Here is a 288,358-nt window from a genome sequence, read left to right as displayed (position 1 = left end):
TTTGTCTGATATAAAAATAGCTATACCTCCTGGCTTTCAGGGTCCATTTGAATGAAACGCCTGTTTCCAATCCTTTTAGTTTATGTGAGTCCTTATATGTTAGGCGAGTCTCCTGAAGGCAGCAGATGGTTGATTGGTGAGTTCTTATCCATTCTGTGGTTCTTTATCTTTTAATTGGAGTGTTTAGGCCATTTACATTCAATGTTAAGTATTGGAATGTGAGGCACTATTGCATTCATTATGCTCTTTGTTGCCTGTGTACTTTGTTTCCTTTGTTTTTGCTTTTTAATGTGCATTTTTGTTTTATAGGTCATGTGTGATTTATGCTTTAAAGAGGTTCTGTTTTGATGTGTTTCCAGGATTTATTTCAAGATTCAGACCTCCTTTTAGCAGCTCTTGTAGCAGTGAGTTGGTAAAGGTGAATTCTCTCAGCACTTGTTTGTCTGAAAAAGACTTTATCTTTCCTTCATATATGATGCTTAGTTTTGCTGCATACAAAATTCTTGGCTAATAATTGTTTTGTTTAAGGAGGCTGAAGATAGGACCCCAATCCTTTCTAGCTTCTATGATTTCTGCTGAGAAATCTGCTGTTAATCAATGGATTTTCCTTTATAGGTTACCTGGTGCTTCTGTCTCACAGCTCTTAAGATTCTTTCCTTCATCCTAACTTTGGATAACCTCATGACGATGTGCCTAGGTAGAGATCTGTTTGTGATTATTTTCCTGGATGTTCTTCATGTTTCTTGTATTTGGATGTTTAGGTGTCTAGAAAGGCTGGGGAAGTTTTCCTCGATTATTCCCCCAAATATGTTTTCCAAGCTTTTAGAATTTTCCTCTTCCTCAGGAACACCAATTTTCTTAGCTTTGGTTGTTTAACATAATCCCAGACATCTTGGAGGCATTGTTCATATTTTCTTATTCTTTTTTCTTTGTCTTTGTTGGTTTGGGTTAATTCAAAGACCTTGTCTTTGAGCTCTGAATTTCTTTCTTCTACTTGTTCAATTCTGTTTGTGAGACTTTCCAGAGCATTTTGCATTTCTAAAAGTATTCCCAAAGTTTCCTGAAATTTTTATTTATTTATTTATTTTTTTCTTTAAGCTATCTATTTCCTTGAATATTCTCCATTTACTTCTTGTATCATTTTTTGGGTTTCCTTGCATTGAGCTTTACCTTTCTCTGGTCCCTCCCTGATTAGCTTAACAACTAACCTCCTGAATTCTTTTTCAGGTAAATCAGAAATTTCTGCTTAGTTTGGATTCATTTCTGGTGAACTAGTGTGATTTTTTGGGAGTGTTGAAGAGCTTCATTTTGTAATATTACCAGGCTTGATTTTCTGGTACTTTCTCATTTGGGTAGGCTCTGTCAGAGGGAAGATCTAGGGCTGAAGGTTGTTGTTCAGATTGTTTTGTCCCATGTGGTATTCCCTCGATGTAACACTCTCCCCCTTTTCCTATGGATGTAACTTCCTGTGAGCCAAACTGCAGTATTGTTGTCTCTTGTCTGGGTCTAGCCACCCAGTGTATCTACCCAGTTCTGAGCTGGTACTGGGGGTTGTCTGCACAGAGTCCTGTGATGTGAACCATCTATGGGTCTCCCAGCCATGGATACCAGTGGAGGTGTTGGGGGTGATGCAATGGACTCCATGAGGATTTTTAGCTTTGGTGGTTTAATGCTCTATTTTTGTGCTGGTTGACCTCCTGTCAGGAGGAGGTGCTTTCCACAGTGCATCAGCTGTGATAGTATGGGGAGGAACTGGTGGTGGGCAGGGTCCTAGAACTCCCAAGATTATATGTCCTTTGTCTTCACTACCAGGGTGGATAGGGAAGGACCATCAGGTGGGGGTGGGGCTAGGCATGTCTGAGCTCAGACTCTTCTTGGGCAGGTCTTGCTGGGGCTGCTGTGGAGTATGAAGGTGAGATTCCCAGATCACTGGAGTTGTCTACCTAGGAGGATTACGGCTGCCTCTGCTGAGTCATGCAGGTTGTCAGGGAAATGGGGGAGAGCCAGCAGTCACAGGTCTCATCCACTTCCCCTGCAAACCAAAGGGCCAGTCTCACTCACACTGTGACTCCCATAACATCCCCCAGTCCGTTTCCAGGCAGGGAGCATAAGAGTTTGAAAACCTGTCCTAGGCTATCCACCTCCCAGCTACAAAAGAAAAGGGTGTGGTTCTTCCCCAGCATGTGGAGTCTGTACAGTGGATTTGCTCCCTCTCCCGAGTTCTGGCCAGGAGGCTTCTCATCCTGTTCAAATTGTTGCAAAGTTCAGCTAGAGATTTGCTTCTCCCTTGTAGTTTTTTACCCCTGCTCCTCTCCTGTTGGATCCCTGCGGTGCCAGACAGGAATGGCCTGTTAGAGGACTTAGTGAGCTTCCAGGGCCTTTCTGCTGCTTCCTCTACCCCTGTATTTTGCTCAGGTCTCCAAATTGACTCAGCCACAGGTAAAGTTGGAAACTTCTCTGGCAAACAGACCTTCAGCTTCTCCAGTGGGAGTATGTGTTCAGGAGAGGAGTGTCTCCCTTTCTCACTTCCGCAGTTGGGGAACTCAGTTTTGTTTGGGGTCTCCCGGGTCCTGCAGGAGCAGTCTGCATCCTATAGAGGGTCTGTGGGTCCTCTTGGGATTGCTGGTTTTTTCTTGCAGTTGATGAACCTAAAGTCCACAATGTGAGCCCCCACACACTGCTCTGTCCAGAGCGGCAATCTAGTCCTGCCTGCCATCTGTCATGATGATACCTACCCAAATTAACTTTCTATAACTTAAATATAACTTACATTTCCTTAGATCAGGGTTTTTCAAAGTGAAGTTCTAGGTATTGGCATGCAAATTACCAAATATGTTAATAATTCAGCTTCCTGGCTTCACCCAGACCCACTGAATGAGAACCATTTGAAAAGGAACCTGGGAATCTGCATTTTACACTTCCCCAGATCTTGTTTCTCTAACTAACTGTTTTTTAAGTCATGTGTTGGGGGCTCTATTCTGATTGCTTAATTAGAAACTAACAAACAATTGTATCTAACAGTTTAAAAGTACTGGTGGCTTTTAGTATAGGCTAACTTTTGCAATTACAATTGACAGTTTAATTCTTAGAAAACAAATTTATTTGCGGTTCTTAGAGTATTCCTCACCCTGAGGCCTTCAAGTAGTCGTAACAAATACATAATCATTTTATATGACCATAAAACTCTAAATACGAATCAACTTCTGCCTTTTTTCACATATATATATAAATTACATGTGAAGAAATTAATTCATCTATACATTATTTTGACAAGTATGTTAATCCACTACTGTATGTTAGACCCTTTCAGATTTAATCTACTAGGATTTCTGCTAAAGTTTTTATATTTGATTCCATTGTATTCCCTTTGTAAATTTAATTAACCAAACTTTTCTGAGTTTCTGCCATATATCAGAAATTTCCCTAAGCACCAAAATTCACTGATAACTAAAACAGGGTGCTGGCAATAAGAATAATTTGATGCATTGTCTAGTTGCTATTTGTAGCATATGTGAATGTAAATAAATTTCTCCAAAACACAACTCTAAAGGACTTTTGCTTTTAGCTATTCTAGACAGCAGAATCATGCAAATCATCATTCAGGTAAGTTGTAGTTGACTTCAGTATCCATATTTAACGATATCTGAAGGAGTATTTTTAAAACATCTAAAAATGATTTAAAAAGTTGTTAGAAATGACAGGCTAGCCACTTATAAAGAAAAGCAGATTTGACTTAATGTACACATTGTAAACAATAAATTATAAGCACATGGTTCTAACACCAATTAATGATGCTTTATCACTAGAAACTAGTGATAACCCTTGAAAAGTCTGACCTCAACTAAGTTCTGCTGCAGTCTGGGTCCCTGTTTCTGTTGTCACTTTTCCAACCTAAGAAATCCCTGTGGAGTTATTGCTTCTTGCAAGTGGGCAAGGTAAGGCTGGGATGGACTGTCACAAGCCCTGTGTGGTGTGAAGAGACGTATCCTGCTTGGAATCGTGGTTACATGGATTTCTACTTTGAGAGGAACTTGGAAGCTGTGTTTATCCTAAGCAATCCTAGTGACATGTTCTCTCCACTCTCTCTGTAGCTTCTTTCCGGAAGGCGTTCAGGAGAAGCTCAGGTTAATTACATCAGTTCTAATATTCCCAGAGCAACTCAATGTTATACAGAATACATACAATAGAAATCCAATTTGGCATTCCATTTGATTTACTTATTTTTAAATTCTAGCAGAAGTTAAATAAGTTCAATAAATTCAATGATAAGTTTAACACTCTATATTTAAAATAGTTCTGAGGAACTAAGTAAAATGTCAATTTCCCCATGATTTGTTACTACATTGCATATGGTTTTCTATGAGACCATTAATTTTTCTGCCTTATAGCTGCTGTCCACATCAGTCCACATTTTTGTCCCCTAATTCCTTCAGATGCAGCTCTGAATGGGCTAAAGTTCCCTCTGACATGCCCAAAGGCATCAGAAGAGCCAGTTCCTGACAGGAAGCCAGGAAGATGGACCAGCCATCCATTTGTTAATGTGTCACACTCGAATTACACATGGCTGGCTGAAAAATTAAATTGCTCTTTCAGGATATCAGTGGAGACATAGATACAGCATTATATCTCTGTGTTCCTATTGTTTTCGGATCAGAAAATGCTTTACTTGTGTACCCTTGCTAAATTGTGTTCACTGAAAGTGCAGATTGAAAAGGGTATTGATTGCAGCTTTCTCCAGGCCTGTAGTGGGTCTGTGATTTCAGAATTGAACATTTAGAAGGAAAAAGCATGTGTTTCCAGCCTTGGCACCTGGAAAATTCTGGGAATCTTTAACAACAAGAACCAATAATGAGTGATATTGTTAAACTTCCTAGTAGTGACCTGTGAAGCTGTGTCCATTTTCCCGTTCCTAATCTAAAGTGATATATTCAGGCTTAGTAATTCTTCCATACAAAATACTCATAGCCCACAAATACAGTTGCATCCGTAATAACAGTTGCTCTTCAAACAGTTTGATCAAAGGATAAAAAGCATGACCTAACACATATCATTGGCAATGAATGTACACTGATAACTTCAATGATTCAAAATTTCTCTTTGTTATGGACTGAATGTTTGACTCCCTAAAAAAAAAAATCATATGTTGGATCCTAAACCTCAATATGTTGTAACAGAAGGTATAACCTTTGAGAAGTAGTTAGGTCATGAGGGTTGGAACCTTTATGAATAGGATTAATGTCCTTATAAAAGAGGCCACAATTGTTATTCTGCCTTTTGGCTAAGATCATATGTAAAAGCGGCCCCAGTTGCTCTCTGCAAAGGTCTCTCACAAGTGAAGATACAAGAGCACAGCCATCTTCAAATCAGGAGGCAGGTTCTCACTGGACACCAGATCTGCTAGCACCTTGATCTTGGGCTTCCCAGAATCTGAACCTGTGAAAAATAAATGTTGTTTTAGCGATCCAGTCTATGGTAATTTGTTAGACCACCCTGAACCAACTAAGACACTCTGGATGAGTAAACACAGATAAAGTTGTCATCACTTGCAAAATATTTCAGTTTTGATTGAATTAATGTCAAAAACAAATTATTTCAGAGTGTAGAAATAAAAATCAACCAAATGAGAAAAAGCAAAGCCTATTTATTCAGAGCTTGCTATAGCTAGGGAGTCAAACACCATGACTTGCATTTGCAAAGATTCCAAGATAAGCAGGGAAAAGCTCTTGAGTGGAGAAAGAGAGAGACAGATTGAGAGAGAGAGAGAGAGAGAGAAGGTTCCAGGTTCCAAGTGGTGTGCTCTGTTTGGGGAATACTGGCATGGGAGCTGACTAGCTAACTAAAAGCAGGACATTCTATATGATTGACTAGGGCAGAATATTGGTTTTCTCTGGTTGGCCCTGAGTTAGAAGCAGGGTTAAAAAGTAAGGAAGTTGGCAGTCATTGATTAGGTCATAGCTTTCTTAGATAGTTTCTGCAGAGCTTGTGGGTCAGAGTTCTGTTGTCATATATGTCTGGTCATTGTTCTTTTTATATATTCAGCCTCTCAGGAGTGTATATTGGTATGGTCATTCAGGAATTAAATTTAAGCAGGCTAGTTTCTACAGTGATGCAGCATTAACTCCACTCATGGGAAGATGGTAGGTAAACATAACATCAAATACTTTTTTGGGGGGGATTTTTCATGGATCATGTGCATGAGAGGCTAATGATATTAATATATTGAAGTAAAATTTGGTTTTCCCTCTCTCTCTCTCTCTCTTTTTTTTTTTTTTTTTTTGAGACAGTTTTTCTCTTTTTGCACAGGTTGGAGTGCAATGGCACGATCTCAGCACCACAACCTCCACCCCAATATTTCAAGCAATTCTCCTGCCTCACCTCCCGAGTAGCCAGGGTTACAGGTATGCACCACCATGCCTGGCTAATTTTGTTTGTTTGTTTGTTTTTTTAGAGTAGAGGCAGGGTTTCTCCATGTTGGTCAGGCTGATCTTGTACTCCCGACCTCAGGTGATCTGCCCACCTCAGCCTAGCAAAGTGCTGGGATTACAGGCATGAGCCACCACACCCGACTGGTTTTCTTTTTTAAACAAGATTTTCATGTAATATTGAGAGATAATGAAAATTTTTGTTGCTTTTGAATAAACTGCAAGAAAAGGATAAAAAAAGAAGAGGGAGGAAAGACAGATTCGTTTTGCTTCATTCTGTCTTTATTGGGTCTTGTTTGCAAAGCTGAGTCTCACCTTTATCAATGCATAAAAGCTTTTGTTTTTCTGAAATTTTCTGAATTATCACTTTGGCTAAATTAATGACCTGTGGTCCTATTTTGTTATATCAAGTGTGTGAAACCTTTAATATTTGATAAACCTTCCAAAATCAAAATTTCAGCTTCTAAATTGAGCCCTTTTGAACTCATTAACCCTTTGAGATGCTAGATCTTCTGAAGTCCAAAAGAGACATTTGGCTTATTTTGGTATGCTAGAATCATACAGGAAGTATTTTCAAGTGTGAAATAGTATTTGACTTTCTTTCAGTTGTATTTATATAAACGTATTAGTGTCTGTTCCAAAATTGTATGAGATTCCTGTGATTCTGATATGTCTCAGTGTATGTTATCAGTGACACTTAAGATTGTTATGTTAAATTGTTGTATGTCACAAAAATAACCAAATTTCTTTGTCAATTTTGTTATTAGCCATGGCTTTTCTGCGACTTGTCCTCCACAATTATTTTACTTTGATTGTTTACAAAAAGCTGTTTCATAATCAGCTATAGGACAAAGACAGGTGCTCTTGAATGCAGGTTTCTAGTAATGTTGGAGATTGTGCCATTAGAATAGAGGGGAAAACTTTCACGGCTCACATAGAGCACTGATGTGTTCATGAATATCAAGCAGAATAGGAGTTACTCACATGGACTGAACCAATAGAAGACTGAAATAATCTTTTTACAACTTTTTGTTCGAGAAGTTGCCAATTGTTTTGCTTTTCAAAGTGAAGAAAACTTTTCTTTTGAGCTCTTGACACCCTTTTTTTTTTTTTTTTTTTTTTTTTTCACTTTGAGACTTAGCCTCACTCTGTCTTCCAGGCTGGAGTGCAGTGGTGGGATGACCACTCACTACAGCCTCAAACTCCTGGGTTCAAGCAGTCCTCCTGCCTCCACCTCCCAGGTAGCTGAAACTGCAGGTGCACACCACCATGCCAGGTTAATTTTTGTAGTTTTTGTAGAGGCAGGGTTTCACCATGTTGCTCAGCTCATCTCAAATTTCTGGAGTCAAGCAGTCCACCTATCTTGGCCTCCCAAAGGGCTAGGATTCCAGGTGTGAGACACTACACCAGGACTAGCTTTTAACAGTTGAGTAAAGTATTCTACTACAAGCATAACCTGGAGGATATTTCTTTCTCTCTACCTGATTTCTCCAGAATTTGGAAACTATTTGTGAGTATTCTTAACTTGTGGCGATATAGTTACTTGCATAAGTACAATAAGATACAACGGTTTTTGGTTTTTGTTTGTTTGTTTGTTTTTTGCAGGATACAGTTGGAGACAATGGTTATTTTACCAAGGCTTTGACTGGAATTACATGTTTTTAGGCTGCTTTGACAAATGGAGGTTGACCTATGGAGATGGTAAAAGCCTCTTGGAGAAACTGGACTTGTACCTTCTTCTGTACATGGTTCTTGGCCTGTGGTAAGTAAAGAATGTCACTTTCTGATGGACCCAGGAACACCAAGTTATTCTGAGATCTCAGTAAGAGATCTTAAATTCATATAGGTATCTACAGGCACAAATAAATCCTTGGCTAGACTCTAGAGGCTTTTATAAGGCCTAATCTCAGATTACAATAGAAAAGTTCCAGCAAAGCCAATTAAAAATGTTTATATGACAAATAATTATTTTTGCTGCATTGTATGCCAATAATCAGGACAAATCTAATGGAATTAGAGTTTATTTTACAAATAAATTTGTTCTACTATGATATTTCCTTGGTAAGTATTAGAAAATAAAGAGAAAAAATGTTATGTTTCAAGAGAAACTATAGTAAAACTGTTATTAGAGCCCAGTCTTATTTGCTGTTTTTAAATCTCTGCTAATGATTCCATATCTGATTTGTTCTCAAGGTCATTCACCTATAGCCCTTAAGGCTTCAGGTCAGTTCCATAGGGATTCCTAAAACTAGGACATTCATTCATTATGTTAGGGTTCATTTATCATATAGTGTACTGTTCACTTACGTGTTTGTACTAAAGCTGTGTATAAATTCAGTAATGTTTTTGTTATGCACACCTTAGGACCCCAACCAGACACCTGTGAATACATACAGACAACTGCAACAGTTTCATTCCATTTACTCTGTGAGCAACTCCTATTCCAACTATACCCCCCATCACAGGAAGAAGTTAGAGCAGTCATTGGCCTTTCCCCATCTCTGTAGCTCACAACTCAGGAGTGAGATGTGCTGAAGCCCAAGGAGGAATTGAAACCACCTTTGCAAAATTATGAGAGTGGGAGAAATGTGACAAAGTCATCTCCATCTTGCTTCTGATCTTCAAGCTGTCCTTGGTATTCCTGGGTGTAGGCCAAGCTAACTTTGGGAGAAATTTAATGTATAGTTTAACTAGAAAGCAAAAATAATAATAATTCCTCCCTAAAACTAACCCCTTGCTTAATCAAGTACTAAACACTGCCTCTGTTAAGACTAATAAAAGGCTGCAAAAATAAGATTATGGGAGGGACCTGAAGTCTTTTAAAATGTAGGCATAGTTTCTATAATCATTTACTGCTTAGGAATCTTGTGGTCAGAAGTCACAAGATTCATGACTTCCCCAGTTGTTGCTATAGATAATATTACTATCGCAGAACTGAAAATTGATTTTCGAGATATTTTTCAGACTGACACCACTGGGACTCATGGCTCATTACTCAACTGGTCCTGTAGTCTCACCAAGAGGTGGCTCAGCACATGAGGACTGTTTTCCACACCCCTATGACTTCATCCCCAGCCAGTCAGTAGCACTCATCCCCTAGACCCCTGCCTACCAAATTGTCCATAAAAAAATCTTGCCTCTGAGCCTTCAGAGAGACTGATTTGAATGCTGTAACTCCAGTTTTCTTGCATGGGTCAGCCTTATATCAATTAAACACTTTATTGCAAAAAAAAAAAAAAAAAAAGAGAAAATGACTAAGGTGCTCGTAGTATCGTGGACTTCCACTAAAGAGACAGGTAATCTAAACAGTTCTGAAAATAAATAAATAAACAAACAAACAAACAAATAAATACTTGAGTTTAATCTGGATCATGAGAAACTGTAGACACAGACTTTAGAGATGTGATTATGCTTTACTCTTAATTGTAGGTTATGAAGGACCCCTCTACTGTAGAAATAATGACCAGAATTCAGATGGGAAAGGACTCGGTGGTAAGTAAGGTCAAAGAAGACTTTCATGAAAAAGTACATAGCTGAAGCAGGGTGGACAAGGATGAGCCTTGCACAGGGAGAGTGCAGCTAGGGACATTGTTTATGTTGCGTAGTTAAAATAGGTAAAGGTATCTACTTGGAGATGAGATTATAAATTTGATTATAGGTTCCTCGATAACAAAATGATAGCAGAAAGAGCAAAATAAAAGAAAATTTTAAAATATATCATGAAGACTATGAGATACAGTGCTGTAGACAAAAAAAAGAGGAAGTGAAGTTAGTGTAAGAAAATGTTGTATTTCAATTGGGTTGTGTTTTGGAGTTGATTGAAGCAGGCTATTCTAAAGTGGGGGTCCCCAAACCCTGGGCCACAGACCAGTAACAAAGCTTCATCTGTATATACAGCTACTCTCCATGACTTGCATTACCACCTGAGCTTTGCTTTCTGGCAGATCAATGACAGCATCAGATTCTCATAGGAGCACAAAACCTATTGTGAGCTGTACATGTAAGGATCTTGGCTGCATGCTCCTTAAGAGAATCTAATGCCTGATGATCTGTCAGTGTCTCCCATCACCCTCAGATGGGATCCCCAAACCATCCTCTCTACCTGGTCTGTGGAAAAATTTTCTTCCATGAAACCAGTCCCTGGTGCCAAAAAGGTTGGGGACCACTGTTCCAAAGGAATTACTTGTAGGCAGGGGGTATATCCACCTACCACATTTTCAGAATGGGAAATCATGACAAGTATATATGTAAAATAGTACCCAGGGACGTGACATTTGAAGCGATAAAAGCAGTCTCCCCAAGAGAAAGATAATATAGAAAAATGCATAGACATCTTGAAACAGATAATGATCACACATAATGAGAGCAGAAATGAGAACTTATGGAGGTTTTAGAAAGATAGGAAGAGAAATCTTCATGTTATAGTGCCACGGGGTATTTGGAAAGTCTACAAAGTTGGAGGGGATGGGTGTCACGTAGTAGGTTAGAAACAATACAGAAGCCACTGTAAACAATGCCTTGATATAATAGGTTATAATAGTCTTTTATTAGCTAATGAACTAAAATGACTATATTTTAAATAAAAATGAAGTTTAATAGTATCATTGTAAAGTTTACAACTCTGGGTTTTATGAAAATTGAATATGCAGAAGATGAAGACTGGCTCTGTATGTTTGGAAGCCTGCATGCTAAATTATTTATACATAATTAAAATGAACAAATCAAATGAAGAATTTACCATTCACACATCCCTAATAAATAAATAGCTGGTTATGTGGGAATACAGGAAAATATATTATAAATACAAATGATTTTCAAATGAGTAGCAGTTGACTTCATTCTTTTTTCAAATGGATAATTACTGATATCAAAAGCAGTTTGTGTAAATTTCACTCAAACAGTGAGTTGGGAAGAATTATGAAATGTGTAAAGCACAGAGTGATTAGAATATATTGTTTAGATAACTTGTGACAATTTTTCTAAGGATGAATCTCCACACACATTTTATAAAGGGACTCTTTCTAAGCATTGAAACTCTAGCAATTATTTTGTTAGATCTATGTTATATGATTATTTTATCTCTCACAAAAATTCTACCTAATAGAAGATTGGGAAGGGGTTGAAACAGGAGCTCATTTCAACCATTCTAGGTATCTCTTCTGAGAGTCTTCATCCATTATATTTTTTACACTGACAAGTATATTTTACTCATTATACCAGATGTAATGATTTCATGAGAAATGATACACTCTCATTCTGTTGGTGGGTGTGAAAGTTGATGGGCAATAAGTAAGAGGTTATCACAATTTAAAATATGTGTACTTATGACCTAGTGTTACAGTTTTAGGAATTGAACTATGAAAAACTGTTAATGTGCCTTGTTTATGCAAAGTAAAATACTGAAGACAACTTAAGCATTTATTAAAGAAAGAATAGCCAAATAAACTATAATATGTCTATATTATAGATATAGAGTAGTTTTCAGCTATTTAAAAGGATGAGCCATTTCAAAAAATGAAAATATGATCTGTTGCTGAGTAAAGATACCAGTTTTAAAAACGTATGTAGAAAATAATGCTATTTCAGTAAATAATGATTATTATGATTGCTATTATTTGAGATGAAGTCTCACTCTGTCTCCCCAGGCTGGAGTGCAGTGGTGTAATCTCGGCTCACTGCAACCTCTGCCTCCGAGTTCAAGCGATTCTTCTGCCTCAGCTTCCTGAGTAGCTGGGACTTAGGCGCACGCCACCATGCCTGGACAATTTTTTTTATTTTTAGTAGAGGCAGGGTTTCACCATATTGACCAGGCTGGTCTTGAACTCCTGATCTCATGATTCACCTGCCTTGTCCTCCCAAAGTGCTGGGATTACAGGCATGAGGCACCTAGCCCCATCATCAGTAAATTATTATTATATGTACAAGTAGAAAATTGAAAAAAGGTCTTGGAAAGATACATATCCAACTGTTAATGGTAGTCAACAATTGTTTTAGAAGGATGACTGAGGAAAGGTTTGAAAGAGTTCACATTTTGTAATTAAATAAATACAAGTTTGTGTTTAATTGTTGACATTTTTATATTCTTAGAATTTCATTTTTGTTCTTATTGTGTTTTGTTTATAATTATTTTTGGAGATGAATTAATTTACAATAATGCACAAAAATCTTAAGTGTTCAATTCTATGAGTTTTGAAAAACACTTACATTTGGGTAACTCACTCTTATTTATGAAATGTGTATAATGTAAGGAAATGTGTGTATATATATATAAGGAACACTTTTCTCATTTTCTGTCCCTTCCCAATCAACCTTCACCTCTTAAGCTTCTAATTATTTGCACCAAAATTTAGTTTTGCCTTTTGTAGAAATGTTTATAAGTGGAAATATACATTAAGTACTAACTTGTGCTCAGCTTCTCAAGTCCAAGATATATCTGAGATTCCTCTACCTTGTTGCATGCATTAGTCTGTTCTCACACTGCTGTAAATAAATGCCCGAGACCGAGTAATTTATAAAGAAAAGAGGTTTAATTGACTCTCAGTTTACATGGCTGAGGAGGCCTCAAAAAAACTACAATCATGGCAGAAGGTACCTCTTCACAGGGTGGCAGGGGAGAGAATGAAAGCAGGAGGAGCTACCAAACATTTATAACACGATCAGATTTCAGATCTCATGGGAAGTCACTATCACAAGAACCACATGGAGGAAACTGTTCCCATGATCCAATTACCTCCACTTGGTCTCTCCCTTGACACATGGGGACTATAGGAGTTATGGGGATTATATAATTCAAGAAGAGATTTGGGTTGGGACACAAAGCCTAACCACATCATTGCCTGTAACAGTAGTTTATTCCTTTTAATAGTTGATTAGTATACCATGGTAAGAATATACTCGGATTTCTTAGTCCACCGTCCTGCTGATGAGCATTTAGAGTGCTTCCAGTTGTTGTCTATTGAATAAAACTGTTTTAAAATAGTATCATGAGTCATTTGGGGAATATATATATCTATTCATATATATAGTCATATATATTCATATATATATTCATATATATTTATATCTATTCATATATATATTAATAGATATGTATTTGTTTATTTCTCTTGAACAAATAATTTGGGCATATATCTCCTTGGGCATATATTTTGTTTTCTCTTGAGTAGAACTACTGAGTCATAGAGTAGGTGTATGTTTGATATGAGAAATAACTGATAAGCCACTCTCCTAGGTGTTTTTAATATTTTGCATTCCCACCTGCAATGTTTTAGAGGGTTGCAGCTGTTCATATATACATGAACATTTTATATCATTTTTGCTTGTTTGTTTCAGCTATTCTAGTTGTCCTAATTTGCATTTCCCTTATGATTAGTGATGTTCCATGATTCATGTGCTCATAGACCACCCATAAGTCTTCCTTATGAAGTGTGTGTGCATTTATTTCAGTTTTAGAAACTATTTGTGTATGTGTATATATACACACACACACACTATTTATTTATTTATTTATTTATTTATTTATTTATTTATTTTTTGAGACAGTCTTTCTCTATTGCCTGGAATGCAGTGGTGTGATCTTGGCTCACTGCAACCTATACCTCCCAGGTTGAAGTGATTCTCCTGCCTCAACCTCCTGAGTAGCTGGGATTACAGTGCCCACTGCCATGCTCAGCTTATTTTTCTAATTTTTTTTTTTTAAATTTTGGTAGAGCTGGGGTTTCACCGTTTTGGACAGGCTGGCCTCGAACTCCTGACCTCAAGTGGTCTGCACCCTTTGGCCTCCTAAAGTGCTGGAATTACAAGAGTGAGCCACCTTGCCCAGCCTATTTATATTTTTTGAATGTAAGTCCTTTGTTACATATATCTTTGCAAGTATTTTTTTTCACAATATGTGACTCACCTATTTATTTTTCTTGGCAGTGATTTTGATGAAAAAATGCTTTTGTTTTTTAAAAAAGTCTATGTTTACTTTTGTTCTTTTAAAGTTACTGCTGTATATAAACTTAGAAATATTTTTCTATCCCTGTGTCACAAAGATATTTCCATTATGTTTTCTTATGGAAGCTTTTTTAGATTTTATTTTTCAAGCATAATCCACCTTAAGTCGATTATTCTATATGGTGTTAGGTAGATCCCAAAGTTCATATATATGCATACATATATATACACATATATATGTGTATATAAATATTCAGCATTATTTGTTGAAAATAGTTTTCATTTTCTATTGAATATGGGAATAGACACTTTATTTCTTTGACCAATTTGCTTATCCTATGTCAATCTTATACTGCCTTTTTAGTCACCCTTAAAATCAGGTAGTATTTATCTCACGATTTGTATTTTGTTTTGCCTTTATTTCAAGATTGTTTTGGCTGTTTGAGAATCTTTGCAATTTCATATGTATTTTAGAAATAGCTTGTAAATTTCTATTTTAAAATATACTTGAATTATCATTGGGATAACAGTTATCAATTTAGGAATATTGAATCTTCTGATCTAGGAACTTTTGGATATTTTTCAATGTATGTAACATTCATTTATTTATCTTAGCAAAGTTTTATCATTTTCAGCGTAAGAGTATTAAACAGGTTTGATTAAAATTATTCTTAAGTGTTTTATCATTTTTCTTGTTATTATGAGTAGAATAGTATTTTTCTGAATTTTACCCTTTATTTGTTTCCTTCTAGTATACAGAAATATAATTGATATTTATTTATTGAGTTTGCATTCAGTAATTCAAATGCCCAATGCTATATTCCAATCTCATGCTTAGGATTCTTTGGATTTGTGTTTTTTATAGCACTAGAGTTTTCACATCCATATTGCTGTAATGATGAATTTTCTTTTGTGATTTTGATTAAATAAGAACTTAATTGAGAGATATGACATAATATCAATGCTGTGCTATTCTAGTCTAGATAAAACCTTAATCTGAATAATTTTTATTAATTACATTGCAATTTGTATAGTGTTGGATATCATATCTACATATACACACACTCAAATATAAATATATACATATAATATCATTATATTTACAACATGGTATATAAACATACTAATATATAAACACATTCATATACATGTATATCGTGTATATGTTTGTGAATATCATGTGCATCAAACACACACACACATATAAAATAAACACTAAATCAATAACTATAATTATAGCTTACTGAGTAGTTCTTAGAAAACTGCTTACCTTTCCTTGTGTGCAAATAAATGTAACAATTTTAGTCTGTACTAGAAGGTTACTAATGTTAATAAATATAATTAAATTTATTTAGATTAAGCTAAGTATTTATGTATTTACTATACTAATTAATTTCAAAATACAATATTTTACTATCTCCCCAAAGTGTGGCCTTGACTGCTAATTTTTATTTTTCTAAGATAGTGCAGTTGAAAGTGTATTGAAAACCTTGGATATGACCTTTATTCAGATTTGTTTTTAAACTAAGAAGATTAGAATTGCATATTGTTTTGCCTGAACTAGAGCTTTGGTGTTTTATATTGTTATTATTTTATGTAAATACCTTTGATGGTAGGACGTCTTTATAAGGTTTTGATATGATTAGCTCCAAGGTTGTTTTCATAATGCGACAGAAATGTAATGTCAAGGGCTAAAATCCTGGTTATACAGTTTTTCTGCTTTTGTTTTCAAATATTTTTTATTTTATTAAGAGGATTTGTGCTTGCCCAAATACTCTCGATGCCTAAGTCTGTCACGTTGTCTTTCATAGGACTCTAAGACCACGTAATTAAAAATGGGAAAAGTTCTTATTGGAACAGCATTCCGATCATCTGTTTGTTAACTCTATGGTTAGACATTCTGTAGAATGTAATGAATACTATATTTCCTTCTCCACTCCTCCTGTCTCTCATGCTGTGATGATCCCTAAAAGAAAGCAAAAATGTGCTGATGTAATTACAGGTTCAGGGTAATAGCTATAGGAGTTTAATGCAACTGCATTATGCTTCTAAGGATATAAGCCTCTCAATTAATCACAGTTTGAATTATCCAAGGGTTATTTTAATTTGTTCTTATGAATTGAAGATTTTTTCTTCCTTTCTGGTTTTAGAAATATAAAATGTGCTCTGTAGACATCTTACCTTTTCATTCAAAGTATATATTCTAAAGCTGGTGTAAAATTTTAGTCTATTTTTGTGAAAAATGAGGTAACACTTTTAATATGCATCTTAGCAACTAATACTGAAACACATTCTTACATCTTTGTGAACTTTACAAGTCATGACTTATTTAAAATATAATCAATAAAATAGCCATCATTAATATCAAATGCTTTAGAGTCAAAGTAATGTTATTTTTATGGCATTTTCTTACGCTTTGAACAATATGATAATGAGCAGGTAGTAGATGCAGAGTAGAAAGTGATGATTTAGTGACACTCCTTGTCCCTCCATCCTTTGATATGGCTGATTTCTCTGAAACTGTTTAGGTTTATATGTCTTTGCTCTACATTCTATCTAGAATGTATATTTGCTTGTCATTGTTTATAAGTAGACCAAATCTACTTTCGCTGGCAGTTAGTCTCCACCCCAGCATAGAACATACTGTTATTCGTTTTGCTTTTAATATTCAACTATTTTTTAAAGTTTAAAAATGGAAAAGTATGTCTTTTTTATATTCATGGAAATATTAACCACCTATATGGCTATTTATTTTTATGGGAAGATCTGAATTTCCATTTGGTGTCATGTTATTTCTGCCTGAACATCTTGCTTTAACCCGTCTTATATTGCAGGTCTGGTGGCAATAGTCTCACCTATTGATTTCCAGAAGGAGTCTTTATTTGTTTTTATTTTAGAAAGGTATGTGTACTGGGTATAGTTTCTAGGGTGGCAAGGTTTTTTGTTTTGTTTTGCTTTTTACAACATATAAATGCATTGCTATAGTTTTTCTGTCTTGCAAAGTTTCTGACAAGTAGTTGGCTATAAATTTTATTTGTATTTCTCTATACATATATGTCTTTTTCCTTTGGCTGTTGTGAAGATATTTTTACTTGTTTTTGGCAATTTAATTATGAGGTGCCTTACTGTTTTTACATGGAGTGTTTACTTGGGCTTCTTTGCTTTGTGGATTTATATTTTCCATCACATTTGGAAAAGTTTTGACCATTAATCTTCCAAACCTTTTTTTTTTTTTTTTTTTTTTTTTTTTTTTTTGGTCTCTGTCTCTCTCTCTCTCTTTTCTTTCTGGAACTCCAAAATATTAGATTTTTCTATATGATTCTGCATATCACTGATGCTCTGTTTATTTATTTCAGTCTTTATTTTCTCTGTGGTTTTTATTTTCTATAGTTTATATTAGTATAGAATTGACCCTTAAATAACGCAGGTTCGAACTGCACAGGTTCACTTATAAGTGGATTTTCTCTCACTCTGCCACCCCTGAGACAGCAAGACCAAGCCCTTCTCTTCCTCCTCCTCAGCCTATTCAGTGTGAAAATGGGGATGAAGACTGTTATGATAATCCACTTTCAATTAAAAAATTATAAATACAACTTTTCTTCTTTGTGATTTTCTTATCTCTATCTTACTTTATTGTTACTGTAAAAATACAGTATATAGTACACATAACATAGACAATATATGTTCATTGTTTATGTTATTGGGAAGGCTTCCAGTTAATGGTAGGCCATTAGTAGTTAAGTTTTTGTGGAGTCAAAAGTTTTATGTAGATTTTCAACTGCACAGGGGTCAGATCGGTGGCCCCACGCCCCATGTTGTTAAAGGGTAAACTGTATTTTAAAGTCCTTCTGCTGTTAATCTAATCTGCTGGTATGCCATTCACTATCTTTTCATTTTAGATACTGTGTTTTTCTTCATAGGAGCTCCATCTGAGTCATATAATATCTCAATGATTTTCTCTTTCTTTTTGAATATATGGAGTATATTTACAATAGCTGTTTGAAGGTCATCTCTATCATTTTGGGGTCTGTTTCTACTGATTATGTTTTATTCTACTTATAGGTAACATTTTTCTTCCTCTTGGTGTATTTTTATTTGACTCTAGACATTGTGAATACTGCATTGTTGCTTTCTGTATTTTGTTGGATTTTGTTTACCTAGGGCTCAGCTTTGTCTGGCAGGCAATTAAGTTACTTGGAATCAGTTTGATACTATCAAGACAGCATTAAGGTTTATTTATTTATTTATTTATTTATTTATTTATTTTGCAGGGCAAAACTGGACTTCTTTTAGTATGGAATTAATTAAATCTCACTCCTAAAATGATATCCTCTGGGACCCTTTCCAATACTTTGTGGGCTATGAGGTCTTTTCAATTTGGGTAGTGAGGGTGTAAACTGTCCCCAGCCCAGGTGAACTGCTGGATGTTTTTGGCTATTGCTTTCCAAAGTTCTTTGTCTAGCCTTAGGTAGTTTCATCTTATAAAGGCACAGATAATTACTTGGCTAAAGGTTTGAGGAAACCCTTCTTTAAATCTCCAAAACTCTTCTCTCTGATACTTAGCTTCTCAAATTCTCGTTGGTTTGGACTCTCTGACCCTTAGATTCTCATTCCTCAAGTAAGCACAACTATTAGGCTCTGTTGGGATACCCTCTGTCTCCACTGTGGCCTGCTAATTACTTCCATAGAGTACTAAATTGTGGGGCTCACCTTTTTGCTTCCCTCTTTTCCAAGGAAAAAAACCCTGATACTGCCTGTTACCCAATGTCTAAAAACATTGTTTCATGTATTTTTGTCTAGTTTCCTAATTGTTTAAGGAGAGAGGGAAAATCCACCCCATCGCGGCTGAGGTAGACATCCTGCAGGATTACACTTATGGAACCCAAACAGGGTTCTTATTTAAAATGACATTTATTCTACTTTCACTAATTGCCATTAAACCCAGAACTTTGCTCAGCTGCTTTGCAAATATTTACCTTCAATTTTTTAGAGATTTTAATCCACCCTATGTATGTTTATTTATGGATAAAACTGATCTTTTGCCTTGAGATTGTGTTGCTGCTCAACTGAAAAGCCTTTGTATATTCTGAATATTGGCACTTAACTGCAGAGAAAATTGTGCCAAATATTTTTAAACCCTTTTTTTTTTTTTTTTTTTTTGCTTAGACTTTTCTCTGAAAAGTAAATCTAGAGCCGAGAATGGGACTCTGGAATCCGCATACCATTAATGACTGTTCTTTCTCCTAGCTTCTCTGAATTTCCATGATTATCACATAATTCATTTGAGATGTCCACAGTCAAGCACACTGTGAGCTTAATTCAATGTCTTTAGAAAAGGATCTGTCTCTGGAAGCTGGCCTCAGGAGAGCAGACAATGCGTTAGCACCAAAGAGTGTCCTCCCATTCCATGATGATGCTGCCCCTGCTCCAGGTAAGCAGTATGACCCTTTTGACTATCCAAGGTCTTTGGTATAACTGTATGTGGAAGCTCTACCCTAAACTTTCAGTTCTGTGGACCTAGAATGTTCTTTAAGGGAGATTTCTTAAAGTGACCTATTTACTTTAAAAACTCTCCCTTTTAAAAAATTGTAAGACACTAAAAATAAATTACAAAGAAGGTACACAGATTATAAATAGGCATAGGAAAAGATGTTTCACATCATTCACCAGGGAAATGCAAATAAAAACAACAATAAGATACTATGATAGACCTAGTAGAAAGGCTGAATTTAAAACAGACAACACCAAATACTGGCAAGAATGTAGAGCAGCAGGAACTCTCTTTCACTGCTGGTGGGAATCCAAAATCACACAACCACACTGGAAGATAGTGCAGCAGTTTCTTAAGAAATTAACCACACTCTAACTATATGGTCCAATTATCATACTTCTTGATATTAGCCCAAAGGATTTGTAAACTCAGGTTCACACAAAAACCTGCAAATTGATATTTATAGCAGCATTATTTGTAATTGCAAATACTTGGAAGTAACCAAGATGTTCTTCAGTAGGTGAATGGATAAATAAACTATGGTACATCCAGACAATAAAAATAAATGAACTATTGAACCAAGGAAAGACATGGGAGAAATTTAAATGCATATTAGTAAGTGAAAAAAGCCCATCTGAAAATGCTATATGCAAGATGATTTCAACTATATTATATTGAAGAAAAGGCAAAACTGTGGAGAAAATAAAAAGATCAGTTGTTGCCAGGGGCTACAGTGAGGAAAAGATGAACAGGGGAAGCATAGACAATTTTTAGGGCAGTGAAAATTATTTCTATGTTACTATAATTATAGATACATGTCACTATACATTTGTCCAAACTCATAGAAGGCACGGCACCAAGACTGAACCCTTGTGTAAACTGTGGTTTCACCGATAATGATGATATCATAAGCTATCATTTCACTGATAATGATGTGTCAGTGTAGATTCATGAACTGTATAATATATTACCACTCTTCAGGGGAATGCTGATAATGGGGAGGCCATGTATGTGTGGAGATAGAAGATATATGGGAAATCTCTGTATTGTCCCTCAATTTTTCTGTGAAATTAAAACTGTTCTAATAAACTAAAGTCTTTTTTAAAAACCTGAAATAAAAATAAATAAATATAAAATATCATAAACCTATGTTTTAGTACTATATGTTTTCCCAATGCAGAATTTCAGTTGTTTGGTTTCTGTGGAGAAGGTAGTTTGAAAACTGTCCACCCACACCTGACGGCACACAGGGCATGGAACTGAGCCTGCCATAAATATTCATGAAATGTTTGGTGTCTAAGGAAACAAGGTGTGAACTCTTAGGCACAGAGAATCTAACAAACAGTGAATAGTACAAAAGTATGTATAATACTTGGTTGACTTAAAACCAAACTTATTATGGAAATATTGTATGACAGTTGAGGACATGGGCTTTTCCAAACAGTCGGATTAATATTCTAGCCCTCTTGAGGCCTTGATCATGATTCACATCTCTAAATATTATTTATGGTGCCTTCCAAATTGGGTTGTTAGAGAAACTGCACGATATAATTGTTCATGTTGTGCTTAGCACAGTATCAGTCACTATTAGCACAATAAATGGTAGCTTTGTGAATAGAAATCATCATTGCCATCATTATCATTGTCATCATTGTCATCATCATCATTATTATAGTTATCACAAAATGTTAACTAGGTTAATTATATATTATTTATTGAAGTCCTAAGATATATTCCACTGTTCTATGCACAGCATTAAGCTTTTCAGAGTTAGGATCCATATAATAAAATATGAAGTTTAATATCTATAAATATATAAGCACACACATATAGTTCATCAGAACTAATTGTTTTGTATTGTCAAATGGTAAAACAAGGTTATGATAGCTATTCATATTAACAATAACATTGTAAATTTCAGCAAGAGACATATAAATAAAAAATATTTAGCTAAATTTAGTTTTGAGAATGTTAAGTGACATCACTCTGGAAAAAAGAAAAAAAAAATAGATACTTTTTTTTAAGTCCATAATGACAGGTTTGGAAGGGAGGGATATGCCTGTTGCTTTTTCCTGAATGGTATACAGAGAGTAGAACACCTATGAAGATGGGAATCTGTTGAGAAGGTCTATCAGATTGAATGACTTGGGTTCCTCTCTCTGCTCCCGGAAGAACTAGTGATCACATGACTGATAAGGCTCATTTGGGAGTTAGCATTTTGTTGAGCGTTTAGTAGTTCACAAATACTTCTTCCTCAGAAATGGAAGAGTACATTCCTTTGCCCACACTTATTTCTCCAATTCTGTCCTAAGCTCCTCTGGTGCTCTTATCCTGTTAATAGTTGTCATTTGCCACTTTAGTTTACACTTTTGCTTTGCACTCTCCACCACATATAGCTGTAGGAGAGTGGAACTTCAGATAAGTTTAAACTTTATTCATTTTTGACAAAATTATTAACACCACACTAATCATTATAAAAATCTAATTAGATACTAAGATTAATTATACTTTTACCTCTGCCTTCTAATTACAGATCTTAATCAAAGCCTGGCATGGTGTTGAAAATATAATTCATTGTCTGATTGCCTGAGAATCCTCAAACACCTTTCCTATTTTTTGTCCTGCAAGGTGATATGGTGAGTCTTCCATAAACTCATTTTCTATAAGGTTATAAATGTCTAGGACCTATGTGTACAGATGTCCTTGCTGGGTCAGAGGAAAAGAGGGTCATATAAGAGCCTGTATTAATACGTTTTCACACTGCTGATAAAGACATGCCCAAGACTGGGAAGAAAAAGAGGTTTAATGGACTTACATTTCCACATGGCTACGGAGGCCTCACAATCATGGTGGAAGGCAAGGAGGACCAAGTCACATCTTACATGGATGGCAGCAGGCAAAGAGAGAAAAACTTGTGCAGGGAAACTCCCATTTTTAAAACCATCAGATCTTGTAAGACTTATTTACTATTGTAAGAACAGGACAGGAAAGAACCACCCCTGATTTAATTACCTCCCACTGGGTTCCTCCCACAACATGTGGGAATTGTGGGAGTTATAATTCAAGATAAGATTTGGAGGGAGACACACCCAAACCATATCAGTGACTATTTGCTTCCTTTTGTAACCTTCTATCTTTTTATTTTTCCTCTCTTTCAGAGCCCATGACCTATATCCCCCTTCTCAATTACTGCTAAATACCATCTGTATAAGGTAAGATGGTCCAGAAAAACAGAGCAATAGGGTAGATAGATAATGGAAAGATAGATAGGTAAGAGAAAATTTATTATGGAAACTGGCTTACAAGATCATGGAGGCCTTGGACCCCCAAGGCACACCCTCTGCAAGCTGGAGGACCAAGAAAGCCAGTGGTATAGTTCAGGGTGAGTATCAAGGTCTAAGAACCAGGGAAGCTAATGGTATAATTTCTAGTCGAGGATAAGAGAAGTTAGAGAAATGCACTCTCTCTCTTCCTATTTATTCTATTCAGGCAGATTATATGATGCCTGACTAGTGGGGTCACACTTTTTTTTTTCCTCTGCCACTTTAAATTGTAATCTCTTTCACCAACACCCTCATGGACCTATCCAGAAATAATGCTTTACCAGCTTTCTAGCATCCTTTAGCCTAGTCTTGTTGACACATGAAATTAACCATTGATATGGTTTGGCTGTGTCCCCACACAAATCTCATCTTGAATTGTAGTTCCCATATTCCCCATGTGTCATTGGAAGGATCCAGTGAGAGGTAATTTAATAAGGGGGCAGTTACCCTCATGCTGTTCTTGTGACAGTGAATGACTTCTCATGAGATTTGATGGTTTTATAAGGGGCTTTTCCCTGTTTTGCTTGGCACTTCTCCTCTCTGCTGTCATGTGAGGAAAGACATTTTTGCCTTTCTTTCCACCATGATTGTAAGTTTCCTGAGGCCTCGACAGTCATGCTGAACTGTGAGTCAACTAAACCTCTTTCCACTATAAATTACCAAGTTTCAGGTATGTATGTATTAGCAGCATGAGAATGAACTAATACAGTAAATTGGTACTGCAGAGAGTGGGGCACTGCTGCAAAGATACCTGAAAATGTGGAAGCAACTTTGGAAGTGAGTAACATGCAGAGGTGGAAACCGTTTGGAGGACTCAGAAGAAGACAGAAATATGTGGGAAAGTTTAGAATTTCCTAGAGACTTGGAGGTGTCAGAAGACAGGATTATGTGGGAAAGTTTGAAACTTCCTAGAGAGTTGTTGAATGTCTTTGACCAAAAATACATGAAATGGGCAATGAAGTGATATGGACAATGATAGTGATATGGACAATGAAGTCTAGACTGAAGTAGTCTCAGATGAAGATGGGAACTTGTTGAGAACTGGAGTAAAGGTCACTCTTTATGCAAAGAGACTGGTGGCATTTTGCTCCTGTTTTAGAGATCTGTGGAACTTTGAACTTGAGAGAGATGATTTAGGGTATCTTGTGGAAGAAATTCCTAAATGGCAAGGAATTCAAGTGGAACAAGAGCATAAAAGTTTGGAAAATTTGCAGCCTCATGATGTGACAGAAAATGTGATCCTCATTTTCTGGGGAGAAATTGAAGCTGGCTACAGAAATTTGCATAAATAACAAGGAATCAAATGTTAATCACCAAGACAATTGGGAAAATGTCTCCAGGCATGTCAGAGAATTTCATGGCAGCCCCTCCCATCACAGGCTTGGAGGCCTCAGGGAAAAGATGGTTTCCTGGGCTGGGCCCAGGGCCCCCTTGCTCTATGTTGCCTTGTGACACAGTGCCCAGATGCTTCAGCTCCAGCTGTGGCTGCAAAAGGCAAACGTACAGCTTAGGCCATTGTTTCAGAGGATGCAAGCCCTAAGCCTTGGTGGCTTCCACTTGGTGTTGAGCCTCTGGGTACACGGAAGTCAAAAATTGAGGTTTGGAAATTTCCACCTAGATTTCAAAGGATGTATGGAAATGCCTGCATATGCAGGCAAAAGTTTGCTACAGGGGCAGAGCCCTCATGGAGGACCTCTGCTAGGGCAGCGAAGAAGGGAAATATTGAGTTGGAGCCCCCACACATAGGCCCATTTGGGCACTGCCTAGTGCAGCTGGGAGAAGAGGACCACTGTCCTCTAGACCCCAGAATGCTAGATCCACTGACAGCTTGCACCCTGCACCTAAAAAAGCCAAAGATATTCAATACTAGACTGTGAAAGCAGCCAGGAAAGGAGCTGTGCCCTACAAAGCCACAGGGGTGGAGTTGCCCAAGGCCATTGGAACCCATCTCCTGAATCAGTGCACCCTGGATGTGAGACATGGAGTCAAAAGAGATCATTTTGGAACTTTAAGGTTTAATGACTACCCTATTGGATTTAAGATTTACATGGGGCCTGTAGCCCCTTTGTTTTGGCCAATTTCTCCCATTTGGAACTGGTATATTTACCCAATACCTGTACTCTCATTGTATCTAGGAAGTAACTAACTTGCATTTGATCTTTTGATTTTATAGGCTCATGGGTGGAAGGAACTTGCCTTGTCTTATATGAGACTTTGGACTTGGACTCTTGAGTTAATGCTGGAAAAAGTTAAGATTTGGGGGGATCATTGGGAAGGCATGACTGCATTTTGAAATGTGAGGACATAAGATTTTGGAGGGGCCAGGGACAGAACAATATGATTTGACTGTGTCCCCATCCAACTCTCATCTTGATTTTTACCTCTCATAATTCCCACATGTTGTGGAAGGAGCCTGGTGGGAGGTAATTTAATCATGGGGGAGGTTACCTTCATGTTGTTCTTATGACAGCAAGTGACTTCTCACAAGATCTGATGATTTTATAAGGGACTTTTCCCTGTTTTACTCAGCACTTCTTGCTGTTGTCATGTGAAGAAGGATGTGTTTTATTTCCCTTCCACCATGATTGTAAGTTTCCTGAGGCCTCCCAGCCATGCTGAACTGTGAGTCAATTAAACCTCTTTTCATTATAAATGAAAAGACATACTCAGTCTTGGGTATGTCTTTATCAGCAGCATGAGAATGAACTAATAAAACAATCATACCGTTGTTGTGGGCCCCCTATTTTATCCTTACTCCTTAAGGTGTTTTACTATTTGTCAAAGCTAGTGGTCGTAAGAAAATATGAGATCTTCTCAGATGACCTCCTTTTAAAGTGTACCTGCATGAATGGGTACACTTAAGGATTCTCTTTAGATGTATTTGCCTCACCCAAACACCTCCACACCTTAATTTTTCCTGCAACAAAACTACATGGCACATACTGAACTATAATTGTTTTACATTCTGTGGCCTTTCTGTTTGCTACTGAAATTAGTCTAGAACTTCACATTATTGGCAAGTCATTAACAAAAACAAATTGTTATAAACTACTATGAGAGAATGGTACTTTTCAGAATTGTTTGTCGCAAGCAGTCTCTGATAAGTGCATGATCAAAATAAGACAGACTTTTTAGTTATATAGAAAAGTATTCTGTTATATTAAATTTTCACAAATGTTTTAAGCATAAATAAAAATCAACAAAACGTGAAAAAGAAGAAATATGATGAGAAATATGCAGGACCCAAATAAAGACAATGTGAGCAAGTGAAGTGTTGCTGGGCACCTTCCCTATTACATATCTGGATCACTAACTACATTTTACTTGGTTATCTGTTTATTATGTTTCTGACCATTAAAACAATCTCTGTGAAAGTGAATACTTTTTCTATGTTGTTTGATCCGTACCTAGCACAGGAATCCTTGGCTCAGTTTACAAACAGTATGAAAAAATAAAATGCTTAATATGTAAAGAGATCTGATAATCTAATAAGAAAAATAACTGCTTCAAAAAAATAAAAGCCTAAAGCAGCAGTTCTAATATAAGGAAATATAACTAGTCAGTAACTTGTTCACCTTCAAAAGATAGCCAAAAATATAACTTTAAAGAATATAAGGTTCAATTTTAGGCCAGGTGCGATGGCTCACGCCTGTAATCCCAGCACTTTGGGAGGCCAAGGTGTAGATCGCCTGAGGTCAGGAATTGGAGACCAGCCTGGCCAACGTGGCGAAACCCTGTCTGTACTAAAAATACAAAATTTAGCCGTTGGTGGTGTCATTTGCCTGTAGTCCCAGCTACTTGGGAGACTGAGGCGGGAGAATCAGAGGTTGCAGTGAGCCTAGATCTTGTGCCACTGCACTCTAGCCTGGGGAACAGAGCAAGACAGTGTCCCATAAAAAATAAAAATACAAATAAAAATAACGTACAATTTTGACCTTCATTTTTTTGTAAATAATTTATAAATATGTATCAAAAGAATTTAAGTAATTTAAAGCCTTTGACTCAGAACTCTATTTTTACGACTGTAACAAGAGATGCCCAAAAAGTGTCTATATATGCACATATAATTTTCCTTCATATGCAAAGTTGAAACAACCTAAATATCTACCAATAGGATATTTATTGCACTATGCTGTCTCTATAATAATAACTGTATGAAGTCTATTAGAAATCATATTTTCAGAGAATATAGATCTATTTTGGAAATCCACAGAATAATATTAATTGAAAAATGCATAATGCAAATTTGTCTATATAGTATTGTCTTAATTCTGTATTATGTATAACGTTGTGCCAAATATGCTCACATAGATATAAAAAAAAATTGGAAAAAAACCCACAAAAAGTTGACAGCTGTACTCTCTGAGTAATGAATATCTTATTACCCTTATCTTTTTCTGTATTTTTATTTGTTCTACACTGACAGATGTACTACTTGTATAATTTACAAGGTCAATAATATTATTGCTAAATTCTATGAATGCTGCCTGGTGGTTTTGAGAATATGAAACTATGGATATTAAGAATAGCAGCTCAAATAAGCAGCATCCTACATTTTATTTTAAATAATAATTTTTAAGGGGTGAAAAGGTGGATCTAAGACAATGTTTTAGAAAGTGGAGTAGACTTTATTTTTATTTATTTATTTTTTTAGAGATGGAGTTTCGCTCTTGTTGCCCAGGCTGCAGTGTAATGGCGCAATCTCAGCTCACCACAACCTCGGCCTCCCGGGTTCAAGTGATTCCCCTGTCTCAGCCTCCCGAGTAGCTGTAATTACAGGCATGTGCCACCACGCCTGGCTAATTTTGTAGTTTTAGTAGAGACGGGGTGTCTCCATGTTGGTCAGGCTGGTCTCAAACTCCTGACCTCAGGTGATCCCAAAGTGCTGGAATTATAGGTGTGAGCCACCATGCTCTGCCTAGACTTTGAAGTTATGGGAGCATATACCCTAAGTACTTTCCAAGTTTTTCCCAACCTCCTTTGCTAGAGGAAGATGGTTAATGGTTTTCTGGAAAACATTATTACTATCTTGGAGAAAAACAAAAATTTAAAAAGAATTACGCACCTGTGTTATTGTAAAACTTCTAATCACAACATTATTCTGAAGTTTGCTGGCATTAATACAGTTAAAGAAACAAAGAAGCAAACATTACATAAAATGAGTGCATCAACATGCAAGGAATCAAGGACACCCTGTTCTTACTAGGAGGAAAAATAAATGCACAATTCAAGAAAATTCCCCATGCAAAATCATGCATATTATAGATTCACCAAAAATAATGAAGGTTACATTTCACAAACTGAAGCTATAGTCATAGCAGCCTCAAGGCTCAAGCTAAATATAAGCACGAAAACAGTATACTTGTTGTAAATACAGCAATCAAGCAGTAGCAGCACAAATTATGCATAAGAAGTACTTCAATCAAGTAAGATAGAAGGTGAAAAATCACCAGCCCTGATCGGCTTTAGACCTAGGAGACAGCAAGTTAAAGGAAAATAGAAACAAAAGTGTCAGGATTATTTTGAAAAATCAATTATTAATGAAAGAATCAAATAACCCTATGTAAATATTTATCAAATGACCAACTTTCCTAGGGGTTAAGTCATCATCATTAGGTTAGTATTATCATAGCCTACTCTGTGCTTACTATACAGGAGGTAGCCAAGTGAACTCTACATAAATACCAATGTTGTGGTAGTGGCAGAGTTGCAAGATTTAACAACTAATAATACCGATCTGGAAACTCTACGTAGTAAGGAAGAGGGAGAAAATGAAGCAAACTGGAGAAAAGTGACAGTAGACAATTTTGGACATGGCTGATTTTATCAAGGCCTGAATCCTTTGACATAACATTCCTACAAATTGAAGTTACCCTCCAGGGCAGAAAAGCGTCTCTACTCTTGCTAATGTGATGATCATTTTTCCCAAGGCTTAGCTCTGCATTTACTCATGTTCCTTGAATTCACTCTCAGCTGTCACTGAGAAATGAGATAATTCGAGGACAGGATAATTCAAGAACAGGAGTTTGGGGTAAGGGAGAGGGAGAATCTATGTTCAGGAATAGACTCACAGCTAATAAGTCCTGTCTCTAGCATATACCATTTAAAATTATGAGGTGGACCCACCATGCCAACATTGAACTCTGAATCTGATATTGTAAGGAAGCAGATATTATTTACGTAATCATGAACTTCTGCCAACTTGACCACACTTTTTTTTTCTATACCTTCTGTAAATTCTCAGAAAAAAACAAAACAAAAAACCTCCTACTTCTCCTTGATTTTTCTTCATCTCCTTTCCTCTCAGGGAATAACTTTCAATAAATAGTAATTAAATTTGTGAGCAAAGGGAATTTCAGACACCCTAATATTTATTACTTAAAAATCCCAGGGCCAACTAATGCTGACTATATGCTGGGAATCTCACTTTGGTAATCACCCAAAAGTACCTGTTTTCTTCAAATCTCACACTCCTCTTACTAATTAGGTGAGAACTATATTGTTTTCTCCTATGCCATGCAAAATTAAAGTAGCCATAATTCTTTAGCCAGCAAAGAAAAGTACCAAATTAGAATGAAATTTTTGAAGCCTCATTAAGCTTTTTTTTTTTTCAATTAGGGAACCCAAGTCTTAATAAAGAATAATAAAAAAAAAAGTGTGCAAAATAACATAATAACAAAAGCAGTTAATTAATTCATTCAATAATTCAACAAATACTATATTCCAGGCAATACTCTAGACTCTAGGAAGCAAAAATAAATCAATAAATAAAAATGAGACATAGTCATTGCCCTCAAGGAGCCTGCAGTTGAGTAAGGAAACATATTTATAGAATTACATTTTGTGAAAAGTATTAAAAGGTGTGGGAGAAGACATGTGAGAATGAATCCCAACAAGGAAGTAAGGAAGGGCATACAAGAAAAGGTGACAGCGGAATACAGGGAAAGGTATCCAGGCTGAGGAGAATGTTAAAACCTTTACTGAGAATTGAAGGCACTATTTAGTTTTCAGATATCATCATTCTCATCATTTTGACTTTTTTCTTTTTCACTAGACACTCATCATTTATATCCTGGCATAAAGTGATATTTAGATACCTTCTAAAAATTATGATAGAGTTCCTATTAGAATGCCATTAAGTTTTATTACCTGAAAAATGGAGGTTAAGGAAAAGAACAGGGAATTGGGGAGATATTCGGTGAACAAGCATAATTCATCGTTTTCTCTGGACGAATTTATCTGTGATTAAGAATCAATTGCTTAATACTTTCAGTTTCTTAGCTTTAGCGCTTTTCACTTTCTGTTACTCTAGTCCCAGCTAAAACCAGGTACTCAGAAGTTGAATTTGTTTTTCTGCTAGGTAAGTTTCCCATCTCAAGATTCCAGTTCTCCTAAGCCGAGTCCACACCCACATGTTTTTCATTCGACTCTTGCTAGATAAGGACAAAGTTTATATTCACAGGCCCTTTCCTTCTTCAATATGACAACTCTCAGACCTCCCAGATGATCTCTGCCCTTTGGGTTTAAGGCATGTATTTTTTTCTCAAAAGGGTCTTTCTATTATAAGTTTTTCTTTTATAGTGGACTGGAAGATTCTATTCCCAGCTGATGGCACAGAGTACAGGAAAGGCCAGGTGATTTAGATGTAGGAATTTCTTTAGTGCTCTTCTAATTTTTACCATATGCCTGAGCCACCCTGGCTGAACTTCAGCTATTAATGAACCCTACTCTGAACTTTAGCTATTAATTTCTCTGTCATTCAGGAAGACATTTGGAGTTAGTAAACTCCTTTCTTTAGCTCTCCTTTTTGGGATGCTAGGTAAGATGGAGAAGAAAAGGCAGGGACATTTCAAGTGGTAAAAAGTGGGTAATACTGGAAGTCCTTACTCTTGCTCACATGATTACTATTCCTATAATATTTAGATATAATAAAATAAGGTAAAATATATAGTATGTATGTGATGCTCATGTTTATTTGTACTTTTGGGGCATAAAATATATAGATTATAAGAATAACAAGCAAATTTAAAAAAACAATGTTTTTCCTAATTCACAAAATGTCTTTTGTTACATCCTGACACCAGGCTATGCTAAATGAAGAAATGTAGTAGCTATCACAACAATATCCCTTCTGTATTGTAATGATACATTTTGAGATGGCAGGGAAGGTGAGTTTGTTCGAGATGGTGAACTAAATAAGATAAAATTATAGAAATGCCAACACATTTACAAAAATGTAAACAGTTTTCAGTAATTTTAATTATAGCTCATTTAAAGTGTGTTCATGAATACATATTTTCTTGCATTTTGATAAAACCCTAAAGGCCAGATAAAAGCAAAACATGAGATAACTAGATGCAAAGAGTTCCAGAATTTTAAATTGACACATTTTAAATCAATTTATTTTGCTCTATGCTAAAAAATGGCAAGTTTGTATCTAAAAATATTATTTTATGATCAATTTCTTTTTTAAAAAAGCAAAGAATAGATTCATTAGAAGCCTATGTAAATTACCAAAACTGAAAAAAATATATATATATGTAAGTGTAGCTACGTTTTCTTTTCTTTCTTTTTTTTTTTTTTTTTGAGACGGAGTCTCGCTCTGCCGCCCAGGCTGGAGTGCAATGGCCGGATCTCAGCTCACTGCAAGCTCCGCCTCCCGGGTTCACGCCATTCTCCTGCCTCAGCCTCCCGAGTAGTTGGGACTACAGGCGCCCGCCACGGCGCCCGGCTAGTTTTTTTTTTTTTTTTTTTGTATTTTTTAGTAGAGACAGGGTTTCACCGTGTTCGCCAGGACGGTCTCGATCTCCTGACCTCGTGATCCGCCCGTCTCGGCCTCCCAAAGTGCTGGGATTACAGGCTTGAGCCACCGCGCCCGGCCGCTTTTTTTTTTTTTTTTTGAGACAGAGTCTTGCCGTAGGCCAGGCTGGAGTGCAGTGGCACAATCTCGGCTCATTACAACTTCTGCCTCACAGATTCAAGCAATTCTCCTCCCTCAGGCTCCCGAGTAGCTGGGACTATAGGCACGTGCCACCACGCCCACCTAATTTTTTTTTTTTTTTTTTTTTTTTGTATTTTTAGTAGAGAGGGGGTTTCACCGCGTTAGCCAGGATGGTCTTGATCTCCTGACCTCGTGATCTGCCTACCTTGGCCTCCCAAAGTGCTGGGGTTACAGGCGTGAGCCACCATGCCTGGCCTAAAGATACATTTTCAATCAATAATTTCAACATTTTGTTTTTGTATGTGTATGTTCTAAGCTTAATTGGTGACAGACATGTGACTTACACATCTCAAATCATGAAGCTCCTCCTCAATTTTTTAAAACACTATGTAATATTCCCCTGCACAAACATGCTCAAAGCATTTAACCACCTTTTTAACCCATATGGTAGCATTTTCTTAGTTTTAGTTATTATACACAATCTGATATAAACATTTTCCATATATATACTTGCTTATATGTATGAATCTTTAAGAATGGTTTCTTAAAGGTGTAATTGTTGGATCTAAAGATATCTGCACTTTACATTTTTACAAATGCTACCAAATCCAGTGATGAGTATTGCACCCTCATTTGAACCAATAACACCCCTGCAACTGGTATTCTGCCAGGGTGCTATTAAGGAAAGGAGGTGAATGAAGAAGGTACGAATAAACAGAAAAAAGGTAGAAAAATAACAATAAACAAAAAGAAATCTGGAGAGAAAAATTTGCAGCAGTTGCGAGGGTTTAAGAAATGCATGTCATGTCATGAATGTAGGTGCCAAATTTATAACTCAAGCCTCTATAATTTCCATGGGCTTCAGAACCACTATCTGCACATTTAATGCATAACATTTATTTGCATATTTCATTGAAAGTAAAAGTGAAATTTCCAAAACAAAATAAAAATCACCAGCAACCTCCTCCAAGTCCCTTTTTCATTCTAGTAAATGGTATTGCTTTCCACCCCAAACATCAGACCAAAAACCTAGATTTTTCATTGGCTCTTTCGTCTCTTTCACCTTTTGTACTACAGTCCATCACTCTATTCCATTTTTCTTCCACTTACATATTTCAAGAATTTGTTCATTGTTTTTAAATCCTGTCTATTACTACCCCATATTAAGATTTTTTTTTAACCTGGATGTCAGCTATTGTTGCTTCAGTTTTCATATGTTTATAACTTCTTATTCTATTTATCCTTTTGCTGGCTTGGAAACTTAATGTTAATCTTTTCACAGTTAACTATGGAATTGTATCACGTATTCTTAACAAATTTTAAAATGTGTTACACATTAATTCCACCCTCTGAAAGAGGTGAAGACCTTGTAAAACTTTAATCTGCTTGCATCCCTCCTTGACATATAATATATTGGTGCAGTATTTTACATTCATTTTTACATGATAAATTTTATGCTGTTATTTTTATTTACATGGATAATATATGTTTTGCTTCAAACATATGTATTATTATGCTTATTATTTATATTGTCTCTCCACACTAGAATGGAAGCTGCAAAAATGCAGAATTCTATTTCAGTTGCTTAGAACTGTGCCTAGTATATAGTAGGTACTCGGTATGTATTTTGATGAAACACCTGCATTTATCTACATGTTTACCTATCCCTTCACTCGTTATTCTTTTCTGCATTCAGCTAAACTTTCTGGAGTAGTAGTATTTTTTCATAATATATCTCTCGTAAGTTTTCCATGGTGAGAATTTGTTAATGATAAAATAATTATTTATCTAAAAATGAATTTCTTTTTCCTGATTCTTGAAAGTTCTAAGTATGAGAGTTTTTTTTTTTTCCCCCCTTCCTCTAAGCACTTAGAAGGTATTTTCCACTGTCCTCTGGCTCCGTTGATTCTATCAAGGCATCTGTTATTGACCTAATTATCTGTCTTGGTAGATAACCTGCCTGCTTTTACTGAAATATGTTGAAGTGTGGATGAATTGCGATCTCTCTCTCTCAATCTCCTCTGTTCCTCTTTTCCTCCTCTTTCTTCCTCTCTCCTTTTCTCCATCTCTCCTTCTCCCTCTCTATCTCTATCTCATAAAATTCTGCTTCTTATCTGCTAATTTTATATATGAGTGTTCATGTTTTCATCATTTCTGGAAAATACTCAGACATTATCTCTTCAAACATAATCTCTGAATCATTCTCTTTATTTTCTCTTTCTGAGACTCCAATTCGACATATACTCCTTTTTATTTGATCCTGCATTTTTCTACCTGAGTCTCTAATTCCTTCTCTCTCTTTGCAGTATTCTGTTTAGCGTCTTTAGATTTATCTTCCTATTGCTGTTTTCCCCTAGACCTGTGGTGCAAATTGCTGTTTACATTATCCAATCCATTGAGGGCCCAAGTAGAACCAAAAAATAGGAAGGGTAAATTTGCTTTCTCTTCTAGAGCTAGGACATCCATCTGTTCTTGTCCTTAAACATCCGAGCTCTTGGTTCTTAGGTCTTCAAACTCCAGGACTTCAATGTAGCGCCCCCTCTCCCTAACCCACTGTGTTTCTCAGGCTTTTATACTAACACTGAAAAGACCGAATTACACCACGTGCTTGCCTGATTCTGTACCTTGCAAACAGTATATTGTGGTACTTCTTGGCCTCTATAATTGCACGAACCAGTTCACATATTAAATCCCCTCTTATATGTAATATTAGTTCTGTTTCTCTGGAGAACCCTGACTAATACACCTTCCCTCCTGTGAGCCTAGTTTATTAGAAGTGCGTGAAAAGAAGGCTGAGCTCTTGATACAGTTTCTTAACAGCTTTCTATGTCATATCTCTTTCCTATCCAATTTCCATATCGCTGCAGCCAGACTTGTCTGTTTACTAGAAATTCCACCCTCTTCAGTATAGAGTTTCACAAATCATTGCTTTCCAAATAAAACTAAAATTCATAACTTGTTTACCATGTCCCCAGTAATGTGGTTCCCAAGAGTATTTCTAATGTCATCTCTTAGCACTCAATGCACCTCTCTCTCTCTTTAGACATAGACTGTTTCTTTCAAGTTTTTTTTTTTCTTCTTCTTTTTTAGAGGCAGAGTCTCTCTCATTGCCCAGGCTGGAATGCAATGACATGATTATAGATCACTGCAGCCCTGAACTCCTGGATTCAATCACTCTTCCTGCTTTGGCCTCTCAAAGTGCTGAGATAACAGATATGACCTACTGTGCCAGGTCTCCTTCACATCAGGTTCTTAAACATTTTATGTTGAATCTTGCTTCTAGGCACATTTTCTTCTATTCTAGCTTTCCTTGAAACGTAAGTGTCTATGCAATAGATTTTAAATGCAGTCTGTGGTTTCCTTCAGTGGACAACATAGTCACTATGATATAAAAATCTTTAAATATTCGTTTATTTAAAATGTGTGATTTCTCATTTACATTTTTTGTTTTGGGTTCTCAAGTAAAAAGCAGTAATTTAGCCTTATAGACATGTAATAAATATATAGACAGATAATATATACTAAATATACTATATATTTTTGTCATATATGTGTAATCTAGCTTTCTTTCTATCTACATACACATACACACACACACACACCCATACATGTGCACCCAATTACAATGAACACTTGGACTGTGGCATGATATATTGGATCTTTTAGGCCATGAATGCAGTGAATGTGACTTGCTGTTCCAGTTGTAGTCAGTATCAATTGCTAAAATGGTTAAAATGATTGATCATCACATATGAAGGGAAATTGACATTTTTAATGTGTCTGTAATTCAGACTGTGGGACTTGATAAAAGGAAATTGAAGCTGCAAAACCTTTTTAAAGTTGGAAACACACACACTGGTCTCTGTTTTTATGCACAACAATGGATATCCCCTTAGGCTAAACCTACTAAAGCTGTCATCATAATAGTAATAGACTCACAATGGACTTTAAGAGCTTGCTTGGTGAATCTAACAGGAAAGAACAGCTCTTCATTACTGAAGGTGTATGTGACAGTTCTTTGTTCTCTTGCAGCTGGTGGATTTGCTCTACACTTAGCAGCAGGACAATAGAGTTCCTATGAAGAAGTGGTTCTGTTTTTATTTTCAAACCTCATTTCCTTTTGTGATTTCCACCTTAGTCAAGCAAGTCAAAACAACACAAACAAACAAAAAAACCCAAGTCACCACCAATGCAGCAGAAAAGGAAAAGGGAGGCTAATGTTACCCTAAAGCACTATTGCAAGAACAAAGAAAGCATAATTCCATGTCATGGATATAGCCTGGAATGACACACTCACATGAATTACCTCTTTGAGTTTTTGACAGAGGAGAACAGAAAGTAGCTAATGAAGTCATAAGAGGCTTTGGGAGTCCAACTCATGAAACTCTTGATATTATGACAATGTTAAGACATGTCAGTCTTACTGTTTCACCCACAATATGAAACATATTTGTGATCTTTTTTAGTATGTACAATTTAGCCATCTTTGTTCTAAACACAGTAAAAATAAGTATTTCTTGGATGAAAAATAAGTTTAAAACTTAATTTGTAAGATACCACATAAACTCTACTGATTTGCCATTGTCCTGTGAATTCAAAGCACAGATCTTGATGCAATATTAGTAATATTATGTCAATTTACAGTCTTATGTCAATTTGCAGATTTATGTCAATTTACAGATTTCCTGAGTTCTTCAACAATGGGACCAAAATCAGTTATTGTTTCCAGTGCTAACTTTTAAATATGGAAGAAGACTTATTCACTTACCTTGTGACTTTTGGAGGTAAACAGAAAAACATCTCCACTAAAATATATCTTTCATTATGTTATCGATACCTGAAATACCAACATGGAATTAGAACTGGCCTCAGAGGAGCTTTCTGTGAGTGAAACAGTTACTTTAGAACAACTGGATTCACTGCGCAAGGAGGGCAAGCACCTTAATATGTGATGTACATTGCCCTAGGCATTGAGAAATTAGTAAGTAGCCCACTGGGAAGATGTATGGAATTATAGCAAAGCTAGAGAAAACAAAGGTAATGGAAGAAAATGGTGGAAAGCAATTGCAGATAGATTCACTAATCATACAGTCAAGTGTCATACTGACTTTAAGGAATTAGCTCTAAACCAGAATAAAACGGTTGGGAAAGTGAGAGTGCTTTTGGAGTTTCCGAATAGAAAATAAAGTTTTTTTCAGATTCTATAGATAACTACAAGTAGAGATGAACACCAAGAAGTTTAAATGAGAGAAAGAAACACGAATGAATATACTAAGAGTTAATTTAGAAAGGAATCGGAATTTAGGAGATAAGCTCAATCAAATAATATCTGAAAAAAGAATCCTTGTTCTCTCCTCTCAGAGTGTCATGGTGGAAAGAGCTTTGATTTTGAATTTAGAACGACGTGGATTAGAATCCTGAATTTGTCTCTTATTAGTGATTTGGTACTGGAAAGATGTTAACTTTATCAATCTGTGTCCTCATTTCTAACAGGGAGTAATACCAGCCCATACCTATTTTTGTAAAGATTCAGCATATTAAAATCTTCATTACAAGGCCACATTTCTATAAATTACTGACATGTAATAGAGGTAGCACTGCATATCAGTGGAGAAAAAAGTGGTTATTTAAAAAGTAGAAAAAAAGAGAGAAAATTTCACACTGACCTTATACCACACACAAAACATAATTTTCGACAGATTAAAGGCCTCCATGTGAAAGATAAAGACAAAATGGTTTTCAGAAGTAATAAGGAATAACATTTCCATGACTCTTGGTGGAAAGATTTCTCAAACAAGATATAAGATGAATTAACCATAACACATTGCTTGAGAGGTTATATTACGTTAAGACTAAGAGCTTATGTTTATCAAAAGATAACTATACACATCCATCAAACTGACAACAATTTAAAGGTTGGACAATAACCCATGGTGTGGATACGAAGCTATGGAAACTTTCACATATTCTTGGTGGAAGTATGTATTGCCAATTGCTTGAGAAAATGGTTAGCATTATCTAACAAAGACAAAACGATGCAAACTCTGTGACCTGAGGTTTGTATTCCAGAGGAGCTTATGCAAGTATTCATCAAAATCTATGTGCAAAAATGCTCAGAGTGATATTTTCATATAGCTAAAAGCCAGAGAAACAACCCAAATGTGTATAAATAGACACATAAATTGTAGGATATTGAATAATTTATAAAAGTGAAAGTGACCAAAGTATTTCTACATGCAAAACCATGGATAAATCTTTAGAGCAAAATGTTGTGTACAAGATGCCAAACTTACAGATATACAGATGGAATGATTTAAATCATGAACATTTCCAGAACAAGCAAAGCTAAATGGTCTTATTTAAGGATATGTGAATAGGTAGCAAAAAATGGAAAGAACAAAGACATTATCTCAAAATCAGGATCAGTTATGGCTGTGATCACAAAGGAGTACACAAAGGGTTCTAGAGTACTGGCAATATGATTTTGTTTATCATTGGTGAATAATCTGACTCAAATTTATCTTGTGTTTATATGAAAAAAATTAAAGTGATATTTTATACAATTTTAAGTTAGCAGCCATCCAATATTAAGGTGCTTCTATAATAGACATTCGTATCTGTAGTGTATATTCTCTATTTTTTCTTCTATATCCACTCTCCACCCTTGTTCATCTTGAGAGGCTAACCTTCTTGGAATCATGGTGGTCTCTCTTGTCCTCCACGTTCTAGTGGTTTTGACTAATGCAAGATGCCAGCAGAAATGAGGGCAAGCTCAAGGTACTTTTTCCTCTACCTTTCTAGTACTGAAAGCTCCTAATAAGTAGTCCTATCCTACAACTATGTGAATTTTCCTCTTTATGGTTACATGCTGTTTCCTTCCCTTGTTATGGGAACCAGTGATGACACTCTGTTTTTATTTCCAAAATATTGCATCATTCCTTCCTGGTTTTCCTTAATCCTGCTCACACCATTATAAATAGACCCTCTACTCAATCCTGTATTTGAATGTTGTGTCTGTTTCCCACCAGTTTCCTACTGACACAATGCCCTTTTCCTTCTTCGTGATCTGATCAAAACGGAAAAGTGTCCCTAATCACTTTAGCTGAAACTTCACATTTTGATAATACACACTGTTGGTGTCTTTTGCTTTTGTAATTAAATATTTCCTCTCCTTTTTATTTTATTCATAAGATCATATGAATCTTGAGAGCAGGATAATCTCATGACCCTATTTCACACCATTTTGTTCATGACACGGCATTCAAAAAATGCTGTGAACATGTTTTGTTTATACCTTTTAATAAAGGTATAAATTGAATGACAGTAATGTCTATGGATAGTACATGATATAGAAGTTCAGTTTATATAGTTGCTGACTGATTAATCCATTATATTTAACCAATATAATTTGATTTGGCAATTGAGGCTAATGATTTTCATAAATACAAAAGTTCCTCAAGTCTGTTACTTAATAGATGAGTCAGAATTTTCCTTAGTGATTCTTTCATCTGTATTATTAAATGTTTATGTTTACATGTTGTAACAGAATAATGCTATTCATCATCTTTTACATGCTATTACAAGAACATTATTATATTTACTCATATTATAGAAAATTTGAAGATTTTAACTGTGTATAACTTAATATTCCATTGTAAAAAGAAAATGATATTAATATTTCCATTATTTCATCAGGATATAATCAGCCAACATTGTCACATAAGCCCACATAGTATCTCATACTGTAGCAGCACAGAAATGGGTTTTATTTCCACTATATTAGGTATTGAATAAAACTGCATGTTGGGACTTTTAAATTAACTTTTAATGTTACTTTAATGAGACAGAATTTCTGCCAATCCAGTCCCCAAGGCAATATTATTTAGCAGTACTTTGTGTTTTAGTTTTATATTTTCAGGAATGCCACACTACCATGGAGACTTATTATATGCAGTTCTGGTTTGTTCAATAGACCTTCTTTCCTATATTAAGGCAGTCTAACAGAGAAGAAGAGAAGCAGATGATAAGCTGGTGACTATACCTGCTGAATGTACATATTGCTATAATTTGCAATTATGTATATTTATTTGATTTTGTCCTTATATTTCAATCAAGTTTATAAATTAATTGGTCATAATGTCTAGGTCTTCAATTTTTAATTTTTCCCTTGAATAGGTGTAAACTTAGGGGGAAGACAATATTGATTTGCGACTTTCTGCTATGGGTACCACCTACTTTTCAATCTTACTCTGTATCTATTATAATATAATAGAAGTAATATAATAATTTGTTAAATTATTGATGAAAAACTTTACATTTATACAACTGATTATAATGATATAATGATTTTGATGTGTTTAGGCAAATATGAGTATAAATTTAAAAATAATAAAAGGGTAATTTGAGGAATAGCACTAAAAAGACAGGAAATTTGCAACAGCCTATCTTCTGAAATTTTGAATTCTACTTTAATTTTTTTTTTAACTTTTAATTTCAGGGGTACAAGTGCAGGTTTGTTACGTAGGTTAACTTGTGTCATAGGGGTTGTTATACAGATTATTTCATCACCCAAGTATTAAGCCTAGTACCTATTAGTTGTTTTTCCTGATTATCTCCCTCCTCCCCAACTTCACCCCCCAAAACTCCCCAGGGTGTGTTGTTCCCTACTATGTGTCTATGTGTTCTCACCATTTAGCTCCCACTTATTAATGTGCACATGTGCTATTTGGTTTTCTCTTCTTCTGTCAGTTTGCTAAGGATAATGGCCTCCAGCTTCATCCATGTCCCTGAAAAGGACATGATCTGCTTCTTTATTTTGGCTGCATAGTATTCCACGGTGTATGTGAACCACATTTTCTTTATCCAATCTGTCATTTATGTGCACTTGGGTTGATTAGATGTCATTGCTCTTGTGAATAGTGCTGCAATGAACATAAATATGCATGTGTCTTTAAAATAGAATGATTTATATTCTTTTGGGTGTATACCCAGTAATGGGATTGCTGGGTTAAATGGTAATTCTGGCTTTACGTCCTTGAGGAATTGCCACACTGTTTTCCATGTGGTTTGAACTAATTTACATTCCTACCAACAGTGTAAAGTCATTCATTTTTCTCTACAACCTTGCTAGCATCTGTTTTTTTTTTTTTTTTTTTTTTTTTTTTTTTTTACTTTTTAATAATAGTTATTCTTGTAGCTATTGGATGGTATCTCACTGTGGTTTGGATTTGCATTTCTGTAATGATCAGTGATGTTGAGCTTTTTTTCATGATCATTGGCCACGTGTGTGTTTTCTTTTGAAAAGTGTTTGTTTGTTAACTTTGCCTATATTTATGGGGCCATTTGTTTTTTTTCTTATAAATTTGTTTTAGTTCCTTATGGATGCTAGATATTAGACCTTTGTCAGATGCATAGTTTGAAAAACTGTTCTCCCATTCTGTAGGTTGTCTGTTTACTCTATTGATAGTTTCCTTTGCTGTGTAGAGCTTTTTAGTTTCTTAGATCCCATTTTCCAATTTTTGCTTTTGTTGCAATTGCTTTTGGCATCTTCATCATGAAATCTTTGCCTGGGCCTATGTCCTGAAAAGTATTGCTTAGGTTGTCTTCCAGGGTTTTACATTTAAGTATTTAATCCATCTTGGGTTGATTTTTGTATATGGTGTAAGGAAGGCATCCAGTTTCAATTTTCTGCATAGGACTAGCCAGTTATCCCAGCACCATTACTGAATAGGGAATCCTTTCTCCATTGCTTGTTTTTGTCAAGTTTGTTGAAGATCAGATAGTTGTAGCTGTGTGGTCTTATTTCTGGGTTCTTTTTTCTGTTCCATTTGTGTATGTGTCTCTTTTCGTACCAGTACCGTGCTATTTTGGTTACCATAGACCTGTAGTATAGTTTGAAGTCAGGTAGCATGATGCCTTCAGCTTTGTTCTTTTTGCTTAGGATTGCCTTAGTTATTCGATCTCTTTTTGGTTTCATATGAATTTTAAAATATTTTTTTCCAGTTCTCTTAGGAATGTCAATGGTAGTTTAATGGGAATAGCATTGAATCTATTAATTGCTTTTGGCATTATGGCCATTTTTGTGATATTGATTCTTCCTATCCATGAGCATGAAATGACTTTCTATTTGTTTGTGTCATCTATGATTTCTTTGAGTGGTGGTTTGTAATTCTCCTTATAGAGATCTTTTACCTTCCTAGTTAGCTGGTATTTCTAGGCACTTTATTCTTTTATTTTTGTGGCAATTATGAATGGGAGTTCATTTGTGATTTGGTTCTTGTCTTGATTGTTGTTAGTGTATAAGGGATGCTAGCAATTTTTGCACATTAACTTTGTACCCTAACACTTTGCTGAAGTTACTTGTCAACTTAAGAAGCTTTGAGCTGAGACAATGGGGTTTTTCAGATAGAGGATCATGTCATCTACAAACAGGGATAGTCTGATTTTCTCTCTTCCTATTTGAATGTCTATTTCTTTCTCTTGCCTGATTACAAATTCCAGTAGTATGTTAAACAGAAGTGGTGAGAGAGGGCATCCTTGTCTTGAGTCAGGTTTCAAAGGAAATGCTTCCAGCTTTTGCCCATTCAGTATGATGTTTGTTGTGGGTTTATCATATACGTTTCATCATTTTGAGGTATGTTCTTTCAATACCTAGTTTATTAAGAGTTTTTAACATGAATAGATGTTGAATTTTATTGAAAACCTTTTCTGCATCCATTGAGATAATCATGTAGTTTTTGTCTTCATTTCTGATTATGTGATTAATTACATTTATTGATTTGCATATGTTGAACCACCTTGTAACCCAGCAATGAAGCCTACTTGATTGTGGTGGATAAGCTTTTTGATGTGCTGCTGGATTTAGTGTGCCAGTATTTTACTGAAGATTTTTGCATCAGTGCTCATCAAGGATATTGGCCTGAAGTTTTGTTGTTGTTGTTGTATCTCTGCCAGGTTTTGGTATTAAGATAATGCTGGTCTAATAAAATGAGTTAGGGAGGAGTCCCTTCTCTTTAATTTTTTTGGAATAGTTTCAGTAGGGATGGTACACGTTCTTTATTGTACGTCTGGTAGAATTCAGCTGTGAATTCATCTGGTCCTGGCCTTTTATTGTTTGGTTGATAACTATTTATTATTGCTTCAATTTCAGAACTCATTAATGATCTCTTCAGGAATTCAATTTCTTCCTGGTTCAGTCTTGGGAGAGTGTATGTGTCCAGGAATGTATCTATTTCTTCTAGAGTTTTTAGTTTATGTGCATAGTGGTGTTTATAACATTCTCCCAAGGCTAGCAGTAGACAAGAAATAACCAAAATCAGAACTGATCTGGAGGAGATGGAGACATGAAAAACTAATCAAAAGATCAAAGAATCCAGAAACTTACTTTTTGAAAAAATTAATAAAATAAATTAGCTGCTAGGTAGACTAATAAAGAAAAAAAGAAAGGAGATTTAAATAAACACAATCAGAAATGATAGGAGGATATTACCACGGATCCACAGAAATACAAAATTCCTCTGTAAAAATACCGCCTTTTATTATGATTTATTCAAATTTCTCATGCATTAACTTTAAAAAAATTGTTGTTTCCATAGGTTTTTTGGAACAAGTGGTATTTGGGTATATGAGTAAGCTCTTCAATGGTGATTTGTGAGATGTTGGTGTACCCATTACCCGAGCAGTATGTACTGAACCCAATTTGTAGTCTTTTATCCCTCACTCCCTCCCACCCTTTCCCTCAACTCCCTGAAGTCCATTGTATCATTCTTATGACTTTGCATCCTCATAGCTTAGCTCCCACTTATGAGTGAGAACAATACAATGTTTGGTTTTCCATTCTTGAGTTACTTCACTTAGAACAATAGTCTCCAGTTCCATCCAGGTTGCTGCAAATGCCATTAATTCATTACCTTTTAAATACTGTATATATATGCAGTAGTGTGTGTATATATATATATACTGAGTATAAAAGGTAATGAATTAATATATATATATTCAGCCATAAAAGGTAATTAATATATATATATATTCTATCATATATATATATACACACACACACACCAAAATTTCTTTATCCACTTGTTGATTGATGGGCAATTGGTTTGGTTCCATATTTTTGCAATTGCAAATTGTGCTGATATAAACATTCATGTGCAAGTATGTTTTTCGTATAATGACTTCTTTTCCTCTGTGTAGAAACCGGATAGTAGGATTGGTGGATCAAATGATAGTTCTACTCTTAGTTCTTTAAACAATCTCCACACTGTTTTCCATAGTGGTTGTACTAGTTTACATTCCCACCAGCAATGTAGAAGCCTTTCATTTTCATTGCGTCCATGCCAACATCTATTATTTTTTGATGTATTGATTATGGCCATTCTCGCAGGAGTAAGGTGGTATTGCATTGTGGTTTTGATTTGCATATCCCTGATCATTAGTGATGTTGAGCATTTTTTCCTTATGTTTGTTCGTTCTAATTTCATTGTGAAAACAGCCAATTCTCACTTCTATCCCCGAGCCAAATAAATAATCACTAAGGAAGAAAAACTACATTCCTCTAAGCTAAAGACATAAGAATTCTCTGATTAGTGACTTCAATGAGTGATGCAGAGAGAATCATGAACACCAGAGGGATTGCATGCATTTTGTATTGGTGGTTACATGTTGCACTTCTCAGTTGGTCTATGGGTCTTGGAATGTGGGCTGGAGTGAAAGATGTGAAAGCAAAGTGGAATATTGACAAGTCATGTAGCTCTCAAACCTGTCAGAATCTGGCATATTTTCTTATAATCCTTTCAATGTAAAGGCACAGGTTATGACAATAATGTGATAATATTATTTTAAAGTAGTCAGTAACGGGTATTTCCAAGTGAGTGCTTAAGGGGAAAATGGCAAGGTCATACTCCTAAAATAACAAGAAATGCTAACGTTCTTAACTAGGAACCATGGAACTCAGTTTCTTTTGTCAACTTACTCTCTTTTTTTTTTAACTTAAAAAATTAATCAACTTTTTAAAGGCAGTTCACTTTTCAAGGCCTTTTGTTTTAAAAAGATTAATAAAAGGCAATGTATTTCTCATCTGTTTCATGAGAGTGTTGCAGAGAATAATGAAGAATGTGAAATAATATATTCATTAATTTGAAGAACAGAGCTGTATCAATGCATAATTTTTGTTTTTTCCTTGCTTCGTTGCCCGTAACTAGCAAGATCGTGAAGGGTAAATTTATTAGGTTGAAAATAAAAATCATCTTTGCCTTTTTAAAAAGAATATCATATATTTATTTTTATGTTATTGTAAAATAATATTATACAAGTTTCTAAATACTTCGACAAAACAACTTTCGAAGCATATGTGCGTGAGTTATTATTTCTATTTTTGTTTTTGTCCGTAACAGTTACCTATTCAGCAAACAATCTCCAAATTATTTATTTAGCTGGTGATTTTGCTAGTCAGCCAAGAGCGCACACTGCCCTCGTTGGGGAGATTTACCCAGTCTTATCCGGGCTGCCTTATGCAGCTGCTGCCATCCTCTATGTTAGTTACATAGCTCTGCTTCTGGGGTGTGCTGTCTGTTGGTTGGGGCACCTTGCTCTCCTCTCTCATCATCTAGCAGGCCAATTAGGGCATCTATTCATGGTAGCTGGGCAGGTTTCCAAAAGCCAAAAACATGTGAGGCACCTTGAGAGATAAGCTCATAACTGCCCCAGTGTTACCTCCTCCACATTCTATTCACCAAAGGCTTAAAAGGCTGAGACACACTTTCCTTGTCTTCCTGGGATAGCTACAACATTGCATTGCAAGGGCATTGATAATGCGAAGGGAATCATTGAGGCCAATTTTGCAATCAAACACCCCACCGTATTACGATACATTTAAGATCTTAAAAACAGCTTCTTTCTTTATTCATATGACAAATAAGAGAACACCCACATCCCATCTTGTTGGATATACAAACAGAATAGCTATCCCAGTCTTCCTTGAAGTTAGGTATGATCATGTGAAATCTGAGTGAAAGTGATATGTGTCATGCTTACGTCTGGTTCATATAAATTGTTCACGTGTGATTATCTGTTCTTGTTTGCTGCCAACTGCTGAATGGAATAACTGAGCTCTAGCTCAGGCGAATGTAGAGACCAAATATGGAAGATGCCTGGGCCCCTAAATGACTACACAGAAACGTCTATATACCAACCAGGAAGCATGATTGTGCTTTATGTGAATGAGAAATAAGAGTCTATGTGTTAATCCGCTGAAATTTAGGAGATGATCTGTTACAGCAGCTGATATTACTTCTCTTCATCTATGTAATTTTGTTATACACAAATATTGGTACCCAGGATTCATTCTTTATTGACATCGGTTTTAAATGGCTCTGTTAATATCTATTGGACTATTTACTTAAAGAATTAGTTCTGAAAGACGAGCTACATCTGCAAACCCTATAAAGATTAGTGTTAAAGGCAATTAGCAACACAGTTTACTAATCAAGACATTTGCTTCCATATGCTAGGGCTGATGAGGGATTTCATTTTTCCTTATAATGTTGATATATTTTGCCTTAAAGATTAAACAATTGCCTTATTTTATGCTTTTATGTTTCTCTGTTATTTACTGCGATAAATCAAATATTAATGTGCCCTAAATCATTGGTTTTCATCTTTTTTCTTGCATATATTAATACTGGAAGAGTAAAGGACCCAAAGGGATGCCTGGTCCACGTGTTTCTGCTTCCTGGGGGCAAGAAAACATCAACAGATGAATGGAAGCCACTGACAAAATACCAATTAAATATTACCCAATTTTATTAAAAGTCAAAATTTAAAATATTAACTTATTCCTTAAAAACACAATCATTTTATAAATATTTATATAGTTATATACATTATAAAGATATAATTTATATAATCATTTTATACATATTTATAAATTAAGTTTAGCTCACAGACCCTTCAGGGAACCTAGAGGCAATATCAGTAATTTCTAATACTAAGAATTTCCTCTCTCAGTCATAAATTAGAAATAAAACCGTACTATTAAAGGTAGCAACAATTATGCCTTTTTAGCTTTATAGATTTCAAAGGAGTTTACAGTGTAATTTAATTTTCTGTGTCCCTGTTAACACTTAACCTATATGTGAGAGGTTGACTTAGGGAAAATCTTCTATTTTACACTGTGTTTGCAAATAAATCTAATAATAAAATACTTTGATCTATTTTTGAAATCTGAAAGTGTTAACAGAGTTAATTCCACTTGAAGATTTAGTATGAAATCTCTCACTAGAAAAAATTTGGTTACTTTTTACATCTTGTCAGTAGGACTATAAGTTTATTAGACATAAAAAAGGCAAAGTAACAATGTCTATTGTTTGTAAAAAGTTCAATCAATCCATCCATGGGGCAATTTTACCATTATTTGATGTGCTTTCTTCCATAGAAAGCAGAATGTCCACTGACTTTTTCCAATAAATGACCAATGGAGTTTAATACAAATTAATGCAAGCGATAATTTCAATTATATTTGAATTGTCTTACATCCTTTGGATACAACTATCATCATTTCAGAGCTATCGGAATTTCATCAGGTTGTATCTAAACAGCCTGAATTCAATTATACATCTTAATCTTTGGACTCGTTTTTACCCCACATGCTGCCTGAGACTCACATGTGAGGTTTTGTGACAATGAACTTTGGTGTCAGATTTTTCTCTGGTTTTCTAAACTTGAAATAAGTGGTTTCTTCTTTCCTCTGTAACTGTTAACTACGAACTTTTTATTTTCAAATATTTTTAGAATTATAAAAATGTAAAATGATAATGGAGCTTCCATGTATCCTACACTTGGTCTCTCCTATTACCGTCTTACCACAGTATAGTACATTTGACACCATAGAAATTAAGGAACTGATATAAATATGTATACATTCACTAAAGTCAATACTTCATTTATATTTTCCTAGTTTTTACTTGAAGTCTTTGTATTATTCCAGAATTCCAGCCAGGATTTCATATGACATTTAGTCATCATGTCTCCTTAGGCTTCTCTTAGGGGTGACAGTTTCTCAGACTTGCTTTGTTTTTGATAACCTTGACAGTTTTGAGAGCTACTAGTCAAGTATTTTGTAGAGTGTCCTTTATTAGGCATTTGTCTATTTTTTTTTTTTCTCATGATTAGACTGAGATTATGAGTTTTGTGGATGAAGACCACAGAGGTAAAAGTTATACTTATAGGAAGGGCTGCATCCTGTCAATATGACTTATCACTATTGATGTTGATGTTTATCACCTGGCTGAGGTAATGCTATTCTACTTTTCATATTTAAAGTTACTCTCCACTCCCCCGCCATTTAGTACTCTTTGGAAAAAAGTCACTGTGCATTCATTAAACATAATTTTCATAATTATTTTTAATGTGGGTCCATCTGTTTAAAAATTATTTTAAGTAGTAGAACTACATATAACAGTCCCTACTCTAATTTTATTTAGGTTATTTTCCAGTATTCCTTCTATTTCTGTTTACCTATTATGGAGTCATAGTAACAGGTTTTGTCTACATTGTTCCACAATAGTGGATATAAAGTAAATATGTATGTGCTTCAAAACCCACAAATATTATGTGATCAAGAAGATAGTGTTCTGTTGAAAGTTTAGTTTTGGCTCAGGATGTGCCAGAGAATAAGTGAGTGGGTAAGGATTTTTTGATTTTTTAGTTGCTGGAATTATGTGGTTGTTAGGGTCTTAAATAGGAGATAACAATAAAAGAGAGGTACAAGATACTCCATCTGATTTTTTTGATGCATTATGTTTGTAAAATATAAGAAAGCTTTGAAAACTGTTTCAAGGTTAGTGACTTAGTGAACTATAAAATAACCTACTCAAAGACAAAGGGCAATGGGATAAGAACCCAGGAACCATGGAAAAATATGGTGGGAATGTTGAATGTGTTTTTTAAACAACCCATTTTATTAGACTAGAAGTTCAAGAGCAGTGTATGCTTTCCATTGGAGAGTAAGGAACTCACAAGTCTAGGCCTCTTGTTCTCTAAAGACTAGAAATATGGTAGATTACTTAAGTTACAGGGAAACAGCTCAGTTTTCCAATTACCAAACTGAAATACAATTTTGAGTTTAAAAAATAATCAATTATAGAAATACACAGTAGAAGATGCCTGGTTTTGCAGAATAAAACCCCTCATATTTTTGTTAATCACAAATTCAGTATGTATCAGTATTGTGAAACAGCTGCTAGAATTTAGTGTAAGTTAGACAACATTAATAGATGAATAATAGTCCCCTGTCTTGAGTCTGTACTAGTCAAACCATACCTGAAGCTCTTCTTAGTTCAATATGTCACGTCATTAATAGTAATAATGACAATGATGATAATAGTATATTATTATACCTGTAAGGCACTTAAGAGTATAAAATTTACTTTCAAATGTGTTATCCCATTTTAGCACAGATCTTGACAAAATTTTATGCATCTATGGACCTACGAAGACATGATAAAATAAGTGCTGTGGAGAAAAAAAATTAAAAGATTTAGGCAGTTTGTTTTTTAAAGTGTGGTTTAAAATGACCCATTCATGGAATTGCAAGATCAAAAGCATTTTCATAATAGAAGATATTATGATTAGCCTTTCTCAGTGTATTGACACTTGCAGTGTGGCACAGAAGTAACAGTGAGTAAAGTGCCTAATGTTTTTGCTTGAATAAAAGCAGTGGTAACACAATGTACTAATAGTCATTGTATTCTTTAGAGTCAGACTCTCATAGGAAGAGGTAAAAAGGCCAATTTTGTTTAAGAATGTCATTGATGGCACAACAATATTAATTGTATAAAATATCAACTCTTTGAGTGAGTCTTTCTAATATTCTGTATGATGAAATGGGAAGTACACATAAAGCATTTCTACAGCATACTAAAGTGAACCAATGTTTTCCAAATGAACAATGTGTGATATTTTAAAATTTTAACATTATGCATGGGTAAAAGATCTACTCAAAATGCAAGTTAGACCAATGAATTGTAATGAAACAATAAAAAATTTATTAATATAGTTTTGGGTTTCATATTGCAACCTTTATGAAACTATTAGCCAAGTTTGGGTGTGGTATCAAAGATTAAGATCCACAATTACCTGAAAAGGCAACTAAAATACATGTGTCCCTTTTCAACTACATATTTGTATGCAGCAAGATCTTCATCAAAATAACATACAGTAGATTGAAGGCAGAGAAGATATGAGAAATTAGAATCCAACTATCTGAAGACATTGAAAGAATTTGTAAAAAATGTAAAACAGTGACATTCTCATGAATTTTTTTTTAGAATATATAATTTCCCATATTTAAAAGTAGGCTAGTTACATTAACAAGTAACAGGATATTAGTGTTATTTTATATCAATAAATAATCAAATATGTCAAAATGTACCAGTAATAATTTTTAATACGGTGAATGTCAGTACATATAACTCATATACACAAAAGCTCTTTGAGGTTCTCAGAAATGGAGTATAAAGAAAGTCCTGTTACTAAAATCCTTGAGAACTCCTTGCTGAAGAAAATCTGATAAATGAACAATGAAACAACAAGATAACTGTCATAAAGTGTTTAAGATAATAACTTGGACCCCTTTTGTTTTTACCTTCTCAGCATCTAATTCTTGTTTTGTTTTGTTTTTAATAGAAGCACCCCACTTGGCTTTGAAGAGCCATACTGCTTCTCTGTTTTAATTAGGGTTTATCTTAACTTCTAGCTGACGGATAGACATACTATCTCGGCATAGCCAATAAGTATACTCTATAAGCCCATCTCCTCATCTCTGAGCCAGAGCAATTAATCAAAAATAAACATAAGCCAATGAGATTCAATTCTTAGACATTTTAAGGAAACATTGGAGAAGCGGCAGATTCTTTTTGTTGGGGTTGATAAGCCAATTGGCTTTTTGGCTAGAAGTGCTGTTGGCATCATTGTCAACATTTGGAGACATCTATCTCAGAATGAAAGCATTGCAGAGGAAAATAGAGAGATGGTGTGAGGTATAACTTTAATTCCATCTTTTTTGAACCTGTTCCAAACCATGTCAATTTTGTGAGGCAGTAAATTTCTTGTTTGCAAAAATTTGCTTGAGATGGATTTTTCTCACATCTGTAAATATCCTATCGAGCATTCCTTCAGAAAGAATAAGAATCATGATTAAACAACTATATTCTTAATTTAAGGAAGAAATTTCTGACAATCAGTATTTTACCAGCTATGGTTCAAATTACTTCATGGTATCATGTAATTTTTTTTTAGACGTAATCTTGTTCTTCTGTCACCCAGACTGGAGTGCAGTGGCATGATCTCAGCTCACTGCAACCTCTGCCTCCTGGGTTCAAGCAATTCTCCTGTCTCAGCCTCCTGAGTAGCTGACATTACAGGTGTGCACCACCATGCCCGACTAATTTTTCTATTTTTAGTAGAGACAGGGTTTCGCTATGTTGGCTGGGCTGGTTTCTAACTCCTGACCTCAGGTGATCCACCAGCCTTGGCCTCCCAAAGTGCTGGGATTACAGACATGAGCCACCATGCCCGGCGTGTATTAAGTAATTTTTGAGTTGGAAGGAAATTTGGAAAATAAAGGGCTCAACACCTTTGTTTTAAAAGTAAAGAAACTGCAATTCAAGTTTTTCATGTTATTTCTGTATCACTAATTAATGGTAAAGAAAAAAATGATTTCATTGTTACTATACACATGTATAAACATCCAATGACAGTGTTTCAGTGATTGTACAGCTCTAAAGCATTCCAAGAAATGCTCGTGGACTGAGTCGTATGAGTTTTAGAGACCTATATAATTTCAAGATTATACAAGTAATATTAAAGCAGACTAAATAAAATTGAGAGGTAAAGGAATGATCCAGAAACTTATGGCAAAGCCTATAATTGAAAATTAAAATGTAATGATCATATTTAAGCAGTCAATTTTGCCTCAGATCTATACAATCTTGTCTTCATATTATTTCTCTTGGTCATTCAAAATTCAGTTCTAGGGATTATTCAAAAGAAAATGTTTAGATTATACTCTGTGTGTGTGTGGGTTTGTGTGTGCGCGTGAGTGTCTCTCTGCGTGCGTGTTCGTTCCATGTTTAATATAATATACATTGTAATGCACTTTTGGCAAATGTAGCAGTTTCCTTGAATTTATACTCTATATTGAACTATTTTCCAATACATAAGATTTTTTTAGGGAGAAATTTCGGAATTATTTCATTCTACTAGTTTAATGTGGATTGCGTTTAAATCAACACAAGTTATTTAAATTGTGTTGTGTGTGTCTAAATGAGTCATACATTACTGGACTGAAATATACAGTAGTTTGAGCACTTGGCCAATTCATGCACTACAGAATGCTATTACAGCACATATTATTCTATTTATATTCTATTGCCTTGCATTTTTTCTTTTATGCACCTCTGATTTGAATATAATTTTCTTTAAATTACAAAGGAAATAATTTATCTTTTGATAAATACACTTTATTCTTCCTAGATATTGATCATTTCAGTTATCCCAATTGAATTTTCACTAAATTAATTTCAGTCTCTTGAAAGGAGGGGCCTTAGATTCTTTATAAAAGTTCAGTATAGATGATTTTTCTACTCACTAAAATATGATAATCTGCTAGTACATGTATGCTAATCTACAAAAAGACCAAATTAATTTCCTATTTGAAAATATAAGAAACATAACAAATTTAATGAAATGCAAAAAATAAGGCTTAATACCTTAGGGCACAAATTTAATTTATTTCAGGTTTACCCAGCAGTGCTACAATTCTGTTGATGAAAGGTGAGGCTAAACTTTGAAGATACAGTTACAGTAAATAAAATTGAGAAAAGGAGAAAAAAAGCCAAGTGAAGAGGAGAGAGGGTGAAAAAATACCAGTAATTCTATGTATTTGGCTATCTCCTAATTTAGATTCATGGTTCTCAAACTTAGAAATCATTGGAGGGTCATTTTAAGTATTCAATTACATGGGCTGTATACACGGACATTCTGACTCAGTGTGCTATGGTGAGGGCCTGGGAACCTGTGTTTTTGACAAACACACTTGAGAATTCTGATGGAGAAACTTAAATGTTGCATTGGCAAAACAAATTTCTACAGTTCATATATGAACTCCAACTGAATTATATAAATTACATAAATTAGTATTCTAACTTTTGAAAAGGTAGTAAAAGGTATTCAAGAAATAATTGCCTAACTGAATCTCAATTCTACATGCTTGATTTGCCAAATTCTTCAGTGGAAAATAGAAGAAATAAACAAAACAAAACAAATGAGAGAGAGAAATGCACTCCTTTGCTTAAAAAGCAGGGTGAAACATGAAACACCTTTTTCTCATCTTAGTGACTTCTGTCTAAGACTCAATCCCTTATAAATTGCGGTTGTACTGTAATTGATTTCATTCTTAGCAAAATATCAAATCCTCTTCGGGAAAAACAAAGGAAAGTGAGATTAGCTAAGGAAACAGGAAAAAAACATTCTATTTCAATGATTAAAATTTATGCCTCAGGAATTAAGCAGGCTTGATGCTTTCCTGGATTTACAGCATTTCATTTGTTACTGCCATTAGCTTTAACTGCTTTGGGAAAATTTAACAACAGAGCTATAGCATGGCTTACAACCATCATGAGCTTCAAAGTTTCAAGAGCATGCGAAACATTTCCTTGCAAACTCTAATAGGATTACATGGATAACTTCCTTGAATATTTATTTCCACTACAAATCAGGTAGGATACATTTAACGACATATTTAAAATGTTGTCATCTTATGGCTGAAGACAATGACAGAAACGTGTACATTTTTAAAAAATGAATTGCAAGCTTTAAAACTTTCTTGAAAATGGGAAGCTATTTCCAATACGCATAGTGTCTTCATTCAACAAATTGAAAAGCAAAATTTATGAAATAATAATATTGCATACCAGTTTAGCAATGAATTCAGAAAAATGAGATTAAACACAATCATATAAGCATAAATCTAAAGTGGCCTTCCCAATATTTCACAATATTTGCTATGAAACATTTTTCACTTGTGAAATGGCAATTATGATACACAGTAGGAATGCTATCTCTCTCAACACTCATGCATAAAAAATACACTGCTAATGCATAATTAATGCAAATAATGAAATTGGAACAAGATCCCAGGCCTTGTTCAGATTAATGCCAATTGCCTGAATTGTACATGTTCTAATAATTTATATCAGATTTTGACTGAATTTCTTTAATATTTTCCTACATAAACATTTTTAATGTAAAAAATGATGACATATTTTAAATGCAGGCATTTAAGTGTGTGTGTGTATGCGTGTGTGTGTGTTTGTGTGTAATTTTAAAGTCTGAAAACTTGCTAGAGTTTACAGTCTGCCTGGAGGTGACTTGAATAAAGTTGTTAACTAATGAAAAAGGTAGTTCTTAATGTGAATCTGTGTATGCTCATCACTCTCCTGAAGGACATTTATTCAACTTGAGTTTCAAAACTAATTGGAAGTCATGATAGGTTGATAAATATTGGAAATAAGGCTAATATTGCCATAGCATTTATTACTATTTCATTAATTTTGTAGTGAAGAAATATCTGAACGTTCTTTCTCTGTAAATAGTACATTTCTCATTACATGAGTGAACCACAATATTTATGGAAAACTGGTCAGCATTTGAATAGCATCCTCATGACTTTATAATTAAAATCTTGCTCATAATTAAAAATGGAACAACCATTATTTAAGAATTGTAATGTAAAGAAAGAGTTATTCTAACAAAATAGAATAAAATGTTTCTAAAAACAGAACTGTGGTTTATAATGCATATTTTTACTTTTTCCTTTTACTAAATTTGACTTCTAAAAGACATATTTATTCATTTATTTAGCTGCTGTTTAACTGTCCACTTGTGTTAGTCAGCTTTGTTGCTAAACAAACAAGCCATGTTTGTTTTATAATAATATTTATTCCCTGCCTCAGTGTGTGCTGGTGACTGTAGGTTATCTGTGGCTACTGTGGCTTTGATTCATTCAGGTCGGCTGTGCTCCACAGTTCTTCCGTTTTAAGACCAAGGCTAAAAGACAGGACCACTTAGGACATGCCCCTTCTTTTGGCAGTGGGAATTAGCAATAGATTAAGAAAACTCTACGATCATATTTCAAGCCTCTCCTCAGATGGGATGGATGTATATCAAATTGACTTATATTTCATGAAGCAAAGTATGTCACAAATTAAGCCAATACTGAAAGAATGTGATATGTACTCCTGAGGTGGGGGGTAGGATAAAGGCATGTGGATGTGTGTTTGCAAACACTAATCAATCTACCATATCACTGTGGGGTCTTTTACATGGCCGTTTCCCTAAAGAGAGCTTCAGTGTAGAATAGGTGGTTTCCAAGCAGACATGTATTATTCGAAAAAGCCTCCCTTTAGATTCATCCTATCATACTATTTGTATTCCGGACATGTTTATTTTAGAAAAATTTAAATCTTATGTCTGTCTGTGATTTTATTTAAGCTATATCTTCTACCAAATTCCCCATTGTAAATGCTTTCTGATGCTGATTCAGATTGCATTTTCATAAATTATTGTAATTCTATACATGGGAGACATCTCAAATTTAGAATCTTTACCAGAGAAAAATCAAACCTGATTTATGAGGATGAAAACTTATGCATTGTCACAATGTTAGAGGAAAGCTGAGAGACATTAGATCACTTCTGACTCAGTCTCTTTTTGCTGCTCCAGGATGAGATATTTTGCTGCCTTCACGCCAGCTATTGCATCCCACCTCACCCACACCAGACAGCTTGAACAGAATCTTTTCAGACTTCCTTCAAGGGGTAGTATGGTTAAGCTAATCACAGTTGTTCTGTGTGTTGGCATCCAGGTAGAGCTACAAGTAATAACACTTTGTCTAGGGTCATTAACTGTAAGGGGATCTGATAACTTTAATGTAATGCAATAAATCATTGTTTACTCATTAGAGATTACTGCTGATACTTTTTACGAGGAAATGAGAAACCAGGATTCCACCAGAGCTTCTGTTTCCAACATGGGTCCAAAGCAACATAATCTTGTCCAGCTCTACGTGATAAACCCTGCTTCATTCTCCCTTGTTCCTTGGTGAGTCCACACTTCTGCTTCTTAGTGTGTTTATTCCGTTTAAATTACGAAGATTACACCCATGTTTCTTGCTTTATTTTACTTAAATTAACAAAATTCTAGAAGTAATTGAAAGATATATCATGTTATCCATTAAATCTGATGAACATCAATTTAATAAAAGGAATATTTCAGCCCCTTCTCTGGGTTACAAACTCAGCTAGTAACTATTGTCCTTTATTTTGGCTTTTGTAAAGATCTTGATATTGATGACTCAATCACCCATTGTTGTAAGAAATTCTGCCTCTACTCTTTTTACAAAGTTGTAGGGCTGGCTCTCACACACTGGACACAGTCACGGGAAAGGGATTTGTACCAAATTCTACATACGTAAACTTTAATGATGCCAAGGAGACTTGCCAGAGTCTTATAGATTACCAAGAAATTTAGATTATCAAATTATGTTAGTTATGGATTGCTCCTTCTTTCAAGTTCATTTTGTTAATTTATTCAAATATATCTCTAATTGCCCCATAGATAATTTTTTTGATCTTAATTTTTTGGTCTTTCTACCTCTTCATATATTACACGTATATTCATAAAACCTACAATTATACATATTTTTGTTTTTCACAACTTAAAATTATCAATAATATCCATTTCATTTAAGTTGATGGTCATCAAGTATTTTAAATAAAATTTCACCCCATGACATTGATTTTTTTTTTAATTTTAGAGGAATAAACGATCGTGTTCACAAAAATGTCACCAAATATTTTATTTTTGTTTTATTTATGTCTTCCTAAACAGTTAAAAGGACTTAATAAAAGTGATTAATGCTTGGTAAAAATCTTAAAAATTAATTAATACAATGGAAACATAAATGTCATACTGACTCTTTTGAAAGTTATTAAGGTTAAATATATTTCTTATATCAAATTATCAAGGAAAAGCCAATTTAAACAATAAAATAGTTTTCCAGACTTCCTTCATGGCTAAAGAGAGAATGTTTCATCTGCCTTTAGCCAGCTTCATTGGAGTTGCCCTCATTTCTTGCAAACACAGATCCACAAGGAGACAAATATTGATTTCTGTATTATAGAGTCTAGTTTTTTCTTCTTCTGACCCAGGTCAGCAGGTTTTTTTTAGATATGATAGCTGTGGGAATACAGTTGTTCAAAGCTCGACCTTAGGACTCCTTATGAAGGACTTTTAGGTAGCACTTCTTGCAACTAGGTTTTAATAACACCCCTGAAACAAAGTCCAAGGCACTAATGCCACCAACAAAAAGAGTTAAACCTTTTTAGACTGAAGTCTACTCTCTGTTTGTCTCTATGCTACTCCATGTCTCCCACAGTCCTGGGAATCCAAGTTTCAAGAGGTTGTGCTGTTTCCTATTCAACTGTGGGAGCTCCACATGGTGCTACAGGAGATAACCAAGTGATATAGCCAGGTCTGGACCATGAAACCCTTTACTCTTCCGTAGGAGGAATATGAAGACTCGTTCTTAAAATCCCTATAGTTGGATCTCTTTTTCCTTCATTCTGTGTCCGTCAGTCACCATTCTCTAAAAATTGTTGAATGTTTCCTCCAAATTGTACTAGTTTTCTATTGTTGAATAACAAATTACCACAAATTTAGCAGCCTATATTGCCACTCGTTTATTGTCTCACAGTTTCTATTGGCAGTGAAGCTTTTGCTCAGAGACCCATACACTGAAATCAAGATGTTCACCGGGGCTGCAACTTCATCTGGAGCTTGGCATCGTCTTCCAAGACTATGCAGGTTGTTAACAAAATCAGTTACTTGTGATTGTAGGATGGATGTCTGTTTGTATTTGGTTTTGTTTTGCTGGATGTTTGCTGGGGATCACTCTCAGCTTAGAAGCCATTAAATAGTTGCCCCATGGGCAGTTCACAACATGACTCTTGTTTTCTTCTAGGCCAGCAGGAGAGTATCCCTCTGATACCTTACCTTCTTTAAAAATGCCCATCTAGTGAAGTTAGTCCTGCCAGGATATCTCTCTTTGGAGTAACTCAAACCCAATTTATGATTAACGAAATCTTGGCAGCCATACTGGAATTCTGGCCACTGCAGTATATACCCTTTGTCTGAATCTATTGTTTTATTGGAATTTGCCTGTTTTGTTTTGTATTAACACACAAATTATTACTATATCACTATATGGCAGGTTACATTACACTAAAATATTATTTGAGATAATCCCTAGGTGATGAGATTTGAGGGAAGTATTGCCATTTTCATTGGACACATTTGTTTTATATGCTTCAATTTTGAGCTTTTATTAGCAGTTGCTGGTAAATAATTAACACTTGGTTTCTCAAAAACCAAAGCCCTGATTTGGAGCACTTGTTGATTTCTGTGGTATAAGTACTCCCACCACGGCCAGTTCCAGGACACCAGTATGATGTTACTGAAAGGACAGTTAGCAGGAAGTACACAACACTGACACTGGCAAACTGCCATGATCAGCTGCAATGTATCTATTATTATTATATTTATCATAAAAATGAATTCTTTTTGTTTTAGAAGAAATAGATATTTTCCTTGATAGCATTTAGATTTGATAGAATTCTATGTAGAATTGAAAGTTATTGAAATACAACCTAGAAATATATCAAATAAGTAATACTAGCTTTTACATATATTCCATTTGAAAGACAATAGATTTGTACATAACTGATTATATTGATTCTTGATTGAGGCAGTTTAAATGCATAGTAATTAACAGTTCAAGCATAGGATTCTCCTGAGAACTCAAACCTCTTGTAGTCATCTGGCACACTTAAGAAAAAGTCTAAGCTCTCTGAAAGTCAAAGAAAATTCTTTCTTAAAACTCAATATAATCACAGAAATACTATTTTAAAACATTAAATAGTTTTACTTTTATTAAATATTATTACTTTAAAAATCACAATAGTGTCAAAATATCTGAAAACAGAAAAACTGAGGCCAAAAGCAATTATAAAACATGTACAATTTGAGATCATTTTAATAAGCACATAAAGCTAACAATTAAGATAATGTTGAGTTTGTTACTCAAAGATATAAAACATTATAAGCAATGGTACAAATGTTCAGCTACTTTTTAGGAAAGAGATTTTTAAAACATGGAAGGAAATTACTAACAGTAAAAGGCAAGTTGCAGTTTTATTGAATTCACCAAATGCGTTATATCAATCTTCTGCCAATATGTCAGATTTACTTTAGTAAGAGTAGAATATTCCATTGATGTGAAGACAGATATAGAATCAAAGAGTAGGTCTCTACTACTAAGTAGAGACATTATCAAATCCCTGAAGCAGAGGCTTAGCTATGTGTAATCATTTCTAAATTAAAAAGAGATAAATTTCAGGAAATGATAAGATCAAATATTCCTCCCTAAAGGGTAAACAAGTTTACAGAACTGTGACTGGCATACTCAGTATTGTTTCCAGGAATGGAAGTATAATCAGTCATTATATTCAAAGCACTCTAGACTAAAACTTGGTGCAATCTATAAAACAGGAAATGATTTGGGGAAATGTGGATAAACAAGTGTCCAAAAATGACTAATGAGAATGTCAACTCAGGAGGGACTAAGAAAAAAACTACTCATCAGGGATATGACTAGAGAAAAAAGATAACATTTCAAGTAAGTGTTGGGTTATTCAAACCCTTTATAATTCCTAGGGAAAATGGTATGCTTGAATCAGATTAATATTCACTGAAGTCTATGTAAGTTTCTAAGATTTTGAAAATGAACTTGAGGATGTGCTTCCAATCAAGTCTTTTTTCAAATCATTGAAGCTCCTGGTGCTGTGACAAATCTCTGGTCACTCATAACTGGGAATAAAGTTCTCGTCAGTTCCTGGAAGACAGTCACTTTGGCAGCCCTGTAACAACAACAAAATGCTTACAGTGTTGCCTCTTATGCAGATTATTAACTGGCATAAACTCAAGGTCATCTCTGCGTTTTGTTTACCTTGACCGATCCCTCTCCAATTCCCTAATTTTGTAAATTAAGATTACGTTACCATCTCCCTATTATAGATTCCATTATGTCACAGAAAAATTTAATGCAGTAGCTGCCCCTTATCCATAGGAGGTACATTCCAATATCCCCTGTGGATGACTGAAACCATGGATGGTACCAAACCCTACATATACTATGCTTTTTCCCTTACACATACATACCTATGATAAACTTTCATTTATAAATTAGGCACAGGAAGAGATTAACAACAATAACTCATAAATAAAATATAACAATGAAAATAATATGACAGCATTCTTATTCTTGCACTATGGAGCCACTATTAGATAAAATAAGGGTTACTTGAACCCAAGTGCTGTGATATAGTGATAGTCCATCTTATAACGTAGACAGCTATTAATATTAAGTGACTAGTGAGCAGAGAGTATCTAGAGCATGAATACACTGGAAAAGGAGGATTCATATCCAGGAACACAGCAAGACAGAACAAGATGTCATCATACTCCTCAAAACTGTGTGCACTTTAAAAAATGTAGTTTATTTCTGGAATTTTCCATTTAATATTTTTAGACCATGATTGGCCCCACATAACCAATACCATGGAAATCTAAACTGTGAATAAGGTAGGAATACTAAATACATTCCAAGGCTTTAGCTCATTGGTCTAGCATCAGTTTAGTTTCATTGCTGGTAACTTGTAGATCATTTATGGCCTGACTTTTTCTTTGGCCAAATTCTTATTTTAGTGAGTGGATACCAGCCATGGCCTCTAAGGCCTAGCCATTATTTTTGTACCAGGAAAAGTATTCTGCCTCTGAAAACCAGCCCCCATTTTTGCATTTTCTTTTCTGAAAATCCTGGAAGCTGTGCACTGAATGCTTTCTGTGAATATTTTTGAAGACACTTTCTGTTTATATTGCTCATCTAATTGTACTTTTTATATTATTCATTATTGAAGCATCCTTTCTCAGCTTCTGCAGGTTTATGTGGCCTTTACATACCATTTTGTTCTTGGTCTAGCATAATCACGAATTAGTAGTACATCACAATTTTTCTTTATCCATTTTCTTCCACAAATTCTACAAACAAACTTGAGATTCAGGATAGTGGTTGGGATAGTGGTTGGGTTAGATTCACATATGCTCTTGACAGAAAATTAAAAGGGCTGGGCGCGGTGTCTCAGGCCTGTAATTCCAGGACTTTGGGAGGCCAAGGTGGGTGGATCATGGGGTCAGGAGTTTGAGACTAGCCTGGTCAACATGGTGAAACCCCGTCTCTACTAAAAATACAAAAAATAGACGGGTGTGTTGGCAGGTGCCTGTAATCCCAGCTACTCAGGAGGCTGAGGCAGGAGAATCGCTTGAACCCGGGAGGGAGAGGTTGCAGGGAGCCGAAGTCATGCCACTTCACTCCAGCCTGGGCAAAAAGATCAAGACTCCATTAAAATAAATAAATAAATAAAATAAACAGACTTTAGTAGATAATTTTCTGACCAAGTTCCTTTTAATGCAGGCTCCTATTTCAGAACCAAAAGTTGATCTAAAGACTTGAAGTAATCTTAGGATGACAGGTGTAAGACAGAGACTGTGTGGCAAAGAAAAGTATATTAGAAGTATCTTTCTTGCATTTCAACAATTTAATCCCAATGATGTTAACACTGAGCAAAATCCTAAAGTTGGCCAACTTATGTTTTGCTTGCTTCTACTGCTGTTTCACAAGCTCTCAGTTCTCAAGATACATGCTGCTCACAAAGTACCTGGTCTATGTCTTATTCCTTTAATATAAGGCTCTCAACAGCAGAGAATAGGAATCCCAGTTGAAGAGCATTCTATCATGGAATCATGAGGGGTACCTGAATAAAGGGTGAAGAAACATTCAATTCTAAGGATTGGATGGGCCCCTCTCCTTTTGCTATTATTCACTCTACCTGTTCTATTGGTTGTTATCTCTGGTTAATGGTCTATGAGGGCAGGATCTGTGTCTATCTTGTTCACCACTTTATCACCAATCCCTCATATAATATATGACCTACAGACTGCAGTACAAAGGAATATCAAGTTTCAGAAGCTACCTAGCCCTGTTCACAAAAATTTTGAAAATTCTTTATGTCATGAGTAATGAAAATAAACATAATACCCATTAAAATCAAGCATGAGATCTGAACAAAAAACCTCTTTTTGTAACAAACTTCAACAGAGCTTGATGTGAAGAGAGAAATAAAATAGGATATTTGATAAAGTGTTAGTTTCATTTTTAGAGAAAATATTTTATTTTCGGGTCACGAACAGAATGAGAACCATAAAGTTCTCATGTAGTTAGAAAACAGCCAGAGAATTAGAACATTACTAAACTCCGCAGAATAACAAATGATAACCCTGAGGATATAACTAAATGTGAACAAACAATACCTCAGACAACCTTTACAGTGACACACAACATAAAAGGCAGCTAAGATTTTATTTAATGCAAATTTATGAAAATTTCATAGGAATGTATGACATGGGTAATTAAATTTAATGAATGTTTATCTGCCACTCTTTCGCAAATCCAAAATTGATAGAACAAACATAGTGGGCAACTAAGAAAGGTTTTGTTTAGCAACAGAGAAAAAGTATTTAGAATACGATTATACTTGGAGAACATAAACTTGTGTTTTGAGGCCCACTACGAAGTTTATGAGCTGAAGAGATAATATCATCAGATGGATTTTAAATTGTTTGACTCAAGAGACAAATAAAGACCTTAAATTGTTTGTTGTGTTTGGTACTGCCTATGCCTTTGGAAAAGAGAGATCAATAAAAGAAGCAAACAATCAGGGAAAGAAGCACTGGGGTTGTTAAGAAATGTAAGTCGAAAGTTAGTGACAGATAAAGTTGATAGTGCTGTATAAAAACAAGGAAAAAATTCAGCTTCCACACTTACTATGTTCACACATGTGGAAGTCTTAAAATACTGTGTGATAATGTTTGTGCAGCATCACTAATCTTTTTAAAAAGACAATTGAATAAAATTATATGATATTAAAATGGTTTAGTTATGATAACTGTAAATGTTGGAAGATTATCAGTGCAATGTCTGGTTCACCACCGTCAACCTCCATGAAAGAATAATGAGCTCAAGATCTCTCTCCAACTGGCTTCAGAACTGTAGCTGAAACATTGTTCTTGTTATGGCTGGCAGCTGATTGTAGCTGCTGACTGCTAAAGTTTCCCATAAGTAAACTGGTGCCTGATGCCCTGGTGGGTTCCCAGGAATCATGAATGCCAAGAACATTTTGATTCTGCCGAGGGAAACGGGTGAAAAATGAAGTGTAAAATATCCTACTCATAGTGAACAAAGTTGAAATGACTCAGATTCTCATATGAACTGTTGATCTGAACCACCCAATAAGGCAGAAATCAGGTAAAGGTATGAACATTCCTAGAAGTACTATCAAAATTATTAAAAAATAAACCTTCTATCTAACTTCAAGAGAATTGAAGCTATCTTTCCTTTTAATAAAAATGAAAATTGTGTAGCTTTCTGATGTCTATTCTCAAACTTTCCAATGTTTCTTCTCGTACTTATTTTGCTCTCAATATTTTACAAAAGCAACTCTCCTTCAGGTCTACTCCATGTTACTCCAGCAGATGACTTTTTTTTTAGACGGTTTCACTCTTGTTACCCAGGTTGGAGTGCAATGGTGCAGTCTAGTTCACCGCAAACTTTGCCTCCTGGCTTCAAGTGATTCTTCTCCCTCAGCCTCTCAAGTAGCTGGGATTGTAGGCACTCGCCAGCATGCCTAGCTAATTTTTGTATTTTTAATAGAGAGGGGATTTCACCATGTTGGTCAGGCTGGCTGCGTGTGAACTCCAGACCTCAGGTGATCCACCCTCCTCAGCCTTCCAAAGTATTAGGATTACAGGTGTGAGCCACTGTGCCCGGTTGACGATTTTTTTTTTTAGTATAATGGCCATATTTGCCACAATTGATCACTCATTTTTTCATGAAATACTTCCTTAGCATGGCTGCAGGAATATTCATCTGCCCCTCTTGTTTATTCTCATGGGTCAGTCATCCTTGGACTCCTTTGCTAGCTTCTCAACTCTTCTACTTCAAATATTGGAGAATGTCAAGGCTTAGTCCTTGGAAATGTTCTATTTACACACAAGTCTAAGGTTATTCCATTCAGTCATATGCCGTTAAAAATCATCTGTGTTCTGATCATTCACAAAATATGTATATCTAAACTGCTTTCCTGAACTCCAGGTTTCTGTGACCAATCACTTAATCTGCTGTATGTCTCAAATTTAGTATCTTTAAATCTGAACTTGAATCCTGCTCTGTCCACAGACTTTCCTATCTTAGTAAATAGCTCCATCTTTCAATTGCTCAGGTTATGGACCCTAACACTATCTTTTACCCCTCTGTTTCTCTTAAAACCTACATCCAACCCATCAGACAAACCTTCAAAATATACCCAGGATCACTTCTCAGCACCTACTCTGTTATACCGTGGCCCATGTTCCTATCGTCTCCTACCTGAACTATAGCACATCTTGTAAAAAGTTTCCCTACTTCTGCCTTCATCTTTCTACAACCAGAATAGCTCCTAGTATGGTTTGGGTCTGTGTCCCCATCCAAGCCTCACGTCAAATTGCAATCCCCAGTGTTGGAAGAGGTGCCTGGTGGGAGGTGATTGGATCATGTAGGCAAATGTTACCTTAGCTGTTCTTGCCATAGTGAGTGAGTTCCCGTAAGATCTGGTTATTTATAAAAGTGTGTAGCACTTTCCTCTTCTCTGTTTTTCCTCCTTCTCTAGTCATGTAAGACATGCCTCCTTCCCCTTCACCATCTGCCATGACCGTAAATGTCCTGAGACCTCCCCAGCCATACAGCCTGTGAAACTGCGAGCCAGTTAAACCTTTTGTCTTTATAAATTGCCCAGTCTCAGGTAATTCTTTATAGCAATGTGACAATGGTCGAATACAGCTCCTGTTTTAAATTGTTCCAGTTATACTATTTCTTTGATCAAGCCTCACAGGTCTTTCTTTCTGATGCATAGTACAATATAAAGCCCATATAATACTGTTTGTCTTCATATTCTACAACTCTGCCCTTTGACTGCTTGGCTTTTGAGTTGCCTAGGACACATTACTGTTTCCCAATGCTCCAAAGTCAGGAGTTACACACCAGATTTTCCATCTACCCAAAATATTTTTCCCAAGATATTTACATGGCCTGGATGCCCTAGTTCTTAGGTTTCAACTCGGAGATGCCTTTACTTTTTATTATTTGTAAAATACCACATTCATTATACTTACAAACATCTAATGGCTTGTGTGTTCATATATTTCTTTCTTTCTTGTCTATTACATAAACATTAAAGTCTGGGAGGACAAAATGACAAAATGTTTTTGTTGGTCTCCCCTTATTGTTTTCACTGGTATTCCTAGGACCAAGGATATTGTCTAATAAATAATACATTCTATATGAGCGTGTATGCAATGAATGAATGAATGCACACATGAATGAATGAATATCTACTCAGCACAAGGATGAAAATGCCCTCTTTATCTCTTCTTCTTTGCTTCATAGTAACAAGTTTTTTTAAAATTAAAGATTTAAAAATTATTTTATTAAGTGCTTAATATAAAAAAAGAAAAACATAAAGAATAATCAAATACTAGTTTGACTTGTAGTCAGATAAGTATCAGACATCATCTTTATTCTTAAAGTAACTTGTGGTCCCTTTCTGAATTAAATTTCCCTCCTTAAACTTAAAAATAACTACTATTCCAACTTACGTGATTATCATTTCTTGCTTTTTTCCCCCATATTTAATATATATGGATGAGCTCCTAAGCAAAATATTACAGTTTTCATTTTGTCTACTTTTGTAAATTAAATTTTATAATATGCATTTTTGCAATTTGCCTTATTTCATTTAACATATTTTAAAGATTTGTTATGGTTTGGATATGTGTCCCCTCTGAATCCTATGCTGAAATGTAATCTCCCATGTTGTAGGTTGGTCTAGTGGGAGGCATTTGGGTCATGGGGGTGGATCCATTATGAATGGCTTGGGGTTCTCCCCATGGCAATGAGTTAATACGAGATGGTGAGATCTGATTGTTAAAAATAGTCTGGGACCTCCCCCTTTCTCCCTTGCTCCCTCTCTCACCATGTGACATGCCTGCTACCCCTTTGCTTTCCACTGTATTTTAAAACTTCCTAAGACTTCACCAGAAACTGAGCAGATGTGGGTGCCATGCTTGTACAGCCTGCAGAACCACAAGCCAAATAAACCTCTTTTCTTTATAAATTACCCAGTCTCGTGTATTCCTCTTTTGCAACACAAAATGGACTAACACACTGTTCATGTGTTCAAATATTTATCTTCTTCTTTTTCACACACCATTCTTCACTTTTAGGTATTATCAATGAACAAAACAAAGAAAGATTGTAACTTCATACGCATCTAATTCTAGCAGAAGAAGACAAATAGTAACTAAACAGAGTAAGCAAAATAAGTAAGATAAATATGTGGTATATCTCAGGTGAAAACGGTAAAACTATATAGAACAGAGTATAGGCAATCAGCAGGAATGATGGATTCACAGGGGGAGGATGAGAGTTGGCTGTATTAAATAGAGTAGCCCGGAAATTTTTAGCAAAGATTTGAAGAAAGTAAAGAGGTTTATGGATTTACAGGGAAAAAAACACACCAAGCAGCAGAAACAACTAGAATAAAGAACTTTCTGCAGGAGTGTGACTGGACTATTCGAGGAATAGCAAGGAGGTTGGTATAGCTGGAGTGGTTACTAAGAGAGAGATCAGGAGATGAAGTCAGAGACTAAATGTGGTCCAGAACCCATAGAGCTTTGTAAGCTATGGTAAGGACTTCAGCTTTTTCTCTGCATGAAGTGAAGAATCACTGCAGCATTCTGAGTGGAGAAGTGACATGGTCTGCCTTACATTTTAAAATAATTTCACTGTTGCTACAATGAAAATCAATGGTAAGGGACAAAGATAAAAGAAAGTATGAAAGCAGTTTGGAGCTTATGAGCCTGAGAAAATTTCTTGGCAAATTGGATGTGTGTGTGCGAGAAAGAGAAATCAAGAATGGTTCCAAAGCTTTTGCCCAGAGTAACTGAAGGATGCAATTTCCATCCACCGAGACAGTTATACCTATCACAGTTCCATTTAACACTGGCCTATGTAGAAAGCTGATGGATCATAGAGAATGATAGTGGCCTATCATGAGCTCAATCAAGAAGTGTCTCCAATTGCATTTGCTCCTTAATGGAGACGGGAAATATAGTTCTTGACACCTGGAAAATTAGCTATCAAGCTGATTAATGCACTTTTTTCTCAATACCAATAAACAAAGAGCATCAGAAGTCACTTACTTTCAGTTAGCAGCATATAACTGCACTGTTTTGTCACAAGGCTTCATCAATTTCTGGGCTTGACTCCATAATTTAGCTCAGTGTGACCTTAATTATCTTGCTTCCTATAGGAAATCATGCTGGCCCATCCATTGATTGTCTATGCTGATAAAGTATATTGATTGGTAAGTACTAGATATACTAGATAACTTGAAAGATACATGCATGGTAGACAGTGGAAAATAAACTGAAGGACTTTCAGGTTTTTGCCACTGAAATACATTTTCTGACTTCAATTGTCTTAAGAGTGTTGTAATGCTTTCTCCAAAGTGCAAAATAAGTTGCATCTTTGACTCCTTAACTCTAAGAAAAAGGAACAATGCATGCTTGACCAATTCAGATCTCCTTAACTCTGAGAAAAAGAAACAATACAAGCTGGACAAATTTGGATTATATATATATATGTGTGTGTGTGTGTGTGTGTGTGTGTGTGTGTGTGTGTGTGCAATGTCCCTCTTGTCAGATTGCGATACTCTGCGGACACTATGTCAAACACTGATGGGGAATTGCACTGTGAACCCATAATGTTTGTTAGGAAAACTCATGCTTTCCGAGTTAAGAACCTGAACTTCTCATACTGAACCCAGTGTCATCTCATTCGCCAAGTCATAATGTTGGGCATGTCTGGGATTGTGTGGAAGAATCATTACAGAAGAGACATAGAAAGTAAGTTTCTGATTCTGATGTGAATATTCAGTGTGAATGAGGAAACACTCAATGATTGGTTATTTTTAAAAAGACCTATTTTATCAATGTCAGCCATTAGTTTTTACTATATTAACCTCAGTGTTTGCTCATTGAACTTGTTAAGTAAGATATTAAAAAAAAAAAAACATACTTTGCATGAATTTTCCAAAAAGTACCACCCTTCACCCTCTCTTGCTTCTCCCCGACTTCTCTGTTTAATGTGACTGCAGGCACTGCTGAGTACCTTATCTACCAGGTGCAGAGAACAATATTCAGTCACTTGGTGATAAGCCAGTTACATTGGATCTCTTTTATCATGGAGAACACAATAGACAGAATTTTTCCTCAGGGAGTAGATTCTTTTAGCAGATACTGATTTGGGTTTTCTGCCTACTTCTGCCAGACACAACTCTTCAGTAGTTAGAAACTTTATTATTACAATGTTCTACACAGTATTTCTTCTGACTAAGGAGCTCAGCATACATAGAGAGAAGAAAGGCAGAAGACTGATGCCATAATATTCAATGATTTTTCCCTATTATATACCCCGTCACCCAGAAGCAACTGACTAATAAGAAGGGTGAAATAAAATATTAAAGACTCAGTTATGGTGGCTCTAGCTGGGAGACAATACTTTTTGAGGTTGGGCTAATATACAAAAGGATGCAGCCTCCGCTATATGATGTTTTTTCTTCCTTAGCCAAAATAAATGGATCTAGGTACCAAAAAGCGAAATGGGGAATGGTGCATCTGACTCTTTCACATAATGACCCACAAATGCTGATAATAAATTTATTCAGGATGTGCTCTGCTGTTTTATATCTATTGAGAAAATAATATATACTCTTTTCCTTTAAACCGATAAGATGTAGTATTTAAATGCTATATATTTTTAAGGAAAAACCAAGCATTTATTTCTATGATAAACTCGAATATCACCATTTTGGTAATCCAATTTCTAGGAATTTACCATCTAAATGTGTTATTGGCCATTTTTTTCTTTATTGTTCCTTCCTTGTTAAAATTTTTATCATTAATATTTAGGCAACACTTAATTTATACAATTAATTAAGGCATGTTCTTTCATTTTCCCTTCTTTGAAAGAATGAGGTTAAAGTTGAAATTATTACTCTTAAATGTGAAATGTCCTATCAAACCATATGAGCTTGTTCTATTTGTTTATTTTGAGGAGATATTTTTAAATTACTTAATATGATTAATAATTATGTTATTCAAGTTTTCTACTACTTGTAGTTCAGTCAATAAATCTGTTATCTATGTTAAAATTCTCCAAATTTATTGGCATATTATTGCTTGTAATAATCTCTTATGTTTTATGTCAGTTTCATAGATTTGTATATCCTCTGTTTACTCATGCCTTGTTCATATTTTGTTCCATATGCCAAATGTGTCCCAGACTTTCACATTCTAAAATGTTTACATACACAAACATACAACCATTTATACAATCTATCCCACAAACCAAAACCTACTTCTCACTTCAACTATTTATACAATGTATCCCTCAAACCAAAACCTACTTCTCACCTTTCACAAACAGCTTTACAAGGTAGGGAACATTGTTGGATCATATGGTAGCTCTCTTTTTAGAGGAACCACCATAATGTTTTCCATGGTGGCTGCACAATTCTATATTAATTTCAATAATGTGTAGGGATTGCAGTTTCTCTACATCCTTACCAATGCTTATTTTTTGCTTTTTGAAAATAATCATTCTAATAAGTTTGAAGTAGTATCTCTTTGTGATTTTGGTCTGCATTTTCCTGATGATTAGTAATGTTAAACATTTTTTCAAATCCCCGGTGACCATGTGTATATGACTTTGTGCCTATCCAAGTCCTTTGCCCATTTTTTAAACAGATTATTTGAGGGTTCTTTGTTTTCGCTGTTGAGTTGTAGGAGATACTTATGTGTTTTAGATATTAATATCTTATTAAATAGATTGGTTTGCAAATATTTTCTCACATTCTATAGGTTGCAGTTTCACTCTGTTGACTGTTTTGTTTGCTGTGCATAAAATTTTTAGTCTGGTGTAGTCCAACTAGTCTATTTTTGGCTTAACAAAAAACAAAATCCTGTGCTTGTGGTGTCAAAAAATTTTAAAAATCTTTGCCAAGACCAGTGTTAAGAAGTTTTTTTCCCTATATTTTCTTCAAGAAGTTTTACAGTCAGAACTTGCGTTTAAGTCTTCAAACCATTTTGAGTCGATTTTTGTGTATAATATAAAAGAGGGATCCCATTTTATTCTTTCGCATGTAGACATATCGTTTTTTCAGCATCATTTTTTTGAAGTGACTATCCTTTTCCCATTGTGTATTCTGGACACACTTGTGGAGGACCATATATGCATGTGCTCATTTCTGGGTACTTTATTCTGTTGCATTGGTCTATGTTTCTGGCTTTATGCCACTACCACTCTCTTTTGATTATTCTAGCTTTGAAATCAAGAAGGATGATGTCTTTAGCACTGTTCCTCTTTCTCACTTTGTCTATTTGGGATCTTTTTTGTTTCACATTAATTTTAGATTTTTTTTTTCTGTTTCTGTAAAATATGCCTTTTGAATTTTGATAGGAATTGCATTGAATCTGTAGATCACTTTGGGTAAACACTTAAACAGTATTAAGTCTTCCAATCTAGAAACGTGAGATATCTTTTTGTTTGTATCTGCTTTCATTTTCATGTTTTATAGTTTTTAGTATGGAAATCTTTCACTTCCTTGGTTAAGTTTCTTTATAAACATTTTATATTTTTATGCTATTATAAATTGTATTGTTTTCTTAATCTCCTTTTTGGATAGTTCATTGTTAATATATAGAAATACTGGTAATTTTTGAACATTGATTTTGTATCTTGTGACTTTGCTGAATTTGTATATCAGTTTTAACAGTTTTTAGGGTTTTTTGTGTGTGGTGTCTTTAGGGTTTTCTATATATAAGATCATGTCTTCTGCAAAAAAAGACAATTTTACTTCTGAATATGGAAACCATCCAAACATCTATTGACAGATAAACAGATTTTTTAAAAAGCGGTATATACATTCAGTGAAATATTATTTAGCAATTTGAAAATGGAGGAAATTCTACATCTTGTGAAAATGTGAATGAACCTAGAGGGCATTATGCCAAGTGAAATAACCCAGTCACAGAAGGATTAATACTGCATGACTACACTTATATGAGGTATCTAAAATAGTTGAACTCACAGAAGCAGAGAATAGAGTGGTGGTTGCCAGGTATTTGGGGAAAAAGAAAGTGTGGAATTGTTGCTTAATGGGTTCAAAGTTTCAGTTTTACAAGATGGGTGAATTCTAGGGATCTTCTATATAACATAGTATCTATAGTTAATAAAATGTTGTTCTCTTCATTTTTTGTGTGTGGGCATGTGGGTAGGATAGGGATCCAATTTCATTCTTTTGGAGGTGGACATCCAATTTTCCCCACACCATTTGTTGAAGAAACTATTATTTTCAACCACTTCAACTCTGTCACCTATCCTCTTTGTTAAAAGGATGGATCGCATGTTGTGTTCTTACCACCACCACACACTCACACGCAAGAACATGGGGGAACATTTTTTAAGATGATTAATATGTTTAATTCCTTGATTGTAATGACAATATCATGTGCATATGCATATGTCCAAACTCATCAAAATGTGCACATTAAATATGTGCAACTTGTGTGTGTCAATTACACCTCAACAAAAAATTTTTAAAGCTAGGGTACAGTAGTGAGCAAAAATATACTGTATGTTTGATCATATAATGGCACATTCAAAATCACGTAGTGGGATAAAGATGATCTGTTGATCTGCTTCTCAGGATTCTGTAGGTAAACTAGAAGATCCTTATTGTTGCTTACTCCTAACCTACCCATGTGTCTGCATTTAAGAAGAGGGTTGGAGAGGCCAAATGGCCCAAGATGTTTTCACTCATATGCCTGGCAGTTGGTTGCGACATCTTGGTTCTACTCTATGCGGCTCTCTTCTATGCTAGGCTAAACTGGCTTCCTATATTGGAGTCTAATCATAGCATTCCAAGGAGCAAAGGTATAGTTTGAAAGACCTCTGTGGCCTAGACTCCAGAATTTGTCATTTCTACTACATTGTATTGATCAAAACAACTCACAAAAATACCCTAGATTCCAGGAGAAGGGAAACAGTCCCCATCTATTGATGGGAGAAGCTCAAAAAACAAAACCAAAAAAAAAAAAAAAAAAAAAAAAGAAAGAAAAAACCAAAACCAAAACAAAAAAACTGGCATTATTTAGTCTACTATAGCCTGCCTTCTTATCAAAATTATTTATATACTCCCTATATGGAAAATGTGTTCACCTTTCCAAATATCCCCAAAGTCTCAGAGAATCATGGCATCAAGTTTGAGGATTTTAATGTCATAAGCTGTATTAGGTCTGGGTGAGGCTTCTCAGATGTGACTTCTCTGATGTTATTTCTCTTGAGAGATCTGTGAAATAAAAAGACAAGATATCTACTTTCCCGCCCCTAACATATAATGGGAAACAGGAACAGAATAATGACTATGGTAGACATTTCCATTTTTTAAAAATGTGGGGTGAAAAGGGGGAATATAGCAGTCAGTGGTCTACAGCATTCCAGCTCTTCTGAAATTTAACTGGCATGCACCATCAGCTCTCCCTACTCTTAGAACAGGAAACAATACTGGAGGATGATTCATTTTCTCCTCAGTTCTTGACTCTGCCCTCTAGGCTTTGGGCCCATGACCTATGGCTCATGGTTCAGCCCTCTAGAGACATTCTTCCTTTTTTAAAAAATAAGAAATGCCCCATGTTTGCGATTGAGTAGTTTTTCCAGAGGCCTCTGTTCATTTTGATCTGTCACTGTTCCTTCTATCTCAAGCAGATAATGTTTTTGTTGTACCTTTATCTGAAAATCTTCTAGTTTACAATGACATTTCCTCCATGATCCAAAAATTAAATCCATAATCTATTTTGAGACAGACCTTTTTCTATTTGAGCAATGTGTGAAAGTTGCAAGGTATAGTGCTTTGCTACGATTTGAATGTGCCCGTCCAAAATTCAGGTGTTGTCAATCCAATAGTATTAATATGTAAGGTCTAAAAGAAGTGATTAGACCATGAGGGCTTCTCTCTTGTTAATGAGATTTAGGCCCTTATAAAAGAGGCTTCACTCAGCATTTGCTTCATTTGCTCTTCTTCTCTTCTGCTATGTAAGGATGTAGCAAGAAGGTCCTCACTGGATGCTGGGGTCTTGATCTTGGACTTCCCATTTTTTCAGCACCATGAGAAATCAATTTCTGTTCTTTATAAATTACTCAGTCTCAGATATTCTGGTGTAGCTGTACCAAAAACAAACAAACAAAAAAAACAGTCAAACAAACAAACAAAAGTTAAGACACACCCTTATGATTCTCGTAATAACTTCTTTTTTTCAGTTGAGAGGGTCTACTAAGTAGCAATCTTCATTTTTTGAATCAATCTTAACACCATGAAGCCATTTCTTATTTTGAAATATCTCTTTTATTGGCCGGGCGCGGTGGCTCAAGCCTGTAATCCCAGCACTTTGGGAGGCCGAGATGGGCGGATCACGAGGTCAGGAGATCGAGACCATCCTGGCTAACACGGTGAAACCCCGTCTCTACTAAAAAAAATACAAAAAAAAAAAAAATTAGCCGGGCGCGGTTGTGGGCGCCTGTAGTCCCAGCTACTCGGGAGGCTGAGGCAGGAGAATGGCGTAAACTTGGGAGGCGGAGCTTGCAGTGAGCTGAGATCCGGCCACTGCACTCCAGCTTGGGCGACAGAGCGAGACTCCGTCTCAAAAAAAAAAAAAAAAAAAAGAAATATCTCTTTTATTAAAAAAAAAAAATGGAGAAGAGAAACAGATTTATTTTCCAACCCAGAATATGTACTGAGTCTCCTGAAAATTTTCCTTGCTCCTTGAATTTTAGTTTATCTCTGCATTCTCATACCATATCATATAAAGCTATCAGATGCCAGTTTACAGTTTTGACAACTTATGTGCAAAATCCCTTGACCAGATTCACAAATTTACTAGGTACATTTCTTATCTTGCAAGTGTTTCCTGTGGCATTGTTATAAATTGTTCTTCTATTAGACACTACAGGTCACCTTTTCTCAAGCCTTCAGTAGCAATGGACACTCAGAATCCACTTACTCTCTCCTTGATACTTTTGTAGTCACTTTTTACCACCCACTCCCAAAACCAAGGCCACATGTTTTAAATTTTGTAATGGCAGCAACCCAGTTTTAGAGACCAACAAACTACCTCAAAACTAAGTGGTTTAAAACTACAATTACATATTAATTCTCAGGGTTCTATGCATTGTCTTGGGGTGTCCTGTGCACTGGCTTGGTGGGAAGGTATATTGTAGCTTCATCACATCTTTGAGAATTAGTGCTGGATCTTAGCTGGGACATTTCAATTCTCTTCTCAGTGGCCTCTCATTTTTTAACAGGCTGGACCAGATCCTTACCTGCTATTTCAGGATAGTATTTTTAACAGGGTAAAGATGGAAGTTGCAAGGTCTCTTGAGGCCTAGACTCCAGATTTCAAGCATATTCTATTCGTTAAAATAAATCACAAGGTCAGCATAAATTTAAGATAATGGAAAAACAGGCCAGACACAGTGGCTCACACCTGTAATCCCAGCACTTTGGGAGGCCAAGGTGGGAAGATCACCTGAAGTCAGGAGTTTGAGACCAGCCTGTCTAACATGGTGAAACCTTGTTTCTACTAAAAATACAAAAAATTAGCTGAGCATGGTGGCACACTCCTGTAATCCCAGCTACTCGGGATTCGGAGGCAGGAAAATCCCTTGCACTCAGGAGGCAGAGGTTGCAGTGAGCCGAGATCATGCCATTGCACTCCAGCTTGGGCAACAAGAGCAAAACTCTGCCTCTAAAACAAAGATAATGGACACAATACACTCTACCTCTAGATAGGAGGCACGGCTAATGCAAAAGAATATACAAACTGAAAAAATAATTTGTGCTCATTCAGAGGAAACATTTGGAGGTAATTGCCCAAGTTGAAATTCTGCCTTCATTAATCATGGTACTGTATTCTTGGATTAACTATTTAGTTTCTTTCTGGCTTAGTTTTATCATCTCTAAAGTTGAACTAATAATCTTACCTGCCTCATATGGTTGTTATTGTGGATTAAATGTGAAACTGTATGTAAAGTGTTTACAACAGGGCTTGATATACTGTCAACACTCTAAAAATTCTTGCTGTTAGTATTTCACTTGCTGCTTCCACTTCATTATCTCCCATTCAGTCTTTATTCTTCCATAATAATGCTGCTTCTGTTATTTTACTGAGTTAGATTTTGTAAAGGTCATCAGTCATCCCAGATATGTTGAACTGTTTTGTCATAAGTTGTTAATAATATTCCATTCCTCTGGAAACATTTACTGATATTCCTGACTGCCCTATAGCAGGACCTTCCAAGGTCTCCTGTTTCTCTTCCTACTCTTTTATTTTAATTGTTCCTCAGTGTTCTGTCCTTCTGTCCATTTTCTTCCTTTTTTCTCTCTCACTGGTCAATTTCATCCAGTCCCATTGTTGAAACTATCAACACATATTAATACTATGTGAATATCTATCTTTCTCAGTATTACTTCAATTTCTAGCTGCTCACTTGGTATCTCAGCCAATATGATCTTCAAATCCACTAAAAATGTTGTTATTAAGCTATACTGCATCCTGTAATCCAGTCATGGGAATCTATATTGGCATCAATGCTACTACTCAAAGTTGAACAATCTTGTTTTCTTTTTCCTGTCACTTATTCTATACAGCTACTTCTATACAGCTATTTCCACATCCAAAACATCAGTCTTGTTAACATTTCTCTATTGGTCTATTAGTCCCCATCATTGGTCTTTCCATCCACACCAATAACCCATCTTCCCCTCTGTCGCTTCAGTTATTTGTGTATATATCTCTACTAGAAAGTTTTTATTACAACTCATTGAATGTACAATTAAGATGAAAAACTGGCCAGGTGTAGTGTCTCACACCTGTAATCCCACACTTTGGGAAATGGAGGCAGGAGGATTGCTTGAGCCCAGGAGTTCAAGACTAGCCTGCACAACATGGTGAAGCCTAGTCTCTACAAAAAACATACAAAAAATTAGCTGAATGTGGTGGTGAATGCCAGTAGTCCCAGCTACACAGGAGGCTGAGGTGGTAGGCTCACCTGAGCCCAGGGATGTCAAGGCTGCAGTGAGCTATAATTACTCTACTGCTCTCCAGCCTGGGCAACAGAGTGAGACCTTGTCTCAAACAAACAAACAAACATGAAAACACTTTGGGGGGAATTAAATTTCCTTCATGATCTGTCCTCACCTATATGACAACACTCTTTCTCTACTCTCATCCCTTCCCCTCCCTTCTATTTTTATTCTAGTGACCTAGGTATATACATAACCAGCTCTGAATGCTTCTAGTATTGTCTCAATCCCAAGTTTCTTTCATTTTTTGCTCTTTATTCTATTCTGCCTGAAGTATGTTTCTCTGCTTCCTTCACTTCTTTGAGTGTGTGTAGATTAAATATCACTCACTAGAGTGTAAACTCCATGAGAGTAGGAGAATTTGTAATACATTTTTGTGCACATGACACCTAGCAACATGTTTGTCTTGTAGCATGCTTGAACACTGGATTTTAAATGGATGAATAACTCTTGGTGGAGAATCCTTTTATACCCAGTGGTCATTTGTTTCCCCCCTCAGAATTCTCAAAGCATTTCACGCTTCTTTCAAAGTTTTTATTGTAGCTTACTTGAATTGTACTTAGTAAAGAATATTCTGTCTTATCCACTAGCTTCTGATTATCTCCATGGGCAGAGGCTGAGCTTTACTCATCCTGACATTGTGGTGTTTAGTATATAACACCACACATGTAATGCTGAAGAAATGAACGAATGCCCTCCCAGCCACATGTCCCGGAGTTCGCCAATTATTTCTTTGGTCCCTGAGTTGCTGGCCACCACAGTGACCAGCAACCCAGTCATAATCCTTATGATGGCCTTGTCTTTCAACCACTGATAATAATAAAGTGTTATAATAAATACGTAAGCATATTAAATGAAATTTATAGAAAGTAGTGTTTGAGTATATGTGGGTATAATTAACAAAAGTAGTTATTTAATTAATAAGTCAGTGCCAACATCAAAAAGCACATAACTAAATGTGTGCAGTAGTAATTTATTTTATGTGAAAATACTAAAAATATATAGAAATATCCAACTAATAGTGTTATTTCAAGGTGTTGGAACAATAGTTATAAAATAAAATCAAAATAATGTTTCTGGCATTGTAAGCTAAAGATCTTGATATACATATTAATTGAATATAATTTTTAAAATATTAAGGGCTGAAATTGCATATTTAAAATTGTGTAATTCCATTCAGCCTTCTTTTAATGTGGAAATCAATAAAAACAAATTTAAAACATGTGTATAAGAAAAGGAATTTAGGCAGAATGCTTTTGTTTTAATCTCAGAGAAAATGAGTTCTAATAGTGTTCTCATTGGGAATACAATAACTGTATTTATATAATCTTGAAAAGAAAGAAATGGGTGATGGTCATAAAACTCTCTTCATGGTCGAGCACTGTTAATTTAAAAGCAGGAAGTCAGGGATTAAAGTTAATGAGGGGGTGAGCCTCCATGCAATTTAGTTAAACTGTTTAACACAAAAGCTGGTAGAAATGTGGAAAGAGAGTACTAGAGGGAGCAATAGAAGAAAAGGCTGTAAATCAGTCTATGAAAAAGAAAAGAGAAAAACAGAACACCCTTTTAGAGGAAATGAGAATCACATAGTTTCATCAGTTGATAGATTAGAGCAATCAAAGGGAAGGGAATTGCCAAATTCAGTCATTTGATAGATTGGAGGAATCACAATAAAGACATAAAGGTAAATTTGTATTTCTCATGAGGGCAATTAAAGTGGATTATTAGGTACTCCCATGGCTGTTAAATATTATGTTGACTTTAATTTTTCCCTGGGTGCCTGAGAATGTGTCTTTTCTGATCATAGAAGGAGCGAAGTTACTTCTAGACCTTTTTTTTTTCAGACTGCCTGGAAGTCAAAACTGTATTACTCTCTGGGAGCAAATAGCCATTTTCAGATTTAGTAGTTGCTACAGCAGTAATAAAATTTTCACTACCCACATAGAGTAAATTGAGTCGAAGTTGAACAAGACCCTCAGGTAGAAGTAATGAAGTAATCTGTAAAAAGAATCTTTTCATTTCATTCCTTTATTTTTATGCAGTTATTTAATAACCATCACATGCGTACTGTGAAGTTATTTTAGCCTGTTATAGTCCAATGGTTAGGTGTTAACATTGAATATAGTGAAGAGCTTGAAAAACCAGTGATTTTCAAGATTTTCAGGGTTCTTGAAAGACTTTGAAGTCCTTATCTGGGCTTTTCATAAGAACTTTTTAACATCAGTAGTATTTTAAAGGTCTCCTATAGCATCAAAACATTTTTCAGTCAATTCTAATTACATTTTGCTTTAAACTAGCTGGTCTTGTGTTAATAAGACATAGGATGGGTGGTGTCATGCACGTCCGTGTGAAGAGACCACCAAACAGGCTTTGTGTGAGCAATAAAGCTTTTTAATCACCTGAATGCAGACGGGCTGAGTCCGAAAAGAGAGTCAGCAAAGGGAGATAAGGGTGGGGCCGTTTTACAGGATTTGGGTAGGTAAAGGAAAGTTACAGTCAAAGGGGATTTGTTCTGTGTCGAGCAGGAGTGGGGGTCACAAGGTGCTCATTGGGGGAGATTTTTGAGCCAAGATGAGCCAGGAAAAGGAATTTCACAAGATAATGTCATCTCTTAAGGCAAGGGCCGGCCATTTTCACTTCTTTTGTGGTGGAATGACATCAGTTAAGGTGAGGCAGGGCATTTGCACTTCTTTTGTGATTCTTCAGTTACTTCAGGCCATCTGGTCACATACTTGCAAGTCACAGGGGATGCTCAGAGGCCTGACAGGTGGGAAGCAGTTAAAAAGTAAAACCCTGAGTTCTTGTACCTAGAAAAATGTTGACGATTGGAATTTAGGAGATTTTGCAAAAATCAATGGTTTTGCACTGTAGGAAGATTTTATGAGGCCGTACTCTATGTGAATGCAGTTCTTTTCCTGCTGAAGCAGGATATTTTCCTTGACTCCTCTGTAGGCTGGAACTGGAGTGGATGGCCACTGGCAGGGGCAACCTCTACTCACTTAAACCCACTGTGCTCAACCCCTCATGGGAGGGAGCACACAGGTGAGCAGGTGCAGGAGCCAGGGCGAATACTTATGGGCACTGGCAGGAACAAATTCCACACTAGCCCTGCGGCAGCACATAAAGGGATGCCCACGACGCCTGAAGCTTCAGAAGGAGTGTTATAGTCAGTGCTCTTTTAGCTTTGCCATCCACAGATGGCTTAAGTGTTCACAGTTCAGTGGAGGGTCAGTGGGACAGGCTTTTGCGTCCGCACCTGAGTTCTCGTCTGGGGTCCAGGAGGAATGAGGTTGCATAAACAAATTGGAGATGATAAATGTGGGGGATTTTATTGCCAATGATAGTGGTTCTCAGCATGAAGGGAAGCTGGAAAGGGGACCAAGTGGGGATGTAATCTTCCCCCAGAGTCCGGCTGTCTGGACTCTTCTCTGAAGCTACTCTATTAATCTATCACTCTGAAGTTAAGCTGGTTCTCTCCGACATCCAAACATGGTCTCCAATATCCAGCTGCTTCTCCTCTTCTCTTCCCTCTGCCCGCAGAGTCTGAGGTTTATGGACACAAGATGGTGGGGCGGGGCAGGCCATGGGCAGTTTTGGAAAAGCCAACATTTGAGTGGGAAAACAGGAATGTATGTTCCCACTTTGGGCTGCGGTTCCAGGCTTAAGAGTGAGGCCTTCACCAGGCACCCACTCTCTTCTGCCCAAAATTTCCCTGTCACCTGTTCCTGTCACTGCCAAAGACAGGATAGACTATAAAACAGCTATCATCATAGGATAGACTATAAAACAACTATCATCAGAGGGCAAACCAGACACCATGAAGATAAAGAGAGTTATGGTGCAGCATAGTTTAGATGGAGATTAGTCATCCCCAGGTAAGAGAAGCACTCAAATTATATGAATTTCCTGAGCATGGAAGAAGAAAAGTTACTTTTATCTAGATCATCTACTTTCATTAAAGAGGGAGCATGAAATTTAGGAATATTAACTTCCATAGAATACAGTAGATGTAATTTGTATTTCAGCTATTAACATTGTGCAATGCAGAAAGACAGAATTATTTACAATTGCTAGGGAAAGTTTGATAAACAGAGATAATAATTCTGATATAGACTAACTTGAAAGAAAGAAACAATCAGATTACAATGAATGCAGGAAGGTAAAATGGGAAGGGAATAGAACTACTTATGTCAACTACATATGAGCAAACATTTTACCAGCACTTATGAGGAAGGATCAGAAATTAACCCATGTATTATATTATATATGTAATTATGATCAATGTATAATTGTTTCTGTATGGTTCTTCTTCTTTACTGTTGAATCCACAAATCTCATTCTGTAATTTATTTATTTTTATTTATTTGTTTTTTGGGGAGATGGAATTTTGCTTTCATTGCCCAGGCTGGAGTGCAATGGCACAATCTTGGCTCATTGCAACCTCTGCCTCTGGGGTTCAACTCTCCTGCCTCAGCCTCCTGAATAGCTGGGATTATAGACACCCACCACCAAACCTGGCTAATTTTTGTATTTTTAGTAGAGACAGGGTTTCACTATGTTGGCCAGGCTGGTCTAGAATTCCTGACCTCAGGTGATCTGCCCGCCTTGGGCAGATCCCAAAGTGTTGGGATTACAGGCGTGAACCACCCCACCCAGACCTGTAATTTATTGTTAAAATTAACTCTTTTGAATAAAACATCCATATTGATTCATATAAGATCTTGATGACATTAATTTGGACTGGCAACTGTATTCAAGATTTTACTGCCAAGCCTGATCAACCTGGGTGAGCTGTTCCTGTACCTACTGATACCTACCTAAGGCTTTTTCTTTTCAATGTATGCATTGCTTTACTTACTTTCAAACTTACTTTTTTAAAATCTTAGCTAGAAGGTGCGAGAGGAATGTTTTCTTACTGCATGCTGTGGCATATCTATATAAACCAACACATAGTTATATGCGGTTATGCTTCACGTGAATCTTTGTAACAATTCCATTAATCGTGTTTGCTTGTTTGTACATGGATGATATGGAAAGCTTGTCTATGTTACATATCTGAGCAACTTCACATTTTATTTTTTATATTTGCAGTTGTAAAAATAATATATCTAAATTATGTTAAAATACGGAAATATATTTAGGAAGAACTATAAGTTCCCAGGTGAGATCTCTCTAATTCCCACTGCCTTGCTCAGAATAACCTCTAATGTTAAGTCTAAGTTTATTTATTTATTTTTTCTGTGATGGAGTCTTGCTCTGTCTCCAGGCTGGAGTGCAGTAGCACGTTCTCTGCTCACTGCAACATCCGACTCCCAGGTTCAAGCGATTCTCCTGTCTCAGCCTCCCAAGTAGCTGGGACTACAGACGTGTGCCAACACATCCAGATAATTTTTGTATTTTTAGTAGAGACCGGGTTTCACCACTTTGGCCAGAATGGTCTCAATCTCTTGACCTTGTGATCTGCCCGCCTTGGCCTCCCAAAGTTCTGAGATTACAGGTGTGAGCCACAGCACCTGGCCTGTGAGTATCCTTCAATCCTTTTAATCTATTAAAAAAAAAAAATTCCATCCATTTTACAGATGTGGAAACTGAGTCATAAAGTGATTAAGTAACTGGCCCCAAACCACACATTTAGTACGTCATGGAACTCATAATTAAACAGAAACAGCTCATAAAAAACACAGGTTTTTGTTTGTTTGTTTTTGAGATGGAGTCTCACTCTGTCACTCAGGCTGGAGTGCAGTGGTGCGATCTCTGCTCACTGCAACCTGCACCTCTCGGGTTCAAGCAATTCTCCTGCCTCCACCTCCTCCTCCTAAGTGGCTGGGATTATAGGTGCATACCACCACGCCCGGCTGATTTTTGTATTTTTAGTAGAGACGAGGTTTCACCATATTGGTCAGGATGATCTGGAACTGCTGACCTCGTGATCTGCGCCCCTCAGCCTCTCAAAGTGCTGGGATTACAGGTGTGAGCCACCGTGCCTGACCTAAAAAGTTGTTTTTAACCAACTGTTTCATACATTCTGTCTCATATTTAAAATTTTACAAATATATTTTAATGTAAGTATATTATACTATCTGTAATGTTCTATGACATGATGTTTATGCTTAACATTTTGTATATAAATAAAATAGCCTATTTTCGTTGTTTCCCATATTAGAATGTTATTCCAAGGTAAGTGTCCACCATATATAATTTCACCATATAAAAATTAATGAGCATATAGACTGTTAACACTTTTGACTTAACTGAAAAACTTTCAAGTTAATATCTTTGTACAAACATATTTTCTTACATTCTATTTGACTTTCTGGAGGAATTAGTACATCTGAGATTATTTTCCCAATTTTTCACCAATGCTTAATATTATCAATCATCTCTAGCATTTTGTAAAGCTAATTTGTAAAAATAAAAATGGGATTATAATTTTTCTTTTACTTGTCATGATAATATTTGAGAATGTTATTCATTAATGTGCAAATTAATTATTTGAGTTTTCCTTTTCTTGAATTATTTCTATGTGTGTTTTTCTTCTTTGTATTAGTTCAACTATTTCTTAAAATTTTTTGGAGAAACTCTTTATTTTTTCTACAAATCTTTGTTCTGTTGTGTTCCAACGTATGCACACTATAAATAGGATTTCCCCAACTAATCTCTCTTATTACTTTATTAATGATTTTTGGGTTTACTTTTAATGTTCTTCTTCAGTTAAATTTGTCAATCATTTCTTTATGTTTGGTTGTGTATATTCCCATTATCATAAGAGAGATATCAAAAACCCTTCATGGAGGTGGTAACAGCATAATTTAGTTTATACATATAAATATAATTTATTCACACCAAATGGTATTCAAGGGGAGGATTCTGGATATAACTCACAAAGCAAAGAAGCAGAGATGAAAAGTCTCATAGTGTATTTAGGAAAAATATTAACCATTTGGTGTGCTGGAACTTAAAATGTAAGGTACGCAGTGGCAACAGATGGGGGTGAAAACGATACTGAAGGAATTATGTGTTATAATAAGAAGGCACTTGGAAATGTACCTTATAGCAATAAGGAGCCATGTGTGGGGATGTGGAAAGGTCAGATTTGCGTCTAATAGAGGACCTTGACAATTATCAGAAGGATGAATTTGAGAAAGTCATATTGACGACAAGGTGGTGACCTAAGGAGTTGTAGTCATAGTCAGATGATGTTCACTCAAAACTAAGGTGCCAGTAGTTGGAAATTGGAAGTGGAAGAAATAAGGTTCTCTGTACCTAGAACTAAAAAGGTACTAAATAATAATAATAATAAACAAATTAAAAAATAGTTCTTTTATGTTTTAACCTTTTAGTCAAACTAAAATTTTAATTCTTGAAGGTCTTTAGGTTCCTGTTGATTTTGATGATATATTCAGGACTCATAAAAAAATCCTCCATGTTCAACAGTATATCACAGAAAGCTCATATCACTATGATATTTTCAGTTGACAGTGTTTGGAAATATGTTACCTCCATTGGTAACATTTTGCATAATGTTGCACATAAGATTTATCTTTGATTTATAAATAGATGCATATAAATTCACGATTTTTTCCCTTAATCATTAGTAAAAGGGAAACTGGCATTTTCTGAAGCTCTACTATGCAACTCCACTACTTACTTTATATAGACTGTCTTTAATATGAAGACAACACTATGTGAAAGGTAATGTAACTATTTGACAGGTAAGAAACAAAGTTTCAGAAAAGTGAGCAAATTTCTAATGGAAAACAAAAGATACTGGATTTTAATCTAGATCTTCAGTTTTAAAATAAATCATTAGGCCTAATCAATAAAGCCTACATCCCTAAAATTTAAACTTTAACTTGACCACCTTAATATAATAATACTTAGTACTAAAAATAGCAGTCAAAATGATTTCCAATTACTTAACTCATTTTTAGGGTCACAAATCTGAGAAAGAGGAAAATTTACTTTAAAAAATATATTTCTACTTTTTCTAGCATTTTGGTCATTTGAGAAATTAAAAAGTGTTAGCCTCTTGTTTCAAAATCGACCAAGTATAACATAAGTTAAGTTGAACCCCCATTACCTTATCATTTATCTCCAGGGCAATAACAGAGCAAACAAATAAATAAAAATCTTAAACTATTTTTTAAATTGAGTAACATCACATTTTATATCAAAGCACTTGGGAGATGGAATTAAATTATATTTTAGTATAAAAGTATGAGAGATGACTTTTCTACTTTATCCTTAAATTGATTTTCTTGGTGTGATTATACATGTCCTCTGGAATATATACATAAAACAAATACAAACATCTCATTGAATGGTAATTTTTACTAACATTAATAAGTTAATTCATTTAGAGGGAAATTTCTACTATAAACAACATGTCTTAGGTTCAAAATATTAATACTTTAAATTAATTTCATGACTTACAGCATTAAAAAACTATATATGAGTACTCAAGATCATTGCTGACATATTCCCTCCCCTACTGAATCTGCTATGTTTGGCAGTCTGTGTCAGACCCTAGTTTGATTGGTAGAGTATCCATTTTTTTCCTTGTCATGAGGTTTCTCTACTTTAATCAGTCTTCAAATTAAATAGATTTTATTGCACCTGGAAATAAATAACAGCATGTAGCAGTTTTGTCTTAAAATAGATCATACCTAAGCTATGAAACAGAAGCATGCTTTAGAGCTTACTATCTTCTGTTCTGATTGGTGGAATGTATCTAAATGTCTTAATTTGCATGAAATATGCATATGTATATATATACACACACACTGTAATTGAGCAGTTTTAAAACCAATTTTAGTTCTGTTTGAATGATATTAATAGATCCTTGCTGTATCTTGCAGGGGTTTGGTTTTACATACATGAAATATTTTTCCATATCAATGGGGCTAGATTGATATTGCATTTTTTATTTAAAGAATCAAAACAATTTATGTACTATATAGCTGTTCAGAAAATTTTCTCTTAATCTCTATTTTTTCTTAAAGTATTTTTAAATGAACTTCTAATGAAAATCTTATAAGAATATGAATTAGGTGAAGGACAAATTAAAAATATAATTAATTTTAAGACTGCCATTCATGTTTAAAATACTGCTACTAGACTCTTTAACTTGTTGATTTTCTTCTGATTTATTTATTTAACATGTTTTAAATGTTTATTTCATATAGTATTTGGAAAGTATTTAATGATGTAAATAATGATGTGAATATGAAGTACAGCAAAGTACTCGCATACTTTAAGTGGTCAAAGGTCAATGCGAATCACTAGACCTTTTTCATAATCGTTTTTTATCCAGACACAGAATGCATTATAGGAGAAAACACAGAAGAAGATTGATTGATGCCATCTCCATTACCATCCAGTTCCAAAAAGGACAGCTGATTTATTTGTTGAAAACAACTTGAACATTCTTCTTTCATTTCAGTTGTAAAAGGGTCAGGTTATTCACTGAAACCTAGTCTTTGGAGTCAGCAAATAGAATTGTAAATGACTTTGACAAAACAACTTAAGTGACATGGAAGAAATGTTACCAAATTGCCCCCAGTCAAGGGGAGTTTTGAGAAATAAGGAAAGGAAAAAACAAACAAACAACAACAACAACAAAAACAAGACAGGTAATATGCAGAAGTGGCTTCGAAAGAATGGCAAGACATTTAAGTTTTGTGTTTAGCTAGAGAGACATAAAGAAAACTTTTTTTTTTTTTTTTTTTTTGAGACAGAGTTTCGCTCAGTCGCCCAGGCTGGAGTGCAGTGGTGCGATCTCGGCTCACTGCAAGCTCCGCCTCCCGGGTTCACGCCATTCTCCTGCCTCAGCCTCCCAAGTAGCTGGGACCACAAGAAAACTTTTTTAACATGAAAAATTGTGAGCACATTTACAAGCAGAAAGTTAAAAGTCATTGATGACAAAGATGTTTTAGATCAAGCAGAAAAAAAGAATCATCAGCTAGAACAAAGTTCCTGATTATATAAACTGGAGTAGGGGTCGTAGCATTGGGAGATGAATTAACCTTCAACATGGAGAGAGGGATTCCTCTTTCGATTTTATAACAACAATATATTAGTCATCTATTTTTACATCTCTAAATCAGGAGACAGGAACAGCTGAGGAAATAGAAAGTCAAGATGGTGGGACTCTCCACTGTACAGATGAGAATTTCTTAAAATAAATACTGTTTTCATTCTTTAAGATGAGATTAATTATGTCATACCCAAACTATGCTACCAGGACTTAAAGAGTACAATCTCCCAATATTTTATGGTTTAAGTTTATGACCTCTTCACACTTTCAATGAACACTTTATATTTTCTTTTGACTCAGCCCAAATGTTATCAAATCAGAATGGGAAAATGAGTTATTCACTGACACATGAAATGGAAAGAAATTTTTCTTATATATTTTTTTCAAAAGTATTTTCCTAATACACGTGTTATAAAATTTTATTTTTGACGTCTTTCTTTTTTTCTTTGAAATTAATTAAACTTTCCCTGAGATGAATGACCTTTTTTCTTTAAGAACTCATTTTTGCTCACTGGGAAAAAACCCCAGTCTCCCCCAGAGTGAGTATGGTTTCTGTTGTTAATGGAATCTCAGCATATGTAATCTATTTTCAGGTTCTAAAAACATTTGTTCATCCTTATTTACGTTTGTTACCTATTTATTTTCAGACATTATTTGAAGTGTTTGGTGTGTATGGTTGTATTACTCACTTGAAGAAAGTTAGTAAAAAGCAACATTTTAAGAGCTGATTTAGTGCCTGTTTTGTGATATGAGGAAATGTATAACTCAGACCAATTTCTTTGTGTTTATTTTGGAGGCAACTAGAGAAGTTTTAAGAGTATTTTCCACAGCAAATTTTATTTCACCCATTTTGGTTACTTACCAGCACTTGCTATATCTGATAAGAATGATTTCAGTATGGGAATCAATAATGGAGCAATCTAAGTATACTCCCTATGCAATCATACTAGAATTTGCTGCTGGCACCATGTAAATTTACACTCAGTCTTTCTTCTCTTCTTGGGACAGAGCAACAAGAGATTGGTACAATGGCTGTGTCTATACAACGATATAACATCTTGTGATTTCCATCCATTAAATCCAGTGATCTAGATGGTTTAACATAAACACAAAGCATTTAAATTGTTTGATTTTTAAAAATACCACAGATAACCAGACAAACTACTTTTTTTTATCTTAAAGGCATTCAGAACAATATGCAGATGAGAGTGATTAGCAAGTTATATTTTATGATAAAAATTCAAATAATTTTTGCTTGTTAGAGCAAAGTGTGTGTGTGTATTTTTAACATTAAATTGAAATGACACAACTCTAATAATGATCAAACTAAAAACTGAAAAAGTACAACAGTTAATACCAATATTAGCATATTCCTCTATAAAGCTGAAATACACAAATCAACTTCTACATCATAGTTTATTTAGATTTAAATTAAGATTAATATAAAGCAAGCACTTGCAAGACAGTAACAACGTCTTCAGCACCACAACCAACCACAGCAGTTGTATCAGTAATAAAAAAGGTGAGTCCCTAGTGTGTGGGACTAGTAAGCTATGAATTGAGACTTTGGATTCAGGAAGACCTCCTTCCAATCCAAGCTCTTCCAGCTATGAGATCTTAAGTATGTAGCAATCCTTTTGAGTCACAATAGCGAAATGCGGATAATGTAATTAACAACTGGAGCTTTTGTAAAGACTAAATGATATGTGTGTGCTAAACTTCTATTATAAAAAAAGTGTCTGGAGCATGGCAGGCTCCCCATAATACCTGGCTATTTTGCTCTCTCTTCTGCTTTTTTCTAAATGATTTAGTGTTGATGCTCTCCATCAGCCCTAACTGCAAAGAAAGAAATAAAAATCTTGTTTAAGACAGCATGGTTATTTGCTGAAATTTTAGAGAAAACAGACACTCTTTATCAGATGTAGAAGCAGGGCATCTTAAAAGTACAAGAAAAAAAAAATATTTGAGTTTTAGCCTGAGGCCATATTTCCATGTATCACTTGCTGATTAAAGAATAATTTTTAAAAAAATATTTTAGTTTTATTTATAAATTGATTCCTAAAGACTTCCACATGGCTTGATATTGAGAGTTCAACATAAATGTCAGCCTTTCTAGTCCATCTAATCTGTGATTGTACCCTCTGACCCTGATACATGATGAATCATAACTTCCTGTTTCATTTTATTCGTGGCAACTATTGCCAGTCAAAATTGTCATATTTGTTCATGTATTTATTATCTTAGTGTCTATGTTCCCCATCTAGAATATGATTGAGTGGCCTTACCTGCTTTTTAAAAATCTATTATATGGTGATAATCATTGTTGAATAAATTAGCAGATGACAAATATTAACAAGTTTTTGAAAGCAGATGATAAATGCTAATATTTATTGGGAACTTAATATGTGCCAATAACCATTTCAAACATTCTGTATATATTAACTTATTCGTTCCTCACAATTACGCTCATGAGGTGAATACTATTTTTTTTTTCTTTAAGATGGAGTTTCATTCTTGTTGCCCAGGCTGGAGTGCAATGGCGCAATCTCGGCTCACCGCAGCCTCCACCTCCCGGGTTCAAGCAATTTTCCTGCCTCAGGAGTAGCTGGGATTACAGGCATGCACCACCATGCCCAGCTAATTTTGTATTTTTAGTAGAGACGGGGTTTCTCCATGTTGAAGCTGGTCTAGAACTTCTGACCTCAGGTGATCCGCCCCCCTTGGCCTCCCAAAGTGCTGAGATTACAGGCATGAGCCACCGCGCCCGGTGAGGTGAATACTATTATTACTCACACTTTACAGAGGATCGAAGAAAGAGTGTGGCTTGCCAATACCCTAAAAATGGTAAATGTAGATTAAAATGGAAACCCAGCTGGCTTTGGGGCCCATGGACTCCAGTGCTGTGGTATGCTGTGATAATTTTGTTTCTCCTGCCACAGGAACATTTTCTATGTGCTATAAATATCCGCTTGTAAGATAGTGTTAATCTAAAACTGCTCTGTATTTTAGCATTTAAGAAATAACATTTTATCCCAAGAAACTTTCACCATTAAAAAAATGTAAAAAAATTGTCATTCAGTAGTAAAATTTCTGAGAATAATATTTGATAAAGCAAGTTGTGGTTTACTTTACCAGTATTTGCCCAAGTTTAATAGATTCTAAAATGCTGAGATCAGTTTCCATTGTTAAAACACTGAGATGGGATATGTTCAATAAAAATTTTTAGAATATTATTGGAAAAAGATAGATTTGATGACAACTATGAGCTTTAATTTCAGCTCTCACGTTTATAAACATTATGGATTTATATGATTAACAATCATTTTGAGTCCCTCAGAACCTTATTTCTTTTATCTTTAAAACGGCTGTGATGATGTCTGACTTACGAAAATCAAGTAAGGAACATGCCTTGCAGTGAGCTGAGATCTGGCCGCTGCACTCCAGCTGGGGCGACAGAGCGAGACTCCATCTCAAAAAAAAAAAAAAAAAAAAAAAAAAAAAAGATACGTGCAAAATGCCTAGCACAATGCCTGGTGCATAATAGATACTCAGTAAAGATTAGATTCTATTTATTAGGGAAAAGTAAATGGGTTAAACTCTTCATTATATACCGCTTATTCTGTTCTTTTACTATATTCAGTCAATCAATAATTGAGTTGTTCCATAATTAAGGTAAAGTACTTGTGTTGATAATATGGAACAAAATAAACATTATCTTTGTCTTCATGGAGATTACATACTAGTAGGGAGAAAAGACATTTAATAACTAAACATAAAAGTAAATATATTACATAATGTGATATAATTTGAAGGAAAAACTAGTTACAGTGATTAAAAATGTGCTGGGGAAATAGAATACCTCTATTGAGGTACAGCATGCAGTTGGGGATTGAAATCGTTTAAAGAAGATAGTGTGTCAGGCTTATCATGACTCAGCAACAGGGTGGCCAATACTTCTAACTTTCAGGCTTATAAAACGACGATTTGATATGTATCTGATTTACTGGTAAACATCTCAAAATTAACATGATAATTTTTTATTTTCCTTATTTATGCTCTTCTTTTAATCTTTCAATAAATGACTCCGTCGTCTACCCAGTTATTTATGAAGTAAGCTAGGAAGGAACACTTTTGATTCCTATCCCCAGCCTCCACATCTTATCTTTTCCCAAACCCCAAAGACTGTCTCTGGTGCATATTTCTGATAGGTTCTGGGACTGGAGATCTAGGTTGTGGCAAGATTATGTGGATCAAGCTCTATATTCCATTCTAAGTATTTGAACTCCATTTAAAAGGAGGTATAAAGCCACTTAAGTCTTACAAGCAAAGTAGTTCAAGATTTACTTTATATTTTTAAGATATTACTTTGACTACTATGTAAATAATGGATTGGAAGAGGTAAAAAACAGACTGGTTGGAGGATATTGTAATAGTCCAGTGGAAGAGACTACTGTGGCTTAGGTTAAGGGAGCAGCAGTCATAAGGGAGCAATGTTATCTATTAAAAATATACGTTGGAGACAGTATCTGGAGCTTGGTAAAATATTACCTGGGGAGGTTAGGGATAGGGAAGTGTTAAAAGTGCCCCTTTTAGCCTCCTGCATGAAATAACTGGGTAGGTAAACACATTACTCATTGAAAGATTAAAGAGAGAGTGTAACTATGGAAAAGAAAAAAGTAGCATGTTAATTTTGAGATGTTCAAGAGTAATTCAGATGGATATCAAACACTGCTTGTTTTGTAAAGCTGAAAGCTAGAAAGAGTGACCTGAGCTGGAAATAAAATTTTGGAAAACATTAACTTATCTGTAGGAAGCAGTTAAAGTCATGGGAGTGAAGAGACCATCAGGAACATAATATAAACTGAAGAATGACATAGTTATGGACTTGAGTCTTGTCTTTGGATTTTACAGAAGATAGCTCTGAGACAAGGATTTAAGTGCATGTAGTTTATTTGGGAAGAGCTGAGAACACTCCCAGGGGAGGGAGAAATAAGACAGGGAAGATAAAGCAGCCAATAAAAAGTGGATTATTTAAACCAGTTACAACTTTAGGGTTTAATCCTATGCTTCATCCCTTAGAAATAAGATAAAACACATACCCCAGAATTATCCTGTGGACGGGGCATAGGAATTAGGGTATTTTTAAAACAGTTTTAGTGAAGTACAACAAAAAACTGTACATAGTGTGTAAAATTTGATGAATTTGAACATATACATATACCCATGATACTATCATCACAATCAAAGTAATTGAACTTATCCATCACCTCTGACAGTTTCCATGTGCCCCTTTGTATTTCTATTGTTGGTGGTGTTGCTGTTTTTAGAATCACAATGTGATATCATCTCACATGTGTTAGAATGGCTATTTAAAAAAAAAAAAAAAAAAAAAAAAAAGATAGCAAGTATTGACCAGGATGTGGAGAAATTTAAAACTCTTCAGCACTGTTGAGAATGTAAAATTGTAGAGCCACTATGGAAAACAGAATGCAGGTGCCTTAAAAAATTAAAAATACCTTATGATCCAGCAATCTCACTTTTGAGTATACATCCAAAGTATATGAAATCAGTATGTCAAATAAATATCTATAATCCTGTATTCATTAAAACATTATTCAAAAGAGTCAAGGTATAAAAACCTAAATATTTATCAATGAATACATGGATAAAGAAACTGTCCTCAATTTAGGGTGTATAGACTCCAGAATGAATCTTCAGTACATTATACTAAGTGAAATAAGCCAGACAAAGAAGCACAAATACTGCATGATTCCACTTACATGTGGTGTCTAAGATAGTCAAACTGAGAAGCAGAGTAGAATGGTGTTTGCTTTGACAGAGGGAAATGGGGAGTTTTTGTTCAATGAGAGTAAGTGTTTGTTTTTTGTTTTTTTTTTTTAACTTTTACGCTTAGAAGTACATGTGCAGGTTTGTTATATAGGTTAACTTGCATCACAAGGGTCTGATGTACAGATTATTTCATCACCCAGATACTAAGCCTAGTACTCAATAGTTACTTCTTTCTGCTCCTCTCTCTCCTGCCACCTTCCATCCTCAAGACAGTCCCAGTGTCTGTTTTTCCCCTCTTTGTGTCCATGGGCTCTCAGAACATGTGGTATTTGGTTGTCTGTTTCTGCATTACTTTGCTAAGGATAATGGACTCCAACTCCATCCATGTTCTTGCAAAGGACGTGATCTTCTTTTTTATGCCTGCATAGTATTCCATCGTATATATGTACCACATTTTCTTTACCCCGTCTTCCACTGATGGAAATTTAGGTTGATCCTATGTCTTTGCTATTGTGAATAGTGCTGCAGTGAACATACACATGCATGTGTCTTTATGATAGAATGATTTATATTCCTTTGGGTATAAACTGGGTATAATCCCAATAATGAGATTGCTGGACCACATGATACTTCTGTTTTTAGCTCTTTGAGGAGTCACCACAATGCTTTCCACAATGGCTGAACTAATTTAAACTCCTACCAACAATGTGTAAGCATTCCCTTTTTCCAGCAACCTCGCATGCATATGTTATTTTCTGACTTTTTAATAATGGCTATTCTGCCTAGTGTGAGACGGTATCTCACTGCGGCTTTGATTTGTGTTTCTCTAATGATCAGTTATATTGAGGTATTTTTGTAATGTTTGTTGACTGCATGCAAGTCTTCTTTTGAAAAGTACCTGTTCATGTCCTTTGCCCAATTTTTAATGGTTTTCTTCTTATAAATTTTGTAAGTTCTATATAAATAATAAACAAATAAATTTAAGTTCCTTATAGATGCTGGATACTAGACCTTTGTCAGATGTATAATTTGCAAATGTTTTCTCCCATTTTGTAGGTTGCCTGTTTACGCTATTGAATTTCTTTCGTTGTGCAGAAGCTTTTTAGTTTAATTAGATCCCTTTGTCAATTTTTGCTTTTGTTACAATTGCTTTTGTTTTCTTTGTCATGAAATATTTTCCCATTCCTATGTCCAGAAAGGTATTGCCTACGTGTCTTCCAGGATTTTTATAACTTTTGAGTTTTGCATTTAAGTCTTTAGTCCATCTTGAATTAATTTTTGTATAGGGTGTAAGGAAGGGGTCCAGTTTCAGTCTTCTGCCTATGGCTACCCAGTTATTCCAACACCTTTCAATGGGTATAAATTTTCAGTTATATGAGATAAATAAGTTTTAGAGATCTGCTATAGAATATACTACCTATTGTTAATACACTTAAAAACATGTGGTAAAATGGTAAATCTCATGTCAATCATTCTTATAAAATAGGAAGAAAGAAGCTAGAGTATTCTGTCACTAGGATGTCTGCTCTCAAAAAGTGTTAATTACCTGGTATTCTCTTCTGTTGCAGGTGAGTAAAGGGGCCTTCTTTGTTTTTAAGGATATTGAATTAGCAAGCGATATAGTTTCTGATCAAAACAAGAGTTGTTTTGGCTCTTCAATCAAAGTGAGTGTTTAGGAAATTAGGGTTTCCAGATATAATACATGCAATATTTGGGATATATTTATACTAAAATATCATTTGTTGTTTATCTCAATATTTGAATTTAATGAGTCATACTTATTTTTGTTGTTTTGTTTGCTAAATCTTATAACCCTTATTGAAATTAGTTGACAAGTAAATAGAAAATGAAGAATCTGTGACATGTGAGGAGCCCATATTTGTTGTGTGGAACCAGAGAGGTAGAGTAAAAAGAAACAAATTTTTTGTTTTGTGTTTTGAATAGGTGATACTACAGTAGATATGAATGCTGAGAGGAAATATACAGTTAAGAGTGAGATGTAGATGAAAGACAGGGAAGAGCGTAATAGATTGAGGTAGGAAAGGCTTCAGGCCATTTGAATCAGTGGATGAGGATGAGTTCACTTTCGATTTGGAGGTAAGACACCTGGATGATGACATAAAGGATGTAGAGAGTAAAAATACTTCTTAAAGAAATGAAGGAAAGTGATAGGAATTTTGCTAAATGGGAGCCAGATTTCCATAGACATAGTGGAATAGTGGAAATGTTTTGGAGACAGGGCAGAAAGGAAGTATGGGGCTGGGGAGGGTATAGAGCAGTGAGCTGACAGATGTCGGATCATCAGAATAACTTGCACTGTACAAGGGGAGTACAGTAAACAGGAAGGGGAGACAAAATGAATTCAGACTAGAGGGAAAGGGCAGGCTTTAACCTAATACAGCAAATACGCTCACTAGTAGAGTGAAAATCTTTTTAAAAAATATATTTAGCAGCTCTTTTTGAAAATAACATTCTCAAATATGTATCCACACAGACACACATACTTATTATTTACTTAAACATAGGTCATTTACACAAAATTAAAATAGTTTAAGTTTTTCAGAGGTTAATCTTTTTTTCAAGTTAACTAGTGTTTAAAAGAATAAGTAAAATCCTCTGTAAATATATTGTAAATAAATTAACATCTTCATGAAAGCTTTTAGCTTATTTAATTTTTTAACAATTTCATGGTGATATACACTTCTAATGGACATATAACTGTGGTAGAATTAACTATTGATTTTGAAATACAGAGTGATAGTTGATAGGAGGTAAGTTAATGGATATAGTTATATAACGACCAGTTGAGTAAATCTTTTTGGACATAAAAGATAACAGATTCTACTTACTATCTTGAAACTACAGAGGTATAACCATAGTTATGTGCTTTGGGGTATGATTAATGAGCTCTGTCTTCGGCTGTATTAAGAATTGAGTGAAAGTTTAACTACCAAAGAACACATGTATCACTCTAAGAGGAAGCTGCACTGTGTACGATTCCCTTGGAGATAGTAGAGAATCTCAAGAAAAATAAGCACTGAGAAGTCAATAGTTGGATATCTTCTAGGTAAAATCGTCAACTAACTATGTAATGAATCATTGCAAATTGAAAACTAGAAGCAAATTATAGATTTTTTTTTAGTTGTAGGCATAAAAATAATTTATTAGCCAAATGATGTACCCTAGTCTGAAAATTTTATAAAGAAAAAAAAATGTCAGTTCAATAAAAATTCATCAGAAATTATTCTGGATCTTATTTGTAGAGCTCTATCTTTATCTTTAAAGAAAAACCAAAAAAAAAAAAAAAAAAGAATTAAAAAACAGAAAAATACAGAAATGTGTCAACATGTATTTTTCATTTTTATATTTTACATTTTGAAATATTTGCTGCATGTTAAGGTATGTGACCTATTTATGACATATTTTTAAGCTAAATATAATATTAATAAAATATTTTAAAAATTATTCTAGACAACTATCAACAAAATGCTTTTGTCATAATATTCAGCCAGAATATTTTTTCTCTAGTACGTAGTTCTTTCTAATGACTTTTGAATAATTAATTCTTACTAATTCTGCCACCAGATATAATAGCAATAAACAGATTCAACTGTAAATTTAGTGAATCATCATTCCAACAAAACTAAATATACAGTTATACTAAATAAAAAAAAAAAAAAAAACCTACTGTTTAATATACCACATAGTTGGCAGGAGTTGAAAGTGTTATTGATGCACCCTATGTGGGGCTTTCATAGGCAGCTGGCACCTAACTTTGTTTTCAATGCTATTTTGTCTTTCAGATGTCTATAATCTTTCAAAGCAATTATAAACAAGGTAATCAAAACACCACATATATAACAAATCAATCATTTAATCATATGACATTTTTTAAAAGATGAGTAATTTATTTATTAGACACACACAACCACCTCTAAACCAGTTATTGATTTAACAGTGAAACCCTGTCTAAGTTCTCAGTGATGGTGACCATTTAATTTCACAGTTTCAACTAAGGAAAAATTCACATTCCAGCTCAACCCTGCTTAAGACAGACTGCACAACTGTAAATTACAACTGAAGTTGAAATATCCAGTATGACTCATTCACTTTTCTATCTCAGGCTATCAACAAAAGATTATTTTCTTGAAGTACATGATTTTATTATTTTTCAAAAATTGTAACTGTGATGGCTATGTAAAGTTGGGAAATTCAGAGGATTAGAATAACAACACACTAAGTAATAATTGTTTACAAACTGCCTATTTACTTTATTCTATGCTTTATAATGCATTTTTCATCTACCTTATAGTGTTCTCTTTGGTCTCTGATATGGTTTGGCTGTGTCCCCCCTCATATCTCACCTTGAATTTGAATAGTACCCAGGTGTCAAGGGCAGGGCCAGGTAGAGATAATTGAATCATGGGGGCATTTCCCCCATACTATTCTCCTGGTCGTGAATAAGTCTCAGGAGATCCGATAGTTTTAAAAATCAGAATTCCTCTGCACAACTTCTCTTGCCTGTTGTCATGTAAATCATGCCTTTGCTTCTCCTTTGCCTTCCACCATGATTGTGAGGTCTCTCCAGTCATGTGGAACTGCGAGTCCATTAAATCTCTTTTCTTTATAAATTACCCAGTCTTAGGTATGTCTTTATTAGCAGCCTGAGCACAGACTAATACAGTGTCTATTCAACTCATTTAACAAATCATATTATTCTAATATGCTTACTTAAAAAATTTTTTATTCAAATTATGACTAGATTTCATATGAATAATAAGCTACCTTGAAATGGCCTTGTTTCATGTAATCATGCTATTTGTTATTAAACCAGTGCAAAACAATCATAAGTATGTATAGCAAAAGTCAGGTTGTTGACCATAAAGAGACAATAGAGAAATTAAGAGGAAGGGAAAGGCTTTGCTTTAATGATCTCAAAGTGATGTTTAGTTTAGCTGAGAAGATGACATCAGGATACTTTTCTGCGTTAGAAAATAAGACTGTATCAGACTGAGGATGACAGGTAATTAGATGTCGAAGTCCAGTTGGTTTTGTCAATTGAGAAGCCACATCAGGGGGATGAAGGGAAGGGGAAGAATAAAGTCAGGGTGTTTATTCTTCTGCATCCTTCCTGAAGGGCTATCTGTGCCTGCCTAGATCCTTCGAATGGTCCTCTGTGCACAGCTCTCTTTACAGTCATCCTTCTGGGTTGATAACTTGTCCCTTCTGTTGTCCTCTTGTGCCTGCTACCTCTAGCCCAAAGTTACGGCAGCCTTTCTTTGTGATTTAATATACCCAATCCTACCTTTGTAAATAGTTACTTTGTAAATGAACCCTCTTTAAATTTTTAAAATTTGAGTGTGGTTTTTATTCCTGTTGGGACATACAGCTCTTAATTCTTTTGGCAATTGTTTCTGAGAGGCATTTGGATGGAAGGGAAGTATATTTGTGATAGAACACAAATATCAAAGATGTATAAGCAAAGTTCAACCTTATTAAATTATTCAAATCCTCTGTATCTTTACTTTTATCCATTTAATCTATTATGCTCAAAGACCAATAGTTCTGTGTTTAAATCTCCCTATACATTTATGTATTTGTTCATTTCTCTTTGAATTTCCAACCGTTTTAAAAATAGATGTTATTACCATATATTTAAATATACAGAGAATCTTGATTCATAAATCCTTATTATGAATATTAGTTTGACTTTTCCTCACCTTCTTATTTCCATTTATTTCTCATGGATATGTAATTTCTTTAGGTATTAATATTTATATTCCTTTCTTTTTTTTTTCTATCTTGACTTGTATGTAGTTTTCCATACTCTTATTCTTAATTTTTAGCATATTTCATCTTTAGATTTGTCCCTTGTACGTAGCACACAATCCAAAATCCTTTACTTCTTTTAACAATAATAATAACAACAAATACTTACATAAGGTTTCTATTTGTAGGCGCCATTCTAAAGCTGTTTTTTTATTTATTTTAATTGAATCACCAGGACCCTATGGATGGGTGTATTATAATCCTTTTACAGGTGAGGAAACCAAATTACAGAATTTAAAATAACGTCAAACACGAGCAAGCATTAGAACAGCTTTGAACCCTCAGGTTGTCTGACTCCAGTGTTCTTATGCAATATACAATATGTCTAGTCATAATCAGAAATTTAAATCAATGGATGTCATAGCTGATACATGTGGTCTTTTATCAATTATATTGTTTTGGCTTTTCTTTCAGTGATCATAGACAAAAAAGGTATCATATTTTAGCTTCTGCTATTGAAGAGGAATTTGATGTGCCCTTATACTAACTTTCTCAATTTAAACAATGATAATTTAATTTGGGTTTCTAAGAGCAGGGAGTAATTATTTTTAATAATACTCTGTTAAATATAATATTTAAATTATATTACTTCTTTAAATAATCCTTTTTTTTTTTTGCTTTGGTTTTCCTCAGTTAAGATTTTCACCTATCCAAAAGACCTACATTTAAGTATTTCTAGTGTTCATCTCCTATATATTCTTTAGGAATTTTAGTGCTATTCTAATAGAATTTTTAGTATTATTTTATTTTTCTTATAGGTTGATTATTTATGTAAACATATATTATCTCTACCTGTATGTCTATGTCTACATATATATGTAATATAATTGGAAAATAATATAGATATACATAAAGTAATATAAATATTCTTATTACTTATATATTTAATAATGAATTCTCATTGGCCTTTACATAAACTATATGAGCATGAATATAGAATTTTAAGATTATAAACACATTTTTTTTCAAAATTCTGTGTTTCTCAAAACCAGTATCTTCTCATTCAGCATTTACTTTTCAAAAGGGAAAGTCTAGCACAGGTCAAGTTTTTATTTGTATGCACTCTGGATTTGAAATTTTAAGCAGGTAAGGTTTACCTTACTTTTTCAAGTACATGAAAAGTTATGGCGTTTTAAAAATTATATTAGAAAAACTGTTAATATTGAGGAATAAAAACGTTGTTTCCTTTTTCATGTCAGGAGGTTTTTTTCATACTTCAATTTATTCTGAATTCTTTTTTAATGACCATTTTAAGGCCTCTTTCTTGTATTTCTTATTTATTGAAACTTTATCATTTCTCAATAGCACTCAAATAGGGTGTATGTTCTTATGTGAATATATGGAATATGCACATATATAGAGAGAGATTTATATATATATACACACACATATATATTTATATATACACATACAAACAATATCTGTAACTTGTACCCATAAATTTGTAAGTTAGCTGTGGCTCTTGATCCAAAATTTGACTCTAATGAATCTGTTACCAGAAACGCACATTTCATGAACACTGCAGATTACATATTCTAACAGAGTTGACTAGTTAGGTCAACACATGTTTATTCAGAATGAAGTAATAATGAATTATAAGCCATATATAAATATTGACAGTCATCTCTACAATAGCCATTAGTAAGCTACCCAGTTATACAAAGAATCAGGGTCAGCTCAACTATCTACTTCTTTTCTCCTCAAATGCAAGACAATAGTTAGTCCTCAGAGGTATTATTTATAACAATAAAATTATAGATCTTCTAGGACCTAAACTATGATCATTTGTTCAGAGGTGGGTTCATCTTTTCTTCCTACTTTCTACCTAATGTAAAACATACGTGTCTAGAGTGAAGACTCTGATGAACCTTTATTTTTTTTTATTAAATTAAGGTTTGTATACATTGAACCTTTATCATTATTTTGCTCTGCAAAATGAGTAGTCCACTTATGAATTTTAGAAGAAAAATCTAGAACATTCTCTGTAATTATTATACTTCTTAAATGCAACCATTGTGCACTATTAATTTTTTTTTTTCCTGACACATAGCTGTGGGAATCTCAAATCTTGCTCTAATATTTGAAATTACATTTTCAGCTCTTGAAATAACACATGGAAGTTATAAATACAGAGGATGGCTATCATAAATCAATATATAGGAAAACATTAACATAGCATGATTAATTGTTTATAATATGTATGCTTAGATTTCAATTTATACCAAGTTGCAAATAAAAATCTGCACTGAAAGCAGATCTTGAATAAAATGCTGATTGAACTCAATAGATAGCTTTCATGCTTTTAGTCTTGTTTACTATGCCATGCTATATATATATGTTGAGCCATAAAAATGATTGAGTACAATATTACATAAAAGACTTAATCAAGAGCTAAACATTTAGCTTAATATAATTTTCATATGTATATAAATTAATGCCTAAGATACTAAAATATGTCTGAGTATATAAAATGCAGTGGGCTTTTGTTGAAAAATAACATTCTGCTTCTGAAAAATACTATTGTTTCACTAGGATAAATCCTTAAAAAGAGATTGCTGCTCAATGTGTGCCCTGTGCAACAATCACTGGTGTGGGTGTAAATTTATGTAACCTTTGAAACTTCTGTGTACAAAAATGTGCTCTATACTTTCTAAGTAATCTTGAAATTTTTCTTAAGCTTTGATACGGTATATGTTATACGTTCGATATCTATATGTTCTGAAACCCTAGATTAACCCTCACTGCTTTCAGCAAGCTGCCCACTATTATCCACTATCATCTTCTACATCGGAACAATACCAGTTGCACATTCCCAACAATCTAGCAGCAACAATCTAACACAGTAGTGCAGCAACAGTCATACACACAGTTAGTAAAAATTTCATTAATAATTTGGATAATTTGTTATTTTTTAGGCAAAAAGTTGAATATGTGTGTAAAAGAATTATTATAAGGATGAATCTGGGAAAGCAATTAATCTGGAGGACAATAATTGAAAATGGAATTTACTGGATTCAATTGATTTGAGCTCTAAGTGAGATAAAAAGATTATTGTAGAGGAACATTGAGCAAATGAGCAAGAAGAATGGAAGCAGATGATCACAATTTTTGGTTGGCACAGTTATTGGTAATACTGATATTCAGGATAGGACCACAGCAGTGAGAGCCTGAGACGAAGTAGCAGTGATATTGAGGCCTGAGTGTAGAATGGGTCATTCATGTGGATAGAATATACTTCAAGCACCCTAATTAGTATCTGTTCTCATTTTATCTAGATTCCACTTACCTTACTTACCTCTAATTTGTTAAGCCTCTACTTTACTTTTCTTTAGGTCATCTATGTTAGAATTTGGTTACATTTCTTTGTTTAAATGCAAACACTATTAATGTGAGTGCTTAATTTTATTGGTTGTTTCTGATTTTGTTTATCCTTTGAGAACAAGCTTTCTCCAGTGGATGGCTACAGAACGTGTGCTCCCTTTCATTATTCTCTGGAGAAGATGTCCTCTTGTGTAAACACCATGTTGGGTTTGCCTGTTTCTTCAGTCTTACAGCCTGATGAGCTCTTTGTTGTTGTCTTTGCTGTACTGCATTCATTCTGAAAAGTGCATGCAACTCTCTCTTACAGGAAGACTTCCTGGCTTAGTTTAATTTTAAAAATGCATTTTCTCCATTATATTAAATCATGGGACATTCTGTGTTACCCTTTTTAATATTCCTTTGGCCATAATAGTTCAGGGGTTTTACCATTTAATTACTTCACCACTTCTATCAAGAGAATTAGATTTGCTCTACTGAATGGTTTCAGGGTTTCCTTCAAGCAATGCCAACAAGTGCACTGAATTATTTTGTTTTAGCAAGGTCTCATCAAGTTACTGAACGTCTTTATTATTTTTGGTATCATTGCTTTTTGTAATACTGATGCTTTTTATGGCTTTAATTTGGGACAGCTATCAGGAAACATTATATTTGATAAAACTAAGATGGCCAACTAGATAAAAAAACAAATTAAGAAAAGTTCTGAATTAAAAACAAAATGATAATTATATTCCTGGTAAAGAAATTAAGTATAATGAAAATACAGCTCACGAAATTATCCTTCTGAGAAACAAATCTGATTAGGTTACTTTACTGGTGTTAAGAAAAAAGTACAAAGATTTCCTATTGCCTGGAGCTGTTGTCTATATATCTTTTTTTTCATATAACTGTATTAGTAAAACAATGTTGAACAAGCACTTCCAATATATGTATATGCATTTAAAACTAAATTATAGTCATACATTATTCTACAAATATATCTTAATAATATACATATCCATTTTAAAGGATTAAAAAAATGTACAAATTAAAGTATGTGCCACTCACATTCTAGAGGTTCCTCTTGCATAAACCCTGGCATAGGTCCAGTGTCCTCTGACAACCATGGACAACAGATGTCAGCAAACTATGGTCTGCAAGTAAAATCCCATCCACCCCTTGTTTATATAAATAAAGTTTTATTGAACAGCGGATATGCTTGTCTGTTAATTCATTGTGTATGGATGCTTTCACACTGCAACAGTAAATAATTATGGAACAACATGTCCCACAAAGCCCTGACCTATCTTCTAGATAGAAGTTCTGTCTTTGACTCTGTCAGCTCTAATATTCCATTTGCAAATATCGATAGTCCTAGCCTTGGGGAATTTCTTCTTGCTTTCAGAGTACATACTTGTCAAACAACTACAACTTTGTGCTTGTTTTTTTTTTCCTCTCCTTTGGAATGCTTTCATGAAGGTTTTTCATTTAGTTCTTCATAATGTTTCTCATTTTGATGGAAATGTCTCTTCCCTGTGCCTTTTGTGGGGCTGTCAATTGTGGGCAACAAACTTTGTCTGTCTGGTTGGTTATAAAACTTAAACTAGGCAAATGGAACTGTCTCAGAGATTTGAACCTCAAGAAGAAACTCAGGGAGAAAATGCAATTAGAGTAGTTATTCACTAGTGGTGCCCTAATTGAACAGTTCACAAAATCGCACTACTGCAACCCCCGAAATATCTTTATTTACATCTTTCACATGGTCTGGTAATTTAACTCTTCCTTTGATTTTGTAAAATATATGCTATCTTTCTAATATATTTATGTTTTAATTAGGCTAGCCCTTTTCTAATATTATTTATAAATGGAACCAAGTCTATTAGGATCCAATTTTCCCATTAGAATTTACCCAAGTTCTTGCAAGAAAGTTATTAATTACCAATAAGAATATTTAGTATATATAGCTTGCCATACAATTATTTTGATAAAATTTCAAACCAATTACAAGTTACAAGAGACTCAAGGGAATCCTCTTTTCTGTAGTTGCTTAATTTTACTACATTTGGAAAAGGTGTGGATATGGTCAATAATATTATAGTTGTAAAACCCATTTACTTACTGTACATAAGATATTGGATTGGGAGAATCACTGCTACTGAGTAATCAGAAGAAAAGCTAGTACAAATTATTTAAAGACAACCTAGCAAATGATGGTTTTCTATAACCTTTAAGTGGCTTATTCTGAAACAAAATAGCGTAGACTAGATGTAACATAGACTAGAAATCTTTAATTTATGAGAAATAATGTAGACTCGGGGTCTTCAAACTTTTTCTTTAAAGGGCCAGATAGTAAACATTTTTATCTTTGCAAGCCACACATTATCCAACTACTCAGGTCTGTTGTAATACCAAAGTAGTCATAGACAATATATAAATGGGCAAGCATGGCTGTGTTCCAGTGAAACTTGATTTGCAAAACCAGACAATGTTCTACAGTTATGTAACCCCTTTTATAGATCAGAGTTTCAGTACCCCTATGGGCTTCTTTAGCTGAGGCGTCGATTGGTATGCATTATTTTAATGTAATTTTAGTTCATTTGTTTATGAACTACAGTTCATATGCAAATATGAATGCCATAGTTAACTGAACAAACATTTTTGAGGCCCCATTCTGTACCAAATAATGTGTCTAAGCTCAGGCCATGCTTCAAATCATTGTAGAGGGAAAAGCCTGTGTCCCAAAGCATTGTTAAATTTAAGTGACTCCTCAGATAACACACTAGAGAAATGTCTATTAGGACCCCGAATGTACATAAAGATGACCTGATGGCAATAGGAATCTGTGTTCTGATTTTTTTTTTTTTTTCCTGAAGGTTTCGATGTATGCATCCCAGGATCTATATTAGCCATTCTAAAACCTAACCCCAAGGCCTCTTTTGCTTTACTCTATTAGAAGTTTACTTTGCTTGTGTCGTAGTTTGTTTGTTGGCTTTTGTATCTTAACAGAAATATGAACATAGATTTATATTTAAATTTAATAAAATGTTTGTATGATTTTCTCTTGAAATGCACTATTATGATACTTTTCAAACTTGACAGTCCTTATCGAGGCAAGAGTTAGAAGCAAAAATACTAGTTACAACTGAGCCTTGAAATTGTATTAAGTTTTCAGATTTGCTGGTATACTTTGAGAAGCCTTCTATCACGGTTGCTTTTACACTCTAATCTTGCCATTCAAATCATGAATGTAAACAGACTCAGAGAAAGCTATATTAAGGGTCAAGATAGGGGAAGGAGTAATTGCTTTCAACTCCATTTTAGAAGAATTTCTTATCAATAATAATTGTAAACAAGAAGGTTTCATCCTGTAAACAGTCAAACACAGAAGTGTCTTCTTGGGACCTATGAATAGTATTCTCTCGTTTTTAAAGATAATCTTCTAGCTGTAATCAGGTTTTGATTTATTTGATAACATATTTTTGATATTTTCCATTATCGTCATTTTCTTTCTGACAAAACAGTTCTCATCTTGTTCACTCCAGTTTTGTACCTTATTGATTTGTTGTCCTTGGGCAGTGTTTGTATGTGTAAATTGCAAATTCTCAGTTCATTATATTGTTTTGTTGGACTTATATCCTGAATTTTTTAAAGAGTAATCTTTACTTCTAGCAGCTTGCTAGAGTAGTCAGACGCAGGAGCCACTGGGTTGGAGCCTATCATCTAAATGTGTATCTGTCTTCTTCATTGGGCATAGAGATCAGGGTCACTGCTAAAAGAAAAAAAATGATATGTCTTATCCAGTGAAGAATGCAATTAATTTCCCTCCAGGATTTACTGTCAGGTGTAAATAAGAACAAGATCAACTCAAGAGAAATGGAAAATTCACAGTAATGATTCTCCTTCATTTTATAAATAACCAATGTATGCCCTGGTGTTACATGATGGTTTTCTTTTCATTGCCTATCAAATATTTACAAAATACTTTTATGTAAAAGCAGTTCACATTAAAACAAAATAATAAAATTGTATTGTATTTGTAACATTCACAAATAAATCTTAAAAATTAAAATTTAATATATTTTTAACATTTACAAATAAGGTCAGAAAAAAAGTCACATAAACCAAAAAGCACTACATTAAATCTGAAAATAAATTACACAATTACAGTCCATTGCTCTAAAAAGTAAAACAAATGATAAATTTAATTAAAATAACATATGCAGTCACATTTTCAGTGTCATTTCTTACAGGAACATAAAATTTAGTTATTATTGATACCACATGAGTCAGTAATTAGAAATTGTTTAAGAAAAATCCCCAGAATGGTTGTAACCATGATCATATAATACTGCAAATAACCTTTTAATTGCATAGCTCACAATCAGGTTAATTGTGGTACAGGCATTGGCTTAGCAGCTCTACTGTGAAGTTGATACCTATAGTAAACATTACATGGTTCAAGATTAAGTGTTACTTAATACTATAGATTCAAAATGGCTCATTATAGGTTAATTAAATATTTCTTTGGTGAAGAATTTTCTTTTTTATCATCTTAATATAGTTATTAATTTTGTTTTAATCCAATAACATTGATGGTCAGGAGGCTGAGCAAGATGACAGTCTGCTACCCCCTTCACATGCTCTGCAAGGACACCAAGTTAACAACTATCCACACAGAAAACACAACTTCATTAGACCCAAAAATTAGGTGAGCATTCATAGCATCTGATTTTAACACCAGGTCACTGAAAGAGGCACAGAATAGATAGAAAATAACAATTCTGAATTACTGATGCTACCACACATCCCCAACCCCCATTCCACCACTGGCAGCAGTGTTGTGGTGCAAAGAACATCTCTGGGTGCCAGGGGAAGGAGAACACAGCAATTGTGAGGCACTGAACTCAGTGCTGTTCTGTCAGAGCAGAAAGAAAAACCAGACCAAGCCCAGCTGATGCTCTCTCATGGAGGGAGCATTTAAATCAGCCCTAGCCAGAGCGGAATCATCAATCCAAGCGATCCAAGCGGTCTAAACCTGAGTGCCTGCAAACCTCACCACTGATGGCCACAGCACTCTGTCTCAAAGTAAACTGGAAAGACGATCTAGGCCATAAAGACTGCAACTCGTAAGCAAGTCCTAGTGCTGAATTAGGCCCAGAGACAGTGGACCGAGGGTGGGGTTGGGGCACGTGACATCCTGAGACACAGGCTGGAGCAACCTAGGGAGTGCTGGAATCACTCCTGCCGTAATTCAGGCTGCACAGCTTGTGACTACAAAAAAGACTCCTTCCTTTTGCTCCAGGAGAGGAAAGGAAAGAACAGGGAAGACTTTGTCTTGTATATAGGATACCAGCTCAGTCACAACAGGATAGGGTATTGCTCAGAGTCCTGAGGCCCCATTTGAGGTTCTACCTTCCAGGCGAGATTTCCAGACACACCTTGGTCCAGAAGGGAACCTACTACCTTGAAGGAAAGAACCCACCCAGTCGTGACAGCATTCATCACCTGCTAATTGAAGAGCCCTTGGGCCCCGAATAACCAGCAGTGACACATAGGTACTACATTGAGGACCTTAGGTGAGCATCTGAAACTTTCTGGCTTCAGGTAAGACTCAGCACATCACCAGCTATAGTGGCTATGGGACAAAACTCCTTCTCGAGAAAAGCAGAGGGAAAAGTAAAGGTCTATTGCACTTTAGGTACCAGCACAGCCACATGAAGATAGAGCACCAAGTGGGCTCTTGACATCCCAATTTTAGAATTGATGCTTAGACAGCATTTCTGGACTTGCCCTGTGCCAGAGAGGGTAATCCCAAGCCAGACAGTATTCATCACAGCTGATTTAAGAGACTTTGGGCCTTAAGGAAATATTGATAGTAGTATGGCAGCACTGCTCATGTCCTGGGATGGCAGTGGCTATGGGGTGAGGCTCCTCTGCTTTTAGAAAGAGGAGGGAAGAGTGGGAAGAACGGCATCGTGTGGTTTGAGTTTCAGTTCGGCTGCAATACAGTAGAAAACAAGGTAGACTTCTAAGAGTTTTGACTCTAGTTGCTGACTCCCAGATGATATTTTTGGGCCCACCGGGGGCCAGGGAGACTTCACCACCCTAAAAGGAAGAACACAGACCTGGCTGGATTTGCCACTTGCTGACTGTAGATCCCCAGGTCTTCAGCAAACATAGGTAGTAGCCAGGGAATAGTTACAGCAGGCCTTGTGAGAGACCCAGCTCTGTGATAGCTTTAGGTCTGACCTGGCACAGTCATAGTGGTGATGGCCAGAGAGGTGTTTGTGTCACTCCACCTCCAAGTTTAAGTGGCTCAGAACAGAGAGAGATACTTTGTATGTTGGGTGAAAGCAAGGGGAGGGAACAAGAGTCTCTGTCTGGTAATCCAGAGAATTCTCCTGGATCTTGTCCAAGACCACTAAGGTGGCACCTCTATGAGTCTGCAAGAACTACAGCATTACTGGACATGGGATGCACCTAAAGAAGATACAGTTTAGATCACAACACCTAAATTCTGTTAAATATCTGGAGAGCCTTCCCAAGAAGGACAGCTACAAATAAGTCCAGACAGTGAAGGCTAAAACAAATACCTGAATCTTTAATGCCCAAACACAAATGAACATCTGCAATTATCAGGACAATCCAAGAAAACATGACCTAACCAGAAAATCTAAATATGACACCATGGACCAGTCCCAGAGAAACAGAGATATGTGACCTTTCAGACAGATAATTCAAAATAGTTGGGTTTAGGAAACTCAAAGAAATTCAATATAACACAGAGAAGGAATTCAGAATTCTATCAGATACATTTAACAAAGACATTGAAATAATTAAAAAGCATCCAGCAGAAATTCTGGAGCTGAAAAATGTAAGTGGCATACTGAAGAATGCATCAGAGTTCTTTAATAGCAGAATGGGTCAAACACAAAAAAGAATTAATGAGCTTGAAGACAGGCTGTTTGGAAAGACACAGTTAGAGAAGACAAAATAAAAAAAAAAAAACAATAAAAAATGAGGCATGCCTACAGGATCTAAGAAATATCCTGAAAATGGCAAAACTAAGAGTTATTGGCTTTAAAGAGGAGATAAAGAGATAGGGGTAGAAAGTTTATTCAAAGGGATAATAACAGAGAACTTCCCAAACCTAGAGAAAGATATAAAAATACAAGAAAGTTACAGAACATGAAGCATATTTAACCCAAAGAAGACTACCTCAAGGCAATTAAAAATCAAACTCCAATGTAATTGATAAAGAAATGATGCTAAAAGCAACATGATAACATAAACAAATAGCATACAATGGAGCTCCAATACATCTGGCAACAGACTTTTCAGTGGAAACCTTACAGGCCAGGAGAGAGTGGCACTGAAGGGAAAAAAAAAAAACAAAAAAAAAAACAAAAAAAAAAACCGTTTACCTTACAATAGTATATCTGGAGAAAATATCCGTCAAACATGAAGGAGAAATAGACTTTCTCAGGCAAACAAAAGCAGAGAGATTTCATCAATAACAGAACTCTTCTACAAGAAATGCTACAGGGAGTACTTTAATTAGAAAGAAAATGACATTAATGAACAATAAATAGTCACCTGAAGATATAACGTAAAACTCACTGGTAATAGTAAGTACAGACAATAAAACAGAATATTATAACTCTGTAACTGTGGTGTGCAAGCAGCTTTTATCCTAAACAGGAAGACTAATGGATGAACTAATCAAAAATCAAAACTACCACAACTTTTCAAGGCATAGTCAGTACAATAAGACATAAATAGAAACAACAAAAAGTTGAAAAGTAGGGGATGAAGTTAAGGCATTGATACGGTTTGTTTCTGTATCCCCACCCAAATCTTATCTCAAATTGTAATCCTCATGTGGTGGAGGAGGGGCCTGGTGGTAGATGACTGGATGATGGTGGTGCATTTTTCCCTTGCTGTTCTCATAATAGTGAGCATTCTCATGAAAGCTGATGGTTTTAAAGTGTGGCACTTCCCCACTTGCTCTCTCACCTGCTACCATATAAGATGTACCTTTCTTCCCCTTCCACAATGATTGTAAGTTTCCTGAGGCTTCCCCAGCCATGCAGAACTGAGAGTCAATTAAATCCTCTATTCTTTATAAATTATTCATTCTCAAGTAGTTCTTTATAGCAGTGTGAAAACAGACTAATACAGGTGTACAGTGTTTTATTAATTAATTTTTTTTTGCCTGCTTGTTTGTTTATTCAAATAGAGTTAGGTTGTTTACAGATTAAAATAGTGGGTTATAAGATAGCATGTACAAGCCTAATGGTAACCTCAAACAAAAAACATACCATGGATACACAAAAAATTAAAAGTAGGAAACTAAATCACATCACCAGAGAAAATCACCTTCATTAGAGAAGGACAAGAAGGAAAGAAAAAAGGATGAGAAGACCATAAAACAACCAGAAAACAAATAGCAGCATGGCAGGAATAAGTCCTTACTTGTCAATGATAGCATTGAATGTAGATGTACTAAACTCTCCACTCAAAAGACATGGACTGGCTGAATGGATAAATAAACAAGACCCATGAATATGTTGCCTACAAGAAACTCACTTCACCTATAAAGACACACTTAGACTGAAAATAAAGGGATGGAAAAGATGTTCCATGTCAATGGAAACAAAACAAAGCAGGAGTCACTATAGTTATATCAGTAAAAATAGATTTCAAGACAAAAACTATAAGAAGACACAAAGAAGGTCACTGTATAATGAAAAAGAAGCCAATTCAGCAAGATGACATAACAATTTTAAATATATATGCACCCAACATAGGAGTATACAGATATATAAAGGAAATAGTAGAGCTAAAGAGAGAGACAAGTTCCAAAACAATAATAGCTGGAGACTTCAACATCCCACTTTCACATTGGACAGATCTTCTAGGCAGAAAGTCAACAAAGAAACATCAGATGTAATATGTTCTATAGACCAAATGGATCTAATAGATATTTAGAGAACACTTCATCCAAGAGCTGAAAAATATACATTCTTTTTCTCAGCACGTGGATCATTCTCAGTGATAGATCATATGTTAGATCACAAAACAAGTATTAAAATATTCAAAAATTAAAATAATATCAGGCATCTTCTTTACCACAATGGAATAAACTAGATATTAAAAAGAAATTTTGGAAACTATACAAATACAAGGAAATTAAGTAATAGTCTCCTGAATTACCAGTGAGTCAATGAAGAAATTAAGAAGAAAATTAAAAAATTTATCTAAACAAATGATAATGGAAACACAATATACAAAAACGTGTGAGATACAGCAAAAGCAGTACTAAGGTGGAAGTTTACAGCTATAAGTGCCTACATCGAAAGAGAGGAAAAATTTCAAATGAACAATCTAACAATGCATCTTAAATAACTAGAAAAGCAAGAGCAATCAAAACCCAAAATTATCAGAAGAAAATAAATAAGAATGATGAGAGCAAAAATTAATGAAATTGAAACTTAAATAAAAAATTAAAAAGATCAACAAAACAAAAAGTTGGTTTTTTGAAAACTTAAACAAAATTGACAAACCTCCAGCCAGGCTGACTAAGAAAAAAATTGACAAACCTCTAGACAGACTGACTAAGAAAAATAAGAGAAGGTTCAAATAAATAAAATCAGAAATTAAAAAGGAGATATTACAACAGATACTGCAGAAATTTGAAGAATCATTAATGGCTACTATGAGCAACCATATAACAATAAATTGGAAAATCTAGAAGAAATAGACAAATTCCTGAGTATGTACAACCTACCAAGATTGAACCAGGAAAGCAATCCAAAACCTGAACAGATCAATAACAAGTAATGAGATAAAAGCCATAATAAAAAGGCTACCAGTAAAGAAAAGCCCAGCACCCAATGACTTCATTGTTGAATTCCACCAAACATTTAAAGAAGAACTAATACCAGTTCCATACAAACTGTTCTGAGAAATAAGGGAGGAGAGAGTGCTGCCAAACTCATTGTATGAGGCCAGTATTACCCTGATACCAAAATCAGACAAAGACACACAAAAAAAGAAAACTATAGGTCAATATCTCTGATGAATATTGATGAAAAAATTCTCAACAAAATGCCAACAAATGGAATTCAACATTAGAAAGATTATTCATGATGACCAAGTGGGATATATCCCTGGGATGCAAGGATGGTTAAACATAGGTAAATCAATCAATGGGATATATTATATCAACAGAATGAAGAATAAAATCCATATGATCATTTCAGTTGATGCTGAGAATGCATTTGATAAAATTCGACTTCCCTTCATAATTAAAACCTCAAAAGAAAACTGGAGATAGAAAAAAAAAAATACCTCAACAAAATAAAAGCCATATATGACACAGCTAGTATCACACTGAATAGGGAAAAAACTAAAAGCCTTTCCTCTAGGATCTTGAACATGACCAGGATGCCCACTGTTACCACTAGTTTTCAAGACAGTACTATAAGTCCTAGCCAGAACAATCGGACAAGAGGCAAATATAAAGGCACATAAAGTTAAATACCTTGGAATTAACTTAACCAAATAAGGGAAATATCACTACAATGAAAACTATAAATGAAATTAAAAAGGACTTTGAAAATGGAAAAAAAAAAATCCACATTCATGGATTGAAAGAGTTGATATTGTTAAAATGTCCTTATGACCCAAAAAAATCTACAGATTCATTTAATTTTAATCCCTATCAAAATACCAATGACATGCTTAACAAAAATATAAAAAAAAAAATCCTAAAATTTATATGGAACCACAAAAGGCCCAGAATAGCCAAAGCTGTCCTAAGGAAAAATAACAAAACTGGAGGAATCACATTAGCTGACATCAAACTACACTACAGAACAATAAAAACCCAAACAGCATGCTACTGGCATAAAAACAGACACATTGACTGATGGAACAGAATGGAGAAACCAGAAACAAATCCACATACCTACAGTGAACTCATTTTTTGACAAAGGTATCAAGAACATACACCGGGGAAAAGACAGTCTCTTCAATAAATGGTGCTGGAAAAACTGGTTATCCATATGCAGAAGAATGAAACTAGACCTGTATCTCTCGCTATATAAAAAAATCAAATCAAAATAGATTAAAGGCTTAAATGTATGACCTCAATCTATAAAACTACTACAAGAAAACATTGGGGAAAATCTCCAGGATATTGATCTGGGCAAATATTTTTTGAGCAATACCCCACAAGCACAGGCAACCAAAGCAAAAATGGGCAAATGCTATCAATCACATCAAGCTAAAAAGCTTCTGCAAAGGAAATAATCAACCAAGTGAAGAGACAACCCACAGAATTGAAGAAAACATTTGAAGACTACCCATTTAACAAGAAATTAATAACCAGAAGATATAAGAACCTCAGACAACTCTATAGAAAAGAAATCTAAAAATCTGATCAAAAGTGGGCAAAAGATATTACTAGACATTTCTCATAAAAAGACATACAAATGGCAAACAGGTATATGAAAAAGTGCTCAACATCATTGATCAGAGAAATACAAATCAAAACTATAATGAGATATTATCTTACCCCAGCTAAAATGGCTTATATCCAAAAAGCAGGCAATAATAAATGCTGACGAGGATGTGGAGAAAATGAAACCCTTGAACACTGTTGCTGGGAAGGTAAGTTAGCACAACCGTCATGTAGAACAGTTTGAAGGTTCCTCACAAACCAAAATTAAGCTACCATGTGATCCAAAAATCCTACTGCTGTGTACATACCCAAAAGAAAGGAAGTCAGTATATCAAAGAGATATCTGCACTCCTGTTTGTTGCAACACTATTTACAATAGCTAAGAATTTTTTTTTTTTTTTTTTTGAGACAGGGTCTCACACTGTCACCCAGGCTGGAGTGCAGTGGCACAATCTTGGCTCACTGCAACCTCTGCCTGCTGGCTTCAAGAAAATATCCTGCCTCAGCCTTCTGAGTAGCTGGGATTACAGGCGCCCACCACCATGCCTAGCTAATTTTTTGTATTTTTAGTAGAGACAGAGTTTCACCATGTTGGCCAGGCTGGTCTCGAACTCCTGACCTAGTAATTTACCCGCCTCGGCCTCCCAAAGTGCTGGGATTACAGACGTGAGTCACCGCGCCCAGCCACCTAAGATTTTGAATCAACCTAAGTGTCCATCAACAGACGAATGAATAAATAAAATATGGTACAGAATCACAATGCAGTACTATTCATTTGTTGCGGTCCGCCTGTTTCCTAAACAAAGGAATGAACACACAAGACAACACAAGACAAGACAAACATGGCGGCCGCCCCGAATGGCGCGCTCTGCTTTATTTTATACAGTCGTTTGTGGAATGTTACCAAGTCACAAGACACATTGTTGTTTTTCTGACCTTTCCCTGACTTCATTTGCAAGAGCAGGACTTATGGGGAACGCCTGCTTCCTTTGCAAGAGCAGGACTTATGGGGAACGCCCTGCTTTGTTTGCGAGAGCAGGACTTATCGGGAACACCCTGTTTGTGAGCACATAGTCCTCTACATTCATTCATAAAAAGGAATGAGATTCAGTAATTTTCAGCAACATGGATGGAACTGGAGATCATTAGATTAAGTGAAAGAAGCCAGACACAGAAAAACAGACATCTAATGTTCTCACTTATTTGTGTGATTTAAAAATCAAAACAATTGAACTCTTAGTCAGGGGGCAAAAGAATGGTTACCAGAGGCTGGGAAGTGTAGTAGGAAGCTGAGGTGGGAGGAATGTGGGGATGGTTAATGAGTATAAAAAATGCCATTAGAAGTAATGAATAAAACCTACTATTTGAAAGCACATTAGAGTGAGTATAGTCAATAGTAACTTAAATGTACATTTTAAAATAACTTAAAGAATGTGATTGGATTGCATGTAACTCGAAGGATAAATGTGCTTATTTTACATTACACGCCCGTATCAAAAAATTTCATATTCCTCATAAATATATATACTTACTGTGTACCCACAAAAATTAAAATAATAATCATAATCATGAGGAATAAAAAAGGTCCATTTAAGGGAAAATTATAGAAATAATACTCAAGAGGTACATGTGCTTCTTAAAAAGGAAAAGTATAGTAAAATGTTGAAAATAAAAATATGATTTTAAGAAGGTGTAAAGAAAGACACAGTGCAATTGTTGGCTCTCAAACCTGAACTGCACTATGTTATATGCTTACAACAGGAAGGCCACTGATGACTTCCTAGGATGTGGAAGACACGCAGAAGAGATGTTTACTGAGAGTGTTCTTTGTGTCTGCATAGCAGAAATGAAGTTTTTGACTACTTCCTTTTCTTGTTTTTTTGTTGTTGTTTCAAAATGCTTTATCTTGGGAATTTTAAAACTAGAAAGAAAAGTTAGCCCCACTCATGTCACAGAAGAAATTGTGTCTCAGATAGGTTAAGCAATATCTGTTAAGAGCTATCATCTAGTCTGGCAGTGTCCTGATAGTACTTGCATGCCTTTACCCAAGGTCTGCGGATTTTATCATTATTTTTTAGAAGAAATTACCTATGTAATATGAAAAAATAATTTATTACTATTTATCAGGGAAATATGTGTTTATGAATGTGTGAATGGATGTGTGTGTGTATGTGTGTGTGAATGGGTGTGTGTGTGTGCATGCAGTGGAGTTGGTACATGTCGAAGTTTACTCATGTGTACTGGAAACAGAATTCCACCCCTTCAGTCATTAATAAAATGTGCACACAAATGAATACCTATAATGAATATATATAAGTTATAGAAAAATAATTTTAAAATACTACTTTCCCAAACTTTATTGTTTGGAAAACAAATAGGCTATTTGAGGATGGTCCCTAAAACTGTTTTAATTCTCACTCAAATTATTCAGAATTCAATAACTTTACAATTTCATGTATACCATAGGCTGTCACAGATCACTTCCTGTGATAGGAGCATATGAATGAAGGGAAATATGAAAGAAAAAGTGCTTGAAAGAAGGAAAATTCTGATGAAGTATGCATTATGAAACAACATGTAGATAATTCACATGATTAAGTCAAAGAAGAGAAAAATAATCATTGGTTATTTGACATTAGGTCAAATGTTTAAATTTGAAAGTAGCACAGTGATTAATTTCCATAATAAGATAATTTAAAATTCCATGTTCTTTCATATGCACCCAGTGGAACTCCACATAAAGCCCTCCGATTAAAAATGCAAGCTCATTTAGTTTCTTCTATATGTATCCTTTGACCTACCTTCTAAGGAAAATCTTCTGTAAGTTTTAATAGACTGATACTGTCACTTTAAAAACAAAAAAAACCTTTTAATGTGGCGGCTAATGTTTTCATAATAGCAATTTTATATATCTTCATCTATATCTATATATCTGCAGGCTTCCTTAATCTTTATAGTGGGTAACAACAGCTTCCTTTATCTTGACTGAGAAGGACTAAACCTGTTCTGTGGGATTAACCAAGAAGAATACGTCATACAAATCTTTTGTCCCTTTACGGTTGTACAGGGTCTGTTACGCTTTCTTACAGCCTCCCTGTTGGCAAAATTAAGGAGCAAAGGCAGACTTCCTGAGACCTGAACAAAGAAGTCTCAGGCAGTAACAAGTACAGTACACTGAACACACCACAGAGTTCAGTTGCTAAACCCAACCCTATAAGAACTGTTTAAACCTACAGTGAACTTTATTCTTTGTGGAAATGCATTAAGAGAAATTTCACTAGTTCTCTTCAAATTCCTCTAGAGAAAATGCTGAATTTATTCTCCACATTAAATCAATTAAATAATTGATTATTAGACTTCCTTTTTATAACTTACTTTTTTTCGTATTAATGTAAGGCTAGAGAGAACGAACACAAAGGCCCTTTCAATTATTCATATGTTATTAGTTTAATAATATTAGAATTTCAAGGTACTCTTTACGGCTGTCTGGTTAGGAGGGAGCTGAATATATGGATGGCTAGATCATTGGTTGTTTTAAAGCTATGCATTGACTATGTCATACCATGTCAGTTTTGGCTACGTAAAGATGGCTTTTTTCATAACTCTGTCTCTTAGACATGGTTGACCTGTTGCCCTGATATCCTTGGTAAAAGGAGCTCTCCATTATTGCTATGCCGCAAGATAGAGGAGTTTTCTGTATTTGCTTCTTAAGACTCCATTTAAGTGGGAATGGCATGGAAGGCTCAGCTGTGTCATTTACTAGCTGAGTAGATAGTTGTGTTATTGGCCCCAATTATTCATTCCTCCCTGTGCAAATTTCCTTTTTCATGTATGTTGTCATGTATGTGCATCATGCCTGGAACATACTTAACCCCTGAATTTTTGTTTGGCCATACAGAGTGGACATAAAAGACCATAAGCAAGTATTGAGTCAAGACCTCAAGTACCATTTACATTTTTATTTGCAGCCTCATGCCTCCGTCATTGTCAAAAAATAAAGAAAGAATCAAAGAAGCAAGCCTAGGTTAATTTGCTAGTCTTAGAAAGAAGATAGACTTTTTAGGTAAAGTCAGTGTCCCAACCATGCCTACCCTAGATTAGCTGACAGCCCCCACTACTTGCCAATCTCTTGTCACCAGGGAAAATCCTCTCAAGATTAGTAGAACTGCCCTGCCCAAGTAAGCCAAAATTCAGCCAAAGTGTACATGTATGACGATAAAGTATTATTGTTTAAAGCTATGTTTTAAGGCAGTTTGTTACATAGCATTGTTGTGGCACAGCAAATTGACGATCTAATAACAAAAACATTATATTATATCCAAATATTTATAAATCTATCTTTTCATTGATCTATCAATCTAGTGCTTACATGTTGAATATAATATGCACACAAAAATATTTATCTGTGGCATAAATTGGCAGCATTAAAAACATTTGGATGTTTTGAATAAACAGAGGAAAAAATAAACCTAAAGATTTCCAAAAGCAACTGAAATTAAGGGTATCCTTTCTTTCTTTTCTTTCTTTCTCTCTCTCTCTCTCTCTCCCTCTCTCTCTCTCTCTCGCTCGCTCTGTTGTCCATTCTGAATGCAGTGGTGCAACCTCAGCTTACTGCAATCTCTGCCTCCTGGGCTGAAGTGATTCTCCTACCTCAGCCTCCCAAGTAGGTGGCACTACAGATACCCGCAAATATGCTTGTCTATTTTTTGTCTTTTTAGTAGAGTTGGGTTTTGCCATGTTGTCCAGGCCAGTCTGGAACTCCTGATCTCAAGTGCTCCTCCCACCTCGGCTTCCCAAAGTGCTGGGATTATAGGCATGAGCCTGTTGGTTATTTTGGGGACGTATCCTACGACAACAAAAAGAACTAGAAGAAAATACACCTTCTAAAGATGAAACACCCCAGGAAACAAAAGTGAACTTTTGTTAGCAATGTGGGGTTGCAGTACTCTAGTAAGAGAGGATGGCAGCAGAAGCAATGGACCCAATTTGCTTTAAAAAAATAAACAGCAACAGAGTTCCAACAAAAATTACAGTGCCAAGACACATTTGCAAGTGGCAGCCTGTCCTGTACACGAGAGGAAAAATTTATGAAAACTCATCTCTGTACATCAAATCATATTATAATATCTATTGCTGTGGTCTGAATGTTTGTGTCTCCCCAAAATTCATTTGTTAAAATCTCAATCCCCAAGGTAACTGGTTAGAAGGTAGAACATTTTGGGAGGTGAATACGTCATGAGGACAGAGTCTTTATGAATGGGACTAGAGACCAAGGGATCTCATTCATCTCTTCCACCATGTGAGGACTCAGAAAGAAGTTACTATCTGTGAACCAGAAAGCAGGCTATCATCAGACAACACATCTGACAGCACAAGATCTTAGACTTTTCAGCCTCCTGCACAGTAAGAAACACGTTTTTGTTGTTTATAAGGTACCTAGTTGATGGTATTTTTTTGTAGCAGCCCATGAAGATTAAGACACCTGTATTCTACCAGTTAAACCTATAAATTCCCTCCAGTTCAATCTAATGCATGACCTTCTCTCTATGTTCCACTTAGGAAAACTCATCTCAGTATAGTAATTAATAACTATAAATGTAGACAAAATAAAAGGATAGCAGGAAAAGAAAAACAACAAATAGAGCAGAAAATAATTTATCAATAGATTATTACATCTGCATTGGATATTTGCTATTTGCCCTTCCTGACACATGCTTCATTCTTTCCTAATCTGTTCAGCACCCATGGAGGTTGGTCTTTTTGAATTGACTTAGCAGTTCTTTTCTGCTTCTGTAGATTGAGTTTGGTCACAGGGCTTGGTGGGAGCACTGGCTGGAGATCTTTGCAGGGAAAGATTAAGGTGAGGACATTTATTCCTTAGCTCCCTTCCAGTTAGGACACTCGTGTGCTGTGTCCTCCTACTAAAGGTTACAGCTCCTGTTATGTAGCCATCTCTTACAGCTACCAGTGTTTTCTCTGGGTTTCAGAAGAGTTCCATTCCTTTAGGCCTAAGTATTATGTTTCTTCTACTCTTGTGAGCCTCAGGTGCTTCACCATCTTAATTCACTTGGTATAATAATCCTTTCATTAAACTCTCCTCAGTTACCTCATTTGAGTAGATCATCTGTTTCTTATTGGGAGTTTAACTACTACAACCACAAAGCAGAAAAGCAACCACTTAGCAGAAGGTAATGACATAAAGACTGATCAAAATCCTGAAAGCTGTATTGAAAAAGAGAGATAAAGTGGAAAAATCATAAGAAATAATCGACAGGCCGGGCGCGGTGGCTCAAGCCTGTAATCCCAGCACTTTGGGAGGCCGAGACGGGCGGATCACGAGGTCAGGAGATCGAGACCATCCTGGCTAACACGGTGAAACCCCGTCTCTACTAAAAAATACAAAAAAAACTAGCCGGGCGAGGTGGCGGGCGCCTGTAGTCCCAGCTACTCGGGAGGCTGAGGCAGGAGAATGGCGTGAACCCGGGAGGCGGAGCTTGCAGTGAGCTGAGATCCGGCCACTGCACTCCAGCCTGGGCGACAGAGCGAGACTCCGTCTCAAAAAAAAAAAAAAAAAAAAAAAAAAAGAAATAATCGACACTGCAGAAAATTCAGCAAGAGACATGGTAGATATAAATGATAAAGCTAGGACAAAATAATTGAAAATAAAATAGTGTTAAGCTCTTGAAGAGAAAGTGATAGGTTTAGAAGTCTGGTCAGATATAACTCTGTTTGCTTTTTCTAGATTCCCCACACCCCCACAACCCATACAGAAGTATATGAGACAGAACAAATATTTAAAATTTTAATTCGAAAAACCGTTTCAGAAATTAAACAGAGCTTAAACTTACATATTAAAAAATACAGTGAAATAAGATAATTGACTCAGATTGTCAATGTCAATGTACATCTTAACTTCAAAAATAAGAAAATCATCATTTGGAAACAAAACCAAATTTCAAATTCATTATGAAGAAAAATAGAATTTTGCTACCCTCAGAATTCTTTGCAGTTTGCATACCAGATGGCAGTGATATAGTTTGTCTCTGTGTCCCTACCCAAATCTCATCTCAAATTGTAAACCCCTCGTGTTGATGGAGGGAACTGGTGGGAGGTCATTTGATCATGGGGGCAGTTCCCCCCATGCTGTTCTTGTGACAGTGAAGGAGTTATCATGAGATCTGATGGTTTAAAAGTGTTTGGCAGTCCCCTCCTCACTCTCTTTCTCTCTCTCTCCTGCTGCCATGTAAGATGTGCCTTGCTTCCCTTTCACCATCTGTCATAATTTTAAGTTTTCTGAGGCCTTCCCACCCATGCAGAGCTGTGAGAATTATACCTCTTTCTTTTATAAATCACCAAGTCTCAGGTAGTTCTTTATAGCAGTGTGAAAACAAACTAATACAAACAGGAACAAAGTCACAAGGCACTAAAGGCATCAAAGTGGAATTATGGATTTCATATACAAGAAAAATATTCCTCGGTTATAAAGTCTGAACATATAAGAAGCTTGCAAATATGTTTTTTCCAGGGGGTTCTTCTTAAGAAAACTACTGAAAGAACTTTATATGAAATCTCAGGAGATTATGTGAAAGATGACGTTGTGAGCATTAAATATGTGAAATTGGGGAATACATTCTAAATTATATTTCAGGATTAGAGTGACACAAAAAAGTATAAAAATGATACGCCTCAAAATACAGAAATATTTAAACTAAATCAAAAATGTGGAAGAAAAATAATAGGAATAGAGTAAGTAAAAACAATACCTCATCCAAAGCAGCTGGAAATTAAATGATGTAATTGAAGGTATCATTGGCAGTGCAAAGCTAAATAATAATGAAAATAATAATATTGACTAAAACCAGATTTGGATGAGAGGGAGGGGAGAAAGCATTACAGAAAACAAAATAAAATGATGATTTTTCTTGATGTATACTTAACAAAAGATTAAGGGCTATAAATTAAGACATAGTCATAAAGATAAAAACACTATAACTGCATATTACTATTTGATATTTTTAATATAAGGAAATGTGTATATTAAAAAAAACTGAACACAAAAAATCAACAAACCTTAAAAAATTAATGTGACATAAAATCATATGACCAAACATTGAAAAAGCTAATAAACATGAACAGGCTAAATTCACCTGAAAAAAATAATTTCTTATTATTTTACAAAGAAAAATTCTATATGAAACATATCTAATAAAATTAGTTTGAGGGAAGGTGCAGTGGCTCACACCTGTAATCCCAGCATTTTGGGAGGCCGAGGTGGGCAGATCACTTGAGGTCAGGAGTTCAAGACTGGCCTGACCAACAAGGCGAAACCCCGTATCTACTAAAAATACAAAAATTAGCTGGGAGTGGTGATGCATGTCTGCAGTTAATCCCAGCTACTTGGGAGACTGAGGCAGGAGAATTGCTTGAACCCAGAAGGTGGAGGATGCAGTGAGCCGAGATTGCGCCGCTGTACTCCAGTGTGGGTGACAAAGCAAGACTCCAACTCAATCAATCAATCAATCAATCAATCAATAAAATAGATTGAAATTAGAAGGATAAGCAAAATACCCAAGCAAATGAATAAATTGAGTTCTGGGACTATATCAGAGAAAGTAAAAAATAGATAAAATCCTGTAAGTAGTATTATATCATAATAAGTAAAGTCTTTAGTATATTAAAGGAAAAACAAAATAACATAAATAACAGTTGATTTTAATTCTTTCTCTTGGAGTTCAAATGGAAAACTATAACAACAAAGAATTAAATCACTTAATAATGTAGTACATATTGAGCTATATATGAATATAAATTAATATGTATAATTTGATTTTTTTGTGTATATATATAATGTATAAATATACAATAGATTATATACCTAAAATTTGTATCCTAAAATTGAGGTTATTTATTTTTTTCAGAGTGCATTAGTAAAAAATAATTACATATTAGACCACAGATAATGCCTCAATGTCTATCAAGAAAAAAAATACAGAAATTATGCTGTGACTACAGGGCTATAAAACTGAAAATAGTAATACAACAAAAAATAACATCATATTAACTACAAACTTTAGTACTATTTTTTAAAGATAAGTATTAGTTCATGGAGAAAACATAAACCAGCATCACAAAATATCAAGGAAATAATGCAAATGCGCAGTGGCTCAAGCCTGTAATCCCAGCACTTTGGGAGGCCGAGATGGGCGGATCAGGAGGTCAGGAGATCAAGACCATCCTGGCTAACACGGTGAAACCCCGTCTCTACTAAGAAATACAAAAAATAGCCGGGCGAGGTGGCAGCGCCTGTAGTCCCAGCTACTCGGGAGGCTGAGGCTGGAGAATGGCGTGAACCCGGGAGGCGGAGCTTGCAGTGAGCTGAGATCCGGCCACTGCACTCCAGCCTGGGCTACAGAGCCAGACTCCGTCTCAAAAAAAAAAAAATAAAATAATAATAATAATAATAATAATGCAAATGAAAATAAAAGCACTATATTTAAGAATTTGAGATTGTCGGGTGCGGTGGCTCAAGCCTGTAATCCCAGCACTTTGGGAAGCCCAGACGGGAGGATCACGAGGTCAGGAGTTCGAGACCATCCTGGCTAACACGGCGAAACCCCGTCTCTACTAAAAAATACAAAAAGCTAGCCGGGCGAGGTGGCTGGTGCCTGTAGTCCCAGCTACTCGGGAGGCTGAGGCAGGAGAAAGGCATAAACCCGGGAGGCGGAGCTTGCAGTGAGCTGAGATCCGGCCGCGGCACTCCAGCCTGGGCGACAGGGCGAGACTCTGTCTCAAAATAATAATAATAATAATAATAATAATAAAATAATTTGAGATTTTTATAAAGCAAAGTTCAGAGGAAAATACGTAGCCTGAAATATCTAGAGCAATAAGCAAACAGAACAATATAAAGACAAATTGATTAATATCTAACTCAAATATTTATAAATTTAAAAATAAGTAAAATAATAAAATGAAAATTGATTGAAGATTACTAAAACAGAATTTAAACAGTATGACAACAGAAAAACTAAAGCAGATAATATAATAAAATTATGAAATTGATGAAATCAGCCAATAAAAATGAGAAAAAACAAATACCTTTAAAAATGGGTAAATAGAAAATAACCACAAACAGAAAGAATATTTCATGTGTAGTTTTATATCAAATCGCATTGCTCAATTCTGTGTAAATTCATTTGAAAACCTGGTTGAGATTAATATTTATCTAAGATAATATAGTTTATAAAATTGACTACAGAATAGATAGAAAATCTTAATGAAATAATTTCTACAGAATAATTAGTAAAACCTTTCAAACACTTGTTCTTCAAAAAAGTACCAGTCCCTGATAGTTTGACAAAATTTTTAGAGCAGAGAATGGTAATGTTAATGCTAATTGATACATTTCAGGGCATGGGAAAAGGAAGTCTTTTACATATATTTATGAATAAATACAAAGTGATTGTATTGCCCCCTAAGACAATAAAAAACTGCATAATTCACAAGTTTTTGTACATTCTTATTTATTAAATCATTTTACTAATAGTGTAATATAAAGATCTTTAAATACCATTTAGTAGAGGACAGATTAAGTACATGATGAAATATTTTTCAATGGAATACTATGTAGCTATTAAAGAAATTAGGACATTGTATATGTATTGATATTAAAACTCTCAAAGTTATTCATTCATTAAAATATTTACTCAAAATTATTAATTTAGCATCTGATATGTACCAGACATTGACGTACATGCCAGGAAACACTGAAGTGAATAAAGCAAACTTTTCTACTCTTTTGAAATTTGGCTTTTAGAAAAAGGAGATAAAAAGTTAATACATTTATGGTAAGTTAGACAAAAATGCTCAGAAGAAAATGTAAAGACAAGAGGAGCATGGATTATCAGGGTGGGGCGTTAACATTTTAACAGGGTGGCCAAGACAAACCTGAATGAGAAGAAAACTCTGAACAAAGACTTGAAGGAAATAAAGAAACAACCATGTGGGTGTTTGGGGGAGGAATATTCTAGGCAGAGAAAATGATGCAAAAACATTGAGTCACTAAAGTGTCTTGTATGTTAAAGGAACAGAAAGAAAATCCATGGGACTGGAACAATGAGAACAAGAGCAAGATCATTAAAGATGAAGTGAAAGAATTAATGATGGGGTGCAGATGACGCAGGCTCTTACAGGTGAAGAGTAAAGACGTTGGCTGCTGTATTCAGAGTAGACTTCAGGGAGCTAGACAGCTGGGAGACCAGCTAAGAAATGAATGCAGTAATTCAGGGGAGAAGTGATGATAGTTTTTACCGGTATGTACTGGTAAGTAGAAATGTCAAGCAGAAGTTGACTTCTGGATATATTTTGTAGTAGTGCCAATGGGATTTGCTGTTGGAACTAATGTGAAAGTGAAAGGGAAAAAAGGAAAAGGTGACACCACTTGTCTGAGCAAATACAATGAAGTTAGCAGTGACTGAGGTGAAGACAACTACAGATAAAACTGGTTTGGGAGAAAGTCAGGAGTCAATTTTAGAAAAGTTCCTTTTAAGGTGCCAATTATATATTGAAGCACTAATGTCAATTAGGCAGGTAGCTGTATGGGTTTAGAATGAAAGGAAGAGGTCTGTCCTATAAATCTATAAATTACTGTGCAATGCTACCTATTGTATAAAAATAGGATGGGTAATATATAAGCAGATCTACTTGTATTGGTATTAAAAATCTTTGGAAATCTATGTAAGAATCCATGAATAGCCTGCTACTTGTTTGAGGGGATGGAACTGGGCAAATGGGAGGGCAGGATTTGTTGGGAGATATGTTTTGCATACCTTTTTGCAGGAAGTATTTTATAGTATACATTTTTACCCTTTACAAAATGATCAGACAGGTAATTGATGATCCTATTAATTGAAAGTAATGGAAAATAAAATTTAAATTGAATAAAAACTTGAAGTACAAATATTGCAACCAGAAATAAAAACAAAATATTTATTGAATGAATACTTGTAACTTTGTTTTGATAATTTTACTTAACAATGCTTTAAATACAGTACAGTATATCAAGCATAATTTATTCAATTTTCATATTGTTTAAAACTATCTCAAAATATTTCTGAATAATTTTGTTTGTTTGTTTGTTCGAGACGGAGTCTCACTCTGTTGCCAGGCTGGAGTGCAGTGGTGCGATCTCGGCTCACTGCAATCTCCGCCCCGGGGTTCAAGCAATTCTCCTGCCTCAGCTTCCCGAGTAGCTGGAATTACAGGCATACTCCACCACACCCAGCTAATTTTTTGTATTTTTAGTAGAGACAGGGTTTCACCATTTGGCCAGGATGGTCTCAATCTTCTGACCTCAGGTGATCCGTCCACCCTGGCTTCCCAAAATGCTGCAATTACAGCCGTGATCCTCAATGATTTTTAATGCTTTGAATTGGGTCACCCTAAGGAGATGTTTAATGACAGATAAGAGTAATTGTTCATAGTCTTATAGTTGTTAAATAATGAAAACCCAAATCAAACTTTCTTTAAAGAAATACAGATAATTTTTCAACTCAGCTACATAGTTCCAGGCACAACTGAATTTCATTGCTCAAAAATTCATTAGAAATATTTCTCCCTTCCTCCTGGTTCTTTTTCCTGGATTCGGGTAGCTCTTTTTTCCTTATATATATTGGTAGAGATGGCTTCTTATATCTCCAGGATTCCATGTTCTTACTCTATGAGAATTCAGAAGGGAGATGTCCTTTTCTATATAGTTCTGGCTAAATTGTCAGAAAGGAGACATTATGCCTAACCCTGAGTCAGTGTTCGTGTTCAGAATTATGGTATACTCTACTTCAAAAACTAGAATTCTGTGCCATAATTGAGCGTAAGAGAGGAACTGTTCCCTAAGGAAAAAAACATGCAAGAGAGAAACCAAACAAACTCATGGTCACTGTAGTTATCATCTTATAGTTCAATGTCTGTGAATAGCCTTTCTAATAAATTGGTACACATTATTCCATTACAGTAGAGTAAATATTCAAGTTTTCTAAACTTAATTATCTTCCTTCTATACTTACTTCCTCTCAGTTTTTCTCAGACTCCTGTGTCCAAATTAAAGGAAATTATGATTTTTTTTTCCCAAGGCGGTGTATGCTAATCCACTGTATGCCAAGCCAACAGATTTACATTTTATCTGCTAACCTGTTGTATACAAATGGATGTTCATGAACAAGAGAGATATAATCACTATGAAGTTTGAAAGTGATTATTCTGGTAAATCTGAATAGAATGAATGAAGTGTAGAGAACACAAGTAGGGCTTTGTACTTAGAATGTGAGGTAGTAAATCCAGGCTTAAGATTATAGTCATAGAAATGGAGATGAATAACTTTTCTTTTCTCCCTGGAAGAAAGATTTAACTACACATGAATTCAAATGTTACCAATTTAAATGTGTTCGCATAACCTTCATAAGTGAAATGAAGCTCCTTTCATTTCGAAGAGCCAAAGGCAATATGCTCATATTTGCAGCAATCACTATAACAAAACATTTTTCCAATGGAGCCATACTTTAAAGAATGACTCTTATATTCCTTCCATAATGGATACTGCCCCTTTAAGTAGCAGAAACAGCTTTAGAGGATAATAGTCATTATTATGATTGTCAATCTATCCTAGAGCTGCTATTCTGCATTTTGTTGTTTATCGTCATAAATGGCACTTTCAGCATGAGAATTCTGTTTGTCTCAAGCCAGACTGGCAAAACTTTGATGGATGGGAAAAGGATAATATCCGAGAGAAAGGGGTGGGGGGTGGGGGGGTGGAGAGAGAGAGAGAGAGAGAATGCTTGATGCTACCTACCAAAACTAGAAAATAGTAGGAAAGAGAACTCTTAAATCAATCTTATAGTATTTATCTTAAGTTAATCTCTTAAAAACTGAACTGTAATTAAATGACAACTTCCTTTTATCAGTTCATTAGAAATAATGTCAAATCAGTATGTAGAGAATTCACTCTACCACAGCCCTGGTATCACATCTTTGAAATAATTTATTTTTATTGTTTGTCAGTAATTCCTTCGATAACATGCAGCTGATATGTAGGTTTAGGCATTGATGGGGTTGAGGTCACTACCTCAAAATATGGCTACTTAGCATTTGTGAAAACAGGAGAAGCAGGAAGGTCATCTACTGATCATTTCCTATTCTTCTCTCTTAAAACAGGCCGTAAAACCTAGAGAAGAATCTTTTGACCTTTCCTAAAGCAAGCAGGTCATGTGACAGGTACTCATCCTATGCCTGGAGGAAAGGAACATACTTTTTCTCTGAAAACACAGGGACACAGAGAAGAAAACAAATAGGATTTTTTTTTTTTTTTTTTTTTTTTTAATGTAGTTTCGCTCTTGTTGCCCAGTCTGGAATGCAGTGGCGTGATCTCGGCTCACTGCAACCTGTGCTTTCTGGGTTTAAGCAATTCTCCTGCCTCAGCTTCCAGAGTAGCTGGGACTACAGGCATGCGCCACCAGGCCCCGCTAATTTTTGTGTTTTTAGTAGAGACAGGGTTTCACCATGTTAGCCAGGATGGTCTCCATCTCTTGACCTCATGATGCACCCTCCTGGGCATCCCAAAGTGCTCAGATTACAGGCCTGAGTCACCGCGCCCGGCCCAAACAGGACTTTTTAAGCTCCTCGGAGTTTATTTTCAATAGACTCTACCCTCTGTCCTCCAATCATACTTCTTCACAATTATCTACTTCTTCATCGCACTTAGCACAAAAATACACAAGTTTACCTGTGTCTTTGGGTCTTCATTTCTGAAGGCTCCTGTTTGGTGTGTGCTTTCCTCTAGTTAATCTGTCTTTTGTCATAGAAGCCTCAGCCATAAATCTAAGATGAAAAGAAGAAATATTTATTTTCCCCTGCAGCACCATTTTAATTGATCTGAAACTATCACCTCATTAGACTGTTGAGTAAACAAGTAAAATACTCAAAGCCTTTGAATTTTTGTTTTGAGCAATTTGTAATTGACTACAAACATGCACCTCATTTCCTTGTCAATTTATCTGTTAAATGTATTTCTCAATATTTATGAAGTAGTATTTGAGAATGCCTCATGAACAAAAATCCCATAAAATATCATCTTAAATGTTTTAAAAATACTAAATCACCATAATGTAAAAGTTAACTGATTTTCCTTAAGAATGAGCTACAGGTTCATCTCAGAATAATCTCTGTCTGATCATTGGTTTGTCGCCCAATAGCGAGGACAAGTTCTCAGGGCTTTTGGTTTAATTCTCATACATTATCCAGGATGAGATTCTAATAGCTCAATATCACTATAGTACTGCTATGCAAGATGTTTTTTCAATAATGAAGAGTAAAATTTGAACACCTTTTCTAATGAGGGAATATTTGTGCCACTGGGAAGTAGACAGAGCAAAATACATATACTCCTCAAAAAAATAATAAAAATGCCCCAAAATATTGATCATAGGTTGATCTAGGAGGCATATTTAGTGAATTGAACAGGATGCTCATGGTTGAAAACACTAGGGCCAGGAAATATTACATAATAAACAATTAAAATGAAGGAGATTATGGAGGAGATGGAAGAAGTTATTTCATAAGAGGGGAATAAAAGAATGTGCTTTGAAGTGGAAACAATCTGGTGGGAACTTCTGTGTCGTATTATTATCCACATTATTTGAGTTACATTTAGTAATCTGAGCCTCTGTCCCTATGCCTGGAAAATGGAATAAAAGGATATCAGAGACTCTTTCAATAGTTTAAAAAAACCTAACTGTAAGCAAAGTGCTAAGCTCAGTCCAGAACATTATAGTAGTTTTCTAAGGGCTTATTCTCTTTCCCTATAAAAGACAGATAATGGAACAAAATTTTCAAAGAGTCATATGTAAGTAGGTAAACTACAGATTACAGTAAGTGAAAGAGCTTTCAAGTTTGGGTATATATGCTTTTTAAGAAACTTTAATGGAAGAATTATATGGCTTGAGTTGTAATCCCAAATATGGTACCAGTCTGGTTAGACTAGGAAACAATTTAAACTTTTCAATTTTTACAACTCCAAAAATTAAAGAATGTTTGGTAAAGAAATTCTAAGATCCCATCCATTTGTAATATTGATGACTAGATGATTATATATATTTATTTTATATATATAAATGAATCCTAAATACGTATGTGTATATATATTTATACATATTTACTTATATATAAATACATATATATTTAGGCTTCGTTAATATTGATAATTAGAAATTTCCCTAATTCCTGTAAAAATTTTAACAACTTGGAAAATAATATTAGTTTGGTCATAACTAGTAAGTTATATAACTAATATTCCTTTTTGGGGAAATTTAACTTAGATTTTACATAATAGTTATAGAAAATAAAGAACAAAATTCAATCTATCATATACTTTACAAAAGTGAGAATAAAATAAGTCAAATTGATAGACTTTGAGAACACTAAAAATCATTCAGTTAACAGAAATAACAAAAAGAAAAATTAAATGATATTGGATATTCTTACTAGTTTGGATAAAGATTACTCTTATTGTGGGTTTTGACTTCATTAAGATAGTTTGCAGATAATTAACTTGACAATGTTCTTTATTATTATTACTTTAGAATTATCACTACTTTTTAAACAATTATAGAAAGACGCTTATTGAGGAAAACAGAATATTTGTATTCTAGTTATAATACGTTAGCACACAATGGCTTATTTTCTCTGACTTTTTGTTTTCCAATGTACAAAAAGTTTTAAAGTCTTCCAGTTTTAAAACTGATTTTTTTCCTTGAGCAAGAGTTCAGAGTGATTTATAAAATTAATTTTAATGACTATTTTCAGAGTGCTTTACAGTTTTTAACTACCTACTACTAAATCAGTCTGTTAATCATTTGTTATATCAATTAATGATGGGCTATGGGTCAATGATTTGGTAGATATGGTGTTAAGCAAAACTTTTCCTCAGCAGTGTGAATCTTCTTACATAGGCCCATGATTCTATGTCCATGGTATGAGTGTGTGTAGAAGGTACACTACAGAGATAAATGGCTCAACTCTCTTTGACCCTGGAGCAAAATAAATGAGAGTAATAAAGTACACCCCTTTGAGTTTTGCCTTGTTATCAAATATTCCTCAAATCATGAAGCCAATAAAAGTGAAATAGTCTGTCAGGGGAAAAACAACGACAAAAAATACTTTCTATCTTTCCCTTCAGGCACTTTAAGAAAACTTCAATTTTAGATGTATGAATGAAATTACTTGTAAAAATTAGAAAATTCTATCAGCTCAGAAAACATGAGTGTCTTTAGCAGAAGGGTAGACTTTCACTCCAAGAATAATAGTATTGTACTATTTCATGATTTTTTTTTGTCTTCACTATAAACTGAGATACAGCGTTTGACTTCATTTTTGCTGTTTAATTTCTTTTCAGTTACATCCACATATTAATAAAGACAAAGAAAAGAAGAAGAAAAGGTTAAAGGACTCTTTGGAGAACTCAACATTTGTCTTCACCAGGTAGAATAAGATCACAGCTGAAGAATCGTCAACATACTTTTAATGCATTAAAATTAAACTACTTAGTGTATATATCAATACTTAATAAATGAAGGAAAGAGTGCCGGAAACCAGGGCCTATTCCAACGCTGAACTGCTACCATGGCCTTGGAGACTGAAAATCTCCCTCTGCTGTCCTTATTTCTCTTTTAGGCTCTACTTTTGATACCATTTTTGTAACTGTTTTACTAGGGTTTTCCTTCCCTTGGGCCTCTGTGCTCTTATCACACTAATGTCATGTTTATTGGTCCTGCTCCCAGGCTGCCTAATCTTCAAGAAACTTGTGTGAACTGAGGCCAATTCCCACCACGTTTATAAGCACTTTGACTTTCTTTAGAAGCTTCCTGCATCTCTCCCTTACTCCTGCTTTTCTTTTTATATCACTTTTCCAAACCTGTTCTATTCTAGATTCTCATTTAAGGAGAAAACAGAGTGTCTTCAACTTCCCTTTCCGCCTCACATTTTCCCGTTATCTATTAATCTGCATCTGCTACAATCCATTATCAGTCAATGGTCCTCTACTCACACCAGGGCTTATTCCCTTTCTGTCTCCTTCACCTTTTTGCTTCATGGCTGATACCCCTATTTCTTCATCTTCATTGTCTGTCTCCTCTTGATCCATCCCCTCAGTGTTTGTTGTTTACCCAAACAACTTACTTGAATTTTACCCTTCAAACAGATCATCCATTGGCTTCTCCTTGATTTTCTTCAATTATTAACTGCTTTTTCCTACTTATATATCTCTGTTTTCCCTGTAGTTTAAAATGTTCTAAATGTAAGTCTCCTCAAACATATAATTTCATGCCAATTTTATCTTCCTTTAAAAATCTCCCCTTTATCTAAAAATCATATCCAAAAATCATAGCTTTACTTATCATTGCTATGTGGATAATTTCCTTGTAAATTTATATATTTAACTCCTGTTTCTATTATGAGCCCTAGTGCCAAATTTTCAAATGCTACTTCATTAACTTCAAATTCACACCTTTTTCCTCCAACCTCTATTTTTATAAATAGTGTGCCTTCACACTACTCCCACTCACCTCCCTACCCACACATACCCACTAAACCTTAATCAAAATATCAGAGCTCTGATTCCATTCCTCTTTCTTCTTGCCCCTGTAGCCAATGAATTACCGAGACTTGTCAATGCTATCATAATACTACTTTTCTCATCTTCTAGAGGTCCATGGAGTACCCAAGGACAGGAAATAGAAGAGAAACAGTTGTATAAATTAATTTGCAATTCCTTCATGCTCAGTAATGTGCTTCTCATACTTTTCCTAAGCATGAATAGAAATGAATACTTATGCCCTTTTACACTTACACCAAGGTCCAGATGTTTCTTTTTTAATAAAGTAAGGAACATTTTTAGACTGCTATTTGACTTAGAATTTAAATTCAGATCTTTCATTTATTTTCTGAAGGTGTTCATTAAAGAATATTCAAATAGAAAATATATCCTTTAATCTTATTCTTTATAATGTCCTGAGACAATTTTTGGTGGTATCTGTAGGTATTATTCCCCCTTGATTATATCAAATTCTAAAGCCTCCTATTTTCTGAGCTCCTCCTAAAGTTAATATAATAGGTAGCATTACAATTAATTGCAGTAAACTTACAGATAAAAGTTAACCAAGTATGAATACTGTGTTTTTTTTTTTTTTTTTTTTGGATGGAGTCTCCTCTGTGGCATGATCTCGGCTCACTGCAACCTCTGACTCACTTGTTCAAGCGATTCACCTGCCTCAGCCTCCCAAGTAGCTGGGATTACAGGCACGCACGACCATGTCCAGGTAATTTTTCTGTATTTAGTAGAGACAGGGTTTGACTATGTTGGCCAGGATGGTCTTGATCTCCTGACCTCGTGGTCCACCCGCCTTGGCCTCCCAAAGTGCTGGGATTACAGGTGTGAGCCACCACACCCGGCCAGATCCTTTAGTTTGAAATCAACTTAGAATTCAAATTTAGAATTCAAACAAAGTTTAGAGATTTCACTATTCATTTTAGATTGAACTATCTAACCTTGTACTTTAGATGATCATATATGTTACCAAAATAAAAACCTTGCTTCAAAGCACTGTAAAAAGGTAACACAATTGCAAATTTTCCAACATATTTAGTTGTTTTGTTGTTCTATAAGAGCATTTTGTAGCTAAAAGTCTTTGTAATTATTATACATCTTCATTTAAATTCACCTCAGAATTCTATTTTAGTATCAAAGTGCTCTGACACTGAAAGCTTCTGGAATGTATTCTTTTAAGGAATCACCATTGATCCTATCCTACAATTTACTTACTGCTACAAAGTAGAAATTATATTTAATTGAGCTGAATGAGAGAATCACACAACAAAGTGCTCTGCTTTATTCAATTCCCAGATATTTCTTATGTGGTATGACTAATCAAATATAATTGTTGGTAGATGATACATATTAATTTGATACACAGTTTTAATCTAAAACACATATTTTACCTGCGTGCTAATTCAGAACATTTTCAGGCACCTAACCTATAGTTTTCAACTAATGACAAACATATCAGATGGAGGAAAATAGTTCACACATATTAAGAATTATGAAATGGTAGTAAATTAATAGGATGAAAATTTCTCCCAGTCAGGTATAATTATTCTGCATTTTCTTCTTGTTTATGATACCATGAACAAAATATATATTTTTATACAAATTTATTTCTTTTTTCCTTCCTTCATTCATTAATTCATTCATTTAAAAATGGTACCAGTTGACATGCAGTATGCTGGGATCTAAGCTATTTGCTGGGAATACAAAGATTTTACAGTCTATTGGTATTGTTAATATTGATAGTTTATTTTATGTAGAAAGTCTTCCTGGACCTACGCCAGGATAGCTGAATTCTATTATGTTACATACAGTTACACCATTCTCAATTCAGCATCTGATAGTTCTGATGAATCTTCCATTTATTTCCACATGACTTATATATTTACTATATCTGTTGCCACCACAGTCATTGATCCTTCTTGTGTCAGTCTCTATATAAGAATTTTTTTCTCAGCCCTCTGGATGAAAACTTAAGTTGGTGTTATTAGATATCTTACCTAATCACGAGGCCTGCTAAGAGATACTACTGCCTAGATAGTAGATCAAAGGACAACCTCCCACAATTATCTGGTGCAAACTTCTATAAAATATATACCTGTTTCAAGTAGTTTTGACTGACCAGGATAATGCTGCAACCTTTATGAGTGAATTGCTCAGTGCCAAAGCAGTAATCATACAGCAATGCTGCATGGACATGCTAATGTATATTAGAAAACAATCTATGTCACTAGAATCCATGGAACTCACAACCCGTACCTGATCTGAAACTGAGAATTACAATCTAAATATTTATTGAAAAATTGTTTTCGCTGGACATTTTCCCTTTGGATTGATACATGAACTCTGAGCTTTAAGTTGTCAATTATTTTTGTGCTTAGGTTGTACCATCTAGACTAGATAAAATCTATTAGAGATCTTTTGCTTTACAATGGTGTTGCTATTATCTAGAGTGCAATCATTTGTAAGGTTGATCACTTTTATTGCCCTAATGAATGCACAATTAGTTCTTTACATTAAAGATACTCAGATTTCAAATGCCTTTTACTTACATATATATAAATCCCATATTTCTGTGATTTAAAAATTAGGTCAAAATTTGTATGTAGACACTTCAGATTTTTATTTTGTCTTTTGAATACATTAACTATTTAATTCTGACCCAGTTGACATACTTTTCTCCTTAGTCAAAAGCAGAAAGATTTGCCTATAGCAATTTCCATATCTCTTCTCTTGCTATATTACATATAGAAAGAAATGATTGAGGTAGTTTTTTTAAGTTTCATTTCATAACTTTCCAATGGAAAGCAATATGACTCTTTTCAGGTTTTCTTCACATTTCTCAGAAATTCATATCTGTCAAATTCAACATTTGATCTTTAATTTCTTGAGGCTATTTAATACTGACATATGTGCTAACTGACTATCTTCAATTCTTCAGGGTTTGGTTTCATCTATTCCATCAAGTATTTTAAGAAGTTTGAAATTCTCCCAGGATCATTTTTCTAAAGGAACTTACAGAAAGACAATACTAGCAGGATTTTATTATATACCATCTGAAAGAAAAATTAATTTTGCCTCAGGTCTCAAATGTAAATGAGAGCTCTATCATATAATGAAGGTTTGTCTGAATAACCTAATTGAATCAAGATAAAAGAAATATTCAGATATTTTATGGCAAAGATGTGCTTTTCTCTAAATGATTAAAATTTAACATCTAAAATTTATCCAATATACTAGTTACACAATTTTCACTTCCTTTTTGCATATCCACGGTATATTCCTTATCATATCTAGCACAAATGATAAAATGACACCATTTTATCTTAGAATATGACAGTTGAGTAAATAGATTCAAATGAAAAATGGCAAAGACTGACTTGGAGATGTACAACAAGATCAATCCCTGAAGACTGGAAATTATATTGCTTCATTGTCACTCATTTTTTGGCACAATAATTCTGCCAAAGAACCTATTTTATTGAATGACGTACTCTTTTTACTTAATAATTAGATTCCATTGTACTATAAATATAAAAATCTCCCTTGGAGTTATGGTGGAAGAATACACAGACAGTGAATAAGTTATCTTTTCTTCCCATGACTTTTATGCACAAATACCCAACAACTGCCCAACATGAAAATATGTGCTTTCCCGCATCTAATATCAAACTTTGCACACTAAATGCAGCCAGATTTTTTTTTTTTTTTTTTTTTCCTCAGCAGGCTCACTATATATTATCTGGACACATGTTTGATATTATCTGGAAAAACAAAAACAATGAGTCAATGACTTGAGCTCTACTTGACACTGAAAAGGAGTTTGGCTCCATAAACTGTTTCTGAGAAGAATATTTCACTCTGAGCATAGCAACTAAGGTTCCATTATTAATGTAAATAAACGAGAGGAAAGAGGGAAGCCTTGATGATTGCAATGGTAAAAAATTAAACAACCCTGAGACTGTTGATTGGAGTTGACTTTAGTAAGTGGCTGGGAATGCAGACATTTGATCCAGCATACACTATTACCAGAATTCACACTGACCAATCAGTGTCCTCTCCTAAAATGTATTTGCACTCTGAGGAATTACAGTTTCCCAATGGCACCTTTGAAACCTCGTAACTTTCTGTAAAGGATTTTTTGAATAAATGCCATGTGGATTTTAGAGTAAACTTTAAGCAATTTCATTAGCCAAAAATACACATTTTTTCCTTCTTCAGCTAATATATAGATGTAAATCATTTAGAGGAGTTATTCTGATCCTAGACTACACATTCATTTACATGTTGAGTTGCAGATCCCAATATAAACATGGCTAATATTCCTGGGCATCAATTTTATTTAATAATAGTGCATTAGTATGAATCTCCAGAATAACTTTCACATATGATTGGAAATCACATTTGTCGGCTAAAACAATGAAGAAAAATAAGTAAATTAGACTTTAGATTATTTCTGACTATTCTGATGCTAGGATATTAGTCATAATTCAAAAGAGAAAGTTTCCAAAATGAAGATGTAGACAATCTTTGCAAATCAGTTTACAGATTAAATCTGTAGATGCGTTTTCTTCTCAGTACTAATGGCAGCATGAATACAGTGACACATGGATGTTACACTGACACTGGTGTTATTACTGCTATGTATACATATGAACACAGGTGGTCCTAGACACAAATACATTAGTGCACACATATATACACAAATTAATTATTCCTATCAATTCAATCAGGTAATTTCTACTAAGTATTATATTTATTGTACCAGTAGAATCCCACCTGCTTGCTACTAGAACAAATTATTCAAATAAACTCGTAATTTCACTAGCTTCCAAAAAGAAAAAGGAAAAATTAAATGTGAGTGAAAATAGGAAGATCATTAGAAATATGTGTTTTCTACTTTCCAGAAGTATAGTTTTGCAACAGAGTAAAAATGACATCACAAAAAAAGTGATTTGAAATCTTTATTATTTTTCATGATTTCCAGTGAACTAGCTTATTCTTCATAAGAAAAAGCATACACTTTGGCCTATCCAATTCAGAATAAAAGGAATTAATGGACAATTAAAACCTGATGATTCAAACCCATTATTGCGTTGATACTGGCTGATTAAATACAAATAAAGAACACGTTGGTTTTATCTATTTTTTTTTTTTTTTTTGAGATGGAGTCTTGCTGTGTTGCCCAAGCAATCTAGGTTCACTGCAAGCCTCGCCTCCTGGGTTCACACCATTCTCCTGCCGCAGCCTCCCCAATAGCTGGGACTACAGGCGCCCGCCACCACGCTTGGCTAATTTTTTGTATATTTAGTAGAGACGGGGTTTCACCATGTCAGCCAGGATGGTCTCAATCTCCTGACCTCGTGAGCTGCCCGCCTTGACCTCTCAAAGTGCTGGGATTACAGGTGCGAGCCACAGCGCCCGGCCGTTTTATCATTTTAAACTGGAAACAATTTAAAGGTCTAACAATAACAAATGTCAGAAAGTATTTGAATCCACTTTTCTTTTTTTTTCATTTTGGGATGAGGTATACATACATAACCCCGTATGTGCAGGTTCAATGTATACGTTAAGGCTCATAATAGTTTTTTTTAAAGATTAATGCTATTTGAAAACTATCTGCTTTGCTGTAGCTTCAACACTTTTCAAAAGAAATATGAGAGTACTTACGTTTTTTCAAAAAAAAAGTTTTCAAATGTCTTCTTTTTATTCCTAAAAGTAGTAAAAGAAAGAAATAAAATAAAATAAATGAAAATGGTGGAATTCTGCTGGGCTTAAAGCAAAAAAAAATATCTAAATATGAAATTGTTTCATTTTTACACCTACATGATGACTGCAATTTCACAACAGAGAAAAATTCCTCTTGTTTCTTTATCTTGTCTATGCTTTCCAGGCTTCAGGAAGGATTGATCTGGGCATCATCAGACTTTCATCCTGTTAATTGCTCTATTTTACATATCACAGAAGAAAAGTGTACTCTTAACCAGCAGCCAAAGTTAAAGGAGAATTGAAGCCATTTTGGGTCAGTGGCCAGCATCAATCCAGGCTTGGGATACTAGCATTCTGTCCCAATTACAGCTCTCTCTGCCAATCTTAGACTTTCCTACATCATTTTAATATGACTTGGATGTGACAGATGTACATGCTTTTGTGCCCAGACTTTGTCTTGGAAAGAAGGACATTGTCTTCTGGAGAGCAAAGAGAGAACACTGGTTGCTAATGCTAATTAAGAGTAGAAGAGCAGAATTGAAATAATGTAGCCAACTTTTAAAAATAGACATATGTATTTCCAAGCATTTGGCGATAATTTATAGTCTCTATCTCTGGAAATGATCCAGCAGGGAGAACATCAGGGATAAGGGGAGCTGGGGCCACCTGCCTATCTATGTTATCATTGGCAGGAAGTAAAATTTTTCTCAAGGGGTCAGCATTAGCATCTATGGTTCTCAGGACCACAAACCAGTGGGTCAGCAGAAAAGTAAGTGAGCAGACATCTCACATAGACAGAGCCCATTAGTATTTTATTTTTAAAAATTCACTGGGTCAGAACTCCTTAGCAAAACAAAAATGATCTTGGTCTCTTTGTGGATAAACTGTAACTCTTTTTAATTTTTAAATCAATATCTACCTTAAGGTAAGTAGATAAATATTTAAATATTTTAATGGATCAATTAAGTTAATGAAAGAGAATTAAATATTTGAGAGAAATAGAGTACAATTTCAAAGTACATGCAGTACTTCAAACTATAATTTTAAAATGCCAAGTATCTGCCTTAATGAACACATAGTATCACATATTCCAAAGCAATTTATATCTTGTGATACTTTGCCTAGAGCTGAGAGCCAAGAAACTTGGTTTTGAAGAAAACAACTTTCTTCTCTCAGACACTCCAAGTCCAAGAGAGAAAGGACCAATGCATTTGGAATTTCTTGGTGTGTTCTGTCTGTATATTTTTTGTGACCACCTAGTGGACTTGATATGAGCAGCAATAGATGAGTACATACATGGTGCTGTCAGTCATCCTACCCTTCCTGGCTCCCACAGCCATCATCCAACATATCCTTGGAATACAGAAAAAGAAAAGAAATTGATTCTTTCACATTATCCCTTCTTATTCTGCTCAGTTTGTTCTCTCCTCAGTTTGAACATTTATTTTGCTCAAGACTTATTGAATTCAATTTAACAAATATTTATTCATTTATTGCTCTCTGTCTGTGGAAGGGAAGTAAGCTATTTACTAGAGTATGAGTCTATGCCAGGTGGCATTTTAAAGATAATTTTGGTTAAAAAATTCCATTCTATTCTCACAGAAAAAAAAAATACCTTATACCAGCAATTGACAGTTATTTTTCAAAGGATATTTATTGAGGGCTACTAATGTAGAATACACTCCTAATCTCTTGTTTCAACATAACATAAAGACAGTGTCATAAATCTTCTTTCATTTCAAATAACCCAGAGTGTTCATTCAATAATGTACAGTTGCATACGTGGCATCTCCTGATGCTTTCTCTAGCAACATCTCAAACACATAAATTGTGTTTAAGGTATAGTTTATTACATTCTTCTCCCAACCTGGTCCTACTCTGTATTCCTCATCTTAATCACCACTCATTTACTCATCCAAGCCGGAACTTGGTTAGTTTTATTTTTTGCCTTTTCTTTAATTTTTACACATCAAATAGCATAATGAATCTTATTAAATTACTTTTCAAAATGACTCTCAATCCCACATTTTCTTTTCATTCTTACAGACCCTTGATTAATTGACATCTTCATCATTTCTAGTCTGGACTACTATAGTTAACTTTCTGCATGTAGGTTTTCAACATTCTAACATGCAAAGAAGCTAGAATTATCTTTCTAAATGCAAATTTGATAATGTCACACCCATGATTAAAATAACTCAATGTTTATTCATTATCTGTAAAATAAAATGCTATTTCAGAGCTGAAAGGACAATTCCCACCTTTATTCTTTCAATTCTCTATATCCATACTTCCACGTGTCAGCCATACTAAATTATTTGCTATACCATATAAATTCCATCTGTTTCAGGATCTTAGATTATGTATTCAGCTATCCCTCATCTCACCTCTCCTCTTTCTTTTTCCATCTGTCAAATTTGTATGCTTAAACCAGGTAATAGTAGAGTTATCATATATATGGACTTCCCTGGGTCAGTACCGTTTTATGTCCATTGCTTCAGAGTACTCATTAATAGCATGCCCTTTCACTCTCTGTTGTGGTGGCCTGGATGGTAAATTAGATGAGTCCCTTAGTCAAAAGTCACCTTCTCTCTAAAACACGCCTTTAATTATCTAGAAGCAAGTAGTTGTTCTTGAAACACTGTAAATATTTCTACATGGTGTAGGTCAAATGGTAGTATAACAAATAATGTGCTTAAATGTCCTGACAAATACATTTATAATAGTAGAAATAACAGCTAATCTTTAATGTGTGCTTCGTGTGTTACTTCAAAAAACATAGGACCTTATTGTGAAATTTTTTTTATACTTTACAGGAATCCAGAAAGGAAGGCACTCTGATAGTCTTTGTTTTCCAGATGAAGAAATTAAGGCAAAGCAAGTCTGGGTAACTCAGCCAAGGTCACTCACCTGATACGTGGTAGGAAGTAGTGTTGCCAAGTAAACCCGTGCAATGGTTTCAAAGTCCACACTATAATGAAGTACTATCTATACTCATCTTTGTGACCCTATTGCCTTAGGCTAAGTATCTAAAAGATGCATAACAAGTGGCTTCATAAGTGAATATTATTTTTTAAATAGAGGAATGCTATTTCAAATGTACCAGTGAAATAAATTCATACAGTCTTACTTTTCTGGCTGTGTCAAAATCATACTTTTCTTTTTATTTTATAAAATCCCTCTGTTACTGATATGGAAATTATCTTCTTGACCTACTGACCCAACAGCAAGAACAATAAGTGACTACCATTGAAATGATTCAATTTTACAGATAGCTAAATAATTATATAAAATAGTTTTTGGCAGTCACAGTGGCTAGCTTTGCCACCCTTTCTAAATTTAGAGTTCTTTATGTTGGTTTTCATTTTTACTTATTTGTTTACTTGATTTAATAACAGCAGTAGATTAGGCATTGGTATGGTATTGGATAATCTTGAACTAAAAATAAATGGATGAAGCAATTTTTCCATATTGTATGCCTCCTGGGGAATGAAGGGATTGCTAAGACTTTGACATAATTCATGAAAATAAGTGACTATAATTACCTAAGTGGATATTTCCCTTTTTACATGGGAGAAATCCTGCCTCAACAATTGGTGATTTCTTGAACTCTTAAGCATAAAAACAGGGCAATTCCTTATTTTTCAATATAATTAGATTTGTATGTTAAGCTTTAAAAGAGAAAAAATGCTAATGCACACTTTGGAATTAAATGTAATTCTGGGTAATAGAAAATATTTAAGGAATGAGCAGAATTATATGCATTAAAGAAGAATTAAAGAAGAATCTTTACAAAGCATATCAATACTCAATACTCCTACTGTAACTGGTATTTGATTTTTTTTTTTAATCAAATGAATTGGCTGTGTGTTGCCTGTGTGTATGTTTATGTGCATCTATGTAGATACATATGTGTGTGTGTATATATATATATATACACACACACACAAACATATATGTGCGATGTGTGCATGTGTGTGTGTCCAAATATATTTGAAGTTTTCTTTGGATCACAGCACAGCAAAAAGAAGCTGACATACCTTGAGTAATGGGCAGACAGTTCCTCAGATCAATTAAACAAAATGAGCTTTATAAGAAAAACATTAAGCAAACTTCTTCCTGGATTATTTTTCTAAAAGAAAATTTCTTTTGTAATTGATAGCTTGAAACCTAATTGAAGTTTATGTCAAATATTTGGCAGTGCTTCAAGGAAAATGATGTGCTTCACCTTGATTCTCTAATTGAGATGCGTAGGGGTGCTTTTCTTCTTTTTTATCTGGAAGTGTTGTGGTGACATTGTCTACATGGGATGTTTCAACTTGGGTTCTTGCTTCTTTTCTTGCTGAGTGCTAAATTGTTTTTTAGTCTATCTGGCAATCTGTTATTTTTTTTCGCCCCCCACAGGGTTTAGTATTTGTCCTTGAAGAGTTGTCAACTGCAAAACGCAAAGAAAATTGTATATCCAATTAAAGTAAGGCAAAACACAACTGTCAAATAAAAGCCATTAACCCCCTGAGTACCATAATTTCTGGTATATCTGACAGGTTTCTTCACAGCGCCTTCAACTCTAGTCATTTCCAATTCCCTTCCTTTCTTTTCAAGATACTGCTTATGGGACAGTTTTACAGTCTGTAATGTGTAATGTCAATAAAGTTTTGTCAACAGTTATAATCCAAATGTAAGCAGCGTATTTACTAGACCCATTTTCCTAGTGAATAGTTTATTTTGAAGTATAATAGTTAATCCTTATTTTACATGTAGATTTTATTAGTATTCTTTTTTTTTCTCAACATGTATACTGAGTTCCTACTGCTTTCCAGGGACTATGCTATCCACTGGATACAAAACATCGAATAAGGCAGAAAGGTTACTGCCTTTCTGACTTTACACTCTAGTGAGATATATAAGCAACTAATAAACTCTGATTTAACTACAATTGTTTTAAGTGACATGACAGAACAGGACAGGGTGCTATGAGAGCAACCAATTTTTAGAGAACAGCCTTGGGCTCACTCTAAAGGCTAAACAGAAAGGGATTAAGCTGTTGAGAGATGAGGAAATGCTTCATGTAAGGCTTGTGTGAGGCTATAAGAAGGAAACAGGGATGTTAATAATGATGATGCTAGTAAGGGGGAGTGGGAGGGTGAGGAGAAAGGTAGCTAACATTTGTTTTGGGCTTACTATTCTCAGTTTTGATGGCTCACAGCTATAGGTTACAGAAAAGAATGATGATAATTGGCTTTAAAAATAAGAAAGCATATTACCTCTCATGTAGTCCAGAAGCAGGGAACATCATATAGGTTGGAATTATCAAAAACCCAGGCTTTATATCTCCTGCCCATTCAAATCAGCGTGTGAACGTGGCTCTTGGGCTGGCTCTACTCATGGTTGGAAAGTGGCAGCCGTATTTCCAGGCATTATAGCCAGACATGACAATATTCAGAGGAAGACATTTTTCTTCATGTCATCTCTCCTTTTAGGAGAGAAAAATCTTTCCCAAAATGACCTGAACTTACTTTCTTTTATGTTTTTTTAAGGCAGAATTGGGACACATTGTCTACTTCTAAGTGAACCATTGAAATGGAGAATGGAATTGACAAATGATATGATAAAATTAGGAACAGAAATTTGCGGGTCAAGCCCCATGACCACTTCAAATATTCTATAGTATCTTCATGCCACTTAATGCATAGTTTGAAAACTCTAGATACATTTCTTAAAGGAGTCTTATTAGTTAAAACATATTTTCAGTTTTAAAATCAATTTTTATAATAATTTCATGGCAACTATTATTAACATATCTGCTACTTAAATTAGTAAACAGAATTTGAGAAAACTAGTATTTTAGGAATTTTGTTGTTGACGTTCATTTATGCATAGCATTCTAAATATGAAGAAAAGGTGACTGATTTTATTGGAAGTCGTACATTTTATCTTCCTTACCATTCACTGTGACAATGAGTATTATGTCACATTGTCTTTACCAACATGAGACATTAGTCACAGAAGAAACTGAAAAAAGGAGAAAATTAAAAATATCACAAAGAAAATCTTTGTATTGACTATACCTGACTACCTTCTTATAATATTGATAGCATAATTATAATAATAGTCACTGTTCATTGAGACATAAATGTCTGGTGGGTGTTAGACATTTAGTATCTTAACTTTCATAAAGTCACTACGTAGGGTGTGTTTTTACTCCCATATCAAAAATGAGAATCTTGGGGTTCAGAAATTTAAACACAGCTGACCAGTGGGAGAGGCTGGCAGGATTTACACTTATCTGTCCTTCTCTAAAGCCATTCTCTTATTACACGAACACTATGCCTGGCATTGTCTCAGCCCTGGAAATTCCCTGAAGAATCAGAATATGGCTTTAACAATCAATCATTTTTGGAAATCCCATGATAAATGTTCACCTATAAGTCATCTGTCAATAAAACTTTAAGAAGTTTAAATTTCTGCCTTTCTTGGATAGCACCCTAATTAAAGTAGATTTACCATGATTTCTCTCTTTCTGGCAACTTCAATTTGAAAATCTTGCTACTTTTCTTTAATTATCTTAAGCTTAGCTTTCTAAAGATTGAACAGCACATGAAAAGACATTTATTTGCCATGAATTTTTATGCTTCATGCTTGGCTTAAGTGGAAGAGTGTATTTTTCTTGCAGGAAAGTTAAAGATATTTCTGATTTGGGGTAGAGTATAATGGTCTTCATTTTTTATTCTGATATATTTTCACAAGTTTTTTGTATCCACTCACTAGTGTCCTTTTGTATGAGATATCTTTCATTTTACTCTTTTGAAAAGAAATAGTAATAATATAAGAGTAACTTCAAGTGAGCTAAACAAATCAGAAAGCTTCAGTCTAGCTCATTTTCTTTTGGTTAAAGTCATTGCTTTTCCTGTTGTGCACCTACTCTCCCATAGATTTATTGAGGATGTGACTATGCTGGCTGAGTCCCATTGCTATTTCTGCAGGTAGGTAAGGATATTTTAAGATACAGAAATGATAGATTAAACAGATAGTCTTTAAGATAGATGAGGCATATAGAAAACAGTAGGCTATATTTCCCTTCCCTGGGGCTGGTCTACTTTGGCACTGAGTTTATATTTCAGGGAAGCCAGGATTCTAGCTCCTCGTTCCCATAATGCCTTTTAGTTAGCATGATTTAATAAATAAAAATACAAGACACCAATTAAATTTGATTTTCACATAAACAATGAATAATATATTAGGAAGTATGCCCCATGCAATACTGTGAACATTCAGAGTAGCCACCTAATGCCAAAGTAATATAACCCTTATCACAAATGACCAAAGGGCCAGGACTATGACCTTTTCATTTATACAACTTATCAGATTCTCTGGAGTGGGTAAAGCAGCAAATGTTGATTGGGATTGGTGATTGATAGACGATGTGGGTCCCAGTGATAAGAGAAGGCAATGAGAAGGAGAAAAAAGTATTTGCTTGACAAATGTCTGTTGAACTGAATGCATTGTCTCAGATTCTGATAGCAGAGCTTGAAGATATTAATATTTATTTGTACTCCCAAGAAGCAGTAATTAACAAAAGTTGCTAGAGCACCTAAAAGCTCTGGGAAATGACACCATATCAGTAATGATTATCATTGCCATCAAATGTCTAATCAATTTCACAATGTTAGCACAAAAAGACTAATAATATCACCAAAGAGCATTCAAAAAGTGGATTTTTAAAATATCACCTAAAACATTGTCTACTATATACTACCTTCGTACTTTGGGGGAATATGATAGAGGTTATCACTAAATAGCCAAAAATAATAATTTGCTTGATTAAGCAGCTGACTACGTAGCAAGTACTAACTTAAAGAATTCTCTGGAATAGTTAGTTATCCAGAATTTATAGGAAATTATCTGGTATAGGTTTTAACAAAAGCAGAGCTTTTTTTGGTGTTCTTTGCAAATCTTAGAGAAATATATACTGACAATACCATTAAATGTTGTGACAGTTTTTTTTTTTTTCTATGTGTAATTCAGAATCTGGCTGAATAGTTCATGCATTTTGCTTATGTGATATGTTTTGATTTGTATCTTTTAAGATGTAGAACCAGAATCAAACTGACTCATGATCCTTCCTAGGCATCCATAGCTCCTGTCACTAACCCTGTGACATTTCATAGGCAGTTAGTTCAAAAATTTACGCACACACAAGTATCCCAAGTATATCTGAAATATTGGAGGCAGCGGCGGGTTATGCCTGACTACAACTCAAACATTGTTTTCGCAACAATCTGTGATGCTTGTCTGGACTAACCACTTGCCATTTGAAATCGGAACCTTGGAAAATTGTCAGAGTTTAAAATGTAAATAGATCATCAACCATATGTGAATATTTCTGAGAGAAAAAAGTTCACAATTTATGAGCCCTAAACATTTTCTATGATGTTATACTTTCTTCAGGCAACATTTGCCTTTAATTAAGAAAAAATAAAATAAACATTCCCCAAAAGTTCAATATATTTCTTTTAAAAAAAAGTATTACTAATAAGCCATGGTAATATAGAATTAAAGGGAAATGCATTATTTTAGATAAAGACAATCAATTTTTTAAAAAATAAATATTTAATTCATTGATAGGTATAAGTATAGTGTTATAATATTCAAAATACTGATTGAGGAAGAGTCATTCTGAATCATAAAAATGAAGTTACAAGGTATACTAAACAAAAGCAGAAAATTTATGAGGTCTGAGTCCAGAAACTAGACTCTATTTATTCAGCCTTAGTTTCCTCATCTACACATGAGAGAACTGACATAAATATTATTTAATATTTTCATAATACTGGGATCTTAAAAGCAATATTGTTAAATTTAAGCAATACAATAGCTTTAACTAGATCTGAAAATACATTATTTTTATTAATGAGAAAGGTTGTTTAATATGGTATTCATATGATTATTCTTGTGTGATGCCTTTTTAAATGAAGGCTCTTCTAAAGTCTTGAAAACTTTAAGAGTAATTAATCTCTACTGAGTCTGACTCTGTTAATCATTTGTTACAAAAACACTTGAAATAAATAGCACAAATATTCAGGTATGAGGAGCCTCTGTGTTTTCAACCTTGTGTCCTACGTTGTAGTCCAACGACTCTGGATATTTCCAGCTAAGTGTGGAAAAACACATTATAGTTTATGCTACTGAAGAGTCAGGTGCTATGTTACTCAGTAAGGTGTCTCTACAGAAAACAATCAGTAAATGGCAAAACAGACTATTTTAACCCTAGAATTCTACAATAACAAAGAAATAGCATCTCTAACTTCCTTTCCTTGTCACTTAACTGGGAATAACATAAATAAAATAATGTAATAAAATATGGTGGAAATAAAAGTTACATTATATAGCGAATTAATCTATCTCATAGTCCGGGCTCTGCCTTATTCTTGACAAATAGTGGGATTGCACACATCATGATTCAAAGTTAGTTTCAACATATAGCTTGCTTTGAGTCCTGAAATGTGAGCAGAAATAGCATATGCCACTTCACTGCAGAAGCATTAAGAGTCTGTACTTTGTTATATATATATTTTCCTCTGCTGCAGGCAAAAAAAAAAAAAAGTGTTTAAGAAGATAGTGTCCCCTCATTAGCCTAGGTTCTGAAATAAGGACAGAGTGAAGCAGAGCTTGCAGGTTACAGACTGTCCAGGGTAACAAGTGTAACATATAAAATGTTTTAAGTAACTGAGGTTAACCTAACACAATCTACAGACTCATGTGAACAAAAACAATTTCCAGTTTTTGCTTTTTACAAGATAAAAACTCGGATAGGTTGAAAGTAAAAGTATAAAAAAGATACCGAAAAGTAATTTTAAAAAGTCCTGTATTAGAAGCCCAGATTAATGGTTATATACTTAATAGCTGGTAATATAGAATTAGGGGAAATGCATTATTTTAGATAAAGACAATCAATTTTTTAAAAAATAAATATTTAATTCATTGACGTATATAACAGATGTAAGCTTGTATTTTTACTTCATAATATAGCCTCAAAATAAATATAGCAAAGTATATGTAATAACAAAAAACCTGGCAAATCCTTCATTATAAGGGAAGAAGTTAAAATAAGTTCCTTAATATATCATAGATCAAGCAGACAATTATTAAGCAAAAATTAAGATTTGAAAAACAAGACTATCAAGATTTTTTTTTTTTTAATTAAATGGAGATGGGGTCTCACTATATTGTGAGGCTGGCATTACATGCCTGAGTTCAAGTGATCCTCTTGCCTTGGCCTTCCAAAGTGCTAAGACTATAGACATGAGCCCCCATGCCTTTATATATTTATTTACTTATATTTTTTAAAGTTATTTTTCTCAAAAAAAAGATGGGGCCTCGCCATGTTGCCTAGGCTGGTCTCAAACTCCTGGGCTCAGGTGACCCTTCCACCTCCGCCTCTCAAAGTGCTGGAATTACAGGTATGAGCCACCACAACTGGCCTCAGTACTTATTTAATGGACATATATGGAATAAAAAAATCATAGAATAAAATACCTTCTTTTCAAATCCTTAGGACAATATACAATTTGATCATATACTCATTTATAGACAAAATCCTAATAAATGTTAAAGAACTGATACTGCATACATAAGATAATCTCTAAGCTAAAGTCAATTTGGTCAGTAAAAGTTGAAAAACATGGCAAAAATGAAAAAACTTATATTCTTAAATGAACTTTAAGTTATTCACAGGTTAAAAAAAAAGTGAGAATACAAATTTTAAAATAAACCCCAGAACAGAATACTAATGATACTATGCCATTTTAAACCTCACAAGAAGCAAATAAAGGAGTAATTTCATGGCAATTAATGTATATACATACTTATATTAGAATGGAAGAAATGTTGAATATTAATGACACAAATGTTCAACTGAAAGTCATGGCAAAGAATAAGATAATTCATCATAGACACATAGAAAGAACAAAGTAGCAAATACAACACCAGAAATTCATGAAATAGAAAACAGAGACACCAATTAGAGAATCAGCAAAGTTAGTTCTTTGACGTGACTATAAAAGTAATGTTTTTCAGAATGAGAAAAATATCTACAGATGCAACATAGGCTCAATATTTACTTAGAGAATGCTACAAAGAGCTTTCAGTTCATATATTTGAAATTTTAAAGGAAGTTAAAGCCCCCTCAAGTGTTTTCCTAACAGCAGTTTGCATAAGAGTGAGATAATATTACCTATTCTTCGAAAGAAAAACTAGAATGTAATAGGCAGCAAGCTTCTGGCATTCACATAGGTCTTTGAAAAACTTGTGTTCCCACTATCCAGAGGGAATAGACATCATAATATTAGAGCAATAGATGGAATTGACAGAAATGTAGCATTGAAGTGTTGGGATAAATTATTCTTGGACAAAACACTAGTTTGGACCCACCCTTAAAAACTTTGCTTCATAGCTAACTGAAACCAAACAAACAACAACAACACACCACTAAATCTCTATTTATAGAAATATTGTAAGACATAGTAATAGGTAACTTAAAATTTACTGTTTTCCATAACTGGCGTCAAATAAAATCACGAGGTATGCATAGAAGCAGAAAAGCATTATCTTTAACTAGGGACAAAATATTCAATAGAAAGAGACCCTTTCTATTGATGATCAAGCTAGAAAACAAGGATATTAAGCTATGGTATGTACTGTACATTCAAGAATGCAGAAAAAAAAAAACAGGAGCTTGCTAAGGATAGCAATGGAATATTAAAAAGAACACTCAAAAGCAAAAATGTAATGTCTGAATTTTTACAAAATAACTTGGTTAGAATAGAAGCAGATTAGAAACTCAGAAAAAAAATGAATTTGGTTATACAGTAATAGAAACTATACAAAATGAAGTATACAGACAAAGTAAGGACTGAAAAAATGGCATTAAAGTATAATAGCAGTTGTTTCAAATGTGTAATTGATGTCTCAGAAAGAGAATCAAAGGAGTGATTTGAAGACATAAATATTTACCATTTTCTAAAACTGATAAAAACTCTAAATCCACAGGTGCAAAGAACTTAACAAACCTCCAAAGGAACAAACAAAGATACCCCCAGGAACATCCTAATCAAACAGCTGAAATTCGTTGATGAAAAGACAATTCTAAAAGTAGACAGAGAAAAAGACAAATTATCTATAGAGAAAGGAATGTAAAATATATAGTATATTTTTCATCAGCAACTGTACAAACTACAATATTGAATAATATTATTAAGTGCTGAGAATAATAGATCAATATAGAATTCTTTGCCCAGAAAAAAAATATAACAACAACTAAAAAATAAAGGCTATTTCAGACAAACAAAAGCTGTGTAAATTCACTTCTAGCAGATTGTACTCTAAGAAATGATAAAGGAAGTCCTCCAAGTAGATGAAAAAGTATAGCAGATAAAAAATTTGTATCTAAGTAAAATATGTGGGGAAGTAGGAAATAAGCTTTTAATATTATAATTATTTTAAAAGATAATTGACTACTTAATGCAAAGATAAAGTCTATGGTGACAAAAGTAAAAAAGGCAAAAAAATGTAATGAAAGTATACTGTCATAGACTTTATGTTACATGTGAATTGGCTTAATATTATTTGAAAGTAAACTGTCATAAATAAAGATGTATATTATAAATATCAAAGCAATTATTAAAAAATTAAACATAAAAATACAGATACAGGATCCAAAATAGAGGTAAAATTAAATCATAAAAATTTTAATTAATTCAGCAGAAAGCAAGAAAAGATTTAAAAGTAACAAACGACTGAGAAGATAATATTAAATAAATAGCAAACAACAAATTATATAAATCCATTAAATTTAAAAGGTCTAAATATCCCAATTAAAAAGCAGATTTGCCTGGTAGATTAAAAAAAAAAAAAAAAAGACCTGACTATTTTAATATCTGTAAAAAGTCACTTAACTTATGAAGATAAATACATGACTCAAGTAAAAAGTTGGAACAAAGTATACAATACAAACATTAATGAAAAGTAAGCTGGAGTAGTTGTGTTAATATGAGACAAGGGCATGTAAGAATGGTGAATGTTACCAGAGATAGAGACATTTTACAATGAAAAGTAAGTGAAGTCATCAAGACATGACAATTCTAACTGTGTATGCTACTGATAATGAGCTTGAAAACATATGATGCAAAATGAATAGAAATGAAAGAGAAACCGATAAAGCCGCATTTCTTTCTTGGTAATTGATAGAACAAATACAAGAAAGGAAGAATACAGGAGACTTGAACAATGCTCTCAACCAACTCAATCTAATTAGCAGTTTTAGAATACTATAGACAGCAACATTAGAAAATACCTTAAATAATACATGGGACATTCGCCAACTTAGTTTATATTGTGGGCCATAACACAGCTCTTAATAAATTTCAAAGTATCCAAATCAGATAATTGGTACTCTGAACACAGTGGAACTAAATTATAAATTAATAACAAAAAGACCTCTGGAAATGCCTGAATATTTGAAAATTTATGAATGAAAGCATAACATATCAACACTTGCAGAATGTATTTAAAGCATTTCTAGTATGCTTGTATTTTTTTTACAACAGTTTTAAGTAAGTTACTTAAGCATTTACTTTAAGAAATAAGAAAAATAAAAGTGCCCCAAATAAACAGAAGAACAGAAGAAATAAAGTTAAGATCAGAATACAAGAGCATTGTGAACAAAACCCACAGAGAAAATCAATGAAACCAAAGATTAATTCTTTGAAATGTTCCATAAAATGACAAGCTTATAGTCAGACTGATGAGGAACAAGACTATCAATTAACAATTTGTGCTAATATATTTCACAACTTAGTCATTATATGCAACATATTCTACAACAAATTGCATGGAAGATAGAAATCAGTAAAACTCTTTCAAGAAGAAGTAGATAAATAGCTTCGTATTTATTAAAGTAAGTTGTAGGTTAAATTTTTCTCACAAAAGCAAAGAAACAAACAATAACAAAAATGTTAAATTCCAGGTCCACGTGGCTTCACTGACAAATTTTATGAAACATTCAGGTAAAAAAATAATACCCGTTCTCTTGTAGACATAGTAGAGGAGGGAGTACAATTCATTTAATAAGTCCTGTGTTTTCTTGATACCATTACAAGACAATGATATTACAAGAAGAGAAAACTGCAAACTAATATCCTTTATGAACACAGTCACAAAAACCTTTAATAATATTTTAGCAATAAAAACCCTCAATATATTACAAAAAGAAAATAATTCAGGTGTAATTTATCCCAAGAAAGCAAGATTTATTAACCTTCAAAAATCAAGGAATATAATTTACCATCTTAACAGGCTTTCCAAAAAAGGAAATCCATGTGATAATATCTACAGAGGCAGAAAAATCACTTTAAACAAATATTACCCATTCATTAAAAAATACTCTCAGGAAACTAGAAATAGGAATTATCTTCCTCAAATTAATAAACAGTGTCAACTAACATCATGTTCAATTTTGAAATACTAATGCTTTCACTCCTTGTATTTTTTACCCATTTTGATGGAATTTAAAAAAATCTCTGAATAATATCAAATAGCTAATATTTGTTTTTGCTCATCTTTGTGGCAGAAATCGCTTTCTCTATCTAATTAATTTTGGGTGATTATTATTATTTATTTCTTGTTTGCTTGGGGTGTACTGTGTTCCTTTTCTTCTAACTTCTTAAGGTAGCATTTAGCTTATGTTATTTCAGACTTTCTTTTTTTCTGATAAAAGCATTTAAATATAAAATTATCCTCTTGATGGCAATACCTAACATTTAGTAAATGTTTATTAGATGCCACACACTTTCCTAAATGCTTTATGTGTATTAACTGATTTAATCTGCATATTCTCGGACCAAATTATCATTGTATGTACAACTCCGTCTTATTATAACATAGTTAATGCACAAAGAGCTTGACACAATGTGTCCAAGCACACACACCTGGTAATGGGAGAGCTAGAATTTTAAGGTTAGTCTCTGAATCCAGAGTCCAATATACTATCCTGCCATTTGGTATATTGATAAATAGGCCACCAAAATAATATCACTGGCAGAATTTCTTTATCTGGTATTCCAGCTTACTATGCTTTGTTCTGTGGCTAAATTTATTCCATTACTGATTTATTACTTTCACCTCTAATATTTTATTAACATACAATATTTTAAGCTGAATATATTTTACGACTTTTGTCTCTTTTATTTCCAGTAGCATCCCTTATTTCTTGTGAATTATTTAATATGCAAAATATAAGCTACTGTTTTTGTGGTTTCATTAATTTTATTTTCTTTAGAAATGTCATTCAGTTCAATGTATTCCATTGAATGTGCACAGTCACTGCTCAAGTTTCTGATCTTTTTTTTTTTTTTTTTTTGTGAGCCCGTATTGTATGTTTTATCAGCTAACATAAATATTAAATCTCATACCTGGGGAAAGGAGTGAAAGGTGAGATGAAGGGTTGTGGGTAGTGTTCAGAACTATCTTGGGGTAGTTGTCACAAATATTATAATAGGACTTAACGACTCCGTGTTTAGTTTCTCCGTCCCCAGCCCAAAGATCCTGCCTCCTTGGCACTTCGGCCACAAGACCTACTTTTTCCAAAGAAATGTCTATTAAGAGGGAATTTGTTACAAGCTCCCCACTCCCACTGGGCTCCAAAGCGTCTCTTAGACAACATTGAAACAGAACTAATATTTCTCTGATTTGCAAAACAGAAGAGAAGTCACAGAAAATATTTTACCCAAGGTGAGGTGGAAAATGAAAAGACACACATTAAAAAAAAAAATCTGATCCAAAACAATGCTACTTTACTGACATCTTGCACTCTTCAACATAGGCCTTCCATTTCCTCTGGCCGTATACCCAACCACTGGTTTATTGGCTTTCCTGGTATTTTTCATGTGAATTTTTCAAATCCATTAATTTCTCTATTACTTTGGGAATATTTTTAAAGTTTGACCCAGAGAAGAGCACAAGCAGCCCACACATATTTTCTATTTTGTTAAATTGGAAATTAATGTGTAAAATTTTATTTGTTCTAAGAATATCTTAATGAATGACTTAGATCAAATAAATGACTTAGATCAAATAAGTTTAAACCTATGTATTATTATATGCAGTGAAAATTTAAAGTAATATTAACTCATTTTTTCTGGTTCCAGAAATGTAGTGTTAATGTGAAATTATAGTTATCTCTAAGTCTAACATTAACATTTCTTGAAATGACTATATTCATTATATATAGAAAATATAAAATGAAGTCTGAAAGCTCTTCGGAGTAGACCTCTTAATGAGTTCAAGTTGTCAAGAAGGTGTTTAAGCTTTAAGATATATTTTGTCCATGTTACATGATCCAGAGGGTTTAGACTTTTTCACCAGCTCTGCAAACTTTTTTTGATTCTGCCAATCTTCTTCATATATACTAAAATAAAAACAACTAAATTTTTAAAAACTAAGGAACTCATTTTCTAAAATCTAGTTCTCTTAAATTTACTATTAGAACTATTGAAATTAGTTAACAGATAAGGCATCACACTTAATCTTATTGCAACAAATTCCAAGAGATAATCTTTGATCATTTTGAGATATGTCAAGAAGTCTGCCATATCTAGAAAGATAGTCCTTTTCTCCCTTATGCAATTTAAGATTATATATGATTCTATTAGACCAGATATCTTGTCATTAGCAGAGCTGTGCAAGCTTATTTAGTCCAGGTTGAACTCAATTCCCCATGGTGAAAGAGTTCACACATGTTCCAACTTGACTACAAGCTCAAGAGAAAACTAGCCAAGTAAGGAGTATGACGATACAACATAATCCATGACACTGAATTACTTGAATCAGTGCAAAACACTGCATGGTAATCAATTTGCTTTTCAAGGATGTAGAAGAAGAATGCAGTTTTTTTGTTGTTTGTTTTGTTTTGTTTTTAAGTAAGATTTAGTTCTTGCATATCAGAGGAGTGCAAGGGCCTTTCTTAGTGGAAACTTTAAATCATAGGATTCTATCAAAGTCCATTTGTGTGCAAGGATTATCTTTTATCTCTGACCTAAATGCTTAGCCAAACGTTAAAAGTAATATTACATAAGTATGAGAAACAAAGCCTATTTCAGGGAACATGGCAACTACCGCAGTGATCGTTTCGAAAAACAACCTTCAAATTTGTTAACACTTCTCCTATCACGTCTATGTTTCTCCCTTCACGTCAGGCTCTGTTGCTGCTTAACCAACAGAATATGGTAAAAGTGATAATTTGCCAGTATCTGTGCTCAATCCTTAGGAGAATGACACCATCTACTTTCTGACTCTTGGAATATTTGTTCCTGTGAACTAGTCCCCAAGCAGTGGAAAAGCCCAAGCTCCCAACCCCATGGAGATGCTCAATATCCAGCATCAAATGGCCAAGTTGCAAGACTGAATCATTTAGAAGTGGATCTTCTAGCCCAGGTAAACTTCCCCAGCTAACACCATGTTGAGTGAAGTTTAAATGATTCCACCAATCCCTGCTAAAATTATAAATTTGTAAGCAGAATAAATCATTTTTATGGGTAATAGCATTGAAATATTCATGTAGCTTCTTGCACAACTATGGATAGCTAGAACAATTACATTCTTGATGCCTTTATATTCTACACAGGTTTCAGGCATTTGTGGAAATGTTCATTTTATGTTGTAAGTTCTAACTAAAAGAGACACATGTAACATCCTGCTTCCTCAAGTTAGCACAGTCCTTGTAAAAATCAGCAGCCTCTTTTAAAAGCAATGTTTTGGTGAAGGACTTTCCTGTACAGATGAAAAACTGAAGACAAAATATTCAAGTAACACAGGAATAAGAAATAAAAGGATGAGGAATTACAGAACTGCAGAGGCGGCTTTTGATGTCTTAGATTATTTAAAGTCAAAGAATAATAAAGTTAAATACCTACCTTCTTGTCTTGAAGAAAAGAATGATGTAAATAGAGTTCTCAAATTGTAAAAGGGTCTCATTTCTTTATCTGCTGAGCTAAGTGAATAGAAGCTAAAGTTTAGAATTTGTTGCTGCAAATGGCCAAATTGTAAGTTCAGTTAAATTCATGGTCTTGGTCTAAGTTGTGTGTAAATATAGGATATTGGCCAAAAAGAGTAGAACAAAAAAATGGGGATATTTAAGAAAAATCAAATGATTCAGAAGACCTCTGAATTCCTTAGTTCTTCCCCCAATTAATAACCCTTAAGAACAGAGCACCTTCTCCCTCATTTACAGAAGCTATTTGCTTTTCCTCTGCTTGAAGAGGTCATTCTGCCTTTATCTGAGAGATCACACTTTGTAGGATGGAACCGACAATGCCCCTTTTTCCTCCCTTTATTATCACTGTACCATACCACTGTATCACTGAACTAGTAACTAGCTTTATATGACAACTTTTTATGAAGGCAGTCAGTATGTGCAAAACCTAATTGTAGAACTGTGATTATTGCAGGAACTCACTTAGGTGCTGCATTGTTAAGTCTTTATTTACTAGTGACGCTCAGTGCAGCAAATAAGCTGCACCTGATGTTGTCCTCATGCTTTTCTGGATTGAATCATTTACACCTGAAACTAGTGGTTGTCAAGAATGTTGGGGGTAGGAGATCAGAAATCATGGGGTGAAATAGAGAGAAATAATTCAACATTGAGAATCTAAAACCTTAGGAAAAAACTTTTTGTATGTGAACCCTCATTCCAACCTTTGCATCTGTTTTACAAGAGAATATAGAGAGCAACTGTATTATTTTCCCAGGGTTACTGTTACAAAATGCCACAAACTGTGTGGCTGAAAGAACAGAAAATTTCTCTCGCAGTTCTAGAACCTAGAAGTTCAAGATCAATTTGTCAGCAGGATTGGTTGCTTCTGAGGGTTGTAAGAATCTGTTCCATGCCTCTTTCACAGCTTCTGGCTCTTTGCTAACACTCTTTGGCATTCCTCAGCTTGTAGATGCATCACCTAAAGTTTTGCTTTCAACTTCCTATGGTGTTCTCTCCATGGGCATGTCTATTCTTGTAAGCAAAGTGCCCCTTTTCATAAGGACACCCATCATATTGGATTAATGACCTAATCTTAACTTGATCATATGCAAAAACCCTGTACTCCAAATAAATTGACATTCATAGGTACTGGAGATTAGGACTTCTAATATCTTTTGAGGAGCACAGTTTAACCCGTAACAACAAGCAAAGATGTGAAAAATATTTTGGCAGGCAGAGCACCAGTCTATATTTATAACCGATTATTGACTTCATCTCTCTGTTCCTGGTTATGTAACTCTTAGAACACAGAATTCAGTACACAAGGATGAAATAATCAGTTCAATTTCATTGTAGTGCAGGATTTGAGTAAGTGGCTGTTTCAAACTCCAGTTCTCTAAACTTTCTTCAGTTATCTAGAGTTGGTTTTGTTTCTTTAAAAAATACAAATTGATGTATAAAGATTGTTGTTCCTATTAAAACTAGAAATCAACTGGTAATTCTGAATATGGAAAAGGAAACTGAGTTTTGACAGAAAATTTTAAGGAGGAATAAAGTAAAAGTCAGAAGTGTGACTGTGTTTGAGAATACAACTACAAAGGATGTGCTAAAAAATAGGGTTCTGGGCTGGGTGCAGGGGCTCATGCTTGAAATCCCAGCACTTTGGGAGGCTGAATGGGCAGATCACGAGGTCAGGAGATCGAGACCATCCTGGCCAACATGATAAAACCCTGTCTCTAGTAAAAATACAAAAGTTAGCCAGGCATGGTGGTGCCCACCTGTAATCCCAGCTATTTGAGAAGATGAGGCAGGAGAATCACTTGAACCCCGGGAGATGGAGGTTGCAGTGAGCCGAGATCATGCCATTGCACTCCAGCCTGGACAATAGAGTGAGACTCCCTCTCAAAAAAAAGAAAACAAAAATAGGTTTCTGGGCATTATAGGTGGATAGCTGTGGTTCCAATAAAAAGAAGCTTAGCATATTGGAAAAATGATTTGTATTGAAAATAATATAGTGTAAGAAACTAGTATTAGTTTTTTTGCACTTCTATATTAGTGAGAGAATATTACACATTTAGCCACTAAGGGAATCTTTAGCATATATTTGTCTTGTAGCTATATACTGTAGCTGCTCTGGCAGTATTTGTTGAATGAATGAATGAAAGAACTAATGAACTAGTCAATTTCTTTCTTTCTTTTTTTTTTTTTTTTAACGGAGTCTTGCTCTGTCTCCCAGGCTGGAGTGCAGTGACACGATCTCGGCTCACTGCAAGCTCCGCCTGCCGGGTTCATGCCATTCTCCTGCCTCAGCCTCCTGAGTAGCTGGGACTACAGGCACCCGCCACCACGCCTGACTAATTTTTTGTATTTTTAGTAGAGACGGGGTTTCACTGTGTTAGCCAGGATGGTCTCGATCTCCTGACCTCGTGATCTGCCCGCCTTGGCCTCCCAAAGTGCTGGGATTACAGGTGTCAGCCACCGTGCTTGGTCGCTAGTCAATTTCTCAAGTAAAATATACAATAGAATATGTCATTGCTTCTCTTATTGCTTGGCATAGTAAAACAGAATATAAATGACTAAATGATGGTATTTAGAGAACTATGCAGGTGGAAGATCCTAGCAAAACACAATTATGGAAACTGTTGATGGCCCAGATGAAAACTTAACTGGGAATGTGGGAGTTAGGATCCCGTAGTAATCATTGATATTATCCCAGTAAGGGGATTTCCCTATTTTGTACACATATACAAAAGGAACATCAAATGTAAAATCATAAAAAGTAATTGAATTTTGTCATGGCATTGAAAAATGATTTATAAAGAATCACTGTTTTCCTTGTGGGTTGCCATTTATTGTTATTACACTATTTATCAAACAAAACAGAATACTGTAAATAGCAAGATGTGAAACAGATATGTGATACTTTAAAATAATAGAATACTGAAGTAGAAAAAAGTAAATTAGAAAATTATACTCTAACCTCTTTTTCCACATTATAATGTTAATCAGAACAGGTAAAAAGAAAATTGAAACAAAGATAACCTGTCAACATTAGCACAGCTTCTAAGAATTACAGGTTTGACAACTATTGCCATTACCTTTATGTTTTTTGTATGATTTCTTTATGAGTAATAGTTTTACACCTACATAATGTAGACAATATTTTAATCCGAATGTCCCCAGTTCACTATTGATGATAGCCACGAAGGGCATTGTGAAATCTTCTCTTCAGATAGCGTCTTGCACATTTCTAGCAAATGTGATTTTACTCTGTTTGTCTCTTTAAAACTGAACTCTTTAACAAAGTTACCAAGATTGTGACTTTGCTTAAGGCACTAAATTCCACAGGCACAACTGATGATGTGCCTAATGTATCCTAGCTTAAATCTAAACTGATAAACAATGAGGAACAAGCACTGCAGGACACCAACAAATTGCAAAACTTAACATTAATGTCTGTTCCTGAAAAGCTCCAGCTACCACTACATTAACTGAAAAAATAACTTCAGAAAAAGAAGCTTCATTTACCAATTAGTTCTGCTGAGTCATTCCCACATGAGACGGAAGAGCCAATAGATCTTCCTTAGAAGAAGCAGACCAGCTGTGCAAGTCCTAGATGGGAGAGATGTGGAGAACGGGGCCAAAGCAGATATTTTGAAAATAATGTGTTACTCTAGTTGTTCTGTTATGGATAATCATAGGGTATGCTATACTTAACTTACTTCCAGTGAAAATATTTTGATTTTGTTTTTTTGAAAATTCTGAAATTAGAAGAATTCCAGAAGTTTTATGCAGTTTATTCATTTAAAGTGTGTTTTTATTATTTTCTTCTGTTTTGGGGGAAAATAAACATACATTTTTAATAAATAAGCAAGGAATCTAAAAGAAAATAATTTGAAACACATGTGATCCTTTGTCTTTCTACCAGCCCACAATTACAGTATTCCATGGAAATGAAAGAAAAAAAAAAAATGCAACGCAGACCATCTGTTTATTCTGAGCATCCATGACAGAGTAAGTATACACACTACACTTCAATGTCACTAGAACAAATTCTGTTCTCTTTTTTTTTCTGAAAAACTGTGGGATAATTACACATACAGGCCGTATATGTTATATATACGTATTAAACATCGTTATTAATATAAATTAGATTTGCCTAGCATTTTAATAACACTCACAAATACTTCAGGGTGATTTTTTTCCCAATATAATCTAGAATGTATGTATGTAGGATTTAGTAGCATATCCTTAGAGCATGTTCATTATCATTTTGATATTTTTCTTTTATTTTAGCAATGCAATCTCACCTGATTTATTTACTCTACAAAAGATCATTTTATATGCATTCTGGGAAGATGGTGGTATAATTTTCATGTGCTCTTTTCCTTTACTTCCTTTACTGTTTTTAAAAGAGGTCTCTTATATATGACAATTTTTTATGGGTAATTTGACATGTATTTGTAGCTTCATCTATCCTAAATATATATGCACCCAATACAGGAGCACCCAGATTCATAAATCAAGTTCTTAGAGACCTACAAAGAGACTTAGACTCCCACACAATAATAGTGGGAGACTTTAACACCCCACTGTCAATATTAGACAGATCAACAAGATAGAAAATTAACAAGGATATCCAGGATTTGAACTCAGCTCTGGACCAAGAGGACCTAACAGACATCTACAGAACTCTCTACCCAAAATCAATAAAATATACATTCTTCTCAGCACCACATTGCACTTATTCCAAAATTGACCACATAATTGGAAGTAAAACCCTCCTCAGCAGATGTAACAGAACAGAAATCATAACAAACAGTCTCTCAGATCACAGTGCAATCAAATTAGAACTCAGGATTAAGAAACTCACTCAAAACTGCACAACTGCATGTCAACTGAATAACCTGCTCCTGAATGATTACTGGGTACATAACGAAATGAAGGCAGAAATAAAAATGTTCTTTGAAACCAATGAGAACAAAGATACAAAATATCAGAATCTTTGGGACACATTTAAAGCAGTGCCTAGAGGGAAATTTATAGCACTAAATGCCCACAAGAGAAAACAGAAAAGATCTAAAATTGACACTCTAACATCTCAATTAAAAGAACTAGAGAAACAAGAGCAAACAAATTCAAAAACTAGCTGAAGATAAGAAATAACTAAGATCAGAGCAGAACTGAAGGAGATAGAGACACAAAAAACCCTTCAAAAAATCAGTGAATCCAGGAGCTGGTTTTTTGAAAAGATCAACAAAATAGATAAACGGCTAGTCAGACTAATAGAGAAGAAAATAGAGAAAAATCAAATAGACACAATAAAAAATGATAAAGGCGATTTCACTACCAATCCCACAGAAACACAAACTACCGTCAGAGACTACTATAAACACCTCTATGCAAATAAACTAGAAAATCTAGAAGAAATGGATAAATCCCCAGACACATACACCCTCCCAACACTAAACCAGGAAGAAGTCAAATCCCTAAATAGACCATTAACAAGATCTGAATTTGAGGCAGCAATTAATAGCCTACCAACCAAAAAAAGTCCAGGACCAGATGGATTCACAGCCGAATTCTACCAGAGGTACAAAGAGAGCTGGTAGCATTCCTCCTGAAACAATTCCAAAAAAATAGAAAAAAGAGGGAATCCTCCTTAACTCATTTTATGAGGCCAACATCATCCTGATAGCAAACCCTGGCAGAGACACAGCTTCATCAAATTCTGTGCTTAACAAGCTGATCACTGCCTATCACTACTAATGTACCACATTATCCCCAAATTACTGTCTTCTTTAAAAAATAAAATGTCAAACTAGCAATATTTCAATAAATCAATATCTGAGTACTAAAAATGTATATTTAGAACTTGGTGATTAATGAACATTTTACTCAATATCTGTTGGACCTCAGAGCTGTATTTCATTGTGTGAAATAAAGTATAGCTGTTAATTATACCTAAGAAGTAGTTATACACACTTCAAATAGGGTTCAATTATAACAAGATTTAGATAAAAGCTAATAATTTGAACAAACTTCAAGATGAAAAAGGAAGATTTAAGAATGAAAGATTTATTTTGGTTATTGAAAAACCATTTTAACATCTTAAATTCAAAAGATTGTAATATAATTTTGCATGCATGCTTTCATTTATTATTTCCCATTTATTTATTCATCTTATATGCATTAAGCATCTTTTAGATCCAGAACTATAATATCATTGAAAGAAATTTAAGAGTGCTACTGAGGTGCCAATGAGAGCTTCAAAATCCACTTCACACTTATTTTGATACAGCAAGTTAGTACACTAATCTGTTGGAATCCATTTTCAATATTTGGAATTTTGCATCACAGTATTATTTTTAGAAATGTGGTGGATAGCTGAGAATAAAAAATAGGTCTTTTTTTTTTGCTAGGAAAAATTGTAATAATTGTAACCACATCAAAAATGTGGGGAAAATTAAATATACTGACAAAAGTCTTATTCCTAAACAAGGTTATATCCTATTTACAAATAATCATCTAAAGCTTTAACACAGGTCAGATACTGAGAATTTATTTCACTATCTTAATTTGCCAACTTTAGACAAATAATAATAACAAATATTGAATAAACTCAATATAAAGACAGTTTACAGCTTCAGAAACATGTCAGTAGTAGAACTTTATTTTTCTTCTAAATATCTAAATATACCCTTTTTCTTTTTTTTTTCTCTTTTCTTTTTTTTTTTGAGACTGAGTTTCACTCTTGTTGCCCAGGCTGGAGTGCAATGGCACGATCTTGGCTCACTGCAACCTCTGCCTCCTGGGTTCAAGCAATTCTGCCTCAGCCTCCCTAGTAGCTGGGATTACAGGAGCCTGTCACCACACCCAACTAATTTTTTACATTTTTAGTAAAGACGGGGTTTCAGTAAGTTGGCCAGGCTGGTCTTGAACTCCTAACCTCAGGTGATCCACCCACCTTAGCCTCCCAAAGTGCTCAGATTACAGGCATGAGCCACCACGCCTGCTAATATACGCTTTTATATTTAGGATAAAATTCACTATTTATGGCAGGGGCTATATAAAAGTGAGTTTCACTGAGGATGCTGAGAAATGGTGATACTTAAATAATACATGAATGTATAAACTTACTATATTTGCAATTGTGAACAAAGCAAAGCAATTACATTTCAGAATTTTTTGTGCTCAATAATTTTGTGACATACCTTTCTATGGAATTATGCATGCAGTGAAAAAAAAAGTATTTTAAGATATCAGCAATAAAACCCCCTTGCTATGAGGTATACAAGAAAATGTATAAAGTCAAAGCAGCTTAAAAAGAAGAAACTATTGGAAATATTAATCTTTGAAAGACCAAGAAAGAAATAGGATTAGAAGTAGATTAATCTTTGAAAGACCAAGAAATAAGATTAGAATTAAATGACTAGTTTAATCATTTAAAAAGGAATTAAACTTTGTGCATTATTACGTGAATATACTCATGGTACAAACTATCAATCATATATTAGGCAATGGAGAAAAATATTTTTGATTCTCAAAAGGAATAATTCCACAAACTACATTTTTACCAGAATCAATTAAAATTAATAATGTATATTAATATTGTATACAAATTACCCAAACATGAAAAGTTAAACATACATGTTTTATATTTTTTATATATGTATATATAATTCCCAAAAAATAAAATAGATTTTAGCAATGTGACTTTGACTAATAAGCATTAACACTTTTGTCATATAATCAAAGTTAGAGGAAAGTTTTTATTATTAAATATAGAAGCAATAAAGTAAATTTATATTATATACAAGTTGAGAATTTAGAAAACACAAAAATAAACATGAGGATAATGGGATCAATGAATTTGAAAACATGAAGATGAAATAAATATAATAAAAAGTAGAAAGTAGTAAAGAAGCCTTTAGTCATAAGTGAAAAAACTGTGACTCAATTGACTACATCAATGAGAAAATAGATGATCTTACAAATATGAAGTCAAAATATGTGGCCACGCCTTGCATTGTGTAGTCGGGGCTTCCATAATGGTGTTGGCTCTACCCTTCTCTGTATGTTAAATTTTGTTAAATGCAAGTTATACTTATGGGTACAATATGGCTATAACATCTCTGGGATCCCCCTCCTAGACATGAAAACATCTAAATGTGTATTTTTTGTGTCTTTTTTGAAGAGTAGGAAAACTAGTCAAAGACACCCCCTCAGTATACTTTCTCTCATATCTTTCCGGCCGTAATTGTATATCGTGCCTATGTATCTTTCAGTGGAAAGAAGAATGAAACAAAGATGAATGACAGCTCAATCAGTATTCAAGTCTCCAAACCAGGTCAGAAGTGCCTCCCCTGAAGCATTTCGCTATTCAGACGAGGCTGGATCCTTAAACAATACACAGACAGTGTCTGCCATAAGAAAAACCAGTTGATGATTAAAACTAAATTCTATGTATTAGAGAAAAAATTTTGTCCATTTGTAAGCACATATGAAGTTTAATCAGGTAAAATACTCAAATGCATATTATGGATGAATGTGTAATACAGAAAGGATAAAACATTAGAATGGCATATAAGCTGAATAAAGTGAATAAAATAGAAGAGTTTAAAAAGACTAACTATAACTAACATAAGGAGAGGAATATTTAAACAAAGAAAATTCTGTCCAAAATTATTTCTAAAACTATGCTTAACTATTGCAGATAAATGTTTAATTTGTTCAAGAGCTAAGGAAAAGATTGAAAGCATCCTGATTACTTATCAACATTAGCATATCTTATATCAAAAACATCACATAGATTTTTTAAAGTGTAAAATTACAGTCCAACCTCACTTATGACTATGGATGAACCTAATTAATCTGCTAGGATTAGGTTTAAGTGAAGGAGCAAAAAATGCAAAATTGCAGTCACTTGACATAGAAGTGTATTTCTCTCATATAAATGAAGTCCAAATCTAGGCAGGTTGGGACTTGTGTGGCAGCTACAGAAACACCAAGGATCCAAGTTCATGGTATCATGGTACCTTTCTGCTCCACTGTCCTAAGTGCCTGAATGGTTGCTACAGCTCCAACCATAGCATGCAGATTCCAAGCTGGAGAAAAAGAAAAGGGGGAAGAATGAAAGTGTACATCTCCTAGACAAATGAAGTCTGTTCCAGATTTCCCAGAAGTGACACAAAATACTTCCTGTAATGGGTAAGCACAACTGTGTTGCAAGGCCACATCTCAATTCAAGAAAGGTTTAGGAATATAATCCTTTAACTGGGCACATTGCTGCTCAAATAAACCCAAGCTCTTTAGTAAAGAAAACATAGAAATTTCTGCCACATGTGTAAAAATTTTTATAAGAAACTAACAAATCTAATGTGGAAATATATTTAAAAATTAAAACATGATTCAGTTGACTTTATTCCTCAATGCAAAGAAAGTTAATATTCTGAAGTCTGTTGATAGCATTTATCGCATCATTAAATCAAAGAAGAAAAAATATTTCAAAAGATTGCATTTAGCTAAATTCAACATCAATTCCTGGAAAAATTATAATTAAAACTAACATTTAACATAAACAAAATATTTAAAAATAAATAACCAATGCTATTCTTAAAAGAAATAAACTTAGTCATTTATTTTATGCCTGAAACAATTCAAAGATGTCTATTTCATTAATAGACATCTTCTGAAACTGCTTTTTATTTAATACTTCTTTAAACTTTTCTTATTATTAACACAAATGATATAATTATATAGGACTTCGTCTGATTAGAAAGAAAGCTTTTCATGGGATTCTTGCCTATTTTCACCCAAAATCTATAGAGGATTTACTTCTTTAATTTAGAATCACTGCTCAAAATAACCAAATTTTAAAAAAGGAGAGGGAGCCACAATCATAACTATTATGGAAATATATATTTTCTCCACAAAATTTGAAAGGCAAAACTGAAAGAAAAAACATATAGAACATTGTTATTGTATAATCTATTAGTCGAAAATTAAATAAAACATTATTTTTTATATTCATAATAAAAAAACAAAAACAACTCCATGCATGATATCTTCTATTATTTGCCTGGTACTATTCTAGGTACTGGAATACCATAAATAACACGTTATTTAACATCATGTTCTCTTTGAAGCATACTATTAAGGGGCATCAATCAAACTTGTCAAATAACAATAACAAATAATAACAAGATTCAGTGTTTGTTAAAGGATACTTAGTGGGCAACTTGAATTTGAATGTTCAGCAAGTTTCTTCCTGAGTGGACACTCCAGTTGAGACCTGAATGACTAGAAGGAAGAAATGCTAATATCTGAGTTAAGAAGATTACAGCAGAAGAACTATCAAATATGAAATCTTCAGGTCAAAATAAATTGAATTCATGAAAGAAAGGGTAATGTTTTCTTATAGGAGTGTACGAGAAGAAAAACTTTTTGAAATTATGAAAATTAAAAACCAAGAAAATATAAATATTTTCAAGAGAAGCAATTGACAGAATAAGAATCGGATATGAAGTAGATATTAGGGTTAGCAGATAGAGACTTTAAAATAATTATAATTAATATGCTAAGAAATCCAGTGGAAAAGGTGGAAGACATTTATAAACAAATGTAAAAACCCAGCAGACAGAAGCATTTTAAAAAAAATCAAATACAAAAACTGAAAACAAACAAACCACAATATTGGAGATGAATAATTCCTTTAATTGATGTATCAGTAAACTCAATACAACTGAGGAACAATCAGTGGCAACAGAAATCACAGCAGGATTCTTATGTAAAAATTAATAAGCTGATTCCAAAATTATATAGACAGTCTAAGGATATAGAGTAGCCAAACAATTTTGTAAAGGTAGGAACAAAATTAGAGACCTTACAGTACCTGATTTGAAGGTTTCATAACCAAAACAGTATTATATTTTTAAAATGAGAGTCATATCTCTCAATGGAACAGAATCAAAGGCCCATAAGTGGACAAACATATGGTTGATGCATTATTTATAAAGTGTAAAGGTAATTCCATGGAAGAGAATAGATTTAATAAATAAGGCTGAAACATTTACAAATCTATATAAAAATAAACTTTAATCCATACCTCACACCATATACAAAAAATTTTTTGCAGAAATCACAGGAGAATATGTTTATTACCACGTGTTAGGCAAAAAATTCTTAGCTAGAATATCATTCATATGAATTATATAAGAAAATATGTCTAAATTGGACTTCATCAAAATTAACAACTTCTGCTCTTAAAACGGTACTATAAAGAAAATAAAAGGAGAATCCACTGTTTGAGAAGAAATATTTGCAAATGATATATTTTATTCAGACTACTTACATTACTCTTACAACTTGATAATAAGAAAACACAATGTAAAAGCAGAAGGGAGTAAAGGGTTTGGAAAAATACTTCACCAAGAAAAAACATATGAATGGCAAAAAGCATACATGAAATGATAATCAATTTCTTCAGTTTTCAGCAAATACAAACTGAAGACAATGAGATTCTACTAAATACCTATTAAAAATACTAAAATTAAACAGAAAGCATGACAATACCAAGTGTTGGTGATGACATGGAATAACTGAATAATTCATACATTACTGATGGGGTTGCAAAATTGTGTAGCCACTTTGAAAAAGAGCATAGTAGCTTCTTATACAAAGTTATATACACTTACCGTACAAGTACTCTATAATATACAATCACATTCAAGAGAAATTGAAACATGTTTACACAAAGCCCATGCAATATTGTTTATATTAATAGTAGTCTTATTTGTTATAACCAAAAACTTGGGAAGCACTCAAATATTCATCAACCAGTGAATGGATAAACTGTGGCATATTTGTACAGTAGAGTACTCAGTACTGAATAAATCTAAAATCATTATGCTAAGGAAGGAAATCTGCCACAAAATGGTAGGACATGATTTCATTTATATGATATCTTTCAATAGACAAAGCTATAAAAATGAAAATCAGATTCAGGGTCTGGGGGTCTGAAGAAAAAAACTGACGAAGAAGTGTAAGGGAAATTTAAGAGTGATGGAAATCTCTATCTTCATTGAATAGTAATGGCTACTCAACTTTATGTATTCATCAAAACTAATAGAATTGCACTGAAAAATAAATTTTACTATCTGTGTATTATACCTCCAAAACACCTCCTATACTTGACATAAACACACACATGCATACACACACACAAACAAACACACACACACACACACACACAGAGAGAGAGAGAGAGAGAGAGAGAGAGAGAGAGAGAGAGAGTTCTGCTTATTCTCAGTCTACATATGTCCTCTGAACAAGTGTGGCCTCCAATGCAAAATTCACTCTCTCATTATCCACATTTTTCTCCATTTTGCCCACGAATTTCTCTCTGTCTTGTGTATGCTCTTAAAAACTTGTTGTGCATATTTTGATCCATGTCTGCAGCTACCATTACTGGAGGCAGAAGTCAGGTGTATTTGTTCTATATTCTCTCAATAAACTAAACTATATTACATGCATCCAATGCAATGCCATTAGCCAAACCAAATTATATAGGAAGAGACTGAACAAAAGACCTAGGGAATTGTCTATAGACATGAGGTTTTCCTCAATCATATTTTTGGCTTGTTGTACATGATTAAAATGAAACTATCTTATTGCTATTTCAGAAGGAGTCTGATGGGATATACCTGCTAATATGCCTAGAATGTTATTAAGATTTCAGAAATAACTGCACCTGCAAATCAATTAGCAGTGGCAGGGTAATTATCAGAAATAGAATTTCATGTATGACAAAGAATGCATCTGTACTTTGATCTGTTGTTTTTGCCACTCGATTAGAATGGTTTTGTTGTTGTTGTTGTAAAAGCCAAAAATATGAAAAAGAATTGTTAAGAGGTAACACTATTTAATTTTTGTAATCAAGTCTCTATTCATATTACACTTTCTCTTATATATACATAATTGCTATCCTCTGTGTATTTATAAACAAATCAAAATATTCATTGAAATCCTATGTCATTCAGTGTGGTGGGCACCAGAAATAAAAAAGATTTAATGAAAAGAAAATGTTTCCACCCCTAAAATAGCTTTAAGAATTCTGTAAGGAAACTTCCAAGCCCACAGATAATTCTAAAACGGTGTGGAAGGTGATATGATACAGGTTAGAACAAAAGAGCTTTGCTTAAAATGCCAAAATAAAATACAAGTATTTCACAAAATATTCAGTGGAAATGTGTTTTTCCGGACATTAAATTATTCCTCAATTTTCCCCTGAAAGACTTACATGGAAGAGATCCTCCCACTCCCAAGAGATCACCTGAGATCGCTCTAAAATAGAGGTCTCCAAACCCTGGGCAGCGGAATGCTGCTGGTCCATGGCCTGTTAGGAACTGGGCCACAGAGAAGGAGGTGAGCCACCGGTGAGAGAGCATTATTATCTGGGCTCCGCCTCCTGTCAGATCAGCGGGGCAATAGATTCTCATAGTAGCATGAACCCTATTGTGAACTGCCTATGCGAGGGATCTAGCAGCTCCTTATGAGAATCTAACGAAAAATGTGCTTGGATCATCCTGAAACCATCCTTCTAACCTATTCATAGAAGAACTGCCTTCCATGAAACCGGTCCCTGGTGCCAAAAAGGTTGGGACAACTGCTCTAAAAGATCAAGGTCCTTCCTATCCATTGGAGAAAAGGGTCACTAAATGCCTCATTGATTCCACCAAACCCAATGTTAACGTGTCGTGTTTAAAAATATCTACTAATATTATCACTCAGCACACAAGGCTAGTTATTTCTGAGCTGTGGTCTGAACAGATACATTGAAAATGACAGCTGCAGACCAGCTAGAAATACTGTGAATGAGATAGTCCTTAATAGCTTTTGTTTATTTGTTTTTTGCCCGTGGTCATAAACACTGACTTAGGCCAGTGGTGTGCTGGGGCTGGCTTGTACCAGCTTCTGGCAGCTAACTGTACATATCTCATCCCAGGTCCATGATCAGTGATGATTTGCAGTCAGTACAAAAGAGGGGACATTTTACAAAGATGAAAGTTGAAAAAAAGTTAAAGATCATTAAGGATGTTTCACAACACTGACATTTTTTCAGCAATATATATTCTACTTGATGGCAGAATTCCCATCATGAAAATGTATCTGAAATGAATATGAAGACATAACATCGCTTTTCCAAATTAGAATATATTCTGGAAAACCTTCAAAAAAACACTTATGGAGGCCATATGTTTAAAAAAATAAAAAAGGCAATTATCCTATGGCATGCAAAGCACTTTGAACTCTGAAATAGATGTGAGCTGTATGAAAATAAACAAAATTTGCAAGTCAAAAAGTCTAAAAATCTCTATAGATATATGTTACATCCTTTATATGTCCATATACATAGGTGTATATTATTTAAACTTTATATAATTGAACTTTGAATGATCATTATCTGGGACTAACGTCTAGGAGGCAAGAACACATACAAAATCCTTTAGGGCAAGGGTCTGCAAACTGTTGATCCGTGGGCCAAACCTGGCCTGTGGCCTATTTCTCTTGAGTCTTAACTAAGATTTTTATGTGTGTATTTCTAAAGGATCCTAAGGAAGCAAAAAAGAAAACAAAACAAAATAAAGCCAAACAACGAAGAATACATGACAGAGACCATATGGCATTTGTGAATTAAAATATTTACTACTTGGCCATCTGCAGACAAACTTTGCCACTTCCTACTTTAGGGCAAGGAAAGTAAAAGGATGGCAATTAATTATAGAACTAGAGAAGACCGGTTTTTCTAGTAATATAGATGACTTCAGGATGTAACTAAGTCATTACAGAATTGTGGGGTAAAGAAAGTTACACAAAATGAACCCTTTTCTGAGAGGTAATGTTTTCACAACTTTACTAAATCAATTATCTTTTGGGTCAGCTTCTAGGGCTTTGCTGTCATCATAATATCTAAAAGGTGGACAATCAATTTGCTTTATACTAAATCAATTCAAAGGAATGCTTGTCTGTTAACCCACACAGTCCTTAAAGAGATAGCTGAGTGTTTTTGCAGAAAGCACTTTCTAGAAATTCATAAAATAGTCTCCAAAACCGTTTTATAAATCCTTTCAACAAGGAGTAAAGCATGCTCACTAAAGCAGCCAGGGTTTGCGTTGCATTTTACCATCTGCTGGTTGTATGACCTTTGGCAAAATAATGGAAAATCTCTTTCCTTCAACTCTATTCCACATCTATATAAAGTGTAATAAAGTAAAATCTATATATAACATTGGGCTGTAATCAGTATTAAATAATATTATAACAAAAAAGCACAGTCACAGAATTAAGTGCTCAGTAAGAGTTTGCAATTATTACCAATAAAGGCATCTCCAAGTTAGACCTTCCATTTGTAGTTACTGATGCATTGAAATCTTTCTCTCTATTGATGAATCAGTTTAGTTAGATAGGTGTACATATGTTCCTGAATCAGAAATATTTTTTTTTCTATTTGCAATGTAATTTTAAAAAGAATTCAGAATGTGACCATGTTTGATTCTCAGTTAAATAATACATATAACTGGCCAGGCTCAGTGACTCACGCTTGTAATCTCAGCACTTTCGGAGGCCGAAGCGCGTGGATTGCCTGAGGTCAGGAGTTCGAGACCAGCCTGGCTAACATGACGAAACCCCGCCTCTACTAAAAATACAAAAAAACTAGCTGGGCGTGGTGTTGCATGCCTGTAGTCCCACATACTTGGGAGATTGAAGCTGGAGAATCGCTTCAACCCGGGAGGCAGAGGTTGCAGTGAGCTGAGATGGTGCCACTGCACTCCAGCCTGGGTGACAGAGGGAGACTTTGTCAAATAATAATAATAATAAAAATACACATAACTTTTAGAACTGGTACTTGGATTTGCTGAGAAGGTATATATTTTAGGAATTGACTGTTAAATCATCCCTGTCTTTGAAGAGTTAAGAAATGCCTAACCCTTTCAGGTTTCATTCCATAATGACAGAAATCATGAAACTCACCATTACTTAATGTATTGGTGTTTTCCCTTTCTATGATGTTTGGATAGTCATAGTTCTTTTTGTGATATGGCTAAGTGCTTAAATTGTTTAACTTAAACTGTCTGTAAAGCCTCTGACAATGCATGAAAACCAGAGACTGAGACATCATTATTATCCTTTCAGAGCTTTCCAAATAATGTTGAAGAGAATTAGATTGGAAAAATAAGTCAGTCTGAAGAAGTCTGCTCATCTCAGGTGCTGTACCTCAATATGACTCATTCAGGAGAGAATTTAATAAGTCCCCAGTACCAAAGACAATGTCACCTTGTTACAAATGACCATAATTGAAGCTTGGGGAAAGCTTCATAAAGAAACATGTCCTTACCTGGCCTGATTCTGCAACTGAAGGGGAACAAGAGCACAAGGTCCTTTGTGTATTCGAGTAGAGTAAACACCATCAGGCCATTATAAAGGGGTCATAGATTCCTGCATTTCTCTGGAGTTTTGACCATTTGAAATGAGAAGCCTGTCAGGTGATGTGGAGTATTCTGAATTTCAAACTCTATTAGATTTCCAGGGGAGTGCAGTAATAAGTAGTTTTAAGTTCAGCAGTGCAAGGCAGCGCCACGTGGCTTGGATTCTGTTAACATAAGAGTGATCTGGTTAGATGGAATGCTCCCTGGGATGAAATTTTAGTTTTCCCTTTTGGAGTTGAAAATAAAAATAATGCTATTTTCTCTCTCACTGAGGTGCTCTTTTGTAGGCTTTTCTGGTGAAGTTACAATAAACCCATATGGATGAAATAAACAAGTTTCCCATTCAGATCCCCTGTGTATAATCCACATCAACCTAATGTTTCCAATTGACTTAAAATAAAATTCAGATGTTTGAAATCTATAACCATGGGAAGAAGGGAAATAGGAAAAACTTATAGAATGCATAGAAGACACAAGAAAGCATATAAAATTGCATACTGCATTTTCACACTTTATGACAACTTGAGGTCAAATAATATCTTAATTCTGTGTGTTGAAAACTGGTGGTTAAAACGAAATGACTTAGACTACATATCTATTCCTTGGGGAAAATAAACAAAGTTTGATTAAACATCTAGCCTTGGTTTTTCTTGAAACAGTAGAAATCTAAAAATACTATCATAAGACACAGAATTTGAGAACAGGGAGGGATTTGGAGATGATCTATTCCAACTCCAGCATATTACATTGAAGAAATCAAGGCATAGTCCCAAGTGACTCTGGTTTGCCCAAGTTCTTTTTAAATATATTATATCTTTTATAGGGAAGAAGACTTTCCTCAGTCCTCTTAGGGTGCCTGGCTGGGGACCCTAAGTCTGAAAAGAAAACTGACAAAGACAAATTAACAGAAGAAAATATACAAATGTATGTAAGTTTTACATGACATGGGAGCCTTCATAAGGAAATGAAGATCCAAAGAAACAGGAAAACCTGTGTATTTTTTATGCTAGATTTGATGACGTGGATAGTCATGGAGAAATACAATTGGGTAAAAACGTATAGTCTGATGGTGATAAACTGGGGGAGACATAGTATGGCCTGTTTGTTCAGATTCTTCTCTGTGGACCCTTTGTCCTTAGAGGTCTTCTTTTCTTCTCAGTAAAAGAAGGACCTCAACATGAATTCTTATGACCTGTTTCAGAGGAAGGTCACTGTATTAGTCTGTTTTTATGCTGCTGATAAAGACATACCCCAAACTGAGCAATTTAAAAGAAAAAGAGGTTTAATGGTATTACAGTTCCATGTGGCTGAGGAGGTCTCACAATCATGGCAGAAGGCAAAAGGCACATCTTACATAGCAGCTGACAAGAGAGAATGACAGAACCAGGTGAAAGGGGTTTCCCCTTATAAAACCATCAAATCTTGTGAGACGTATTCACTACCATTAGAACAGTACGGGAGAATCACCCCCATGATTCATTTATCTCCCACCGGGTCCCTCCCACAACACAACGGAATCATGGGAGCTAAAATTCAAGATGAGATTTGAGTGGGGACACAGCCAAACCATATTGGTCACAAAATCCTTCCAAGGTTTGATGACCTTCTTCAGAGGAGAAGGGTGGAGGAAATAGGGACTGGCCTTCCTCCTTCTACTGTTTTTTCAAAAACCAAGGTGCCATATTTTATGATAACGTTTCCTGAACCCCATCACCTTCAAACAAACATAATGGTATTTAAATCTTCATAAAAAGGTAGGTTTTTGCATGTTAGTTCAAAATGATTTATTTTATAATTTTAGTTTAACTTTGAGATGTGATATATGAAATTTGATTATTTTGCATTAATTGAGTAAATGCAATCTTTTGTAGCACTTTAGGAGAATTAATAGATATTGATGACCCTATTAATTTAGTTTTTTTTTTTTTTTTTTTTTTTTTTTTTTTAACCAGCATATACAGTAGGCAGATAGGCCTGAATTTTTATTTTGGTTATGAGTGTACAACTTCTAGAAAAAAACAGAAACAAAAAAAACGTTGTGACATAAGATATATTATTAGCTTATTTTTTTATTTTATTGAATCTTTACTTCAAAATTCAACATATTTATAGGAACAACTGGTTATCTGTTTAAAAGCACCTTGTAAACATGTACTCTAGATTAATTTGGAATATTCTAATTAAACTAGTGCTTTTGGATTTATCAACTATGTGTCAAAAAAGGTCTCATTCAAGTTTTCTAGATTGTTCTTCTTAAGTAATGTTTTTATTCCAAATAACAAAGAAATAGAATCTTTCCAAAGTAAGAAATATAAAACCATTATTGCTATTGTTAGCAGCTGAAAGAATATAGTGACAAAAATGACTTCTCAATTTCATTTCCAGCTGATTAATGCATAAACAAAATCTGATCGATCTGTCAATACAATAGAATATTATTTTGCCATAAAAAGGAATAATGTAATTTCCATATTATAGTATGATGATGAACCTTAAAAACAGTATGCTATGTGAAAGAAGCTAGTTACAAAGCATATCCCATCCATGGTATGATTTTATGTGAAGTGTTTATAATAGAAAGAAAGTAGTGGTTGCCCTGGATGGGGAGTGATCTTTAATAGGTACAAAGTTTTTCTCTGGGGTGATAACAATGTTTTAGAATTAGGTAGCAATGATAGTTGTGTAACTCTGTAAATATACTAAGCATTGAATTTACAGTTTAAATGGTGGAATTACATGGCATGAAAAGTATTTCTCAATAGAGCTGTTTAAAAATCACAGCTTGATGAATGACCTTCACCAGAGGCAGTCAAATCTGCAATTCAATTTTTCTCACTGGTGAATGACAACAAATAGGAATAATTGTGTACCTCAGAAACATTACAGTATTTGTCTATATGATTACAATACCTAATTTTTTGACATACAAGTGAACTCCAAAATAAATTATATATATATATTCAGGAGTCATATAATTTCTGATGTTGCTGAAATTTGTATATTGTTTTCCTTTACCAATGTAAGATCTGTTAGTGAGGGGAAATGACTGTCTGGTTTCATTATTGTTTATAAGTTTATAAATGGGATATTTAATTCCGTAAAAAATGGAGCTTGCCAATCTTAAAAGGTAACAATTTGATTTAATTTGAGGTTTTGAGGTTTAATTGATAAGTAATGTGATGAAAGTCACGCTTAGTAAAGTCTATCTGCATAAATTTTGTGTTATCTGTTGAAAAACAAAAATTAAGCTGAATTATCTAAATTTTTAGTATTCTTGATAAACATTATTTGAAACATTTGATTGTTTTTTTCTTCAAAAAACTTTTTGGGGAAAAACAATTCCAGAACTGCATGCTGAGACCCTAAATTTGCTAGGTACAGTAATATTTTTCAGATTCAATGGATTTGATGTGCTGAACTTGATATGCTAAATGTGAATATTGATACCCAAGTTATAATAGTGGTTTTTAGTAATTTCAATCTTGTACAACTGGTTTAATAATTTTTCAAATAGCCCCTTGCCTACTTTTTCATGAAAGCAGCTGACTAGATCTGCTCTTAAATGTAAAGTAGGCCAGTTTCATTGCGTTTAGCTGAAGTATATCCCAGAGAGAAACATAATGCAGTAAAGCAACCTCCTTAACACTTATCAGGAAAAACATAACATTATCTATATGTTATGTAAAAGACTCACTTTTGACAAAAATTTTAATTCCTCTCTTCCATAATGGATGAATACAATCACATAGGAAAACTGACGAGTAAAAATTATCCTCTGTCTTTTCTCTTGTCTGCATCATAGCAGAAATATTAAAAAGCTAATAAAGTACATTTTACATAGTAAGACTATTTTACATAGTAAATTTACATTATAAGTGTATAAGAAAGAAGAGATAGGATTTATCATTTGTAGTAGGCTAAGTAATGACCTTTAAAGATATCAGATCCCAATGTCTGGAACCTGTACATATTATCTACTGGGAAAAACGGTCTTTGCAGAAAAAGATCTTGAGATGGAGAGATTATCCTGAATCATGTAGGTGGGCCCTAAATGCAATTACAAATGTCCCTATAAGGATGAGACAGAGGGACAAAGACTTAAGAGGCATTAAGCAACTAGATCACAGAGACAGCGATTGGAGTGATGTAGCCACAAACCAAGGAATGCCAGCAACCACCAGAAGCTGGAAGAAGCGAAGAACCCTTGAGTTTCCAAAGAGAGCACAGTCTGGTGACACCTTGATTTTGCATTTCTGGCCTCCAGAACAACAAGGGAATACATTTCTGTTTTCTTAAATCACCAAGTTTGTTTTAATTTGTTACAACAGCCACAGGAAACTCATATATCACTCATGACAAATTATTCCTGAACTGAATGTTTTAGATACCTTTTTGCCTGGAGGCAGTAATTTAAACAGATGATCGCAGGAAATCCCTTAAGGATTTTCGGATTAAAGGAAATCTCAAAGCAATATAGTGCTAATTCCTTATCTACTTTTTCAATTTATCTTTGTTCTAGACCCTTGACTTGAATACCCCCAGAAACAGAGAGTTCAAACCCCTCAGTCAATACATACCACCTATGAACTGACCTGTTTCCTAGAAACCACTTGTGTGTGTGTATGTTTGTTTGTGTGTGTGTTAACGAATCTGAACTGAAACACCTCCTTGTGTTTTTTACCTCTCATTGGTTAGTCCTTAAGAGGCACATTTAACATGTTTAATTCGTTTCCCAATTTATTGGCCTTTAATTATTTGAAAGCAGTTCCCCAAATCTTTCATTTTTGAGACTAAATGTTAGAAATTAATCATTAATATATCATTTGATGTCAATCGTTAACTCAGTCATTCTTAAGTGGTTTATCAGGACCTGCAACATCAGAATCACCTGGAAACTTAATGAAAAAGCAAACGCTTTGCTCCATCTCAGATATACTGAATCAGAAACCAGAGGATGGGGCCTAGCAATCTGTTTTTAACAAGGCTTTGAAGTGGTTCTGATATTTGCTGAAATTTAAGAGTTGTTGGTTTTACCTATCTATACTACTAGCATTTTTATTATTGAGGGTCCTGAAATAAACAGAACTACGGTGTTAGTAAAAGTAGATAATATTCAAGCTTTATGCCACAATTTTAGTTTAATTTTAAAATAAATGAAAAGACCTTAAAATGGCATTTCCCAAATACTCAATGTTACTTGTTTCCATTGAACTTCAATTAATTTTCACTGTGTAATCTCAGAGCATATTTGAATGTGTGCAGTTCTTTCCCCAGGAAAACTTCAGTGTCTGTTCATAAAGGTAATGATCAAATCAATTAACAACACAGAAAGGGGTACTTTTGAATTTGTAGGGTGGTAGCAGGTGTACCAATATTACATAAATATTAACTTAGACACTTAGTAGGTTAATCAACTGATAGCTGTGAAGTTTATAGTGCTGACCTGATTATACTCAAGTCAAAAGAGGAATGTGTTACTTAAAGGAAAAAATCAAACCATCCAGCTCATTCCATGACAGTAGAGTTTCATTTTGTATGTGTGTAAAATTCAGTAATATTCCATTGTTGAGTTACATCAACAAATACTCATTCAATTTTAACTCCGTTCCAGGCCTGTAAGTGCCAGGAATCATGCAGGCAATAAAATAGACAAATGTCCCTGCTGTACTATAGTGGCAAGAATATAAGTATTTATAGTTATTAAGGACATACGATGTGTCAGGCATTGTTCTAAGCACATCACAAACTGTGGGGGTAAGTACTATTATTATTTCTTTAAACATATCAAGAAACAGGTGCAGAGAGATTTACTAGTTTTCCCAGCTAGTAATTGGCGAAGCTATGAATAAAACCCGTTGGGACTATGGATATCATATTCTTCGCCACTGTACTTTATTGCCTCATAATTCAGAGAATTTAAAAAATGATCTTGGTTGCATGAATGGAAATATCATGGCCTCAGAATAGTGAACCATTAGAAGAAAAAGTATCAATAAAAAATAGTCACTAAATAATGAAACCTTAGGTTAAAAAACTACCTAATTTTCCATGGCAGCTACCTAGTGTGGTAATGTGGATCACTTCAAGGTAGCAAGTTATAGAATAATAGTGAGGAAACATTAGTACCTTCAAAACAATATGATTTTTGTTTTGTTTTGTTTTGTTTGAGGAGAACTCTAGTTTAAAAAAAAAAAAAAGCTATGCATATAGTTTTATTTGGAAGAACTTTGTACTTAAAGGGAGAATGATGCAAGCAAAGGCGCCAAGTGGTAACAGCAGATTACTTAGAATCTAAGTTCCTAGGTGTTTCTTGAACCTAATCTGATTGAAAAAACCCTCATTTTTAAACAACAAATCATGTTTAAAATATTAATCAAAGGCTAAGAATTCACAGGAAAATCATGGGAGGAAAGAGGACAGAGACCTCATAGGCAAGGGAGAAAGCACAGTTTGCAAAAGCCCACACTTAATTCTGTAAATGCTGCTGTGGACCTCTGATAATGAGGCCACTTCTATCCTACACCCTGAGTCGACTCAATAATGTCAGTGTTGGATTTCAAAGTTAAAGCAGATGTTTTATTCTACTGAAATGATAAGGCCAAGCTTTACAGAGTATGGAAAAAACTTGGAATAACTCAAAAAGTGACAGTGAGAACATCCTAGGAGAACATAAAGCTGATTTAGAGAGGAAGGTGGAGAAGAATAAGTACTTAAATATTAAATAAAATATTCAGTTTAATGGAAAGAAAAAATGATAACATTGAGCTCCTAACTCCAACCCTGCAGCAGTTGTTGCTGGTCTCTGGATAACACCAAGAATACAGAGACCACAGACTCAAGCCATGATGTACCTGTGAATATTTGTATTTATTTTGGGCCCTCAAGTTGCTAACATTGGAATCTTTAGCTCCCTCTTCTGAAGCAAGTATGAACAAATTTCAGATTCACTTCCCTGTTTCGTTAATACTGCCTCCAGTAGCATCCCTAATATCACCACTTTAAGAAACTGCCTTCTTTACTTCTTACACAACTTATCTCTTTGACACAGCACATCATAGCAGAGTAGCTTATCTGTAAAGCACAGGATCATACAGACAGGTCTCCTCATTCACTCTGCTCCCGACCTTATCCCTCTTTTCGCACTGTGTTGTACACCAGCCCAACACATCTTATCTTCCACTGACTACTACCATGATTTTCTGTTCATCAGTGCTCCCTCTTTCACATCACACTTAAACTAGCCTTCCCTGGCAACTGCATTCTCAGCTTTGATTTCCCTCTGTGTTTCCTAGCACAGTACCTTGAAACTAATAGGCAAACAGCACATATTTTTGAATAAATTAACAAACCAACAAATACACTCACTTACCTACACCTACTTAGGAAAACTGGACAGCTTTAGAGGCAAAGACACCAAATGAGAAAGGAGCATTGTTACTCTAGCCCCCCATGGTGGTGACTTAGTGAAGGGTATAAGGAAGCCATCTGCAGGGATAGAAATGTTCTCTGTTTTGTTTTGGGTGTTGGTTATGAAAGCCTATACAATTGTCAAAATTCGTTAAATCTTAACATCTCTGCAGTGAATTATATCTTAATTATGCATCCATTAAAAGTGAAAAAGTGAAAATCACAACATCCTGACCTCGACAACTCAGCAAGCTCATATTAAATTAGGCAGAGGTTTCCCAACTACTGGTGGTGAATTCCAGATGCATTCAGTTATTGGAGGGCATCCACAAAGCTGGAAGTAAACTAGGCATTCTCTGTGGATCAAATAAATATGTTGACATACTATAATTTTTAAAGTTTAGGAAGATTCACACTGTTGCAATCAATTAAATAGAAATGTATATAAAACTGTTTATAGTTCATTTCTAATTTATTTTTAAAAATCAACTGATAGTAATATACAGTGGTTATATTTACATTTGTTTTACATTACAAAGGGTTATACTGTTGAGATGCTGAGAATGATCTAGCTCAGGTAAGTACAACTGTTTTGTTAACTATACAGAATCGCATACATCAAAAGTTGCCATGTTCATCAGTGACTTTGGAGACTTGATGATTACTTGCACCCAAATATTTCAGTTTCAGAAAGGAAAACATGTTCAACTTGCTAGCAGTTTGGCGAACTATAATTGACAGGTTTCTGGCACTAAAAGAGACAAGATGGTATGTTTTTAGAAGTTCTGACATTATTCAACATACATTTTGCTAGCATGTGTACAAGGGAAACATTGGCAAATTGAGAAACAAACGGGAAATAATTTGTTCTTCTCAGTTATATTCTACATGGAACACGGAAGACCTGCCTTTCTCTCCCAGTTGTGCCACTAATCCACTCTGTGCTAATGTGAACAAGTTAGTTAAATTCTTTGTGATCAAGTTCTTCATCTGTAAAAACACATGAGATTTAAACATTCTATGAGAGTCAAATGACTATTTTCCTACGATATTTTTCATGTGCCCTGATCTACCCATTTGGCTAATGCATGGGTATTACTTACTACGTATTATCAGTAAAAGCTGTCCTGCCTCAACATTGTAATATAGCATTGGAAAACAAGTTGTGTTCCTGTTTGACTTTTACTTCTTTACAGCTTCATTTTAATGAGAAACATGCGATCCCTCAGCCTCTGAAAGCAGAGCCAGCCTAAACTGAATCCACCAAATAAACAGAAAGGTAATAACTGATGCTCATTCTGGAGGCAGTTACAGAATTGTGGATTTGGTTTGTCAAGTAAGATATTTTAAGTGCTATTATCACATTTCCAAGTTGAATAATCTGAAAGAAACTTAATCCCAATAGAAGGAAAAACAGCTGCACCAAACAATTTATTTAGGCAATCATTAGGTCTTTGTGCACTGTTTATTCTAAATAAATTTGAATAAAAACATTGTTTTAATAATTGTACTTGTTTTAATAAAATGAGGAGCTCATTTTTTCTTTATTTATAACTTAAAAATAGCAAGATAAAGAAGCTTTCTTTTCTGTTTTCTAAAGATGATAAAGTCTAAGGGAAAATTGTCCTCACAATTAAATATTCTATAAGTGTAGTTTTTAAAAATGTACTTATACAAGTACATAGCAAAAGTTTATTTTGCTAAAAATATGTGCAATACATATGTGCAGAAAAGGTAACTGATTTATTTTAAACATAAATTGCCATGTTGTTAATAGTTAAATTCAAGACAGATGATAATACATTCTAAATTTTCTAGATTGAAAATAAAGTTACCAGATATTTGTTTCATATACCCTAAAACTACCTCTGAAGACCTTAAAGATCATAATATATTTTAATTGGATTTAGAATATCAAGTACTAGAATTATCCTTCCTCTTGGCTTTATAGAAAAAATTTAACAATTTTATTATATTAGGAAGTATTTTCTTGTTGTATAAAGGTTTACATGTTTATTTAAATGTTTAGGGAATATTTGTATAATGTCCTAAATGAAGCTTTTTTAGAGAAAATATTTTTGACTAAGAAAATTTGATGATAGTACGGATGTTACCTATTTAAAGGTAATAGGCATACTTCATAGAAAAATGATTATCACAGGTCATCTGCCATAATCTTTAGAAAGCTAAATATCAAATACCAAATAAATCACCTTCAGATAAACTGAGAATCAACTAGTTCTTATTATGCAGTGTTTGAATTTATCTCGCAGAAAGAAATGTAATTGGCCCAGAGTAATTTTTCTTAGCATCAGTCTTGGGTTGTGTCTGCAAAACACACTTGATGTGGAGTTATAAAAATTATAACGTCACTCACAATAATACGGACTATCTCCATAGTTAATTTCTGTCGCTTCTCCAGGGCTCCAGGATCTCCAGCTATCGCTGGTTCCTCAGCATCTTAACGTCTCTTTTTATATTTTCTATAGCATTGCCTACATGTCATCGATTTTTCTTTGGAATCTGATTTCAAAGTTTTTTCTGCTTCCTGCCTAGATCCTGATTGACACAGTGGAGCATCTCACGGGAGGAATATAATTTTACAAACATAGGTGGGACTTTCAGGAGGGAGGCTAAATCTGGACACTAGATTTCAGAAGCATGCCATGCAGTGGGAGGTGAAGTCAAGAGAATAATTTTAATGACCCAGGTGGAGCATGTAGAGTATGTTAAAAGGCCAAAGAAAGGAGATATAGGGAAGAGACTAAAAAAAAAAAAAAATCATGGCATGAAGAGAATTACTAGAAAGTGCCACTTAAATGAAGAGCGGGGGGTTACAAATAGGAGAGAATTATCAAAAGTTATAAATAATAAAGAAAGAGCAAACTGTATACATGTTCAAAAACAATCATCGAATCGGATGAGTAACATGTTCCTTTTTATTGCCAGAAGGTTTCAAGAAAACTAAAACTCTGGAAAATATGATTTATATAATAAAGCGAGTAAAAAGCAAAGTTAAAAAGAATAATCTTTTGTAAGTCCCAGTGTTTGTGGGAAGAAGAGAGGTAGAGTACTGGGCTTGCAGTAACTAATAGAAAAATAGTATTTGGTGGGAAATAAAGGATAAACATTTTAGGGAACACAATTCATTGTATAAATTTTCAATTTATTTTCTTTTTTTGTGTGGTATGGGGGTCTCACTATGTTGCCCAGGCTGTTCTCAAACTCCAGGGCTCAAGTGATGCCCCAGCTTGTTTTCCAAGTAGTTGAAATTATGGGAGTGTGCCACAGAACTTGGCTATTTCTGTCTATTTCTGATATTAAAGACTAGGGATATATATATATGCTCTCAGTCCAGCATATCTTAATCAAAAACCCCTTATTTTGGAAAAAATACCTTTGGCTAACCCAGCTTCAAATGCTACAATATTTGACTATAGAGCCTCAGAAACCATAATAATCTATTTTAAAATATATCCAAAAATTATACCCTTGGAATAAGTAACATTCCCTTAATTCAACATGATGATGTTGACATTTTTGATCTCATAACATGGGTCAAAAGCCTCACAAATCTATGACAAGTGTTCACTGGCTTCTTCACACACACATGAATGCACAGAAATGCAAAATACTGCCGGGCTCTTCTAACCTGTCAGGAAAGCACTTCCTTTATTTTAATCAGGCTTTTGTCTGGCCCAGGAGACCTATTTGATGTTGTCATCTAGACTGGTAGAGACCTTCCAGAAGTCTTGTTCATGTTCTAAATAAGTCAACTGACAATTTTTTATCAACATCTGTGACTTCTTTGCACTAAAATATCTTGAGATATTTATGTAAAATGTTTATGACCAGGCTGTTTCCCAGATCATCTGAATTAAAAATTATTTTGATGGGAGCAAGAATCTTCACATTAATGAGGTTCTCGGTATATTTGTGTGCACAAAAAAATTCTGAGAAATATTGCCCTCGGCTAGATACAAGCGTAGATGAATGAAGTAGCTGGGAACCTTTGTTTGACTAGCAGTTGCTTCTCTGCTTTAGTAGACCCTGACGTATTTTGTTTCCTTTGAATAAAACTTCTATTAAATTATGTCAAATTAAACCTAAATTAAACAAACACCAATTATAAATTGTCATTAAACTAAAAAGTAAAAATACCCTGCTGTCCAGGAAACAGGATACAAGTTATGAAAGAATGGCTTGTTTTAGTCTCAAATCTCTCTCTTCTGTGGCTGGATTCCTGACATCACTTTTGGCAGTGTAACAAGTACAGCTAGAGGAGACAACACAACTGTGACAATTACCGGTGGAGCAAATGGAAGTACTCTAATGTGTTAGCATTATTCAGCAGGCATCTGGTTTTTTAAAATTCCTAGATATGAAGGTTCCTGGGGACTCTTCTACAGACCACAGATATGAACACCATGAAGGTAAAATGCTGAAACAGAATTATTTTAGTGATTAGTGACAATAGCAAAATGTCTTTAAAACAATAACTCTTTTACTAACAGTACAATAAACAAATGTCACCACTAAAAGTTAAATATTTGTACATTTAGGAGAAGTTAGGTAGCTCTAACTGATGAATGCACTATTAGTTTTATTACTTATCTTTATGGTTGTCAGGGTCCATTTACTTGAATAATACATATAAGCAGAGTGTGCTGATTCTAATAAACGTATCTGCGGCTTCAACGCCATGTGCAAACCATCTGAGCTACTCTTTACAGTTGATGTTAACCAGAAAACCTTAATAAAATAAAAGCATATTATTCTTACAGTTACTCATAGTTTATTCATTTTGAAACACATTCTGCCCTTAAATACTTGCATGCCCATCTTGTTGAAGATAATGGGATTTGTCTTGGGTAATAAAAGTCAGAATATGGCTAAATAGACATTATGGAATTTATACCAATTTATAAGCATTTATCTTCATTACTGTATAAAGTGAAGACAATTTGGCTTTCTGTGATCAGTTTTTGCCTTGCCTGTCCAAATTTTTTTTTTAACAAAATATGGTACATAAAGTATAAATTGATACAGTGTATCTGAACAATAATTAACTCCATTATTGCTGTGCCATCTGCCCTTTTCATGTACCATCATTTCAACTAAGCACTTATAATAGTGTTCAAGATGTCTAGAGTGTGTGAAGTTAAGTTATCAGAGCAAAATTGGTGGTTTAATAAGCAATGCCAGTGGAAGAGAGCCCTGGGTGCTAACTGGGCAAGGCCTCTCCTTTTCCCACTGCCTTTCTACTCCCTTTGAAATAGTGCACAACAATCTGTGAAGAGGGAACGTATGCACAATGGAGCAGAGTGCCTCGAGCATCCTTCTGTAAATTCCCAATCCACAAGCCTCACTTCTTCTTTTATGCACCTCTCTCTACTGTATAAGCCTATCACCGTCTGGTTCACCTTTACAATAAAGACAATTCTCCAGAGAAAAGAATTCGTCACCAGAAATGATACCAGCCCATATCATACACATAAGAGAAAGGATGGCTTTAGTACATTAGCCATACACAACATTTTAGCTGGTTAATGCTTTCTGGCTACTTTTTTCTCAAGAAATGTTTCATCAACTATTTTTTAATGTTTGCTGCATTTTTAGTCTTTTTTCAATCTGTTGTCGTCCTTCTACTTACCTAATTTATTTATTTATACTCTTCTTCTATTTATTCCTTCCAAAATTATTATTTAATATTACTGAGAGAGCTTACATTAAAAGTAAGGAGGGACTGATATTCTTCTGGTTAAATGTCAAATGTATAAATATATGACCTTTGTCTTTATGTGTTAATGTAAGGTAATTTTAAAAGTATTGTAGTCAAGTTCAACTGATAGACTATCTGTCAACACTCTGCAAGGGAAATCAAAGCCTACATATTCTACATTAATCATCTGTAACCTGGTACTGAAATATGAAAGATTTTCAGGAGCTACCTTGTATTTGAAATGCTTTGTTGGAGTTTTGTTTTGGCATTTAGGGAAACTGAGGCTTGTTTAAGTCTTTTAGTCTTCTTTTGCCTAGAAACCAATGTTCCACTTTTGTGGATAATAAGAATCAAACATCTTTAACTTAACGGCAGGCCTAGTTCTCACAACAATGTGAAATAGAAAATGATTGCCTTTGGCTTCCTGTCCCCTAGGGGGCTTCACGTTTTCTTGGCATTATTCTGTGTCCTATAGGAAACCGCTACCAGGAAAGGAGCTAAAATTGATGCACCTGGAGCGATAAGTGATGCATCTAATCAAATGACTTTTATTATTCTGCAACAACTTGCGAGCTTCATACTGATTATGATCTGAATCATCACTAATAAGAAGACAGTTATTATTTTTATTTTGGAGTGAAATATATCTCACTTCAAAAAAATGTAATTCGGCTAGTGAGCCACATCGGCTCCACTCCTTGCTAACAAAGAAGGCTACATATGCATACTATGTATGTGCAATTCCATCTGCAATCAAAAGCAGGTGATATTTCACTTGATGCTCACAGTTGTGTTCCTACTTGTAGCTAAAAGATGAACAGAGATATCCGTATTCTTACTGTGACATAGTACCTCCTTCGCATTTAGGAGAAAGTTTATAGAGAATTCTGGCAAAATTCGCATGCCAGAATAAATGTATTTTCTAAAAAATGCATTGTTCTATTTTTTCAAGACAGTGTCTTTTTTTTTCAGGGCTAAATATTTTTATCTGAATGTAGGTAATGTTAATATCATCAAAATAGACCCATTTATAGATTAATAAATCCATCTCTTCTCAATAGCCTCTTTGCTTCTTCTGTGGAGCAAACTATTCTAAAATATGTTTATAAATCAGTATTTAGGGATCAGACTTAGAATGAAGCAAAAACCTTATTTTATTTTATTTTATTTTATTTATTTTATTTTATTTTTGATACTGAGTTTTGCTCTTGTCACCCGGGCAGGAGGCCAATGGCACAGTCTTGGCTAATTGCAACCTCTGCCTCCTGGGTTCAAGCAATTCTCCTGCACCTGCCTCAGCCTCCTGAGTAGGTGGGATTACGAGCACCCATCGTCACGTCCAGCTAATTTTTGTATTTTTAGTAGAGACGGGGTTTCACCATGTTGGCCAGGCTGGTCTCGAATTCCTGACCTCAGATGATCCACCGACCTCAACCTCCCAGAGTATGGGGATTATGGATGTGAATGACTGCATTTTTTTTTTTTTTTTTTTTTTTTTTTTTTTTGAGACGGAGTCTGGCTCTGCCGCCCAGGCTGGAGTGCAGTGGCCAGATCTCGGCTCACTGCAAGCTCTGCCTCCCGGGTTCACGCCATTCTCCTGCCTCAGCCTCCCGAGTAGCTGGGACTACAGGCGCCGCCACCTCGCCCGGCTAGTTTTTTGTATTTTTTGGTAGAGACGGGGTTTCACCGTGTTAGCCAGGATGGTCTCGATCTCCAGACCTCGTGATCCGCCCGTCTCGGCCTCCCAAAGTGCTGGGATTACAGGCTTGAGCCACCGCGCCCGGCCGAATGACTGCATTTTTAATGGTAAAATGGCTACATATTTTAATATGTAAGTATAAATATCTTTGAGCTGGACATGATGGCTCACGCCTGTAATCCCTGCACTTTGGGAGGTCAAGGCAGGTGGATCATTTGAACCCATGAGTTTGAGACCAGCCTGGGCAACATGGCAAAACCCTGTCTATATAAAAAATACGAAAAAATTATCTGGGCATGGTGCATGTGCTTGGAGCCCCAGCTACTTGGGAGGCATTTGAGCCTGGGAAGTTGGGGCTGCAGTGAGCTGTGATTGCACCACTGTGCTTCAGCTTGATCAACAGAGTAAGACCCTGTATTATCCCCCACCCCGCACAAAAAGAACAAACATCTTTGAACGAAATATCTACTTTTCTCTAGAATAATACATACCCTTTTAATATATATGTATACATTTCACCCGTATTAATCTATTTTATTATACCATTGGTTAAATATATAAAAATGCCTATTTTGCTAAGAAGAAATATTCTGAGAAACTAGAATTAAATTTAACTTTACAGTTACACTGTCTTTATTCAGGATAATTATTTATTTTGTATGCTTCAGGATATCATCGATAACTCAAAATGATGATTCTTGACTACTAGTAATATGCACTCAATATCAACACCTGTAAAGAAGTCAAGATAGTTTCTAAAATGAAGAGTTTATAAAGACCTTCCTTTTTAAGAACTGTTAATTTGTAATCTTGAATATTCTTTTAGAAGCATTAATTGTCAAGATGTTGAAAAAAAACTGTTTTACATAATGTTGCTGCCTATTCTGAAGGAGCAACTTAAAATCAGCATTATTTCCTTAAGTAGCTATTCATTTTTTAAACGATTAACTATTTAATAAACATTGTGAGTTTTTTCGATGCCAGAGGACACTTACAGTAGTTCATAGTCTCTATTCTAACCAGAAATATCTTTAATTCAGACAGGGCAAAAGGTAACTTCAAAGATAATACATACATTAGGAAAATTTTGCAAGTGCTTAAGTGATTATTTAACATGATTCATTGTCGTGATCGTATTATAAATAGATTATACAATGAATTAAACTTAATAAGTAAAACTAGTAACATCTCTTTTACAAATTATAATTAGTGGCCTTAAATTTGAAATAGCATTTGTGGTTCACACCTATAATAAACCAGGCAGCAATGAAACACTGCTACCAATTGATACTAAATTCTACATCATCAGTATGAAAATTCTCTCAGTGTGTTAATGGTAACTCTTTCATTACCTTCCCGACAATTTCAGTTTCAGTGGTTTCTCATGTGTAAGACAAGTTCCACTGTCAGAGGCAGGCAGAATTCTTGGTTATCCCATTCCTCCTTGTGAATCTGATTCAAGCTCCAGGAACAGTTGTAAATTTTACCTTTTATATGATTTTTTTAAATCTCCAGTTCTTATCTATCTCGATATTTTTTCCAGAGTCCACAGTGTTAACATTTATACATCTTCCTTTAGCCTTAATTTTATGTCAATCAGTGTTAGATGTAAATATGTAACTAGTATACAAACTATGTTGTAAACTAGCTTTATAATCTAGTTTATATTATTTTGGAAGAGTGTAAATTTTCCATCTCAGATTTCAATTGCTTCCACGTTTCCTAGTGCCATGTTGCAATACTCTTACTTTGACTAGCAAACATTAGAGTTGCAGTGATCAAGGCATTTTAAATATTAGAAGAACAAATAATATTCATTTGTACATCAAAATTTATATTCTTGTGATTCTAGGTTCTAAAAAAATATACAATAAATTTCTAGGCTTTCTATTTTATCAGCAAAAACACCTTCATTTCCTTAGATTCTTTCTTTTCTGATTTTTAGAGCATCATCCTACTTGGATTTATGTTACTTCTTTCAATTGTCTCCTAAAATATGTCTGGGAGAACTGAACATAGATTCCAAATGTGGTTGCCAAGAACTGTGAAGAGTGATATTTCACCCTAATTGCAAGCTGAAAGTTAGCCTGCCATAGTATCTTGGGTGCTAACAGAAGACACGAGCCTCCTATATAAGAGACAATGGACTTTATTCCTCACTGCAAAATGAGCAGCTGAGCTTTATATTTTTGTCAATCCCCCTTGTACGCAAAGTCAAACAATGGTGATGGCAAGTGGCCCAAGTAGATGCCGAGTAGGCAGAGAGATTTGTATTACAGGTAAGAAACACCAAACCTAGGAAACAGCAATTTTTATATTGGGCTGCAAGTGAACTTTTCACTGGAGGGAGACATCCTTCTTATATTGGACAGAGAATGAATCTTCCTCTGCTGCTGAAGAAGACACTATCTTTATCTACCAAGACTCTTTGCTATGCAAACGTCCTTGAAAAGATAGTACAGAAAAAAAAACTGTCAGTTACTTTCTTTGCAAGACATGCAGACATATGAACTCTCTCCCAAGGGTGGTCTCATTAACTTAGAACAAAATGAAAGTGTAGGTATCTTTTTAAATGTGCAAAAAGTTATAATAATTTGCAGACAGAAGATATGCTCCCATACATTGATATAATATAATCAATTCTGATTCTTACACATGACAGTGTCAATTGATATACCATTGCAGTAATATTTTGCCTAATTCTTCGCTGCCAAATAGAAATTCAATAATGTAATTGCATTTAGACCCAATACAAAATTTCTCATTAGATCCATACAATTACACAATGTTGCACAGGTTCAGTTTTTCAAAAGACCGTGTCCTAGCTAGAGTAGCAGATACATGCAGCTTGTTTTCCAGCACGTACCACACCAGTCAGTCGTCTCCCAAAAGTCTAATCCTGTAGCATTGAATAAAGGGGTGTTCACTCTTTGACCAGAAGATTTCATGGGACCATAGTAGGACATTTGGGTCATCATATGGGAAGAGTTTTATTTTTAAAATGTTTTACAATGATTATAGATCATTTTAATCGTTTATATTTCTTTCATTGTCTGATGCCTTCAGAACCATGGCAGCACACAGAATACTTTAACATTTAAAAATAATAACAATAAATGATATGTATAATAATGTTTCAGTTAAGCTCTTAAATTAGCACATGGGTTAATAGAAAGTTGTAGGAATGAAAAACACATGTCCCTGGAGTGTGAAACAGTCTGCTCCAAAGCAGACATATTTCTACTTTGAAATAGTTAAAGTAATATTTTATGTCTCAGAAACTTTCACAATATGCTTTGGACTTGATTGCTTTGTCAAATGTCTCCAATCTTGTGAAAATATTCCCTGATATTTAATTAACTGAAACCTTCTTCTCTTCAGATATAACCTCAATTGTAATTAAAAATGCATGTGTCAACATTTCTAATTAGTGGTGGTAATTAATATTTATTGAGGGTGCACAGGGCAGGTGGTGATGTTCTAGACCCTTGAGTAGCATGAGCAGAATTTCAGAGAAAAATACATTATGGCTGCATATATATGGCAAGGCGCACTCACAGGGTTTGGAAATTAAAGGATGTGGAGTTAGTTTAGTAACTGTCATGTGGCTCCAAATATGTCATGATTTGACAATAGAGAAGCAAGCCAGGATGAAAATGATATGGCCAACCTTTTCCCCTCTTAAATTTGTATTTCACTTCTTGCAATTTGATTATCTAAAGCCTATAACTAATTAAGATTTATAACAAACTCATTGAGGCAGCTGTTTGGAAAAGAAAATGATGATTTTGGAAGAGCATCAACTACAAATAGGGTTGATTATTTGTTTGAAAAATCAACAAACACTATGAATACAGAAAATGCTGAAATAAGTAAGCTATAATGGCAAACTGTATAGGTTCAATAATGGTACGTTTTTACTGAGTCTTAATATCCTGTGATCATTATCTGACATTTCACCCTGGAGATGTTTATACTATGAAGTACTTTGAAGTTTCATGCATGAAAAAGTACTCTGATGCTCTTTAGTTTTATTAAAATTTGAATGAAAAAAAAAAAAACAGAACAGAGCCAAGAGCAATAATTATTAATATAAACCACAGAATGTATATTCAAAACAAAATTTGATGATAATATAGCACAAAAGCTAACAAGATAGGCTGGAATAAAACAAGGTACAATATTGTATTTAGGACCAAAGATTAAACAAATAGTATTATATATCAAAACAAGTTTAATTTTAATCATTTGAGAATGCATTTTTAAAGCACAAAAGTATTTGAAATGATAACGGAATAGTTTCATGTACTTTGTAATTAAAAGGGATATAAATAGAAAGGATAGTATTTAAATGACACCAGAATAAGGATAATTTTTAAAAATCATAAACTTGAACACTTTAAAATTATATAGACACACATTACGTATGTATAATGCATGTATATACAAACACTATATATACTTGTAATTAAGAACTGTGAAAAGCAAGTGACAAAAAGCAAACCTAGGAAAATATGAAATAACAAACTTACCCTTAAAATTCTGTTGTTATTTCTAAAGAAAAATAGTAACACTGAAATAAGAAAAAATAAACAAGTGGAATTCATGGTAGTTCACAAAAGAAAAATACAAAAATGAACAATAAGCATACAAAAAATGTATTTACAGTCAATTAAAACCGAAAAAATAGAAAATACAACTTAAAATAGCAATGAGGTTTTTTTGACCTAATACATTAGTACATGTTAAAATGTTTCAAATTTTGTTTTCATGTGTTGAGAACCTGCCATATTTATATGCTGTTGATGGGAAGCTGAAAATTAGTACCATCTCTTTGGTGGACATTTGAGTCTATGTATCAATTACACTTCTAGGTATTTCTCTGAGGAGTTAATCAGCAACTAGCCAAAGCTGAAGTGACAAGAACTGGAGTATTTAGTGCCCTGAATAGCAAAAACCTAAAAACAATCAAAATGCTAGTTATGAAGTACTCATTCACTGGCATAATATGCAACCATATTAAATATTTAGGTTATAATGCATTGATATGGAATATCAATGATATATTAAGTGTGAAAAACAGATTACAGAAAAATATATAGAGCAAAACCTAAGCAGTGTTTTTTCAAAGCATGTTAGTGGAATATAACTTCCACAGAAAAGAGTTATGTAATCTGTATAATCAAATGGTTTGGAAAATGATGCATATTTTAGCCTTTTTTTTACAGAGTCACAAGGCATATATTACAGGCTCTGAAAAATTTGGCCACAAAACAATTTTGTTTAGCCCAAATTGCTTGCTAAAACTATTATTATTATTTTTTTTTTTTTTGCATAATTCCTTGGAATGTGTCTGGTCTGGTACTCCTATTTCACTTTGGAAAATGTTGCTGTGCATGCACAGAAATAAAAATCTGTCAAGGGAGATACCAAATTAACAATGGTCACCCTAGAGAATGAGAAATTTAGAAACTTTAATGTTCTAGTTTATACGTTTCTCACATTGTACCATATTTGTTTTTTTTTTTTTAACTTGGGTAATTAGAAAAATAAGTTTAAAAGGAATGAGTGAGTGAAAATGAACAGAAGTGCAGGCTTCTGGTTTAAATAGCCCCTTCCATACAGCCTTGTAGACTCCCTGCTTAAATATCTAATAAACTTTTCAAAAACTTACCAACTTACAGAACATCAAAAACTATACCTTACGGAAATATTATAATCAGAATCTTTGGAGTATTTACCTTAACCATAAAGTCATGGGCCTGAATATAGAAAATACATTCATGTTTCATTTTATGAAATATAATGGCACTGTCAGCCTCAAAAATGGTATTAATTTTGTTTCTTTACCATTGCATACTTTCAGTCCCAGAGTCCCAGCTTTGATACCAACCAAATGCTGCCACTTCCTATAGCATGCTTTTGGAATGGCCAGAGCAGTGATTATGTGCTGCATCTATCTCCTGTAATTTTTAAATCCATGTGGACATGGCAAATTTCTGGAAACAAAGGTCAGAAATGAAGTTAGCCAGTGGTGATTGCATCCAGTCTAAGGTGTCATTTCCACCAGTAATGTGTGGTGGTCTGAAACAAGAAGGCCAAACTACTGAGAGCCCGCATTGTATGAATTAAAGATGATCAAGGATGCCATAGTTCAGAGAATCCAAAAAACAAATAATGAGGATAGTAGAAAAGATACACTCAGTTTAACAGAGGCACAGCAAAACTGCCAACTGAGCTGGTTGCTACATTAATCTGCCACGCTCCATTTCTCCTGCTAGTGGTTAACCTAAAAAGATACACTGAGTAAGGTAAAAGGCATGCCATACCCCTTTCATTTACCAAATATGGGGCCTATGAATGAAATAAATAAACATGGGACCTTTGAAAGGGAAACGAGAACATCAACTTTGTGTTCTTCCACTTACCTTTTAGGATGGTGCAGGAACTATAAGAAAACTTTGACCGCTACTTCCTACCTTCCTTTCTTCACATGAAGTGAAGAAAGTCAGCCATAATGAGAAAAGAAAGATGAGGTAAACATGTCAGAAACGTCTGCCTCAACTATAGCAAAATAAATGGAAATGGAAGAAAATGAAGCTGGTTAAGATGAAGTAAAATTTGCAGGAATCCTAAGCTGTGGGAGTGAGAGACTCCATTGCATATGACAGAGGGCACCAATAACACTGAACACATAGAGCTTGACTCTGATGTACAACAGGCCCTATTCTGGATGTTGAGGACACAAGGATAAGCAAAGTGAATTCTGTTTAAAATTATGAAGTGGAATATATAAGGAACTTCTAAAATACAGACAAAAACCACAGAGGTAAAAACTCAAAGGCGAATCATAGATATGTGTGCAAGAAAAGGTGAACCAAAAAAGAAGGGATGATAGATCTTCAAACGGTGGGGGTGAGGGTGGATGTGAAACAATTCCCTCAGGAAACAGAGTCAGTCATCCAAGAAACAAGGTATATTTTCTTTGGATTAAAAATAATAATACATATAAGGGTTTAATATTCCACCAGAAAATAAAAAAGATTCAAGGATGAAGAAATGCATTATATGGCAAGCATTTCCTCAAACTTCAGATCATTTCAAGGACACCCTCTCTTATTATAATATCTCATAAACTTTGACCAGCACAATAAAACAAAAAACATAAAAGTAGCACAGGAATTGAAACAAGTTTATAAAACATTATTCTTTGTAAATTATTTTATTTTTTTCCCTGAGGCGCGGGAGAATCAACTGGAAAATAAAAAATCATTAGGATCACTAATTAAAGTGGCTAGTCACAAAATAAATATACACTATCAAGAGTTTTCTTAATTTCCTTACAAGCCAGCAATAATGTTTGATAATTTTTACCAAAGGGATTTAATCCACAATAATGATAACAATGCAAGCACAGTAAATTCATTTTGTTTTGTTACTATATATCATATATATCTAATAATAGTGAAAAGCTAGTATTAATCAATGTACCCAGAACTATTATTTAGCCACAAATACCCGTTTTTGAAAAACCTATTATAGGCTGGGCATGGTGGCTCACACCTGTAATCCCAGCACTTTGGGAGGCTGAGGCGGGTGGATCACGAAGTCAAGAGATCAAGATCATACTGGCCAAAATGGTGAAACTCCGTCTCTACTAAAATACAAAAGATTAGTCAGTCATAGTGGTAGGCGCCTGTAATCCCAGCTACATGGGAGGCTGAGGCAGGAGGGAGGCAGGAGGGAGGCAGAGGTTGCAGTGAGCTGAGATTGAGCTGTTGCACTCTAGACTGGGCAAAAAGAGTGAAACTCTGTCTCCAAACCAAAACAAAACAAAACAAAAAACAAGAAAATAAAAACTTATGATAATATAGCCCAATAGACCAATATTACTTAAGAATAAAACAAGAATATCACACGTTTTATATTCTCTCATATAAATTTATGAAACATACATTCATAGAAAAAATGAAAAGCTTTCCATCTTAAATGGTGAGATTAAAGGCCATTTTTATATTTCTTAACAATAATCATGTTCTACTTCAGAAAAATGTGTTATTTTAAAGAAAAGGCTTATGTACTTCTAGAAATGGAAAAGATGGAACTTGGAGTTAAGTAGCTATAAAAAACTTTTTTTTTTTTTTTAATTAAGTAGTAACCAACAATCATTCAGTAGCAAATAGTCTATTGTGGCCCTTTTAATACTAATAATTCTTTAATAGAAACACAATTGTGCTGATCATAAAAAGTAATAACTCCAATAACTTGGCTCTGGTGACAGTATTGTGGAGTGTGATCATCCGAATATCATGAATTTAGAGTCATTTTGACAAATGAACTGCGTGTTCACTGATAATCTTGATGGATAATAAAGTATATGACAACTATGTTCTTGAAGGAGTAGCTGGTGAAATACAGTATTTACCAAAAAAATCCCAGGAAATATTCAAGAAATATTAAAAGAACCAGCTGGAAATGTTTAAAGAACATCAAAGTTCAGAGAGGGGAAAAAGTCATTTGGCTTTGTCTATGTATTAGGCCTCTCCAGAGAAACAGGATCTAGGAACTAGTGTATCTGGAATTGGTTCCTTCTGGTGGGTTCTTGGTCTAGCTTACTTCAAGAATGAAGCCTCGCAGTGAATGTTACAGTTCTTAAGGATGGTGTGTCCAGAGTTTGTTCCTTCAGATGTTCAGATGTGTCCGGAGTTTCTTCCTTTGGGTGGGTTTGTGGTCTCGTTTGACTTCAGGAGTGAAGCTACAGACCTTCGGGTGAGTGTTACAGCTCATAAAAGTAGTGCAGACCCAAAGAGTGAGCAGCAGCAAGATTTATTGTGTAGAGCAAAAGAACAAAGCTCCCACAGCGTGTAAAGAAACCTGAGCAAGTTACGGCTGCTGGCTTGGGTAGTCGACTTTCATTCCCTTATTTGGCCCCGCCCATGTACTGTTGATTGGTTCATTTTACAGAGCAATGATTGGTCCATTTTTCAGAGTGCTGATTGGTGCATTTACAAACTTAGCTAGACACAGAGCAGTGATTGGTGCATTTTTACAGAGTGCTGATTGGTGTGTTTACAAACCTGTAGCTAGACAGAAAAGTTCTCCAAGTCCCCACCTGGCCCAGAAGCCCAGCCAGCTTCACCTCCCACTAGGAGTGCCAGAAGCAGAAGGTGGTCATCCCCACTCATGCAGTCAGGCGAGAGTGTGATTCCTCCCTTCCTCCCACTTTCTCTTCTATTCAGGTCCTCAGTGTATTGGATGATGCCCAGCCACGCTGGTGAGGGCCAACTACATTGTTCAGTTCCTCATCTCAAATGCTAATCTCCTCCAGAAACACCCTCACAGACCCAGAAATAATGTTTAGCCAGACATCTGGGCACTAGTCAGTTGAACCCTAAAACTCACTATTACAGTCTATATTTTTGTATTATACCTAAGTTTGTGCATATTTTATTCTAGGAGTTAGCTAAAACACTGATGAGGACTACCATAGCTTAAAACAAGTTTCAAAACCATATAGTTAGGAAGACAAAGACATCAACCATCGCCATTTCTAGCACAGTTCTCCTCCCGACATAGAGAAAATTGTTGAAGTAGAAAGTCTGTCTTCCTGACCTATAACATGATTATGTGTTGGTATGTAGTTATTAATTTATTATGTGCTAAATAATTTCAGACTTAGGAATAAATCCCTTCAAGTCTAATTTGGCTGTTTGGGTATCCTTAAACAAATATAAATCTCCTCCTGAATGTCATACTAAGAAACAATTTTAATTCTAAATTATTTGTATTAGGATAAGATGGTTTTACAAGGTTTTAGCTTAATAAAACATATACTCCTATATATATATATTCAACTTCTTATTCTTGTTTTCACTTCTTTCTTATGTATCTTGATACTGGTTCTTCTTCTTGTGTAGCGTTAGAGGTAGATCAAAATCTTTGCTTTTAAGAACTATTTCAATAAAATCTAATACTCCCCAGTTTTTCCCCAGTGTTTAGCCATGAAGGGATTAAATTTGCTAGAGTTTTGTGAGATATTCTTGAAATATATAACTTGTTCAGTGGACCACTCACTAAGTAGAAAATTATCTTTTGAATATATAAAGAATGTATAAATTGAGAACATATCAATTCTGTTCCAATAAAAAATACAGTCTGTGACAAAGGGACAACAAATAAACGATCAATTTAAAATCCATATGTGTGAATTGCATTAATCATGAAATATTACATTTGATTTATTTTAATTAATTCTAACTTTTAAGGGCATTATATAAGATATATAATAGTTCAGTATTATTTTCCCAAATACCAAATTAGCAATATTTGGAACTAATTTTAAAAGATGTTCCTTATTAACTAAACTAGAGAATAATTGATTTCAGTTGTATTTTTCCTTGGGGATTTACAGAAATTGTCTTCAGAGAATTTAATCCATGAAAACTATGATGATAATATGTTAGAACATATTCATTAAATTCTGGTTTGCCTTTAAATGTTTCAACTAGTTGCCCTTCAAAATTTCTCATCAACTATTCCATAGTAGACTAAATTCAAATAGGAATGTGATACAAATTTCAGTAATCTCTTGTTCATGGCACCAGGAGGCATAAATGGAAATTTAAATTGAAAAAGATCTAACTGGGGGCGGGGGCAGTAAAATGTACAGAACATTTACCGTGCACAGACATATAAGACTGGATGATGGCCAAATCAGAAAAGACACCAATTCTAACCTACCTGTGCCCTCCAACCAGAGTAACTAGTATAGCAGCAGCCCTACTTTTACACAATATTTTCATATTGGCAAACTCTCCCTACAGCAACATATAGTAAAGAAACATAGTACATCTGTTTATATAGTACATAGCAACATACACTACAGCAACATATTGTACAGACAAACGAGTTAACTTGAAGCTCATGAGTATTAAACGAGAGGATTAAATAGAGGGTGGGTACAGAAAGGGAAACTAGGGGGCTGCTTACTAAGGATGAATATCCAAATGGTGCCAGTTTAGTCAAGAGTTCAACATCAAAATATCTTATAATGTTGATATGGTTGTAGCATTCTGTTTCTTTCATGGTTTTCTGCCTTTTATTTGCTTAGTAGACTTTATCAATAAAACATTGTGATTAAGTCATTTTCGTCTTTCTCTCCATTGTTTCTACAAAGAGGTTGTAAATTTCGTTGCAACAGAAGAAAAAAAAAATCAACATAGTCATTGTAAATTCTAAAGTAAATGGCTCCAAAAACATTATATGTGATTCAGTTTCTTAGGTGGTACTGTATTATATCTGCAGAGAGAAATAAGAACCTAAATGAGAATTAGCAAATTACTTCTTCAAGGTTTAAAATCATTAAATAATGAGAGCAAAGATGTAAATTATCTGAGCCAATAACCAACAAGTGGTAATAATTGGTGAAGGTGCTTTAGCAGCAAAAGAGTGAAACAAATGCACTATTTTTTTGTGTGTGAGGTGGTATTTTCATTGATTAAAACAAATGCATACATCCAAACATTTGATTTGATATCTCTCACAATCACAGTTCCTAAAATGTCTTCAAACCATGTCACTTTTACCACATTAATTTGAAACAGCTACATTCTAGATAAAATCAGCCTTGCTTTTTTTTTGCTTTTTGTTTTGTTTTGTTTTTTTGTTTTTGTCTTCTACAACCTTGCTACTCAAAATACTGTATGTAGATTAATTAGAAGTGTAGAAGTGCAGAATTTCAGGTCCCAAACAGATCTGCTGAATAGATCCTTAATTTTAACAAATCCACAAGTGATTCAAATATACATTAGATTGAGAAAAACTCAATTTAGAAAAACTATTCAACAATACTATTAAATTTTTGTAGAGAAGTCTAAAAACGTAAAGGCTGTTGATATGAACAAGAGACAGGAAAACACTGTATAGAAGAGGGTGGTTCCTCAGCAAAGGCCCCACTCTCAAGCCTGAAGACCAGTGGCCCTAAATGAAGACAGGCATTCCTGTTTTTGCACCCAAAGAGTTGCCTTTTGGCCCACTATGCCTCCTATCCTGCACCCATATAAACCACGGAACCTAGACTCCAGAAGCAGACCAGCAAGTCAGCAGATCAGCAGATGGACGGAAATGAATGGAGTGCAGAATGACACCGCAGAAAAAGAGAGAAGAGAAGAAACAATCAAATGCCCAGAAGAGTTTGGCTGGGGGTGGTTGGAGAGGAATCCGCAGCTGGGCAGCCTGACTCCAGGGGAAGATCACTTCCCGACTCCATCCCTACATTCCAGCTCCCCATCCACCCCATGAAAGCCACCTCCATTACTCAATAAAACCGTGAATTCAACCTTCAAGCCTGTGGGTGACCCGATTTTTCTCGGAAGCTGGGATACAGCTTCTCAGGATACAGAAAGCTGTCACACTGGCCCTTGACGAAAGGCAGAGAGTCCATTGATTTGAGCCACACCGAAGCCTTCTGTGGACAGCAAAGCTGAAAGAGTTTTGTAACACCAGGGTTGCAGACACCCACACCTAAACACTGCTGCGGGACTGGAGCCCAAAGCACTCGCTCCAGCCTCTGCATCTGCCTGTTTGCATGCTCCGTGGACTACAAGGGTTTGAGCAGTGGGGCTACCTAACAGGCCAGCCACACCTCTCTTGCACATCCTGTGAGGGGGATCAGGGAACTCTCCCGTTTCACTGTCACCATTTATATGTTACATTCAAAATTATTTTTTCAAAATAAATTAATATTCTTCCGGCAGCAGGGAGAAACTTGATTTGAAAATATCCACTCTTAACATTTCAGTCCCCACAAACGGAACTACCTTTCCTTGTTCTTTTTATACCTGGCTCTGCTCTATACTATGAGGGTTCTTTATGCAAATGGGCTTGACAGTATGAATGTTCAAGCTGTATACACCCACTTCTATAAATAGCCACCCAATGGCCACCCTCAATCCTCTGGTGCAACACTTCAATGCAGTAGCAAGATACAAATGTCTGGACGATGGCTCCAGTTACTCCTTTTAGACTTAGAACATGGTTCCAGAGAGGTGTGGGATATAAAACAACATAGCTTAACTTCAAGACTGGAGCAAGGCACAGTTAAAGGAGGACCAGAGCAGAAGATATGGATAAAATGGGGCCCATGGCCAGGTGTGGTGGTTCACGCTTGTAATACCAGCATTTTTGGAGGCCAAGGCAGACAGATCATGAGGTCAGGAGATCAACACCATCCTGACTAACATGACGAAACCTCGTCTATACTAAAACTACAAACAATTAGCCGGGCATGGTGGCATGTGCCTGTAATCCCAGCTACCAGGAGGCTGAGGCAGGAGAACCGCTAGAGCTCGGGAGGCGGAGGTTGCAGTGAACTGACATTGCCCCACTGCACTCACTCCAGCCTGGGCAACAGAGGGAGACTCTGTCTCAAAAAATAAATAAAATAAAATAAAATAAAAATGAAGTGGGGCCCATGTCTGACGCCCAAGCTTCCTGGGTCTGTGGTCATTACTCTTTGTGAAGATCATGTAAGATTTTGGACCAATAACTTAGGATGCATTTAAAAATCCTTTATATAGAAGTGACTTTTTAAAAACATTAACACTTCTCAAAATGCACCCAAATTAGTATTATAATTTTATAAAGTTCTGTACAAATAATGCTCTAAGAGCAGAAAAGAAAATTCCCTTTAGTGTAGAGCAGTGAGAGTCTGCAAGATACATCTCCTTTAAGTTGGAAATGAATTAAAAATCTTCCCCGTTTGTTAAAGTAACTTAGAAAACCTCCTAAATCCAAGTTTCTTTCAGTCTGAGTTTCCTTTTCCACACACACTCTGGTTTATAATGTATTTCACATTTTTATCATGAGATAACCCTCATACCTTACTGTGGTATGTGTAAATACACTTTCAATCTAAAATACATAGTTAAACACTGAAATATAAGAATCAGAGAAAAGATCAGTGAGGAAAATAAACTGTATTTCCTATAAGAACAAAAACAGAATGCTAAAAATCTCTTTTCTCTTAAATAGGTTATTTTAATTCTGAGCTGTACATTCATCATTTCTTTCTTAGACCTTTAGGATAAAAAGCGCACACATCTAAATCTGAATATTAACATTCAGTAAATATTTAAATTAGTACTGAAGAGAAGTATTCTGCAAACCCAATAGAGTGTGCTCACCCATTCATAACTTCTTTCAGCTCTTTGCTTTGTGTCTAAACACTGTTTTCTATAATGCTTAATATATTTACAATAAATATAAAACTTGGTTAAATAATTTTCTTTTACTACAGGGCTGAAATTAATTTCAGTTTGTCACAAGGAAAGTTAAAGTGTTGTAGACTTTTATTTTGAAAAGGCGTGTAAAGCATAATGCTAATCATAAGTTTAACTGAATCAAAACACAAAACAGACACTTTCATAATGTATTCAATCCCTAATTGAAATTCAACATCATTTAGAAATTAAAATTTTTAGATGCCATAATTGCTTCAAAAACCTTTTGTGCATTATATGTTAAATATTTGACTGCATTAAAAAGTCTTTAACTGATTGTTGTTAAATCACTTAGACATTCTCAGCAAAGAACTTTATATGCTAAGTAAGTCAGTGTTGCAATCTATTATACCAACAAGTAAAAGCCATCAACATTTTTGCAGCCATCATCATCCATGCACTTCAAAAAGTTAATAGCTCAAATATTTTGTTTTATAATTTAAATCTTCTTTACCTCTTCCCCTCAAGATTTTTTTGTTACAAGTCTCTCGATGGAAACCTTTAATCTAAAAAGAATTATCATTTCACTTTAACTGTGCCTTCTCTGCCTGTCTGATTTATGCTCTAAACATATGCACTGTGATGCCTTTGGAACTAGGTTATGGCCTTGAGTTCTCAAGGGTCAAGTGCATGGCTGACAATTTTTCCTTACAAGTGTGCTGGCCATATTGATATGGGATTATAAAAGGTCCTTTTCATAGTATTATGTTACACATTCATTTTGTGTGTGTTATTTTTTAATAAACTTTATTTTATAACAGTTTCAGATTTACAGACAAATTACAAAGATATTGCAAAGTTTCCATATGCCTTCCATCTAATTGCCCCTATTTTTATGATCTTACATGAGAATAGTCCATTTGTTATAATTGATGACCAATATCAACATATTACTAAAGTAAATAACTTTGTGAAGATTTTTCTTTCTTTTTTTTTTTCTTTTCCTCCAGGATTTCATTCAGAATACCATGTAATGCTGCCTGTCTCCTTCAGCTACTCTTGGCTGTGGCAGTTTCTCAGAGTTTATTTTGATGTCATTGACTGTTTTGAGAAGTAATGGTCAAGTATTTTGTATAATGTCTCAATCAGAATTTATATTGTAGTTTTCTCATGATTAGACTGTAATTATGTGTTTTGGAGGAGGAAAACCACAGAGGTCAATTGCTATTTTCATCACAACATACCAAGGGTACAAACCATCAACATTACTTAGCAATCACTGTTTATATTTACTTTGATCATCTGGATAAAATAGTGTTTGTCAGGTTTCTCCACTGCAAAGTTACCTTTTTTTTTAATTCAACTCTTTGGAAGAAAGTCACTTTGCACAACCCGTACTTAAGAAGTAGAGAATTGTTTTCCACCTCCTTGAAGGTAGAGTATCTTTATAATTATCTGGAATCCTGCACAAATTTCTCTCTCATTCCTATTCATGTGTTTATTCAGTCATTTTTATATCAGTTTAGATTCATGCATATTTGTTTTAAACTTTTACTTAGAATCTGCAACTACATTATTTTATTGGTCAAATTATTCTAACTGTGGCCTCTGGGAACTCTTTTAGTTGGATCTTGTGTCACTTTCATATAGCCCCATCAATGTGTTACTTGTTTGTTTTTTTTTTTTTTTCTTATTGTTTTGTTTTGATCTTATCACTTTTTTACTTTACAGCACTATAAACTCCTTCAGACCTAGCTTGTATGTTTTCTGCCCCATCTTAGGATAAGTCTTTTTTTTTTTTTTTTTAAGAAACTCTGCTTTATTTTATTGGAAAACAATATTAGAAACCAAAATCTAGGAGCTAGGTGTACCCATTACTACTAGGATATCATTGTCTCTACACCCTCTCAGCTGACAGAGCAAGGATATATATGTGTGTATACTAACCCCTGTATACACACATATCTATAAATATTTCCTTATGTAGCCATTCATGTCTATGTTAAACCGATTAGTGTTAATCTTCAACACTAATTCATTACAACATGGATAACTTTAGCCTTCTTCCTTTGCTTATCTATAAATTCTCACTCCAGAAGTGGAAGAAACCGGGCTCCCACCATCTTCCATCCATTTACTTAACTGTTCAATTCCAGTATACAGGTATAACAGTGTCAGAATTTTCAACCTCTACTCCTGAGAGAAACACTTTACTGTTTCTTACAAATAGAACACAGTGCTTATATGCAGTTCTTTTGTCTTTTGGTTTTCTACCTCAGTTATATGATCAGTCCAAGAAAAGTCATTGATTTTCAGTCTGTTCAGATTTCTTGTTTTGTTTTTTTTTTGTGTGTGATGAACAAAGTGACAATTTCCAACCTCTTTCCATATGGAACTGAAAAGCTATTTTTTTAATAATTACATTTATTTAACTTCATACAAAAACAAACATTCCAAAGAATGAGAAATTTAAAGTTACATTCACTTGGAGTATGTGATTTTAACTAGCATTTTCCCCAAGGTAAAGAAAATGAAGCTGAAGTGTGGAATTTTAGATATACACAAGTTGCTAGAAGAAAAAGTTCTGAGTAGCCTAAAGTAAGCCTGGATGCTATTTCTTTTGATCTTGATAGTAGACCAAAATGTTTTGAGCATATTGATTCATTTTGTAAATGAATTAATTATTCATTATGTTGTGTATTAAATGTTTAGTTAGCATTTAAATATATTGATGTGAGATATACAAACCATCAACATGACTTAGCCATCATGTGAAACAGTTTCTTCTTTAATCATCATATATTGAAGGAGGATATTTAAAAAGATGCTCTACTCTTTGCTTCTCAGTGGGCACAGTTCTCATAGAAGCATGCTGGTTTGGGGAAAAATAATATTTTTTATGACTTGATGATGCAGGGTTAATGGTAGAAAGCTCAGGCTTCTGGGCCTTCAGCTAGAGGACAAGCAAAGTTTATTTTAGGAAACTAATGCTTAATCATTCAAACTAATTAGCCATAGAAAATACAAAGAATGAGATACACTTTGGATAAAACCACATTGTAAAACATAAATTATACATGAAGATAGAACTTTTAGAATATTTGTCAGCAGTATGTGCTGTCTATATACATTCATGTGTATCTGTTTCATTGAAATCCTGGGCCTCAAACTTAAAGACAATTTAGCATAATTTTAAATATGGGCCATGTTCATACTATAACAATATTGTTATAGTTGATGAATATGTGGTTACTGAATTCTAACCAGCTAAAAGAAAAATGCATGAGATCTCAAATATTTAACTCAATTCTTCAGGACCAGGTTTAAAGTTTCACAAATATTCGTAAGTCTAAACTCTATTGTTTGTATTTCAAGAATCTTAAACGAAAGGAAACAATTTTAACTTTAGAAATATTTTGGTCAAATTAATTCCACCATAATTAAGTACACAAACCACTGATTGTGAAACACTTTTAACATTCTTGGAGGGAATGAGATAACCTAAGTTTCTCATGCCGATGTGGTTTTAATATTTTATTCTCCTTCACTTTTACTCAGTCTATAAACACCAGCCTTTCAAGTTACCATGATGAGAACACAAAGCCCTTTATTATTATTGCAAGAGTATTTGAGGCAAAGTGCAATAGAATTGAATGTTTTAAAAATATTTGATAAAATCAAATGTATTTTTAAAGATTATGAAAGGTCTAGCTAAGTTCAAAGGTCATACTTTGGTGATAAAATACACCGCTTCAAAGTGAAAATAATAGGCTTTCATTTATGGAGGTATTAGTGGTTTCATTCTTTTCAAATATATTTCTATTTAAGTTAGAAGAGTAGGAAATAGAGAGAGTCAGAGATATAGGTGAAAGTTTCCTCAAAATATAACATAAGAAATTTGGTCTTTAGTGCAGTTTATGAAAAAGTTGAGATTTTTGTCTTTTTTTTTTTTTTTTTTTTTTTTTTTACTTCAGGGAATTTAGCTTTAACTTAAAAGCCCTTTCACTGGTGAAAATTGATTTTTTTTCTTAATCTAGAGGAAACGAAATATGTGTAGCCCAGCAGAGGAGGGAGACGAGGTCAAGGGGTAAACAGTTTGATGCGGCACATCTTGAGCTCAATCCTGGGCATGTGATCTCTCACACTTATGTCCTCCCAACAGGGAGAATCCAACAGTGGTTTAGGCTTAAAATGCTGAGAAAAACTTCAAACAAATGTCTAAGAGAGTCCCTAGAACATTTAAACTTTTCTGTCACAGTCTTTGCTGTTCAATTATTTTTCTTTTTAACAGGACAGACGTATACTGGCAACTCAGCTGCAATTTTCTTTAAGGTAGCTCTTTCATTATAGAATGAGTGGTCATTAATTAAGCTCTGAATCTGATCAAGTCACACTTTTTTTTTTTTTTAAGATACCAAACTCCAAGTGGAGAAAATCTCCTTGTATTTATTTTATTCTTGTTCAAAGATTCAAGTGGGCATGATTTTCTGTAATCCCACACAGCCCTTCATAGCTAAAAGTTAACATTTCCAACTGGTTGCTTTGAGATTCCATACATATGGCTTAGGAATGAAGTCCTTCTCCACAATTTCCATATTGAGAAATAAATTATGGACACTATCTCTAGAATTCAGTTTATTTAAATAGGCTGAAGATTTCTTCTCTTTTTCTCCACTATGTTTCTATGCTAGTACTGTGTTATAAGTCTGAGGGCACCTCAAATTGGGCATAGTTCTAAAATTGAAGTGCCATTCATGTTGATTAGAAATGTTATTTGATTTGGCTAAAATACTCATGTTTTTTACTTTAAAAAATGTATATTTTGTCACTTCTTTTGTTTTCTATTTTAATTAAAGTTAACATTTTTTAGAAGAAAAAACTTTCCCCAAACTACAAACGAACTAACAAACTAACAAATCAAGAAATAAACAATTTTTGAAGTGACATTCATCTTTTGGATTTTGTAAAAAACTAGCTTGTCAGAAAAATTTCCAATTTTTATCCAGATATTTTGCACTCTTTTGCACATAGCCACAGGATAATTACAAGCATTACCTACTAGCATTTACTACCAAATATAGATTGTTGAAACTTCAAGCAGGAAACTGTCATAAACACTTTAATCAACAAGCCCCTTGAAGTAAAATGAATTAAGGCAGTTAATTAAAAGAGACTCACTGGGCAATATGCATCCTGAATATCTCTATGTAAATTATTATGTCAACATAGTTTCTTCTACAGTTTTTCAATCTTGCTTTTTTTTCTGAAGTCTGTGAATTAACATATTAGCGGTTAAAACTATGCCTGAAGTTTATTATTTTCTCCTTCAAACCATTATTTTTCCCAGTATGTCCTTTGTTTGCTTTTCTCTTCTCCTTTAGCACTTTAAATAATGACCTCTTCTTCCTCATTACAAACAATATTTGTGAATCACATCATTAATTCGTCCACAATTTTATAGGATTTTTCATTTTATAAAAATCACACAATCCAAAGGTGTTAAATAGAAAGGCAAATATCTTTCAGTTTAAATCAATTATGCCTCTGCATAGCCGAGGCATCCGTAGGCTAGCAGTCTCATTGAGGTTTCTGTATCACTAATCCAAGGAGTTATAACATAATTCTCTTTACTCCATCTACCATTTCAGAATTTTGAGGTCTAGGAGTACAGATGGAAAATGAATGAAAAAAGGATTTCATAAGGTATAAATATTCATTATTGTTCCCAATATGCTGCTTATTTTTCAGATCCTGCTGGGTCCTGCCAGAAAAACAGAGGGTGTTCACTAAGGGAGCACACTTAATGGAAAATTCGTTGCATTTTTCCTAATGCTTAAATTGGCAGTCTGTGTGTCATATGCTGAACACACAGAAATTCATATACGTGCATGGGGCAGTTCAACACAATCCAGGAAATGTTCATAAACTTGATTTTCATATGTATTTAATATCTGATATGAGAGAACAAAGAGAATACATCTTTTTGTAAATAATTAGATCCAGTGTGATTAATGATATGTGCATGTTACATATTTATATGTACACACAAATAAATATGTATGTGTTCACTATATGAATATATTCCATTTGTTTAATAAGACTTATTTACTTAGAATCTAAAAATAAGGTGAAACAGATCTTAATAACCAAATACATGTTTAAGGAGTTCTATTCAATATTTAGAATAGATTTTAAATAGAGTAAGTATGTTTATCAACCTATGATTTTCAGAACACAGCTTTGACTATTGTTCTGGATTCATAATAATTATTGGAAACATTTTATCTCCCCTTTATAATTGATATGAATTATGCTAAATTATAAGTCCGAACTACCTTAGAAAACCAAAACATGCATTATTTACAAAGAAAGAAGCATTTCTTTCTAGGAAAATTAGTACTGTTACTACAAAACTGAAGAAGAAAAGTAATGTTAATAAAATCTTAAGTTTATCTTCATTAAATATTTTTATTAGTTTCATGTTGCTTCAGCTCTTTCATTGTTTCAAATATACATATCCACATTATTCTACTTACCAAAAGACACTTACCATGAGAAAGATAAACTCCTCTTTCATTCTGAATACCTCATTTTTCATAGTGTTTATTAGACAATAATCAAGTGCACATGAAATTCTCAATTCAAAGGAATTTTTTCCAATCTCACCTTAAGTAAAGATGTATAAAATATGTAAAGAAATTTCAGGAGTACAACAGAATAAATATTTTAAATAAAGAATACAATGCCAAGAATATGTGACATTTAAAAGAAGGAACAGAAAGATAAATATCAAAATATAGGAATAACTCAGACATATTGCAGGTTCAGTTCCATGCCACCAATAAGGTGATCATCAAAATAAAGTGAATCACATGAATTTTTTTCCTGCAGTGTGTATAGAAATTATGTTTACACTATACTGTACTCTATTATGTGTACGATAGCATTATGTCTAAAAAAATATACATTCCTTAATTTAAAAGATCTTATTGCTAAAAAATTCTAACAATCATCAGATCATCTATGGAGTAGTAATTATTTTTGCTGGTGAAGGTTGTTACTTCAATGTTGATGGCTGCTGATTGATCAGAGTTGTGACTGCTGAAGGTTGGGATGGCTCTGACACCCAAATTTATATTATAAAATAAGACAACAATAAAGTTTGGTGTATCGATTGACTCAGCTTTTCACAAAATATTTCTCTGCATCATGTAATGATATTTGATAGCATTTTACCCACAGTAGAACTTATTCCAAAATTAAATTAAGTCCTCTTAAACCTTGCTACTGCTTTATCAACTAAGTTTATATAATATTTGAAATACTTTGTTGTCATCTCAACAAGCATTTTCAGTAGATTCCATCTCGAAAAACCAATTTCTTTGCTCATCCATAAGAAGCAGACTCCTCATCCATTCAAATTTAATAATGATACTGAAACAATTCAGTCATATCTTCAAGTGCCACCTTTAATTCAAGTTATTTTACTCTTTTCATCATGTCTGCCATGACTTCCTCCACTGAAGTTCTCAACCCCTCAAAGCCATCCATGAGAACTGGAATCAACTTATTCTAAACTCTTGCAAATGTTTATATTGTGACCTCCTCCAATGCATCACAAACGTTTTCAAGGGCATCTAAAATAGTGAATTCTTTCCAAAAGGTTTTAGTTTGCCCAGATCCATCAGAGAAATTCACTTCATATAGCATTTATAGACTTACAGAATGTATTTCTTTTCTTTTTTTTCACACTTTAAGTTCTAGGGTTCTTCACAAAATGGAAAAAACTACTTTAAAGTTCATATGGAACCAAAAAAAGAGCCACATTGCCCAGACAGAATGTATTTCTTAAGGAATAAGTCTTGAAAATCAAAATTATTCCTTGGTTCATAGGCTGCAGAAGAGGTATTGTGTTAACAGGCATGAAAAGGAAAAAAAAAAAAATCTTCTTGTACATTATCAGACCTGTTGGGCAACTAGGTGCATTGTCAATGAGCATTGATATTTTATATCATGAGCAGTAGATCAAAACAGAGAGCTTAAAATATTCAGTAAATCATGTTGTCAACAGATGTGCTGTCATTCAGGCTTTGTTGTCCCATTTATAGAGCACAGGTAGAGTAGACTTAGCATAGTTCTTAAGGGTCTTAGGATCTTCAGAATGGTAAATGAGCATTGGCTCCAGATTTAAATCACTAGATGCATTAACCCCTAACAAGAGAGTCAGATTGTCCTTTGAAGCTTTGAAGTCAAGTATTGACGTTTCCTCTCTAGCAAAGTCCTAAATTATATTGTCTTCCAAAAGAAGGCTGTTTCATCTACATTAAAAATCTTTTGTTTAGTGTAACCACATTCATCAATGATCTTAACTAGATCTGAATAACTTGCTGATTTACCTTGCACTTTTATTTTAAGAAGACAGCCTTTTCCCTTAAACTCATGAACCAACCTCTGCCAGCTTCAAACTTCTTCTGCAGCTTCCTCACCTCTCTCACCCTCCACAGAATTGAAGAAAGTGAGGGCCTTACTCTGGATTAAGTTTTGACTTAAATGAATGATGTGGCTGCTTTGAACTTCTATCTAGATCACTAAAACTTTTTGTATTCAGCAATAAAACAGTTTCACATTCTTATCATCTATGTGTTCACTTTTTTTTTTTTCCCAAGAATTTTTCCTGTGCATTTATAACTTGGCTAAGTGTTTGGCACAAGAGACCTAGTTTTTGGCCTGTCTCAGCATTTGGCATGTCTTTCTCACTAAACTTAGCCATTTTATCTGCTTTTGATTTAAAGCGAGGCACAAGACTCCTTCTTAAACTTGAACATTAGAGACCATTGTATGGTTATTAATTGGCCTAATTTAAATATTGTGGTATAGTAGGGAATTGGGAGGAAATGGCCCATATGTAGAGCAGTCAGAATACACACAACATTTATCAGTTAAGTTCACCATTTTATATGTTTGTGGTGCCCAAAAACAATTACAGCAGGAACATCAAAAAGTATTGATCACAAATTACTATAACAAATATAATAATAATGTAGAAGTTTAGAATATTGCTAAAATTTCCAAAATTTGACAGAGAGAACACATGGTATTTAAAAATGGTGCCAATTGACTTGTTCAATGCAGGGTTGCTACAAACCTTCACTTCGTAAAAAATGCAATATCTGAGAAATGCAATAAAGCCAAGCACAATAAAAAGAGGTATGCCTGTAAATGGAAACTAATAGGCACTTTCTAAATATGAAATTTCTGGTAATAGCTTATGGTTAAAGCAATGGTTCTCAAAAGGAGGAGATTTTCTTTCCATGGATCATTTGGTGATATATGGAAACACATTTAGGTGTTGCAACTTGAGGGTGGAGAATGCCACTGGCATCCATTGGATAGAGTCCAGGGATGCTAATAAATATCATATAATGCAGAGATTAGCAAGAAATTAATTATCTAGACCAAAATTGAAATAATACAGAAGATACAAAATCCTTGTTTAAAGGGAAATGAAATTTGACATTGAAATAGGGTGGAGGTTTCGATATTGTTAAACAGCAGCAGGATTGTAAATCTCAGACTATAGAACTTTAATCTAATTTGATAGAGATGTCATGTGTTCTTTTTATTTAAAAATATCTTCATTTTTAATTAATGAGTAAAAATTGTATACATGTATGGGTACAATGTGATGTTTTAAAGCATGTATATATTGTGCAGTGATCAAATCAGGCTAATCAATATATTTATCACCTAAAGTATTGATCATTTATTTGTAATGAGAACATTTTAAATCCCATCTTTTAGCTATTTTTAAATATAAAATAAATAATATTATTATTAACTATAGTCATCATGCTGTGCTCTAGGTTACCAGAACTTACTCTTTCTAACTGAAACTTTTTGCATCCTTTAAGCAATGTCTCCCCTTTCCTGATTCACTCTCCAACCAAACCTAACTTCTATGAGTTTGACGTTTTGAGATTTTACACATAAATGCGATCAGACAGTATTTATCTCTCTGCACTTGGCATATTTCACTTAGTATAATGTCCCCAAGTTCATTCATGTTGTATAAAATGGCATAATTTCCTGCTTTTTTAAGGCCAAATAGGATTCTATTCTGTATCTATACCATATGTTTTAATCCATTCATCTGTTGATTGACACTTTGATTGGTTTTGTATCTTGACTATTGTGAATAATTCTGTGATGAACATGGGAGTGTCAACCCCTCTTCAACATATTTATTTCAACAGATGTGCTGTCATTAAGCAGATGTGCTGTCATTCAATTACTTTGGATATGTTCCTGAAAGCACAATTGCTGGATGATATGGTAATACTATTTGTAGTTTCTGAGGACATTTTATAGTGTTTTTCAAAATGGCTGTGCACATTACAATACCACCAACCGTGGGAAAGAGTGTCCTTTTCTCTATATACTCACAACATTTATTGGCTTTAATCATTTTGTTAATGGGTGTAAGGTGATATCTCATGTGGTTGCAATTTTCATTTTCCTGATTATTAGATTTTTTGAGCATCTGTCAGATATATGTTGGCCATTTTTGTGTCTTCTTTTGAGAAACATCTGTTCAGGTCCTTTGTCCATTTTTCAATAGGGTTATTTGTTTTCTTATTATTATATAGTTTGAGTTCATCAAATATTTTGAATATTAGCCTCTTACTCAATGTATTATTTGCAAATACTTTCTTCCAATCTTTAAGTTGTATCTTAACTCTCTTGTTTCCTTTGTTGTTTGGAAGCTTTTTGGTTTGATGTAATGTGTCTATTTTTGCTTTTGTTGCCGGTGATTTTGGGGTCTCATCTGTGAAATCACTACCCAGACCAATATTATGGAGTTTTTTTCCCTGTGTTTTGTATTTTCTTCTAGTAGTTTTGCAATTCCAGATGTTATATTTACATCTTTAATCCATTTTGAATTGATTCTTATATAACGGGTAAGATAAGGTTTCATTTTTCTTCTTATGCACATGGATATCCAATTCATAACATCATTTACTAAAAATATTATCCTTTCTCCATTGTGTGTTCTTGGCACCTTTGTCAGAAATTAATCGACCATAGCTGTGTGGATTTAGTTTTGGGATTTTAATCCTATACTATTGGTTAATATGTCAGTTTTTATGACAGTATCATGTTGTTTTGAATCTTATAGCTTTATAATGTATTTTGAAATCTGGTAGTGTGATACCTTCAGTTTTTGGGTTTTGGTCAAAATTACTTTGGCTATTTGGGGCCTTTTGTGGTTCCATACAAATTATAGAATTATTTTTTTTCTATTTTGGTGAAGAATAACATAATTAATAGGAATTGCATTGACTATGTTGATAGCTTGGGCAGTATGAACATTTTAACAATACTAAGTCTTTCAATCTATGAACATGGGATATATCATTTATTTGTGTCCTCTTCAACTTTTTTCAACAATGTTTCATAGTTTTCAGTATATAGCTCTTTCACCTCCTTGAGTGAGTTTAATCATAATTAATTTATTTTTATGCTATTACAAATGGGACTTTTAAAATTTCTTTTTCAGCTAGTTTATTGTGAATATAGAGAAGTGCTACTGATTTTTGTGTGTTAATTTTTTATCCTGCAACTTTACTGAATTTGTTTATCCATTCTAACAGTTTCTTGGTACAGTCTTTAGATTTCTTGTATATAAAATTGTGTCATCAGCAAACAGAGATAATTTTACTACTTTTTCCATTTGGATGTCTTTATTTATTTTTCTTTCCTAATTGCTCTGGCTAGAACTTCCAAAATAATGTTAAACAGAAGTAATAAAAGTAGGAATAGTTGTTTTATTCCTGATCTCAGAAGAAAAGCCTTCAACTTTTCACTAAATATGCTGTTAGCTGTGGCTTGACATATATGATCTTTATGGTGTTGAAGGACATTTCTTCTATACTCAGTTTGTTGATAATTTTAATTATAAAAGGATGTTAAATTTTGTCAAATGCTTTTCCTGTATCTATTGAAATGATCATGTGGTTTCTGTCCTTCACTTTGTTATAACGGTATATCACATTTATTGATTGACATATGTTGAACCACTCTTGCATCCCAGGGATCAATCCCATTTGATTGTGGCGAATGACCCTTTTAATATACTGTTGAATATAGCTTGCTAGTATTTCATTGCGGACTTTTGCCCTTACGTTCATCAGTGATGTTGGCATGCAGTTATCTTTTTGTTTTGTTTTGTTTTTCTTTCTTTTTTTTTTTTTTTTGTAGTGTCTTTTTCTGGTTTTGGTATCAGTGTAATGCTGGCCTTGTACAATGAGATTGGAAGCATTCCCTTCTTTTAGATTTCTTGGAATAGTTTGAGAGGAATTGTTATTAGTTCGTCTTTAAATGTTTGGTAGAATCCAGTCACAAAATCATCTTATCCTGCGTTTTTCTTTGATAGGAGATTTTAATTAACAATTCAGTTTCCTGGGTTGTTAATGGTCTGTTCAGATTTACAATTTCTTTTTAATTCAGTCTTGGTAGGTTATATGTTTCTAGAAATTTATTTTTGAGGTTGTTCATTTTGTTGACATATAGTTATTCATAGTAGTCTCTTAGATAATTTGTATTTCTCTGCTATAGTATCTTCCCTTTCATTTCAAATTTTATTTATTTGAGTTTCTTCTCTTTTTCACCTAGTTAGTCCAGCTAAGTGTTAGTCAATTTTTTTTAGCTTTTTGAAAAACTGACTCTTAGAAAAACTGAATCTTAGTTTTGTTGATGTTTTCTATTGTCTTTCTAGTTTGTTTCATGTATCTCTACTCTGATCTTTGTTCTCTCCTAACTTCTGCTAACATTGGGTTTAATTTGTTTCTTCTGGTTCCTTAAGGTGCAATGTTATGTTGTTTATTTGAGATATTTCTCCTATTTTAATGTAGACATTTATTGCTATAAATTTTTTTCTTACAACTGATTTTGGAGTTTCTGGAGATTTATCTTTTTCTTTCATTTGATTTGTATTTTCCTGTTTTTTCACTTTTCTTGACCTTCTGTGTTGGTTTTTGTGCATCCTGTGCCTTGTAAAAATAACTGACTGACTCAGTCTTGTCAGACTGTCCTCATACAGGATAAAAATTCCACTAATCTGTGAGGCCAGATAATTTAAGATACCTCTCAAATCTTTGTGTTTGTTAAAACTGCTATCTCTGTATTTGGTGGCCCCCAGGGGATTAGGATTTACCATGTCCCATCAGAACCTTAAGACCAGTAAGGTAGAAGCCATACCCTCTTGATGTAGCTAGAAAGACTGAGTGTTGGATGTATGTTCCACTTCCTTCTATCCTCATGGTGAAGCTGAGTGCAGGCATTTATCTCCCAATCTCTTTGTACTCAGCCAGGGAGAAGATCTGTGGCAAATGCCTGTATTTGTGTTTAGGCTACACTCTGTGATCCTGGAGACATAGCTGCTGGAAGTGGATCTGTTGTATGTCCACCTCTTTGTTTTTGTAGTTAAGGGCCACTCAAGATAGAAAGCCCAATCGACTCCCAGAGCTAGGTCATTAAAGAAACAGTTCCTTGTGAGGCAGGAGAATAGGGTCTGGAGGCAGGGAACCTAAGGACGATGAACACTGACTTCCTAGTACTAAGTCAAAAGGGAAACCCAACTTTCCACACCCATGTAACAAAAGGACCAGAGTCTACTCCCTTTACAATGCTCCTGGCCCTTTTCTGTATGGCACATGAAAAATTCAAAGTACCTCTGATTGGTACCTTCCTGCAACCAATCAGATGTCTGCATAGGGTGTAACTTTGTAACTTCACTTTAGTCTCTGCAACCAATTAGACTTCTCACAAGCTGCTGCCTCATTTACATAGGGCATAAACCAAGTAACCAATGGGAGGTCTCTAGAGGGTATTTAAATCCCAGAAAATTCTGTAACCAGGGCTCTTGAGCCTCTTGCTCTAGCCCATTTCCACTCTGTGGAGTGTACTTTTATTTTAACAAATCTCTGCTTTCATTGCTTCATTCTTTCCTTGCTTTGTGTGTTTTGTCCAATTATTTGATCAAAATGCCAAGAACCTGGACAACTGATAGTCACGACGCTCCACCAGTAACACTTGGGTAGGAGTTTTAGATATTATGACTCGTTATACAGAGAACTTTCTTTCAGGAAGAATGGGTACACCTGGATTTATCACTGCAGCAAGCTGAAAGAAAGCCTCTGAAGTGCCAAGCTCCCGTTTGGGCTGCCTGAGAGCTACTGTTTGCACCATTAGCTCCCCAGTGCAAGGTTGTTAGAAGCCAGGCCCCTTGAGGAGCCACTGAAAGAGTATGCAATAAACTCCTACCAGAGAGAAAATGGGAGCTGCATCTTTAATCCCCTTTTCTTCAGTGTTCTTAGGAAGTTTCGCCCCTGGATGTGTTTGAGCACCTCTTTAAAACCACATCTCTATTCTGTGATCTGGGGAGGCTCCTGTATGTCTAGTCTCTTTTGCTCCCAGAGCTAAAAGTTTTAACATGCAGTCCCTCGGGTGGTATTTTAAAAGTTGCAATCCCTGTTTTGTGGCATAAATCTCTTCTAGGAAGAAACAGTGAGCTGTATTTTAAAAGCCCCTTTCTGTACTACTTCCAGAGGATAAAGGCCCTGGAAGTACTTGCATGCCCTTATAAAACTTTCCCTTTTGTCTGTTGTCTAGAGAGATTCAGATGTGCCTACTTCCTTCTGCTCCCAGATCTAGGAAGTTTAGGGTGTAGTCTCCCAGGTGGAAGCTGTAAAACTTGAAGGTGCATCATGTGTAGGCAAACTCATTCCAGAAGGGATTTAGTGACCTGGAGTTACACTAGTGTGAGCTGGCGGAGAAGGTTCTGGAAGTGATGATCTTCTCACACTGTTGGTAGGTTACTGTTTGTTTGCCTCTTTAACTCCCCAGTGACAGTTAATTAGAATCCAGGGTTCCAAGTAGTCAATGGAGAGTGTATTTTATATTTATTCCAGAGAAAATCAAGCAACTACATTTTTAAGTACCTTCTCTGCACTACTTCAGAGGAGCCATGCAAGTGTGCATACCCTAATAAAACCCGCACATTTTTCCTGTGATCTAATTATTATTGTTAGACTAGAATATACCTAATCCTCTGTTCTTTCCAAATTGGTTATATAAGAGCAAAACTATGAGGACCTTAGAGTTAGGGCAGTATATGTGAAATCCAAACCCTCCTATCCACAGGGAGAAGCTGAGTGTTTGGATTTCTTTCCTGGTTGTACAGCTCTGTGCTCAGTATGCGGTCCATGCCCCCAGGGTTCTCAGCCATTCCTACCTGTTCTATATGGATGTTTTGTCAGTTGCCTGATGGTCAGGAGTCTCTCAATCATTTTTTCACTTTGTAGAGGGAATTGATCCATGAATAGATGTTTATTTGGTGCATTCAAGTATGTAAGGAAGTGTAGATCCTCTATTCCACCATGTTGCTGACATCGCCACATACAATAAGTTCTTAAATACAGCAAATACCTGAAAATAGCTATTAATGCATATTCCCTTAGTAACTAAGTGTCAGTTTGATTTTTATAAGTGTAATCAAAATCAAGAAGGCAAAAAAGATACTGAAGCAAAAAACTAGTGCAAAGTGATGAGTAAACTCAAAGCTAAAGCATTTGGAAAAAAAAGAGATTCAAGAAATAAAAATAATTTACTGACTAAGTGAGGATTCTAAGAAGATGGCAGAGTAGGAAGCATCAGGAATCTGATGCTCCCCACCTAAGCAACAATTGCACTGGTCAAATTTGAGGAAACTATTTTGGAACTCTATAGTTTACTGAAGAATTATAACTTCCATTGGAAGGCTTGGATGAAAAATTGCAGTTAATTTTCATCAATACCAGCCCTTAGCAGACTAACAGCTACCCATTCCCCTCCTCCAGCCTGAAGGCATGCAGCTGTGAACTTTTCCTGGTGCTGCTCTTGCATAGCTTGTGTAGCCAGGGTGAATCAAAAGGACCTTGTTTTTTAAACAGCAGGATTAAGGATCCTGATCTATTGCTGATTGCTGCTTCTGATCACAAAGGTGTAGACAAAGAGAAGCAGTTTTTTTTTTACCTCCACCCATTGTTGCTACCTTCTCACATGCAGTTGAAGTGAAATCCATAGAATTCAAAGATCTGGTATCCTTCTCTCCTCCTTTATTTTTCTGTTTTCCCTTTTTGGAAGCAAGATATTAAAGATTAAGACATTTAAAAATGTCGTATATGAGGAAATTTATAAATGATCATTGAAGCCCATGGAAAGGCTCAAGAAAAACCTGAGAGGACTTTAATTTCATACCTCAGGCCAATCCTTGGCACAGATTCAGCATATGAAATCAAACAAAAAAATAAACCCCAGAACAAAAATCATCAAACCTTAGGAAAACAGAAGAATCTGATTTCCAGAGTTACCGCATTATTAGATTCAAATGTCTAGTTTTCAACAAAAACTACAAGACATACAAAGAATCAGGAAAATAAGTCTCATTCAAAGGTAAAAAACACAATAAATCAACAGAAACTGCAACTGAAAAAGACCAGATGGCAGGTCTCTAAGACAAAGATTTGAAACAACTGCGAACTAAAGAAAGATGTAGATAATGTCATCAAACCAATGTATGAATAAACTGAAAATATCAATAAATAAATGAAAAATCTAAAAAGAAACCAAAAAGAAATTCTGGAGCTGAAAAATACAATAACTGAATTGAAAATTTTACTGGAGGAATTCAAATCCAAAATTGTATAGAAAGAAGAAACAATCCACAAATTTGAAGATGGGATAATTAAATTTATTATGTCTAAAGAATAGGAATAAAAAGATCTTTAGAAAGTTAACAGGCCTTAGCAATCTGTGGGACACCACCAAGTGTGCCAACTTATGTGTTGTGGTAGTTACAGAAGAAGAGACGGTGGGGGAGGAAAGGATATTGGAAAACAAAATAATGGCTGAAAACTTCCCAAATCTGATGAAAGACATAAATATAAACATCTAAGAATTTTAGTCCAAGTATAAAAACTCAAGAATATCCATACCAATACACATTATAATCAAGCTTTGAAAAGAAAAAGAAAATGAATCTTGAAACCAGCAAGAGAGAAGTGTGTTGTCTTGTATAAGCGATCCTGAATCAGGTTATCAGCAGATTTCTCATTAGAAAGCTCAGAGGCTTTCTAGAAGCCAGTGAGCTGATATATTCAAAGCACCAAAAGAAAAAAAAATGAAAGCAAATTGTCAGCCCAAGAGCTAAATTGTCTGGCAAAATTGTTGTTTCTTTTTTTCAAAAGTGAGGTAGAAATTAAAGCTTTAATAAGGAATGAAATTTTAATACATGCCATGGCATGGATGAACCTTGAGGATATTATGCTAGGTGAAATAAGCTAGTCACAAAAGGACAAATATTGTATGACTCCATTATATGAGACATTTACAAGAGTCAAAATCATAGAGACAGAAAACAGAATGGCGATTGTCAGGAGCTGTGGGAGAAGAGAATGGGAAGTTATTATTTGATGAGTAGAGAGTTTTCATTTTACAAGATGACAAGAGAGTTATGCAGATGGATGGTGGTGATGTTTGCATAACATTATGAATGTATTTAACACCACTTAAAATGGTTAATATGGTAAATCTTATGTATATTTTACCACAATAAAAAATTGGAAAAAAAATATACTGAGTATCTAAACATAGAAATGTTAAGTTAATACAAATATTTTGAAGTTCTTTGTTGTTGTTTTTTAAAATGATGGTAGAGCCAATCATCACTACAAGCAAGCTGGTAATGATGGTGAATTGTGGTAAACAATGATGCATTTTTTTTTTTTTTTTTCGCTTCTCTGGATTTTCAAGTGAAGAGCTGGGACTAAGGAAAAAAGGGATTCACAAGGAACTACTAGAAGTCACAAGAAATTAAAAACTAATAGAAGTTTCATCAAGGAACAAGAAATCAACATAATTTAATACAACAGACAGTTCAAGATAGGTAAGAAGTGCAGAAAGCATACAAGCGATTTTAAGAGTGGACTTAAGTAGAGCCTGAAGCATACACAATTTGAAGGATAAACATTAAAGAAAAAAATTAAAATTTTAAACATATATTAGGTACAGGGTTAAAGGAGACCTTGTGAGAGAAACCCTAGAAGCTTATTTTTAATTACCTCTTCAATAAATCTGCCTCTACTTTTGAGATAAAAATACCAGTGTATAAGCAGGTAGAAAAGTGCAAATCCAGGATGAACCAACTAAACAGATGTTTGTCATGACTGTACTTTCCTAATTAGAAACCAGGACCCAACCATGGTTTCAGAAAGAAAAAAATATATATATCTGAAGTCCTAGATCTAAAATCCTACATATGTCTGTTCCAGAAAATATAAAAAATATCATTATTCATGAAATTTGAACATGAGACTTAAGAGATAAATAAGCCATTGCTGGAAAGACAAAGGAAACAAAGGTGGTCTTTTCTGGGAGAGTCAGAATTTCAAACTTCATCGCCAGTCATACATCCCAGGAGGAGATAACTGATCTGAAATATCTTTCTGGGTAATGAGAGAAATGTTTTGGGGCACAGTAGACTTAATGGCTCAAGAGGAGTACCACTGCCAGGAGAGAGTGTCTGAGATACCAGAATCAAGTGAAAAAAGAAGTTAACTTGTTCAAGAAGTTCATTTTGAACAAGTAGGAGAAGTATGGTACAGAGGCAGAGAAAAAATAATTTCATAATTTTATTTATTAAAAATCTTGAGACTTGAAAGAAAATAAGAAAAAAAAGATATTTGGTTACTATTTTATTTTAACCAGTAAAAAGGCTCATTGGTTAGTTATGCAGATATATATTATGTCTCCTCTATGTTAGTATTCTTACCACTAGAAATATTGCAATAAATAGACATAGGCCCTTCTCTCGGGGAGAGTAGCTTATAACTAAGTAGACTCGGACATAAACAGATTTTGAAACATAAAATATGAAAGTGTTAGAAGAAGAGAATATTTGCATAAGTTTTAAATGAGAGAGGACTAAAACAAGATCAAATATGTGACAACCATAAAGGGGAACATGGCATATTTACATAAAATACTTTTTAAGTTAAGAAAAAAAGCAAAGTGAAAATGAACAGATTATTTATTTTAAAAGCAATCCAATGGTCAATAAATGTGTAAAAATAAGTATACTAGTAGTCAGAGAAATATGCATACAAATTATGAAATATAATGTTTCCCATTAAATTATTGAAAGATAAATAGAAGAACTGAAAAAATCCAGCGATGGCACAAACATGATGGTGGACACGAGAATATGAGTGCTCTTTTATACTCTTAGTAGAGGTATAATTTATTGTAAGATTTTTGGAATAAACCCTTTTAATATATATTAAAAGTAGGCCCCCCTCTTAACTTAGCATTTCTTCTTATGGAAGTTCAGTAAAAATATAAAAGAAGCAGTAATAAGACATATGTACAAAGATATTTATTGTAGCAAAAAAATTGAAACAACCTGAATTCCTAACAATAGTGGGAATATTGAATTAATATTGGCATACCCCTCTACTTTGATATAAAATAAACTATTACATAAGATATACCTATATAAAATAAAATAAGGTAAACCCACAAAATATTTTGTATAAACTGTATATAAAATATATATGCATAATAATCCTTTTTAATGAGTCTATAAATATGCACATGTATCTTTGAATTAAAAGAAAATAGAAATATCAAAAAGTTAATCTTATTAATGATTAATTCAGGGAGTTGGATTGGGAGAAGGAGGAAGAAATTATGACAAGTTTCTCATTTATACTTGAGTTTTAATTCAGACTATGTATTTCATTTAATAATTCAAGTTATTAAGAAGAGACTACCAAATTAATGAAGTAAGTCCTTTATAGGAAAAATCAGGAGTGTTATCAGAATAAAGACAGAATCTTAACCTTTCTTGGGAGGACAGCCATTCTGTCCCTGAGTAAGTGAGCTGTAAGTTGAATCTGAAAGATGAAAAGGAGTTGGTAAGGCAAAAGGGAGCCACAGGGGCAGAGCAAGAAAGGGAGATTGTGAGTGGTACAGGCAAAAAGAACAGCAGGCTCCAATAAGGACCTTTTTCAAGGAATTGAAGAGTTCAGACTGTTTGGAACAATGATGGGAGGGGTGCAAATGAGAGAACACAGCAAACAACTTCTTGCCTTTAAAGTGAGAGTTGAGTTAGGCATTGTTAAAGGAATCAAAGCCACTGTGGTTTTGAATTTGATTCTTGACTCTGCATTTTAAAAAACTCATTAGGCTTCAATTTTCTCTTCTACTGAATGAATATTGTAAAACTTACCTCAATGTTTGCTTTGGTGAAGAGTAAATTGTGTATGTGTAAAGTGAAAACATATTCCTTCTACATACTAGATGTTTCTTAGGTAGCAGCAACAGCAATTATTGTAATATCCTTTGTTCAAGACTATTGTTAAGACTGGGTTTGGTTTTATGCTAGGTTATATATCATGTATTTTGGTTTTCCTACTTCACAAAGTAACTTTTAATGGGGTTGTCGTGTTTAGCAATAAGCAACGTATATGAAACTAGGTGGTCAGTATCCACCTCAACTAATTAAACAAGGCAGAAACAAACCAGAAGCAATACTCATGATGACTAAAATGTTCTAAGAAGCCATTTTTTCCCCTAATTCTGGTAATAGTTCAGTAAAAGCAGCCAAATGAACAATGCAAGAAATGTCTCTAAATTTAAACCCAGAGTTTACTGCAAATCAGGGTGTGCAGAATCTTTCTATTGATTGTAGTGTAATTGCCATACAAACATTGTTCTCCTTAACAACATCTTTTATAGAATGGTTAATTTTTTTTCCTGGTTGGACTCTGCATTTTAGAAACTAAAAAGAACAAGGCAGAAAAATCCATCTTTTTGATTGAGGGAAAATTGCAGAGAAACATGTAAATGTTTCTGTTTTCTTCAGTCACAAATGTAGAAATGCATAGGGATCTGGAGAGCAGAACTTGACGCTATAAACTAAGACCTTTCTGCTTAAATAGTCAAGGCAGAATGAATATAATGTTCGTGTTTGTAACAGAGGCCAAATAACATAAGACTGAAAATTATATTGAATTTAGAGATGATCATTGGTGATCTTTGCTAGAGAAACTATGCTGAAAAATTGCAAAAGCCATAATGGAATGCTGTGGTGGACAAGAATTGCTATTCCAACTCCTCTTCAAAGACAGATTTGCTGCCCAGCAGCAGGGAAGGTGGTCAGCATGCAGCCTCTAGAGTCAATCCTTTGGGGCTGCCCATCAGCTTCAGAGAGCAGAAACCAGGCCATGCCTTTCCATGGGCAATACACATTAGATTGCTGAGCAAGGTACAAGTATTTTAAGTCCAGTGTGGGATATTCTGACTGGTAATACCTTCCAAACTTCCTCCTTGCATTGGCTTACATTTTGGCCAGCCAATCCACAGCTTATTGTCTCCCTCTGCTCAATCCTGCATCTTCTCACATCCATTCACAGGTGTTGATTCACAATCAATACCTCGCATGGCAAACTTTGTCTCAGCAGCTGCTCTGGATATTCCAAACTGTGAGAAATACAAATACTTCGAGGAATGATAGGTTGATGAGAAAGTGAAGATGAGTTTAGGTGCTAATTTCACTTACGTTTATTTGTAATAAGGAAGAGAGAAGATATGTTAGCTTCAGGAGGAAATGGGATTAAGGGAGAGATTTCATTATTTTTGTTTTGGAATGATGGGTAAGGGAAAGACCTGAGAGAATAAACGTTGATGGAAAGGATCCACTACACAGAAGCAGTTCTCTGGAATGTCTCCTGAGTTCAAATTACACTGTGATAATTTGACTGTACATGAAAAATTCTGTCTCTCATTATGTTTTTCAAAATCAGAGATAAACCTGCCTATTTAAAATGAGATCTCTCCTTTTTTGGAAGAGGAATAGATTTTGGGATAAGAGAACTGTGCCTACTTGTCAAATCGAATTTAGGAGTAAAATCCATGTGTTTCTTTATACCCCTTAAATTGACTTTTATACGTTCTGTACTTCATTCAGCAACAGTCATAAAATTTTGGGCAGAATTCCACAAAGCACTGGAAATCTCAGCCATCAGTTCCATAAACAAAAATAGACATTCTACTTTACTCTCTAGGTGTGTTTTTAAATTTCTTCCAGAAAGAAAAAAATGAATTAAAAATTTTAAATTAATGTTGTTATGAATTTTCCTTAGTATTTTTTTAGAAAAGATAATTTACTTCATAAAGTAACATTTGTGAATGACAACATAAATAGAAATGGCCCTAAGATAATATACCATTACTAATTGTCCAACCTTGATAAAAGCATTCTGATAAGATTATTCTTATCTTTAGACAATCTAAAATCATTTGTTCTTGACCTAGAAGTTAAAATGAACTTCTCTTGACTAGAAGTAAAACAGGTCACAAAGCACTGCTCTCTGATCATAGGGAAACAAGCTACATAATAACAAATATCTATGATACAGAAAAAAACTGAGCATGATTATAATACATAGTATAAGCAATGAGAAATTAGTATTTTATGAACAAAATTCCGATTCACAGTACTATTGTGAAAGTTAGTAAGTGCTTAATTTTAATAAAATCTTTGCTGTGATATAGGTGTTACGTTTCTTCCTCATTTTATTTTTAGTGATGCCTAGGAAATTGCTGGGAAAACAAAGTGTGGAGATTTCACACTTATTTATTGAAATTGGAGGTGTGATTTCATACTAAAAACAACAATGAATGAAATGTATTAACAATAACTGTGTCCTAATAACCTAATTGATTATTTTAATTGAGGGTGGAATTAGAACCACCAGTGCCTTTTTGGCCCTGAAATTATGCACACTCATGCATGTATGCATGTAACAATAGCAAACAACTGGTTGTTTACTCCAATGTACCCTGTGGTAAGATCCTCACCTTGACTCTTACAGGAAGATAAAGCATTACTTACAGAGAACATGATTGCTTTACAGGAGTAGACTATGATTCAGAAATCTGGGAAAAATTTACCTTGAAACTATATACATGTAATGCTTTCCTGTGGCATGGAATCATAAAAGCCATAAAAAAACTGAATATCTTTTTATAAATTTACAAATCTGAAGAGATATTAAAAACAGTCATTTGTTAGACAATGTACTGCAATCAGTAATTATCTGAAATAGTATATGCAGGTGGTTTTATATATATATATATATATTTACATATTTTATACATATACTTTATGCGGCTCTTGCAGTCTATCAAGTTTTTAGTTATATAACATGATGACAATAAAACAATCTACAACATAATTGTTTTAAACTTCCTTGTGTCATATTCACTGTTAGTAATAAGCCCAAATTGCTTGCTTACCAATATATAGATAAGGATGCTTTCATCAGTGCATATGTTAGTAGGGGCAGATAAATAAATATTCTAGAGCTTGTAACATTATGAACAGCTAATCATATCCCTTCCCTAGCAAACTTTTTGTATAAGTATGGAAAAAAAAATTATATAGTATATGTGAGTACAGTCGTCCCTCAGTAATCGTGGGGAATTTGTTCTAAGACATTCAACAGATACCAAAATTTGCATACACTCAAGTCCCTCATATAAAATGATGTAGTGTTTGCATATAACATATGCACATCCTCTCATACACTGTAAGTCATCTCTAGATTATCTGTAATATCTAATACAATGTAAATGTTATGTAAATAGTTGTTATACTGTATTGTTTAGGGACAAATGACAAGAAAAAAGTCTGTACACTTTTAGTACAGATGTATTTTAAAAATTTTTTAACCTTGGGGCTAAATGTGTGTATATATTTATATATACACACACAGTTATATGTAAAATATATATAAACATATATATAAAATATATGTGTGTGTATATATACACACAGTTAGCTCCAATCAAGATATATATATATATGCATATATATACACACACACATATACACAGAAATATATGGAGCTAACTATATATATATATCTGTGTGTGTGTATATATCTGTGTAACTGTATGTATATATAGATATATACACATACACACACACAGTTAGCCCAAATCAAGATACATATATATATCATGCATATATACACACTCACAGATATATATATATGCATGCATATATATATATCTCAATATGCATACATATATTTATGTTTACAAATTCACTTTTATGTCTATCAACATATACAGAACATGTGTCTTTTTCCTCTTATATGTGATCATGCTGCTGTGTTTCCACTGTGTATTTTAGAAAGGTGTATTAGTCATGGTTCTCTAGAGGGACAGAACTAATAAGATAGATGTATATATAAAAGGGAGTTTATTAATGTGTACTGACACACATGATCACAAGGTCCCACAATGGGCTGTCTGCAAACTGGCAAGCAAGGAATCCAGTCTGAATCCCAAAGCTGAAGAACTTGGAGTCTGATATTCAAGGGCCAGAAGCATCCAGGATGGGAGAAAGATGTAGGCTGGGAGGCTAAGGCAATCTAGTCTTTCTACATTCTTCTGACTGCTTTTATTCTGGCCACACTGGCAGCTGATTAGATTGTACCCACACAGACTGAGGGTGGGTCTGCCTTTCCCAGTCCACTGACTCAAATGTCAATCTCCTTGGCAACACCTTCACAGATAAACTGAGGAACAATACTTAATCATATTTCCATCAAATTAAGTTGACACTCACTATTAACCATCACAAAAGTCTTTTCCCAAGTTTATGAAAGCAGATGCTATTTATATATTATGCTTGTGTTTACAACTCAGCCTCGGAGGCCATATCAGCCACAAAATGTACCATGATAATGATACTTTCTTGTTTAATATCTACTTTCTTAGCAATTGACTAGAGTTGTTGCAGAATCAGTCTAAAATGTTATTGGGTCCATTCCAAGATGGCCAAATAGGAACAGCTCTGGTTTGCAGCTCCCAGTGTGATCATTGCAGAAGATGGGTGATTTCTGCATTTCCAACTGAGGCACCTGTTTCATCTCATTGGGACTGGTCAGAAAGTGGGTACAGCCCATGGAGGGTGAGCTGAAGCAGGGTGGGGCATCGCCTCACCCGGTAAGCACAAGGGGTCTGGGAATTTCCCTTTCCTAGCCAAGGGAACCTGTGATAGACTATACCAGGAACACTGGGACACTGCCACCTAAACACTGCACTTTTCCAACAGTCTTAGCAAATGGCACACAAGGGGATTGTATCCCACGTCTGGCTCAGCAGGTCCCTACACCCACAGAGCTTTGCTCACTGCTAGTCTGAGATCAAAGTGCGAGGTGGCAAGCCTGGTTGAGGGAGGGCTGTCTGCCATTGCTGAGGATTGAGTACATAAACAAAGTGGCTGGGAAGCTCGAACTGGGTGAAGCCCACTGCAGCTCAAGGAGGCCCGCCTGCCTCTGTAGACTCCACCTCTGGGGCAGGGCATAGCTGAACAAAAGGCAGCAGAAATTTCTGCAGACTGAAACATCCCTGTCTTACAGCTTTGAAGAGAGCAGTGGTTCTCCCAGCATGGTGTTTGAGCTCTGAGAATGGACAGACTGCCTCCTCAAGTGGGTCCCTGAACCCCATGTAGCCTAATTTGGAGACACCTCCCAGTAGGGTCCAACTGACACCTCATACAGATGGGTGCCCCTCTGAGACAAAGTTTCCAGAGGAAGGATCAGGCAGCAATATTTACTGTTGTGCAGTATTTGCTGTTTTGCACCTTCTGCTGGTGAAACCCAGGAAAACAGCGTCTGGAGTAGACCTCCAGCAAACTTCAACAGATCTGCAGCTGAGGGTCCTGACTGTTAGAAGGAAAACTAACAAACAGAAAGGAAGAGCATCAATATCAACAAAAAGGACATCCATATCAAAACCCCATCTGTACCTCACCATCATCAAAAACCAAAGGTAGATAAAACCACAAAGATGGGCAGAAACCAGAGCAGGAAAGATGAAAATTGTAAAAATCAGAGCACCCCTTCTCCTCCAAAGGATCGCAGCTTCTCACCAGCAAAGGAACAAAGCAGGACGGAGAATGACTTTGACGAGTTCACAGAAGTGGGCTTCAGAAAGTCAGTAATAACAAACTTCTCCGAGTTAAAGGAAGATGTTCAAACCCATTGCAAGGAAGCTAAAAACTTTGAAAAAAGATTAGATGAATGGCTAACTAGAATAAACAGTGTAGAGAAGACCTTAAATGACCTGATGGAACTGAAAACCATGGCACGAGAACTACGTAATGCAATCACAAGCTTCAATAGCTGATTCACTCAAGTGGAAGAAAGTATATCAGTGATTGAAGATCAAATGAATGAAATGAAGCTAGAAGAGAAGTTTAGAGAAAAAAGGAGTAAAAAGAAATGAACAAAGCATTCAAGAAATATGAGACTACAATCTACATTTGATTGGTGTATCTGAAAGTGATGGGGAGAATGGAACCAAGCTGGGAAACACTCTTCAGAGTAATATCCAGGAGAGCTTCCCCAACCTAGCAAGACAGGCCAACATTCACATTCATGAGATACAGAGAACATCACAAACATACTCCTCGAGAAGAGCAACTCCAAGACACATAATTGTCAAATTCACCAAGGTTGAAATGAAGGAAAAAATGCTAAGGGCAGCCAGAGAGAAAGGTTGGGTTACCCACAAAGGGAAGCCTATCAGACTAACAGTGGATCTCTAAGTAGAAACCCTACAAGTCAGAAGAGAGTGGGGGACAATATTCAACATTCTTAAAGAAAATAATTTTCAACCCATAATTTCATATCCAGCCAAACTAAGCTTCATAAGTGAAGGAGATATAAAATCCTTTACAGACAAGTGAATGCTGAGAGATATTGTCACTACCTGGTCGGCTTTACAAGAGCTCAGGAAGGAAGCACTAAACATGGAAAGGAACAACCGGTACCAGCCACAGCCAAAACATGCCAAATTGTAAAGATCATCAACGCTAAGAAGAAACTACATCAACTAACGGGCAAAATGACTGGCTAACATCATAATGACAGGATCAATTTCACACATAACAATATTGACCTTAAATGTAAATGGGCTAAATGCCCCAATTAAAAGACAAAAACTGGCAAATTGGATAAAGAATCAAGGCCCATCAGTGTGCTATATTCAGGAGATCCATCTCACATGCAGAGACACACATAGGCTCAAAATAAAGGGATGGAAGAACATCTACCAAGCAAATGGAAAGCAAAAAAAGCAGGAATTGCAATCCTAGTCTCTGATGAAACAGACTTTAAACAACAAAGATCAAAAGAGAAAAAGAGGGCCATTACATAATGGTAAAGGGATCAATTCAACAAAAAGATCTAACTATCTTAAATATATATGCACCCAATACAGGAGCACCCAGATTCATAAAGCAAGTTCTTAGAGACCTACAAAGAGACTTAGACTCTCACACAGTAACAATGGGAGACTTTAACACCCCACTGTCAGTATTAGACAGATCAACAAGACAGAAAGTTAACAAGGATATCCAGGACTTGAACTCAGCTCTGCAGCAAGCAGACCTAATAGACATCTACAGAACTCTCCACTCTAAATCAACAGTACATTCTTCTCAGCACCACACCACACTTATTCCAAAATCGACCACATAGTTGGAAGGAAAGAACTCCTCAACAAATGTAAAAGAACAGAAATCACAACAAACTGTCCCTCAGACCACAGTGCAATCAAATTAGAACTCAGCATTAACAAACTCAATCAAAACTGCACAACTACATGGAAACTGAACAAACTGCTCCTGAATGACTACTGGGTAAACAGTGAAATGAAGGCAGAAATAAAGATGTTCTTTAAAACCAAAGAGAAAAAAGACACAACATACCGGAATCTCTGGGACACATTTAAAGCAGTGTGTACAGGGAAATTTATAGCACTAAATGCCCACAAGAGAAAGTAGGAAAGATCTAAAGTGAACACCCTAACATCACAATTAAAAGAACTAAAGAAGCAAGAGCAAACAAATTCAAAAGCTAGCAGAAAGCAAGTCAATAACGAAGATCAGAGCAGAATTGAAGGAGATAGAGACACAAAAAAACCTTCAAAAAATCAATGAATCCACGAGCTGTTGTTTTTAAGAGACCAAAAAAATGAATAGACCACTAGCAAGACTCATAAAGAAGAAAAGAGAGAAGAATAAAATAGACATAATAAAAAATGATAAAGGGGATATCACTACTGATCCCACAGACATACAAATTACCTCGGAGAATACTATAAACATCTCTATGCAAATAAACTAGAAAATCTAGAAGAAATGGATAAATTCCTGGACACATACACCCTCCCAAGACTAAACCCGGAAGAAGCTGAATTGCTCTGAAATTGAGGGAATAATTAATAGCCTACCAACCAGAAAAAGTCCAGGACCAGAAGGATTCACAGTCAAATTCTACCAGAGGTACAGAGAGGAGCTGGCACCATTCCTTCTGAAACTATTCCAATCAATAGAAAAAGAGGGAATCCTTCCTAACTCATTTTATGAGGCCAGCATCATCCTGATATCAAAGCCTGGCAGAGACACAACAGAAAAAGAGAATTTTAGACCTATATTCCTGATGAACATTGAAGCAAAAATCCTCAATATAATACTGACAAAGCGAATCCAGCAGCACATCAAAAATGGGGAAAGGATTCCCTATTTAATAAACGGTGCTGGGAAAACTGGCTAGCCATATGTAGAAGACTGAAACTGGATCCCTTCCTTACACCTTATACAAAAATTAATTCAAGATGGATTAAAGACTTAAATGTTAAACCTAAAACCATAAAAACTCTAGAAGAAAACCTAGGCAATACCATTCAGGACATAGGCATGGGCAAGGACCTCACGACCGAAACACCAAAAGCAACGGCAACAAAAGCTAAAATTGACAAATGGGATCTAATTAAACTAAAGAGCTTCTGCACAGCAAAATAAACTACCACCAGAGTGAACAGGCAACCTACAGAATGGGAGAAAATTTTTGTAATCTACCCATCTGACAAAGAGCTAATATCCAGAATCTACAAAGAACTTAAACAAATTTACAAGAAAAAATCAAACAACCCCATCAAAAAGTGGGCAAAGGATATGAACAGACACTTTTCAAAAGAAGACATTTATGCAGCCAACAGATACATGAAAAAATGCTCGTCATCACTGGTCATCAGAGAAATGCAAATCAAACCACAATGGGATACCATCTCACACCAGTTAGAATGGCGATCATTAAAAAGTCAGGAAACGGCTGGGTGTGGTGGCTCACGCCTGTAATCCCAGCACTTTGGGAGGTTGAAGTGGGCAGATCCTGAGGTCAGGAGATGAAGACCATCCTGGCTAACACGGTGAAACCCCATCTTCACTAAAAATACAAATTTAGTCGGGCGTGTTGATAGGTGCCTGTAGTCCCAGCTACACAGGAGGCTGAGGCAGGAGAATGGTGTGAACCCAGGAGGTGGAGTTTGCAGTGAGCTGAAATCACGCCACTGCACTCCAGCCTGAGGGACGGAGCGAGATTCTGTCTCAAAAAAAAAAGAAGTCAGGAAACAACAGGTGCTGGAGGAGATGTGGAGAAATAGGAACACTTTCACACTGTTGGTGGGACTGTAAACTAGTTCAACCATTGTGAAAGACAGTGTGGCGATTCTTCAAGGATCTAGAACTAGAAATGCCATTGACCCAGCAATCCCATTACTGGGTATATACACAAAGAATTATAAATAATGCTACCATAAATGCTACTAAAAGGACACATGCACATGTATGTTTACTAAGGCACCATTCACAATAGCAAAGACTTGGAACTAACCTGAATGTCCATCAATGATAGACTGGATTAAGAAAATGTGGCACATACACACATGGAATACTATGCAGCCACAAAAAAAGGATAAGTTCATGGATAAAGCTAGAAACCATCATTCTGAGCAAACTATTGCAAGGACAGAAGATCAAACTCCTCATATTCTCACTCATAGGTGGGAATTGAACAATGAGAACACTTGGACACAGGGTGGGGAACATCACACAATGGGGCCTGTAGTGGGATGGGGGGGATGGGGGAGGATAGCATTAGGAGAAATACCTAATGTAAATGATGACTTAATGGGTGCAGCAAGCCAACACGGCACATGTATACATATGTAGCAAACCTGTACATTGTGCACATGTACCCTAGAACTTAAAGTGTAATAAAAATAAATTCTTAAAACATCAGCAGCTTTTTCCATTTTTTAAAAATTAGTATTTTGATTTTGTATTTTTGATTATATACAACCAAGAATGACACACTTCACTCAAAGTGAGCCACTTTCTTATTTAAAAAGAGTCACACTTTTATGAACATTAATGGGGCTAAAGTTTGGCTCCTTCCAGCAGATTGCTAAACTGACAATATATTACATTTTACATTTTAAATATTTTACATTTGTTTAGCTTAAATATACTGAGGATTCTTAGATTATGAATGTTCTTAGAATTTGAGATATTTAATATTTTCCCCTCTTTTCTTTCTTCTACTTTGATACATGCTACAATGCTTTCTTTTTCATATTAGTTTCCTATTTCTTCCTCTTTTTTTTTTTTTTTTTTTTTTTTTTTTTTTGAGATGGAGTCTTGCTCTGCCACCAGGGTAGAATGCCGTGGCACAATCTCGTCTCATTGCAACTTGCAACTCCCGGGTTCAAGTGATTCTTCTGCCTCAGTCTCCTGAGTAACTGGGTTTACAGGCATGTGCCAGCATACCCAGCTAATTCTTGTATTTTTAGTAGAGACAGGGTTTCACCATGCTGGCCAGGAAGGTCTCAATCTCCTGACCTCATGATCAACCCACCTCGACCTCCCAAAGTGCTGTGATTATAGGCATGACCCACCGTGCCCAGCCTCCTTGTATTTTTTTTAGATAGTGGTAAACAAAACGATATCCCTGGGGCTTAATAGATTTGGCATAATATGTCTTCAATAAATATTTTCAATTAAATAATTATATTGTTAATCTATAGTCTTAAATAGCTTATGCACTTATTATCAACGTTCTAGGTAAATTTGCGACTGATCTCAAGGTATTAAATTGTACTCATTTTTCTGGCCATAATTCTCTGCCTCTCATTACTAGATGTAATTCTCACCTCAAAAATCTCAACTCTACTTGTGAAAAGCATGAAGAAGCAGCACGGAGGGGAAAGATACATAAACATGTTTTAAGAACTCAGAATTTTTAACCCAGGGACATGAAGATTCTTGGAAATCTAATTCCCTTCACATAAGTTTCTGAGTTTATATATCAATTATATGGAATTTGACTTAGTCTGTATAATTTTAAAGAGCAAAACCAGAAATAATAGTTAGGAATGTAGGGATAAATGTTCTGCTCTTTATATGAAAGACATTTCTAAAAATTAGACATTTCTAAAAATTAGATCTTATTTATTTTTTAATTTTAATTTTTTTTTTTTTGCGATGGAGTCTCATGTGTCACCCAGGCTGGAATGCAGAGGCGCAATCTCGGCTCACTTAAACCTCCACCTCCTGGGTTGAAGTGATTCTCCTGCCTCAGCCTCCTGAGTAGCTGGGACTACAGGTGCCCGCCACCACGCCCAGATAATTTTCATATTTGTAGTAGAGACAGGGTTTCATCATGTTGGTCAGGCTGTTCTTGAACTCCTGACCTCGTGATCCGCCCACCTTGGCCTCCCAAAGTGCTGGGATTACAGGCGTGAGCCACCATGCTCAGCCAGAATTAGATCTTTTAAAAATGAAAGTTAATACATCAGTAGATAATATGCTTTCTGATATATTATAAACTTGTGGGAACATTTTAGAGAAGTGTAAAATATTAACGGTGGATTAAACCAGAAGACAACTTCAGAAATACCCCACCACAAACCAAACACAATCATGTTTTTTGTTCCTCTGCACGAAACAATAACTACCATATCTGCCCTTCAAAACTTCACTATTCCTTGCCTAAAACTGCATTGATTATTTTAGCTCACCTTTAAATATATACTCTTACTCAAACCTTTCTAAACCCTTAGAGAAAGGCAGCAGTCAGCATTGATTTAGCCTGGTAGGTTAGTTAATTTTTACAGTCTCCATTGTCATTTAATTTAAGAATTCTGAAAGTTAATCATCATCAGCTTTCTCATCAGGAATCTACTAACTTGGAGCTTTAAATCACTAGATCACAAGATAAACATATTTTGCTATTAGCTGTCTCCTGCCTATCTTCCTAGAGTACCCTTTATCAGCATCTATAGTTTTATGTTATCCACAAACTGGTTAATATTTTTTAACATTGGACTTGCATGGACATGAGCTCTATTACACCCACAGTCGTGACCAACTTCCAATCCGTAAAATGTGACCTATTTAAGTAATTTATATTACTTTGTTAATCTAGCTGACTCCTAAAAACACAATTAGGCTGGAGAATCAGTTTATACTGTCATAGCAATCAGAAAGCAAAGTAGTAGTAGTAGTAGTAGTAGTAGTAGTAATGTGTGTTTCCAAATGTAACTTTCAGTTTTTGAGTTAGAGTTATTTTTAAGTTGTTGTGACTATGGGTGTACTTATTGATATTTTATTGAAGATTTGATTTGTATAAAATAATGAAAAGAAAGCAACTAGGAACTCAGTACATTTTATTTTCAGTTTCAAATGTTGTTATATAAAATTGAATAAACAAAATTCTATTGTTAATTATAGCTTAATACAACTTGGGAGAAAATAAAATAAAATAAAATAAAATAAAATAAAATAACAAGACCGGATCATAGAAAAAAACAATGGAAGTGCAGTTTCACACTGTAAAAAACAGGATACAAGTATATTTTCCTTATTTTTTTCCCAAATTTAACATTGAATTTATACTAGAATACATGGAAATAGTGTTATATGATAATGTGTTGTCATTATTTTTAATAGTAGTTATGCTAACAGAGCTATAAATGCCTTCCTATTGTAATTTCTGATCATAGGTATATATATTATTGTTTATGTGCACTTAATCAGATCTCACAAACCTCTTCCACAACAGAAGCCAACAACAGTTGTGAGAATTCCTATGACCATGTGAAAGACAGGAAATATGCTAGTTCTCTGTCTCATACCTAGGGAATTCACTATAGGGGGAAAAAAAGGAGAGTTGGGTTAATATTTGTAAAAGTGCTTTATATTATTTAAAATAAAGAATATTGAAGAGATAATCAAATAGTAATTTAATTTATCTTATAGAAAACAGTAGTAAGAAATTGAACTGAATTTACTAGAGAATAACAGATCAGTCACCAACTCTTTCAACTAAAGTCTACTATTTTGCATTAGAAAGAACCTACAAAAATAAAACTTTGACAACATTTTGTTAGTGTAGTAGAGTGGTTATTTCTCTATATTCCTCTTTGCAAGGCTATATAGTCTTAAAATATATTAATTTTAACTTTAAAAGTAGGAACTATTATTAAAAACCTTGCAGAGTGTGATTTTCATGATTTTTGCTATAACCTAGATAGCCAAATTAGGTGATTATTATGTATAAATGGTTCTTATAAATATTCCTGTCCTAATATTTAATTGAAACCCAATCTTATTGGAATATAGAGGGGATAATTTATTAAAGAGTCTTATTGTTCTTAGACCTAAACTGTCAAAGGCAAGGGGCTTCTTACTTATTTTAGTAAGTAGTAAATATATTTCTAAAACTCTAATTTTCTTTTGTATGTATTCCTATTCACATAAAATGTTATGCATAACTTAGAACTCACTTTAAAGAAGATAGAGTAGACATGTTCAATAATAAATAATGTTTTGTTTTCCAATGCGAAAACATGAGATGATTAAATCAAAGATAGATTCAATCACAATGCAATTTTTTTGTTATGGAAATAATAAGCTAAACAGTAACAGGCAAGTCTCTAGGTCAAAAGGGTAAGGAGTATGTCTTGGGGCTATGATTTCATAGCAAAACACCAATTTTAGTTTGTATGTTTATTTTTAAGGGATATTGAATGTTATTTACTTACCAATATTTCACATTAAGTTCAGACATTTTTTACAGTCATTGTTAACAGTACTAATCTTTACTTTTAACGGATGTTTTACAGTTACATAAAAAGAGTTCTGTAATATGCTGAAGAGTTCGATAAGTCACATAAATGTTTTGATGTTTAAGTATGGACATAAGAGTTATTTGGAGAATAGTTTGAAAGTTTAAGAAAGCATTTTTTTTTTTTTAACTATAAAACAACTTGAAAAGCAACAAGCCCCTTATCAATAAAGGCCAAAGAAAAAACTCCCAATCTAAAAAAGGTCCTAATATTGCTTCAGTAGTGTCAAATGGTAATTTATAATGCAAATTTCTCATATTGTGTTAATAAATTAAAAATTTATGTTGGAATATTTAAAGCAACTACTAAAACATAATAAAAACATTCGTAACTTAAAAGTGGAGAAAAAAAATGAATAGCAGTAGAAATATTAATACAAAGTAAGCCAAGAAAAAAGAGTAAAAGCAACATGAGGGAGGCCCAAGAAATAGAAAACAGATATATAGATGCTATATGTAAATCCATTATATTGATAATTACATTAAATATAATTGGACCAAATATCTAAATAAAAGTCTAACACTCTCATACTGAACAAAACAAACAAACCAAACAAAAACTTGTATGTTGCTTTAAAAATTTATATGTTGCTTTAAATATTAGGCCATAGAAAGTTTCAAAGTGAAATCAGGAAAATAACATACCATGCAAATAATTACCAAAAGAAAGCTGGCATATATGTACAAAAGCTGTATTATTTTACACTTTAAAGTAATAAACATTACTAGAGACAATAACCATAGAGAGGTCAGTCTATTTTGCAGATATAACAATCATGAAATTAATACCTAATAATATGACTTCTATTTATATAAAGCAAAAATTGACAAAAAGAAAAAATATAAATAAATATAAATATACCTACTCCATCAGAGTGGAGGATTTTAACAGGCCTCTCTCAGTAATTGACAGAATGAACATAAACTAATTAGTAAACTAGAGAAGACAAACTGGCCTGTTTCATATATAGAACCTACCAGTGAATTACTGCTAAATACACACTCACACATCAACGAAAGTAAAATAACGTTTAGGTGATCAAGGAACCCCATTTCTCATTTCTCATTTTCACTGACACTGTGTCTATAATCACAGCTCTGCATCAAAAATATGTTCTCATAGATCTTCTATATATGTATTCTAACTTCATCCCCAGAGGAGATCTTCTGTTGAAGTTGTTCTAGTGAGAACAAATCAATCCTTATATAGGACTGATAAGTATTGTACAAATCTCTCAACAATAAATTCTCTTACATATTTGATAATCTTCACTCCCTGAATGTCCTGGAACTGCCATCAGGCTTTATTGCCCTTCATCTTGAGCACATTTGTTACCTGTTTTTCCAAAGTTTTAGATATATAGGTACAGTAATTATGTGGACAGTGATATGGGTGATAATTCACAAAATGGCACTAAAAGTGTGCCCAAAAATTATAAATTAATTTTAGGTTTAAATTCTGTATTTTTTAGACTTTAACAAGAAAACTACTGTTTATACATATATAAAGTATATATGTAAAGGAAAATTTTCACCTAGAATCAATAATTTTCTATTTATATAACATATATCCAAAATGGCTAATAAAGGTGAAGATTCTAAATATTTAATATTTGAAGTCTAATAAAAAAATTAAAGATATCTCCAAGTATGAAGGAGTATACAATGATTAACTACAACATGCTGGGTAAATAATTTTTTCATACTGCACTTCATGTTTACATTTGTTGCTGAATGTTTACTTAAGATACAAATGAATTATTATCTGCAAAAAGAAAAAAGTTATTTTTACTATTACATTTCTTCTAGTGTCACTGAATGAATTTATTATTAACAGTAAAAGCTAAATTTTATTTTTAAACATAAAATAGACAGATTTCTTGCCACAAATTGAAAATGCACATTGTCAATTGTTTACTTTTCTTTATTAAATAAACCATTTCTTTGGAAACATACCCTTAAATACCTAATTAGATTTCCTAATAGCATGAGAAACCATCATGGAGATAATATACAAGAATTGTTTCATCAGCAAAATTAAAGGAGGAAACCACCTAATACTTTTGTTTTGTTTTGCTTCGCAATTTAAACTTCAATGGCTTTTATTCATACTTTTTTAATATGGCAAATCATTCTCTCTAGAACTTACATTAATGGACAGAGGGCCAAATTACAAGAGTAGGTTAATTTGCACCCATGCATTTCATATTAATCAAATAGATTTTTCAGATATTAGGGAATATATGCTCGTCCTAAGTTATTCTTTCTCAATTCTCAGTAAAAGAAGACCTATTGACTCAATTGTTTCCTCCTCTAAACACCTCACTAGATGTAAGTATGAGCAACTGCAAATACTATAAATATTTACAGAGAAGTTCTTAGGATAGAATGAGAGAAAGATGAAGAGATAGATAGAGACAGAAAGAAGGTATTATAAATATAATGAGATGAGAACAAAATTACAAAGCTTATTTAAAGAGTGTTTTTGCATTATTTCCATATGGAAGTGAAGAAAATTTCATCATGTGCAAATTGTTTAATTTTATCTAAAACTAGAAACATGCATCTACATTATGGTTGACAAGTCATATAAACCATGGTGCACATCTCTGTTTTCTTCATTATCGGCTACCAAAATAGCTTTGTTCACATACATAAACTGTTTAATAAAATGAAGACGAGGTGGGGGTGGGTGGCAATGTGGAAGCAAAGAGAACGAAAAAAGGGATGAGCCTACTTGGAAACTCCATGTAACTGTACATAGGCAGTATGTTCTCTATACAGCATATTAAGACAAAATATTTATGTTAATATATGGATGCTCACTTATCTTCCTAAACAATAACTTAAAACTGTGTAAGATAGAAAGATCTCATCAGTGTTTGGCTCAATTTAATTGAACTACAAAATGAGCCTGTATCACCTTAGTATTGTTTTTGTTGAAAGTTAGCATAATATTATGTATTTAAGTTTTGCTTATAAATACTTTTAATTCCTCACAATTGTATGCCTATGAATGGAGCAATGGGCCTAGCATCAGAAGAGACAAGGATTTGAGTATTTCATTTTCTTTCTTTCTTTCTTTTTTTTTTTTTTTTTTTTTTGAGACGGAGTCTCGCTCTGTCGCCCAGGCTGGAGTGCAGTGGCATGATCTCGGCTCACTGCAACCTCTGCCTCCTGGGTTCAAGTGATTCTCCTGCCTCAGCCTCCTGAGTAGCTGAGATTACAGGCACACACCACCAATCCCGTCTAATCTTTGTATTTTTAGTAGAGACAGGGTTTCACCATGTTGGTCAGACTGGTCTCAAACTCCTGACCTCATGATCCGCCTGCTTCAGCCTTGCAATGTACTGGGATTAGAGGCATGTGCCATCATGCCTGGCTGGATTTGAGTATTTCTTATGGCACTCTTCTTCCTATAGAGAACGGTGATTATTAATGTAAGAGTAGTCAGACAAAGTAACAATTTTTCAGTGTGCAATATTAATTCAAATTGCAATTTATTAAAAGCTGAAAGATTTCAGATAAAATTATTGTAACACATATTACAACTTTGTGTTCATACCTTGAACCAATAGAGTTTGTAATTCTGTTGTTTTTTTTTTTCAAGTTTTTGAGACGGGCTCTCACTCTGTCACTCACTCTGTCACTCAGGCTGTAATGCCATGGCTGGATCTCGGCTCACGGCAACCTCCACCTCCCTGGTTCAGGTGATTCTTCCACCTCAGCCTACCGAGTAGTTGGGATTACAGGCACATGCCACTATGCCCGGCTACTTTTTGTATTTTTAGTAGATAAAGGGTTTCAGCATGTTGGCTAGGCTGGTCTCAAACTCCCGACCTCAAATGATCTGCTTGCCTTGGCCTTCCAAAGTGCTGGGATTACAGGCGTGAGCCACCTCACCAGCTGAATTTGTTAATTCTTTTAAGTTAACTTGTTGCTGAGTTATTAAAAATGCTAAACCAATAAGATTCATTAATTGTAAACCCATACAGACACACCACACACAATGAAAGTACATGGTTTTAGTTTAAGATCTGATTTGGCTTATAGTTAGTATACTAGTTTATTGTCTCTCATTATAAAACTTTTTCTCCCTCAATTTATTCACAGGCACCAAATGTAATTTTCCCTGTGCAAATCTCTCTCTACCCCGCCACACTTCCGTATCCATCATTTATCAATAGTATCTAACTAACTGAACAATTGAGGTAAAATAGGAAATACAATATGTGTATTTCCTCAGATAGGTAATAATTTCAAGTAGGTTTCTGTTGCTTCAATAATCTTTGTCACCACCAACCAGAAAATGGTTTGTAGAGAGGAGAAGGTTTCTTTTGAGAAACAATGCCCTTAAGAATATAATCTCTGAATACTTCCTTGTCTTGTTCATTAAGTATGTCACTTTTGACCACCATGAGCTTGTCCACAGATGATGCAAGTGTGTAGCTGCTTTGGTTTGGATATTCGACCCCTCCAAATCTCATGTTGAAATTTAATTCCCAGTGTTGGAGGTGGGGATATAAGGCGGGTGTTTTGGTCATGGGGGTGAATCCCTCATGAATAGATTAATACCCTTGTGTTGGAGGATGAGTTCCCACTTTATTAGCTGTTTTTTTTTTTTTTTTTAATTAAAAAACCTAGCCCCTCCCAACTCCCACCAAATTCTTCCCTTCCCATGTGATGTCTGCATGAACTGTCTCTGCTTCTCCTTGCCCCATGAGTGGAAACAGCCTGCAGCTCTCATCAAAAGCAGATGCTGGTGCCGTGCTTCTTATACAGCCTGCAGAGCCGTGAGCCAAATAAACTTGTTTTATAGTCAGTCTCAGGTATTTCTTTATAGCAACACAGACTTAGAAAGCAGCTCACCATGATTCTAGCTAACTGGAGGTCTGAGAAGCATGAACCATGGAAGATGAAGTAAATCACAACAAAGGCAAGTACTGCAGTAAGTTTGGTTTAGATTTCAAGCACTTTGTTTTTGTGCACTATTTTTTAGCACATAGGTCCTACTTTTAAGACAAAATTTTGATTCTCTTTGTTTGGTGTAAATCAATACAGGACAAGATTTTATGGTGTTAACACAATTCCATTGACTAGTCCATATTTCAATCTGACATTTGGAAGTCTTTTTCTTACATATCCACTCGCCCTATCTATTTATCCTTTCTTGCTCCTATTTCTTAAAATGTTTACTACAGATTGAACATGCCTCATCTGAATATTCGAAATCTGAAATGCTCCAAAATCTGAAACATTTGAGCACTGAAATAATGCTGCAAGTGAAAAATTCCAAACTTGACCCCGTGTAGTAAGTTATAGTTAAAACACAAGTAGTGGACAATATACAACTTTTTCAGAGTCCCCAAGGGAAAATAAAACTACCTTCAGGTTATGTTTAAATGAACATGTATATGAAATATAAATAAAATTTCATGTTTAGATTTGGGAGGTATTCCCAAGATATCTCATTATTGTAGTGATTAGTCCCCAACCGGGTGCTTCATCCACTGCCTAAACCCGGAAGGCCAGGCCATAAGCCAAAGTTATGTTGCCCAGCCAAGGAGCAAGTTTCCCTGAGAACCCAAATATTCTGGCAAGTATCTGAGAACCTACCAGGAAAGACAGTTTCATTGCTTAAACATAGTAGGAAAAGAGCCAGAAAATTAGATTAAAAGTTGTTTAAAGACAAAAGTTAGCATGGATCTCTAAAGCTGTTTTGCTGCCATCCAGGAGTGCCTCATATGTAAGTCCTAATAAACTCATCTGTTTACCAAGCTGGACTTGTCTGAGTTACTCTTTGGTCTTTTGGCTTCCTCCTAGTTTGGGGGAAGGTTTTTAAATATGATTCTTGGTTGTTACAATTATATATATGTGAATATTTCAAAATTTAAAAAAAGTTCAAAACATGACACAAGGAGCAAGTGATACATAACAAGCACTAAAGTGACACCTCTCCAAGCTGAATCATTTCATCCCATAATCTCTTAATCTCTACTTTTAACTTGCATTTTCCTCATTTTCAAATTTTGGATTGCCCTTCTAATACAGATTATGTTGTAAAATCAAGATGGATTAATCCATATGATTTTGACATATTGAGTTGCTGATATATAGATGTGAAACAGTTACCATCATCTCCAGAAAGTAATGCTAACTGCAGTCAACCAAGCAATAGTGTTATGATAATGTCGTATAACTCATTTGAAGCAGCAATATAGCCAATGAGTAAAAAATGACAGCTTTGATTTTCTGCTGTTAAATTTTAAAAGATTTTTTTCCTCTACCAAAAATGGATTGATAATCATTTTATATCTTTCATTCAACGGTAGGGAAAATAAATTGCAGCACAGTAAGGAAACAAAGGTAGAACACACTCAAAATTGCTAAGATAACACAAGAAGGAATAACAAAAAGGCTTTATGTCATTGAATATATCTAGTTACATGGGCCTATCAATACATTGGGAGCCAGAAAGCTCAATAATATTATGTACTGAGAAAGAAAACTAGGTGGAAATATTTGAAAAGCAGCAATAATTACTGAAAAAGTGCATTCCTCCTATTAGGAAATATTCTATTAAATTTCATTACCACGTGATAAGTACACTCACTTATTTCCCAAGAGACAGTCAACGTCCCCTATTTAGTAACAATATCAAGGTCAAAATTCCACATCTCTGAGTGATGCATGGTAGTCTGTATGTCAGACTCTAATATAGTTTATTTTTACATGAAAATCTATAAATGAAATGACAAGTTTTAATTTATAAATTTATAACCTAAAAATCTAATACATAATGCTAAAATATAGTCAGACTAACCATATATATTTTTTTCTTTAGTAAGGAGAAGAATGAGAGACCAACAAGTTATTGGTTCATGGTAATTTTGAAATCCAGTTGCAGACTTGAGGAGTTAGGCCTCTTTTACTCTTTAGGAGGATATCTATCTTATCCATTGTTTTTCATGGCTTTCAGTTCTATTCTTTGAGAGGCTTCCTCTATTTTATTAATGTCTGTGTCTCGAACTGAAATGAGTATTGGAGAATATGTTCCCCTGGAAGGAAAAGGAGCTTTCTTAGACTGCTTCCAGTAAATTAATCTCTTTTCCCTGAAATATTTATTTAAATGAAAAGATTTACTGAGGGCTACATTAATTTAGTCAAGGTTTAATAGTGGGCATGATAACTAACCTCTTTGTTTCATCTTTGCCATATGATGAATTCTAGTAGGTTTTTGTTACTCAGTGTTCACTTCCATTGCATTTTTAGTGGGTGAGTATCAGTAGTAATTATTTTACAAAGCTAAAAAAGGATACATTTTTTTACTTTGTTTTCTCACTTTTCTGCTTGCAAACTAGGTGATCTTTTTTTATGACATTTTATTGTTCTTGTAGTAGTTTGTCAATGCTTCCAATATTAACCAATACATGCTACTATCCCACTATTTTCCCATCTGTTCTCCTATAGTGTATCATTATATGCACGTAGTGTGTAATCATATGTATCACTCAATGAATTATCTGCCTTGCAAGTCATCACAGGCTACAGTTTCATCAAATGGTTTGCCACTGCCTAAAATAATATTAACTGAATTTTCATTATTCTGTCATTCAGTCTCAGTTGCTCTACTATCTCCAGTCTGACTTTTAGGGCAGTGCCACACATTTTAGGTTTTTTGTTTGTTTGTTTTTGGTAGCACCTTATTTCTAGTCATCAATTTGTGTATAGATCAGGATAGACAAAAATTATGTTGCAATAAAAAACAACCTGTAATATTCATGTTTTAAAAGAATAAATATTTCCTTGTTTATGCTATGTATTTTCCAAACCACGAAGATCACCCTGCTCTACATATTTCTATAAGTAGCCAGACTAATGGACAATAGTCATCCTCTATATTTCTCATTTTAGTGTCAGAGTAGAAATATACCTTTGGAGGTCCTGTGCAAACAATTGAATGCTCCAGTTTGAAAGCTACACTAGAAACTCATTGGTCAGAACGGGTTATATAGCCTTACTCAACTACGAGAGTGGTAGAATGTACAAATCTACTAAAAGCCTAGAAATGGGAAGAAACTGAATTAATTGGCAAAAACTCAGTTTTCTGAATTTAAGCAACATTAAATTATGCCATTTAGCTACTCACTAACAAGTTATTGGTTCACAGCAATTTTGAAATCCAATTGCACACTTTTTCTCCCAGCCCAATGCAAATTTGTTGTTTAGTGTAAGTTGTTTTTTTGTTTTGTTTTGTTTACAGAGTACTTTTACAAATAAATTTCCTTTATTAATGTAAGAATTATTAAATTTCTAATTAAAATTCAACCTTATAATTCCATGTGAGGTAACTATCATCTTGTTTTCCATTTCAATCCAAATCCAATGCAACTGAGTTCCAAATTTAAAAATTTTAATAGCAAATATGGCACTGTATATGGAGTAAGAGGTGAGGATGAATATTAAATTTGTAGAGTGTCATGTCAGGCCTTTGGAACACAACCGTAAAATATGGTTTTTAGATTGGATTTATCTCTTGTCTGGAGATCAAAACAAGTGTTTCATTACTGACATTCAAGAAACTATTTCATGGATAAAAACAATAGCTACATTTTTTTCAACTAGGAGAAGCATTATGTCTTAACTAATATTATCACCTGATACACTTGTGAACCATGTTTTAGATATAAATCCTGGCTCTATAGAGATATAGCATTTAGTGGAGATAACATCTAACCTCATCTGTTGAGGCCTAACATTATTTTTCTTGGTGCTACTATACACCAAGATAAAATCAAATATGTTTCCTAACATCATCATAATGTATTAAATGCAATCTAAGTAATCAGAATAAGAAGAAGTAAGAGAGAGTGAGTCACCAATATCCTAAACCATTTCAAATTGACCTCAAAGATTATATTTTAATTTTACATTGAGTTTCTGGACAACATTTTTTTGCTCAAGTAAGTTGGTAAAGAAATCACTCCTAAATAGATACAATAGTGAAATGTCTAAAAATTGGTAGGAAAAAACCGTGATATTTAGCACTTTTAAGAAATTTATTACCAGAGCATGTATGCATAATCTATGGTACTATTTAAACAATTTTATTTTTTTCTTGGTGAGTTTCCAGTGCTGCTTTTGGGGAGCTGCCTTTTGATTGAGAATGGAAGAGTATGGCATTATTTTTTATTCCAAAATTGGTTGCTTTAATAATAAGAGTTCATAGTAGCGCTTTCTTTTGTTCAATTAAGCACATTGGAACAATCACACAGGCATCTTAGACATTCCTATTAAATACAGCATTTTCCCACAGAATAAATGTATACCAGTTATAATGCAGAAAGGAGGGAAGGGAAAACACACACGTGGTGTTTAAAATATCAGACACTATATCCTTTAGAGTTGAAAAGACAATATTTTCTAGTAGAAAACAATTTCTTCTCAGTGAAGTTCTTTGGAAAATTCTGGATCTCATCTCATCTTTTAATCAAAATGGAGGAAATGGTAAAGCTTGAACTGAAAAAAAACAAAAAAAACACAAAAGTTAAAACCAAACATGAAATTTGGAGATAGGAAGAGTTTGTATACCCGATTACTAGCTGTTTGACCCAGGGAAATTTTTCTATCTGAACATCCGTTTCTTTCACTTTAAATTGAGGATAGTAATACCCATGTCAAAAAGTTTTATAAGGATTATTACTTGAAACTATCTGGAAACACCCTGGGTAAAGTCCATAAAACAAATTATGTACAAATGTTATTCCACCTTCTGCCCCCAGACTTTCACCTGTAGCTACAAAAGAATATGATGGATGATTCTTTATATTCTACCAATATTAGATGACAATATGAAGTGTTGAGAATGGCCCAGAAACTGTTTGCATTATAAAATATTGTCATAAGTAATCACTGCAATAACCTTTCCAATTTCATTTAACAGATTCTAAGAATATTCTGAACCATAAAATTTCATCATATATCTTGATTGGGATTATAATACAGTGCCAGAAAAAAATTACACACATGCTTAAAATTTGTTGCAGTTATGTATGTACATATATCATGTGTTCATTTACACAAATGGTAAACATATGTGTGTGGGGGGTGTACATACATGCATACAGGCACATACATGCACACATGAACACACAGATAGATAAGCAACAGCATAATGTAGTAGTACATTAAAATGCAAACTGTAATGAAGTGGCTGGGTTTGAATGTCTGCCTTTTAATAGTTTCATTACTTCAGTGAAGTTATTTAAACTGTTCATCCTTTAGTGTATTTGTTGGTAAAATGGGAAAAACTGTAGTACCTATTTCACATGTGTGTTAGATTTAAGACTGGAGAAATTAATATGTTTTAAGTGCTTGAAACAGTGTTTAGCACACTGTAAGAATATGTAAAAGTGATAAACATCCTTTACAAATTAGGTCATAATGTTAGACAACTTGTTTATTAGCTTTTTTGCTAAATATATCACAACATGAAAACATCACTATTTTTTCCCACAACATTATTTTGATGGTAGAATAATATTCATCGTACTGCAGTGTACCTAGCAATATCTTCTGGTTGGATGTATAGTGCACGCAATTTTTATTACTTAAATAATATAGTTTATATAACTCACTTTTTGTATATATTTGTTATAGATATAAAGAGATAAATTCCCAAAACTTCTGGATCAAATGACATACACATTTTAAATGTTGCTATACTTTACCAAATTTCACTATCTAAAGACAGTATCAATTTGAACTCTCAACAACTATATGAGAGTATATTTTTGTATAGAAGCTATGCACACTAGTATTGGAGTTTAAGTACTGAGCATGTTCTGGGCTGTGTTAATAAAATAATACCTTAAAATTTAAAAAATCATACATATAAAATTATATAGCTATTGGGAGAATAATTGCTGAGATTTTAGCAGTTGTTTCCCTGGGATAATGTGATGAAAATAAATGTCTAGTATTTTCTTTTTCTTTATTTTCCCTTTTTAACATTGCACAATTTTTTAAATAAGATGGCATAAAGTGCAGATTCAGATTTTGTTTAATGTTGCTGGAATCTAGTAATACGTTACGGTTGTATTTGATGACATTATCTGTGTCCTCACTCCATGATTTTCTTTAATTTTTATAATTAGTCCCTAAATACCTGAAGTGGCATCATCAAGAGAGTGGCATGCTTCAGATGTTCTCACTGTCATTTTTTATGCATTTTAAAATTACGCTGGTTAATTTAATATTTGCTTTTTAGGTTTCTTTTATTTTGGATGTATATTTTGTCCTTTGTTTCTTCATCTCAGAATGTTTTCCTGGTATATAGTAGACATTTAAAAAGTATTTGTAGGCCAATAAACAACATAACACACGAAAATATAAGATACATATATATAAGATGGATTATGAGAAAAGAGAAGACACATAGATAGACTTTTGATACTTATGTGTACTTTTTTTTTTAACACATCAGTATTAATTTCCCTAGTTTCTATCTTGAAACATTCCCTGCATCAGTAAGCTTTTGCTAGGTAACAAACAACTCTACAATTTATTGGCTTAGAACAACTAGTTATTTATATTATATTTATTTAAGTTTGCTACTCTGGCTAATTTCTGCTGGACTCTCCCGTGCATCTGGCAAGTCAGATATTGGCTGGAGGATCCACAAGTGCCTAGCTCACATATTTGGAAGTTGGCAGAATGTTGGCACAGGTGATAGAAATAACTAGGTCATGTGTTTTCTTCCTTCTACAGAGTAGGCTGGGCTACAAATGGCAGCAGATTTCCATGGGAAAGGAGAAACTGCAGGGCTTTCTGAGGTCTATGCTGAGAACTCACACAGTGTCAATTCTTCCATACTCTGTCGGGCAAATGATCCCCAGGCCAGCTCAGGTTCAAGGAGCAGGGAGAGACCCTACTTATTCATGAGAGATACTGCAAAGTATCATGACTATTTTGCAATCTACAATCTACCATGTTCCCCATTTAATGTTTTATGCTTATCTATTTTTGTTTATGTGACAAAAAGCATTTGTGAAATTTTATCTTGTAAGACCAGGAATTTTGCTGTTTTCCTTACTTCCATCTTTATTCTTTCTTCATTAATTTAATATGAGTTTGAAATCTTTTAAAATTACCTGCTGACTTCCTTTTTATAATGAAAATTTATTATATGACCTTTTTATATCAATAATTATATCCATTGTTTAAGCTTATAAGCAGCAATCCATATTTCATTAGTAGTTGATCATTTTATTTACTTATCTAAATATCAACATAATCAGCTAATAATCAGTAAAAACAAAATGGCTATACATTTCTTCTTTAAAAGGGCACCTCTCAGGTATCTGAAGCTTGTAGATAAAATCTTAAACTAATGAACTTTCTGAGACTGACCTAAGAAGGCTTCTCTCTTGTGTTTGAATATGAATGATGGATAACTAGGTAAAATCATTGATTATTTTAAGTAAAATTGTTCTAATGTTTCTTTGGAAGTAATTACTGTCAAAAAGAATTTCAATCCAAAAATAATTCCCAGTAATTCCAAATTACTTTGAATGTAATATTGTAATGATGATGAAATATCACTATATATCTATGTGTCAACACAAATATCTTTTTATTGTTGCTACTGTGTATTTGCAGATTTATAGGATTATCTATTATGAGATGAAGTGCTTTTTTCATACTATAAAATGTTTTTATGTTTATTTCTACTAATTCACATTTAATATCGATGCTTATGTGTTTAACTGGTTTTAAGAATGAAAATATATCAATGACTTCATTCTCTGTTTCAGCCTTTGAATTTTCAGCTTTGATCTGTAGCTTATAGATGACATACTTGCCCTTGTGGTTCTGTGACAATTCATACTAACAGATATTTTTTAACAAAAATGTTCTCTATATATTAATTTTCAACGGTGTTCTAATTTTTTTTGTTTCAATATTTCCTTCTCCCTGTTAAGTACACCAGTCTCAAATTTAATTGAGTTGTTTGTATTTCTCTCCCTCTCCCTTTCTTTCTTTGCCTCTCTCTCTCTCTCTTTCTCTCTCCGTGTGTGTGTGTGTGTGTGCGCGTGTGTGTGTGTGTTTACACAGAATTCTGACTTGAGTACTTCACTGCATGTATTCATTTAACTTAAGGTAATGTGTTTAAGACATCTCTCTCTCTAGACTCTCTGTTATTGATGTCTAGCACAAACTTGAGGTAGTCTAATCAGTCCCCTATACATAACATGTATTTCTTTCTGTGTTAGGCACTTGTAGGTGTTATCTAAGCTATGATGTCATCAGGAATGCTATTTTTGAAAACAAAAAATACACCATGTTACAGCTTTCTTTTGCACTGCCATGTCATTGGACAACTCTATTATTCTCCCCTGGTTTAACTTTGGTGGAATGAAATGTCAGCAGAAAAATATTTTGTTGGTTTTTATTTCCCAAAGTACATATTAAGTTTGTTTTTAAGAAACTGCAGCATGATATTGTTTCAATTCATCCATAAAACAAATGACTCTCAAACATTCCATAAGAGAAAGTGAAAAGCAATATCTGTTGTTTTTTCTCCAGCATCATATGATATTTTACTACGTAAGCAGAAGAATTAAGTTTTATATTCACAGTATGGTGAAAATCCTTCTGAAATAATGATCATTTATGGATTTAATTTCTTAGGGTAGATGGCTTATGAATCTCAATAAATGTCCCGTGTCTGTCTGTGCTTAATGAAGAAAACTTGCAAGTGAAACTTGTACAGTAACAAATGCTCATTAAGAATGAACACTGTAACTATAGAATCAGTTTGGCTCCAACCCTATTTGATGTGAGCAATCCACATACATAAGAGCTTCAAATATCAATATTAGTATATGTGACTCTTCCACTTATGTGGCTCTACTGGCCAAAAGTTTGCTGCATTAATTATGACTGTTATATTTGTGAAACAATTTTACTAGTTATTGCAGGTAAATAATTTGATTTCTGTACATTGGGTTATGTATATGCATGATAATACTATTGATTAAAATGTTATGAAGCATCTTGACTAGTAGAAAACTACTACAAGGTTTTGATTTATTTTACTTTAAGTTCTGGTATACATATGCAGAATGTGCAGGATTGTTACATTTGCCATGGTGCTTTGCTACACCTATCAATTCATCATCTAGGTTTTAAGTCCCACATGTATTAGTTATTTGTACTAATGCTGTCCCTCCCCTTGCTCCCCAGCCCCCAACAGGCCCCAGTATGTGATGTTCCCCTCCCTGTGTCTATGTGTTCTCATTGTTCAACTCCCACTTATGATTGAGAACATACTATATGGTTTTGAATAGTCAGTAAGATCTGGTTGGATTTCCATCTCCACTATTTTTACCTTACACATGTAAGGTAGATTGTCTATGCTTGAGTTTTCAGATCTATGAAACAGGCTTAGTAAGATCTTATTTATAGGACTGTTGAGAAATGTAATGAATTTACATGTTTAAAATGTCTTGTACTTAGACGCTACTAAATCATATTAGTTTTCATTTTGTCTTTCTTGTCTTCAACTATCAAAATAATTGTGTATAGTAGTTGTTATTGCAACATATTGGTGCAGTAATTTTTTTCCATAATGTGCAAAGGTGAGGTCTGTAGAACTTTTCTCACTTTCTCCCCTATAACCCAGTTATAGATATTAAAAAAGGAATTTAAGCCAAAAATTTTGTCAAGGAGAAACCAGGTAAACTGTATAATAAATTTGCATATAGCAGCTGGGCGAGGTGGCTTACACCTGTAATCCCAGCACTTTGGGAGACTGAGGCAGGCAGAGCAGGAGGTCAGGAGATCAAGACCATCCTGGCCAAGATGGTGAAAGTCCATCTCTACTAAAAATACAAAAATTAGCCAGGCATGGTGGCATGTGCCTGTAGTCCCAGCAACTCGGGAGGCTGAGGCAGAAGAATAGCTTGAACTCGGTAAGCGGAGGTTACAGTAATCCAAGATCGCACCACTGCACTCCATCTTGGAGACAGAGTGAGACTCCATCTCTTTTTTTTTAAAAAAAATGCCTACAGCAAACTAGGCTTTTGTGTTTAAAAAGTCTTTTTTTTAAAACAGAAAAATGAACTAGGAGCTAAATAGTTCTTGAAAATGTTTCTTAAAGCAATTTTCATGTACCAAATTTTATTATGAAATATTAACATTGTGCTAGGCACTGATCTGGGTACTACTTTGTAAACTGAAACGTATATTCATGCCTAAAAGCATATGTGAGAGTTTTTTCTTCACTTGTAAATACATTTATGAGTTATGTATAATATGAATACCAAAAAACAAAACATAATTCCCTTTTAACACATGTATAAAACACACACACACACACACACACACACACACACACACACACACACACACACATAAAGGGACATCCAGCATGTGTGCTTATTACATAGCAGGTAACATGGTTGGAAGACAATTGACGCTGTAGCCCTGTAATTTTTGTGTGTATGTGGTTACTTATGAAGTGAGGCCTGATTTGCCATCCATAGACATGTACTGGTATGTAAGATTTTTCTTGACCTTTCAACTTCCTAGTTCAGATTTCTCTCTAAAAATGGGTTCCTATGTATATGGTGTCTCAAATGCTTTGTGCCATTAGCCTATCCTGAACTTTCCTGCATCTAAAATTTTATTCATCTATACCCTTTCTAGATTACCCTACATTATTTTATTTTCAATATGACCAACTCCGACCCTTTTTGAGGTACAGCTCCATTTTTTTTTTTTTTTTTTTTTTTTTTTGAGATGGAATCTCGCTCTGTCTCCCAGGCTAGAGCGCATTGGCACCATATCGGCTCACTGCAATCTCTGCCTCCCGGGTTCCTGCCATTCTCCTGCCTCAGCCTCCCGAGTATCTGGGACTGCAGGTGCCCTCCACCATGCCCGGCTAATTTTTTTGTATTTTTAGTAGAGACAGGGTTTCACCGTGTTAGCCAGGATGGTCTCGATCTCTTGACTTCATCATCTGCCTACCTCAGCCTCCCAAAGTGCTGGGATTACAGGCGTGAGCCACCGCATGCAGCCAGCCCCAAATTTTTTATGAAAGCTCTGAGCCCCTGAATTAATATGAATGTAACTAACATCTTTTTGCATCAACTAGATACTTGGATCTTGCATTAAGCTCATTTAATCCTTAAAACAATTTTGTAGAACACAAATTTTCCTCATTTTATTGATTAAAAACTCTAAGTCTTAGAGATGTAAGAAAATTGACTTCAATATGTAGTGACAAAAATTGATTGCAATCAAATTTTATATGAGCTCATTTTTTGTTCCTTCTCTTATTCTCCATTTATTTCCAGGAAATACCACCTAATTGGGACTAAGTAATCTTTCACTCTATTATCTATAATGCCTATTTTATCATGCCACTAAAATGTAAATTCTTTAAAGGTAGCAATTGTATATCATTCATCCAATAGAAGATAAAGAAAATACACTGAAAGAATAAAGGAACCTAAAAATTATCAAAAATTTTGAGATAGCCACAGGCAAAAAGAATACAATAGACAACATTCATTTAAGATTTTTGCTGGCTCTATAAAATAACCAATAATCAAGGATTGCTGACATAGAAGAAAAAAGCAAAGGAATATTCTAAAAATAGAATCATACAATGTAGTTTGAAAATGTGTCGGCATCATTTCAACAAATAAGTCTGTAAATACACCTCTAGATGCAAAATGCATCAGAGAATAGCAACAGAAAAAGATCAGCTATCTACAAAGCTAAAACTACAAGGCAGAGCAGAGAGAAAAAAACTGTTTGATTCAACAAACGTTAATGCAAGTTACATTGTTGCTGCTGTTGTTGTTGTTGTTGTTTGATTTAGAGGAGTAGGGAGAGCTGCAAGTGTTCCTTGTGTTTTTATTGCTTAATTTGTTATTGGTCCTAATCTTCTAAAAGATTTAAGGGTGATTCTCTGTTGCTATTTGCCTGGAGCAGATCTGTAACCTTTGGGAAGTGTTCTGTGAACAGATCTTATGTCTTGCTTTTTTTCTCTCCTACTGCATTTGCTGAAATATTTCTCCTGCTTCTCTGTTGACTCTAACTTTAATCTTCATGTATGCGCAATTTAATTATTTTGATGATTTCCATTAAAAGCCTGAGAATCTTTTTAAGGACTCGTTTGAAGAAAATAAGAGATTTAAGCCTAATAAATTTACTCTTTGAAGTCAGAAACCACTACTCCTCTTTTCAAGAATCTTTATTTCATGCTTTAGATCTCAAAACACCTCACACATATAAGTTGGATATATAAAATACAATTCTTTTTCAAGCTTATTCACCACTGGTTAACTAAACCATGTTTGGGACCAGAAATCATTCCCCTTCTCACCGTTGGTATAACTTGAATAGCCATACCTGGCTGTAAATGAGCACAATATTGTGAGATTAGACTAACAGTCTAATGTAATTCATGTATTTCAGGTTAAAATATTCAAAATGTTTTTTGTTTCTTTTTTTTTCACAAATAATCAGATAAATTCAGATGAGAAAAATCTAAACACAATAGAAAATTGTTTGCATTTATTTATACATTACTATTTATTTTTATTATAGCTATTTATTATAACTATATATATATTTATTAAACCTAAATTATTTTCTATTTATTCCATTATACACACACACACACACACACACACACACACACACACACACACACACAAAATTAAAGTTGCTTTCTTGAATTCTGTTTTTCAGGCTTCAGACTCTAGAATTTCAAAGAGTTCTCAGTTCATGTGTTTCTCAAGAACTATCTGTAGATAAATAAGTAATTGGTTAAATAAATGCGTAACTCAGTTTTATGTGTATATAGATGCTATTATGCTTAAGAATATAGAAGAAATTGAAAGTTATCAAACTGATAGTCATCTTTTGTCATTTCATAACTTTTAAATCAACAAATACAAAAAAAAATACAAAAATTACAACTACTATTATATGGGGACCATACATTTGTTTGGAGAGGGGTCAAATGTAAGAAGAACTCCTCTTACTCAAAATGACATGGAGATACAAATAGAGAGAAATATATATATATATTTATTTAACTCTGTAGATATGTAGATATTTGTGGCTTTTTAACTCAGTTTCAAGAATGAGCTTATTTGCTAATATGTCTGCTATTAGTGGAAAATATCTTCTGCATCTCTGTCCTGTTTGCATGTAGGCTTCACATGGAATTCTTTGCTTATCATTGGCTAGAACTGTCAGAAGCTCTCTGTGCTTATTGCTGCAAAACATTCTACTCCATCAGTATATTTAAAAAAAAATCAGCAGAAGATTCTAAGCATTCTTGGATAAATTATTAGACAAACTTCATCTTTTATGGTTTTAATAGCTAAAACCACAATGAGGTACCATCTCACACCACCCACAAAGACTATCTAAAAAGTAAAAAAAAAATAACAGATGCTGGCAAGATTGCAGTGAAAAGGGAACAATTATACACTGTTGGCTTGAGTACAAATTAGTTCAACCATTATAGAAAGCAGTGTGGTGACTCAACAAAGAGCTAAATGCAGAATTACCATTTGACTCAGCAATCCCATTACTGGGTATATACCCAGAGAATTATGAATATTCTACAATAAAGACACGTGAACACAAATGTTCATTGCATCACTATTCACAATAGCAAATACGTGGAATCAACCTAAATGCCCATCAGTGACAGACTGGATAAAGAAAATGTTATACACATACACCATGGAATATTATGCAGCCATAAAAAATGATGGGATCATGTCTTTTGTGGGAACATGGATGGAGCTGGAGGCTCTTATCCTTAGGAAACTAACACAGGAACAGAAAACCAAATACTGAATGTTCTCATTTATAAGTGGGAGTTAAATGATGAGAACTCATGAACATGAAGAAGGGAGCAAGAGACCCTGCTTGAGAGTGGAGGATAGGAGAAGGGAGAAGAAGAAAGAAGATATTTACTGAGTACTGAGCTTAATATCTTGTTGATGAAATAATCTATAAAACAAACCCTCATGACATGAGTTTACTGATGTAACAAACCTTCACAAGTACCCCTAGATCAAAAATAAAATTTCTTTTTTTAATGAGTTCAAATATAAATTACTTTAAACAAAGATGGAGAAAAAGGGAGAAGATTTGTTCTCCCTCTTAAAAAACAAAAATGGGAATATATGAAACAATGGTTTTAAAACATTGAATATATCTCTGAGAGATGGGAAATAAAATAGTTAAGCTCTCAATATCTAGGACACTTAATATGACTCAAATAATTTTTAGGCTGCAGTACAGAGAAGTCCAACAGACTCTCAATTGAGGAGGTGAAGCTGAGCATCTAGAAAGATTAGAGTGGTTAGAATATGGAGGTGCTAATTTCAGAGGTAACACTGGAGATCTGCTTATGTAACCTTCAAGCATTCAGCCAAGAATTAAGTTTACTTCACATCTGAGGGTTAAGAAAATATCAAAAGTGGGAAAAACAACCACCCGAAAGGGTTAGGAAAAATAGTACTTGATACACACATAGGGTTGGGAATAGTGTCTGACCCCACCAGCAAGACGGAAAAATCGTAATTCCCAGAGCTTTGGGTAGAATAGCCAGAGGACTCTTGCTTCCATAGTAGGGAATCATTAGCCCTAGACTCAACACTGCTCTGACTTACATAAAAAATCTTAAAACTGGGATCTGACAAGACAAGATCAAAAGTTTTCTAAGTAATTTAATTGTGACCTAGAGCAAAGTTCAAAAATATTTATAGGATAACAAAAAAATCTATCACATATTTAGATAATCTATCTAAATGTCTATCACAAAATTTACAATGTCAGACATCTAATTTGAAAAATGACAGACATGCAAAGACACAGAAAAATATAATCCATAATGTGGAAATAAATCAATCTCTTGATACAAACCCAGAACTGACACAAATATTGGAATTAGTGAATATTAAGATAGTAATCATAAATGGTTTAATATGTATTAAATATAAGTCTATATCCTTTATTTAAAAAAAAAGACAGGAAAGATATAATAAAAAAACAAAAATTGGGCCAGGTGCAGTGGCTCATGCCTGTAATCCCAGTGAGAGACAGGACTAGCTGGAATTTCCTAGGCCTACTAAGAATCCCTAAGCCTAGTTGGGAAGGTGATCGCATCCACCTTGAAACACGGTGCTTGTGACTTAGCCCGCACCGGACCAATCAGAGAGCTCACTAAAATGCTAATTAGGCAAACACATGAGGTAAAGAAATAGCTAATCATCTATTGCCTGAGAGCACAGCAGGAGGGACAAGGATCAGGATATAAACCCAGGCATTCAAGCCGGCAACGGCAACCCCCTTTGGGTCCCCTCCCTTTATATAGGAGCTCTGTTTTCACTCTATTTCACTGTGTTAAATCTTGCAACTGCACTTTTCTGGTCCCTGTTTTGTTAGGCTCCAGCTGAGTTTTTGCTGGCCATCCACCACTGCTATTTGCTACCATCACAGACCCACTGGTGACTTCCATCCCTCTGGATCCAGCAAGGTGTCCACTGTGCTCCTGATCCAGTGAGATGCCCATTGCCACTCCCGATCAGGCTAAAGGCTTGCCATTGTTCCTGCAGGGCTAAGTATCTAGGTTCCTCCTAATCAAGCTGAACACTAGTCACTAGGTTCCCCATTTCTCTTCCGTGACCCACGGCTTCTAATAGAGCTATAACACTCACCATATGGCCCAAGATTCCATTCCTTAGAATCTGTGAGGCCAAAAACCCCAGGTCAGAGAACATGAGGCTTACCACCATCTTGGAAGTGGCCTGCCGCCATTTTGGAAGCAGCCCACCACCATCTTAGGAGCTCTAGGAGCAAGGACCCCCGGTAACACCAGCACTATGGGAGGCTGAGGTGGGCAGATCACTTGAGGTCGGGAGGTCAAGACTAGCCTGGCCAACATGGTAAAACTCCCTATCTACTAAAAAAAAAAAAAAATATATATATATATACACACACACACACACACACACACACACACACACACAACAATTAGCAAGGCATGGTGGTGCACATTTGTAATCCCAGCCACTCAGGAAACTGAGGAAGGAAAATTGCTTGAACCCGCATAGTGGAGGTTGCGGTGAGCCGAGATAGTGCCACTGCACTCCAGCCTGGGTGACGGATTCACGCTCTGTCTTAAGAAAAAAACAAAACCCAAATTGAAGTTGAACTTTAGAAATGTAGAGTAGAATGTCTGAGATTTTCAAAATACATTGGATTTTGTTTTATTGTGTTTTGTTTCCCAAGATGCCTGATTAGAGGCATTTCCATCATGCCATATTCACTGAGAAGAACCAAAATAGTGTGCGAATAATCACACTTCGATCATATTATCTAAGAGGGAACATGGGGTGTTCAACAGAATAGTGAGAGGAAGCTCTAGAATCTGGGAAGAAGATGGAGGATAAGCAGCCCACATGTCTAGGATTGGCCAAAACCAGGAGCTAATCCCCAATATGGAAAAGAGTGAGTGAGTTTCTTCATATGGTTCATTTTTTCATTGGGGAATCATGCAAGCAAAGCCATGGGAACCATCTTGGCTCTGCCAAACCCTGAGTTTAAATTGGGAAGTGGTGGGGAGACTGTGAGGAGGAACTGTTTCAGGAAACGTCTCACATATTCCCACAAACCTGGATCCCTGTGGTAGGATGCCATTCTTGATCCTAACTCTTAGCAAGTCGTGCATGGTCATGGTCCTGGGAGCTTGCAGCTGCAGCACTGTTCAGCTTTAGAGAAGCTCAGACTTGGACTTCAGAAACTGGAGCTTGATGGAGGGAGGAGCATCCACAGTCAGAACTGAGAAATAAGTGTGGGAAGGGCTCCAGGTCTTGGCCCACCACGTGGGACATGAACAGGAGAAGAGTTGCCAGAGAGGCTTCGTATCAAGCTGGGCAGTGGCTCCTATAGCCTGAGTCTCTGTTGCAGACTAGAAGCAAACTGCAGTAAGTAACTGAAGAGTTACATGGGCTGACACAGTTTGGACAGGGGAATTGACTTCTGCCAGGACTGAAGTATGAGAGGGAAGCAGATTCCACTACTGCTGGCCAAGACTGTGGAGATGAAATGACCTCTCCTTTTCTGTGATGAGACCTTGGCACAGCAGTAGTGATCCCTCACCCCGGCTTTTTTTATTTGGAGACAGAGTCTCGCCCTGTCACCCAGACTGTAGTGCATTGGTGCGATCTCAGCTCACTGGTTCAAGCAATTCTCTTGCCTCAGTCTTCCAAGTAGCTGGGACTCCAGGTATGCACCATCATGCCCGGCTAATTTTTGTATTTTCAGTAGAGATGGGTTTCACCATGTTGGCAAGGATGGTCTTGATCTCCTGACCTCGTGATCCATCACCCAGGCTTTTTACAAGAAGCCTGAGGACTTCCCTTCCAACCCTGTCTGGGATGGTTAATGTGTGTGACATTGGGGGACCTGAGTGCAGGAATGCCCAGTCCAACTTCACCCACCCCTCCAAGAAAGAGTGTGAAATGTATGTCCCTGAAGGGTCCAAGGTTCAATCCGCTGCCTAGGACACCTGAGCACTTCCAGAGAACACAGGTCAAACATAAATCCTACTACTACTGCAGCTGTCTCTTACCTCTAAGCACCACCTACTGGCCTGGAGGGCAGCCCACATAGCACATTGCAGCAACTGCTAAAATAGCACAGCGCTCAGGATTGACAAAAGCTTCTTATGACTACCACTACCCCAATCTCCCTGCTACCCTGGCTGCCCAGGAGGTCTTGAGCCCAATCACCCACCCAGTACATGACAACTACAACTTGTATTTGAGAAAACAGCCACACTAAGGCTACTTATAGCCAAGGGCATTATACAGAGTCTTTGTCACTGCAAACATCCAGAAGCAAAATCAAATGACCTTATCCAACATTCATCATCATCATATCTTCAAGAAAAAAGTTCTCCCCCAGTGAAAGTAAATTCAAAAATAAGAAGTGACTATTGGTTGAGATATGCATAAATCAACATGAAACATAGAAAGCATGAAAAAGCAGGGTACTAAGACACCCTCAAAGGAACATAATGATTCTGCAAAAATAGATTCTAGCCAAAAAGAAATTCTTGAGATGCCAGATAAATAATTCAAAATATTTATTCTAAAGAAGTTCAATGACACCCAAGAAAAATCTGAAAACCAATACAAAGAAATCAGAGAATGAAGTCAAGATTTGAATGAGAAATTTAATAAGGGAATAGGTATCTTAAAAAACAAACAAACACATGAACAATAGAAATTCTGAAACTGAAAAATTAATTGAAGACATTATAAAATACATTTTAAAATATCAGTAATAGACCAGGCCAAGCAAAGAGAGAATCTCAGAATTTGAAGACAGGCCTTTTGAAATAGTCTATTCAGCCAAATATAACAACAATAAATAAAAATAATAAACATGGCCTTCTGGATGTTTGGAATTACATAAAGCAGCTGAACTTGCAATTTATTGGTATTCCTAAGAAGGAACAAATATCAAAAAAGTTTAAAAAACATATTTAAGAAAGTAATTGATGAAAACTTCCCAAATCTAGAAAGAGATATAGACACCCAGATACATGAGGTCCAGTGATCTTTGGTAAATACATTGCAAAAAGGATTTCACAATGACATATTATTATCAGAATGTCTAAAGCCAAAGTGAAGAAAAAAAAATTAAATCAGCAAGAGAAAAACATCTAGTCCCCTAGAAAGAAAATTGTATCAGACAAACAGTGGAGTGCTCAGGAGAAAACTTAAGAGGGCAAAGAAAATGGGATGGTACTTTCAAATTGCTGGAAAAAATAAAAGCCAAGTATTTTATACCCAGCAAAATTAAGCTTTATAAATAAAGGAGGAATAAAATCTTCCACATGGAAGCAAATGCTGCATACATTGTCACCACTAGACTGTTTCTAAAAGAAATGTTCAAAGGAGTCCTAAATAGGAAAACAAAAGTTCAATATTCATGATCATGAAACCACAGAAAAGAATATAAATCACAGGCCTTATAAAGAAACAATCACACAAATAAAGAAGAAAAAGAAATCAAATGTCAACATGACAGAATTTCACCAAGCCAGAAAGTCAGAGAAAAAGAAAGAACTTTTAAACAACTAGAAAACAGTTAACAATATGACCAGAACAAAATCTCACATTAACCCTGTATTTAAAGAGATTAAATGTTCCACTTAAAAGATATAGATTGGCAGAAGGAATTTTAAAAAGCATGATCCAACTACATGCTACTTACAAGAAACTATTTTATGTGTAAAATACACACGCAGACAAAGTAAAAGAGTGGAAAAAGATATTCATTGCAAATGCCAAAACCAACAGCTAATAGGAGTAATGATACAGTTTGGCTCTGTGTCCCCACTGAAATGTCACTATGAATTGTAATAATCCCCACATGTCAAGGGTGAGATCAGGTGGAGAAAATTGAATCATGGGAGGTGGTTTTCTCCATGCTGTTCTTGTGATAGTAAGTTCACATGCTATCTGATGGTTTTATAAGGAGCTTCCCACTTTATTCAGCATTCATTCTCTCTCCTGCCACCCTGTGAAGTGCTCCCTTCCACCATGATTATAAGTTTCCTGAGTCTTCCCCAGCAATGCAGAACTGTGAGTCAATTAAACCTCTTTACTTTATAAATCACCCAGTCTTGGTTATGTCTTTATTAGCAGCATGAGAGCGAACTAATACAAGTAGTTATATTTATATCAGATAAATCAAACTTTAAATTACAAATATTTTTAAAAGACAAAAAAGGTTATGTATCTTTCATTGATTGATTGATTGAGTTAGAGTCTTGTTCTGTCACCCCAGCTAGAGTGTAATGGCATAATCATGGCTTACTGCAGCCTCGACCTCCTGCAGTAATCCTCCCACTTCAGCCTCCTGAGTAGCTGTTAATACAGGCCTCCACCATTACACCTAGCTGATTTTTGTAATTTTTTTAGAGATGGCATTCTGCCATGTTGCCCAGGCTGGTCTCAAACTCCTAAGGTCAGGAAATCCACCTGCCTCCCAAAGTGCTAGGATTATAAGCATGAGTCAGTATGCCTGGCCATTTATTTTATATATTAATAAAGAAATCAGCTCATCAAGAGAACATAAAAATTGTAAATATATATGCACCCAACACTGGAACACCTAGATTAATAAAACAAATATAACTAGACCTAAAGAAATAGACAGCAATACAATAACAGTGGGGGACTATAACACTCCCACTCACAGCAATAGACAGATCACGAACACAGAAAATCAACAAAGAAACATTAGACTTAAATTGAACTTTAGACCAAATGAACTTAACATTTGCTAACATTCAATTTTATTAGAATTCCACATCACCAAACCAGAACTAAGTTGTTTATCTAATCTTTTGAGAAATCAGGAGAGAGATAATAGCTACATCCCAAACAGGCCAATTCTAGCCTCCATGAAGAAAGTCCTCTCTACTTAAACCTCTACAAAGAAAGTAACCTGATATTTACCAGTTGGCCTTCTGTTCCCTATTTCTGCTTTCTTCAGGCTTTTTCTGCCTATAAGTCAGACTCTTCTGCTCACCTCATTGGAGTACCTTTTCTAAGCCCTTAGATGAGATGTTTCCCGATTCATAACCTGCTGATAAAAGCCAATTGAATCGTTAAGCTAAATTTGTTGAAATTCTGTCTTTTGACATTCAATTGGTAATTATAGAAAAAAATTGATGTGGCATCAGGTGGTTTGGGCTTTCGAGGTATATCACTGGCCAAATTCTGCTTTATTTCCAGTAGGACACCTCAATTTGCCAAGTTTTATTGACTGCTGTCTTAACATCCACCTCTTAACACAAATGAAAAACATAAAACCTACAAGTAGATAAGTCCTCTATGAACCCCATCTTGTGACTGTACAACCTCATTAATATTCTGATTCATCCTGAGTGAGCTTCTTCAGGAACTAAGACTCCATAGGATAGTCTCTGAGAGAGGATGCAAGATTAGCAGTGATTCTGTATTAAAATGGCAGCGAGATCCAAACACCCAAGAAGGACACAACTAATATTCCTGCATGATTGACATCACACTGGGCATTGTTTATATACGTACTTCTCAAAATTTATTAACATCAAATGTTAAGTATCCACATTTTGGAGAAAATGAATAGATAAACCAATGGATCATCTCTGCATTTCATAAGGCTTCTTCCCTTTGTAAACTGAGTCACTGAAATTTGATCAAATGATAATTCTTCTGGCATATGAGTAGTTTTGGAAATAAATCATTTGATAATGAATTAAGAAAAACTTTAAGGTCAAGTGTGTGGAGGTACAATTTAACTGAGGGGTAATAAAATGGGGGGAAGCATTTTGGAAATTATAAGGTAAATCAATAAAAAATTATTCCATTTAAAATGCTTTTTAGGAAAAAAGAAAAAGGAAGGGAGGGAGGGAAGAGGACATTAATGAGATCCGACATGAACTCTTAGATGTATGAGTTTTACAACAGAAGTTGCAAGATCCTTAACCTTAGACAAAGCCCTGTATTGGACTGTATCCTATCTCCAGATGTGTCATAGATTTCAGAGACTTCTTGACTCCCCTATAAATTTAAACTCATGTTAAATCCAATGTGTCTAAGAAAACACACTCTAAATTCCAAACAAATGCCTTACAGATAAATGTTTAAAGCACTATTCACTCCTAATTGATAAATGTGTTTATTGCTTTTCTTTAAGGAAAAGTGTTTGTTAGCTTTTATTTTCTTTCATCTTAATGAGGTTAAACTGGCTTACTTTTTATTACATAAATCAGAATTTAACAAAATTTTAGTGTAATCTCCTTATCAAACATTTTTCTATTACTATTTTATAAATTTCAATATTTCCGGTATGTAACTGTCTAATCTTAATAGCATGACAACATAACAGCAAAAAATATTCTAGTTTTAAACTCCAGTGTTTTATTGTGACAAATTAAGACAAAATCCTATCAAGATAAGTCTTTATAGCCAAGTTCAAGCAGGTCATGTTTATGGAAGTACAGAACCCAGCACAAATCATTAAATCACCTCTTCTGTATGCTTAATATCTTTATGCAGATTAAATCTGAAAATTTTGTTATAGTGAATAATTTATCCAATAGTCAGTAAAAACAGACATTAAGAACAGCTGTTGGTCTGCAGGTAGATGCTTGGAGGAGAGAGGTATGCAGAAGACCAAAGACAGCTGAGGCAGGCCTAGGGAGCAGGTTGCATGCTGATGCTAATTGTATTTTACATATTGACACTAATTATGCTTCAGCCACCAGCTGCTAGCTGCCTTTTTTCCCCTCCCTTCATAGATCCTGAGGGTCTGGAGGCAATTGCATCAATTTGCCTTTCTAGGAGGACAATCCTGCATAAAATTAAAGTCCCAAATAATCAAGAAAATGAACAATTTCTAACTGAAAATAGATATGTATCTTCAGCAAATATCTATAAACTAATCCAACCTTTGACATTTTTAACTGAAATTGTATGAAGAACTGACCACAAGACAGACTTTACAGCTTTCTCCACCTAATGCAAAACAGGTTGAAAAGCGCCTGATATTGTCAATGGTTATCTAGTTGTTACATTAGGTGCAATTAAAACTCAAAGCTGATGTAACTGGCTGTTTTCACATTTTGTAAACATAGAGGAAGGGGACATAATCCCAATGACTCCCCTCTGGAATGTTTTATGGTAAGTGTTTCTTCTTATGATAATGTATTTTCCCTCTGGAAACATTACCTACATCTCCTATCAGTAGTTGCTCTCTTTTAAGCTTTATTTTCCTTATTTTACACTGCCAAAACAGTCTTTTAAATGCTTTGGTGAATAATAAATTCTGAATAATAGGTCCTGAGTAACTGTAGATTTTCCACTTGCTATTTTTAAATTAATTACTTTGATAGTAAAATAACTAAAGATTGCTTTATAATTTTCAAAAAATAAAATTATTATGGTTTGATTTCTCTGTCTTTCTGCTTCTTTCTCTGTCAGTAGCATTACTGCAGTTCAGAGCAAAACGTGAGTATGAAGAAATGAAACAACTCTTTCGTGGTTGTGAATGAAAATGTCATCATTAGAATCAGTCTGGTGACAGCACTGCTATTTATTAGCATCTTCAGAGCTTCTTTCCTCCTAAATCTCTTCGCTCTGAAAACATATACTTTACTCATTCTTTAATCCCTAGCATTTAGCACTTAAAACATTTCCAGAGGCATCATAGATACTCGGTAAATGTTCATTAAATAAATGAATGACACTGCAGATGTATACTTTTGAAGGTTGTTTTATATCTTCCAATCCGTCAGTGTGACCTTGGAGAAATCTCAAAAACAGAAAGATAGTTCATGTAGCAATTAGTTAATGGGTTCTTTGCTGAATGACTTGTCTTCATGTACCTGTTTTTGGGGACGTATTTGTGATACTGGCTTAATTGGTCCTGCATACAGAGACTCTCCAATCTTCAGATATCTATCTCCTAACAAATATAAAACATAAAATAATGTATTAATTCCCTTAGAGGCTTATTCTTGATTCAGGATCCATACTCATTGAAACACATTAAAAAGTATCCAGACACAAATAACTTCACTTGGGGGAAAAAGGTTTGTGTCAGGCCTTGATTCGCGGTTGTTTTAGAAATACTATTAAAGTTTATCAAAAATGATAGGACCAGGACAGGTCTGAAAAACAAAATAAAAATTTTTCCAGTTATCTGGCTTGTCCTTTTGGTAGTGTTGTCTGTGAGAAAGAACACAAATTTGAACTGCGCAGGTCAGTGCGTATGCTGATTACTTTCAAACCAACATGGATGGAAAATACAGTATTCATGGAAGGTGAAACCTGCACACACAGAGGTCAGACTTTTCATACCCGCAGGTTGTGTGACTGCAGGACTTGCCTACGCACATATTCTGTTCCACATGTGAGGTGCTGAAGCCAATGCCCCCAGCATATCAAGGGACGACTGTATTTTATTACATATAGGAAGAGTAAGTATGACCTCAAGAAAATTTTTTTTCAGTTTGTGGGCATGTGCGCTGAACTGAAAGATAAATGCTATATATTTTACTGTGGGTAATAGTTAATTAAGTATTTGGATGCTTCTACATCAACATATTTGAACTATGGATGCCACAATGTATTGGGCAGGAAAATATAAAGGTACTCATATCTGAAATCAGAGAAGAAGATGTTAAAGAAAAAAGCAATCAGCTCACCAAACACGATGTTACCCTGTCTTTCTGCCTTGAGCAGTTCTATTAAGATAGTGGAGGATAAGTGATAAGTGATTGGGAAGGGACAGGGACAGAGAGAGACTGATGGAATTATAATACCGTTGAAAGTTAACTGATAATGTAAGCTAGTACAAACACCTTATTTCATAGACAAGGAAAATGAGTCTGAGACGCTATAACTCAAACAGTTAATACACTGATTTTTAAATCTAGTTTACATTCCTTCCACTAAAATGAAACTATTGCTTGGGAGGGGATAAGTAGGGGGTGGAGTAAAGAGAAACATATGAGATTGGAATCTGGCAAAGAAAGAGATCATTATAGTGGATTGGGAAGACAAAGCCGCCCCCACTTCTAGGTCCAGCTCTGTCATATACATAGTGAGAAGCTTAGACTAGCAGATTTTTACAGTGATGCTTCTCAGTTTGCCTTTAATTTCTATGAATGAAAAGTTTTTCTTAACATTTCATTCAAAGATATTTTAATCTTTAATCTATACTTACTATATTTCTCTTTTTGTTCCCTAATCCTGGAGGCAGAGGGAGTTTATGGACTCTTCATAAATTCCTATTGTTTTGAAATCAAAATAGAATGAAAAGGTATGGGCAGTCTCGGCATTATCTTTGCTACTGAAATACACGGACTATGTTCCTAAGTGGGAAATTATCAATCAAAATTATTCTTTTGTAGTAGACCAGGCCATTTTTGTCAATAAAAACTCTCAGACAGGCAACCATCTGCAGATTTCTTTCTCCTGTTATCTAAGGTTTTTGTGTGCGATTGTCTGTAGTTCTTGAAGTCCTGAACCAGCGCTTCATTTAAGCTCTTCCTTTTACCCTACAGGCACAAGGCAGCTGGACCTTGAACAGGTAAAGTTCCCACTGAAGTCAATTGGAGTTTTGACTGCCTGAGGGCTGCAGCATTGGGGCCCCAAGTCATCTATTATAAATATTTTTGACACATCAGATTCATGTACATTCAACTCCAGCTGAAAAGGTAAAAAGGTACAGATTCTCACCAGTTATTTCATGCCTTGAAGGAAAAGAACTCTGCTTAAATGATATTCTTTCCTCACCTCAGATTCACTTGGGAGTTATAATGGTCACCAAAGACCCTTTCTACAAACAGGGGAGAAATGAAGTATTTTTTAGTAGAAAGAAATTGTTTTTCTGCTCAGGCAGTGTGTAGTAGACCAAGAAAATTTCAGCTCTTTTCCATTTATTACTCAGTTTATAAGAATGTTTTACATAAATAGTAGACAGATATTGTGTTTATGTATGTGTATATATATACACACATATATCTGTGTGTGTGTATATGTGTGTGTATATATATACATATGTACATACACACACACACACATTTTTGGCAATACAATGACAAAAGCTTTCTGCATCTCTTGATGATTTACAGAAGAAAAATGATAAATAAAAGAACAAAAAAAAAAGTACAAAACTTAAAACTGCACAAGAGTTTGTCCTGTTTTTTTAATTGAGTTTTTTATTGCATGGAACTTTCCTTCCTTTTTTAACTTACTTTTGAAGCAAATTAATGCACAGATGACTTTTCAAACTATATAATTTTTCATTTAAGTCTTTAATAGAGGGGAAATTCCTTAGTGGTTTTGTCTATTTTGTATTACAATTTATATCACAAAACATCTGGAATCATTTGGGGCCAAAGAAATAGCTACATATTGATTCCAGTGGTAAGAATAATTGTATTCTTCAATTAATATGAATTAATGCTTTGTATATTTTTAAATTTTCTTTAGTGACAATTTTATTGTAACTAATTGAATTCTCTAAAAATTGCATTCCATATATTTCTATTTTTTATTAATATTCCCTATTTATGTAATTCAAAATGATAGGAATATCACTACCATATTAAATAAGTAAATAAGACTATTTGCCTTTTAAATAATTAAAAAATATTTTCACAGGATAGAAAGATATATAGTCAGACTTTAGTGCAGGGAACAAATTTTACTCTTTATAATTTATCATACCCCCACACCTTGTAAAAATATTTCAGGTAAGGAATATTATTTTGTACATATATATGTATTTCAAATATATACATATATGTGTACTATTTGGAGACTATATAAATATAAACATAGATATAGATATATAGATGTAGGTATACTGTGTATGTGACTATATATTATATATATACACACACATACATGCATATATATGTGTGTGTGTATATATATGTATGGAGAGAGAGAGAGAGTCTCTCCAAAATGAAATGAAGACCAAATTTTCAAAATGTTTATTGTATTCTCATGGATAAAGTACAATTAGATACAATAAGAAAATGTTTATATTTTCTGCAACCTAACTACATGATCCTATGAGTGGCAGGAAACCAGAAATAATTCTGCTGCTACTTATAGTCAATGAGTCATGACAAATCTAAATAACCAAATTATTCAGTAGCATCAAATTTGACCATTCTAGGCTCTGTCTACCAAAAGTCCAATTATTGGAGCAATTAAGTAAAAATGTGGCCAAAGTAAATGCCTCGTATTGTGTAAACAGATCATTGGAATGAAGAATAACATTTTTTAATTGAACTGACTTTTTTCATGGCAAGTTGACATAGATTGTCAAACATCGTCTGGTTATTTTCTCCACATGATTTTAAGCTTCAATTCAAATTAAATAAATTTATTTAAATTGTTACTTAATTTAATGATTTTTTAAACTGAATAACTTGAGTAAACTTGTACTATATATACAAAACTTGATAGCAAAGCTTATGTGTATATTTGTACACCCACATATGTAATTATGACGAAATAATAGTTACAAGGCTTATTTTGTGCTGTTCAAGTCTATGTATTTAGTTCTCACAATAACTCTAAAAGATTAGTATTAGTATAATCCCCATTTTACATATGAGATCACTGAGGAAAAATAAGATAACACAGTTGTTTCTGAAGGGCTGTCTGACTCGAAGGCCCATGTGAACTAAATATGTTACAGCTGTTCACGTATAACCAAATATATAAAAGCAACCAATATAGTTAGTCAGTATACTGAAAGAAGATACAACTCAAATCTGTTGTTGGACCAAATTAATCAATCAGTTCAATGAGAATAGTGTATCTCCTGGTTGTGTTTATAGTCAACAATCTGTTTCTCTTAATTCTACAAAATGACTCAACTTCGACTTTTCCTTTGTGTTCACTCTCTAAAACATTACAAGGAAAGTGGTAAATCCCAAATAGCTCACTGTGGTACAAAGGGAAGGAAGGAAAGTCTATAGATCTTCCTAGTTCCATTCCCATTTTCTCTTTCAAGTTATATGGATATAGCAAATATGAAGAAACAGCAATCATTCTAAAAATTTTATCTCACCTTTAGCCACAAACACCCCAAATTTCCAAAAGCTATCTTCATAGATTAGTATTAATTTCATACATTTTTAAAATAATATTATCATTTTACAACAAATATTACTTGACAGCAATCTCTATGTTCAAGCTTAGTCTGTATTCTGATCCTATACTGCAAATGTTCCAGTGGTTTAACCAGGAGAACCTTGTGATACCATTTGAAAAACAAAACAAACAAAGCATTTTGCATTTAACAAGGAGATTTAGTCAACTATTTGTTATGGTTATAGAGGATAGTACTTATTTTGATTTCCTTCTACCTATTCTCATGGAAGAGCCTAACTAAATCTTAATACATAAGTCGGTAGACATAATATAATGTCATCTATTAAATATGGCAATTATGTAAAATAATAATTTTTGACATTTGCATTTTATATCATAATTTTAAGGATTTCCAAGCTTTTGCATTTTTTACTAAAAATGTTGATGCCATTTTTACCTATAAATTTGTATATACACACAAAAATCAAGCTAAATATTTGATTAAATTTGTAAGGTCATTCTGTGTAGCGGCGATGGAGTCAATGCTACAATTGTCTGCCTCTTCTTGTGAGTTAGTATTCTATTTCCCACCAAAGTAAAAAAAAAAAAAAAAAGATTAAGGAAACTAATAAAGGCTTAGCCTAATCTTAGTGGAAGTGTTCTTATTATTGTGTGGAAGAAATTTTAAAAAGACTGATTGAACAGTCCTAACTACATAACACAGTTATAGAAAGATGCAGAGGACTTGATCAGCTCAGGGAACAAGATCCTCAGGCAATTCAATTCCTTTGCTACTTTAACTTGAGAATGCTGACAAACTACACAGGTTTGAATAAAGCTGGGTTGGAGAGAATCACGATGGACAAAGAAAAGACCTAATCTGGGAGCCTAGGACAAGTGAACTAACAATAAATAATCAGAGATGCAAAAACTAACCAGTTGTTGAAATGCTGAAATGCATTTTAACTTTAATTATGGCATAAGAGGAATCTGTACAATATGGTAGGTCTGAAAACAAACAGGCCCTTGAGCTAATTAAGTGAAATTTTGGTGATCCATTTTTCTTATTTAAAAAATGAGAGGTTAATATTTGCAAGAGTGTGATGCAAGTTTAATGAGAACCTTATTACATGACACATATATCTGACACAGGGAACACATAACAAATAGTAATTATTCACATATATTCAAGTCTTCAAATATAAGAAAGACATGAAACCACTTGAAATATGATGTTGTTTTAGCATACAAATATGAGAAATTGCCTGTTTCAGGTAAATGCATATCTCCATAACTAATAGGTTTATCTGTTACAAAGAAGTTATGCCAAGCTAAATTGTGACAATGACCCAAAGTCTGCCCATTTCTTTTTTTTATTCCAGACATATTTCTGTAGATTTTCTTCTCTTGACAGATCACACATAAGACTCTGTACTTTCCTGTCTCAGCTATATTGACTTTTATTTTCAAACTCTTGCCTGATATGAACAACCAAAATAAATTTTATGAACGACCAAAATAAATCAAATAACTCTCTTTTTCTTCAGAGATTGGTATCCAACCTTCTAGTTTTGAGACCCACCTCAACATTTAGCTTGTGAATTAATTTGATATTAAGAACACAAGTGACTCATCAAGGTTTCACCCTTGAAAGGAAGTGACAGGCCTGGTAGTAGAAACCAGGTTCTTAGATTCTAGCCCAAATAATGTACTTTCTACTACATCACACCTTATGTGTCTCATAGAGTTAAAACCACTCAACAATTTCAATGTCTTCGAAATTTTATTATATTTCCCTGACTTGCATTTACTCTTGATATATCCATTTTATGATCATTGTATTTTTTTTTTTTTACATTATACTTCTTTCTTTACTTACCACCATATCCACCATTACCAAGTAATCAAAAATATAATTACTATATTTAGGAGAAAAGTAAGTTATATTTTTCATGCATATCTATACAATACACACACACACACACACACACACAAAATCAAGTGAACAAATATGTGAGTGGTTTCTTACTAAGTGTCGAAATGATTCCCAGATGCAAACAGAGTTGGTCACCTCTAATTCTGTTCCAGGAGTCATGGCAGGGGCACATCTGGATACTAGGATACCGAACTCTGTCTCCTGCACTGCTGTTAGTGTGTGCCCACACTAGAATTGTGTTGGACAGCCTCCATTCTCACTCTTTTCCCATGCACCTGTCCTCATCCTTGTTCACGTGTGCCTATGCATGCACACACACTGAACAGTGACTTTTCTCCTTTATTCTTCCTTTCCTTGCTCTGTCTTTCCTCTCTTTTGTTTTTCCTCTTTCTTCTCTTCACTCTTTCTTCTCTTTATATCTTCTCTAACCTGTGTAGTGACTCAACCAATGAATCTTTCCCGGTTCATATGAAAAGCCTTTTCATCTGGATGCAAAACCTGGGAAAAAACATTCTACTCAATATTTGTGTTTTTACACTAAGATTTGAGCCTGAAGAGAAGGAATTAAGCTTGATAGAGTGACACTCAGGTCAAAGAAATATGCAAAATTAACTTGTCCTGTTGGCCTGTGGACTGTACCTAAAGTCACAAACACACACAAATACATATCCCCACACATACAATTATATGCTCACATATATATATATATATATCACATGTTACGGAGATAGATTTTGTCCAGCCACTGGGCTGCTTCCTTCAGCATAATAAACAGATTATCTATGGTGAAAGACCACTGGAAAACATCATAAAGAATTAAACATATTTGTGTGTGTAATGTACAAATTTGCATCTGATTTAAAGAGACACACAATGTTTTTTGACAAGTTCCCTAAATGTTCCCCGAATGCCTCCCACCTGCTTTTTCAGGACACCAATGGACAGTTGTTCCTTTTGTTTTCTGTGACCTTCAGCTACCTTCTTCCTTGGCCCATTCTCCTCAGTTATGTAAATATGCATTAAAAATGCACAAATGGTCTCAAAGTCTTCCCTTAGTTCCTCTCATTTTTCTCCTCTTCTGAATCATTAATTAATATGTTCAGTATGTGGTTTATAATTACTGACTTTATTTTTCTTTCTTAACCTATTTCTTGGTAGCTTCCACTCCTATCACTCTAGTGAGACCTTTTTGAAATGACTGGTGTGTAATTTCCTAACTGCCGTATCTCACATTTCTATTTTTATGCTTTATAGCATTAAATGCCTAGAATAATTCAACAAGTTGACAGTCAACACCTTCATATTTATTAAAATATGACTGAATTTTATGGATTATAATACAAGCTCATTTGTAGAAATAAACTGGATTTAATTGCCATAATTATTATAATATCACCATACTCCAAATCAGTAATTTTGACTTTTTTCTAGGAAGTTATTTACATGGGATTATGATTCTTATAGTTTTATATTTATTCCTCTTAAATTATATTGTTATATTTCATATAGAATTATATATTCTATAAAAATATTTTACTATTTACATCTTATTTTATCATATAGATTAACCATGACTTGTATAGTCACGCCCCTATATTGGGACATATAGTTTGTTCTTATCATAACAAATCGTGCTATGAGAAAATCTTTGTGCATAATATTTAGCTAAATCTCTAATCATTTATTCTCAGTAGTGGACTTACAATGTGAAAGTATGCATTTTAATGATATTCAAATAGATGCTATCTTTTTTCTCAGAAAGGTTTAACTAATATATACTTCTTCCAGAAGTGCAAGAAAATGTTCTTCTTACCAGATATATAGATGTGTTAGGCCATTCTTGCATTGCTAGAAAGAAAAATCTGAGACTGGGTAGTTTATATAAAAGAGATTGAATAGGCTCCTGGTCCTGCAGTCTGTACAGGTAGCATAGAACTGGCATCAGGCTGTACAGGAAGCATAGTACTGGCATCTGCTTCTGGTGAGACCTCAGACAACTTAGTCTTCATGGAAGGTGAAGGGGGAGCAAGTGTGTCACATGGCAGAGAGGGAAGAAGTCAGAGAGTTGGGCAGGGGAGATGCCATATTTAACAACAACCAGGTCTCATGATAATCCACTCACTATCACGAGGAAAGCTCCAAGACACAAGAGAGCTGCTAGTATGACCCAAACACCTCCCACCAGGCCCCACCTCCAAAACTGGGTATTATAATTCAAGATGAGATTTGATGGGGACATGTATCCAAACTATACCATTTTGTCCTTCCCCCCTCCATCTTATGTCCTTCCTACATTGAAAAGTACAATCGTGCATTCCCAACCATCCCTCAAAGTCTTAATTCTTTCCAGCATTAACTCCAAAGTGCAAAGTCTTATCTGAAAGAAGGCAAGTACCTTCTACCTATAAGCCTGTAAAATCAAAGGCAAGTTATTTATTTCCAGGACAAAATGTAGGTACAGACATTGAATAAATATTCCTGTTCCAAAAGGGAGAAATCTGCCAAAGGAAAGGGCCTAGAGGTCTCACAAAAGTTTGAGACCCAACAGGGTAGTAATTAGATCTTAAAGCTACAAAATAATCTCCTTCAACCCCATATCGTACATTCAGGGCACACTGGTGCAAAAGGTGAGCTCTCAAAACCTTGAGCAGCTCCACCCCTGTGGCTTTTCCATGCTGAGCTTGTAAGCTGCTGGGGGCTCTACTATTCTGGGGTGTAGAAGGTGGTGGACCCTTTATAACATCTCCAATAGGCAGAGCTCCACTGGGGACTCTGTGTGGGGGCTCCAACTCCACATTTCTCTTTGGCCCTGCCCTGATAGAGGTTCTTTATGAGGGCTCTGTCCTTGCAGTAGGCTTCTTCCTGGAAACTCAGCGTTTTTCATACATTCTCTGAAATCCAGGTAGAGGCTTCCAACCCTTCACTCCTGCACTCTGCATGCCTGTAGGCTTAACACCACATGGAAGCTATCCAGGCTTACACCTTACACCCTCTGAAGTGGTAGTCTCAGCTGTATCTGGGGCCCTATGAGCTGAGACTGGAGCTGGAGAGGTCTAGATGCAAAAAGCAGCCTCTTGGAGTGGGGCAGGGCCGTGGCACCCCAGGCCTGATTCTTGAATCCATTCAGTTATCTTGGGCCTCTGGGCCTGTGATGAGAAAAGTTGCCTGGAAGATCTCTGAAATGCCTACAAGGTCTTTTTCCCATTGTCTTGGCTGTCAGCACCTGGCTCATTTTTAGTTATGCAGATCTCTCTAGCAAGTGGTTGCTCCACAGCCTGCTTGAATTTCTCTTCCAGAAAAGCTTTATCTTTCTCTGCCACATGGCCAGACTGCAAATAATCCAAAATTTTATGCTTTCCTTTTTGTTTAAATATAAATCCCAACTTTCAGTCATTTATTTGCTCTCACATCTGAGTATAAGCTGTTAGAAGCAGCCAGGCCATATCTTGAAAGCTTTGCTGCTTAGAAATTATGTCCACTAGATACTTAGGACATCATTCTCACATTCAACCTTTCCCAGATACCTATGGTGTGAACACAATGCATCCAAGCTTTTTGCTAAGGCATAACGTGTGTGACTGTTGCTCCAGTTCCTAATAAGTTCCTCATTTCTATCTGAGAACTCAGCAGCCTGGACTTTATTGTCCGTATCACTATCAACATTTTGATCACAACCGTTTTACCAGTTCCTGAGAAGTTCCAAACTTTTCCTTATCTTCCTGTCCTCTTCCAGAGCCCTCCATACTTCAACCTCTGTCCATTACCCAGTTCCAAAGCTGATTCCACATTTTCAGGTATTTTATAGGAATGCCCATTCCTCTGTACCAATTTTCTCTCTTAAGCCATTCTTGCATTGTTATTTAAAAAAAAAAAAAAAAATCCTGAGACTGGATAATTTGTAAGAAAAGATGTTTAATTGAGTCATGATTCTGCTGGTTATATGCTGGTTATATAGAAAGCATCTGCCATCTGCTTCTAGGAAACTTATCATCATGGTGGAAGGCAAAGAGGGAGCAGGTGTCTCACATGATAATGGGGGACCCAGGGGGAATGGGAGGGGAAGAGGTGTCACACTTTACAACAACCAGATCTCATGAGGACTCACTCAGTATCACAAGGATAGCACCAAACCATGAGGGATCTGCTCCCGTGATGCAAACACCTCTCACCAGGCCCTACATCCAATATTGAGGATAACAATTCAACATGAGATTTGGCAGAGTTATATATTCAAACTATAGCAAAAGACATCCCTGTCAGCTTAAAAAAATGCTAGTAAATATGAGGCCCTACATATTGAGCTCTTTCTTTGATTTATAAGACAGCACTTGACTATTTTCGCTCCTTTCATTTTACTATTCTTTCTTAATACAATGAGCCTATTGTCCTCTAGTGCTTCACCTGGATTTTGTCATAATTTTGCTCTATATCCATGTGTTATCTTATCCTAACCCACTGACTTAATTACAACCCTCATGTGGCATACCTTCTTCCTTCATCCTAACAGCCATATACATGCGCCCAGCTCTTGCTCATTCATTGACGCATTCTAGAAAATTTATCTTCCACTAGTACACTACATTTTCCTGTGGCAGCCATGCCCTATACAGAGAAGGCTAAATCTTACCCTGCAAGGCTCCTCTAAATTCTTAATTCCTTTCCTGCTCATTCTTCTTCAGCAGAGATGTAGTAATTACCTTCTGCCCTTGAAATTATATTTTGTAATTATTTTAGTAATGTGTAACCTTTTAAATTAAAAATTCTTTACACTGGCCAGGCACGGTGGCTCACACCTGTAATCCCAGCACTTTGGGAGGCCAAGGAGGGCAGATCACCTGAGGTTGGGAGTTGGATACCAGCCTGACCAACATGGAGAAACTTGCCTCTACTAAAAATACAAGAAATTAGCCAGGCATGGTGGCACATGTCTGTAATCCCAGCCACTCAGGAGGCTGAGGCAGGAGAATCACTTGAACCCAGGAGGCGGAGATTGAGGTGAGCCCAGATCGTGCCATTGGACTCCAGTCTGGGCAACAAGAGTGAAACTCTGACTTAAAAAAAAAAAATTCTTTACACTAATTACCCTTGTTCAAATTTCTGGTATGATTCTGTCTCTGACTGATACAGGAACCATTTTATGACTGATGTTGATGTATTTTCACTTTCAAACAATTCCTACATTTAAGGTACTTCTACTTTTTGTTCACTCAGGTAGAATTTGTTTCTTTTGAATTAGTTTATTTAGATTTATTTATATCTACCATTTTAAAAAGACTTTTAAAAGAAATATGATTTTTAACATATTTGGTATTTTCTTGTTAAGATTGTAGCGATAATCTTTGCTACATTCTACATGTACCTAGAAGTGGATCCTCTAACATCGTAATTGACCACTGTGCTATGGGAATGCCTCTCAAAGCCAGCCCCTCATTTTTAGTCATAATATAAAACTTCATCGTCTCTCAGTTGGATATTGTAGTAACTACTTAATTGGTTTATTTCTCCTTCTCTACATAACTTAATCCACCACACTGCTGCCAGAATTATGTTTCTAGAAAGCAAATGATGTCACTCTTCCATTTGACAACTTCTGACACTTCTTGCTGGGAGGATAGACTGCATCTAGCCTTTCACAAACTCCACTAAATAACTCTCTTCACTCTCCCTAATCAATTGTTTCCCACTTAGTAGACCTATTACTTACCATGCAGATTTTTCTGTGCATGTCCCAAATACACAATCCATTCCTGTGAGATCTTGTTCTTTTCAATCTTGATACTATATTTTGCAAAGAAACCCTCCTCAGCTTGACACCAAATGTTGTTTCAATTTCGTATTATCTGTGAATCCATCCTTGAGTACCTTTAGTGTACTTTTTACTGTTCAACCATACTTTTTCAGATTTTAGCACTTTAATTCAGTGGTTCTCAAACTTTACCTTGCAGCGAAATCATATGAAAGTTTTATTATAAATCTGTGAGCTGGGCCACACACCAGAGTTTCAAATCCCATAGATCTGGGGTAGTGCCATATAGTTTACATTTTAAACAAGTTTCTTGGTGATGCTACTACTGCTGGTCAGTGTTTTAAAAAATGGGACTGCAGCTAGGAGTGGTGGCTCACTCCTGTAATCCCAGAACTTTGGGAGGCCGAGGCAGGTGGATCACGAGGTCAGGAGATCGAGACCATCCTGGCTAACACAGTGAAACGCCATCTCTACTAAAAATACAAAAAATTAGGCGGGCGTGGGGGAGGGAGCCTATAGTCCCAGCTACTCATGAGGCTGAGGCAGGAGAATGGCGTGAACCCGGGAGGCAGAGCTTGCAGTGAGCCGGGATGAGCCACTGTACTCCAGCCTGGGCGACAGAGCGAGACTCTGTCTCAAAAACAAACAAACAAAAAAAGGAACTGCATTTTAAAAAACACTGATCTAATGAATTTAGAAGACTCTCTTAATATTTCGAGTAAAGGTTTACAGCAACTTCAATTAAACAATTTGTGGAAGAAGTGGAAAATTACAACAGTTTCTATCTCATCAATTTTATTTATTTTTATTAAATGCATTTTCTAAATTAACTGAATAAAAGAGTTGAGAATATGAATAAGAGCACAGTAAAAGAAGAGGAGCAAACCAAAGGCAGCTTCACTTTTCCAGCTATATATCCCTGAAGTATCTTCTGATATCTAATCCTCATGATCTGTAACAATAAAAAATAAAACAGTTGAAAAAGAAAATTTCAGTAAAGTTGATTTTCAGCAGTTAAGCGGCTTCATTGTGCCACAAACCAAGAGTATTTTACCAATGGTTTCATCATCATGACTGTGTGAAGGCTTGTATATAGGTATTGGGATAATTATATTGGTTGTCAGGAATATAAATGCTTTTCAGATAAAGCCAATTTATAGGTAGATTTCAGGGTCTGTCGCATTTCAGTTGCCTAGTGTGATTCTTTGAAAACCTCAGCTTATTAGGAAAGAATGGCCCTTGCCATATGTGCAGCATTAAGAACATCTGGAAACACCATCAAAGCAAGAAATATTTTACTTTCCACTGGCATGAAGAAGCCATTGGAAATTTCACAGATGTTTGAATCTCAGGATCCCTGGATAGTAGGAAATTGAAGCAGACTGCTGGCATTGACCAAGTGATTTCTCCTAGGAAATGCACTGCTACTATATGGAGGAAAATGAGAAGTTGTTCCTAGTGGGAATAAGTTCCTTGCTAAATAAAGTTATGACTGAATAACCTAATTTGTCGTTGAATGTCATTGTAACATACACCAGTCTAAAATCATTAGTGCGCCCACAGTGGTTACAATTAGAATCACATGAACAATAAAATGTTAGTAAAACCCATGCATTTATCGGGTTTAATGCAATTTGGCATTTATCTTGATGATTTGGGGCATTTCTCTATGTTCCAGGAATCCTATATCCAATTTGTCATTCTATCAAAATCAAAATTACTCATTCTACATTCATCACAAATTTAGTAAAGCCATTTTTAACTTGATTATATAAGTACAGGTTCTCATCTAGAATTTAAGGATCATGTGCATGACTCTTATGTTTACTAAGCAATGTTTCTAAACTCCCTGGCAAAGGTGCATCATATTGAAATCATTTGGGAATCTTTACCTATTTTGATTTTGCTAACATATGTAAGGTCAGGACTCCATCTCTGATACTAGTAATTCCTCAGCTTTGCTCAGAGAAATCGGGGAATGGAGGGAAGATGAAATTAGCTATGTGTTTGTAGAAATAGTTACTCAGGTGATTCTGATATTATCATTTACTTAGAATCACCTGCTATAAATCCTCAGTACTAAAAGTGGGGTACATAAACTAGCAGTATCTTAATCTCCTGGAAACTTGCTAGAAATGCACATTCTCAGGCTCTGAAGCCTCATCTGCATTTTAAGGAAAGGCCCAGGTGATCTGTTTTTACGTAATATTTTCACATGAAACTTCTCCTGTAAGAAACAATATTGTCTTTAACGTGAAGCTAATTGATTCTCATCTTATTTCAATTTGGTTCCTGAAAGTTAAAGCCCTAAAGTTAAATTAAAATGAAAGCAATATTTATGAGGATTATTAAAATTTATGGTACAAATGTTATATTTGGCATTGGACAAAAAGCCTTTGATGTTTAGAGGGCATAGCATTAGTGAGGCTACAAATTTTACCTCACAGTACGACTCAGAGAAATTCAGCTCCTTTGTCTGTTTCTTATCTACTGTACAGCACAATAAACATGTGCCAGGTTGAGGGAAAGAAAAAAAGAGCTAATGGTCCAATATGAATTATAATTTATGCTTTATTAAGTTGAATCTATGAAGGGACTTTTTATTCTCCCTTGTCTAAATATGCTCAGCCCTTTTCAGAGCGTGGCCTCCCCTCATTCTTCTTTCCTTAGAAAGCATCCATTCCTTTTATGCTGCCTTGTAGATATCAGGAGGTGATGGGGTTCTTGACTGAAATTATTCTGCCTCTACATGTGTCCCCAGGTCTCTGCATGTCTTTACTTCCTAATGTCATTTCCCCAGCTGGCTTTCATGGTTAAAAGGTGAGTGAAACTCAAATTATTTTCAGTTTTCTCAGGGTCCAGTTGCCTTCTTGGCTGCCTGAGATTCGCCTCGGCTTTCCCTGATTATAATTTCTTTAATATGTCAATTATCTCAAAGAATATTCTATAGAGATACTGCTTTGACAGTGAGTTGAGTCAAGCAAAAACTGTGAATAATATGCACCAAAAACAAGAAATCTATCAAATTTACTTTACAATGCTAGCAAAATCCTAATGCTAAAATTTAATCTACATAGCTTTAAAATCATAATCTCATTTCTGAATATTGCTATTTAACAATATTTTATGTGATATTAAAATTTTACATCAAATGTTAGTAAAGACCATTAAATATTACATTAGAAGTGTTGCCCACCATGACTAAGTCGAGTGTATTCCAAGGAAGCAATGCTGACTAACATCAGCAAAATTGCATACCTAAGAAGAAATCAATTATAAGACAAATTACCCAATTAAAAATTTGGCAAAGGATCTGAATAGACATTTCTCTAAAAATGATTTATAAATGATCAATAACAAATAAAAGGATACGAAACATTATTAGCCATCAGAGAAATGCAAATCAAAACCAGAGTGAAACAACACTTCATACCTACTAATGTGGCTATAATAATATAGCTAGATAATGACAAATATCAGTCAGGGTGAGGATAAATTAGTAATCCCATACACTTATGGAAGAAATGTAACAATGGTGCAGCAACTTTGAAAAATAGTCTGACAGTTCCTCAAAAAGTTAAACATGTAGTTACATAACACAGCAATTCCACTCCTAGGTATTTTATTCAAGATAAATGAACACACAAAAATTTGTACATAAATGTTCATAGCAGCATCACTTGTATTAGCCAAAGTGGGGAAACAACTCAAATGTCTATCAAATGAATAGATTAAACAAATTAGTACACCCATAAAGTGGAATGTTATTCAACAATCAGAATTACTGAAGCAAAATACATGGCATAATGTGAATGAACCTAGAAAACATTACATATTCCACAGCTCAATTTATATGAAATGCCCAGATTAGGTCAATTTATAGAGACAGAAAATAGATTAGTGGTTACCTAGGGCTAGGAGGTGGGAAGAAGGGGTTTTGGGATGAGAACATCTGGCTGGAATAATGGGGAATGACTGTTAATAGGTACAGGTGTATGTGTGTGTGTACGTGTGTGTGTGTGTGTGTGTGTGTGTGTGTATGTGTCTGTGTTAAAAAAAATCTAAACTTAAACATCTAAAAATATTTGAAAATTAAAGCATTGTAAATATACTAAAACCCATAAAATTGTACACTTTAAATAGGTGAATTTTGTGGTTTGTGAATTATATAGCAAAAAAGCTTAAAAATTTACTTCAAGTTTAATGGAGAAAGTTTACATGAAAACTTCCATACATTCTCAAAAGTCCACAATCATAATTTTTGAGAACTATTACCAAAAGGAAATTTCCTGGATCAGGCATGTAAGGAGCTTAGCCATTGCCACTCCATCCTAAGCAACAAGCAAAGAGCAGACCAAACTGAAAAATAAACAACACTTCTTAAATCCACTGGAGAAGTGTAGTCCCAAGGTAAACCGTTGCCCCCAGAATTGGAGAGAAAGGCAAATACAGAGCACCACAACTGACTGCAACAAAAACTCATAAGCAGGGAAACAAGTGCCCAGGCAGGAAAATGTGAACTGTAATGTCAAATTGCTGGAGGCTCAGTGTAGACAAGTCAGAGAGTTAAAAACTTCAGGGGAATCCAGTCACAGAAGGGTCCTCACACTTTTGTGAATTTTAACTCCAGGAGCTCAAACAGGTCCTTCCGGTGAATATTTGAGAAAAATCTCCTTATGCTCCTGGCAGAGGAACAGGGAATGAGCAATTTTGAAATACACGAGAGCATTCTTTTCTTAGCAAGGCCCGATCTGAGGGGAAGCTATTTTACCAGAGCAGGATCTGCTGGAATTTTTTTAGGTCTTGTCCTAACTAAGAGAGGGAAAATACCCACCGCCATCAAACTCTAGCCTTTCATGTGGAGAATGGGAAATAACAAACTCCAACCCCCTGTGGGCTTCCTGTCCCACCTAAGGTGCGAAGGATTGAGAAACAAGTATGAAGTTTACCATCAGAGGGTACAGGTCTACAAAAGGCTGAGACCTAATCACAGAACTGCAGAATGCTTCTTCTCCCCTCAAACCTTACCATTGTGTTAATGAAGGCTTATTTACCATAGTTTCTTTTACCCAGTAAAAAATGTGCACCTTACAACAAAAATATTATAAGGCACACTAATACACCAAAAAAACCCCCAAAAACAACGAAAAAAACCCCACATAATTTGAAGAGACTGAACAAACCTGTGAACCAGGTAAAATATAACAAGAATGTTGACTATATCAGACCAAATTTTTTTAAAAGAAAAACCATCACTATAATGAATATGCTAAAAGCATTAAAGGAAAAAGTAAATGGCAAAGTAACAGATAGATTATGTAAGCAAAGAGATGGACATCCTTAGAAATATTCAAAAGGAAATACTAGAGATGGGAAACATTACAATGGAAATGAATAATGACTTTGGAAGGATCCGTAGTAAGCTGGACACAGTGGAAGAAAGAGCATCTGTGCTTGAGAATATGACAACAGACACCTCAAAAAGTATATATATATATAAAAAAAAACCAGAAACTAAGAAAAAAACCCAAAAACAAACAACAGAACTGATATCCAAGAACAGTGAGACAATTAAAAAACATATAACATACAAAAAATAAAGCAAGAAAGAAAAGCAATATTTAATGCTTGGACACACTGTCTCACATCTGTAATTCCATCATTTTGGGAGGCCAAGGAGGGAGAGTTTCTTGAAATCAGGATTTCAGGACCAGCCTGGGCAATATAGTAAGACCTCATCTCTAAGAACAAAATAAAAAAAAATATTTTAAGCAGTAATGACTGAGAATCTCCTTAATTTAATGTCAGACACCAAACCACAGACCCAGGAAGCTCACAGAATGGCAAAAGGGATAAATACTACCCCCAAAATTAAAGGAAAAAAGCTGTGCATATAAATATTATATTTGAACTATAGAAAATTAAAGATAACAAAAAACAAAACAAAAAAAGAGTGAAAAAGTGCTTTACCTATGGAAGATGAAAATCACATCTGACTTCTATACAGAAACCATGAAAGCAAGAAAACAGTGAAATGAAATATTTAAAGTATTGACAGAAAAAAAAATACACCTAGAATTATCTATCCTTTGAAATTATCCTTCTGTTGTGAAGGGAGACCAGATATGGTAGCTCACAACTGTAATTCTAGCACTTGGGGAGGCTGAGACAGAAGGATTGCCTGATACTAGGTGTTCAAGACCAGCCTCAGCAACATAGTAAGAACTCATCTCTATGAAAAATAAAAAAGTAAGTTGGGCATGGTGGTGTGTGCCTGTAATCTCAGCTAGTCGGGAGGCTGAGGCAAGAGTATTGCTTGAGAACAGGAGCTTGAGGCTGCACTGAGCTATGATTCTACCACTGCACTCTAGCTGAGGTAACAGAGTAACACCCTGTCTCTGAAAATAAATAAATTTTCAGGGAAAAGAAAAATGTATAAAGATCAGAAACTAGGATCTACGTAAAGAACAGAAGAGCACAAGGAATAGTTGGAAGTTAAATGAAACTTCAATTTAAAAATTCTGGATTAACCTAACAGATAATTTGTTCAAATAATAATAGCAAAAATGTATTAGTTTTAAAAATAAAATAAATATTTGCAATGATTCAAAGAGTGAAAGGAAAAATAAAATTATTTAGTTATGAAAAAAGCATCTTTTTTTTTTACCCTGAAGTGTATAAAGTGATTTGAAAGTGGGCTTGAATTAGTTGTAAGTGTATATTGAAAGCTATAGGGTGACCATTAAAAAAGGTTAAAAAAAAAAGTATAATTGATATAGTAAGAACTGAATGAAATTTGGATAAGTTTAAATGTCAAATAACAACTGCAAAAGACAGAAATACTATAAAAGGCAAAAATAAGAACAAAGAACAAGGGGGGCATAGAATAGAAAATAGTAACAAATATGGTAGGTATTAATTCAAGTATATTACTAATAACTTTATACATCAGCAGTCTAAATACACCAATTGAAAAACAGAAAATGTCAGAATGTATCCAAAAACAAGTCGCAACTATAACTTGTTCATAAAAAAGAGATATTAAATACAAAAACACATACTGACCAAAAAGTAAATGAATGGAGAAAGATATATCATAACGCTAGTCAAAAGAAAGTGAGAGTAGCTATGTTAAGTTCAGACAGACCCAATCTCAGAGCAAGGAAAGTTATGAGACATGAAAGTGCCGATACAAACTAATAAAAGGCTCAACACTGCAAGAAGACGTAATCCTTAATGCGGATGTGTCTTACCAAAGAATATCAAAATATGTAAGGCAAATAATGATGGAGTAGCAAGGAGTAAAAGATGAATTCATTCTTATAGTTGGAGACTTGAACAATCCTATCTTATATATAAAAAACTCTAACAGCCGAAAAAAAAAAATCAGTAAGGACATTGTTGAATTCAAGAGCACTATCGATCAACTGGATATAACTGACATCTATGGACTCCTTCATCAAATAACAGCAGATTACACATTCTTCACAAGCTCACAGGGAACACTAACCACGATAGATTATATTCTAGGCCATAAAACATCCCTTAAAAATTTGAAAACAATAGTAACGATACACTATCTGCTCTCCCACCACAGGAATTAAACTAGAAACCAGTAACAGAAAGACTGTGGAAAATCTTCCAATACTTGGAAATTAATCAACACGCTTCTAAATAACAAATGGGTCAAAAGAGGAATGTGGAAAAATTTAAGAATATTTTGAAACAACGGAAAGTAAAATACAACTTATCAAAATTTGTGTAATGCAGTGAAAACTGTGCTTATGAGGAAATTTATAGAATTAAATACATATATTAGAAAAGAAGAAAGCTATAAAATCTGTAATCTAATATTCAACCTTAGTAAACTAGCAAAATAGGGCAAATTAAATCTAAAGTAAGTGGAAGAATATAAATAATAAAAATTAGAGCAAAAATCAATGAAATTGAAAACACTGAATCAGTAGATAAAGTCAACAAAACCTAAGCCTAGTTATTTGAAAAGATCAACAAAATCAATAAACCTCAAGCCAGGATAACTAAGAAAAAAAAAGAGAAAACACAAATAACTAATATCAAAAATAGAAGAGGAAACATCATCACATATTCCATAGACATTAAAAGGATAATAAAGCAATATTATAAATAACCTTATACCTACAAACTTCACAGCCTAGATAAAATTGACCAAATCCTTAAAAGACACCATCTGCCAAACTCAAACAGAAACAGGCAAATTAAAGACTCCTGTATCTATTCAATAAATCAAATCAATTATTCATAACTTTCCAAAAGAGGAAGCAACAAGCCAAGATAAGTGTACTGGTAATTTTTACCACACATTTAGGGAACAAATTATACCACTTCTGTAGAATCTCTTTCAGAAGGTAAAAGTAAGAGGAATACCTTTTACTTCATTAATTGAAGCCAGCATTACTCTAATATCAAAACCAAAGAAATTAAGTCAACATCTTTAATGAACAAAAATCCTCAAAAAATTTATCAAATCAAAACCACCAAAGTATAAAAAGAATTTGACTGGAATGGTGGCTCACGCCTGTAATCCCAGCAACTTGGGAGGCTGAGATAGGGGGATCCCTTGAGGTAAGGAGATCAAGATCAGTCTGACCAACCTGGTGAAACCCCATCTCTACTAAAAATACAAAAAGTAGACAAGTGTCATTGTGTGTGCCTGTAGTCCAGCTATTCAGGAGGCTGAGGCAGGAGAATTGCTTGAAACTAGGAGGTGGAGGTTACAGTGAGCCAGGCACTCCAGCCTGGGCGACAGAGAGAGACTCTGTCTCAAAAATAATAATAATAATAAAAATTACACACCATGTTTAAGTGGGATTTATCCCAGGTATGCAAGGTTACTCAACATTTGAAAATCAATTAATTTAATCCTTTTCACCAATGGGCTAAAGAAGAAAACTCAAACAAACATACTGATTGATGCAGAAAAAGGATTTGAAAAAATCCAACACCCATTCATGATTTTTAAAAAAGCTCTCAATAAACTAGGAGGAGAGAAGAAATTCCACACTTTGATATGGAATATCTGCAAAACATACCTATAGCTACAAATCATACTTAATGATGGAAAACTAAATACTTTCTGTTAATATCAGAAAAAAGTCACGTTTGTTTCCTCTTACTACTTGTTTTCAACATCATACTGGACATTTTAGCTATCACAGTAAGACAAGAAAAGTAAATAAAGTGTTTACAAATTGAAAAGGAAAAAATAAAACTATTTTTGTTTGCCGATTATTTTGTAGAAAATCCAAAAGAAGAAATAAAAACATTCCTGAAACTAAGAAACAACTAGAGTAAAGTTGCAGGACACAAGGTTTATAAACAAATGTCATAGCTCCCTATGTGCCAACAATGAAAAAGTGAAATTAGAAATTAAAGACACATTATCATTTACATAAGCACCCTCCAAGATGAAATACTTAGGTATAACATAAGAAAGTATGTACAATATATATATGAGGAGAACTAAAAAATGGTAATGAAAAATACCAAAGTAAAATTAAATAAATGAAGGGATATTCCATCTTCATGAATACAAATACTTCAATATTGCCAAGATGTCAGTTCTTCACAGCTTCATGTATAGGTACAATGTAATTCCAATCAAAATATCAGAAAGATATTGTGTGGATATTAAAAAACTGAATCTAATGTTATATGGAGAGACAAAAGATCCAAAATAGCCAATTAAATATTAAAGAAGAATAAAGTCAGATGACTGACACTACTTGATTTCAAGACTTACCATAAAGCTACAGTAATCAAGATAGTGTAGTATTAGTAATAGAACAGAAAAACAGATCAATGAAACAAAATGGCAAGGCCAGAATTAGACCAATATAAATATACTCAACTGGTCTTTGACAAAGGAGCAAAAGCTATAAAATAGAGAATCGTTTTTTCAACAAAGAGTGCTGTGGAAAAACTGGACACCCACATGCAAAAAAAGAAAAGAAAAGAAAAGAATTTAGACAGAGATCTGTTACACTCGAAAAATACTAACTTCTTAAAATCAGAGCCCTAAATGTAGAATGCAAAACTATAAAACCCATGGAAGATAACATACAAGAAAATTTAGATGACCTTGGGTATGGCAATAACTTCCTAGATGCAAGACCAAAGGCATGATACATGAAATAAAGAATTAATAAGCTGGGCTTCATTAAACTTAAATATTTCTGATTTGCAAAAGACAGTCTCAAGATAATGAGGAAATGAGCCACATACTGGAAGGAAATATTTGTAAAAAAAAACATGTCTAATAAAAGACGGTTTTCCAAAATATCCAAAGAACTCTTAAAACTCAACAATAAGAAAATGAACAACCTAATTGAAAAATGGGCAAAAAATCTGAACAGATACCTCACCAAAGAAGATATACAGATGACAAATAAACATATGAAAAAGTTCTCAACATAAAATATGCATTGCAAATTAAAACAGGATAGAACTACCTATTAGAATTGGCAAAATTCAAAACACAATACCAAATGCTGACAAGAAAGTATAGCAACAGAAACAATCATTTATTTGTGGTGGAAATGCACAATGGTACAACCACTTTGAAAACAGATTGGCAGTTTCTTTCTAAACTAAACACACACTGAGTAAACAATACAATTGCCTTTCTTATTATTTATTCAAATAAATTGAAAACTTACATCCACACAAAAACCCACACATGGATGTTGATAGCTGCATTATTTTATTTTATTTTATTTTATTTTATTTTATTTTATTTATTTATTTAATTTTTTGAGACAGAGTCTTGCTGTGTCTCCTAGACTGGAGTGCAGTGGCGCAATCTCGACTCACTGCAAGCTCCGCCTCCTGGGTTCACGCCATTCTCCTGCCTCAGCCTCCCGAGTAGCTGGGACTGCAGGTGCCTGCCACCATGCCCGGCTAATTTTTTGCATTTTTAGTAGAGACAGGGTTTCACCGTGTTAGCCAGGATGGTCTCGATCTCCTGACCTCGTGATCCACCTGCCTCGGCCTCTGAAAGTTCTGGGATTACAGGCGTGAGCCACCACGCCCAGCTGCATTATTTTATTTTTTTTATTATTATTCTTTAAGTTCTATGGTACATGTGCACAATGTGCAGGTTTGTTACATATGTATACATGTGCCATGTTCGTGTGCTGCACCCATTAACTTGTCATTTACATTAGGTGTATCTCCTAATGCTATCCCTCCACCCTCCCTCCACCCCACAACAGGCCCCAGGGTGATTTTCCCCTTCCGATGTCCAAGTGTTCTCATTGTTCAATTCCCACCTATGAGTGAGAACATGTGGTGTTTGGTTTTCTGTCCTTGCGATAGTTTGCTGAGAATGATGGTTTCCAGCTGCATCCATGTCCCTACAAAGGACATGAACTCATTGTTTTTTATGGCTGCATAATATTCCATGGTGTATATGTGCCACATTTTCTTATTCCAGTCTGTCATTGATGGACATTTGGGTTGGTTCCAAGTCTTTGCTATTGTGAATAGTGCTGCAATAAACATACGTGTGCATGTGTCTTTATAGCAGCATGATTTATAATCCTTTGTGTATATCCCCAGTAATGGGATGGCTGGGTCAAATGGTATTTCTAGTCCTAGATCCTTGAGGAATCACCACACTGTCTTCCACAATGGTTGAACTAGTTTACAGTCCCACCAACAGTGTAAAAGTGTTCCTATTTCTCCAAATCCTCTCCAGCATCTGTTATTTCCTGAATTTTTAATGATCACCATTCTAACTGGTGTGAGATGGTATCTCATCGTGGTTTTGATTTGCATTTCTCTGATGGCCAGTGATGATGAGCATTTTTTCATGTGTCTGCTGGCTGCATAAATGTCTTCTTTTTAGAAGTGTCTGTTCATATCCTTTGCCCACTTTTTGATGGGGTTTTTTTTTCTTGTAAATTTGTTTGAGTTCTCTGAATTATTTACTATTGCCAAAACTTGGAGACAACCAGATGTCCTTCAGTAGGTGAATGAATAAATAAACTTAATTCATCTAGACAATGGAATATTATGCAGTGATAAAGAGAAGTGAGCTGTCAATTCACAAAATGGTAGAGAAGAAACTTAAATTCATGTACATGAAAGAAGCCAATATGAAAAAGCTACATGTTTTATGATTTCAACTATCTGATATTCTGCAAAAGGCAAAACTATGGAGACACTAAAAAGATAAGGGTTGGCTGGGGCAGTGGCTCATGCCTGTCATTCCAGCACTTTGGGAGGCCAAGGCGAGGTAGGAGGATCGCTTGAGCCCACCTGGGAGGCAGAAATTGCAGTGAGCTGAGATCGCACTACTGCATTTCACCCAAGGCAACAGAGTGAGACCCTATCTCAAAAAAAAAAAAAAAAAAAAAGAAAAGAAAAGAAAAAAGAAAAAGAAAAAAATCAAGATTTAGGAGGGGTTAGGAGGCAGTCACAGAGGAGTTTTAGGGTGGTGAAACTACTCTGTATGATACTATAATGCTGGATACGTATCATTACATATTTATTAATTTCATAGAAGGTACAACACCAAGAATATACTATAATGTAAACAATAAATTTTGTACCAAGTATGCCAGTGTGGTGCAAGATTTTGATAGTCTTTTCTTATGTGGAGGAAGGAGCTATATGAGTAATCTCTACACCTTCTGTTCGATTTTGTTGTGAACCTAACACTGTTTTAATAAACTCTCTAATAAAATAAAATAAAATAAAACAAATATCACAGCAAGTTTAGTTGTCTAGGCATATATAAATATAATTAAAATTTGTGAGACAATTCATCCAATATTTATCATGAGGGATT

The sequence above is a fragment of the Macaca mulatta genome, chromosome 4 (genome assembly GCF_049350105.2).
Source record: "Macaca mulatta isolate MMU2019108-1 chromosome 4, T2T-MMU8v2.0, whole genome shotgun sequence".
Lineage (NCBI taxonomy): Eukaryota > Metazoa > Chordata > Mammalia > Primates > Cercopithecidae > Macaca > Macaca mulatta.
The sequence above is the reverse complement of the archived record's forward strand: the minus strand, read 5'-3'. Positions refer to the sequence as shown.